General features: G+C 38.0%; 3 protein-coding genes and 1 long non-coding RNA gene across 17 annotated transcripts in view; all 4 read right to left on the bottom strand.

Moving 5' to 3' along the window:
• Positions 1 to 8,603, bottom strand: part of MYZAP (myocardial zonula adherens protein) — a 51,443-nt gene extending 42,840 nt beyond the window's left edge. The window contains exons 1-2 of one of the 2 annotated variants that reach the window (XM_069026223.1): positions 8,289 to 8,603; positions 1,864 to 1,953 (exon numbers count right to left, since the gene is read on the bottom strand). In XM_069026223.1, coding sequence (XP_068882324.1) covers positions 1,864 to 1,953 — 90 coding nt within the window. In that variant the 5' untranslated portion in view covers positions 8,289 to 8,603. Of the gene's footprint in view, positions 1 to 1,863; positions 1,954 to 7,771; positions 7,928 to 8,288 lie in introns of those variants that run through there. The other variant, XM_069026224.1, reaches the window with a different exon arrangement.
• Positions 8,604 to 22,651: 14,048 nt separating this feature from the next.
• On the bottom strand, positions 22,652 to 78,186 carry CGNL1 (cingulin like 1). Of its 5 annotated transcripts, XM_069025986.1 has the most exons (20): positions 77,871 to 78,185; positions 64,419 to 64,555; positions 61,978 to 63,577; positions 61,359 to 61,453; positions 60,339 to 60,432; positions 59,343 to 59,444; positions 58,816 to 58,964; positions 58,189 to 58,324; positions 56,183 to 56,395; positions 41,331 to 41,537; positions 40,954 to 41,058; positions 37,574 to 37,726; positions 36,771 to 36,941; positions 34,830 to 34,991; positions 33,931 to 34,020; positions 28,210 to 28,293; positions 26,935 to 27,059; positions 26,286 to 26,394; positions 25,228 to 25,391; positions 22,652 to 24,884 (listed from the first exon to the last, which is right to left on the bottom strand). In XM_069025986.1, the coding sequence occupies exons 3-20, from the start codon at positions 63,556 to 63,558 to the stop codon at positions 24,740 to 24,742; spliced, it is 3,885 nt and encodes a 1,294-aa protein (XP_068882087.1). In that variant the 5' UTR covers positions 63,559 to 63,577; positions 64,419 to 64,555; positions 77,871 to 78,185; the 3' UTR covers positions 22,652 to 24,739. The 5 variants fall into 5 exon arrangements, with proteins under 5 accessions (XP_068882087.1, XP_068882090.1, XP_068882086.1 ...); XM_069025989.1 differs by lacking the exon at positions 64,419 to 64,555 and having other exon boundaries at positions 22,652 to 24,881; positions 77,871 to 78,186; XM_069025985.1 differs by lacking the exon at positions 64,419 to 64,555 and having other exon boundaries at positions 77,871 to 78,184.
• A 986-nt stretch (positions 78,187 to 79,172) lies between these two features.
• On the bottom strand, positions 79,173 to 94,786 carry LOC138116559 (uncharacterized). The gene is made up of 3 exons (XR_011154203.1): positions 94,579 to 94,786; positions 82,855 to 82,923; positions 79,173 to 81,219 (listed from the first exon to the last, which is right to left on the bottom strand). It is a non-coding gene; the product is annotated as an uncharacterized lncRNA (long non-coding RNA).
• Positions 94,787 to 113,665: 18,879 nt separating this feature from the next.
• On the bottom strand, positions 113,666 to 275,146 carry TCF12 (transcription factor 12). 9 transcript variants are annotated; one of them, XM_069025992.1, is made up of 22 exons: positions 274,986 to 275,146; positions 273,849 to 273,949; positions 272,996 to 273,068; positions 232,889 to 232,962; positions 230,897 to 230,965; positions 219,994 to 220,096; positions 183,533 to 183,597; positions 168,331 to 168,466; positions 164,969 to 165,021; positions 143,778 to 143,883; positions 142,515 to 142,651; positions 142,049 to 142,193; positions 140,460 to 140,524; positions 136,244 to 136,322; positions 131,541 to 131,614; positions 130,544 to 130,615; positions 129,594 to 129,800; positions 123,137 to 123,251; positions 122,146 to 122,317; positions 120,683 to 120,912; positions 117,348 to 117,501; positions 113,666 to 115,956 (listed from the first exon to the last, which is right to left on the bottom strand). In XM_069025992.1, the coding sequence occupies exons 2-21, from the start codon at positions 273,921 to 273,923 to the stop codon at positions 117,359 to 117,361; spliced, it is 2,193 nt and encodes a 730-aa protein (XP_068882093.1). In that variant the 5' UTR covers positions 273,924 to 273,949; positions 274,986 to 275,146; the 3' UTR covers positions 113,666 to 115,956; positions 117,348 to 117,358. The 9 variants fall into 9 exon arrangements, with proteins under 9 accessions (XP_068882093.1, XP_068882091.1, XP_068882092.1 ...); XM_069025990.1 differs by having other exon boundaries at positions 120,683 to 120,915; positions 274,986 to 275,145; XM_069025991.1 differs by having other exon boundaries at positions 120,683 to 120,915; positions 129,594 to 129,797; positions 274,986 to 275,145.
• Between the last annotated feature and the right edge of the window lie 13,212 nt (positions 275,147 to 288,358).

Genomic DNA, 288,358 nt, shown 5'->3' with positions numbered 1-288,358 from the left:
TACAGGTAATACACTGCTGTCTGGCTTTCGAGACAGGAGGAAAAACCAGTTCATGAGCAGTGATTTCTTTGTAGCTGCTTCCATACACTATGGCTATACTATCTGTGGGGTATTTCTTTTAATTACACAGAAACTATAAAACACAAGTAGTTGGCACAATTCCTCTGTGTTTTTTAATTGCTATGAAATTGGCTGAGTAGATCCCATCTAGCTCTGAAGCCTTTAAAAGTCTTTAAATTGTCTAAAAGTACTGAATTTTAGAAACTACTCAGAACATACAATATTTAAATTGCATATGGTTTTTCCTGGTCTCAACTAATAAGGACCCATCTCTTCAACATCACTGTTTTGTACATTGAGCCAAATAATGTATTTATTATCTTCCTATCCTTTCCTCAACATTCTCTGATAAAAAGCCCACTTGCCTTTACTTGTATTATGGGGGAAGTAACAGCTCATTAAAAACAAGGTTCCACAGAGAAAAAAACTGGTCACGTAACAAAGTCACTACAAATTGTCCAACCCTGATCATTAACAATTCTTTCTCATTATCACATTACTCAGAACCATAAAGTGAGTAAGGCATGAGTAAATACCTATCCTCCTCAAAAGCAAACTCAGATTCCTCTTAGGGCAACAGGCCCATAAACTTAGGCCAGTCCGAGGCTTTCTGCAATCAGATACAAGCTGACAAGAGACTGACAGAGAAGCTACTCTAAGTGCTACAAACAAACACCTCTGTACAAAATGAATTATTACTCTTCAATGGTGGCCCAAATTTAGTTTACATTAAGGACTATTTAATCTATCGTGTAAGTAACATTTCTAGATCCTGAAGAACCAATTACTCTGCCAGACCCGTGCGTGAAAACCTGAGTGTATAAAAGATTTCAGGACAAAAAATAACTGATAAGGAGTCCTTATCTTGAGCATTTTAATTTGCATTTATTTTTATTTCTTAGAATGTTAGTCTTTCTCAGTAATTTTACAGTTACTTTTGCCTTTAAATATCACTAAGAAATTATTTCGAGTAAATCCTATTGTTGTTTTTCTTCCTGTTGTCATACTGCTATTCAGATATTGAGTCTGGCAAACCTCACCAACTTCTTGTTTGATTTTGGTTTATCAAAGTATAAATGTGGTGAAGTTGTGGAGGCTGTTCAGCTTCCCCTTTTAGTCTTCATCCTTAAGACTGATGAAACATCTTCTCTTGCTGTGAAACTGCTCTTAAAGAACAAGTTCTGCACCAAAGCAGATTGTAAAATTTTTTCTGTGCACACACTACTCACATCTGCCAAAAAAATGCCCTTCTGAACCCTTCTAAGCACATGACCTTCAAATCGCTTTCACTTCAGAACAATCTTGAATTCTTTATATTTCTTATTTGTACATCACCATTTACCAAAACTAGCTGACACACACAAAACATCAAGAACCCCAGCACACCTCCTACATTAATGCTCAAATCTTGCACACTGTTAAGCCTACAGGAAACATAAAACTTTCTTTTGGGATCAAGAGGATCCTGATCAAGATCCTGTTTAATACAGGACACTGTTCCTGGTAACAGTTTCCTGCTCTTTGATATATAAATATGAAATAATCAAGTTTTAAAGGTACCTCAGTCACAAATCACCATCAATCTCTGTTGTTTCTCTACCACTGTCCTATTTTACATGCAGTTTTGCCATCTGTAACTCCAAGGCTCAAAGCTCACACCCAACTTGATGACCTTCCACATGTTCTTAAATCTTCTAAGATGACTGGGCTTTGGGCTGCCAAAACAACAAATATCAACATCTGTGGAGGACAATATTTACTTCTTATTTATAGAAAATGTAACTCTTGATTCTTAAAACTTACACTTTTCTTTCTCTCAGTTTCCTTTGGTCCCTGTTCAGGCTGTGACACTTCATCAGGTGGTACTGTTAAGCGTAACCTACACACATTCATCTGAAAGAAGAACAAGATTAGGTGTTAAAATCACAAAAATTATTTTAATAATTTGCTTTACAGAATGAACTGTACTGAGATTCAAATTTGAACTTACTATTTTCTGTTTTCTACCACACAGATGACAAGATATTATTTTTGAAGGCTAGAGGGGTTTTTACCTGGCAAAAAATAATTCAAGGGCATCCCCATAATTATAAACATACCTGAAGTAGCAAAAAAACATTTCAATCAACTACTTGTTCCTAGGTACTCATAAATGACATTGAGAGCTGAGATAACAGAACAATGAACATAATTTTCTACTTTCTGGGTTTTGTTGGCTGATTTGGCATACTTTTATTCTTCAAAAGGGATTATTTAGAAACACAGAGTGTATTTTAGAGTAAATGCTTCTTTTCTGCTCAGCATATAGCCAAGTATTTGATCCAAGGATACCTCAGTACTGCAAGTCCACTTAATGTAGAATAAGAATATTATTGAAATCTGATACATACAAATGGTGTGTAAATACTAAGCTTCAGAACTTAAGCTTCAGAAAAAATTTAAGAGGTGTTGTTTCCTAACTGATTTTAGAACAGCCATTCTCTTGCCAACAGGCACGATACCTTTCTGTCCCCAGTTGCAGTTTGCCTTGCTTTGGGCTGAGACATCTTTGTTTTAATGGTGTTTTCAAAGCAGTGCATTTCATACAAGAAACTTGGTTAAAACATTCAGTCTTAGTCCTATTCACGAGACGTTTTTGTGGAAAACAACTCTAAGTCCTAAGCAGAGCATAGCAAATGATGAAATGAAAAATTTGGCTGTCTGAATTCAAAGCTGCACAATACCTTCCTGTGAAATCCCAGCTCTCTGTTGGCAACAAAGAGAGCTCTTAAAGCTCTTCCTCAAAACCTCTGAAGTATCTCCTTCATGATTACTGTGGGCCATCATCCCTGTTCTTCTGCAGCCCAGCATCTCATTTGTTCTAGATCTCTCCAGTTTCCCCTGGAGTCATGCTGAATGTGTGTCTCTCTCTCACACCCACCTTCCCACTGCACTTGTTCAGGCTCACATCTTGGTCATTACAGCACCTCCTTTTGCCTTTAAAATGGCAATAATGTTCTGTTCACTGCATTCAGAACACTGCAGCAAAGCCCTGCCCATACACCCCACACATTACCATTTTACAATTAATTTCTTCCAACTGTCTTATATATCATTTAAGCTGCCTTGACTGCATTTTCAAGCCTCTTTACAATACAACTTCCTCAGAGAAGACTATTCAGCATCACAACAATGATCCCTATTTTCCATTTCCAGACAAAAGTCCTTTTTCAACTTTTCAAACAGGCTTTAACTTTTTCTTCTTCCCAAGCAAAAGCAATTGGAAGAACTATCTACAACTTCGCTCTTTTCCTTCTGGCGTTTCTTTAAATCTGTTGAGAGGAAAAATCACTAACATTTAGACTACTGGTATTGTACTTGTCAACTGTATGTTTTAAATGTTACATACTGCCTTCCATCTTCCTCTCAGTTTGGTCTTTCAGGTCTGCAAGGCCAGTAAGAAACAATGTCCTGAGATAGATAAAGTTCTAATAAAATAGGTGAGATGTGTCTGTACTACAAAGAATAAGAAGGGAAAAAAGTCTATAAGAAGATCAAGGTGAATATAACCTACTCTTTAGATGTATCTGTGAAAGCAATGTTTTGTGCAGTGGCTGCCTCACTGTTAATTTATCATTCATCCATATGCTAGCAAATTTAGAACAAGAAGCCACAAAGTGACGTAAGGCCTCCAAAACTTAGTATAAAAGCAGTTTATGCTTTCATATTTGCTAAAGAATACTGAAACAATGAAATGCATTTAAAAATTACGAAACTTGGTAGTTTGGCTTTTGATACTGATTGGCTGCTACGTTTGTTCTAAGAACAACAAATTCTCTTCATATATTACAGAAGCTGGTCATACTTTCTACTTACAGATTAGTTATCCAGATATATTAATAATAAACTCCTCATCTTTGAAACTCATTGATTCATAAGGTAATTAACATCCCCTTTTCTCATCTATTTCCCCCTGCCCTTTCCTCCCATTAGCTTATTATGGCTCTTTCCTCTTAAAACACGTTTACAATAAGAAGGGAAACAGAGATTGGCATTCCTCCATGTAGGCAAACAAAGACCAGAGCCATAAATAGGATATAGAAGTGAATTTGTGCTGTGAAGGAAGTGATAGATGAGGCCAACTTTTTCTTACACTGATTTCAAACAAAGGAAAACTGGACAGAATGGGATGAACATATTGCTAGGATAAAACATTTTAAATGCCTGAAACAACTAGAAATATATATTGACTGGCAACTCAAAGTTAGGAGAAATGGGGTTGTGTATGATTCTCTGAAGCAAATAACTTGCCTATTAATCAGTACGAGGCTAATTATAGCCAACACAGATTCACAGTGCAGTGATTGTAAGTAAGTAATTATCCCTGTAGCTGTACAGTGAGTGAACCATGACTGCCCTTCATATCACAGGTGTTACAGGGCTACTATGAAGGAAATCACAGAAGTCCAGTACAGATGGCAGTCAAGTCATAACAACTAGGTTGGAAATATAAATTAACAATAATCATTTGTTGAGACTAAAACCTCTGTACAATCAAAAGGTTGTTATCATTTAAGCTATTTTTTCTTGCCCTTTTCACCTTGCCTTATTTATTACCCCCAAAGCACTTACCCTACCCCACCCCAATTGGCAACCTTAAGGATTCCAGCCTTGAAGCTGCCCAGCAAGGCTTGTACAGCAGTGGCAAAGTACCACCCAGTTCCTTGCTAGAACAAACTTACACAGGCTGTATTCTGCTATTGTTTACAACAACAGGACTTCCTCAGCATCTCTGGGGAAACAGCAGCAAATGTATGAAGTAGCAATGCAGTCCTGCTCCTCCTAGGCCCCAGATGATGCATTCTATCCTATCTAAGGACAGAACCACAGACTGATCTTGTAAAATTCAGAAACACTGCAGAGACTGGAAAGGAAAAACAACAGGCACTGCTTTTTCCTCCAGCCCCCAGAAGCAGTTCTGAACACCGTACATACACTGTTCTTGCTCTGCAGGGCTTCCTGAAGGAACAACACACTGTGCCATTTGTTGGTGAGTTTACTTCACCAAATCAATGAGCAGACTCACATGGAAGTCCCAGCAAGCCCTCCTCCCACAGCAAACACTGCTGTAGTGATGCCTTAAAATGGAAATGAAATCCCAACAGGAAGAGTCTCAACTCGGTGCCAAACAGTGGCAGGATAACGTGCAACTGAGGATGAAAAAGTAATTTCCAGAAACAAACTGGGTAATGCAGAGAGAAAGTGGGGAGGAGATTGAGATAAAGAGCTGTGATTCAATTTCCTTCATCTGCGTATTGACAGTAAGAACAAGTGAGAAAAAACAGGGACAGACACAACTTCCACCTTACCTTTATGTCACTGACATTGTTACTTTGTGAGTGTAACTTCTAAAAATAAATTCTGGGTAGAAGAAAAAACAGGTATCTTTCTAAAAATCCTACAAGAATGACAAATTTTTGTTTAATTTGCAGCATCTGTAGCTTTGGGAAGTCAACAATATAAATAATCTTAAATGTGACGACATTTTATGTTCGCTCCTGGCTTTTTGACACCAACAACCCATGAGTGGCATTTCCAAAGCTCATCTGATATCATTTGTGAAACAAAGACCCAGACAAGAAAACAAAAGACTGACAGGTTCACCCCAATACGACACCAAACAGCAGAAGTTTCCTGACTGCAATGAAAAGTAACCCTGAAAACATGCTTTTTCACCAAATTTCTAAGAGGCTAGTGGGATAGCATAGAGGAGAGCTACTGCAATATGGCAGTTAAGGAAAAAAAACCCCAATCTAGCTTAGTTTAAAATGTTGAGAATTCATGGCCCAGATCCACAATCCACATTTATGTTTACCATCCTACTCAAATCACTAGGGTGCAACTTAAAACAAACACAGATGACAGATTCAGTTTGAGTAATGTTCTTCAGCCTCTTCTTCCCCCTCTCCAAAAAACAAACCACCCAGAAAGGTATTAATCATAGTTAACTATGGGCTGAAATAATTACAGATTATTTCATTAAAATTAATTGTTAAATTTATGAGCAACGCTGTTATAGAATAACCAAAGTTACTAGTACAGCAGTAGGAAAAGTACAGGCTATTCTACTTGCAACCAGTCTCTAAGATTTTTACAAGAACACCACAGGAAAAAAATGTAGCTCAATACTGATCTAGCTTCAAACCAACTCTGGAGTTCCACACCACCAGAATTTAATATTCAGTATCAACATATTAATGTGTTGATACTGATAAAAAAATGGGAATAACATGTTTGTTGAGGAACTATCTACTACCCTATCAGCTCAATGGCCAAAAATCACTCCATTTGCCTAAGGTCTAGTGTTAGCTTTAGACTTTTGAAGGTAAAAGCAGAAAAACAATGCATGTTTAATTTCAGTCCTAAAAAGTAAAGAAGAAGGTACTTTCTTTGGTCATTTATCTGTTGATTAGCCTTCTCCATTGATGAAATCTCTGCCATGAGATTCCACACACAATTAAAGGGCACTTTTCCTGTGACCACAGGCACACAGGAATATGACACAGATCTTTCATTTATTCAGCAGTTATTCTAACTGTCTTTCTCTCCTCTTCTGACAACTCACGATAAGGGAGTCACATTTCACTAAAATAAGGGACAAGAGCTTCCCAGCGGGTTGTAGTTGCAAATTAAATTTTTACCAGTTTCCTTAAAAGAATGTATCAAATACAGTTCATCATTCCCAGGAAATCTATCATGGGGATGAAAATAAGAAGTTTATCACCTGAACAGAAGTTCCCTTACTGTAACTTCTTCAAGAAATACTAAAACAGGGAAACTCAATGGGAACACAGAAGGCATATAGGGAGACCAGGGATCTTTTTCTCAGGAAGACGATTCTGACCTTGCTATCATGTAAACCCAGAGCAATACAACATTCTTCAGTTTTTCAATTATGAACTCATATTTTTGAAGCATCAAAACAATAACTGCATAATTCATGAAACATCATGATCGTATGGATGTATTTTTGGTAAGGATAAGTTTATCACTGATTTTGATTTTTTTCTTCACATGTGGAATCAGCATTCACAATGATAGCAGTGTAGTTACAGCAGCAAGAAAAGGGCTATTTAAAGCTAGGCAGCTGCAGAGCATTCCTGTCATATCTGTCTGAGTTTAACCAACTTTTTAGAAGCCCAACAGATTAATACATGGTTGTTATTATTAATCACATTTATTAAATTTTTAAAAAATCAGCAAATTATAGATCTGCATTTGAGGAACTGATTATACAATTAAATCACTATTGCCAACTTAATCATTACGGTGAGCTTTCTCACGATAGGCAAGTTTTTTAGGATAGGCGAGTTCTCAATTGTAAATATCCAGACACATTTCAAGGATGCGGGGTAAGTCTCCAACACAAGTACACCTTCCTCGCAGGTTTACGGAACAAGCCAGGGTCTAGAACTGCAAAAGCCTTGCAAGACTCCCCAAAACTCTTCCTTTCCCCACACCTACAACGAACGCACAAAAAGATGCTCTCGCACACCGCAAGCTTCACCTGAGAACACCGAAAATGGGGGGGGGGGGGGGGGGGTGGGGAGGGGGAAGAGAGAGAAAGAGAAAGACAAGGCGCCCCGTAGGTAACTACACGAGGGGGGAAGTCAAACCTCCGCTTCGCCCCGCGACCCCGCCCGCGGGATCTCCCCGCCGCTCCCCTGCGCACCTTCCGCCGGGAGCGGCCGCCGTCGCCGGGCGGCCTCCGGGGGGTGGTGGCGGTGACCGTGAGCCCCGAACTGTAGCGCAGCATCCCCGCGGGCCGCTGGGCCGGCGCTCTCTGCGGCTCCTCGGGCCGGCGCCGCGGCTCCGCCCCCGCGCACTTGGCCGCGGGCGGCCGCAGGGGCCGGGCGGAGGCGGGCCGGGGTTGCGCGGGGCTCCGCTTCCCTCTCCGCCCCGCGGAACTCGCGGCCCCGCGCCGGCTCTCGGGCCGCTGAAGTGCCCGACTTCCTCGCGTGGGGTGGTACGGGGCAAGGTCGCTGTGGGACGCTCAGGTGCCAGTGCAGGGTGGCATTCCCTCCGCTCACGGGAATATTGGGCGTCGGCGTGCAGCCTGGGGAGAGAGGCTTCGAAGGGAGACCCAGACAAGTCCATCTGTCACACAGTCACCTCCCGGAACTGGAAAACGGGGGTTAGGGCTCGCAGGAGCCACTGGCAGCCATTCAGTCCCGTTCTCCGGCACCCACCTCTGAGCACTGTAAGCAGAGAGTGCTATGTAAAAGCTGGACGCTGTCGTCCCCTTCTTCCCACAGCAATTCGTGAGCCACCCAGGTCTGTCAGTTGTTATCCGTGCTCCAGGAATGGGTACCAGGCTCATCAGAAAGCACCCAGACCCCAGCCAGCCTCGGGGTTGACAGGCACAAAGCCGGGGCAGCTCAGTGCACGAATGACAGCATCAGCCTCAGTGCCAAAGGTCCAACAGGGTGAGTGTGGTCTGCCCGAGCCGGCTGGCCCCGAGTCAGATTGCAGGTGTGAACTTCAGCATTTCAGATGCTCAGCCCTTCCGGATCTGGGCTGAGGGAACGCAGTAACCCTACACCACCCTACATGGCCTAGGCACACACATCTTCCTCTGCAGCTTTGGGCATCTGTCATGAGCACTACATTCCTCAGTAATCAAGGGAGTTATAAGGAAAGGAGATGCTTTTGCTTGAAAGAAATGGCAGAACAAATACCTTAAACAGCATTTTTAAAATAATTTATTTCCTGTCTCCATGTAATTAAATTAAGACCGCGAGAAAACAGAGTTATGGCTACGCAATGTCCTTACCCGTTAAGATGTTAACGACCAGGGTGCTGAGGAGTGGAAATTTGCATTGGAAAAACTGAAACTGCAGTGAACTATGGGTGCCTCACCCTCTCTGTGTACAATGCCTCTGTTCGCTTCTGCCTCTCAGCTCTCTGGCCCCAGGGCAGGATATTGAGCTATCGACATGACAAGGATCTGAGGAAGAGAGGAAGAAATCATTGCCCAGCCCAGAGGAATGAATGAAGGGTCTGCATTTTTGTTATTTTTGTTGTTTTCCCTATTCTTTTCTCCTCCCAGGGAAGGTAATACAGCCCAAGGCAAATGAATTAGAACATCCACTTGTATTTGGATTTCTCTCAAGGAAAGATTGGCTGTGTGTTACACGATTCTTTTTGTGGCAAGGTGTCTTGTTCCTACAAACAATTGCATTTCCATATGAATCACCTCCTGTCTTAAGTCCTGGTTATAATGCTGTTTTTGTGGGTTTGCAGGTGGATAATAGGTGTATCATCATCAACAGAAACAAGTTCCTTCACAAGTATGTTGTCTACCCACAGGGCTATCCCTCAGCACTTGTTCCTGGTCATTCTGGTGAGCAAAATGTCTGTTTAAATTCTGGTATGCAGACAGCTGATGACCTTTGTGGTTTCAGCTGAGAAGGAGTTCACAGACCTGTGAGATTGCCCTGGTTAGTTACAATTTGTGCCTTCTGGACTTTATTTCCGTCTGGAAAAAGGCATGTACGTGGGTCTGCCGAGTCACTGCAATGCACAAACACAACTGCTTTTCTAAGAACAGGCACAGAGTACTACACTATGGAAAAGGACCTCCCTTCCTATATGATAAGAGTATGGCACGATAATCATTGGCATGAGAGAGTAAGGCACAATAATCAGATCTCTGAGAATATTTGCAAGTTCTGCATCAACTTTGAGAATATTATTAATTTCGATGGAAATCTTCTAAATGCAGATGAGGAAAAGACTTGTCCATGGATAATACACAGTCAATAAAAATAGGGTTTTCTCAGTTATGTCTATCTTAGTAGCAGCTCTCCCCATTTCTTGGAAAATAGCAGCAGAACACATTTACCTGATTTACCAATATTTGTTTGAAAAGGAGCATGTTCTATTTAATCCTCAAATTAATATCATCCAAGGAGTAACCTATATGCAGGGTTAGTAGTCCCCTTTTTTTTTGGATACTCTCTGAATCTTCTTCCTTTCCCCCAGCAGCAAGATACACAGGTATAGTAATGAGTGTGATTTCTTTGCTGCCTTGCTAGCTGACCGTGCAACCATTTGCAATCTCTTCAGCCCTTGTGTAGCCTGTGTGACCCCTCTTTGCATGAAAGCAACATTTGGAACAACTTTTTCTTCATCCCCAAAGCTCTGCCTACACTACAGGGATTATGAAGCCAACCACTTGTATGGAGTGAATACCTGGTGCTCCCCAAGTAGCAAAAAGAAAGCTCAAGAAAAGCTGTTGAAGGAATATGAGATGTACACAGCAGAGCTGAAAAAAAGGTCTAGAATTATTTTTGGATTAAGAGAGGATAAACAGATTTGTGATCTTTGGCTTGGACAAAAGACAGTGGCAGGGAGTGGGCAACAGAAGCATAGAACATCGTGACTGGTATGCAGAACTGAACAGGGAATAGCTGTTCATTTTTTCCTACCCTTGAGAACAGTGGCTTTGAAGAAAACCAGGCACCGTATTTCCGTGTGAAATTATGTCCGAAGAATCACTGATCATGAAGAGTATAAATGCTCCCAAAAAGTAGCTGGGTAAACTCATGGCAAACAAGTTACAAGGGCTATGAAACATGAAGATATGTCTACAACTACTGACTCAGGAGATCCCCGAAGTGTGGGTTTGCTTTGTTGACAGCTCCCCAGACAAAGGACCTCTGACCACTCCCTTGTCCTCCTGGGCATGATTGATTCCCCACCAACAGTATTAGATGTGACAGGCTTCTAGCAAGCAACAGGTCTCCTCTGCTCTGAAAAGGTGCTCCCGTGCCCAGCTGTTGCTTGCCTTGGGCACACTCCGGATGTATTCATGGCTGCAGCTCATTATTGCACGTTTGCCGTTCTCTCTCATCCCTCCTGGAGGTTTAACACAGTCACTCCCCTCTTTCTCCACAGTGTCCCTCTTTCGCTCCCGGGGACCTCAGGGAGAAGTATCTGCTTGCTTTCAGCATGTCCCTGTTTGCCAGGCCCCATGACCTTACCTCCTTGGTTCTGATAATCTGAAGAAGATTTGCCACAGTTTACAGATCTTTTTTCCTGCAAGAGTCATTGTACACTGTTGTGAGCATTTCATACTGTGCTTGGGACGTGGCACTAGTTTACTGAAAAAGATGGGGGAATAGAAAGTAAATCACTACTTAGGAACTAGTTTGACAAAATAACAGTATTCTACAGATTTTTACAGCTGGACAGACTGCCCAAAAGGTAATCATACAGACTGCTCAGAGACAATACACAACATGGTGGCAGAACATAATCTGACCAGGATGCTGTGCTTTGAGTTCAAAACCTGCCAGCACTCTGTGACTACAATGGTCCAAACACACAGCAGGTTAATTACAAGATGACACTACAGTATGGATATCTAAAGCAATAGTTATTGTGAAATAGTTAATATAATTACATAGAAACAGCAAGAAATTTAAAGTGTAGGCACCTTCTTTGGTTTTTTTGTAACTACCCTGTTTCCCATCAGCAGCATTACTGAAATATTTATTTCCCTGGAGGCCCAAAGACCATTATGCTGTGGGAGAAAATGAAACAGGATGTGACAGAATCAACAGGCCTTTCTATGAAAAGCCTCTGATCACAAGATGGACACAGAGCATGCAATACATGGAGGAGGAAGGTCTGCCCTCCTAGAAGAGCAGGAGCAGGTAGCCTGGTCTTACTGTAATCTCCTGTCCATCTTCAGGCTAACTGCTGACACAGTCCAGAGGAAAAAGAAAAGTTCTGGTAACATATGATCAACTGGAAGATTAATCCTATGAGATTTGGGAATAATTGCAGTTACAAATTGTACAAGAACTCACACCTGTGGTCATTAAGGTTATAAAGTCCCATTTGTATTGCTACAAAAATGGGTTATAATTAACTTCTAATAGCCTTCACTTTCCAGGGGGATTAAGATCTATTCTGCCTTCATCATCCCTAAGGAATGAAATCCATTTATAGCAGAGATTATCAAATGGACAGATGTAAAATGTAGAATATTCCAGTACCAGACAGTAAGAACTGGAGCCTTGATCAACTATGTTTTCTCAAAGCTGTTTCTTTTTTCTGCCAGCTCTCACTGTTGTAGTCTACAAACACACTTAGCTCAGCACCATCAGACTCTCTTTTTTGGGTATTACAGCTCATGTGAAAATTTTAGTCTGCTAGTGGTCATAAAACAGCCTGACACATATCAGAAACTGAGCCCCCAAAGTCAGTTGCCATAGGTGCTCTTATATGCCGTATACAAACCCATATATAATGTTGTGCAGTTTTTCTCTTGAATAGTATTTTGTCTTTCACTGGCAAATGCATCTTTGGTGCATTTGCAGCTACTGTTACCCTTTTGAATTGACATAACACATAAGGCTACCTGAATGTCCAGTTTGGTTTAGCTACAAGCATCATATCACTTCTCAGACCTGTTGATACAACTGTTTGCTCTCACTTAACACTCTTGGTACATGGCTAATACAAGATTACTAAAAAAACTCAGAGCCCTTCCTGTTGATCACACACACAGAGATCTATAACTAGGCATTCCCACACAAGGAGTTAGAAATGCAGGATACACATTTTATTTGTGCAAAGCCCTCTGTATGTATTTTATGTCATTATTTCAGTTATGGTTGAATTGAATAAAAATGAAATTCCTGGAGTTACCTGCAATAAGACCTTGCTTTCACCTTTACTGAAAATGTAGTCACAGACTATAATTGCAGAAAATGTTTCTTTTAGTATCTTCTGCTTTTAATTGTTGTCCTACTTTCTACTTAAAGTCCATGTTCCTGTTGAGTTCTCAAAGTACTTTTTAACTATATAGCAACAAAGTGAAAAAATGCTAGATAGCTCAAGAAATAATACAATGGCACGTGCACAGTAATTTCCCCTGGAACAGACAGAAAGGACAAAAGGGAATGGGTTAGTCAGGAAAAGCTGTATCTGGGCATGAACACAGAGCAAGTGCATTGAAGCCAATCAGGTAATGACAATAGTAACAGGATTCTGCCATGTGCCTTTATGCATCCATGTCAGTGCATTTCACACAGTTTGTATCCCGAACAGTGGGAAAAATAAGAATTACACCTGACAGATGTGATCTGTGAAGCCAGACTGTTAAAAGCAGTTAATAGAGAAAAAAAATTACAACTACTAAGATTTTAAAGAAGGCTGCAAAACCCTAGAAGGGCATGTTTTTCAATAAATGGTATTTTTACCTTTATTTGTCAGGGCTTTTCATTAAGCATGTCTATAAATTGTAATTTTATACTTCTACAGCCATGGCTTTTAATTTGTTAAACAAAAAGAACCTGTAATTTAAAATCAACTGAGAAATATGAAATGCATTGAGACAAATACAGGACAGTTTAATTTATGTGTCTGTATCTGAATGAAAAGACAGCACTCTAGTTTTTCAGTCACAAATTCTTAGGGATTTAGATGGCATCACTTCAGATGTTGCTGAAGCATATATGGCATCAATACAGTTCTGATTCAGCAGAAAAACTACCACCCCCTGATTCATCTTCATTGCTTCCTTTTTCATGTAGGTCTCCCATTCAGTTCACAACTGGGTCACAGCCCACGGCAATGTGGCTCAAGATGCACGTGAAATGCTGGAAGCCTGTCACTCATCCTCCAGCAGTAGGTTTGGTTCAGTCAATCCATGCAAGCAGGACAGTTCAGCATAGATGTCACATAAAAATAATGCAGCACAGGAGCAGCAGCATTGTTCACACAGGGGTGTGGCTTGGCCAGGTCATGCAATGGAACTGGTTAAGGTAGGTAGGAGAGTAGAAAACAGGCACACCCCACCATTGGCACCACTGTTATATTGTCAGGTAGCTGTGTTTAGAATCATATTCCACTCTCTGGAGATAATAGCAAATGATAGATGTCTTCTGGTTCCAGTGTTGTCATTGTGGCAGAAAATAAGGAAATTTTAGAGGCAGAAATAAATTGTGGAGTACAAGTTCTTCCACAAGTGAGAGGAATGTACATATTTCAGGGAGTGGGAGCATTAAGGACAGGGAATCACTACATGTATTTGACTGACTTCTTTTAGTTTACAAAAGGGAAGATGAGACATTTTATCTTTGTTTCTCCACAGGAAAGGAACCATAGAAGAGTAAGAAGGGCAAAACCAATATTCTGCTTCAGCTCTATTTTATGATAGAAGACCAGAATAGCAAGTGGTTGACTTGAGCCTTGCTTCAGGGCAGAGGATGATGGAAAGTTTTTCAAAACAACAAAGAAGCCAGGCATTTGTCTAGAACATCTGCACAGGTGCTACAGAAGTTCTCAGCTATTTGGCTTGTCTCTTGTTTCAGATCTGGTTTAAGACCTCCATGTTCTCCCATCTCAGAACGATGTACATGGGAATTTAGCAGTTCTTAATGGACTCTCACAGCCCACTGCCTGTTCACAGACACAGCTGGGACAGGGAGCTCCCCATAAAAGTTGTTTAGTGTAAATGAAAGATCTTCTATTTGTTCTATTACTTACTTCCTTTCTACATACTGAAAAGACATGTTTCTTAGAAGTCATATAAAAAGAACATAATGTGGAAGAGGAGGAAGGGGAAGTATTTTAGCCATAAAATATCAGGTCATACTGACTTGTGAAATCAGGGGACCTGATTTTGGTTCCTCCAGCTCCAAAAACATTCTAGCAGACATATCTGTATCTATAGTATAGTGGAATTTTCTTATCCTGTCACCAAGAACTGTCTCATTTCCTCTGTGCCTAAGTCATAATAATAGAAGAAAGTCATAATCAATACAGAAGCTAATGTTGGGTCTAACTGGAGTAAAGTTATTAGGAGGGAATGTAGGAAGGACTAAATAGTTAAGGTACTTAATAATAGCTGAGCCACAATGACTAAATATTACTTAGGGGACTGCCCCTCTAACGTTGGTCCAAGGAAGGAAATGGATTTACACACCTAACCACTTGTATATTTGGTCACACAGTGTATCTGTGAATCTGGATGGCCACTCCCCAGATTTCCCGTGTGTCATCCTTCAGGACACTGCAGCCCAGGAGGAGATAAAGACTTCTGTCATTAGCATTAACTTGAAAATTCCATTTCCCTGAACAACTAGCTGCTATTCTTTTTTCATAACCTTATCATGCTTAGGCATTTTACTGCACTTTTGGCCTACCCAAGTTACTTCTTTGAGAATTTTATTCTAGGATAATAGAGCACCATTCCCACCTCAGGAAATCTTTGAGAGGAGTTACTGAAGGACTGAAAAGCTACCGGAGTGGCTGGACTGACTAACCCATGGAATTCTATTAAGCCTCCTTGAGTTGGCCTAATAGGGCACATTTTCCTATATTTCTTGCTGGGGCAGAATTCTATCACCTTGCAGGGGTAAACAGAAATGGCCTATCAAGAGGTGTGTTTAAACTCTTCTCTGTTGCAGCTTTGCATGGAAAGCAAACAGTATAGGTCTGCTGTATTTATTTCAAAATGCAGCTTCTGCAAGGGGTATTCTTTTCCCATTAGCTTTGTCTAAAAAGAACTCACAAAGCTTTTTTAAATTCACACATACACAGTCACATGCATGACAGTTCTTCAGATATAAGCAGAAAAAAGATACAAGAGGGGCATGGATAGCAATGAATGCTTAGAAAAGACCTGTCTGAAATACCAATTCTCCCTGGTGCAGAACAGAAAGACACCAAAAACCATGAAAAGACAATTGCCCTACTTGTGCTCTCATTTTTTACTAGCATCTGTCTGATAATAACTGAGAAGTAAACGGAGACGCTCTGGATATTAATGTGGGTTAACAGAATTAAAGTGGCACAAAGGAAAAATCTTATAGCTTTTTGTAAGTAACCTGGAGATCCACTGCTGCCGCAGGTCATGAAGTGAAGAAGCACTGAAGGAAGAGGTTGATACACACGTGATTGTGGGTGGCTTTACAGGCTCAGGTTTGGGTCAGGCAGAATGGTGAGCTGCCTGGAATGAAATCAGCCTGAGTTATCAGCCAGATTTACCTCATGGCTAATGACAAACTGAGAGACTGATAGTAGTCTCTGACACAACTGACATGGAGGGAAAGAAAGGAGAGCATTTGCCTTCCTATGGGGCCCTGGGAATTGGCCGCTGTGAAAACAGGATGTTAGATCATCACTCTGCCCCTGGAAATTTCTGTATTCCTACCTTTTAGAGAAACATTTCCCCAATGGTTAATACAGTAACACAAGATCCAATCCTCCTCCCTCTAAAATCAATAGCCAAATTCCCAGTAATTTCTACATCTGTAGAACAAAGGCTATAATATATTAATAGCATGCACTGGACACATTGAAAACACCTGTTGGTTGTTCATTTTCTAGCTTGTTTTTAGTAAACCATCTGGAGGAAAAAAAAAAACTCAAAATTGTAATCCACTGTCCTATGACATGCAGTGTACTTTTGCTAAAGGATTAGAATGAAAAGTACACCAAAATATTCTGACAACAGATAGGCTAGCAAGCTCTTAATGAGGCATTTTGGCACATTTCCCAGTTCTCATATGACTGGATTTACAGAGTCTCTATGAATTTTGGGGTTTTTCTCTGTTAATACACATATTTAGTATTTTGATGGATTAACAAGAGGAGAACATACTTAGACAAAAAACTCCTATAGGATTTAACACTGGACAAAAAATGTTAAAGTGCCCTCCATAATTGTATTCCTGTTGAACACTTCTATTCCTCTCCTTAGGGAGACAATGTTGATTTCTCAACAGAATATTGTTTTCCTCTCCTTGGCTTATGCAAAGGACAGTGCCCAACGTGGGCGTAAATTGCTAAGGCAGATGAGTATAACTAGAACACTTTCTGCATCCCACCCAGACAGACAAGTCTTCCTGTTTAATAGGATGCCTTTTCTGCCTAAATCTGCTATAACCATAAGCAGGATCTAATCGTCATTTGGAATCATTTCAGTTTAAAAGTGATTTTCTGACAACAGTAGAAGCATCTAGAAAAACAATGACTTGAAACATATTTGGCAGAAGTTTTGACTCTGATGGGAACCTGACATAAACTTCCACATCTCTAGGCTGGATGTTTGCAGTGCAGGAAAGGCACACAAGCACACGTACAGATGGTATGGTTAGATTGATCTTTGTCTGGCATAACTCCAGAAAACAAATTTTCATGAATAATGGGTGTTCTTACCAGCTGTGAACTTCTAGTTTTTGGTAATTTATCACCATCAATACCAGTGTGTCTAATCATGCCATATAAAAAAAGTACCAATTTTTATTATCCTTGCTCTATTCTGGAGACTGTCACCTTGTTACAGTGTCACTGAACAGTCAAGACTAGATACTCTGAGCTTTTTCTGTCCTTCATAAATTAATTTCTTCAGACTCAGAACCTCTCAATTTTCTGTCCTCTTACTGAGTCATGCCATAGTATCTGAGTACTTACAGCAGCAGCATTTTTACAGGAAACACCATCCTCTTCACATCAGTCACCTTGTGCCCCTTGGCAACTTGAATGCTACTTTGTGGTTCTATACTGAAAAGGATTTTTGTGAAGCATCATGTCACTTTCTGAACAGACTACTTCTTGAAGGGAAACCCGTCTGTTCTGTCTTGCATTTCAATGGAGAATTGATATCCATGGAGGACGCACCGAACCACTCCCGCCCAAGGGGCCAGAGCCGTCCCTCTGCTGCCTCCTGCGGGCCGCGCTCCCCCGCGACTTCTCCGAGGCATCTTGGTCTCCGCTGCAGTTTCCACGTTTAAGATTTCCAAACGCTTTCCGGCGAAAACCAGTAATTTTTCTCAAGAGACAGAACTGCCAAGCTCTGCTAAGCACAGAATAGTTTCAGAGCAGCAGCAAACTTAATTGGGTGTTAACATCCCATCTTCCCTCTATATTACTTCTAATTTGTAAAAACGATAGTGGTGATAAGAAAAACTGCACTGATGAAATAAAGTACGAATCCAAGTTAAAACGTGTTATCAGTTATCAGCCAGATTTACCTCATGGCTAATGACAAACTGAGAGACTGATAGTAGTCTCTGACACAACTGACATGGAGGGAAAGAAAGGAGAGCATTTGCCTTCCTATGGGGCCCTGGGAATTGCTTGTATCTGACTCTCTGCACTCAGTTCATCCTCAGAGCATCCTTCCAGGGCTGACAGCTGGCAGCTGGACACACTCACAACTGTGGTAAAAGGCACGGTTCCTCTGGCCCTAGTTGGTTTTTTATATACTTGAAAAGAAAAGCTAAAATGACAAGACTTTACAAAAGTTTGTGGAATCAAAACTCAGTTACCTGATATCTAGTGCTCTAGGCTTGGCAGGCATAGGAGGTATTTAATTACTCGGTGTGGACTGAGTTTTTAATTACTATTTAATTACTCAGTGTGGACACCTACTCAATGCAGGAGTTACCCTGTGCACTGGTGCTAAGCTTGACACCCCACAGAACAGACCTGAGCCAACTGCACCACCCACTGAGCTTCCCAGTGTCCAGTTCTCTGCACGTGCAGTGCCCTTCAGCTGCAGCTGCTCATGTCATTTAATGGCACACTGACACTGATGGATGCTGCAGTTTAGACACAGCCTCCTGAGGCTTGGCTAATCTGGCTTTGAGTCATAAGCACCTGCATTCCCTGGAAAAGCATTGTGAGGCTTTACAGTAAGAGCCACCAGGTGAATACAAACATTCACCAAGAGGTGAGGTAAGCAGATATTGCACAAGTACAAAAAGCTCCTTATTTTGCTCAAATTAAGCTGAAAGACAGGTGTTCAATGTCATGGCCACAGTGCATCATGACATTTCCTGTGCTACCACCCTGGCAATGTCACCACAGCACACCACAGACACTGCCTGCCTCTCGCTGTACTTGTGGACACATGGTCAGCAAAAAGTGAAATAAAATAAAATTCCAGGCATATAGTACAGATTTCACCCACAAGAAAGAGAAGACCCAGCAGACTCCTGGAGAGTACAACCAGGAGAGAGTTGGTTTTTTTCAGTTGGTTTTCTTCTTTCCTACCCTCTGACCAAAATACCCCAAAACTCCAAACTTGCCAAAAAAAGCAGAATATCCCAACAGCCACCTTTCAAACAGCCACACCTTTCTGTCAGCACCTGGGAACCTGTACTTGCTGTGAATAAGCTAATGTTAACTCTGCTTCCCAGACATCTGGTGGTAAGGTCTCTTCACTTCCTCTCTGGCCTGATGCATCTGAGCCATGCATTGGGTCTTCAACAGAGTCTGCACTTGTCACTTATGAAGGAAGAACCACTACTGGGAAGAGAGACCATCAGCCAGGTACTGTGTTAGAAAGCACACCACGCCACAGCACAGACTGGTAGTCCTGAGACACTTACCTGCAACTTTATAGGGCTGCTGTGTTATAAGCAGCTGGCCCAGCAGGGTCTCTAAATAGAGACCCTGTTTAATTTAAAAAACCAAATTTCCATGTTTGTGAGCATTTTTGAGTTGGTTTGTTATATCCACACAGACCATAGTTTTCCATTGTGACTCAGTAATGCTTAAGAAGTTCACAGCTGGGAGGGACATTTTGAGCTAAATTACAAATTTGATCTTATCTCTAAAATAGCTGGACACCATACACAGTATGTACTGAAATAGCAAAGCACAGTGGGCTGTATTTAAAGTACACATAGCCTAATTCAGGAAGCTTCCTTTCTTTGGTTGGCTGATTTACAGCTTTTACATAGTTTTACTGGACTTCATTCTTCTTTCTTTCCACTTTTCATAGCCATTCTACACAATAAACCATTTCTTTGTTTGAAGAAAACCAGATTTGAAACTCCCCCATAAAGCAAGGAAATCTATGCTTAAGGCAGTTGTTCTGCAGAAAAGACACTCCACAGAGCCTGCTGGCTACTGCAGAGCCAGCACAAGACCCTCAGTGTCAGATGTGTGCCAGGATCCTCAAGACTGAAGGGAAGATCAAAATCAAATTAATCAGAAATGGATCCTGAGTTGAATCTTTTCTGCTGTCTGTATTTCTTCCTTACTGACCATTATGCCTTTTGGTAGGGTCCATCCTAGCCAGCCTGCATGCAACCAAGATGAAAGGAGTACTCCAAAGTAGTGAAAACAGCTTTGTAACCTTACAGATGAAGCATTGTTCAGAAAGCCCATTCTGCTGAGGAAGCAGAAGTACACAGAAGGCAAAGCAAAACTCAGGTTACCTGTAATGAGCTCCTCCTCTGCACTCACATAGAAGTGTTCCTACAGTTTTCCTACTGACAACTTGAAGAGCTTAAACTTTCATCATCCACCTGTGCTCTGAATTTAAGTAAATTTTTTTTATTGCCTGTACTTCTGCTAATGGCATGAAGCTTCAGGATCTAAATAAAGCAGTAAATTGTTATTAGAAGTGGAGAAAAGTCAAATGTTCCAGCTTACATAAAACAGTCTCTGCTGACCTCACGTAAGGTTCACTGGTACCAACCATTAAAGGGCTGTCATGCTGCTACTGAGGCAAACTGACTCCTGCACTTGACCTTGTCTGTTGAACTTCATACCCAGTCTTAAGTCTTTCTTTTCTTACATGTTAAAAGAAAAACCTGTAATAGAAAAAACCCTTTCTATTAATTTCTGTACCTTTTTCTCAATAGCCCAGTACTCATGAGTAAATTCTGAGATGACAATGAAATTTTCCTCAGTATAACATAGTAGGGTCAGGGGGTTAAACATGTAACCTAGTCAGAACCTTATGCAAAAAAAGAAGAAATTAAATGTGTTAGAAACCCTGGCAATTTCTAACGAATGTTGCTCTTTCAGCAAAGTCTTTGAACATTTTGCAATGCTACTTGATAACTGCAGTTGGTAGAAATTAAGCAGCTGAAATGTGTAGCTCTACTCACAGGATAGGAAGCTCCAGTAAGCTAAAAGAATCAACATTTAATTACTAAAATATGCTGTGTGATCCAGAAAAGGCTTAAAAGCTGAAGCTATTGCACTGTGTAGCTCACTCAGCAAAGCACACAGCTGGTCTGTAAAAAATGAGGAAAACACATGGCTTCTGGAATAGTTTAGAAAATCATTTATAAATCAGAACAGATTATTTAATCAGGAAAAGGGAATAATTAAGTTGAGAAGAAAGAGGATAAATCAGAGGAATACACAGATTAATCAACAAGTTATAGTCTCATCACCAAGAGTTGTGGGGGGAAAACATGCCTGGTGATTAAACAGTAAAAAGCACAGTGATGAATCAAAGCATTTGCATAGTACAGGAGTTTCCTTAAATAAAATGCGGTACAGGGGACAGCAAGAAGATGACAACTTTTCCTTTTTATTTCTTCAGGCACTAACAAGAAATACGATGCCTGAAAGATCTTAATGCTGTTATGAAAAGGGATGCCTTCCAAACTCCAAGGCATTAAAATGCATTACTGTGATGAATATCTTTAATTTCATTACTTAGTGAGTGGGGAGTCTATGGAGGACAGGACGATTTTCTTCACTTGTTTAACATTTACATATTTTGCACTGTATAGAAGCTGCCATGTAAAGAACTTGGAGCACTTGCCAAATGTTGGTGATTTAAAACATAAAAAAACTCTTGTAGAAGTTAGTTTGTCTTCTATCTACAAAAACAGACTCAGAAAACCAAGGCCATTATAATCTCAGAAAGGACAAAAAGTTCACTGTTCACCATAGATTACTTATACTGAGAGACAAGCATCCACTACAAAAGTTACATTAAGCTTATAGAAAACATGATTTAGCTTGGGTCTGTTTGTTTAAGAGATATTATAGTACTATGGAAGAAAACTGAAGGTCTCTACAGCCCAGAATTCAAGCCATGTCTCTGTAATACACCAGAAACTCTGATGTTTATACAAATTTCTAGGGACTGAATGTCTTTTAACCACGTTTCTTCACATATAACCCCCTCTTGCTTCCTTTTGTGGGTCAAGAGCTTGTTCTGAAATTCATTTAAAAATAGATTACATGAAAAATAGATTACATGAAAAAAAACAGGTAAATTTTTCTAAACAGAACTTTGACTTAAGATGAGCCTTGATCAAAGCAAACAGGAGATGAAGTGAACAAATACGATGACCGTAAACTATTATAAAGTTTGTTTGTGGCAATCAAGATTATTTTACCATCACCATAGCTAGCATGTATTGAGAAACAGAGCTACCAACTGCTTGGTGAATTAACTGAAATATCCTTTTTAGTGTCTTAAGACTTTTAGTCAGATTATTTGAGAACTCTAAAGAGAAAATGCCATTGGCAAGTCTAAATGAATGCACTAAAGACAAGTGCTTTTTCTGAAAACACAGATGGGGAGGGAGGTTTACTAAGAAGGATCTCTGCCAGTAGGAGTCTGCAATATTGTCTTCCTCCTTCCAAGATCAAATGAGGAATCTTCTAGATGCTACACCTGCCACCTGCTTTACAAGTTACAGAGTAGCTATCCAAAGAGAAGAAAATGCAGAAATTTGTTTTCAACATCAGATAGTTATTTTCTTCTTATGTTCTAAACACGTCTTCTATATGAAATGCAATTTTCATATCAAGCTATATGCACAAAATAGAACTGAGAGCGCTGACTGTTTATTTTAAGTGAATTTTTCTTTTACAGTTTAGTGTAACTGGAGGTAGATGCAGTATTAAGTAATTCTTTTCCAGTGGTTTGAAATAAGTCATCTATGAACATTACAGGATAGAGTACTGGGGACTGGAATCAGTTGCTTGAAGTTGTCTACATAAACATGCAAATGAAACAACAAATAAATCACAGCAGTTTCTATGATGATTGTCAGTACAGTGTAGCACAGGTCTTCTTGGATGAAAGGCTGTTTCTGTGATGTCAAAATAGTAATGCTGATACTGCAAAAAATTCCATGTGTATGCTACTGGAAAAGATACAAGATTCAGATACAAAGTATTACAACTATGCCGTTCCTATTATTTCCCATATAACTCAAATGATCAAAAGCAAGTTGAAGGGAATTACATGGCAAAGAGTCTGTGATCTGCTATGCATGAATATACTTCTGACCTTGCAGAGGCAGGAGTTTCATTTCATGTAACTGTATGAAAATGGATACAGCCATTGTCAGGACTTTTGCCTTAATCACATCTGTCAGCCTCACTTTCAGAGCTGTTAAATTTGTTCTCCTCAGCAGATTCCTTTGTGGGAATAATGGAAGCTCCCAGCAACTTCAGTTCAAAATATTTTTTACAATTTCATGATTACTTGATCAAATGAATGAAGGAGTGCTCGCTAACCTGTAACTGAGGACAAATACTGATGAACAGACAGGACCTAAGTATGGTTTATTAACAAAATTTTGTAGTAATGCCCTTTCCTTAAAATTCTAGATTTGCAAAGGAGTAAAACCAGTCTGGTATAATATAAACGGCAAAAAATATTTTTAGCAACAAAATAGAATTTTTTTTTAAATAAAATCTTCAATGCTCTTTGTTTTAAATTTCCCACAAAGTTTGTTGAATAGATGGATAACCCAAAATACAGATACTTCTGTAAACTGAAATACTGATATATATATATATGCACATATGACCATACACCGCACTATATCACCATAAGATGGTCAAGAAGAACTTAGAAAGAAAAATCAGATACATGCTTTCTGTTTCCTTGGTGCAATTTCTTGCCAGCAGCATAAAATTTTCGTATCAATTAACAGATTTAAGCACGTACTTAATTCAAAGACCACAAGTAATTTTACTGGAACGAGTGGGACTCTTTAGAAACTTGCAAGATAAGACTGTCCCAATGTCCTCAAATCAGCAGGCCTATAACATTCTGCCTCTGGCAGAACTGAATTCCTTTCAGGAAATGAAAGATACCAGGTAATAACTGACATCACTCTCACCCTTCCCTACTAAGAACAGAAAGCTTCCCAAATGAAGTTTACAAGGAAGTTGAAGGCAAGCCTCTCATCATTCAGATGTGCTAGTCCTTTTAAAGTCAACAGGCAGGATTAACATTTGACCTCTAATATACAGAACACATACAATAAAACTTACACTGGTTTTAAAATGTACTTCCTGGCCCAGGAACTATGAATCTGCTCTGTAATGCATGAAATGTATTAATTTTCATTTGTTTTCCTCTTAATGAAAACCCAAACATAGCATTCGATATAAAGATTTTACATATCAAACTGATTTATGTAATATTCAAAACTTTACAAAATAGTACTAAAGTAGTCAATAAAAAGATCAAATTTAAAATATTTACATTTTATACATAATTTCCCCTTACTTACAATTATTAAATAATCTTCCATAGTTTCTTTAATTTTAGGGAAAAGCTTTTAATAACTAAAAACTAATTTTGAATTACTATTAGATGGCTTTTTACTTGAACAGAATTTTAGCAAAATGGCATCTCCAATGTGAAACATTATCCTCACGTTTTCAATAGCAGTTATATATATATATGTATCTTGTTTTATAGCTGTTTTATAATGAAATCCTGTTTTCTATAATAAACAGTGGAGATCTAAATAAGCAAATGGCACAGTACGGATGGAAACAATATATTCCCAACTCTTAAATCCCTTTATGTCATTTGGCTTCTGGAATATCCAGTTTCTTGATAATTTATGTTATTCTTCCAGTACTTTCAAGGAATTGCATCCATACTTATTTAGATTTTTGTGTCATCATCTTTTGAAAAGTTATTTCCTAAAGGTACTTCACAGAGACTATCACCATCCGTGCTGAAATCATCATCGTCGTCGTCCTCATCATCAGAATCAGCCAACACTTTACTTGGTGACTTCTTCAGTCTACTAAAACAAAAATGCACATATTTGCTATTAAAACAGCACATCTGTGTTCATACACACAGAACACTTATACAAAGCTTAAAACATTGACAGGCAGGATTTACACTTTTGAAGGACATCAAAGTGCTCCAGCAGGGGTAGTTTATCACAGACTACATCTTACATGAAAGAAACATGCACAAGATCAAGCAATGACATTTTCCAACACATCTAACTAAAGTGGCAGAGAGGGGAAACTGTAAAGTTTGCACACTGGGATGTTCACAGATGGCTAAACAGGAGCAAGCGGTCAAATGTGTGAGTAGTGGTGTGATACAGAACTGAAAGGTCTGACAACTCATCCTACCTTAACTCTTTTTTTGCAGTATTAAGCTGTCCTTGCAATTGTTCATTTATGTCTAGTTGCTCTTCAAGTTCTCTCTGAAGTTTCTTTCTAGCATTTTCCAGTCTGTCTATTTCTTCTTCAGCTTCTTCAACTTGACGTTTCATTGCTTTCAAACGCAAACTCAACTGCAATATTTACATGTCATCTGATTAGAGGACTATTTTAATAAAGGAATTTTATTCTTCCAGCATCTATGAGAGGGAGAATAAAAACAAAACTTTGCCAGTGTAGTGACACTGTAATCCTCTGCTTCAGAAATATTTGAAAGTCAGCACTAGACTTTAAGAAAAATAATGTGGTATGATTTTTTTACAAAGAAAAACCAGCAACAAGCAAAGAGAGCTTTGGTACAGTAAGACAGTACTATGTGATAGCAAGAGCTGGTTATCAATTAGGACAGACTACAGTTGTACATGTGCCTAAGTTAAGCAACTTTAACAGACAGATACTATAAAATACATTTCAAAAACCCAGAGGATTTTTTAAGATCATGCCCGTAATGGATGTCTGCAATTTGAAACACGCTGTTCATTCTCCAGGCAGAATATTAGCTGTTGGCTCATGTGCTGAAACAAACCATGTTTTAAGCAAGGAAGCAACAGAGACCACAGTAAATGGTAGAGCACATTGCTATTAGAACATCAGTGTATGCTTAATACTTGCAGCCTATATTTAACAGTAAACAGCTTCTTTCTTTAAACAGAATTTTACGATGGCAAAACAGAATATATTACTTGTTGGTGTGTTTACAGAATGAATTACTGTCTGGTTTTTGGCTTTATTTCTTGAATTAGCATTGCTTCTAGAACTGCTTTCTTCTCATAATTTCCAAAATTAGTAACAATTTAGTACTAGACAAAAGCACATGATGCAATGGCAGCTGCAAATATCACTAAATGGGAGTTCATAAACAACAGAGTAATCAGAATCTACCTACATTCTTCTCGTATCTTTTATACATGCTGGTTTATGCGAGTAGGATTAATATCAGATATTTGCATATTAGTCTTTCCCTCTACCTGGTCCTTCTGATCAGTCAATGACAGATGTTCATCATCTACTTGCAACATTAACTCCTTCACTTTTCTCTCAAGTCTGCGGTTACTTAGTTGGAAATTAGCTCTATCCCTAGGAAAAAACCAAAACAAACAAAAGACAGGTTTGTAAAAGAGGAACTGAAATACTCCCAATCCTGATAATACAATTCCTTAGCAATGTTCTAAGAATTAAATAAATACTAACGGTTGCTGCTTGGAACTACTGATTCTGTGCAACATATTGAGAAATTTGTTCAAAACCAGCAATGACTAATGAGAATTTCTTCTGTCACCACAGCAACATTTAGGAACAAAAATACGCTCCTCCAAGATTAAACAAAAAATGAACATGAAACTGGATGTCTCACAGTACAGTTAATATTTCTAATCCTGTTACTGATATTAGGTATTTATAAAATAAGGAGCTATGGAACCATGTTAGCACTGTGCCCAGTTTTAAGACAAACTTCTATTGTGCTCGCAGTCAAAAAGAAAATTTGCAATACTTCTATGAAACAGTAACCATTTTAATTTGATGAAAAGTTAATTGCAACAGACTCGTAATATCAGCAAGAGGCCGTAATAACAAACATAAACATGCATGTTTTGATCTTAACATAATTGGTTTTACCTCTCTTCATTTTCAAGTCGTTCTTCCAGCTCTGTGATCCGTGCCTCCATCTGAGCAACAAGTCCCTCTTTATTGGATCGGTAAGAACCCTCCAGGTGAAGGATTCGGCTCTTCAAGTCCTTGTTCTGTAGTTGGAACACACTTGGTTAATACACATTTATTCAGATTGACAAATATCACCTTAATACCAAATTCATGTCTCCAGGAAAACATATACCAGTGTGTAAAGTGATCAGTATATTATTTAGTAAACATGGAAAGTCATTGAGATTTTACAGTTTACTACAAACAAATTTTCTATTACTGTGCCTTATTGAAAAGAATTTACTGTTCAGCTTCAGTTAAAAGTTTTAGGATTAAACAGACCCTTAAACTTCAGATAGTGCAAGCACCTTCTCACAGTACTTTTTAATATGCCAATTTTTTGTTCAAATACTCTGTCAGATCTGTCTTACGCTCCACAAAATTCTTTTGTAAACTTCTGTGTTCTTCCCCTGGAAATCACTGGTGTATGGCTAGAACAAGTAGACAAAGAAATTATTTACATCCAATACCACTTTATTAAAGGTATTTACTGGGGTTTCCCCCCCACCCTTTATTAACTATCTAATGCTACTCCTGCTATAAAAATAATTTGAAAAATATTTGTAAAAGCAGACTTTTGCTCAGATTTGCACTTCCATTTTTCTGAGGCTATGTAATTTAGGTTTTCAATGGGGACCTAGTGAAAGAGTTGACAGAAAAAAAAAAAACAACAAATCAAGTTACATGAGGAACAGAAAAATAAAGGTCTATGTTACAGAAATTCAAAGCATGATCTCAGGTCTCAAACACAGAAAAAAGGACTATGACAGGAAAATCAGAACTAAAGTATAAGAATGTACACAGTATATACCAATAGGTGGCATTCTTTTTTCTCAAACAATTAAGATGAGATCAATGTCACCTAATTTAAGGCACCAAATTAGGTGTGTTGTACAAACATGTTCTCTAAATTCCCATTACAATCTGTTTTATGTTCTTGAGTTTGTAAACAATACTATGACTTGTTAAGATAGCTTTCCTCTGGATCTCAGCTAAGAGCTATGAGAAGTAATCTTGTTTTCAAAGACCACTGAACTGCAGAAGAACTGTTTACTACTACAGAAGAAAACTCTCAGCTAAAATCACAATTACTTGAAATTGTATCTTCAACAGCATTCCTGAAGTACTGTTAAGCCTTGGCAGAACAGCTCCTCCAAAGCGGTCAAAGCATTTACAACCAGACATAATTACCTGTCTTTCCAACGAAATTTTGTCACACTCCAAGTCTTGCTTGATAGCTCTTTCCTGAAGTAGCTCTGTCCTCATTTGTTCAATCTATTAGAGAAAGATAACAGAAATTTTAATAAGAGTCTTAATTTACATTTATCTATATGATACTGTGTGTATACTGTGTGTCTATATATACCTATGCAATAAGCAATATGTTCTTTCTTAGAACTCAAGACATACACATGATTTCAGATGAGCTTTACAGCTACAATCCTGGACAAAATTTTCTGCTTCAGGAAGTCCATGTTATTCCCAGTACTCACTCTAGGCATCTCACACCCACACTGGATATTGCTGATGTTCACCATATACATTCTGTAGCAAGGAACTGAACTCTAAGCTGTTGTATGAGAGACATATCATGTGACAAGACATGAGTTCTGGAACATCACATCCATCATCAAACATCTTTTCCAGTTGTTCCCTTCATACTTAAGTCTGAACCTCTGAAACAGCACCTTACCTTTAAGCTGCTGACTAGTCTAAGTAAAGTTTCACTTTATTAAACACAGACTGGTACCAAGAAGTGCCTAGAACTCAGTGAAACACTTCACAGACAATTGCAGTTTCCTCTACGTATAGGAGTGGTAAAAGCTGTTTTTCAACAGACACTGCTTCATGATGGATACAAACACTTCTCTCCTCCTCCAGTCAGTTTTGTTTGTTGTACTGGAGAGGCATCAGCTTCTAGATTTGGAGGGGGGGTGGTGTTTGCTTGTCTTGTTAAAAGACAACTTTTTCTACAGTATCTCTTAATATTTCCACTCCATATTCAACTCCATATTCCACCCCATATTCAAGGAAGATTATATTCTCCATGTATAAAGATGTTAAAAAGCTACCTCATCAATACAGACTCAAGACAAGAATGCAGAATTAGTTTGTTTTACCTCACTATTGGACTTGATTGGAAAAAAAACTCAGCTCAAAGAGAAACTCTGAACTGTCTAACAACTGCTACTGAAACTTTGGTGCTAAAGGACAAAGTTTTTAAGTCTACTGAAATACTTTTCTTGCTTCCAATCTTGCTGAGACTCCCTGCAAATCTTTAACAATGCCTTTACAGGCACAGCAAATGTTACCACAGCATTTGTGGTTTACACTGCACAGGGCTTACTATGATAGATATCATCTGGGGAACACAGTGAATATCTATATCAATTACTGTACCTGCAAAAACAAGACTGATAAAGATTTCAGTGGCCACAGCATTCCTCCCAGCTTTACATCAGTTACAAATGAACTTGCATAAACACACCATCCCAGTTAAGCAACTCTCAGTTACAGATTTATCCCAGTAAAGGTCTTTCAAAAATCATTGGGAATTCTTGCATAAAAAAATCCAAAAGCAATGCTAAGAATGTGAAGGTTAAACAAGTACAGCAGATGAAAATTTACCCTTGGCCTTATTTTTTAACCACATCATAATATTAAAAGATACATTTTTAGTTAATCATGTTTAAAGGAAGTAATTTGCACTGTTTCTGGAGCTTGGAAATTGCTATATGAATACAAATAATGGCAGCAACACATGCAGTTGCATATGTTATGTCACAGTACTGTTTCAGAAGAGTAGAAAGCATTCCTGAAAACTAAGGTCATAACAGCTACTAGAATACCAATGGTAGCACATGGCTGTGTTCTCAACAGCTGGGTAACTTCTTAAAAGCTCTCACTGTCACATGGAAGCCTAATAATAACAATGTTTTATATGTTATACAGTAGAATATTATATAGTAAAGTATTATTTTATAGACATAAATTAGAATCACATGTGTACAATAGCTGTATTTAGTAATTAAATATATGAAAAAAAGTTATAATGTGAGGGATTACATAGAATTTATTCTGCTGTAATTGCTTTACCAAGACAGACACAGGAAAAATAAAGCTAAATTTGCGGTAAAATGAATGACTAATTAAAAATGTAGCTGTTAACTGAAGAATGGGGTTTTGTTTTATGTAAAAACTTGCTTAATGGACCACTCTGAGGTTCCACTGTGCTCTTACTGTGCTCAGAGGCTGTAACAAATTTTTGCAGCCTTCCCAAGACTCAAATTAAGGAATTATTTAGAGGACAAATATAATTAATTAGGATTAATTATATTTCCAAGATGACTGCTACTGTTGTTGGACACCTCTTGATAAAAGCAACCTCACAAAAAAGTAGTAGGAGAAAAAGTGCTGTATCTGATTAGGATCAGAAAGCTATGTGCAAATATATACAAGAGCTTGTAAAAAGAAAAGGGCAGCAGATACACTTCTTGCTGGAGGAGATATAAACTGTTTTATCATCTTGTGATTTTCAACAGTAAACACGTAATTAACATGCACAAAGGAGAAAAGAGTTGTCTGCCAAAATGTGCTCAAAGTTCCACTTATTTCACAGCAGTAAGATGTAGCAGTTTCATGCTCCATACTCTGCATGTGTACCACATGGAACTTCATGTTCCATGTTCCACCTTTCCTACATCTAATATATTATAATTGTGTTAAAAGAATAAACTATTTCTGCAGCTTAAGGCAACACTTACCACAGCTGGATTTGAAGAATGCTAACAACAGACTTGAGAAAAGCAACTGTATCAGATTTTACAAAGCTTTATCATTTTGTGCCAGCTTTAGCATTAAAAGCAGCTGTTGTGTTCATTACTAGTGAAAGCAATTTGATTTCTAATAATTTAGATGCCATCAGTATTGTTTACCATCTCACAGGTTTGCAGCCTATGTTTCTTGTTAATTCCTAAGGGGTGTGTGTGTGTGTGTGTGCACCTTAGACAATTTCCAAGTGACCAAAAAACCCATTGATTAATAAAGAAGAAAACTAAAGCTAAACAAATCCCTCTGGTACTTCAAAATTGAAAAGCAACTTTCATATCCAGATTTTTATTTCTTTGCTTCCCACAGCCAGTGACAGCTGGAGAGCAGGTATACAGATCTCCACTGGGAACATTTACCAAAAGGAAGCAAATGATGCAGACAGTGCAATTTTATCATTCTCTATTTATTCTAAAATTATAATGAAAACTAGTAAGTCCATTTTTCACACTTATTGGAAATGACTCTGAAGTCAATAGACTCCTGCTCACATTTTCACAGAACACAAGAATTGATGAGGGTATGTTAAGGATTTTTCAATTATGTTTACAAAGTCAATATGGCAAGAGATACTTTCATTTCACTTGTTCATAGGAAAAAAAAAATCACGTATTAAAAGATGTCCTGTCCCTGCTCACTTTAGACTCCAAGAGCAGCTGAATGCTCTAGCTTTCCGTGTGTGTGTGGGGGTGTGGTTTGAGCATTTTGGTCTTTCTAGAGTTAGTAAAACCTTATAATTTAAAAACTACTAGGATATGACCCACTTTTCCCCAAAATTATTTTCTGCTCCCACTCTGCTGTGGTACTTCTTGAGAACAAGGCAAGAGGAGAAGAGAACAGTGTGTCATGCAGCCATTCAGATTCAAAAGGGTGTTTAAATTAAAAAAGAATAACATTTCATGGCAAGTGAAATGTGAACTATTAGTCTTGCCAATGTTTATTCAAACATTCAGCTTTATGTAAAATAGAACCAGTTGTTTAAATTTGTTTTTACTGGAAATTTCAGTATTATAATTCATTATCAGTATGTTAAAATAACATATTTATAGTAATAGTTTTAAAAATGTAGAAGAATACAGATATTACCAAAACAAATCCATTATTTCACATGTCATTATAAATGCTTAGCAGACCCTGAAATACTCTTTAGTAATTTGACTACTTAGTCATTCTGGCATAAAATCAAAACAAAGCAACCTTTATAACTCATGTGTGAAATGAGAAATTCCAGACCTCAAAATAAACACGTCTTTTACCCATTATATAACATTTTAGTCACCAAATGGTATTTCAGGTTTCCATTCAGTTAGCAAATTAACTTACTATAGTACCCGCTAGTGCAGCTATGACTATAGTACTTTTATCCCAGGGTTACAATACAGGCACAGACTCCAGTATTAAAGGCTTCCTGATTTAACAATAGCATGACCCCACATTATTATGGGTCCCTTACATTCTATTTCACCCACTGACTCGGAGTCTGTACAATATCAGTGAACAGCAGAAAGTCTTTATTACAATCAAATAGAATCTCCATAACCTGAGTTCACACAAAGTAGTAATGGTGCCTTGGTGCTTCAAGGATGCGTGAGAGAAAGCTGAGCTCTACCTCACTCTAAACTCTCCAGCTGTCTCAGTGGAATACACAATTTCATTGAAAAGACACAGAAACTAAGATTTTACTTTCTGTTCTCCCTCTGAAGCTACAGCTATTCAAAAGAATGTCAGCAGGTTTTGGGTTTTTTTCTGAAGAAAGAGAAATGAGAACAGAACAGATTATTGTGGGTACCTCAATGCTAATTGTCCCCTGAACTTCTAGGAAATTACTATGAGCTGTAGGACTTCATGCAGAGTTACAGTAGCAGATGTGCTGTAATGAATTATGCATCAGTTTCACATCTTTCAGAAAGCAAAAGGAATGCAAAGAACATTATCTAAGCCATGACATTCCAAGACAGCCACATCACTGTATTTCTTTCCATGAACTAATACAACATTTGCATGACCTGACTACTCAGCCATGGATGTCTGGCTGCTTTTGCAGTAATCAGGCCCTCTACTGTACTTTACTGGTTTATTATAAATCTTTGTTACAGGACCTATAATTTCTTACATCAGTTCTTTCAGAAAACTTGAATAATATAAAGGCCTCTGTCTTCAAACCAATAAACTCCTAATTCTCTTAAGACTTTGTAATTTCCAACTCAATGGTCTCATTTCCAATACATTCACTCCACTTCCCCCCACCTGCACCTTCACTAGCCTTATTGAAGACAGAGGTAAAGTATTCCTTTATTTGAGAGGGCATACCTGGATTACTTTTTATCTTGACTGAGGCCTCATTATACAGCCTCCACAACTTCTTTCCTCTACTTATATAGTCAAAAACCTTTTTGTTACTTGTTTGAGTTACTGTGATAGGTCTCACTTAGCTCAGCAAGTATCATTTTATCTTTACATTTTCTGCCTCATGAGACACAACCTCATTAATAAATCCTTCTTCCCCTCTTTCTGGGCTATCAACTTATATTACACTTCTGGAACAAAAGACTGATGTTTTTATGTGGAAAATGCTTTCCAATTGTCTTGTCTTTGATGTATCTTAATCAGTTTTTACACTTGTAATGAAAATAAAGCTTCCTCTTTGTTGAAACTGGCTAGCATCCTTGGTTCAGCTGACTTCATTAATTAAATCCACGATTTCCTAAAGCTCCTCCTTGTCATTCTTTGAAATTAAGAGTCTATTATGCTGTCTATTATGAGTCTATTACTTTTCAGTAAGATTAAAATTGTGATCTTTCAATATAAGAGACTCTTCACAACAGGCTTACTGGTCTTCAGTCTTTATATCCTGTGTCTGTTTTCCAGTTAGAACAACAGGAAAAAATTGGTCTGTGGTGATGTGGAAGAAGCATATTTAAGCATGTTTGTGAACCTTGGGTTTTTTGGATTTACATGCTCTGCCTAAGTATAGCATAGAAATCCTATTGCTAATCACTACTTAGTTGATCAATATGGATTGTGATCCTAATAAAACTTTTTCATGAAATCATTAAGCAAAAGCTGGAAAACTTGTTCAAGTACCTGCTCTCTGCACCTGCTGATCCTCTCAGACAACAAATCCGAGTTATTCTTTTCTTCATCAAGCTCAAGTTCCAGGTGAGATAACTTGTCCTAAGTGGAACAAAGAAAAGCAACCTCAACATACTACTTTCAATCCTCTTCAGATTGCTACCAAGGCATTCTTCCTTAAACTTCAAGGACTCAAGGTGTCTGAAAGACTAAGCTTGAAAATTGTAATGCCTCTTAAAACACCCAGCAAAAGAGAAGGCAGGTAGATAAGCCTTTAGAGTGAATTTATTTGATAGAAGTAAAATAAACATTTTGTTTCCTTTTTTTAATCACTGCCAACTATTTCAAGAAAATAATAGACATTCTGTAATGTTTCTAGAGACTGTTTTTGAATGTCTGCATTACATTATACGTTTGGAAGACAAATTTCTTTTCATCTGAGTACGAGATAGAGATGTTTATTTATGAAAATCAAATGACAGCTTAGTTGAACTGAACAGTTATGAAGCCCTGCAACAAGTTAGTTAGAGTCACAATATTATTCAGACTCCTGAAATGAACTGGTATCAAAGGCTAAACAGAACTTACATTTCTAAATACTTTTGAAGTTCTGAATGATGGGCCTAGAAATTAAAATAATGCAAATTTGCATGATAAGCACTAGATAAAATTCATTAAAAAGAAGTTAACTAAAATGATGAGAGAAAACTGTAATTTAGAACACATCATGTTACAATAGATATGCTAACAAATCACCTTTAGAATATATCAGAATAATTCCTGTAGTAGTACTACATGGATTTTCAACAACATTAAGCTTTTTTGATTCCTTCCAAGCAGAATCCATGTGAAATACCAAAATTATTTTCATCTCTTCAAAGAAGAAACAAACCCTTAAGAATGTCTTTTACCTCCATTAGTTTGATTTGTCTTGCCCGATCATCTTTTAAGTGGTTTTTGGCTTCCAGTTCATACTCCAAGCTTTTCACAGTCTGTTCCAGTAACTGAGTTTTTGTTATTGCCTCATCCTGAGCTCTCTGGTGGTCCCTCAGGTTTTCTTCCATCAGACGCATCTGAAGCAATAAGATCATGGTAATACACTTCATGCTGTACTTCCTATAAACAAGGGATAGCAGTAAAGGGGACTCACTGCAAGCACAGCAGATCTGGGAGCATGACAAGAATTCCATTGAGTTACTGGCTTTTCACAGTAATTTTTGTTTTATCCACAAGATGGCACCAAGAAAATAAACTTTGATTGTGACCTATAATGAGATGCTTCATATATACTACATGTTTTACACTGACAATTATCCACGGTGTGGTTCTTAAAATTTACTTCTTTTTACCAAGTTACAGTAAGCCAAAATTTTGATAATTTTCAAAATGGTTAAATGTTTCAAAAGGTTTGGAACTTTTACAATATTACTCCTTTCCTTGTCAGACTCCCAATACTTTAGCTTTTAAATAACTATATAGTTTGTATGTCTGATGCACTTTGATGACAGCATTTTACCTATATATATATATGTGTGTGTGTGTGTGTGTGTGTTTGTGTGTGTGTGTATAATTAGTAGGTACAGTGGGGCTGTCTGCTCAGGACAAATGTTCCCTATTCAATAACTGCATGTCCTCAATAATATTATCCAAAACCTTCATGGTACTTTAAAAATATATATAATAAGTGAGATGGGTTTTAGGTGAAATCATGACCATTCCTTGCACTTGTAACTTAACTTGTAACACTTATATAATACAGGATGAGAGGGTTTTTTCTTTAATACTTTTCCCACATTCTTCCTCTGCTTCAAGTGCTCATTTTAGTAATGAAGCTAAAATAATGTATTAGTAAATGTTCAGAGTTTGCTATCTACTGCTAAGTTCTGACACCTGCATGACTTGGTGAACAGCTAGTTAAGTGCAGGGATCTGTACATTAATAGCCTTTCATATCCATTTAATGTTTCAGAATGACATTGAATTGTCAGCTTTCAAGATGGGTGTCTTCTGTGTATCTGCAGAGAACCTGGAAGAGATGCAGCAGTGAAGAACTCCCATATTGCCTCACAAGACTTTTTACAAAGGCTCTCCACCCCTGAATGGAATAAATACAGACAAAAGACATAACAATATACAGAAAGTACTCTTTCTTCTATTGCTGTTTTACATTGAATTTAAAACATACTTTCTAAGGGAAGAGAGTGATATAAGAGAAGTTCTAAACTGGAAAAATCCTACTATTAAAATATTCCGTATAGAGAAAACATCTGTGACCAATGTATTCTCATAGTTTTTCCAACTGCAGAGCAAGTATATGCAGATTTTTAAAAAACTGGATTGTCTTTATGGCAAAATTTACATATTGCAAGGCAGACACTTCAAGACTGGTTGATTCTTACTTGCACAGACATGTTTGTCATTTAAATCTGCAACTTGGCTCATACAAAAGGAGAGGAGAATGTATGTCTATATGTTTGTCTGCTTGTTTTCCCTAAATAACTGGTGGAGGATTTTTCCTGATCAAAAATATTTCTAAATTTTCAATTCCTTCAGTAGCATGCATTAAAGAGCAGCAGATCATCAATGGAATCCTTGTCATATCACTTAAGGTGCATTCATTTGTCAAACACTGCATTTATCTGTCCTAAATAGGAAACCCTACTTCCCCAGCAGAAATAACAGGCTGATCACTACCATGAATAACAAAATTCAAAAGCACGCTGAGATCAGCCTCTCATGATGCACATGAGAGTACACAAAAGCGTAATAGCAAACATTCACTATCTTGAGAACTATCTGCACTGAATTCTAGGTCCAAGGTGAGAATTTGTCACTGAACTTATGAGTCATTACCTCATCTTGCATTCTTATGTTCATCAGGCGTGATTTTTCTACTTCGATGCTTTTCTCCTTTAATTGCCTCTGCAGATCTGAAAATTCCCTGCGATTTTTCTCCTTGTATTCATCAAACTGGCTCTGAAGCTCCAGAGTTGATGTTCTTGAGATCTCTACCACTTCAGACATCTGGGCAAAAAGTACATATACAAAAGCTTCTATTGTGCTTAATGAAACAAAGGTTTTTTTCTCCAGGTTCAGTATTCAGCTCAGTATTTTCAGACAGAAAATTTATCCAATGTTCCCAAATAAATTAATTTCTATGCAGAAGTGGGAAAACACAAAACAGTAAGGGTAATTTCTAATAGTATGTGTGGCAAGACTTTTGTCTTTTGGTCTGTCAGCAGTCCTTCCAGCTGAGTGACACAATGAACAGCACAGTCACACTTCAGTATGTCAGTATTATCTGTACAGTTTAAACACAGATGGCACAATAAATCTGATACAGAAGCATTTTGAGAATCAGCTGTAAAACTCTGAAATATCACTGTACTGTACATGAGAGCTGAACTCAGATCTGGGATCTGGTTTATACAGAACTGGTTTACAATGCCATTTTGAGATAGTGGTGTTCCAATCACTGTTCCAGCCCTGAAAGCTTTTAATTAAGAGCCTCTAGGTTAAAGAAATTAATACTAAACTTTGTATTTTACTTTCTTTTACACATTTAAAAATATATAATTCTTTACAATGTGCCAGTTCATTTACTTCTTTCTGGTAGATATTCAGATCCCTGCAGCCTCTTGGGGGTGAATTCATACCTCCTCCTGTAACTTCTCAACAGTCTTGCTCAGTTGCAATCGTTCATTCTCCATTTCATTCTTTATCTGCTTTAACTGCTCCTTCTGCTGAGTTTCATCTTTTAACTGCTGACTTAACTGCTGCCGTTCCTGTGAAATGCAACGGGTGTTCTCCTGCAGTAGATTAAAAATGCATATAATGAAATGTAGACCATCTTTTCTAATGCCTTAAAGGAATGTTACTTAACACAGTAGTACAAGAAGCTGCTGTAAATTTAAGAAAAATTTCAGGTCTTACAGTTCTCTAGCTAGTATAGGACAAACACTGGTTTGTCATCCTAAAAACAACTGAATGTCCATTTATACCTCTTTTCTTAACTCAGGTATTAAAACCATGATGCAATGGGAGTGTTGTTACCATCCAAATACTGCAGTTTCCTCAGCGTCTACTCTTTCAGTACACTATAGTGAATTTCAGTATTTGAAATTTGGATGCCTTATAGGACAGCTTCAATGGTCAATTTACATATAATCTCTAATTTGAGTGCCCTTCAGGTACAAAAATCCTTGAGCACTTCTCAGTGGAACTGGCTGGCCTGTCACAGTGTAACTGGAAGTCAGGCAAACAGCCTGTCAGTTGCCAGTTTAAAGGCAATCGTTAGTGGCAATTAATTACTTTGTGAAGCTAAAGTGTTATTATATGAAAAGAGAATGAAATGGGGGAAATGAAAAGGAGTCATTTGTTTTCACACTAACCTAAAAGATTACTCTGATATTTCTCTATTTTTTCAAATAATAGTAGTTAATGTTCTCTTTACAAAATTAGTAATTTATCTCAACTGATAACTGAAAATTAAGAATGTATTTCAACTTACAATGCTCTGCAATGCTAATTCTAGGTGCCTACCATTATCTACCACAATGAAAATATAAACTTCCTATTTTTCCACCCATTGAAAGGATCCTATGCTCTAACTGTTTAATTTACAAAGCACAGATTACTTGATGCTGCCATCCATAATGCTGGTATAATTGTTGTTTTGTAAGATATTACAGTACCATACATGCTATAGTTAAGGGGCATAATAATTAAGCCATTTCCCTTCTCAATGGTGCAAAAGTGTTGAGATGTATTTCAATCCCTGAAACACTACACAGAGGTGGCTACCCTAAAACAGAGGTTAGAACATAACACAAAATGCTACAAAGTACTCCTCACTTGACCATCCATAAACAAAATTTCAACATATATTGAGGGTGATTTTAGATGAAAGCACTAATGCAAACTGTCTATTACAATTAAGTGCATACCAGCTTTAACTTTTCTGACTAGAAATCCAGAATGGAGGAGGAATAGACGTGGCTGTTTACAGTAACTGTTAACAGTTCTCTTTGTATTGTCATTGTCTTTCTTCTGCTAGTCCACCATTAGAAGTAATTTGTGTTACGTAAAAAAGCAAGATGGGACAGTCAGGAATTACACTTCCACTGTGATACACATTATTACAGTGCCAGAGTTTGTCGTCTAAATTGTCAATGGTAACACAAGGCCAAATCAACCTACTGCACAACATTATTCATTAGAACAACTCTAAAGACAGAAAGGCTGAATTGTTCTAAGCAAAAGGGCCACTGATTACATCCTGAGGTCTGTTAGTGCTCATATCCAGTGGAAGAGATTGTAGAATCAGAAAGAGGATTAATTTTAGCATGCCAGAATTTAGACATAAGTTGTGAATAAAATGTCAAGGCAGACTCTCCTGTCACCTTTCCTAGAATTCTTTCATTTGGAGACCCTGCTTGGAGGCAGCCTTCTTTGGCATGATGCCCTGAAGGATGCATAAACAGAAAAAAACCCCCACACTTTTCGAGCATCTTGACCCAAAGCTAATCAAGATGCAGGAGATGTGTATGGTGCATTGATCCATGTTACACAGGAAGGTCAAGTCAGACTGTGACAGAAGGGAGTTCTTAGGGGAGTGTGCTAAATGCAAGGCAGTGATGAGCAATGCAGTGATTGTGTAGACTATCAGTGATATAGACAAGCAAACGAGGAGAATCAGTGAGGTAGAGCAGATAAACAGATTTAAAATGGAAAAAAAAAATAAAAGAAGATAACCAAAAACCAAGCCTGACCAAAAGCCTCAGAAGAAACACTTATTCATGTCATTACAAGGAACATCAGCTTAAAAACATCATTTTGTGGAAACAAAACTCACTTACCCATACTGTTAAAACCTTATACTCTTGAAGCACATTCAATTTTAAAGACACATAAGTATTTTCTTGCTGTTGTTATTTTTTCTTCTTACCATAATTAACTGAACCATGAAAACATGCTGGTTAACACAGTCTTTCCTTGGTTTTTAATCCACTTAGAGACAAGTTTCATTTTCAGATTTTCAGAACAGTAAAGTATAATTTATGTTGAAGACAACAGGGGAAAACACCTATTCAATCAAAAAGTGGCACTAGCAATTTACATGTCCTCACTTTTGAGTCTGACTTGTTTGATAGAATCACTTGAAACCTCAGCTTCTAAAAGCAAAACTTAGATAATTCTAAACTGATACTGTTGAAATCAATGCTTCCTTGGTTTATGTAAAAGGTGAATCAGAGAAGAAAAATTAGGTTTGTAGCTTTTGCAGAACCAAAATATGAGGTCAGTGAGAACAGTTTCAAGACTTATAGACATTCCCCTTGTTACTAAATAGATCTGAACTTTCATGCCATCTGAATCACCCAATCTTGACTCATCGACAACATTGCCAACATCCCTCTCCACTGCTCTGAAGTAGATGCATTCTCCACATGTTTAACTTCTGGGCTAATCTGAGAGAAAGCATATCCTTTCCTGAACACTGCGTGGACTAAGGAGCAAGGTGGAAAGAGGACTTCATTCAGAATTTAAGAGGCTGCAAATCCTAGTGATATGTGTTAAACATCTCTGGTTTTGTGACTAAATATTCCAGTCCCATGCAATATTTGCAAATAAGACAGATTCATAAAAATAGAGAAGCAAACACCCTGATACTTATCCATTAACAATATTTTTGTTTACATCCTAGTACAGCTTTTCATTCCCTTACATGTAAATACCTGCATGAATTGCATGAACATTGAAGATAATAAAACAGATATATGAAACGTTAGGCAGCTTGTTTGGCAATTAATTTCCCTGAAATTTTTCTAGATCCATAGAAATAGAAAAAAACAACTTCAGAAAGAAAACCATTTTAATTTGATGATGCTATGGTTTCAGTACACATTTGAACATAGAAGTGAGGTCTAAACTTTAAAACAAAGTGTAATTCAAAAAGAATGAGACCTAACTCTACAGAAAGCAATAGTGACTCAGGTAAACAGAAAATTTAAATTATCCAAACTCTTCTTGTTCTTACCTGCATATCTTCTAGCTGGCTTTCCAAAGCTGCTTTTAACACTAACAATTCTTTTCCCTCCTTTTCAGCATGTTTCAAAGCTTCTTCAAATTGTTGCTTCTCTTCCTGCAATGATGCAATTTGATACATTCAGAAACAGTGGCCAGGCCTTTAATCTGACAAGTAAACTGAGCTATAAAGTCTGTTCACTCTGGCCTATCACTGATCTCCCCAATCCCAAAGTGTGACTTGGTTTTACTCTGGTTTTCAATGGGAAAATCCTTCCTATACATGTCAGCAAACTGCATACTGCTTCTTGACAACTTGCTGGTTTTCCTTACCCCTTCCTATGGCATTGTCCATCCTCCTCTTAGTCAGGGCTTGTTCTCTTAACTTACCTCATATGTCTTTAATTTTTCCTCCACTGAATTTTCTTCTCCTTTCATATTATCAATTTGTTTGTGCAACTCCTCAATTTTCCTCTCTAGTTCAGTAACTTTTCTCTTCAATTGTTCGTTTTCCTCAATGAGCTCTTTGACTTGATTTTCTATACTGTTTCTCTCCTCCTGTGCAGCATTTTTTTCACTTGCAAGGACAGCAGCACTCTAGTGGAAACAAATTATGTCATGTTTAAAAAAAAAAAAAAGAATTGATGCTGTTTTCCAACAGGAGTTTCATAAGGCATCACAGCAAATACAGCTAGGATATAACATTAAAATATCAACAGAGATACTAATATTTAGCATTTTTTTCTCCTTGGGCATATCTACAGATGAAGTAATACATGACAGCTGAACAGACTCATGCTTGTCATCTCATATTTTCACTTTAACATCTTCCTCCTTATTGCCCTAAAATATTTTGTTACCAAATCCCATTGTTAATGGTAATTGGTAATTCCGTTCCATTGGTAATTCCAAGTAAACTAAAGCATATAACACATAGGAAATGCCATATGGACCTTATGAAGAGTGTCTTCCACAGCAACACAAAATTTAGGCAGCCTCACCCCACTGATGATTCCAAGCACTAACATACAACACACTACATCCATGCAACTATTTGTGGGGCTGCAGAGTAAATGACAGATAATATAAAGAGACCTTGACACTAAAAAAACAGTGGGGGTTCAACTTGTATTGAATACTGAGCTCAACTTGTATTCAAAAAGATACCGTTTTTTTTCCAGAAACTCAAATCAATACATAGCACTCACACCACTTATAATGAACTATGCATCACAACTTGTGGCAATGGATTTTTGAATTTTTTTTGCAGGGCAACTGGCTGCAGCACATAATGTTTCAGAGCTAATCATCACCTTACCACTTACCCTCTAAAACACCCTACCATTTACTGTGGAAACCATGAGTGGAAGTATCTGTCTATATTGTTATATTATCTGTACTCTTGTAACACAGACCAGGTATCTACTCATAAACATTTAATTCCGTAAAGAGCTGGAAGGATTTAATCTTTGCTCTTCACTGACTTCTCATTCAGAATCCCCTCTAAAGAACATAAAAGAACCCAAGATACAATGGGTGGTTCTTGCTCCTGGGCATTACAGGGGCTGATACAAAACTGTACTCTGTATAAAGATCTGGTTCTCAAGTGCAGCCCCACTGCCTTCTACTCCAAGACCTTAAACAATAGCAAGAACACCAGAACAGACATAGGAATCAATCTAGACCAGGATTCTCTCTCATGGCCAAGGCTGATGCTTACAGGCAAAAAGAGGAAGAACAATCATGGGGGCAAGCCTTTCCTTATTATACACTCTCAGCTCTCACTGGTTTTCTTCCATGAATGTATCAGCCATTAATTTCTCTAATCCTTCTCAAATCCATTTATACCTTTTGGCCTCTACATTATCTGATAACAGTCAGTAATTACACATTAATTACCAAACACAACATTTTTGCATGTGAAATTGTATTTATCTAGGTGAAAACAAAAGAAATCCTATCAAACTACTCAGAAACTATTTTGTAAAGTATTTTAGAAAGCATGAAAATAACTTTTCATTTATGCTATTTTTGATTGTTGCTCTTGATCTTCCCCTCCTCTTACCCAAAAGGAATAAGCAAAGTTATATAAAAGGGTGTTTATAAAGAGTGCCCTCACTAGACTGTTTTCTAGCAAGCAAGAACTTTAAAATCATGCAAATTAGATAAAGCGGTAACTCAGAAAACACTCAGACTGTCTACAGGGTCAATGAACTTATTATACAAAAACTGGCAGCATAAGCAGGCTGACAAGTTCTGGTCTTTTGAAAATACTGAAAAAACTTGTTCTTCTAAGCACATGACTAGTTAAACACTCTGAAATAAATCTCTGTTGATTCTTTAGGCTTTTGCATACTGACATTTCAATAGCATGTATATATTCCTTTAATTTTTGCTTTCTGCATGCAGCAAAGTTTTACTAATTAGCAAGCACTCCACCAGTGGCTCCTTTTAGTCTCATTTCTCCCTTCTGGAGCTGAGTGAAAGCAGCTGAGGCATGCTGGGGAGTTCAGGGAAAGGAATGTTGATTTGTCTGTTCTTTTTCATCCAACTGCCTACCCGGGGCTGCACAATAAGACAGGACTGCAGTAGACCCACATGAGACCTGGAGATTCCACCACATCTACCATGGTTTGCTCTACTTTCCCAACACAGGAAGCAGTATTTACTTAAAAGTGGATGCACACACACAAAAAGCAAACAACGCAACAACCCCACCCCAGAGATCTACATACATAAATAAACACAAAAGTAACATCTATCTATATATATGATTTAACCTAAGAAGGTCAAAATTGAGTTCAGATTATACAGATGCAGTCATTATCTAGAGATCTGTTCCAGCCTGCTTTTTGTTGTACATACCGGAGGATACAGACTCAAAATTAAACTAAACTATTATTTGCTCTCATTTTCACTATGTATTTCAGTAAGTTAGCAAGAAGATAGGTGAGTATATGTAAAATGTAGAGAAGCATAAAGGGTAGGTTGCAAGTATTATCTTTATTAACCTAATTTAAAATCTTGGAAATAAATTAGGTATATAAAAAAAACCTTCCTAAAGTTCCAGGGATTGAGTGACCAGCACTTAGCCAGCAGATCTTCACAGGTCTAATGGCCTTGGCATCATTACAAGGGTTACACCTGCCCAACGAAATTCTCTAACATGTTAAGTACAAAATTCTTTCACATGCATATACTTTTCCAAGATGGTAGAAAACTCTCTTCATATATACAGGGAGCTGCACTGTATTGTAGTTGGAGACCGAACATTTTTCTTACTTACATTCTGGGGAGAGTACCAGGAATTTTCTTCACAATGTGGTTTCACTGTACACTATTGTTTCAACATCTTTTTCATCTTTTCTTGTTTCAGACAAGACCAAAAAGAAACAAAGGAGTATCTATCTTACCAGTTTACCTTACACAACTGTACTACACATATAAGGCATGGAAGATCACCCTGAGGATATTCAGGAGGATACTAGACAAAACAATCCAAAAGTATCTTCAATTTGATAGTGAAGTTTAAATACAGTCAAACCATACAAATACAGTTTAGATGTTCTTTGTGTAAGAGAAAGCACACATAGCATCACCTCTCCAAAAGAGTCAAATTACACAGCTGGGTTTAGACAGAAAAAAACTTATATTCATTTTTCCCCAGAGTACTGAGAATTTCATGCAGAGCTCTTTACTGGCACAAATGAAGCTTCTGGATTGTAAGAGCTTTTGGCAACATATGCCATATCCTATAACACATTACCACAGAAAGTTAGGGTATCAAAAGTCTCCATAGCTCTTGCCTTCTTGTATTCTCCACTGTTAGTCTTATCTGGCACCCCACATTACCTTCTACCTCCCCTCCAGGCCTGCTCTTGGAAAGACAGGTGAACATGACAGACAAAAACCTAGGTATCACTGGAGAGCATACACAAAGCATACAAGCAGTTCTGACAGACCTCGTAGCAACACCATTAGGGGAGAAAGATCACTGTCCATATATTGAACACTTACATAAGGTTCAGGCCAGCAGCTATCAAATCATACACGGCCACTGCTGACGCACAAAAGGATTGTTGTGTCCTTTGCCTATGGAACCCTTGCACACAGGCAGTGTGCTCCAGCAGTCCCACACAGCCAGCAGGCAGTATTACTCAAGTACAGACCACATGTACAGTTAATACTGTTGTTAGAGATGGTTCACCATATTCTGCATAGAATTTCCCTAACAAAACATGGCAGTAGAAGATATGAAAACCACTGCATTGAAATGACAGTGAAATTACCATGTACATTGATAAAGTCTGAATGGCAATTGCTGCGCTTCATAGGCTAAAACTGAAAGTGGCAACAACAAGGACACCTTAAACTGTCCAACAGTATTTGCTAACAGCCAGGGACAATCTCTGTGGTTCTGCCTGCATGAGCAGGGTCCCATGTTTTCACTGAAAATTCAGGGACTGGCTCACACACTCAAAAACAGGAGTTGAAGGCTGTTTGCAAAAGCATTCAGTTAGTGGGTTAGAGTGATAGGGATGAAAGAAGAAGGAAAACTGAACATTGAAGAGCTAGTAAGTACAAATGAGGAAAAAGCCAGACAGGAAGAGACTGTGCCGTGGATCCATTTCCCTCAGTCCAGACATGACTTGTTTGTAATGGTGCTGCACATAAACACTGTGAGTTAACTACAGTGTGAGTTAACTAACGGTCCTTAAGGCTTAATGACATGACATCAATTAATGACTCCTGTTGGTGACCATTCATAAATTCTTTACATTTATTTATTTGGGGATGTTGGAAAAGTTTTGGCAATTATTTCAACTAAGTTTATATAATTTAACCCACAGTAACAGAACTGGGTGAAGGTCACAAAGTAATGATTTAAGTTGAATATGAAACATTAACAAGCATTGTTAATATAAGAACTTTAGTTCACAGAATTATAGATCAGTCTCTTCAGAAAGTTTAAAGGAGTTTATGTACGTAAACATACAGAGCACAAAACAGACAAAACTGGTTAAACAAGATTCTTGACAACAGAACCTGGAATGAAATACTGTATATTCAGATGTATTTGCCATACAAAAGGAAAAAGAAAAAACAAAAACCAAAACACCTCTGCAAAAATCCAAGCCCCTTGAAAAACAGAAGAGGGGGGCAATTTTATCAAACATTGAAGTGGTCTCTTTGGATCTTAAAAGTAACATATCTGAATTCCAATTTTGCAGTTTCTTCCCTATGATATAGAAAACACACTTTTTTCTTTTTACTCCCACTTACTAGTTGTGGCAGCATGTTTTAGTAAACCAACTTCTTACTGTTACTATTTACTGCATTGTATTACAGAATGATTTTTATGTAAGTAAATACCCTATAGCATTTTGCTTATTGTGCTTATTTGCTTGCATTTGTTTTGTCTTTCCTTTCAGTTTGCCTGTTCTTGCTCTGTCTTCCAGGGCACTAAGTGCCTTCTAGTCCCTACATTTAGCCTGTTTTACATTCAGATGTTCATCTCCTCCATCTCTGAAGGAACAATACCTTTCTCTTAATAACCACATCATTTGAAGACTTCTTAACCACACTCATATCACCTTCTTATTTATTACCTTTGAATCCACAAAATATTTTCTTATACTTTCTCATATTTTATCATGTTTAAACTCCTGATTTAAGACTGTGTAAGCCTTATCAGCAAAATTAAGCTACAGAGATTAGGTAAAAGGAGCTGGAAATGGGTTGTGAATTTCTGAAAAAAAGCTGAGAATAAAGAAAAAGAAACTTGTCTAGAAGAAAGAAAACACAGCTCTACGGAGAAGATCCCACAATACAAAGTCCTCTGTGACTGACTGAAGATAAGCTTTCTGCATTCTGATGTTAACATTGTGCCACAGTACACACGCAGTAACTTTACTTATTAGCCCAGCAGTGGACTCAAACCATATAAAACAAGTTATCAAATCCTAAAAGAAAGATACATTGAAAAAAATACGTTTCTGACCACAAAAATAGATCATATGTGGCAGAAAATAATCCATGGTGTTCAATAACTACTGATTTTTTTTTATTGGTTCTCATACATTTTAATACTAAAGCTTAAAGTCAGTTAGCTTGAGAAGTTAAGAGTTTACTGCAGAAATGAGTGAGGCAATAAAGAGATGACAGTTTCACAGCTAAGGTACCCAAAACCAGCCCTAGAGAATCCAGAGTCTATTCTTGTCTATGGCAAAGACCTCCTGAGGCAAGTCACTCAGCCAAATATTTCCAGAGGATCAATAACTACATGCTCCTTAACTTCCTTGGTGTTTGAGACACTGGGGTTTGGTTTCCATAGACTTGAGTGTGCAGTTGTGACTAAAGTCAGGAAAAATTGTACCCTGATTATACCAAGGACTATGTAATGGCTAACAATGTTAACCTAGGCACTTGAATTTGGACATGCACAAATAAAGGCTCCTCTCAACACTGATCTCTCTACCTCTTCCTTTCCTATACTTATTACAGGGAATAACATTACTTAGAAGATGACAGCTATGTTGAGAAAAGGAATTAAAAGTTTGTGAAAAAATCTCTATCATTCTTTCTCCAGAACAAGTTTTTAATAGTATGTACAAGCTCCATTTAACTCGTGACAGAGGAGAAGGAAGCGAATGAATGCATGCACACATATACTCACACACACATATATATATAGGTACATGTGTATTGTTTGTTTTGATATGTACACCTGATCTATAAAGTTTTAACTAGCATAGGTCTGCTTATCTGAGCCCACATAGTCACAGCTGCTGGAATTTATATGGATGTGGCATTCGGTTTTCAGCTTTAGGCCTACGGAACATAAGGTAAAATCAGCAGTAAAATACATTTCCCTGATCTTTCATCCTGCTCCTTTCTCAGGTGTTCTGCCTAACAATAAATTAACCTAATAAAGCTCAGCTTTGTGTCCTTGTATATAGTTATATATGTGTCCAAAGTATTTTAAAACATATTAAATTTGGTCAAGACCCAGTCAAAATAATAAATACTGTTACACCACCTTTGTTGCAGAAATCTCAGTAAAGCAAATACATTTACGTAGTATTCTACTCTGAACTTTGTTGCAAGCAGTGAACAGGTAGTATAAAAGGCATCAAAATCTTTCCCACCTTTCATTATTGTGTAAACCCAAAGAAACTGGACAGAACACAAAAACAAGGTCCTTGAGATGCAAATGAAATGTTCGGTTTCAACCTGAATACAGAAAAAAATACTTTTGGATAGGAATGCAGAAAATATTCTGTGGCTCCCCACCTTTTTTTTTACCACACCCTGCACACTGGCAAAGAGATGAGAGACGTTGTGTAACTGATCATTAAAAAATAGTTTTGGCTGACTTCAGTGTTTTGGCTGGTGAAACTCCCCTTTGGCAGTGACTACACACTACAGGATCCTTAGAGTACTTTTACAAAATAAAGGAAGACCTGAAGTGTGTGGAAGTTTAGTATCTCATTCACTGCATATTAGAATCACTAAATTTTGGCTAAATCAAATGATTATCAGGCAAAAGTCAGCAAATTTTTCTAAAAACCTTTACATTTCTTTTCAGAATCCAGTTCAACTGAGTATCAGGAATTGCATGTCCAGTTCTGGGCTCCCCAGTCCAGGAAGGACATTGACGTGCTGGAGCAGGTCCAGAGAAGAGCAGTGGAGCTGGGGAAGGGTCTGGAGCACAAGTCTGATGAGAAGCAGCTGAAGGAGCTGGGGGCTCAGCCTGGAGAAGAGGCTCAGGGGTGACCTTATCACTCTCCACAACTCCCTGACAGGAGGGTGTAGCCAGGTGGGGGTCGGTCTCTTCTCCCAGGGAACAGCGCCGGGACGAGAGGACGTGGCCTCAAGCTGCAGTAGGGGAGGTTTAGGTCTGACATTAAGAAGAATTTTTTCACAGAAACCATGATTAGACACTGGAACAGACTGCCCAGGGAGGTGGTGAAGTCACCATCCCTGAAGGTTTTTAAGGAAAGATTGGACATGGTACTTGGTGCCATGGTCTAGCTGACATTGTGGTGTTCAGTCATAGGCTGGACTCAGTAATCTGAGAGGCCTCTTCCAACCTAACTGATTCTGTTATTCTGTGAAAACTATTTCAACCGATTAACTGTTTGTTCTTTAACAGCCATACTTGGAGAGTAAATCTCCATTCAAAATGAGCTGGGGCACAAAGTGGAGCTTTTTAATGGAAGTAACAGATTTTCAATTTTCTTTTTATATTCATAATTGTGGAATCTAAGTAAATGACACAATAATCTTCCAAAATCTTCTGAAAAAAGGAAATGGTGGTGCTGCTCACTTCATTCTAACACTGGTGTAGAACACTTCAGGTATTAAGATATTGGCTGCTGACATCAGCTCTGAAGACTCATGGGCCACCTTTTTAGGATTTGATGCTGGACTAGTTTAACTTCTTGAACTACATGTAAGAAGTTTCATGTGGCTTCAGGGATTCATATCTACCCACCTCCCTGAGATGATCCAGAGGGGATAGCAGTGATGGAGATATCAAATATCTTTCTATTGTCTTTTCCTCTTCTTTTTTTATATAAACAAAATAGTTTAAATAAAACAACTAGACACTGATTTCCTCAGGTAACATGAAGGTGATTTCCAACGAAAGAAAAAAAATCCCAAACCATTCTAGACCCAAAGACTGAATCTGAGGGAAAAAAAGACAAACGTAGTGAGTCTCCACACAGCGACAACCCTTTAAATGCCACTACTATTAGCTCTTTGGTAAAGAGAGCTTTGAAATCAGTATTATTCAGCTACAGTCATCTAATTTTCAAAGTTCAGGTATGCAAATAACAGGTCTTTATTTCTGTTTGTACCTCTGCTTGTAATTCTGGCATTTTTACCCACTGTGTACCTTTAGGCAATTCTTCTAACCCCAGACACTATTTCTTAAAGCAGTTGGAAGCCTTGGGATGAATAACAGAGGAACATTGGATAGCATGGATAATAAAATCTCACATGTCTACAAAAGGAGTATGAAAACTCCTTAGAAATGGAGTGTTAGGCTACCAACCCACCCGCCCCATCCTCCCTATGCCCCAAAAAAAGGTTACAACAAAAGCAACAAAGCTTCTGGAAAAAAGCCTAAATGGCTGCACTTAGTGTTTTTGTACCTGACACTGATTATATTAATTCTTCCCATCATCTCAAAATGAGGCCTAGCCAGCTTTAACACATGGCTATGCCTTTGGAAATTAACTGTTATTAGTTACCTATTAAAAGGGTGAGTGTTTTTTCCTTCTCTTAGCGAGGTACACTGCAACCAGCTTAAATTCTCTGCTGTACTTCAAGAGATTATCCAGTAAGCAAGTGCACAAATTTACAAGCAAGCCAGACTGGTCTCTCATTTCATTTCAGCTAGAGCCATTCTACTAACTCATTAAAAATTCACTGGTGGCAGTTTAGAGAAAAGATTTGTTTTCTTACAAGGTCATTTGCACTGACTGAAATGGTACCACGACCTTAGTATTACTTCCAAAACTATTTAGGTTTTCATTTATGAGATGTAAGGAAATATTAAAATACCTACATTTTAAGACTGAGAATGCAGCCCTCTTTTACACAGAGCATATTAAACAAAATTTTCCAATTTAGGCATGACCTAACATTTATATAAGTCATAAAATGCAGGGCCAGGAAAGTATTAACCTCTTAACCAGTACCTGTATCAATGTCATATTATCCCCCTGGCTATGTATCATGACATACTCAGACTGGCTTATACTAACAGTCCTTTGAAGGTCAGAAGTTGTTGGATAGACTGGAGTAAAATATTAACTAACTCTGTGTTCACATTGTTCCCTCCTGTTTGACAGTCAAACACTTCCCATACATACACAAACAAACATACACTTTCAGAGACAAATCACCTGAATACATAAACTGGCTTCTGCTAGTAAGGATTAGAGATCCTCCTGATGCCATTAAAGAAGTACCTGGCTCTTGCCAAGGTTCAGAAACAGAAAAAACAAAAATTCACACTAACGACCCCCCCTTCCCAACACAGACTTACTGAAATAGTCCTAGCAGAGGAAGGTTCACAATAGTTAAATGACTATTACAGATAAACAGAATTAATTTTTATTATCCTATAGATGTGGTCCAATTCAACTCAAACAGAACTTTGCAGGACAGTTTTGCTCAGAGGTTTTCTTGACTCTACATACAGTATAAAACCCACTCAAGCTGTAGTTTCATGGTACTGCCTGCACCCAAACACACATATGTACCCACCAAATAAATGGAGGAGTAAATTGCACAGAAATGAAAGACTAGAGGAGGTGGAACTTCAAGACACAGTCATCAAGCTACATATTCAGAGTGCTTTAGAGGCACATTTTATTTTCTTGTTGACAACACTAATATTCCATAATTTTTTTGTTTGGTACTTCCTTTAATGGGTCCTAAAAACATGCTTGATGCTATTACCAACTTCCTTTCCACACACAGAACAGGCACATTGGGCAAAACAAAGCAAATCTGTCTCCCAAATGTTTCATATGCAGTTCTAAAATACGTGTTTCCAATAATGATTCCTATTTAAGGAGTGCCTGCAGCTTTCCTTCCACCATTACACTTCTGTCTGCGTACCCTCCCTCCATCTGTGTTTGTACCACACCGAAAATCAATCAGAATCTTACCAGGCTTAGAAGGCTGGTGAAAGAAGGCAAAAAATGAAAGGGGGAGAGGGGCTAGGTCATGAAAGATGAAACAGTGACTTGGACCAGTCACTCCACTATTTGACTCTGTACACAGTTTAGATCAGTTACCAATCAGCTTCTGTAACTGAAACAAAGAAGTGTTATTTCAATGTGGCAAAAGCTGCCTCAGGCAGGCAGAGGAAAGAAAATACCCATCCATGGCATTTCAAACCCTAGACCACCTCTCTAAATCTTTTCCAATTGTTGTGTATCTTGCTTGAGGTGAACAAAGCAGCCTCAGACACAGCATTCAGGATGCAGATTCAGATATGCATAAGAGGGCATAACGATGTTTCCATGCCCGAGTAATTCTGATTATATCATTTGCTTCTTTTGCTGCTATCAAGACCATGGGTTTTAGCATTATCAATTTCAATCCCAAGATTTCACCTTAGAGTGGAACAAGGTAGCAGGATCCTACTGGGATTTTTCATATATATATACACACACATAATTTTACAGTTACATACATTAAATCTATCACTTAAAAGTATCAAAGTGGCTCTGCAATGTTCCACACTTACACCTTCACTTTTCCCCAAGTAGCTTGGGTAACCACTGTTCACTGTACAGTACTTTCCAAAATAGGTTCTCAGAATATTCTAAATTTAGTTTTGCTTCATTTTACATTTCAACTATGAATTCCAAGCCATTTCTACAAAAAAGGCATACAGAGTATATATCTCAGTAACATTTGGAATGCTTAAGCTAGTTTTTGTTAAGTTTCTGCTCTATGGGGGAGATTTTTATTAGCTTTGAGGAAGAAACATTGTATCATCAGGTTAAGTAGAAAAAGATTCAACAGTTACTTTTCATTTCAAAGGTCTTTACAGTTTGTGCTAGATTCACCTAAATTAACAAGATGGAGAAAAGCTAAAACCAAAGCTTCTTCTCATGTATAATATCCAAAGCTTTATATTATTTTCTTATCTTGAAGGGGTACCCTTTTAATTGGTAACATGTGCAGAAAGCAACCACTGTCTATTACTGTTCCTACATTTGCTCTGGTAAAATTCCTTCTTCTCTTTAATCATAACATAATCATATGTAACACACACATGTCAGTTAATGGTAACATGATCACCAGCTTCATTGCATTCTTAAATGTGTTGATAAATTAATCAACTCTAAACTCTGAGTGTCTGTTTTAACATTCTGAGAACAAGGTCAGACATACGACATGCCAAATAAATCGGTCAAGGTCAGGTTTAGATAAGCCTCTTCCTAACGTGGTGATTACAGCTTTTTCTGAACAACACCATTTGTTCAGACTGCTTCTCTAAATACAGACATAAATGTGAAGTGCTGAACAGTTTGCAACTGCACTCCTGAGCTGATACAATTTCAGTGGAATTTGAACAGTACTAGTTGCAATCTGCTACAACCTTTTACCTGTAGTATTACATTCCAAAAGCTATTTCCAAATTTTACTGAAACAGTGGCACCTCATCTACAGTGATAGAGCACTCATGGTTAAAGTAGTACAATTCTGGACTGTTGTGTTGTAGAGTCAGATTAAATAACAGAAATGCTTCTATGACATGAAAAACTGGAATGGAATTCATATTAATCCTGCAATTATGGAGAAATCTATTCTTAATCAGAAAGACATTAATTTAAAAATTTATTCTTAAATTAAAGGCAGTTATTATCCCACAGAGGTATGTTATGGAAGAGTAGAACTTTTCCTCTTGTTAAATGAAAATAGTCTGGTCTCAGTTTCAATAAACAAGCAATGAAATCAAGAATAGTCACAGCCATCTCAAGACCACCACAAGCAAAAGACAAAACACAAAAATAAGTTAAAAAGGTAAACTGTAGCAAAGAAAAATAATATCTATTAAGATATTTGTGGCTTTACATAAAAATCTCTATTAAAAAACCAGAAACCAAATAATGACAACAATAAAAACCCAACAAAAACCCCCCAAACTAGCACCGCATTAGTGAGCATGAGAACAGAATCATAATGACAAACAACCCTGCTCTGTTCTTCTAGCAGATAACCTTGAGTATGTTTCTAACATTATTTCCAAACAGATCTATGTGGCATTCTAATGACACAGACTAAATGCACTGTACATTACTTGCCAATCTAACTGATGCCTCCAGCAGACGAAAATTCTGTTGATTTAACACTGGCATAAAAACTACTTCCTTTGTCCCAGCAAAAACTTCCTTAACAGCCTATATATCTATCACAAAACACCTTTATTCATTGTACAAATCTGGATGATTCAGAAGATGATTTGTACATAGAGATCCTGATACCACCTCATCTATCGAACATCAGTATCCACATTTACTGTATGACAAACCATTATTACAGCACTTACACCCCTGTTTTCCTCATCAAATACAACAGAATGACCCTTTCCACTAATCTTTGATGTAGATTTCTTGTGTCCTGCCATCCAGTATTAATCTTTCCACCTTGCAATAATATAAAAAAAAAAATTAGCAGGCCAAGTAGCTTCAATTGTATATGTCTCCTGGGTATTTCAGATTAATTATAATCCAAAGAAATAACAATATATATGAGATCACACCAGATGAGTCAGCTAACTTCCTGCAGAGAATGGTTATACTTTCCTGATAAATGATATATGAAACTCAACAAATAATCTCAGCCAGCAGGCATAAAAATAATGTTGTGCTTCAAGAAATCACTGAGTACAAATACTAGCAAGATTAAAAAAAAAAACCAAAAGTGAATCAAAACACCACCTTCCAATTAAACATGTTAGAAGTTTTACTTCAAATAAAAATTTCAACTCAAATGGGAAGAGAACTGGTACGTAGACCAACATCAAATAAATTTCACTTTTGAACATCTTATTAAATTTACCATTATATAGATTATGTCATGCAAGTAAATAAATGCTATTTATAACTATCTCTAAGCCACAGCAACCCAGTCATAGAGCCATTTCCCAGACTGTGTTATTGTTATGCCAAACAGACTGCTCTTTCATTTCTTGTCAGTCGTAATTACAGTTCCATAATTGAAATACAGTAAATTACCATGCACTAACTTTGAAAGATGGTTCATTGAGGTTGAGCTGTCACTACAATTACTGTGTAATAAAAAATGATAATTTAAATGTTCTGCTTTTCTCTCAAAGAAAAAAGTTTATTCAGTTCATGCAGCTCAGACAAGTCAAATATCTTCATGATGATGTAAAACAAAGAGAAACAACACATTTAAGCAAAGCTGAACAATCTCAAGTACAAGTCCTAGGCTGCATAAACAAACCAGCATTTATAAAATTTTCTAACCTCTGAAGAAAATTGCACATTTAAAAACAATCCTTTAAAAGGATAATCTTTTGTCAGAATTCAATCATACAATATCTATCCAGCATCTTCCACGAGCTCCTACTTTGCTCACAGCATATAAAGCTTTGGAAACCTCTTTCGAGCTTCAAGCCTAATTTTCCCTCAGTTCTTTATTATGTTTTAGGTCACAACCAGCAGGGTAACTACAACTCACCTAAGACCAGTGTAGGTAAAAAACCATAAATTAGCACGGGTATTTTTAAGCATAGAACTAGGCCTACAGTTCTGACATTGGTCAAGCACGGTTTGCCTGCAGAAATTTTCTCAAACATTTGAGAAATAAAACAAGGGAATACAGAAAAGACACAAAAAGCTGTCACTGTAAAAAGAATGCTCAAAACTTTAAGAGAATTGTCCCCATCTCAAAAAAATCTGTCAATATATTCCTACCTGCTGCCTCTACAAAGAAAATTTCACAAAGGACATCTTTTGGAAAACAGTAACAAATATGCATGTCTAAAACTTGTTCCTATTCTCCCTCTCACAAAGACTTCCTGCTGATGCTGGAAGAGGCAATTCCTTCAGTTCTGTCTTCTTCCTGTCTGATTCAAAACACCCAAAAGCCTGCTGTTTCCTTGTGCTCGGACTCCTTTGACCATTTAGTAAACAAGCTATGTTCAATAAATGAAAAGGACACAAAATAAAACACAAAAAGAAGTTGAATGGACAAGGTGGGACAATGCAACCAGGGAACAGGATGTGACTCAAGAAGCTGAATGTAGGAACAATGGGCTGCAAAGAACTGCAGAGAACTGGTAGAAGTTATATGAACACTATGATTGGCAAAGCACACTCAAAGAAAAAAGTTTATTCTGTGCTCTTTAAGGGCATCTTCAAGGTTTTGGTGATTCTGTTTAACCCAAGACACGCAAATGGTTCTCTGCACTATACTCCCATCTATTCTCCCTCAAAGTTTGCAATTAAGCAAATGCAGCGAATAACTGCTTGAAGAAAGGACCACAACTTCAGCTGTGACAAACAATCAAAACATTAGGTGTGTATGAAATAAAACTTATTCTCAGCAGCCAAGAGTCTCCTAGCCTAAATCTTTGCCTATTTTGCTAAGAAAATAGTAGTACCTGAAAGCATTTGGTATACAGCATCTGAGAAACGTACGATCTTTCCCTGTTGAGGTAATTGTTACCAATTATGTACCTCTGTTGCTTTCTCCAAGCTCTGTCGTAGATCCAGCAATTCTTTATTGTGTTGCTCTTTAAGTTTATCCATCTCTGTGTCATGGCTGGATACCTCTTCTTTAAGTGCTCCTTTCAAAGCTGTGAGCTCTCTCTCTCTCTTTCTCAAAATCTCTTCTTGTTGATCTTTTGCTATTAATACTTCTTGCAGATCCTGCTTCATTTGCATCAGCTCCTAAAGCCCAAAATTAAACACAGCTGTGTGTCAAATAGCCCACGTGAAATGTTCTGTTTATGTTTCACAGAAAGAAAGCACATAAGCTCCCCAAGGACAACTTTGTTTCATATGACCGACATTTTTTACAGCTTTTATAGAAAGCTAAAAATTTACTAAACCCTAATATTACTAGAAGTATAACATATAGCTGATGTTTTATACAATAGGTCAACATGTCTGATGCTGCAAAATTATCAAGAGATTTTAATGGTGTATGTTATGCCATCTGCAAATAATACAGGAGTCACTCCTACGTCCTACTTTCAGCAGCAATAAGGTAGATAAGAACAAAGACAAAGCATTTTCCCCCCAGTTGCAAGATAAACAAACTCAGCAATAATTCTTTGCTTTCTTTTCTGCTGGAAAGAATAAATAAAGTTGCTTCTTCAAGTGCTGAAGACAAAACAAGTGCTTCCCAACCAAGTCCATGTCTTCACACCCTTCCTCCTCCCACCAGGGTAAAGCCTAGAGGTCATTTCCCCTCTCCAAAATGCTGGGAAGGGAGTGGATAGTCAGTGACTCTGAAGACTAAAGACATGCATGCATACAAAATACAGAATAACAGAAACAGTCAAAAATGTACCCCTTCAAGAATTCTCTAATTTGGTATTTCTCAAGCTGTGAATAATTATACTTTCAAAAGAGAATGCAAGCTTCCCCTGCACTGAAGGAGGATCAGTACATCTAAACCATTCCTGACCTACTCTGCCGTTAAAAGCCTAGAATGGAAGTGATCCTACCACCATCCCAGAGAGCATCTTCCTCTGTTTAATGATCAGTATCTGTTTAAATATCAGTATCAGAAACTTCTAACACTTTCTTTAAATCTCTGCAGCTAAGTCTCTCATTTCTCACTCTATCTCCACACAACATAGAAAAATTGATCACTATCACCTTTCATTCTGTAAGATGTGTTTTTGACTCTTCCCTCACTTCTCCATTCAGATTGAAGTCTTTCTTCATAGGTAATGTTTTTCAGTACTAGCACCATCATTTGTGATATTCCCCTACTTCTGTCCAACTTTCAATTACAGTGCCTGAGATTTGAGACAGTAATTTAAGAGTAATCAAATCTCACCCATACAAAACAAGGTAGCTAATTCTACTCAGCAGATCTTGCGTGCAAACATCTTTAATATTCTTGCACTGATACTCTTACACATCCTTATCAACAAATTTAATAAGCTGTGTTTCTATTTCATCATCAGTTTATTAGTATAACCACGGCTACAGACAATTCCTCTTTCATCCCAAGGTGACAGAAACCCTGTAACTCTTTTGTTCCTCTCCAGACTCTTATCCCTTCTCTTTTCTCCCTGGTCCCACCAATAGAAAGCCAACAATCTAGAGACTGCTTTGTTGAGTTCTTTTAATTTTCTTAGTTGAATCTTATCTGGCCTTGATAATATATACATCTTCTTTGAACTGATCTTTCCTGTTCTGACACAAATCCTAATTGCTAAAACTGACTGAGATTATTATCTGATAATAGTGGATAACTCACCTGTGTGTCAACCATTAAGATATCTGTTCTCCTGCTCCATAAAACAATAGTACTTATACTTTGTATTCCGTTTAGGGTTAATGCAGTTATCATAACATGCTTTCTTAGGTCACCTAATAATGGTACATTGTTTTGGATTAATAGAATAGGAAAAGCAAAGGGATGTATTTCTTCCACCAGTATCTTAATCCCCTCTTCTCATGCAATTTTTCTGATTTTCTGATCCTCCTGGTACTTCATAACTAACCTCAATCAGAATCTCTTTCTCCCCTTCATCGGTATGTTTTGCATTATCCAGTTCATCATGCATCTCAGAGAGCTGGTCTTGAAGATCTCTGATCTCAGTCTGGTGTTTCTCCTGTTCCATCTTCACTTGAAAAAGCCTCATCAGTAAAAATCAGACAGGGTTTTTTAATTTGTAGAAATACTAATTTGTTCATTTGAGTACTAAAAAGACACACATTCCCATGTTGCCCACAAGAGAATGGGATATAATGAGGCAGAAAAATTAAATGTCAGAGGGGTAAAAATGACAAATCTTCTAAGTAGGTATTTAAGTGGGGAGTTGTATTTTATTTCAGACCTGGTACTCAAGCCATTCAAATGTTTCCACATTTCAAAGACTTGAACTATATATTTTGACTGTGAAATATTAAAGCAATTTGCACTAAGAAGAAGACTATGAATTCAGCAATCTTTCTCTTCCTTCTAGATATTTTAAAGACATAACTCTTTTAAATGTAGACACTTCCTACAGTAACAAATGTCACTCATCTGATTCCATCAACATATTCTGGAGACACAGGTACTTTTAATTTAAAAGGTTTAAGAAAAGGTACAAATTTCAATGATAACTTTTCTAGAATTAACTCACTCCTCCAGGTTTTGCCTGAGTTCCTTCTCGTTTTCTTCCAGCTGCTTTTTTAAGGCTTCCTTTTCACATATACTTTGATCAAGCTGCAACTGAAGATCTTTCAGGCTTGCTCGTGTAGCCTCTCTCTCTTCTTTGGAATTTTGCTGATTCTGAATTTTGTAACCAAAAGTTAAGCAAAATAGTAGACAGCAGCTACATGAGTAATAGTTTGTCTCTCAGTCCATGTCTGTCTGGCTGCAACCAACAGATTAACATTTACCTCTGCAGACACCTAAGAAATTCTTTGTGCATGTGCTTTAGTCACTGCTCCAAACTCCTTCTCAAAACATTGAGAAGAGATTTTTTACAAAGGCTAACAATGCTATGACCAACCACACTTTAAATAAAAAGCCTTCTGAAAAAGCACAGGTATAACTGGATTAAGAAGAATATGAAGCAAAAGGGGTTCAGCTGGAGGATCAGTTGTCACTTATTTTTAAAAGTATATTTGAAATAGTCAGAAGCTTTATAACAACAAAGTGCTGTACCCTAATTTCCAGATCCAGTTTTTTCTCTAACTCTTCCACTTTCCTTTCAAGTTCTGCTTTTTGTTCCACCAATGCTTTTACTTCAGCCGAAGAATCTGAAACCTACAATTAAATACAGACCTTTATTCCCACAAAGCCAAGATGTTCCTTGAGAATAGTTTCTTTTTTTTAATCTAAAGCAAAGCTACAAGCAAGACTAACAAAGTGTACCATCAACTGCCTGAGCTCACTAGGGATTTTTCATATGGGTCAGGCCAAGCTAAGATTTTCAAAGAAACCATGATTTCATTTTCATAAAACTTCTTGGTAATTGCTCAAGGCAGGTTGACAATAGAACAGAAAATATACAAATATAAAGAAAAATTCAAATTAAGCAACATATGAATCAAATCATGTGTATTTGGGGCCAATTGTACTGAGATATCACTAATTATGCAAAATGGACATCAAAGGAAAGCATGCCTGTGATTTTTCAAATACCTTTTTTAGGTAATTTCCTAGGGTGTGTTTTGCAAATAAATAATGCTGTCATTAATAACAAAAGCTACATGAGTCTCTCATTCCATGTCTGTCTCACTGCAGTCAAAAGACTAACATTTATCTCTACCAAGAAATTTTATCTTTACCCAAGAAATTTTATGTGAATGTGCCTAACATTTTTCTTCACTGCTCCAAACTCCTTCTCAAATGCTAAGAGATTTCTTAAAAAGGTTTACTGTGCTGTGAGCAACTACATTTAAAATCTTCTGAAAAAGCACAGGTATATCTAGATTAAGAAGAATATGAAGAAAAAAAATTTCATTTTTAATTATTATAGAGGATAAAATAATAAACAATAAGCATTTAATCCTTCTCATGACATCAAAATTAAGCTATACTCCTGAGGAACTACATGAATAGCTTAGTTAAAGTCAGTAAGGGGTTTCCAATTCTCAAAGCCCTCTCTGAATACTGCACCAATTCGAAATACATCAAAGCAAATTAAGAATTCTTTACCTGCGTCTTTCCAGCAGCTCTTGACTTTAAAGTCTGAATTTTCTCAAAAACCAAATTCACTTTCCTCTTTGTTGCATCATCATTATCAGGACTTCTAAAATAGACAGTACAAATAAGCAATTATATGATCAAAGTTACTATTTTGTTAACATGAAACCAAATTTGGAGTGTCCAAACTAATTACAATCACAACAAAAACACCCAAAATAATACAAACAAATCAGAAATTATCTTAACTATGATTTATTAAAATCCTTAAAGGAAGGAGTTAAAAATTTGTATTCCAACTGTTTTCTAAAAAGGCAACCAAACAAAAAAGATCACTGAACTCTTGAAGTGCAAATCTCTTCTGTAAGACTGCGGCTGTGGAAAGACATATTCAGCATGTATATTATTCAAACAGACCAAATAAGTAGTAGTACTAGGCTTTACAAGCCCTGACTACTGTACCATAAAATAACACTTAAACAGCCCCCAGAACCTGCTATATCAGGAATGAAAAGAAATTTAAATGCATCATGTATTTTTAACTAAACTTTCCTTTATATTTCAGTAAGTTATCAGTAGAAAATACCAAGAGTTACAGGTGCACAAAGGATTAAAGGCACAGCAACAAGAGGGCTTCTGTCAAACTGTAGGAAATAACACTTTGTTGCTGTTGCTGTTTTTAAAATACCCAAAGGCTTAAACTTCCATGAGGTATGATCTGGATTCTCCAATAACCTCTGTATTATACAAACTTTAATTCCAGATGTATTTAAAAGACAAACCATAATCTGATTCACAAGTTTCAAGTGCATTTAATCATATCCTGTACAATACCTTATGTAAGTCTTGATAGCCTGGGTACTTGGGGATCCTATAATTAGTCCTTAGAGGACACAGCTGAGATACAGAATTGTGAAAAGATGTTTAATTTAATTATAGCTTTCACTTTACTGTTTCACATTTTAAGTGTAATAGAAGACAAATACTGAGAAAATACAGTCTCCTATCCAAAAGTTAAACATGTTTACTGACCCTTCCTTAAGGTAATTGTAAAGTATCTGCTTAGCAGTCTCTTCATTAGTTTGCTGTGCAAGATCTTGCTGGCCTTTTAAGAGATCAGGAGTTGCCTAAAAGATAAAAGTAAAATGTCAAAAGATAACAATCCTGTGAGAGTTATAAATACAAACAGTATGACTGGACTTCTCCATTCTATCCTATTAATGAAAACTTTTATGTACTATGGACCTCAACTTCTGAAAGAGCCACTGGAATTTTGGCTTACTGCAGTAAGAAACTACACTTCACACCAGAAGAAAAAAGAAAACAACCTGATTTCACATACATATCTTTTCATATTCTACTTTTGTGCATCTGTGTTTAAGAATCATCATAACATCATTTACGAGAATCTGTCTGGCCTCACCACCTTCCTTTACCCATACAAAAATCAGTTTTGTTACAAATCAGATTTTCTATACTTACAACAACAACAAAAAATTTATATTTACATTTCTCCAGAACAATCCCATTTGGAAGTATTGTATGATGGGAGTTTGTTCTAATGAAGACCAGAAAAATACACAATTAACAATATGGCAGCTTTTGTATGCTAGAGTGCAAAGGACCACTTAAAGAACAAATTCAGAATTACCTGTATATTAGGGACGGATGGAAATGTTTTTACAGAGATCTTCTTGGTTCCTGATTCAGGTGTACTTGTGATTGGGTTTGGCAACAACAAAGTGGAAGTTACTGTTTTAACTTCCTCTCTCTTACTCTGTCCTGGGAGTGTAGCTGACCTGCCCATCAAGCTCTCGGTATCAGCTCCAGTACGTTTATGGTGTTGCAGAGAGCTGAAACTGCCACTCTGAGTGTCTTTATTGGGCATTTGCAATTTTCCAATACTTCGGGCAGAAATCTTCATCTCTTTGGAAGGTGACTTTTGATCTCTGGATAACTGCTTGCGAAGGCAAACTTTAGATGGTCTCAGCAAGTGCTCAGTTGACTTACCCAAGCTTTTACTGAATTCACCTAAAGAATCAGAATTTACATCAAGTCCTAATGACAAGGCACTATCAACGCTTCTTGATCTTTTACGATCATCTGGATGAATTCTATTCCTTTTTCCTGACCTGCCTCTTCTGTGAGCATCAACTTTCTTATCAAACTTTTCAATTAGCTGATCTACTCCTGGAAGTGAACCAGTGTCAATATCACGACCAGTTCCTGGCAAGAATGGAATGTATCTCCTGTTTTCATGCCGGTTAACATTGTCTGCGTAGATGGCATACTCTTGGTCATCCAGTAAAAATCTGTATAAGGAATTTGCAGAAGTGGGAGTAGCGGATGAGGACGATGATCTCCGTGAGTCATTCAATACTGGCCCAGCTGAGTCTTGCCTGCGGAAGGGAAGAACATCTGGTCTAGGCTTTTTTGTCTCAGGATAAGCAGTGGGGCTAACACACGGGGATCCTCCTGCAGGTGAAAATGACTCTGAAGCACACATGTCACTGAGGCTGATAGTGCTACTGGGACAATCCAGCAGCTGCTTATTTGAATCTTCTACTGACCTGTTCGGGTGTATTTTTTTTGAATTTGCTTTGGTTGGCTCTGCAAGGTACTTATTTGTTTTCTGTAGGGATACTACTTTAGATGAGGAAATCCAAGGCTTTGCTTCAGTTTTTTCATCTGCAAAAGACTTAGATTTACTGCACACAGAAGACTGGTAATTATCCAAGTTTAAGTTATTTTTTTCAGGATCATAAGGCTGCAGAAGTTCAGGATGTCTTTGAAAATTCAACAAATATGAAGATTTCATAGTTTCATCTTTAAAATCTGGCATTCCACTTTCCTTTTCATCCACATTGGTTATCTTCAGTTTTTTATGCATAGACGGTTGTATGTGCTGTGTTCCAGCAAATTTTGTACGTTCACTGATTTTGTCCTCCAACTTAAAAGCAGTATTGGAGTCTGTGGCTGGCTTGTTTACAGTCTGAGGAATGACCTGCTGTTCTTTTCCAGGAGGAGAAGGATTTTCTAACAAACATCCTTCTGTATTGTTCAGTACTATGTAAGGATGTCCATCGATTCCTTGGACTCTAATGCTGACACCATAAGACCCCGCCCTAGAATTTTGCGCATTTTTAGTTTTTTGAGTCTCTTCACTTGCGAGTTCAAGAGTGACTTCATAGTCCTGGTGCATGTGCTTAAAACCAGCAAAATACGGCTCCATGTCTATCAGAGGATTATTCCTGAAAAGGAGAAAAATTACAAAATTGTCATTGTTTTAAATAAGTTAGATTATTTCATTATTTATTATTTCACTTTATTCCACCATTCAATGTAACTATGAAGACTAATGGCAATATGCAGGGAAATCAATATCCAAGCTCTACCAAGCCCCAAGCAAATACTCTGTGATACAAAGACAAATGCCAGACTGACACATTCTGGATCAATGTAATGTTATTCTATGAATGTTACCTTCACACAGTTGGTGCTCATTGCTTCGGAATCAAATGACTTCAAATATAAGCAACTCTGGTATAATTTTTTGAATTGAAGCATGACTTTTGGGTATTTCCACTATATTTACTGAAAGACTGTACCCTTCATAAACCAATTATCATTTTTAAGCCAGCATTTAGGACCAGCCATATCAACATTTAAACATAAGCCCAGGAGAGCAAAACACAACCAGGCAATTTTAGGTTTTATGAGTTTCAGGTATCTAAAGCACTGCAAGGAAGGTCAATATCCTCATTCCTCTGAGTTGCAGTTTTTAGGTACTTGGGTTTCAACATTTGTTTCTAATGACATCTGAAAATAAACTTTTTCATTTATTATCTCATTGTCACCCCTAAGAATAAACTTTCCTACAGATTAATTTAACAATCTCCCAAATGTAAACTTGTTCCAAAAAACTCTAGTTGCTATTTTAAAACAAGATACTTTGTTGAGCAACAAAAATAGAAAAACACTGCTAGTATTTCCAAGGTTGACGGTGCCTTTTTCAGAAGCAATGGGAATGCTAACTCTAGCCTATACATGCCAAAACTGTTTCAATCTAGAAAACAATAATAATAACCCTACCTGTGTTTTTAATGTTAAATGCCATTCTTTCTTTCTCTAACATCTGGGTTTGCAGGCAGTTTTACTTTACTGTTTCTGGCAGATTATGAGCCAACTGTCTAAAGGCAGAGGCAGTGCAGTGACAGTAGGAGCTGTGTCTATAAAAGAATGGAACACAAGACTGTGAGACTGATACAAAACCTGGAGGGAATAAACTTTTGAACTGAGCTGGGGAGTTGAGTCATCACTGAGGCCTGACAAACCCAAGATCACTAAATGATGGTAATCAGCAGGAGGAAACCAAAACAACAGGGTATCTCATGGAAAAACAAACCTCTGCAGCCAGTTTCACTCTCCTGTCTATCTCAGCAGGAACCACCTCCCTCAGATATTCTAGTCAAGAGCAGAGTTCTCATTTTTCCTGACAGTGAATGAAAACGTTTGGCTCAATATTCACAGTATACTAATTTCCATCCAATTCTTCGTTCTAGCAGGATAGCTCCCCTCAAAAAACACTTTCTCTCTCTAAAAACCAACTCCAGCTCCCCCTCAACAGCAGGCTTGTAAGTTAAAGTCACACATGGCACATTGCACGTGACCGTGCAAGTGAGAGAAACCCATGACTTACACATAGTTAGTAGCACTCATCTGTAGTGGATGAATATGTGAACATCGTTACAAAAGGCTCTCTACACCTGGCAATTCCAGACAGATTATGGATGTCACTAAGACAAACTGCTTAGCATATGAAACTTTACACTACACCTTCAAGCTGTATTAGCAGACCTATAAAGAGAGTAAAGTTGTTTGAATTTATCAATAATGGTATCAACTAAAAAATATAAAAAGGAGTCAATAAAAATAAACCTAAAAGCCAAAAAAACCCATAAATTACATCAATCAGTATAAGGAACCGATAAGCAATACATTACAACATGTCTATTAGGGGTGACGGCAAAAGCAGTGCTTTCAAACTTGTTGCAAACTTGCTAAAAATATTAAATAACCAGAAAAAAACAACCAAACAACCCCCACCCCCTCAAAAATAACCACAAAACACCAACCCTCCTCTATATGGGGAAGCAATATTTAGGTGAATAATCTACCTTAAATTAATATGTTTAATTTGTCTTTAAAACCATAAAGAAGTGTGTATTTGTCTCCTTCACATGCATTGTACTAATAAAACTCTTAATTTTATTGTACAAAAGGATAAAACTTTGTAGAAATAAAAGAGCTAAACCAACTGTTTTTTAAATAACACATTTTCTCTTTCTGGAACTGTGAAAAAAAAAGATTACACATATAAATTTCCATGACATCAACAAGAAAAAAAGACAGATGACTCTACTATTCAAATATTTGAAGGTTTTACTTAGAATTTCTATTTTGTAGGATGTCAAGCTGCATTGGGTAATACTCACATGAACTACATTATATCAAATAGCTGTTTTACAATACACAAAGAAAGTGGGTTTGCAATTTTGTAAGCATTTTTAAATTAAAGAAAAAGCATTACTGGCTTTCATCACACACAGCCTTTCTGAGGAAATCCTGAAACTATGTTAATTGATTAATTACAGTTACAGTCATTCTCCTGCACACACATCATACAGTCAAATCTCAGGCGCTGGCAGGGTTACAGCAACAGAGGAGGATAAGAGGACTGAAGCTGTTCCTCTCCCATCTGTTTGCCCCATTCCTCTGACAGATGTCAAAAATGAAAACATCTGAAAACTCTGATGGCTCAGTACAAACCTCAGCCATGAAAAACTGCAGATTGGCATACTCAGGTAAATGAAATAAGCCTTGTGCTCCATGCTGTGACCGACTGAAATCCTGACATCTGATACAGTGCAGGAGCTGACAGCTGGGGGCCCTGACAGCTACAACTGCCCAGTTTTAATCTTCTGTAAGTCTGCTGAAGCCCTCAAATGCTATGACAAAACAGTCTGTTTACTCTTCAGCTTATGAAAAGAGGTTAGATATTTAAATGGCAGCTGGGAAGGCAATTTCCCTGTTTGTGTAGCTCCTTGTTACATACTTGTAGTTACTTAAAAAAATAAAGAAGCTTTTTTTTTTAATAGAGAGGGATATAAATCCAAATTCCAGGTCTTCTACCAAGCTACTACTTTAAATTTTAAACAATATGGTCTTGCTAGTAATTTTAATTGCTGTCCCAGAGTTTAAAAATACAATTTTCAGAAAACAGAAGCAATGACTGTTAAAGTTTTAATTAGGTGAAAGACTATCATTCTATTATAAAATCAGTTCCTATCTCATATCTGTGAAACAAGTATCATTACAACATCATATACAAATTAATCAGAACATAAGAAAAGACTACTTCAAGAAATTATTTTCTTTTGAAAATATTCTACTTGCTAAGACAGATAATACAGTCAATGACACAACCATCAGCATCTTGCAATCAGGTCAGCAGTAAAGCACCATGGAATGATGGGATCACCTATTTTGTCAGCAACATGGCCTTGGACCGCCTGAGGTGAGCAGAAACTTTCAAACTGAATTTGTGTTTTAAATTCATTGTCAGGGATAGCAACCTTTAAAAACTTCTGTGAACAAACAAACAAAACTGGCACTCAAAGCTGCTCAAGCCTTTCACTTTTGAGACTTCTTTCTAAAATTAGACTTCAAAAAGGTGTTTAAACACTCATTTCAACTACTGACTTCAGTGGGTATGGAAGTCCCATTATTTTATCATTGCTCAGAAATGGTTTCATTTTTTGGAACAACTTCTTTTTGCCAAAAACTATAAACAAAAATGTCATAGTTTCTAAGAGAACTTGTCAGCAGACGCTTTCATATCTGAAAACCCAATACTCTGCATGTTCTTCTGTAACAGTTTGTTGTTCGGTGGTGATATGATACTCTACAAAGAGCCACAGGAGACGAACACTGAAGGTTTAACAGGTCAAAAACTTTTTGTTTAAATTCCTTAAAAACATTTCCTTTCACAGCTATTTTCTAGCTAGCTAACAGGAGCTATGTGAGACCTGCCTTACAAAAAAGAAAACCTCTGTCATGTGGAACCCTGGCTGCTGTCCCTGACAACATTAGCAGAAAAGAGTGCCTTTGAGAAATATACCCCTGTGCCAGACATGTCTCTTCCCTTCTTAACATTACAGCATTACAAAGGCATGGAATTGTCTCCACTACCCATTTCAGTTCTTCTTTAGCCAAATCTACATGACAGATTTACTCAGAAAAATTGCTTTCCCAATCCTGTTAAATGCCAAACTCTGCATGAGAATCTTGCTCTCCTGTATCCTGCCCACACACCCTCATTACAAAGCACCTCTGGCTTTGTGCTCCAGCCTTTGAGCCAACCACCTGCCTTGGACAGACAGACAGACAGACAGGGCTGCCGGACACACAGTCCAGGCAGAGATGGTGACCAGCGTGGTGGGACACACTATCCCACCAATGGATATGTTCCCTGGCCTCCTGAAAGAGCCACACATCCTTCAAAGGTACTGCTTCACATTACACATATGCTCCTTTTGCATACATCTAGTGAGGGAATATGGAAGAATGAAAGAGATCTGATTGTTCTTATGGCACTAGGACTCCTCCCTAGCTCCCTTAATGTCAAAAAACCAGAAACTCCCCCACATCCAATATCCCAATCCTGAGTCTCCTCAGACTGGATCACTTGAAGATTTTTCATTAAAGGAAGATAAGGGCATACCTCATTATCTTCTGAATATTTTGGAATTCTGAAAATTTTAAACTATTTGAGGCTAAATTACCAAATGACATTTGGTTCCATGTAATTTATTTCCAAATTTTATTACCATAAGAAAAAAAAAGTCCTCATGGCCCATATTATTTAATCAGTGTCTTTTTTGAAAAAGCGGGATGTAACAGTTTATGGATGTTTACTCCAGATATTTCACATGCACAGCAAAATTCCAGGAAGGAACTATAAAATTTGTTCTCCAGCCTTACATAACACTGAGCTTGCTCTCCAAGCTAAATAATGGATTCTCTGTGCAGCTGACTATTCAGAAAGTATCAGCAATATCACACAAAGTGGGTGTTAGGTCAATAATAAATGACAGTGCTATGGAAAAAGGACAGGAAATAACTTTAGGAGAGAAGAGGAAGGAAAACTTACATTCTGTGAGGGTAAAGAAAAGGAAGCAGACAGGATAATTAATGGTAAGAGCAAAACAGTAATGTTTTTACACTTGATGGAAAACATTGTCACAAACATACATTGCAAGTATGAGGGGAAACTTCATCATTGTCAACCCTACCCACAATTTGCTTCTGCAAAAGAAAAATGGGCCTGGGCTGCTGCACCTTTTAGTCCATGTGGAAGATAGCTCCGGGGTAGGATAAGTTTATTTCATCTACTGCTTACAGAGAGCAGAAGGGAGAAAAGTGCAATTTTAAAGTTCTATATATGGGACTGTAAAAAAAAAGACAGTAAAACTCATTTAAGAGCAAACTGACAATATCCAGCAACAGAAAGACATCTGAAACAAGTCTGCTATCTTTCCAACAGATTTCTTATTCCCATTTAAGATTTTTTCCTACTTGAGGTTTTTTTGTCTATATAAAATTGTATTTATAGTACATCTGGCAGTTACTCCCCCCAATTATTAGAAAGAAAATGATGATAGTTACAGTATACAACGAAACTGTCACCATTTGTTTTTCCCCAGCACTGTCTGTAAACTGCCACTCTCAGTCTAGTAGTCAAAATTCAAAACTTTCAAAAGGCCTATAACAAAGGACTTTTTACAATATATCATGTCATACCATATCTGCAGGCATCAGTGAGGAAAAAAAAAACTACTCAGAGATTTATTTTATTATTGGTCAGCTTTTCTGATGTTAGCATCGAAGACCTACCTAAAATTTCGATAAATGAAGAACTGGAAAACAAACCACTGAGTTTTCAAATATTCATTCCTGTTTAAACCAGCCCAAAAGCTGAATGTCCCACCTCTTCTTCCGACTTGTTGGAAGGAAAGATACTGTGACAAGTTCTACATTTGAAAACAATCAGGAGTTCCAGTGAACCTAAGCCACATGGCACGTATTTTTCAAAATTCCATATACCAGTGTTAGACTGCAAGGATTTATGCTTGGTTTCACACAGACACAAGACCAAATCAAGGCATCTCTTCAGCATCCAAGACGGGGCTGACCTATCGCTATAGGCAGAATTAGCCTTACATATTTCATAAAAAGCTAGCAAATTACATTCTTCAAAAAACACTCCATCTAAATGCACTTAGTACTAGATGCCATGCACCACCTTAGCTCCAGTCCCCCCATGTACCTGTATAAGCAACTGGTGCAGTGCAAAGAGGAAAGGACCAGGTGTGACCTGCTGCATCCCCTGTGGTTCCAGAGCGGTACATCCAACACTGCACTGCTCCCTGCAGTGAGATTCACACCTACTGCCAGTCCAGCTGGGCACAGTGCCCACAGAGAAAAGTAAATGCTGGAGGACCACACACCCACAATGCAAGTGGGCCATGCAAGCCTCCTTCCAAAAGCAGTAATTCCAGCCTCCACACCAGAAGCCATGTAGGTCTGTGCCTTTCATAAATGCAACATGAGTTGTTTTTTTTTTTTCCTTGACCAAGCTGTGATTAAATACGGTAGTCATATAGCTTTGGGTGCATAATGAAAAATGAAGTCCAGCCAGGAACACTGACCCAGAGAAATACCTTTTTATAGGAAGTATATCAACATTTCTGAATTAATTGCTTTCATTTTTATTCTGTGAAAAATACCACTCTCTATTCTGATTTCAGATGGCAGCCTATAGATGACAAGTCAGAACTTCCTGCAGGATGCAAATTCCAAGTAATTCTTTTCTTCCATAGCTGTTAGTGAAAGCCAACAGCCATGCTTTGGTTAGTATGCATTACAGATACTATTTTATCAATTTCTCCCAAAATGCAGCGGAGCAAAGTGGATGATCTTTGGTTCTGCTGCCTTAGAAAGGAGAATTTCAGTTTCAGTTCCCCCCAAGTATTACATAACCCTACTCAGATAGCCAGCCAATAAAACAGAATATTAGTAGTCACCTTTCCAAGGACAGGAAGAGGCTGTATTTAATAAAGACTGTCAGTAGAAGAAACAACTAAAAGCAATTAGAGTAAAAGATACTGTTCACTTGCTTACAACTTGGTTCATACTCCCTCTGGGTGAAAAATGTTGTGTGTGAGGAAGTCTCCATGTCTGAAATGTAAAACATCTTGTTAGTCCTACGAAAGTATGTGACAGATCAGCCAAATGCTTGAGCTGTGTGACAACTAGCAGGTTTTGTTGGCTTATTTGTTGGCTGTTTTTTATTTTTTTTCCAAATGAAAATCTGCTTCAATGGCTGTAAGACAACAACAACATGTTTTGGCAGATCCTCAGGTCTCATAAATTTTCAGAGTTTTATTAAAAACAAGGATATAATATATATATATATCCAATTTTCTTTATCTGCTATGTATGAATTCATGTGGTCATAATTTTACAGGATTTATCCCCAGAGGAAGTAACACATGACCTAATAACTTCGCTTACTGAGTGCAAAGTAAAGGCTTAATTTTGTTTATGATAAAAATGCTAAGAAACCCCCAAATTTCTCATGTAATGTTCTAAACTATTACCACTGCATTATATACTTTGTATCATTATTTAAAAGCTCTCTTTTTCTTTACTGAAGGAATGTTTTAGATTTTCCCAAATCATAAATAAAAGGGAATCAGAAACAAAACCAAACATAATAAAAGTATACTAAAGCAGAAATCTACCTGTATCTGAAACACAGTTCCAAGAAACTAATGAATGTGATCTGTAGTGAGTAGTTGCAGGTCCTGCAGACTGTGATAGTTAAATCACTGCAGGGAGATGGAGAGCTGCACTTGTCTATTCATGGTTACTGTGGTACAAGCTCTATATGGACACAAACACCTGCCCAAGTGTATTTGTGCCATGCTACTGTTTCATCTCATCATACAGGTTCAGATACAAGCTCCTGTACAAGTTGGGTCTTGCCACTAACAGGATCCAATTACTGGGGTTATCTTGTGAGTATCCTGACATTACTGCATTACAATTAATATTTATAAACTTTAAATACAAAATGCAAGCAAACAACAGAACCTTATAAATACTTACTTAGAGTTGACTATATACACATGATACAACCACACTCAATTTTCCCTCATTTTTCTTACAAACTTGCAAAGAAGGTTAAAAACAAGGGAAAAAAAAATAAAGTCATCAAGAGGAAATGTTATTATATATACTCTCTTCTACTTTATCAAATTCTTAATGTTCATATGTGTTACGTGTTGAGAGAAATGATGGCTGAGGACACAAGGATACTTACAGATTCTAAAAGAGGTTTGTGATTTCAAATACAATAGTTGGTTTGCATCCAAACATCTGACATGATTACACTCACTCCACAAGAGATTATGTGTTGTTTCACTACATTTTCCTCCAATTGTCAGTGTTAGAAACTGTATTTTGTTCCAAAGGAAATTATCTTAGTACATCCCAATGATATCATTATTGTTTAAATAGAAGAGAGCATCCTGTTCATATTTTTAGAGGCTTGAGCAAAAAATGCCAGGTTTGTTAAAAGTCTGTTAGAAAGCCCTTCTCAAAGGAAGGGACATGGCTAGGGCAACCTTTGTTAAAAAGCTTTACAAGTGCTTCAGGAACACATTTATTTATAAAATTATCTAGCATAATTAAATAATAAAAGGTTCCTATACTCCAAACATTTTTCCTTCACTTTAAGTGTGACATTTCACTGGGCCTTCTTCTCATTATTCCCACAAAAAACCTATAATCTTGTCTACAAGAGTTACATTTACAGCAACCCAACAGATGCAACTTGCATAACCTTGATTATATGTGCCCAACTTATTCCTGAACAAAATTAATGATGAGCTATGAGTACAGCTGCTTGCAAAGACCAATGTCTCACCTATATAGACATATAGCAGAGTTAACCTCTATGGAGATGCAAGTATTTAAGTACAAAAGCTACATGTAAAATAGGCTGTAGGAGTCATATTTATACAGCCAGTGTAAGGCCACAGCTTCATGTGTATTCAAGCCAGTTATGCCTCCCATTTTTCAACTGTTACACTTTGTCTTAATTACATTGTATTCTTTAAATACTTGGCTTCATACCCATCTAGTTTCTTTCAACTAACTCAGCCATGCGTTTTCAAATTTAAATATGCAGTCAGAACTGCAGGCCCTGAGCCCAGGCCCCACCAGAGAACAAGATGATATCATCACATTCTGTCTGAGAGACATAAGCTGACTACAGAAGAGAGAGGTTAGAAAACCCCACAGAGGAAAGAAGCTTCACAGTGCGCTGGACTGAATCACTTAACAGGGCTTATAAGGCCTATGCAGCCAAAGTGACCTGGTCTGGGCTCTGCAAGCACAGGTTTAACCAGCTCCCATACGCTGCCACACTTCTCACCTTCACACTGGGATAGCATAATTACTGAGGAAAATGAGAGAGGCAGGGCTGCTTCCTTATGAAGCTCGAAGTGTTCGTGGAATTATAATGCAACATTAGATGCCAATTGTTCTTATAAATAAAGGCTGCTACTGCTGAACATTGCTCCCTGCAAATAACAGCTAATAGTGTGCAAATAAACGTGTGAAGGCATACCCCAACTAATTTCAACAAGGCTTACAAAATATTCTGAGCTTTATTTACATCACTGAAAACACTCTCCCATCTCTATATAAAAGTTTAAATTTTACCCTACTTCTGCATTATGCTTATGTTGAAATAGAATGCAAATAACTACCCCCTTTTGTGTATCTTTATGTACATTAAATACATCTTCCATTCTAATAAACTCCAACAGGTCTTAGAGGTATCTTTCAATAGATTTTAAAATAGGGTTAAAACATTCCTAATGGCTGGTAATTACTTCTCAGGCTTCTGCAAGTGTGTATGAGAGTTTATGTATACACACAAACACAAACACATGTTGGTATGAATATATAAGCAGGGGCAGCCTGGACAATGCATCTCCTTTTCACACTGTATTTAGTGTCCACATCCACATTTTAGCTACTTTTAAAAGGTGTGTGCAATACACATGCAACTAAAGTATTACGAACTGCTGCAAATGCCTCGAGTCAAAATATGGTCATGCTCAGACTACTGAGAGTCATTACTGAGTGGTAATGACTCCTGGCTTGCCTGGGGACCCTCATAGAAAGAGGACACTGTGGTAATCACTGAAGCATCTTCCAGTCTTACCAATCTCCCTGGTGGTTTTTTGCAGTCTAAGTGCTTTCTGAGACATTTCTCCAATTACATTTATTCCTCATCGCTCTCTATTTTTACCAAAATCAAGAAGAATGTGAAAAGCTATTATAGAATCTTAATTTTAAATCTCATACTGTCAGCCTGATTAATGAAACTCATAAATACAAAAGATGGACCAACAGAAATGAAAACATTTCATTTCGCTAAAAATTTAGAGGCATTCTTGGAAAAATGAAACTATATACTTAAAATGTCTGGTTATGGATTTTGTCATCCACTTTATTTCACATAAAATGAAAGGTTATAAACCTACCTTTGAATAAAATCCTCCAGTGAGGCTGCCAGGTCTGTTGGCAGAGATGGTACAAGATCAGAACAAATACAGTGAGCTCTAATCCCAAACAACAGCAACTCCATGACTACCACTCCACTAAATCTTTAGCACATGCATTCTTAATATGTTAATTTTTGGGGGTTTAAGATTAAATTTTCATACCTGGCTATACTGAAAAATACTACCATTTTGATTTAACACCATTCAGAGTCAAGGTCAAAGCAGTTTCTGAAATGCGTTCATGTTTCCAGATAAACATGCCTGGCATAAACACTCCAAAAGCACGTGAAACACTTTCCCTCATACAATAACCTGGTAATGTAGCATTCTCGGTGAGTGGATTCTCCATTCTTCTGCCAATTAAGAACAGAAATAGCAAAACCAACCTATTTGTTGTGTTTTTGCACATCCTTCCAACGGAGCAGTCAAGATGCATTAAAAACAGAATTACCAAACCTAAGTTCAGGATGCATCAAGTCTGTACCACCTTCCTCTGTACACAGTTTGTTGAGACCTAACAACAAAACCAGAGAAATTCTAACACCTTCTTCTCATCCTGGCCATTCAAAACATTTGTTAATCTCAACACTGTAAGGATCTAATCCTTTGCAGAGCCTGCCTCTGAATGGTATCACTGAACTGATCAGGTAGAAGATAACCTCCTCCTACCCCTAAAAAAAGATGGAGAAGTGGGACAGATAAAAGAAACACAAATTTCTTAAGCCTGTTTTATCTGAACACATGGCCAGTAGGTAGCTACAACATTTCTGCTGCCATTCAGAGTTGCATAGAGAGGGTGCAGAAGTGAAAGAAATGCCCCATTATTTTAGCTTTCATTGCCACTTCTCAGAAATCTATTAGTACCAGTGATGTCGACCAGATTCTTGCCAGTTCCTTTCCATCAACATATGTAGATACTGCCGTAGGCTGAACATTGTTCTGTGTTTATGTGCTCGATATTAATATACAGATTTCAGGTTACCTCCATAGTAAAAAGGCTATAATAATAATGACATCATCATCATCATTATGACTTCAAAAAGCAGAAATAGTAAAACAGCAGACTATAGAATGAATCTGTGATGGTCTACTTTTGTTTAAATTTTTACATCTGCAGAATTATTTGGCCTCAAAATACTTCAGTAGCTATTTTTAAATAACAACCTGCCCACTATGATCCAGGCTGAATAAACTCATAGCACATCTTGCATTGCTCCATGACAAAAGATTTAAAAACTCACGTTTGGGGTCATGTCATTTCACCTGCACATTTCAGATGACACTGCAGAACCCAGACAAACCAGTTTCACCAATACTCCCAGAAAGATCAACTTCCTATTACACAATGTAGACCAGAAGAAGGAACTGTCACCAATTCTTTTCTTCAACTTTGTCATCCTTTTATTGAGGTAAAATTCCTTGTACATGACATGTCCCAGACTATTTCTACAGTGAATTAAATTCCACATTTCTCATATAAACCCTGCCAGGGGAACCTAAGTGCATGCTCAGACATTTTAGTAATGACAGTGAGATCTAATAATGCAATTAACAGAAATTAAAATAAGATGGTTTGCTTGGAGGCAATTCAGGCAGCCTAAGCAGTCTAGATTCATTAGATTTAAAAGCAAAATGCAACTAAGTCAGATAATAAAACAAAAAAACACCGAACAGTTGTATGATACACTCTTGGAGTACACAGGCTCTTCCAAATATCACCACAAATTCAGAAATCAAGGGGTTAGCAATATAAGGCCTTTTTAGTACTGTCACAACATTAGTTACCTTTGTAGTGTGTATTTGCATTTAGGTGACACTTAGTTAATGTAAGTGGCAGTTCAAGGTGTATGTAAACCAACTACGAATACTTTTCCTATGATTGACATATTTCAGAAACACCTCTAACTTGTAAACACACACATGTAAAAATATCAGTCCCTTTATAAGATACTTCATTTGAAGCACTGCATTTTTGTTTATCTCAGATTAATTTAAAAAAAAAACATTAATATTAAACAACAAACTGTCTGCTAAAAACCATCATCTTCTCTTATGTGAAAGATTATCTTAATACTCTAAGAGAATTTTAACAAAAATTAGAAGCATTGCTTTCCTATTTTACAGTTTTCCATTTTAAAAGTGCAGCTGTCTCAGTATAATTGCCTTCCACAACATAACAAACTTCTAAAACATAATGCTTACTACACAGTTAATCATAGGCTTCAATAATGTATGAAAGTTTTCATTTCAATTTATTATCTTTTTCCAAAGACTGAAGTTCAAACTAACACTCCCAATTATTTAAAAAAAAAAAATCATAGCAACCTGCTAACTTTTACATTAATCATCAGTAACCACATCTGGCTTAGAACACACTGTGAGCATAAGCAAATTTCTCCTGGGTCTAACATGAGAAAAAACCCCAAGACAATTCAATGACTATGACACTTGTAGAAATTATAATTGCTAGTCAAACAAGTTATTACAAACCACCCTTAAAAAGTAAACAGTAGATTGGGTTTGCCATTTTAATTATATTTTTATAGAAGTCTTAAAGTTGTGTTAAAACCACCTCTATAAAGAGATTCATAACTACGAGACATATGACAGTTCTCAGCAGAGGCGTCAGACACTGAATCTATCAAGTTCCCATGGGTGTTCCCATGGTCAAGTATACAAGTCAGGATACACTATGGGGATTTCTAATTCACCTACAGAACTCACTTCTAGGAGTCCACACAAGATAAACACAGTGCAGATGTTCAGAAAAATAGAACAAGAGTTCTCCACTATTTCTGTTTTGATAATCATTTGCCTTGCACTGCAATAGTTTTTTAAAAATGCATGCATGCTAAAAAAAAAGGGAAAGATAAAAGCTGCAACAACGGTTAACTGCAAATCTAATGCAAACTCACCACAGAAGTTTTATCGCAGCACTGATCTCCCCATAAAGTTGTCATCAAATTGGAAGGATATAAATTATATCAGTGCAAAGTTAATTGGAAGAAGAACAAATGGCAGAACTGCCATTCCAAACTTTTCCCATGAAAAAGAACACACACAATGCGGACACACCCTTTCGCAAAAAATACGCTAATTCCCGGAATAAAAGGGAGATGAAGAAGTCAAGAGTGCCCTCTGCCCAGGAATGCCAGGAATCCCCGGAGGAATGCGTGCGAGCAGGCGGTCTCGGCGCCCCGCGGGGGCTCCAGGCCCCGCCCGCCCACCTGGAACCCAAGGCCGGCAGCAGCACCTCCAGCTGCGGCACCGCAGCCGCAGCTCCGGGGCACCCACGGCCGGCCCCGCTCGGGGGAAAGACCCCCGCTCCTGACAGCCCCAGAGACTACGAAGAAGGACTCCGAAGACGGAATCCGATCTTACCGCAGTCTGTTCTCCCGGCAGCTCCCTCTCCCCTCGGCCGCTGAGTTGCCCGCCCCGGGGCGGCCCCGCTCCGCTCGCCAGCGCAGCCCCGAGAAGCGCCCGGGGGAAAGGCTGCCCCGGCACGGTCGGCGCTCCGCCAGTTCCCCGCGCGTCACCCGCCGGTCGTGCGGGGAGAGCCGCCGTGGTCTTTCCTCACGCCCGGGAGGGCCCGGCGCCCTCGGCCTTTGGAAAGGCGCGTGTTTAACGGAGCCGAGGAAAGCAGCGACCCAGGGCGCCTCGGCGCCGGGAGCCACCGCCACAGCCGCGAGCTCCAGCGCACGGCGACGTCCCCCGAGCCCGCGCGCTCCGTCCGGTCGCGCCACAGTCCTGTGCCCGCCCGGCCCCAGCCAACGCGGCAGGGAAAAAAGGGTAACGCGGTGCCCCCCTCAGCTCCCAGACCGCCCGTTGCCGCTCTCCTCACCCGTCCCGAGCCGTTTCTCTCTCGCAGGGGATCCCCGCCAACTCCGCGCCACTCTCCGCCACCCTACCAGCCGAGCTCGCCGCCGGAGCCGAGCGCGCACTGCCCGCCCCCTCCAGCGGGGGAGGGGGCGCCGCGGCCGGGCCGGGGAGGAGCCAGGCGGGGGGCGCTCCCGCAGGTGAGCCCGAGGCTTTCCGCCGCTTTCCCGCCCGCGCGCCCGCGACCTTTGGTCTCCCTGAGGGAGCGCGCGGCGCGCCCGGAGCCCCCCGACAGACACCTACAGCCGCAAACAGAGGGGAAGCCGCCCTGCTCCTCCTCAGCTCGGGCTGCGGCCAACCGCGCCGGGACGGAACGGGGTGGTCACAACAACCCTCTGAAGAGGAAACCCAGCCCCGGGCCCGGGTGCTGTCGGCTCGAGGCCGCCTGACAGTCGGGTTTGTTTTCCCTCGCCGTGTGGAGGCGGCTGGCGAGCCGCCCGCCCGGCGGGAAGGGCTGAGGCGGCACAAGGATGGGGCAGGGCGGGCGCGCCCTTGGGCGTGAGGAGGAGGTGAGGGAAGCGCAGAGAGCGGGGCTGCAACGCTCGAACGAGGCACCGTGCCCGTGCTGCTCCCAGAGCAGCGTCACAAGCACCTCTGGGCACACCTTGGTGCCTCGGGCACTTTGGGTGATTTCCACACTGTCTTCAGCTAGACTAGATATATCACAACACGGTGATTCCAGAATATTCTGCACGTAGAGTGGGAACTGAACTGCTGCCATACTGCGGCATGTCTCTCTCCCTGATCCATCAGTGAAGGAAAGGTAGGTGGTACCGACTGGGGCTTTACAGGGGTCGTCCAAAAAACCCAAAAACCAATGCCTACAACCATGTCACAAGAAATGGGCCTCAGACACTTTTTTCCATGCTTATAAGTTTCTCAAGGTTTGAACAACATAAACCAAGGATCATTGTCAGAAGAAAGGTTATAGTGAATCTACAGGGGGGAAAAAAACACAGCAAAATGTGATACATCCTTGTCTACAATAGAAAAATGCTGGGCAGTGAACATGAGAAGGAAAAATTTAGTATATGAGTCATGAAAGCCGTGTCAAAGTTGTTCAACAGGAGGAGCATGAATAGGAACACATCCTCTTCTCAAATCCAGCGGTGCTGGAGGTCACTGCCCAAATTTCTGTCAGAGCTGCTCTGATACCTGTTACACGTCTGTGAAAACAAGCCCAGTAAGCAAACACTACTGTGTATATATATATATATATGGAATCTTATATAATTGTATTAATTTTCTGTAGAGAATGGCCCTGTCTTAATTAGAATGTATGAACAGAAGAGATTCAACTAGAAAAGGCAGTGTTCCAAATACAACATCAATATTAACACTGCTGGAACACTGTATCCAGCTTTGGGTTCTGTGTTGGGGAAAAAAAAAAGGTAAAGTTCTCACAAATTCACACCAGAAAATTAAATGCAGTCGAATAATTTTTAAAAAATATGTATATTGGTAGTATTACAAGTCAGTATTCCAAAAGGATCTATTGATTCTTCACAAAACAGTCAAAAGCAAAACAAGGATAGAGAGTAGTGTCTGACAGGAACTGCTTGTGGTAAAATACTATACGGCTGGTTACTCAGTAGAAAGAACTGTAAAGTGTAGGAATTGCACCAATTATAAACTAAAGAGGCAGCTAGTGAGGTGTTTGCAGACAACTGACTGTTTGCTGAGAGGATGGAAGTACTTGGTGTGACAGGATCTATAAAGACTTCTGTTGCGGACTTCTGTTGCATGTCTACATAAAGCATTAAGTTGATTCTCCCTCACAATGGTTATTGAGAGGAAAGTCATAGATATATGGAGTTTTCTGCCATTAGTATTAACAAAAAAGTGTTTATGAGACAGAACAGCCCAAATTTGTGCTGCCATCTTGATCTTCTACATACTTTACCATTTAACATTTGCTTTTCATATGCATTTTTTCCACATAACCCCATAATCTTGGAACTGTTTAGGTAAAAGATGCATATCATTTGCTTAGCTCCTTTCCCTGTAGTTTTTAAGAAAGCACATGAAGTTTATCCCGTCACCCCAACTGAAAAAACTGGGAAACAGTGAATAGAAAAGAAAGTAATTAAACTTTTTTTTCCCCTCAGTTACATGAATTACGTGACAACATTTCAGTTGAACTCACAGATATTATACAGACATTTGTAAAGGCTGTATTTTATTACAATTAGAGTATTAAGAAATTTGCTGACAGTTTGTTCAGCCTCATACTGTAGTTTTGTAACATGTGAAAGAATTGCACTTAATAGAAAGCAAAATGCTTCATTAAAGATGTGTATACACCTTTAATTTTCACATTGTTGTTAGAGGTTAATGAAAACAGTATTAATCAATGATGCTGTACAATAATACATTTCCATTGCATTTAGAAGCACATCAGAAAAAGGAAAAAACATAAGATTAATTTCTTGCTGAAACAACCAGGCTATGATGACTACTGGTCATTACTATATAGTCTATAATTAATTTTTTTTCATTATATACCTCTCAGGTAACAGCTCAGGAGACAATTCAGTTGCTCTCTGTCATGCTCAGCATTAAACATCTCAAAAAACTGTTCTCTTGTTCTGTGCTGAGTTTCAGAAAAATATGCCAAGGCATTTTTCTTTCTTTTATTTCTTTCTTTCATTTTTTTTTTTTTTTTGTATCAAAGATGGGGGGGATGAAAAAAAAGAAAAAGGTGGGACAAGCACAATTGCTAAAGTACTTTTATTGGCTGTGAGCATCCACACCAAAGAGTTTTGACTGGATTTTCACAAGCTCTATCCTATGCTTCCTCAAAGCTCTATCCAACACTTCTTGAGCCTTCAAGGAAAGTTTATTTTGAACCTTTGAACCTTTAATACTTCATTAAAACTGTAGTTTAAGTCAAACATTTTGTCAAACAGTTTCTTACATATCTTTGGCATTCGCTAAACATGAGTTTTACAAGTACTTGGTTATACTAATGCTGCAAACATGAATTGTTCAGTAAGAGCCATAGTCCAGCTGGAATACTGCAAAAGTACAAGGTTATCCAGTGAGGTAAGAACTTTTTGAAGGAATGTGTACAAACCCAGCAATAAGCTAAAATTGCACTGAGGACAGACTGAGGTCATATACAGAATATCTTCTCTGTGCAGGCTGCCATTTCCTTTCTCACCCCTCATCCAGCTATTTTTCTTTTCCTTGCTTTTAAGTGAAGGTTTTGGTCCTTGTTTACAAAACTGGCTCGGCACAATGATTGATGTCCCTCTGTTCAGGCAGTGTATTATCAGGCAGTTGTGTAACACGATACAAAATGGAGTTTGCAGCTAAAGCAAAAACAAACAGTAATGCCCTAGCAGCCTGTGCTGTAGATTAATTCCAGCTGCTGGCTACTCCAGCACACCTCGGGAACTGAGCAGCACTCCTGCATTCATTTCTGCTTGTGCAGTGAGTCCCACTGTGTTGAAAGGCTGGTGTACTAGAGCTGTGCTTGGCTCCTAGCAAGATGCACCTCTCTCTCTCTGCTCTTCCACTACATATTTAACTGAGTTTTGGCACTTTGTTATAGTCCCCGATTTCCTTTTCAGGAAAGGATCTAATCCAATAATCACAGTAGAAAGTAGGGGGAAAAAAAGTCTGGTATATAATTCCATTGAAGCACTTTTTCTGACTTGTCTTTTACAATATATGTTGGAAATTTTCTTTATTATCAAAGATTAGATGTCTGTTGCTTAAGAAATAACAGTTACCCTTCTTACAACTGTATTCAGTAAGCTACTAAATAGATATTTTTATCTTACTTCTTATTATAATTTATTTCTTATTTCAAGAAACATAATCTTAAAAATTCAGGTCTTTCAGAGAAGGAGATGAGGTATTTGAAGAAATGTAATTGTACACTCTTATCAGATGCTTTTTAATGTATGATCTCTGGTTTTTCCTCATAAGACAACTAACCAAAAAAGGTGGCCTTTCATTTTCCACCTTTCTTATATTCTGCACCCCCCCGCCCCCTTTTCACAGTGGACCTTCTCTCTCTCCTCTTTCTTCGTCTTCTCTGTCTCTTCCTCCTTCTTCCCCCCCTCCCTCTTTTTGTTTGGGGGTAGCCCATCTTTTACATTTCCCCCATTTCTCTATTCTCTCACGTACAGCTGTCAAACAAAGTACTGCTGACAGAACCCAGAGCACGGGGTTCTCTTTACCTCTAACCCTAGCACACAGTGTGCTCTAAAACAGCCTGAATAATCCTAGCCATTAGGCCTAGCCATATACTCAAGAACATATTTACATTGCAGGAGAATAAGACTTATTAAATAAAAGGTATAAGAAGATTAAATTGTAAACCAAGAGTTCAATATTTTCAGATCACTTCAACACTGGAAAATACTTTATATTAGCTAATGCATGGTAAGGAAAAACTTAGGAAATGAAGATTTAAATTGTAACTTGTCTTCAATTGAATTTTATTTCATTTTGGTTAGCTCAAGTTTACAAATACTCTTCATGTTGAATTTAAGACTGTACAATTATTAACCTTACTTATGCACATAGAAATCAAGAGTGAGATGAAGGTACCATTGACTTTAAAAGCTGCTGAGGGGAAAACACATGCAACACAAAGTTTGATCGCAAATAATATGATACTTGCAATATTCATTTAAGAAAAAATACGCAGTCAAGTAATTAAGTAATTAATACTGATATGAATTTTAAGTTGAAGATTTTGGACACTATTCAGCATCTAGCCACAATGAGGCTTTCTGATCTCCCATTCTTCTCCTTGAACAACTTTTGGCTGAATCAATATTTCTTCCTTCACCTTAGTGACACAGCCTTGCTCCCACTACTCTTATTTCACTAATCCTAGCAATGAAAAAAGTGTTTTTCCAGGAGCCTGCAAAAAGCCTAAGTACTACCAAATGCACCTACATTAAGCTTCCAGAAACCATTGTAGTTGTTACCTGCTCAGCTGTGGTCTGTGCAGCTCTCCTTGGCCAAGCCCGGGCTGCTGGGATTTAGCTGTGTCCAGGCTGCAGGAACAAAATTATTTTTTAAGAGTAGCGTAGTCTGAGCCTCTGTTTCCACAAATACATAAAGTTAGTAATTTGTTGGCATTATCAATGTATTTATTTGAAGAAAGCTTAAAGGGTATATTGTTTCAGTCATTGCAGATGTAAATATTCTGTGATATTAATTTATCACAGAAATAGTAATGTAGGAACTGAAATGGCTTTTATGCTCTTTATGCATGTAGCTCTTATTTATTTCAATAGAGAGGTGAAACGTTGAATTACCTGGGTCTAAACCTAAGCATCACTATCCCAAGTAAAAATTAACTCTTTTTTTCTTATAGGCATGCATGGATGTCTTAGTCATTATGGTTTAGGGTTGGTTTTTTTTTTTACTTTTGGACAAAGATAAGGAAACGTTTGTGAAAGCCTAAAGCAGTGCCCGATCCAAGCCCTTTCTCCTGCTGAGTTTGGGGGGGAATGGCCGCGGTCCTTTTGTGCTGTGGGGTAATAGCACCACCTGGTGGCCTTGGTAATTGTAACAGTTTGGTGCTTTGATACACTCCCGAGTAGCTTGAAAATAAAAGACCGGGGAAAAGGATCATCTTTAAGATTTTTACGTTTGTTTTTATTTCCAGCCACTTTTCTTAATTGGATGAGGAAACCATTTAAACAGTTTCGTGAAGCAATATTTTTCGAAGAGATGTAAGAATTTTAGTAATGTCCAATTACTTTAAGAATCGACTTACAGATACTAAACCTTCTCCTTGAAAGAAAATCACTCCTTATTCACCTGCAGTAACTTAGCTACTGATGCATTGAAGACTTAAGAAAATAACTGTATCTTGTGAATCTAGGCAAAACACGGAAAGACAACTTAAAGACAGGTTTTAGAGGACTGGAGTTTTCAACGTTAGAATGTGCATGTGTATAATAAGCATTTCATGGACAATTAAATTTTTTTGAGATTTTTAAGTTCCACATATGAACTAAGTACTCAATTTTCACAACTCTTATGAAAGAATTGAACAAACAAATCAAATGAACTCAGGGGAACTAGTTCATTGTGACCTTTACCATGGTTTGTTCCTCACTTTCCTTTGAAAATAACCAACTGTATTTTATGTGTTTCCATTTCATATCCCACAGCCTTCCATTAGTTAAAGAGAGGAAGCATACAGCCTAATTATGAGTCGGTACAAAATATATAAGGTATTTTAAATCCTCAAATATGGAGGCTTTGGTGATGCAATATATTCTCTTTGGCACTAATGCAAAGTCTGCTCATTTTTACCAGGAGAGATATGTTCATATAGATCTGACAATATGCTGATGAACTAAACTGCTACTCCAGTTTTCAGTTAATACTGTTTTCTTTAAGAAGAACAACTCTTCCTGGTTAGTGTTTTGTGACTGTAGAGGGTGCTCTTAAAATACTGGAGATGGTAATAATATATGGGAATCAGTTTCTTTTTCTGTAAAGCTTATCAGTGTTAGGATGTTTATATTTAGCAAAGAACATTGTAGAGCTAGTGTGTTTTATTTTTGATGTGGGCAAGAGTCACTATCCACGTTTGCATCCAAAAACATCCCTGGAAACTTTTCTGGATTTAGTTTATTTTTGCAAGTATGTTTCTGCCAAACAGTGATAGTATCTTCTGAGAAAACTATTGATGAGCTCTAAAACAAGTTGAAATAAATACTAAATAGAGTGTATTTTTAGTTGCAAGGACATTGAGAGTTGAATAAGAGCTTATTGTCCCAAATAAGCCATTTAAATATTTTAAAAAATATCTTTAGTTACATGAAGTTGATGCTTCCACATTGTGCTATCTGGTATTGGGAGGGATTTAACTTTATTTTACTTCAGTTTGTCTGTAGTTTTATTGATTGCCTTACCACACTCCCAAGCTATCTGTTTTCTTATACTTTTTAAATTGAATTAGCAAGTGAAAAAAAAATCCTAGATACAATAGACTGAACCAAAAATATATCCTGCTATACTCTTCTCTCAACAATACAATATTTTTTTAAAATATAAAATTTTATATTCCCCTCAGTACAGCCAAGAAACAGTTGAGTTAATTCTGTGTGCTTAAGAAATGTTGTTTCTTTCCAGTGAGAGTGGAGTCTATAAACTTCAGAAAGATAAGAATTTTGTTTTAAAAATCAGAACTGCCCATTTTAAAGCAGTGTAAGGAGGACTAACATTCCCTAGGTCAAGACCTTTACTGTGAGACCAGGATGAGTCTACGGACCTGTGCCAGCCCTGCTCTGAGTCCAGGATTTGGGGAGGTGTGATCCTTGACTGACCGGGCTGTCAAAAACCTCTGCCGGAGCTGCACTGCAACAGCAGAACTGCCCGTTGTCCTAAGAGGTCATTATACGGGCGGGAGACGAAACATACTACAGAAGCAGGGTTTTCCCAGTTCAGACTTTTCTTAACAACAGCTACTCTGCTTCTTACACTGCATTTATATACTTACCCTGAGAAGGTACTCTTAGATGCGAACTCAGTCTATTTTCTCAGACTTTACCAGTTATCACTCACTTGAGATTCAGTGTCACAAAGGCTGTGACTATTCACTTTTACAGCAGCTCTACTGTAGGCCCAGTTCAGTGCATACAAGTCAGTGTAGCTTGTTTTGCCTGGGGAAGCCCTCTGAGCATTTTTTGGCCGATTTCAGCAGCATCTATTCTAGGGAGACTTTGCCAAGACCACTACATTAGGAAACCTTGCAAGCATAGACCAAGCTAATAGCTGTTTGCTGGCTTCTGTTGAGATGGACTTAACCTGTTCCAATCTCCATCTTCCACATCAAATTCATCACTAGCAACTTGCAGGTTAGAGCATGTCCCTGGGTCATACAAAGGGGAATTGACATTACCTAGGACTGTGACTGCAGGCTTGCTGTAGTCAAATGAAAATCTCTCTTTGTGAGAGCTGGAAAAAATTTACTATCCCCACACATCAGGCAAATCTCTTCAACAGAAGAAATGGTGCTGCCTGAGGTCTGATAGTGGAAAATATTTCTGTTGCAAGTCATGTAATAGGGGAACGCAATGATTGGCCAGAGACAAGGATTTTGTCTCATAGAGCTCTCCCTCCTCAGGCTTAAGTAGTGATTTGACCAAACAAAACCTAGGCCTCTTTCAACCTTAAGTACACAAACTATTAAGACAAATAGTCATGCTTAGTTCTCTTTCCATCACAGCATTTCTGGTGGGCAGTGTTTTCACTTCCCTAGGAGAAGTGTTTCCCCTAAACATCCCTAACACTGAGGTTCTTCAAATGGAAAGTTAGAAATGCAGATCTTATATGCTCAGAGTCAAGACTTGAACACAGACTCCCTCCTCTCTTCACTGAGCTATTAGATAAAACAGATAATACTTTTCCTCCCATTTTGTAAGAAAAAGTTGGCATAAATTTTTAACCCTAGGAGAGAGTTCAGGAATGTACTTTGTAGATTTTCACACCTCTGCAGCTCACATTAAAGGACCAGAATATCAGAAACAGATGGAATTCAAGACCCATCATCTTTTCTTTATAATGGCCAGTCTGGATGTAACTTACCAACTTTAGTCATTCCTGTAGTGGATTCTCTTTTCCTGAAGTGTGAAAAGACCAATGCATTTCATTCTGGGTTGGAGACTCCACTATACAGCAAATATCACAGTACCTGTAAGCTGTAGCCACTTACAAAAAATACCCATCACATTCTATATTGAGTCTGCCTTTACTGGTTCACTTTTTACAGTGCATTCTACAATTCTAGAAAATCTTAAAAGCTCAGGAAAAAAAAACCTTGCATTGTACAGTACTTGCATATTTCGAGCAGTGAAAGCTGTAAATGATGCACATGTTGGAATGACAATAAGACAAATAGAAGCTTTCATTGGGAAAATGCAAACCAGAAGACAGATAGTTTGTTTTCCTTTAGGCAATGCATGAATGCAAACATTTAAACTGGAGAAACTCCCCTTTCCTTCTGTGGCCCCTCTGAGTCATTACATTAATTACTTGGAACTATTTACCTACTTCCCTTCATTTAGGCCCCAGGTGCAGACACTGGGTGCAGAAAATTATTTTCATTCTTTTTTCTGGAGTGAAAAAACAATATATGGAAACACGCATTTTTTCCTCTCTGAAATCCATGAAGGTGAGAAGGGATGACATCCTCATACATATATTGTGGTTGTCTGTATTTTCATACCCTATAGCAAAACACAAGAGTGGTAGGGGGTGTCAGTGATGTTTCTTTTTTGAGGTACAGTGAAAATATTTGTTTCATTTTGTTGCAATAGCAGGGGCAGCTGGCAGTGTTTGCACTTATGCATCTTCTAGTACTTCACTGAAGGGATACCTCTAATTCTTGAAGAAAGACAAATATCTCGGTTTGCAAATGTGCTGACCTACGCTTATGCAGTGGCTTTGACAGCCTCCTTCTGTGATCAGGGTTACCCTGTCTTTGAAATGTGTCCTTATCCAGCCACATCCAGGCATACACTTTTCCATATGTGAAACTAGAGAACTAATGGAGGCATTAAATATTTAGAAAATAAACAATCTCGTTAGAAAATTTTTAAAAAATCATAGCAGAGGATCAAAACTTAAATTTCTGAATTGGCAGCAAAGAGGTTCAGTTTCAATATCTACAGTTCTTCTTGGCAAGATAGCAATGTCTCAAAGCTCTTGCTTAGAGTTTCATTTCTAACTTCCCTCTGGGGAAAAAGTGAATTAAACCTTTTCTTGTGCTCTTACGGAGATGTTCTTCTGCTCGTCATTATTTTGTAATGCAAACTCAGATTGTGGGACATGGGCTGTATAGAGATCTTTAAATAATAACTAACAAAATCAATGGCTATTTTCACGAAGTGTAGTCAGCTTCTCCCTTCCTAATAAATAAGTATTAGTCAATCCCAGGGTAGCCCAGGTCATCAGGGGGTGGCTACCGAGTCTGGCTCCCCCTGTCACAGCTGCCTGGCAGTGGGCCCACCCTCGGGAACAGCCAGCTGGCTCTGCTGTGCATTTCAGCTTCCTCCAAGTTTGCATGTGGACCTGTGAAGCAGCTGAGTGTATTTTGCCTGATCGGCTTATTTGTTGTCAATCCAAAGAGTTTTCCCATTGCCATGAGTGCTGATGATGCAGTCAGTTTTCAGTATGGCCCCTCTGCTCTGTCATTTCTGCTGCTCTGCACTGGCTCTTCAAAAGATCAGATCTGTTTCACAGATTTTGCTTGTTTTCAAGTCAGTTCAGCACTTCTCTGTTCTGATATGGCTTGTCCAGATGCACAAGTTTCTTTTCTCAATCTGCCAGCTTTTGGCCCCAAGCAGACTCAAACTGTGAGAAAAACGAATCCTTCCTCTACTTTCTCTTGTATTCCAGCTGAATACCTGTGAAACTATGCAAACTATGGGGTGACCCTTCATTTAGAAGATCTTGTTAGAGCATAGATGTGCATGTTTATCATTAATGACACATCTCAAACTTTACTCAGAAATATAACTTCCTCATAGAGCTGTGAGCAGTAACAATGACAACAAAAGCAACATCTTCCACATTCATCCTCTGATGTCAAAAGAAGGGCATAAGTAGCATCTCTTATAGAAACAGAACTTTAAATTCTAGGGTCTAAATCCATGTGTTCAAGGATTTTCAGAGGCAATTTTAGGATTAATTAAGGAGAGTAACTTCAGAATAAAAAAAATATTTTCTAAAACTTCTTTTTTTAATTAAAAAGATGATGTATACCCAAAGTATGCAGCACTTTCCATTCCCAACTAATAATCAAGTATTTTTCTGAAAAATAAAGTTACTTGACCTAGTGAACATAAGAAGATGATATTGTAATTCATTTAACTATTTAGTCATATTTTTAATCCCATCAGATTAATGTCCTGTTGCATTTAGCTACCTGGATGAGGGAAGGAGATATTTTTAAAACCCTGTTTTAATATCTGATCTTTTTTATTGTATGCTGTTTTCTTATTCAATAGGACAGCAATGAAAACATTGGTACTGATACTCATTGCTTTATGCAACCTCATGATCTTAGTTACTTTCTGTCTCAGCTCAGTAGCATGAGTTTTCACAAATCTGGCATAACAAAAGTCTCTTCAGATTGTTTCTAATCACTCTCAACATCTGGAATTTTTATGTGATTGCAGCATGCTTACTGAGATGTTAATTTGAATGAGGAAAAATGGTCCATTCCCAGATTTCGATATCCAGTGGAGATGAATTTAAGACCTTGCCATGAGTCAGTGGTGGCCTTTCTAAGATGGGTGCCTGCTAAGTGCAAGACAGATCATTTCTCCAGCTTCAACACTCCTCTCACATTTAAACAATGGTATTCACAGGCATAGAAAGAGACAGTCAGCTGTTAGAGCAGCTATTTCCATTCACCTCAAAAAAAGAGTATCAGGTGCAGCCATGCCTATTGGATAGATGCTTAAATAACCACTTAGATGCAGGAGCCATGGCCATCATTATATCTTCATGTTGAATACTTCCTCATAAAGGCACCAACAAATTTCATTCAGTGCTCTTCCAAACCACACTATGTAGTCATCTTATTCCTTATGAATTATTTGTTTTTCAGCTGTACTCAAATTCAGCTGCTTTAATTGATTGTTCATGACCTTCCAAATCCTGTTGCAGCTTGTCAAGAACTTCTTCCATGAGCATAGTCCCTGTCCACAGTTCGCACACTCAGATTTGCTGGCAGGTAAATTTATTATGACAAACCAAGTCAGGATGACATCTGAGCATGTGTCCAACCTAGGTGGACAGAATTACTCAGATACTTGAAACTACTGATTCTATTCCTGCAGAAATACCTTCTTTAAATGGGGCTTTTATCACCTGTAAGGATGGACAGCTGCTGAGATAAAAAAAAACAAAACCAAAACCCTCTGGTATGGAAATCTGTTTTACATTCTCTTAATGTCCAATACTTAACTAATTCTACCTATACTGCATTCACACATTCTGAATCTAATTCCTATTTAATATGATGTGTAAAAACTCAGGATTAATATGGAAGTGTAAAAAGTAAGTATATCTGGGAAAGAAAATTAATTTTAAATTGTAAAGTTGTGCTTGAGAGTTAGTGTTTACACTATGCCCAAAGTCTATGTGATTCATGATTATTCCTGCTATTTCTGATTTTTGCTTCAAATGAAATTGGGTTGATTATGAAGAATGTTATTAAATTCTTCTGTTTATTTATAAAGGAAGTTGGAATTTTTGGAGGATGTAGAGTGTGATCACTATCATGGTGTTTGAGGGCAGGGAGCTAAAGAGTCTGAGAGATCTCTCTCATAAATACAGTGTTCTTCAGGCACAAAGACTTGGGAAGGAAACAATTCCTTCTAATTAGGAAAGTAATTTTAAGCAGAAAAATAGATGTAAAAGCTTAGGGACTGTTCTTGTCAGAGAGAGATGTTTCCGAGAAGAATTAGGGCAATAGAGGATTATTGTTTTGTTAAGCCTTTGATTGAGATCTCAGACTTTCATCAGTTCTGTAGCAATGCAAGCAAAGAGATCTAAGGCTCAAACTCATCTCCAGAAAAGAGATCTTGGAGAAAGAAATTAAAATAAAATAAAATAAAATAAAATTTTAAAAACCCCTCAACCCAGACTAGGATTTAACTTTTGGGTATTTATAACACCCAGTTTATTGCCAAAGGGAAGTTTTTCTGTCATCACCCTGTTACTTTTGAAAGCAAAGGGAAAAAATGTTCCTTTTGATTTCTCAAAACGTTGTGTTAGTTACTTGAAAAATTCCAGACCAAAGCATGAAAGATCCTTTCGAGGAAAACTCCAAAGTTGTTGTTTAGAGGCTGCCCTGAGTATAGTCAAGATTAAAGCCCTTAATGAAGGCAAAGCTTACTTATCTGATCAGATTTTAGCATAATGGTCTAGCATGTGATATTATTTTGTATAAGTTACATAACTTTTTGTTTAAGAGCATACTTTACTTTCAAGCAGCACAAACAACATTTTTAACCTGTTCAGATCCTTGAGAAATGCACACAGATTTGAAGAAAAAAATTGAATATTTGTTAACAAAAGAAAATCATTCCTTTCTGTGACTTGGTTAAGATGAAAGCAAGACAGGAAACTAATAAAAGGGATCAGAGGACCTGGAAATAAATGTTGACAGGCTTGTGCACTGGCAGTTTAAAATCACATGTTGTTAAGCATTAGCTTTCTGCTTAAGTGTTTGCCCACATGATTGCCTTTCCCTAGGCAAGTCTAGAGATTACCCACAACTCATTTGTGTTTGCAGGTTTTCTGTGAGTATGTGTGGGTACGTCCTACCATTTATCAGCCACAATGCACTGAGGTCACAAGTCCCCTGCCTCATTTAAAGACAGTGAGCCAATTGAAAAACAACTCCGTTCTCCCTAGGAGCATCTGGACATCTGGTGCAGGAGCAGTCTGCTTAATTTTGAAACAGACTGATCTGGGAAGAAACTAGGCAGTCAGACAAGAAGTAGGTAATAAAACCTTGGATATACAGAGTCAGAGTTTTCCTGTTTTGACAATAGAATTTGTGATTACAGCTTAAAGCTTTTTAGGGTTTCTCACACACTGAAAAATAAAGTTTAAAACTTACAGTATTAAATAGTGGGTCAAGAAAAACAAAAGCATGACCCTACACCTCTGTGGAAATATCTCAGGGCTTCATTAAATCATCAGCTGAATATTGAGTGCTGATAGACCCAGCACACAGTGATGTAAGAGCATTTATCATCAGGGTGCTTGTTACTGTCAGAAAACAAAGACTGAGAAGGAGAGAAGGTGGTTGCTTGGCTCCTTATGTGCCCAATATAATGCAATCTGTCACATTAAAGAATTGTTCATAAGCCACAATGCAGGCTCACAACAACTGCCATTGCACTACCTACAGGCATAGCATGAGTGTGGCTGGCGCTGGCTGGTGTCACGCCATCCATCTCACCTTTTGCATTGCCATGAAAATACAGTGCTAATTCCTGCACTTCAGACTGCTTTTTGCTAAAACATTTCCTTCATTAAGTTTTTCACTAATCCATTCATCCATTGGCACGGGGAAACTGCTGTTGCATCTTGAGAAAAATGCCATTATGTACAGCCTTTTCCACACCAAGGAACTGCTTGCTATACTTTCACTCATCTTTGAAAGGGAAATAGTCACTAAAAATTTTATATTTGAATGCAAATTTCAAGAGTTTTGTTCAAAATGGTCCTCCAGAGAACACACTGAAAACAGTTTCTCTTGGGGAAGCAATGGATAAGCTTTCACCAGCACTAAGAATACAAATATTCATCACTTCTATAGCCAAGTAAATGATCACTATTTTGTGACACCATATACTCAATCAAAATAAAATTACTGTTAGTTTTCTTCATTATTTCTTTTTCCTCCTCAAGATGTCGTGTTCCCTGTTGAATATTACATTTATTCTGGTTAACCAGAAAACAGTAGAGTTACCCAGCTGGGAAAAAAACTGCATTGCCAAATAGAAGAACACTGTTCTACTGCACCATGATCTCCTACTGATGTAAATAATAGAGTCGAATGGATACAGCACTCTTCTGTCAGCTTAGTGCTACAAGTTCAAACTTCTACATGAGGAAAAGGCCAAAATAATGTTTAAAGAGTACTCCTTAAAACTAACTTTCCTTTCTGTCATGTAAACGAATTAATTTTTTGTTATGTTCTTAACTAACAAGGTGGAATGAGGCATTGTAAAGCTCCTCCTACCACATTTGTACAGTGAAAGAATAATGCCCAACAAAGAAGTGTTTCTGCTGTTGAAAGAAGGGAGGGAAAAAACCTAAAACCAACATGGAGGCAGAAGAAATTAAGTGTCTCTTTTCCTCCCTCTTTTCCAGCTGTACAGGGCTCAGTGATGGAAAGAGAGCACCACATTCAGTTACTTCCTTCCACAACACACCAAGAAGCAGAGTAGATGATTTTGTTGTCCAGTTGCAGAAACAGATGTGGTTTGAATTTCTATGCACATGGGCCTGAGTGCCTATGCAGACTGAGGTATACGTACCCTGCTTATTTCCACATGCTCATACTTGATTGAGAAGGACTACCTGTAACTTTTTCAATCACCCACAGCCTGTAAGCTGCTCAAGCGTAGCTCCAGAGCCAGGGTTATGCTTTGTCACCAGGAGAAAGGCTGTGATAATGCATGATTAATCCAAATCCCTGAGAAGAAGCAAGACAGCTGGGACTACTAAACCTGGCATCACTGGTTTGTAGCGATCAAGTTGTGCAGTGGAGTAGGGAGACACCTGGAAGCCATTTCCTGCTTGTGAACTGTTTTCCCTCCCCCTTCCTCTCAAAGATAAGTGTATGCCATGTGGCTTTTGGCCACAATGAGTTTTTTGGAATTTGTAACATCAGGAAGGTTTGCTTTAAAGGCACAAATCCAGGTCTTGCCTTGAATACAAAACTTCAAAAGACTGTTTTTTCCCCTATCTATTGCTTCCCCTCCTCTCCCCCCAGTCTCTTCTGACTTCAAACTTCTCCAGCTCTGAAAAAGTCTTTGCAATTTCATCTTGAAACTGGTAAATGAACTTTAACAGACTAGAGACTGCTTAGGTACTGGCCTGAGTTTTTCCACTGCCAAAGCCACTGATTGTTGCTTTCTAACCATACTTTGCTGAGATACAACAGGTTAAGATGCACACACCCCCACCCTTAAGTACTTGAAGTTTCCTTGGCTTCACAAAGTAAGCACATATTTTGTCCATGAGCAGTATCTCTTTTGTCAGTTAGGTTTCTCTTGTGCATTGTAAATCTTCCCAGGAGCCATCTCCTAACTTTTTTTCTTATTATTACTTATTTTATTTTGTCTCTGGCAATGTTTCGTTCAACAGAGTGGTCTCGCTGTTTTAGCCATTGGGCAAGATGTTGTTTCCCCTAAAATCAACAGGAGCCACCAAATTCTAAGATACTAGAATTTTTCACCTCTTTTCTTTAAAACCACTGAAGACTAGAAACATGCAGTGCTTCACTAGTTTGAAACTGCTCCAGCCTTCTCTTGATATTTTTTATGGAGCTGTTGGTCTTAGAAAAACTAATGGCAGAGGTGGAACACTCCTGTATTTCTGACACAACAACCTCCAAATAATTAATTTTTTTTGTTAAAAAAAATCCTAGTGTTCATAACTGAAATCTAGAAGTTTTTGAAAACAAATTCAAAAAGAGAGCCGAATTTTAGTAGGCCAAAAAAAATGGTTTTGTGAAATCTCTTATAAAATGTCCCTCAAATGGTCTTCAAAGCTTTGAGAAAATTATACCTGAATTTGTTTCAATGTACGAGTCATTAGCATTATGTTACTATACTGTGGCATTAGTTGTAAGATTTTACTAATTGAATTTCATCTTTTAACCAGTAATCCATAGCTGCAAAGTCTGAATGCCGACTTAGCCTCCAAGTCTTGCTGGAGAAGTAGGATTTGACAGGGAAGTCACACTCTCCCTCTTAAGAAATAGAAATGGTAAGATAAAGTGGTCAGCTAACAGCAGGGGCTGGCTCCCACCAAAGAAGCTAAACATAATATTACAGCCAGTATGGCAGAGGCCTCATCATCAGCCAGAGCCCTGTCCCACAACACCAGAACAAGAGAGTAGGGGAGGCAGCAGGGGTTAAGCAAAATCCAAGTACCAGGCAAGTTTGCAGTGGCAAGGCAGGTCCAGCATCAAGGTAGGCAGTCTGCACGGAGAGTCAGCTCATCACAGAGAGTCAGGAATCATCAGGCAGGACTATACATATGAAAGGAAGCTGGAAAATCAGCCCAGCTCATGATCTGGTCAGCAGGCTCAATGGCCAAGCACAGGCACACCTAAAATGTGGCTCAGGTAAAGACTAAACATCCATGGCTGAGCTTAAATTAAGCCCCTGGGCCCATGGGCAGGGGTGTGGGTAGAGGCCCCAGGTGAGGTTGGTCAGGGCTGTTAAACCCTATTGGTTCACTCAGGCCCCCTGACATAAGTCAGTGGAACATCCAGACTCATATTTTTATGCATAAGCAAGAAAAGAGGAGAATTATGATTGTGGTTTGACCTGTGCTGCGTTTTCTGACCCCCGAGTGCCTGATTGCTCAACCACGGTATTACAGTAATGCTGTGTCTACTCATAGTTTATATAAACACAGAGTATGTTAAACAACTGACTTATGATGTGATACTTTTGTTTCCACTGAATTCTAGGCCATCTGTGTACTAAAAAATCTCTAGACTTGGAAAGATCTGATCTATTCAGTTTTTTCACTAAGTAGTTACAGATACTACCAGAGTATTCTGTATGTATACTTTGACATTTATATTTCATTCATTTTCTCATTGCAATTAAGCATCTGTTGGATCCCCAGGCTTGGTTGATACTTCTGTACTTTTTAAATGTCTTCTTTGCTCATCTTAAGTCTTTAAAATTCTTTATTCATGTGCTGTTCAAATTATGAAAATTAATGCAATCTTGAAGAATTAGAGCTGCTATAGCAGAGTTTCAGGTCACCTGATTTCTGAGAAACAGTTTCATCCATGTCTATTGACAAGCAATGTTTTCTTTTTCATCTTTCCTAGCTGAGGTAATACATATTATTATCTCATATTCTGGGACACAGAGCAGGATGTCAGCAGCATTGCAAGATACAATTCTAACAGGCAGTCAGAACTTCTTGGAATAACTCCTGATCGGTATTTTAAGTGTCCAGTTGGCAAACTGTGTACCCCACTCTGTAATTTAAAAGTGCATGATTCTCCTGTTGGCAGAGAGAAGATCCAAAGCATACCAACATCTACCATCTTCTCACTTGGTAGTGCGAATTCTGGCAGAAAGGATCCATTTCAGTACCTCACACAAAGGGTTTGATCCCAGCAGACTCTTCCGGCAGTTACTGCAGTACAGTTGTTTGCTTCCCTGGTTCTGTCTGACCAGGGCTAGACGCAAAAGAGTAACAACAGGCATTGTTCCAGGTGACAGGGGGGAATATGTAAGAAGTTAAGGGCACCAGTGCTGGGTCAACCCAAAAGCCCATCTAGCTCAGTATCCTGTTGTGAACAGTGCTCAAGGGTGGGTGCCTTGCAAGAGGGAAACGCTTTTCAGCTTTTACTTACAAAAACTATTTCCTTCACACCTCTTCTTTAGAGAACCACAGTAGGCAAGACAACTGCATAAAAGCTAGTAATTCATATTTTATGCAAGAAAAAATGGATTGAGATCTTGCTGATATAGACACTGTGGCTTCAGTGCCAATTATCTCTGCTGAGCATATTACCCAAAAATTTTACACAGAAAGACTATTCAAAATGAAGACATTACTCAGTAGCTGTATCAGACTTCATAATCTGTCTATATTTTATGTCTTCTGGCAGATCATAGCACTGCTCTGTTTCTAGTCTGACACTTTGTTTTGACTTTAATAAACCTAATACACATTAAAATAGCAGGTGCATAACAACACCTCTTTAGAATGAGTGTTTGATGCTAATAACCTTGTTTAGCAAGACTTTGCAGAGCCATGGCTTTCATCTCGGTCTGTACAATATATATATGATGAAAAAACAATTAACCCCTTAGCTCCTGTCTTAAGGATTGTGAAAAGCATATATAAAATCAATAGAAAAATTATAAATCTGTGAAGTTATGGGAGATCATTAGGAAAATATGAAAGATTCAATGTGATCAGATGACTAATGTCACCGTACTCTGTATTTTTGATAGTAATGCTGCCAACACTGGAAAAGCTGGACATGGTCTGAGAATAGACTACTGCATGTAAAAGGAACCAAACACAACAGAGAAGGATTCTTGCTCAGCATAAAAATGAAGCAAGAATCTGGGCAGAGACACAAGCAAACAGTAGTTGCATCTAGTGGAAAATTGAGAGCTCACTAAATGAAAGGGTTAAGGAAGGGATTATAAGAATGAACTTCAGGCAGCCAGTGGATTCAATTCCTCTAGATTGCTGGGAGAAGGAAAAAGCTGCATATCTTTGTCTCTTGTAAGTGCTTTGTTCATTACCCCCCTAAATCCCCAAAACAAACAACAAATAATCCAAGCCTTCCGTTCATACAGTCTTGCTATTACAAAGGTTCCACTTGTAAAAACCACTCTTGTCTATTTCTGTGCTTTTTAACATTTTATCCTCTTACCAGTTTGAGGGTCAACAGAACTCACAAAGAAAATATTGTAATTTATTTTGCTAGCAAACTAGTACTTTACTGGAGACACATACTCTATCAGGCTGTGATAGTGCAGACTTCATATTTAACCTGAGTCCTTTTTAGAATTCTGAAAAGACAGCTCAGTTGGACCAAATGGTCTCAAAGTTCTTTTCCAAGTTAAATGATTCTATGATTCTATTACAGGTTTTTGCTACAACAGCTTCAATATATCATTTAATTTCTCTTCTGGCTTCTGAGGCAAACCCTATACACTCCATTATTATCTTAATCAAACAACACATAATATAAATTCCCTGCATTGCTGAAGTTTCCAATTTCTCCATTACTTTAGTACTTGAACAACATTTAATGTCTGTCACTCTGAATCATCAGACTCTGCACCCTCTGATAGGAAACACCAGCAAAATGGCAGATATTAAGGAGAAATCCAACACATATGGCAGAATAAGAGGGATTTCTAAAAGCTGCTTATTAAATTCTGGGGGTTTTTAAACATTGTTGGGTCTTGGTTATGACTTTGTGTTAGAGGTATAATTGCATTAACTCTCAGCAAGGAAACAGAATTTCCTAACACTTCCCTCAGAGCCTTGATACAGTCTCAGTTTGGATGAAGCTGTTAATAGGCTGAGTTCTGCAGAAGTGTCTGTGATTCCAGTGAATCCAGACACAAAGAATGCATATTTTACATGAGTAAACCTGAGTATTTGAACTCAGTGAGCCTAAACTGTGCAGCATGATTAGAGGAATGAGCCTCAGGTTGCTTTGTCAAAACATTCTTTAATTGCTGGATTTTAGGATTATTGGATTAGAATATTAGATGGGATGCTTGGAAATCTTAAATTGGAGCATCCAGTAAAGTAAGACTTCTCATGAATCTGAGTTAAGATGTATCTATAAACCTCACTTATAAGGTTTGTGTAAGTTGTTTTAGCACTTGTTCAAAGATACTTTCATGGTAGGACAATATGGACATATTAACTGTGTTTTCTCTGACCCTTCTTTTTGAATACATTTTTTAACATTAAGGAACTTGGTAGCTTTTCTTCATGACAATCAGTTGCCAACTTTCATGTAGCCAGGGTGCTACATCTCCTCTGAGCTCAGTCTGTGAATCGTGCAGTTTTCTTGACCATGGGATCTAAAGGAATCCTGATACCAACCAGACACTGCATGGCATCCACCTTGCAGCATGTCCATATTACTTAATTACATTATGATCAGTAAGCACAGCTATGGTTTTTTATGGCATTCTTACAGGACTTACTCTGTTGTCAATTCATTCTGCATTGTACAGTGTCTCTTGAGTCACGACATGGTGCACTACAGGTGCTCCTCTTTTCTTCTCAGTGCAATAGTGAGTGTGGAGTCTTCAAACATGGCACACAGAAAGTTATTCCATCATTCCAGCTTATCTCACTTCCAGGGAAGACTTAGTACTTCACTCCTTAAAGTTTCTGTCAATAAAGATTTCTCTAGCTGCCGGTGCTCCCCCTGCTTGGTTCAACATACCACATACTGCACGTATCAGCTATGAAAACCACAAGACGTGTATGTGTGTACAAGTAGAGAAGTAATGGCTCAGGGATAAATAGATGACCAGATAGGAAGGGAAACTTCAGGCCATGGTCCAAGTCCCCCTTAAGAAAAATGCTGTGATGTTGGTCATGTCAGTATTGAACAGAATTGCCTGGCAGATTCTGCTAGATGTTCTGAAGCCATAGGTTTAAAATCTGGATGTTTCAAATGGGACAGTTAATGTAACAGTACTACATTGCTCTTTCCTGAGACGGTTTTGTAAGTATTAGGAAGATGACTTTTAATTAGTATATTAAAGAGTCTTGAAAGTTAATTGTAGTATTTTATACTCTAATTTTGTGAAGCGAACAGAAGAGGACTTCTGTTCACAAGCAATATGGAGACAGCTGTGCTAGCCATATTCTTAAGCCATTAACAGAATAGTCATCAGCACTTCGAAGTACTATATTCCCATATCACTTCATATTTACACTGCTAAAATGGCAGCATCCAAAATAAAAGACAAAGCACTGAAGTGTCCCAGTATAATGAAGATCATGACTGTCTAAACAGAAAGATCAATATGGGAAGGTGTAAATCACACTCTTATTTTCTGGGGTCAAAAACCAAAACACTTTGGTACAATTTTGACACCTTTAAAATTAGTTGGTATTTTTGTCACTGATTTCAACGAAACCCCAACTGTGTTTTTTGGGTCTGACAGTCTTGTCAGGATTTAACCTACCTGAATAAGCAGAATTATATGTAGTCATAGCTTTCATATTTTCAGATTGAAACTGTAGGAATAAAAAAAAGGTAACAGTTTATCGCTTCCTTCTTTGGTAATAGAAGAAATCTATATATATAAAAGAAATAAATGCTTTCACTGAACTCCCACTCTTTCAAAAATTCCTGTGTGAGGTAGCACAGAGCTCTCCAACTTCCTTTAAAACAGTGATCTGTTTTTCTGTTTAACCCAGGGACTGATGAAAATGCTTATATTATCAGGTAGCATAAAATAACGAAATAAATAACTCAACAGATGTTCAGTGGGGTACATTTTTTCTGTATCATGGGCGGCTGCTCGCTACTGTTGAATGGAAAATAAAGTACCTGCAGAAGCCCTCTGCATGCCCAGACTGGAAAGGCAGCCTGACTAAGTCTTGTCCAAGAGTCAGAATCAGGGAGTCTCTATCACTGACAAGAAAGGGAGCTCAGTGTAGGGCAGGCCTTTTGCCAGCACAGCCTCAGCCTGCCAACAGGGATTGCACTCTTCAGGTTCTATTTTCCCACATTTTTCACTAGTGGAGCTATACTGTCTTCAAAGAAATTCCCCAGTTTAAGTCTGATCAGAATACAGCCTTTAACTATCTGTCCTCCTGAAGCACTTATTTCTGTGAGACAATGCAGCAGAACTCATACACAGAAAGCTAGAACTCACAGCCTGGAAATAGGGACAGAAGTGGGCATGAACCACTTCCCACCCCCATGCCCACCCCATGCCTTCACATGTAACTATAGACTGGAAGTCTTGAAATTCCTGGCCTGTTCTGAATTGCTCTCATGGGTAATATTATCCCCAAAGAGAATGATGCCACCCACACATGATTTGGTGGTCACTAGAAGTGCTGCTAACTTTATGTTAGCTTTTTTGGCTTCTTTGCCTCTTAAAAGACACACAAGATACAGTCCTAAAGGTTTTTATATTATCAGAAATTTACAGAAAGAGAGAAAAGTGTAGAAAGTTCTATAGTAAGTGTGTGAATCCTGCCATTTGGATTATAGAAATACTTTTGTAATTGAAAATATCCTTGCCAGAAACAGTTTCAGGTTTCTTTGGTATTTAGAAATCCTTTGCTAAACAAAGTAAAGATGAATGATAAACAAAATCCAGTTTCCTTTGAGCCTGATGTTCTTGCAGCTGCACTCCACTTTTAAGAGTAACCTATTAGCAATTAATTTAGAATGACAGTGGCAAGCAGTCCCCAGACTTTAATTAATATCTCTTTGACAAGCTCATAATCTTTCCAGTTAATAAAGTCTCCCTTAAATTAGTTTAACTCTGATTTCACTTACTGTTGTAAGCAATTGGTATCAAATCTAGAGTACTTAACAGTACTTTCTAATTTCAGATGTCTTTAGAAGGAGAATTTATAGTTAGACTTTACAGAGCAGAAAGAGTATTTGATGAAGGTCACCCTCAATCCAGTGGCAGCGCTGGAAAGAAAATCTAGGTTCCTGCATGCCCTTCTGTTGTGCAATTGATTAAGCAATGGTGCTGTCTCCTGTCTTAGTATCTTGCAAGGAAAGGATTAAATTCTGATTCCAAGTTACATAATTGATTCTTTTCCTTTATGCCAATATCAAGATCTTAGAAAGCTATGGTATGGTACTGTAAATACAATATAGTGAGGCATTGTCTGTAAAAGTTACTTAAATAATAAGTATCAGTAAAGGACAATGTAGGGATCAACTTCTTATTTTAATTTATACTCATAATATACTTCTGAAAACTTTGCCCTTAAAATTCCATGTCAGTTCTACCCATATGTCTCAAATCCAGAACCAATCTACATGAGAACCTTATGCAGCCCCGTTACCACGTCCTGTGGAATAGGAGACAATACCATGTATTTGGAAAGGTGCTGAGACAAAATCTCCTTTGACCTCTTGGTAAGTCAACAACTTTTTTATAAGTGTAAGGAAATGTGGTGTATATATGCCTGTTGCATGTGTGTATTATGAGGAAAAAATAGCTGTAATGAGGTAATTTTTGATACGTAAGATCACATCAGCCTTGCTTTCTTTCCACTTTGCCTGCAAAATCAACTAAGAGGTGCAGAAATTACTGTCAGGCTTTCAGTCTGATAGGTTTTTTTCAGAATTGAGAAAATTCCAACATCCAGAGTGTAAAGCTTTAAGCTGATTAAATCTACAAATAAAGGAGATTGTCTCATCTTAAAGGTAATCAGTGTTTTGTATCTAACTAACAACTGTAAGAAATATCTGTGTAAGCATTAATGACTCTGCTGTAATGTATTGCCAAGGGAGACTGGAGCAGGATCTTTTTTGAAGGTAATTTTTGCCAGGTGAGGATATTACAGCCTTAATTTGCTGATTCACAGGGATGGCTTATTTTAATGTTTATTTTTCTTGTAAGATGAAACTTGAAGTGAAAATGGGGTATGAAAAAACCAAGACTTTCTTATTAGTCTCCTTCATCTTAAATAAATGTAAAAGCTTACTTTAAAAAACTGTCTCATTAGCAAGGACTAAGATAATTAAGATGGCTGAGAAAGGTCTGTTATATATGCAACTTAACTGGGATCCAAAGGCCAGAAGACATCTCGCCATCTCTAGAAGTCATGAGCAGTCTATGTACTCCAAAAGTATTTCTCTAGAATACATAAAACTGAAAATAGCCTGTCCCAAATACTCTTTAGAACAGTTTTAGTAGCAATAGGCACGAGCCTGTACCACTACCTTAGAATACTAACTTTGTACAAAGAAGTTATTTTATGTCACTTCCTTGTTTTTTCCTCTTCTTAAGTCAACAGGGGGAAAAACAAAAGAGATGAAATGGATCTCAGCTAGTGAGGAAAAGTGCAAAAAATGTTTTCAGTCCGTAGCATATTCTTCAGCTGAATTTCTACAATTTTTTCCTTATGCACTTGCTGCCTCTGTCACTATTGACATGCTGAGCTAGAGGCCTTATTGCTATTCCTGTGTTTATGTGGCAATGATAATTCCATCCCAGAAGTCACAAATCAGAAAATAGTCTCTTCCAGCGAAACACCAAATGAAACACAACATGATCTTGCTCCTTTCTCATGCGTGTTAACTGTAAAAAGTTTCTTTGCTCGGAATGTGGCTCTGATTACATTTCTCTGTCCCAAAATAAACATGGTGCAAAAGAAAAGGATATGAGGAGGGGGGAAAAGCCTGTCAGTGGGCCACCCTCAGGAAACCTCACAAGATCTACTGTCTGTCTGTGCAAGCCATGGAAGAGCCAAGGAAGTGATCCCAGCTTGGTGGTCTTATTCTTAATTAAAACAAATGAGGCTCTTTCAGCTGTTGCGGATAAATATTTGATGAAAAGAGACAGGGACAGATGTCGAAAAACTGTAGTAAATAAAGAATAAGACCAGAAGAGCAAATGTTACAACAGTATTTTATATTTAAAAAAAAAATCACTTTACAGATTTCTGTCAAAAGTCTAATTTTACTAAGATCATTCCATAAGTGGGAAGACTAATTCTTTTTTTTTTTTCCCACAAAGTAGAATTAAAATACAAATGCATATAGATAATGAAAACATTTTAAGTCAGCTTGTTGCACATTATATGGTTAAAATAAGGGTTATTTCTTGGGCCTTTGATGAGACAGAAGACTTCAAAGTAATTTTTACACTTCCATGAGAGTTTATGTTGATTCTAGAGTCATTAGTAGAGTTTTGCTCCAAAATTTATGTTAAGGAATCACAGTGAGAAGGTGCTTAGAAAAATATAATAGCAACATCCTTGTTGCAATAATCTGCCATAGTATTTGTAGGTCCCATCCTTTATGAATGGTTAATTTTACGAGGTGAATTCAACCTTTTCCTGCAGTTGCAGTTGTACGTATGAGTAAACTTGGATCTAACTTCAAACTCCACCTTGCTCTCAATGGGGTTTTATACAGGGTGACCTCCAAAGGTTCCTTTCCATTTCAGTTACTCCATACCTTGAGAGCATTGGCTCCAAATTAGTTTACCTTTTAGCAAATGCATTTATAGCATTCTCTGAAAAAACCTGATGTAATGGAATTAACTTAAAGGTAGGCCATAAAAGAAAGCTGAGTCATGAAATAGAGAGAAAATCTCAGTAGCTGGCTCTTTCAACATTAACATCTTCATTGTTAGCACCATATTGGAATTGCCTGCTAGTTTAAGGTCTGGTCTTGCCATTCCTGGGTAAAAAGGATGTTTCCATAGAGTCTGATGTAGATTACACATCTGAGTGTGAAAGAACTGATTTTATAGTAGGCCTTACAAAACTGCTGAGAGAGTGTGAACCACAAGAGTTTCAATGAAAATATTTAAAAATAGTATGGTGATTTGGGCCACCAGAAGCTGGATAAAATAGTATAACAGGAATTCTGAAAATATAAATACTGGAGTGCGGAGTGAATGGAGTCCTGAAATATATACCTGACTCTGAAAATGGTTGAGAAGAAAAAGTTGATTGACTGCAGTGCATCAGGGTCTACATGGGATACTACAGAGCCAGAGTCCAGCAGTAGGCACAGGTGAAAGCAGAGCAACATCCAGTTACATGAAATAAAATTAACAGGTTCAGATGAGAGATGAGGAACAAATTTTAAAAACTAAGAAAAGAAACCTTAGACTGCAACAAGTTTTCCATGATTGGAGGAAATTAAATCAACCTAAAATTCTAATGACTGGTTAAATTGATAGGTATAGTCCTTTATAAAAACTACAGGAGGCACTTTTGTAGTTTGCAGAAAGTCAAAATAAATTATTGTAATTGTCTCTTCTGGCCACAGCACCTGCAAATTTGCAGTGTTCAGCATAACATTTTATCTCAGACCTCTAGAGGTTTTCTGAAGCTGACACAAAACTCCTAATCCACGGGTCATGCAAAAGACCTGCCCTTTCCAGTGTTGCAAAATTCAGAAAAAACCAGCTAGTCTCAAATGCACTTGATAGTCTCAAGTGCACACCAACGAGACAGGTAGCTTTTAATTTGAGGATCAAACATAAAGAACTCAATAGCAACCTTGCTTGGTGCCAATTTACTTGTGATCTGACAGAACAAATCTGAACCCAACAAGCTCCCAGAGATAACAGTTTGTCAATTTTCCATTTCAAAGGCAGCATGATAACTGAAAGCTTCCAGATGTATCACATGGAAATCAAACTTGCAGCAAACTTTCTGATAAAGGCCTAAGACTAATTCCATTGAAGTCAATGACAAACCCCAACAGATTTCAATAGAAGTTGAGTGAGGCTCAAGGTGAGAAACAACTGTGAGAGCAGTTATAATCAACTCAATCCCCAGTTAGGACAGAAAAAATGTGAGAGGATTTTTTCGCCAGCAGTGCACAAGTTGAGAATTCACAAAGAGTGAGTTGAAAGGATCTGTGACACTGAGCATTTTAAGGGACACTTGCAGAAGCTGATAGGATTTGGCAAGGTCAGCACGTTCCCAGGTTTCATGGTATTGCCATGCCCAGTGAGAACTTACATGGAACCTGACAGGAGTTACCCTCTTTATTTAGTCCCAAGCAATCTCCAGACTGTCAACAAAAGCTGCAGCCAAACTGTTGTACTGGAGCATAAACACACAGAGTGTGGTTGATGAAGCAATGAATAGAATGAGTGGGCAGAGCAGGGGCAACAACTTCGCCTCTTTTTTCTAAGCAAGTGTAAGGACTGTGAAATGTACAATGCCACATCTATGGTATGCCCAGTGCAAGACATGAGAGAGGCAGGGAATCGATACACACCTGCCTCTGTATGTCTCTGAAGCTGGCTGCAGCTAGAATGTGATTCAGTCTCAAATCAACAAACAGGGGCTACTCTGGATTCCCATGCACCATTTGCAAAAAAACATTCAAAACACCTGTATTCTGGTTCTCTGCTACTGGAGCAATCTCCAAGCAGCATTGTCATTCACACAGGCAGAAATTGAGCAGTTTCTTTGAGGAACTTCCCTTCAATTTTCCAAGTGCAAATGAAAGGGATGGGAGACATGTTGTTTGGTGTTCCTAATCATAAGTGACAGGTTTTATACAGTCTGTGAAGACTTCTGTGATAGGTGAGAAAGAAGCAAAGAAGAAAAAAAAATTTTCCAATTTCTTGTTTAAAAAATGTAAGGAGAAGGCTCCACAATAATATTCACTCCTTTGTCTCCGTTACAGAGCAGGTTAAGGCAGACAAAAATGAAATGACTTACCAAGGTTATGCTACACAGTCAGGATTTAAAGTCAGAACTTCTAAATACAACCCCAGTGCCTGAGCCACATACTCATTTTCTTCTCTGTATTTCCCCTCATTTTCTTCTCTGTATTTCCCCACAATCTTAGGCCATGTGGCCACTGTTGGTGAAATGAAAAACAGGTGCAGATACACGAACAGATGGGAGACCAGCCCTGGCTGATCTCTGGAGGATAATACAACGTTCTTTTCCAGCAAAGAGGATTCCAAAGAACCACAGAGGCAGCACCCCTGCCCTAAAACTAAAGCTGCTCTGTCTCACACCAAATGTTATCTTCACCAGCCCAGCAAGTGGGAGTTTTGTGGAATGGTCTGTTGTCTATCAGCAAAGGACACTGCCTCACTGACCTCTCAGATTTGCAATATTGACATCTCTGTTTTTTAGGCATGCCTGTAAAGATTGTAGAAGACTAATTGCAATTCCATTCTTAGCAGTAACTGCAGCCAATGTTTCTAAGTTGCTGGAACATGAAATTTCTTCCCTTGAGTAGACATCTTTGGAATGTCTAACTCTCAAAAAATGCCATTAGTCATATGCAGCATCTTTCTCTGGAAAAATCACTAGTGGTATGGGACAAATATCCAGGTAAGATGAATAATATATTTGTTCTGAATCTGTAAGGAGAGATCTACTTTTTGATTTCCAGTTCACGGGGAGCTGATGGCTTATTCCACAATAAGTGGTTAAACAAAGAACTTGGACTGCATTCTTAATGGGAGAGTAAATTACTAACAGGGCAATTGCCTGGGCCTAATGGTTCATTTAGGTTGGGTCTAATGGCCTTGATGGCCTAAGCACAGGATGGAGTGCAAAGTATCCCCTGCCTTGCATGACCCACAGTTACTGTCCCTGCAAGATGCATTTCCCCTCCATGTGTCACCTGACACATCAGCCAGAAGTATCAGAGAAGGCAGGGCAGTCCTCCCTTTGCACAGAGCACAACCCAAGAGGAATGCCCATGCAAGAGGACAGGGGGTGTTTCTTAGGATCATAGAATAGTTTGGATTGGACAGGACCTTTAAAGGCCATCTAATCCAACCCTCCTGGCTGTGAGCAGGGACATTTTCATCTAGATAAGGTTGTTCAGTGCTCCATCCAACCTGACCTTGAAGATTTCCAGGGATGGAGCATCTATCACCTCTCTGGGCAACCTGTTCCAGTGTTTCACCACCCTAATAGTAAAAAGAATCCTTGCTTATATCTAGTCTGAATCTACCTTTTTTACTTTAAAACCATTCCCCTTGTCCTATCACAACAGGTGCTACAAACATTTCAGCTTAGATACTGGGTCCAGCTTTCTCATTGTTTTTTTGTTTGGTTGTTTGGGTTTTTTTGTTTTGTGCAAAAACACTCCTGTAGTGCTGTAGTGCTGTATCCGAGAGATAATGCTAAGGCTGCTTTTACAGCAAAAATGGCTGTCCAGTTGGGCCAAGACATTTGAAGATAGCCTGTTTCCTTAGACTCTATTTGGGGCACAAAACCTGATTTGAAAAAATAGGCCAAAACCACACTGCTGACATGCATGTATTCTGCTCAACTGTAAATCAAATTCATTGGGAAAAATCTATCTTGTCCAAGTGTTAGTCAGGTTTTGAAGGGAAACATTCTCCACAGATGACACAAACAGAATTAAACAGCAAAGACCACCCAGGACACTGGGAATTTCAAACTTCTTGGCCTCAGTTTCTCTGATTTGTTCTTCCCAGCTTCATTTGTGCTCTTTGAGACAGAAAAGAGCATTTCCTTCATTTTGAACTAGTATTTCTCTTCCAATGAAACATTCATGCAAGCAGCTGGTCCCAGAGGTGGAATGTTCCAAAATCCCATTTTGGAGCCAAGTACGTACGTTATGGAGTCAGTGGTGACACCACTTTATAAAGAACAGACAATGAATTTTGGATCTTTTGAGTACCTTTTCTCCCTGCAAATAAGTTCCCTTCCCCCATTCTTTTGGAAACATCTCAGTCTGTATTGGAAACAGAGGATGTAATTTATTTTTATCGCCTTCCCTGTCAAACTGGCCAACTGCCACAGGGTTCTGCTTTCAGATGTAGCAAGATGCAGGAGAATCACAATGAAGAACCATTCATTTCAGTGGCTCCTCCTCTGTTTCCTTATCTTATTTTGAGGCTACCTACTGTGCTGTCTTATCACTCTTTCTAATCCTGCAAAACTTCTCTGCAACTTGACCCCTCTGCAGAAAGAGCTGACCTGCTTAGACCTCCCTGCTTCTCCATTCCTAGTCCCATCCCCACAGAGCGTGTTGCTCCTTCCTTTGTTACTGTGGGCTCCTTTTTCACTGCCTGTCTTACCCCTCGCTCCTCTTTTTCCTAGCTCCTTACACTGCATCACATTTCCTAGCTGAATGTACATACAGCTGTGTGGCCTCCTTGGAGTATGCGCAATTTCTCACTGTCCAGCCTGCCCTTTGATGTCTGCTGAGGAAGGATACATCTTCTTTCCATCTCTTCACATGTGCCTATTAATTACTCTCTTCAGAGGGACTGTTTACTGACTATCACTCTGTTTACAGTTGAATACAGCTAAACATTTGGTCTTCACAGTTCCCCTCTTCTACACCACCCACCCAGTTTCTTCCCAATTGTTGCAAAATAGATGTGTCCACATTGCTTTATAAAGGCACAGATACAACGTGCTTACGTTCCACACCCAGCCTCCTACACTAAAATACTGGGTTTGCTTCACTTTCAGAGAAGTACAGCAAGAAGCTGTATTGGTGGTTTTGGCTTCAGGCCTCTAAGAAAAGAAGCAGTGAAGCTTCTGCTGCACAGATTCCTACCTTGGGTGCTGTAGAAAACCCAGAAAAATCTGCAAGCATCAGACTCATGACCTGTGAAGAAACAATACAAACCCAGTATGAAGTACAGAAGTGTGCCCACTGAAATGAGAAGGGCTATCCCATGCATAAACTGCATATCTCTTTGTAGGATCAAGGGCCGTTGGGCAGAGGGAATTTTAATAGGCTAGGGAGGAAAAAATCACTCTAGCAAATGTGCAGAAGAGAAGAATTATATGGTTATAATGTAACAGTTCAGATCTAAGATGAAAATTCCTTCAGATTTCCTTCTTATTCCATATGGAGCTTAAAATATTACTAAATAATATGAAATAAATTAAAAACAAATGTGGGATAAATTACAGGTTTTTTTCCAACGAACAGATTATTGTCACTCATAGAATCATGGAATGATTTGAGCTGGGAGGAGCTGACTTCCAACCTCCCCACTGTGGACAAGGACAGCTTCCACTAGACCAGGTGGCTCAGAGGCCCATCCAGCCTGGCCTTGAACACTTCCAGGGATGGAGCATTCACAGTTCCTCTGGGCATCCTGTGTCAGTGTCTCACCACCCTCACAGGGAAGAATTTCTTCCTTATATCTAATCTAAACCTGCCCTCTGTCAGTTTAAACCCTTTACCCTTTGTCTTGTCACTACATGTCCTTGAAAAAGTCCCTCTCCAGCTCTCTTGGAGCCCCTTTAGGTACTGGAAGGTGCTGCAATGTTCTGCAGGCAGAACAACCCCAGCTCTCTTGGCCTGTCTGCACTGGAGAGCTGCTCCAGCCCTTGCTCTTTGTGGAAGAGGTGGCTGCTGCTTTACCTGATTGAGGCAGCCCCAGCACTGGGCCTGGGAGGAGCAGAAGATTTAAGCTTGCTTACAACCCATAGTTTGGAGACCATATCTCATGCAAGAGAAACTAGGGATGGGGTGGGGCAGGGAAGGGCCAAGGAAGGAAGTTCAGGAGGGCCTGTGGAAGCATGCACAGCCAGCTCAATTTACAGAATTGAAAAGTAAATTGAAAAGCTGAAGTAAATTTCCAGCTGAAAAGTCGAGGGGTACAGAAACATGGGAATGAACCTGCATGCAGTTATTTTTCATCAGTTATCCCAGCCAGGTAAAATGGCCACACCAGAAAAACAGACGGCAAAGCCTGATGTGTCAATTTTGGTGTCATTCACACTCTTTTCCCTGATACTCCTGTAAATGCAGAATCTGCATTTATATCCAAAACACTTTTTAATGAGAGCTTTATTGACACATTTGTTCTACTTCTATATAACAGGATAATGAAAAACAGCTGGCTACAGATAATGACAGGCACTAATTTATATTGGGTTACTACCTTCCGATTCTGTAGGCTGTTACCCTTTTTTTCTTTTAATTTTTAGCATTCTTGCCCTCTTGTACTTGCATTTTATGATGCTCACATTTACTGTTCTTGTGTGCTAGGAAAGGAATAAGCATTTTAAAACCTTTATGTTTAATTAAACTTTCAGCTATTAATTAGACACATAAACAAATTAAATGTATATTTAATTAAATGTTACCCATTTAAATGGGTAAACTGGAAGCAGAGTCCATCGACTTTAAAACCAATATTGCATGCATTTATCTTAATTAGTCAGGTAGTGTTAGGGATTAATGAACTTTAACTGTTATATTCATAATCAAATGCATTAGCATTTGTGTCTTTGTGGCACACAGAAGATGAGTTCAGATAGGAGCTCTCTCCTGCTCTGTATTGTACAAACAGAATGGGAGATGCATCTGCAAGACTTACTTTCTTTGTTGCCTTGAAAAGGAAATACTGATACTCTCTTTAGCTTTTGCAGGTGTGAACTGAACATTCAAAACATCATTCTAAACTTTCCCCTACCTTACCATTTCATATTTACACACAGGAGATTTCCACAGAGTGGCTATTCAGTATCTTGAGAAGTGGACTCCCATTCTGGCACATCCAGGTTCTAGTCTGAGCAAATAAAGCTGATGAGGAAATATTAAGCCCTCGAATGTCCTAAAGAACCTGATTGTGAAAGCAGTTATTTCAGCAGTCAGAGAAAGTAATTTGGGAGCAGTCTGGAGCACTTGATCTGGCTGTGCAGCAAACAATTGGCTATCTGCTGTCTTCCAAGCAAACACAACTAGGGCTAGTGTTTAATTCTGCTTCTGTGATTAACTAATGCTTCTGATCATCTCTGCTCATTTATTGGTGTGAAGTAAAATGCAGAGCCACAACTGTACTCCTCAGACTTTTCATTCTACAGATGAGTTTATAACTTCAAGTTTGGAGAATTAATTTTTATAATTGATACACACTCATTCAAGTTCATGAAATTTCTTTAGTTGCATTGGACCATCACAAGTATTTCTTTTTCCTTTCTGCATTGTAGACAGAGAGATTGTGCATTTAATGCAATGTTGTGTGTCAGAAATTCCATGAGTGTAAGGAACCACTTAACTTACTCGTATACAAAGAAATAATCCAGCAAACTGGTAATTCAGCCTGTTCTGGCATTTCCAAGTCTTCCATTGACATCAAGATACAGTGAAAAAGCATCAGCACAAAAATAAAGTAGAGCCAAAATCCACACTACTAGGTTATCAAGACATTGCTGTGTCCATTTTGTACAAGAGTTTGATTCCATTTACTTTGAATAATTTCCTCGTGGATTTTTTTTTAAGAGCTGAAATTTAGAATTTTCCAAAACAAATAAAACCTGGTATGGTATTCAGTGCTTTCATGAAAATAAATTGCTCCAGCTATGCTTTTCTGAAGTCCATGACTAGCAGGGCTCTACATCTAACATAGACTGAACTTTGAGTTACATTGTAAGTTATTTTCTCATCCATTCACTTGACAGCAGTTACTGCTCTGATTGATACAGTTTAAATTTAACAAATTTTGTCTCTATATGTTTAGATGATACTATTAGAACTACAGTGGATCCTTCCTGAAAATGAACCAGCCTTGGTACTTCTGTTTCTCTAGTTCACCTGAAATAACCAGAATTCCAAGTATTTAGCCCAGCCACTGACTTTCTAACAGATCTGTCTCTCCAGGATCAATTATAGTCAATATTTTGGGAAAGATTTTTATCTCAGCTGGTATTATTTTGTATAAGATTTTTTTTTAAATCAGGTTCTATTTAACAGGTGTTTTTAATTGCATCAAAACATTTTAAAAATTGGGATTAGGAGAGAATTGAAAGGGATTCTGTTTACAGCCCAGACAATTTGTAGTTTCAGAGCCTGGTCTGGACAGTTTCTGACTGATAGAAAGAACCTGAGGTGACTGCAGTCAGCTGCTGAAGCAGCTGAAGTGCTGAACATGCACACGCAGTGCTTGTGGTAGCAGTTGAGCAGTGTATTTGTATCTTAACCAGGAAATAACTCTCTCTGTTTTGCCAAGGCATCCAGGTTGACAGAGGGATGAACTTCAGTAAAAGAAATGAAGGTTGAACAGTACAAAATAGCCTCCAAATGGCACCTGACTTATCTGCTCTGTGGCAGCACAGACCTGAGGGGCAGAATGGGAAGAAAGGATTTGTAGCAGTCTCCTCTCAGCACCATTCTCCCCCAGCCCGGGAGACTTTCACCTCCTTGCACTGGGCAGATGAGCAGCAGGAAGGCAGGAGCTGGGCCTGCCTTGCCCCAGGGACACCCCTGCAGCCCTGGGTTGGTGATGCCCTGGGAGTAGGGAGCAGGCACTGAGAGCAGGGCCTGTGTGCAGAGGCAGGAAGGTGCCAGCCTGCTCCTTCATCCCTGCTGGGCCTGCTGGAGACCCACTCTTGATAGGCTGCCAGGCTTTAAAGTGCTTTAAAGTTTCTTCCTTTTACAGGACGTTTCAGTATCCACAGGCTAAGGGTATTAGGATGCAGAAGGTATTGGTGTTACAACAAACAGCCAAGTTTAGCACCCACTATCTTGGTTGTCTTCTACAGATGGTTCCATTTTACTTTTGGTCTGCCATGATTTCCAGATGCTGGGGGAAAATGTTTAATTCTTGGGGAAATGTTAATTAATGAAGAATCCAGAATCCTTTTAGTAGCAGCAACTACTCAGTAGCTGGAGGAAAAAAAGAAAGTCCATTTCAAGATTTTCCCAATGATTTAGATTTACAGGAGAGCTTTTCTACAATATTCCAAATGCTAATTCTAGAAGAACTGTATTTAACAAAGGTATCCCAACATAGATCTCTTCCACACACACACACAAATAAAATGGAAAAAAATAAAGGAAACATGGAAAAAAAAGATGAAGGACTCGTGATCCAAAAGTATATGCAAATAGGACAGCAGAAGTGTGGTAAAAAAAAAAGATTAGGATGGGCAAATGGCTATTTTTACTTTCTCTGAAAGAGGTGACAAACGAGTAAGTCTGATTCAGAAAAGGGAAAATGAGTATTGATGGATGTTCAAGGGCTGGATTTAGAATTATTACTGGAGTAAAGTTCAAATTGGGAATGTGTGCTGGGGAAGGCACTGGGCACCTCTCCCACTGCTGCTGCTGCTAAAGCCATTCTAAAAGGCAGCCTGACATGGCTGGGTCTGACCTCCCCTGTTTGGCCAGACCATGTCAGAGCTTTATCTGTGGTCGAAGTGCTGCTGTAACAAACACGTGCCTGGATCTGCATGCTGGGCACTGGAGCTCAGTGGGATCAGAGCAGTTTCTAAGGTTACCGAGGACTGAGTCAGGAGTCGGAAGCGGTGCCGAGCACAGCAGCTGTACTGACACCCCACACTCAGACATCAGCACTGCACACAGACAGAGGAGCTGAGTCTGCTTTTGTCTTTGTTGAGCTTGAACTACAGACTTTTCCCCCCGTCCACAGAACACACACAGATGCATCAATCAGTTCAGAAGTAAGTCGGCACTGAACTTCCCTGCACAAGGGAGCTCAGATCTAAGCAACCTGTCTTCAGGACAGGCAAAGGAAAGGAGTGAGCTGTAGAAGAGGCTGTGCCTATGGGATCGGCTGCTCCTGGTTTGCTGTCTGCCGGTGCAATCCCCTTTCTGCCCTGCAGCAGCAAACGCAGCTCAGGCACTGCTGCTCCTCAGGCACTGGGCACTGGTGGCCTGGCTTCACAGGGAGGAGCAACAACACCTCTTGTGCCTGACACGTACTCTGCTCCTTGAGAATGTGTCAGGCTTTGTTCTGATAAAGGCAGAAGAGACTTTTGCCACTGTTTTTCAAACAACACGTTGCCTATGAGGAGAGAGAAATTTAAAAAACTCACTGATTTACCATGTTAAAAAAAGATGGCACATTTATTGCTACATAAATGTTATATACATAGTGTTTTCTGTTACATTGACAGAAATTTTTTGAACTTCTTGCTGCTGGTTGGAAAGGTTTATCAGCAATACCTTGAAATTTGACACAGGGTACAAATCTGCAATAAACCAACAATGGAAACTGGAGAACAAGATGAGAAGCAATTCATCTCGGACAATTAGCTCTTACAATACTCCATAGGTACTACACGGTATGCTAGAACCCTACTATGGTCTTACAATGCTATTGTAAATTTCTGATATTAATGAACAGGTTATGGTAAATAACCCTACATTTTTACTACCTAATATAGTAAAATAAAGTAAGAAACTTTTTACTGAAAACTTTTTTTGATTTCAAAAATCTAGAAAGAGTAATATTTAGAATTCAAGAAATTTTCTTACAAGATTATTGTATAAAAGACTAGCTACAGTGAAAAATAAGCCAAATGTTTTTTTCTTTCTATTTTATGAAGGAAAGCTTCTGGGCATACTGCAAAGTCTAATATAGCCAAAAAGACAACAAGCTTAGAAGGAAAAAGGCCAGGCAGTGGCACGTGATCACTTTCACACGTCATAAGCAACAAATTCCGTTTAGCTGATAAACACTGAAATGAAGAACAAGGCCACAGATATAATCAGGTGTTATTTGATGATATATGCAAATTAAAGTAATAGAAATGAGTCCACTAATTCCACAAACTGTTTTGTTAGGAACCATCCAAAACATGAGCATAAATTCATTAGTTTATTTTATCAATCCATCTTTTGTTCTTTCAAATTAAATGACTTCATAAAAATTATAGTTTTGTTCCTGTTTTGTGTGTGAACCAATTGCCAGTGATGAAAGATGCACTATATAAACAATAGCTCAGACAACCTTGGCTTAGGAAATTTCCTCCCATGGTCATTGCAGTGGAAGACAGTTTCCATGGAAGTTCAAAGGGATTTTAACCATTTCAACACATCTGTGACAAAGGAATACTTAAGGACACTGTTCTGGTGGAGAAACATTTAAAGGTTTAATGCTAATATGGCTTGGGACGGGGGGGTATTTGCATTTGATTCACACTGTTTTTTCTCCACTGACAAGCCATACAACATGACATGATAATTAACATGTACAGGAAGGAAAAACTGGTGACCATTGCTCTTAAGATTCCATTACGTAATAAGCCCACCTTGCTGGTGGTTATATCATCATCACACTACCTGCCACGGTGAACATAGGATTTTACTATTCACCAAAGTTACAGCCTGAAAAAAATCTCCTTTGTATTTTAATGCATTTTGTGCTTACATACAGCTAACACTTTACATGTACTATATGTAGTACTTACTGCTCGGAAAACAAAGCAACTCTAACAAAGTAGATTCTCCCCACCCAATTTACACTTCACGTTACAAGCTTTACTATGAAGCCTAGAAGCCTAAAAAGGTTTTGTTTATAATTAGAAAAAAAAAAATGTTTGAGGACAGTCTGAGGGAAAATAAAAATCACTTTTTAAATCCAAGAAATGTTATGGTCACAGTATTGCTCCAGCCTGCAGCCTTCATGAGGCCTCTGAGTGGCTTGAGGCACAGAGCTCAGTATGGAAGGGGAACTGTGACCATAACTGTTCAGATTACCAGAGATCAAAAATAACATAAAAAAAGCTATACCAAGGAATAGTTTCCTATTGCATGGAAAACACTAGTCATATGGCAAAAGGAGAGGAAAGGACAACAAAAGACTTTTCCCTTCCTTTTTTAAGACACTAATAGGTATGCTGGGAATGCTACGGGTCGACGGTTGTCACTGCTTTGTTCTCTGAATGTGAACAGCTTTAGTAAATGCTGGCATTCAGCTGACATTTTATCAGCTTTTAACATGTTAACTTTTCCCTTTATATGTAGACCTTTACAGTTCCATAACAATAAATAAAATTTGTAGTTACAATGCATTTGTCAATTCAGTTTAGGCACAAGGCAACTTCCACAATGAGTGGAGAGATCACAACAGTCTCTGATTGTGCAGAAGCGACACACTGCTTGCAACAGAATGATATGTTCAGAGTATCTCATGGGCTGAAATTCTGTCTGAAGATCTTGTATCTTCACTCCTGATGCAGGTGTTGACCAGTAGCTTTGATCATAAGATTGCATTTGGGTTTCTTGCTTCAAGTGTTTTCTCCTGTCAGGTTTGTGTCTTCATATAATGTTAGTTGTCTGTGTCCTTGTGAAGAAAGGTCACCTTCTGTGTATCCCTACCAATAATTCTGGAATTCTAGAAAGAAATTTAGGAGAAGAAAGAGGTTATTAGGAAAAGAATAATTTAAAAGCTTAGTATCAACACTAGAGACCTAATTTAAACTGGATTTGGTGGCATTTTCAGTCATTTAGGTGCAAAAGAAAATCACACTGAGAGGCCCTGACATCCCCCATTCCAGAGATATCCATATTGAACATGATATATTGAAAAGATTACTCTAAAGAGCCTTCTGTTGGGCCCCCATGGATATGGAAGAGAGAATAACCTGCACATCTCAGACCTTCAATTTGTGTCTGACTTTGCTCTCCAAACCAAGCAGGAGACAGTGCCAAGTTCACTCCCTCCTGAAGGTAAATTGCCATGTTCCTGTACAGTCTTTTCTGTCAATGTCATACTTCAGTCAACCCACAAAGTTACTGCTATTGAAAAAAAAAAAATCAAAGACACCAAACTTTTGAAAGTGGTTCTTTATATTTATATGGCAAGAAGAGACTAAATTTGCTGTAAATCAAAAATTATCTGACAATTCCAAAGTAGCCTACTGCTCTGGTATGAAAAAAAAACCAAATTAAAGAAATTCAAAGCATTAAAAATTATAATACACACAACAACAAAAAACCTCCCCAAACATAAAATTTAGTAATGTTCTGGATTAAAACAAGGGCACTGAACCCAGTTTTTTATTCTTTTTGAAAGTGGCAACAGCTCTACTGGAATACTCAATTTTTTTCTTTTAAAATCAAGGTTTCTCAACTATTTAGAAAACCAACCAACAACATGAATAAACCTAAAAGACTGATATTCCTGTAGGGCCTCCCCATCAGCGTGTTTAAATGAGATGTTACATACTGGGATACCTTGTAAAGCTGAAAATGTTACTTCAAAATCTTAACTATCTTCACCAATACAGATCGTCTGACTTAAGACAGTTCCCAGCCTCTGCTGGGCAAATGAGAGGAGTTAGAATGACTGGCCTTGAGCCAGAGAGCAAATCTCTCTGGGATGAGGAGTCCCTGAAACTCTGTATTAGCACTGGGAAACAATACGTGGATTTTTACATGAACTAATGTGATATTTAGGCCATTTAAAGATGTATAATTCATCTCTATTAAGCTTGGCTTATCTAGCAGGCTGTTCACTGTTCCTCTGATGTCATGCCAAGAAGGCCACCTGAGCCAAGAGATGTAGCCATTGGCAACAAGGCATGGAAATAGAGACTCTGACGATAATTTCTTGGGATTTTATTATAAACCCAAACAAATCTGCAGCCTTCTGCTTCTGCTCAGAGATGTGAAAGCACAGAGAAGTTTGGTGCTGCTGGCAGCTCAGGAACTAGATCCCACCATATCCAGGTGTCTCCCCCACTGTAGCCAACACAAAGCAACAAGAGCCATCCCCTGACGTACCTGGCTGGTGTTCACATATGACCCATAGGGTTGGTAGTTTCACTCAGGCCAGGGTGGCTTCCTGGGTGTGGTGTTGGCGGCTCTGCCGATACGGCAGAAACTTTTTCTTCTTCCCTTCTCTTAAGGCAGGCTGCTTTAGGGTTTAGGTTTCGTTCTGTAACAGAAAAATCAGAGTTCTTCACATCCCATACGCCGACACCATGGGCAATATCGATACATTAACCCTGGAGTAAAAAGAGCTCTGCAGCTTCCCTCTTCAGCTGCTGACACCCCACGGTCACCCGCAGGTGTCCAAAGCTGCAGACAATCACTACTGAAGGTCCTGCCAGACAGCTCCTAAACTGGTATTTAAAAAAACCAAAGAGACAAAGAGACAAAGAGACAAACCCAAACCCTTTCAGCTGCCTACATACACCTTCAGAAACTTTCAAAAAGCACCTCCTTTATCACCATAAGACACTGAAGTGCAAAATGAGAAGTGTCTAAAATTTACTCTATAATAAAATGGAGATACATACATTTTGTTGGTAGGCTGAAGTCTTACCAACCTTCCTGACATCACACTAGTTTTAGTAACGTTGCTGATTCTTTCTTCTCAGCAAGTACCAGCCACCTGTTAGGGCAGGGGAGGCAGCACATCCTGAATGGATAGTTCTCAACAGCCTCAATCTGTGAAATCACCTTGTGCCCATCTTGGTTCAATCAAAAGACTGTGATGACAGTCACATACAGCAGGAGCATTATTTTTTTTCCAAACTCTATTTCCTCTCACATTAAAGTCAGTACTTTATAATAACCAGCTGTGGACCAGCTATCAAGGTATTTCATCAGTATTTTTCCACTTCCCCACTTAGTTTCAATAGATGTAGATTTGGATCTCGTTTCCAAATAATGACAGTTTTCTAAAAGTCAACTGTTTCTGTTCTTCAAAATGGCTTTTTGTGAATCAAAATATAGAAGATGTAAATCACAGGGGCCCAAAAGACACACAAAACCCATGTAATATATTCCACTGTTGAGTTTAATCATAATCTTAAGGTATTTTCTAGCTGTCAGTGAATTCTGTTTTGCAGTTGGAGATGGCAGATACAATTATAACTGCAAGAAGTCTGCCAAAATTGAACAGACAGCACAAGCCCTTCTCTTGCACTGCACAGGCACCCCTCTAGTAACTGCAGTTTACTGACCCCTGTGCATTTTAGCTCATCCGACAGAGACTATTTTGGATGGACTTGATAGTTCTGCTGTCACCAAAGTCATTATCAACAGCCTCCTACTGCATTTCCTTAAGGATGAGCACTCATAAAGATTCTACTGGAAAAAAAAACTGCTAACTTTTCTTAATCACAGTTTTCTTTGTCTAACTGTGGCTTGCCTTGAAGTTTTAAAGATTTAATTACATGGAAACTTTGAAAGGAAGTTAATTTACAGTGATTTAGGAAATGGAGATAAAACCTCTGGCCTACACTGAGAGCTTAAATCTGAAATGGTTCATTTTGAATAGCACCAATCACAAAATGAGAAGCTTCATTACCAGCAGAGAGGAAATTGTTTATGCAATTACATAATGCACTGTGCAAGCTCCTGTGGGTGTCACACAAAGCTCCGGTCACTCACTCACAGGAACAGGTGCAAAGGGGGACGGGCAAGACAAATGGGAGCCAGGGCCACTCTCTAGGAGGCCCCGTGCACTTCCCATGGCCTTCCCCGGACACAGAGCACACAGGGAGATGGGAGCTTAAGGAAGGGAAAGTTCTCCATTTACACTGCCTGTACAATGGGGCCAGTTCAGCTGTTAGTACATTGAGAAAAAAGATTTCTACCACAGACACAAGGATTGGAAGTTCTCTGACCAAGGCAAAAGTGATTTTATTATCATGGAGCTTCCTGTGAATTACGGAACCTGAGAGCAGGGAGATGGACTTGATGCTTTTTAAACATCAAAACCCATGCTTGATTAATGTCCCTCTGACTTCATAATATTCAACCTTATCTTCTAGACCATGGCAAGTATTTTCAGACCAAACAGTGCCCGAGATCCAAGCCTCAGAGATGCTAAACTGGGTTTTACAACAGCCCCAGCTGCTGTCTCATCTGCAGAACAGTTGATCTGAGCCTTGGAAGAGCTCTGGCTGGAGACTGTGTGTTTCTTTACTGACAACTGGATCAATAAAACTGCCTGAAAACACAGCGTCTCATCCTTACTGTATGAAGTACGTAAATTTGTGTTAAGTTAGTTATTTAGTCACTTTCAATAAACTTTTAACTGCTGCTTGGATCTTCTGTGCAAAATGCAAGCAACAAATGAGAAAAAGGAAGTAAAAATGAAGTACACAAAAATAAGCCATTGTTATCACTGTGACATCAGTGATTCAAAGATGTAGCGCACTGAGCAAATACAACCACTGACATATCCACATCTCAGACTTTTCCAGTCACCTGATGCACTTCCATCAGTGAGACACTAAGAAGATGGCTGTTAATGAGTCCCAAACAGCAAAACACGAGGACACTCATTTAGGAAGTGCCACCTCCACAGAACAAGACTATTTCTGTTGGAAGGGACTCACAGCCACCATCCAGCCTGAGTGCCAACCAACTCAGGGCTGACCAGAAGTTACAGCAAGGTGCCCCAGAACTTCAACATGTCTTTGACAGAAGTAGAAAGGGAAATTAAAAGTCAACTGTGGCTTCACCAACTCACAAGAACAGAACAGCTGAAGAACCAAACATGATTCCTAGAACCATCTCTCCTTACGAGAGTGAATGGCACAAAGCAGTTTTCCTTCTGCACCTACCAGCAGGCGTATTGTTTCTTTCTTGGAAAAAATTAAAGGAATCAAGGAAAGAAAATTCATGGAAACCCAGCTCTAATTCAATTACAGCAGAAGTAAGTTTCCTCCCTCCTCAATACATGTTTAATGCAAAACCCTAAGTAAATACAAACAAATTCACTGTGTAATATTTCAATTATATGGGGTTCATCTTAAAACAGATCTCTTATTGTTGCTAAACCTTTTCTCCTACTAAACAAGTGCTTGTTACAATTTAAAGTGGATGTGTCAACATTTTAATTAATGAATTTACCATGAAAACTTAGGTGAAGAGATGACTAATTGAAAGAAAAAAGAAAGGGCAAAGTATAAACCTTATACTCACTCCTTTCCCATTTTTTTAAAAGTAATTATTTGCTTTTTCTACAGAATTTCAGCATCATTACAGAACAGCAAACACATTTTCAGTTGCTCATGCATCTGGTTGTGCAGGTTTCAAGAGCCCCACACTGCTCCATGGACAAAGCTGCCACAGGCTTGCCCAGCCCCAAGGCTACTGACCTCTCACTTGCTGCTCCAGGCTGAGGATCACTGCCACAGCCTGGTGGAGGATCAGCAGCTTCGTCTGCGGCTTCTCACTCTTCAGGTGCAGCTGGCACATGCGGCCGAGCTCCTTGAATGCCTCGTTAATGTCTCGCACACGTAAACGCTCCCGGGCGTTATTTGCCATTCTTCTCTCCTTTTCTCTTTCTATTTTCTGCTCTGGGTTTAAATCCTCATCTTCGTTAGTACTGCTGCAAGAAAGCAAACGTAACAGTATATTGAAATATCACTGGTATTTCAAACACGCGATCCTGGTGCTGTCTCCAAATTTTCAGTTGACAAAATTAAACTTTCCACTTAATCCATTTCATATTGAAGTATATTTGGGTAACTAAGAAAGCATCAGGTATCAATGCTGAAGTTTTCAAGGAAATTCTTGTTGTTCCTGCCTTTTCCTGAAAATAAATGTTGAGTGGCTTCTGCCTGAAGATACCCATGGAATATTGTCTAGAGCAGGTAAACATCTCTAGGAAAAGTTGTGGCAACACACTGCTTTTTGAAGCAGAAGATGTAGCCAAGCCAGTTAAAGAGGTAACTCAAACACCTTGTAAAGTTTTTGCTATTTTCCAATACATCAGCTTATATAAAAACGCATTCAAGGAATTTTCAATTTCATGTGCTTATTTAAAAGTTTTACTTTTGTTAAAGACCACACTGGCCAATTTCAGAACTATTTTTTCTTCTACTACTCAGTGTAGAGCTAAACAGTTGTATTTAGAATTCTTGAACTGCCTCAAATGATATCAAGTTGTATAGCCTTAATACAGGTCCATCCAATTTAGTCTAAAACTGTGCAAAACCTCTGTTCTACTAAAATTAACACAATAAAATACCATTAGACGTGTTGATACAGACACTGCTGCCTGTGGTCGCAAAATTCTGATTATTTACTCTTACCTCAAATTTCAATGCTTGTGTCAGGCCTATCAGGCAGATCCAGAAGCACTTACCCAGTGTCAGCTCCAGTTTTGTGTCTGTGGCTTGGGAGGGGACACAGTGTTTCAAGGGGATATTCAGCCATGGTGTTCACCTCAGCCTCCAGATCAGGAGCTAGAGCTCTCCACCACCAGACGCACATCTAGAAGTGCAACCCTGGCCCAGGTACAAGGTATCACAAATTTCTGACATTGTCCCATCCTCTATGCTGGGCAGGGCCTTTTGAATCTTTTGCTGCTTCCATGTACAGGCAGACATTAGGCATGGCACTAGTGTAAGGGAATCCACACTTGTTGGGTGGTTTTCCCAGCAAATCCTCTACCTTGTATTTAAATATATACAGATACTATAAACTTTTTCTCTCTTTCAGCTGCCTATTGGTGTATGCACTGCAGTAACACAAAAGCCTTGCAACAAATTTATCAAATATAAGGACAACATGCATTAACAAAGCAGAGATTCTCCAGGTCACGTCAGCAACACACCTTGTTCTGCCTCTGGATGAGACCTTGATATCCTTCTGGGAGGACTCATCATCTGATTTCATGTCATCTGATGAGGGGGGTTCATGGATATTTTCATCCTTCTCCTTATGTTCAGACTTGATTTCTGTTGGACCTATAGCCACAGACTGGCTCTGTAAGCCACCCGACAGTGCTGCAAGCAACCAGAGAGCAGGGTGAGTGTCACAGCACTGAAACGCTGCACAGAACCTCAAATAGATAATGGCAGTGAGGGGCCAGAGCTGAGCACAAGTCTGGGGAGACAACAGGAAGAACTAACAGAAACAAGAAATCCTGGTAACACTGCTGTGCTTGGACATGTGTCATGGGTTATAAAGCGATCACAGCTCACAGAGCAGCTTGATTGGTAACAGCTTAGTCTAAGGAAAACATGGTTTAAGACAAAAGGACATTGAGTGGAGTAAGGAAATTTGCACCTGATGTCTGGGCTGCAAATTTAAGGGCAGAGCTGCACTGACATTGAGGCTTGGGTTTAGGCCAAGTGTGCAACACCCCCTAAATGGTACTAGCACACTAATAAAGGAGCTGACTTCTATTTTCTGCAGTTTACTTCTTTAGCTAAAAGTGGAAGGAGCAGTAAACACTGGTGTGGAATGCCCTCTTTCCATTGGCTGGGCTGAACTCTGGTCTCAGCCCACTCCACAGCCCTCCTGGCCGACTGGGAAATGGCTGCAGCTCTGCAAGTGAATCACGGCCCCTTCAGCTGGAGGGATGTGGCTGTAATGCAGCCTTCTCTTGAAACTATACTGGGATAATTCTTAGACAGGGATGCCCTCAAAATTGTTGCAGAAGTCCCTAACAGTGGTGGTATATAGGATTTGTTATTAATTTTTATTTTTCAACATTATCTATGCCCCTATCCCTTGCACTGATGCCATTTTACCAAGATCTACAGCCTCACTGGCTCTGAACTACTGCAGACCCTGTCCAGCATTTAATCCTGGAAAGTTACCTCTGTAGCTGTCCTGTGTTTTATGATTTAGTTCTGTGCTCTGAGCAGAAACTGTACTGGGAAGAACTGAATGGTTGCTGTTGAGGCTGACACCTTCTTCCCGGTGAGTCCCAACCTAAAGCAAGGCAAAGCAAAGATTTCTATTAAAGATGTGATTCAAAGAAATAGTCCAAAAATAGAAGTTTAAAACATTGAATGTATTTGCTGGATTAGAGAACAGAGTTAAAATTCTCACTGAGTAAAGGAAAGGTTTCGTTGATAGATGCTGTTACATTAAAACACCTGATTACACCTTACTGGACTGGGCCATGTCTCAAGCAGTGACCAACCCTGTTTGGAATAAAATAATCCAGGTATCTAACCATTCTTACCACCTATTTTGTGATCTGTTCCTTCATAATACATCATGATTAAATTTCTGAGCAGAAAGCATTGAGATGAAGAGTCTTGAAAAATTCTAATTTTGCATAAACTTGAATTAATGATACTTATGTGAGACAGCTATGAGTGTGCATACCTAACTTGAAGAGGCAATTTGTTAAAAAACTTCTGCTCAATACAGAATACTGTCATCAACTTCTATTAAAAAATATTTGTTTGAGAAAAAAGAGGCAAAGATACACTGCCTGTATTTAAATAATTTGGAACACAGACCATTTAAAGCTTTTAATTTCTAAAGACACAAAAGTTCTTAAATATTTATAATATAACCAACATAATACAATTAAACAGTTAAAAAATGAACAAAGACAAGAGATTCTACTATTATTTGTATAGTTAAAAACTGGCTACAGATGAAGCTTTTTATTGGAACAGTAGCAAACATGTCAACTAGAAGATTAAGCCTTTAATTAAATAGGTTTATTGCCTGGAGTTACACATGAGAACCACTGTTTTTCAATAAATCCTTCAATCCTAGTAAACTGCTGAGCTTTGAATCCCTCTTGAGTAATTAATGCAGCTTTTACCTTTCATGTCTTAGTATGGGTTTTACCCAGAGAGAGATAAATACCCTTATGCAAGTTTATCCTTTGTTTAATATACACTTGTTCCTGTAAGCTAATGCACAGGAACAAAAAAAGAAAGGGGGAACCCCCCCCCCCCCCCAACAACCCACAACTAATATCAGGTCATTCCGGGCTGCTATTTGTATCCATTGTTCTGCAGAAAATCTCCTCTTGTATACTGTGGAATATCTGTTGCTATTTCAAGTATATTTTATCTTCCTCTGCTTGTAATAGGCTTTGTTTGTGAGAAGTTCTACTCTGGATACAGTCAGCCCAGCTCCTGCAAGAGTCATGAACTTGCTGGGAGGAAGGAGCTGGGTCTTTCAGCCTAAGCGACAAAACTCCAGTTTTACAACTGGAACGTGACGCTCATTCTCACTCTGAACTTTTCAAAAATGAGTCTTTCCCTAATTCTGCCTTGCAAGTTGTGTGTTTTATTTTCTTCTTCTGGTCATGCTTAGTCCTAACGCTTGAGGGTGCTTTTATTCAAGCTACAGACTATTAATTGCTTCAGGGCCAGGTTTGTTCCAAAATCTACTTATTAAAAGAGGCAAAAATTTCTTAAAGGTGTGTACAAACATAGCAGCTGCCAGAACCCTGGTAACTTTCAAATCTAGAGTTAATATGAAGGCAATAGATTAGCAAATCAGTTCTGATGAAAGCAGGGAATAGATTAGAAACAAAAACTGAATTCAAGCCCATGTTCCAGTCCCTCGAAACCAAGATGTATAAATTCAAAGCATACAATTTAGGTTAACAGGATTTACACAGAAATCTTAAGAGCTAAAATGTTACAAAACTGACCATAACATTGATTTTTATCTCTGACCCATGATATACTAGAAAATCCAAACTGGCAAACAAAAAAACCCTAACAAAATTACTTGCTGAAAGTCACTGCATCCCATGTGGAGGCCAACAGCTCTGTTTGCTACATTACAACTGATCGGTGTCTACTTCAAGCTACCAAAGCTTCAAGTATCTTAAAACACTGAGTTCCGAAAATTTAGTTTGCTCTCCTTTCACTGCACTGCATAGATAAAGGGCTCTCCCTCTCCCCATCTGCATTTCAATGCAGCACAACCTCGGGCTTCCTTTAAGTCTTCTGAAAGGCGTCCGGGGCCATCAGCTCCGCGGCGCTCGGAACAAACGAGCTCTCGACATGTTTTATCGCTATTATTTATAAGCGGTTCCCAGTCAGGCGCTTTCCTAGCGCCAAGGGCCAGCTCCAGGGGCAGCGAGCTGCGGGCGGCTCCCGCAGTGCCCCGATGCGGGCGCCGGGATCGCGGCGCTGCCGCCGCTCCCGAGCACTCCCCATTTCCATACAGCTGCCCGGGCCGGCAGCGAGGGCTGCGCCGCGGCCCCGGCCCCTGGAACGCCGGCCTTCGTGACTCGAGGCAGTTCATCGCGAAAGCAAACAAACTCGGAGTTAATTCATTCTCTCCGGCGCTAATCCACCCTTGTTTCCATGGTCCCTCCTCCCAAGCAAAGCCCGAAGCTCCCCAGGCACACAAAATGGGAGACAAGCAGAAGGCCGGGCTCCGCCACACCGCAGCCAGGCAGAGCGCGCAGTGCGCGGGGAGAACGCTGCGCTGCGGAGCAGCCGGCGCGGACACCGCGCTCGGAATCCGCTCTCGGGGCAACCAGCGCGGACACCGCGCTCGGTACCAACGCGTTCACACCGCTGCCTTTTGCCTGCTGCCTCCACACAGGTCTGGCATCCACTGCAAACACAAAAAACTTACCACTCAGTAACCCCAGCCTAAGAAAAACAGTAACCCTGTTACAAGACTGTACATTGGTGTAATTTACCAGGTGAACTGTATTAATTTTTATGCATTTCAAGAAAGACTTGTACATAGGACAATCTGCAGCCCCACTGACACTTGCAAATTAAAAAAAAAAAAAAAAACAAACCAAACCCGAGTGCAGAACATCTTTCAGTTGATTTAAGTAGTAACATTTGGGATCTGAAACCAGAAAACCAGTTAAGTATTTCAGGCAACTATATAAAAACTAGACAAATCATGGACATGTGAGGACACACAACTGCATGTAGGAGAACCGAGAGTGACACGTGGGGAAAGAACATCTCTGTCCTGTTAATATTGGTTCTGCATCTCACACTTTAGTTAGATTATTCATTTTGAGCACTTAGCAATGAAAGCTTCTGAGAACTGGAAAATAAAAATACCACTCTTGGTCTGAGTCTATGAATCTTTCAAGCCCTACTAGCCGGTCATTTGGCTATGGTCATTAACACAATTTTAGCCAAGGTGTACATAATTAAGACAATGAAAAGGGCTTTGTAATCAAGATTTTTACACTTTGGACAGCTCACAGTTGTTCAGTGGGAGCATAACCTGCAGGGAAATACCAGCTCTGGAAGGGTTTGAGCAAGAGCAGAGGGTGGTGTTGGCAGAGCTGCTTAACTGTCCTTTCGTGCTTCTACACTGGAGCAGGCACAGGGCACAAAGAGGGAGATCACCAATTTTCTCAGATTCCTGTTATACCTGAAAAGACCGTCTGACTTAAGGATTGAGTTTCAACCTTAACTGAGTTTCCAGGCCTTTTATTTATTTATTTTTAATCAGTTCAGGCTGTTCTTTTTCCATTGTACAATGACAAATAAAAAGCAGCTTGAATAAGAACAAAAAGTATTACTTCTTAACTTTTCAATAATACATGAAATAAAATACAAATCAACTTCAAAGGCCAGTTAGCAAATATTTGATGAGTTTGAGATATTAAAATCTATTTGAATAAGTCTAATGGCCAGCCCAGCTAAAAAGAAAACAAGACCATTCAGAGCAAGCAGGAAATGAAGTCAACTAGAGTTGTAAAATAAATCTGGCTCAAAAATTAAGCAAATGTTAAAATAAAACCATGCCTGGTTACACTAATTACATAAAAAGGAGTTAAATTACTCATTTCCTAGCTCCTTCTGCCAAGATCATCATCTTCAAGGGAAATTAAATTTTTTTTCCCTTTTTTTTTAAAGAGCAAAAATGTTTTGTGTAAAGGTCCCACCCTCCTTCAACAAGGAAGTTTCATTCAGTGCTGAATTCCAATGAACATTTCTTGACCCTATGTCAAACAAAACATCAAAAATAGGTAATCACCCTTATCAATGTTGACATTTCTCACTATGTTAGCCCAATACTCATTATTTTCTTAAAATTTACTGGATGTCATCTCAAGTGAAGTAGTATTTAAATCCGGAATGAAGGCTGAATCTTCATTCAGTTCAGGCTGTGTGTCAAATTCTCTGCTCTCCTACTTACTACTTAAAAAGAATGCCAACCTAATAGTAAATAAGAGTTTGAAATTAATTGGTTATTGAAGAAGAATTACCCCTTATACTTGGGGGGGGGGGGACGGGACTACTGCAGTGCAGTCATCACTAATAAAGCACTCAGTCTGCACCACAGCCAGATGTGCCAACCTCTGCTCTGTACCTATTTCAGGACTCCATCCTAAGTCACGCTGAGTTTCTGCAATTGCAAATGATGTCAAAGGGCGCTCTTTGGGGACTGGGCAAGGCCACAACAGGATGCCTTCTGTTGGAGCCAATTATTCTGATGTAATAAAATTAAGGTTAATCCAAGAAATTCTTTAGCTGACTCACTTTTCAAGGCAAAACTGATCTGCAAGCTTGTTTCACCCAGTGAGGATGAAATGTACAGGCAAATATTTTTTTTAGTTGTCTTAATCTAAGTTTATTTCTAACAGACAACAAGCATTTGTCAGTCAAATAATTAGATGATAAATTAGGTCTGTATAACATTTAAGTTACACAACTACATTAAACTAGAGAAGATCAAGGAACTTCTTTCTGTCCATTTTGGAGAGTCATTTTCCACTGTCCCCTATTTTAATAAAAAACTGAGTTGATAAAATATTTATCATAGCTTATTTAAAAGAGAAACAGAGATTTTCATGTACATTTTGGCACTACCTGTATTTATTTGACTGTGTCTGGCTTAGCGGTATCAGAAGGTTCCTCAAGTCAGAGAACAAATTGATCACTGTAGTTTCAGCCACTTGCTTCATGCCACATCAAGACCAGAGGAAAAAAAAAGTTTTCTTTTGTATGACTAAATTTCAGACTACCCCAGAACATGGTAGAACTTTACCACATTCTTTAAATATTAAATCTCAGTAGATACTATGAAAAAATGCAAAAGTACACATGCATCATTTCTTTCATTACAAAACGTAACTGTGAACTTGTATAGAAAGCTGAAGTTGGATGTGCATTTGGAAAGTACCCCCTCCACAAAGCCCCCAAACACACGCAGCTTATAGAAAGCAACCAGTTCTTTTTGATGTTTACTGCAGTGGTCCTGAAATTAATATAAATGGATGTGTGACGTGCGAATGGGAGAGCCTGGAACTAATTCTGTTTTATAGAATACAAACCCTTCAGCAATTGGGGTACCTAATTATTTTGATGATAGGTGAAATTTTGCCTTGATCACACAGTACCCAGCTGTGAATCTGTTTTATAACAGAAAATTTCACAGCATGTAACAGGTCTTTAAAATTACCCTGTAAACATGCAAACACATGGCACCACTAAACCAACCATGTTTTTAAAAGCTCTTTTTCCTTTAAGCATTTTTGAGAAGGGAGGAACGAAAAGAAAGAAAAAGGGAAGTGAGCAATGCTACAAATAGATTAGTTTACTGTGTAATGCTTTTAGCATATTTCTGATCTATAAAAAGCTCGACTACATTTCTTCAGAACAGTTCACATTTTTAAAGAAACGAAAAGAGATGGTTTGAATTATTTCACCCTTCTTGGGGATTAATCTGAAAGTTGTTTCCTTTTCATTGTTACTTACACTACAGCTGTGCTCAAACTCTTTTCGTTTAGAAAAAAAGTTTAAATTTTGAGCCTGCGCACACTATGGTTCCACATTCCAACAGCTTCCTCCCAGTCCTCTGCCAGCATCTGCTATTGAAGACTAGTTCCAATTTACAATAAACAGCTTTTCCAGACCAGAACACTTGAAATTCAGTCCTTCTTGACTGCTTTTCCCATTCAATCTCCCCTATTCACCATTTCAAGGAGAAAACGGTTCTGCCAATTATTACACATCTGGAAAAAATGCATGTATAAGCTGAAACGCTCTCAGCAGAAAGTTTCAGCTTTCTGCATATGGTCACAGCAGGATTTTATGGGCCACTGACCAGGCCAAAGTCTAAGTTTTCCCATCTTTTTCCTCCCCCCCATTTCTGCCCACCCCCACTCCAACATTCTAATTGGAAACCCATAGCAGGTGCAAGCTGTCTGCCATCTTTTCCTCCACAAGAATCTCAAGTGGTTTCTTCCTGATAAATATTAGTCTTACAGCCCAGTTCTACCTCAGCAGGCTCTTCGATAGTTTCAATGCATCAGCTGCAATTGCTTTGCATAAACATACTCATGTTTTATAACATCATTACCATGGATGCTTGTCTGTTGGCTGTTACAAGGCTGGATGCTCCATAGTTTGAGTTCAGGCTTCCAATTGGCCCATTGTGGGATGGTCCCAATAAACTATGGATATCTCCATGGCCACCTGACAGGCTTGTGGAAGGCCCCACAGCGTGGTTCCGTAGGACATGGATGGCATCATCGAGTCTGTCCAAGCGATCCTCCATCCGGGACTGCTGTGGGGGTGCAAGAGGGACAGGAACACTCATTACTGAATAAATCCCCAGGCTCCTCACACCACAACAGAGTCTATCTCGGAGGTATTAAAGACAGAAGATGAAATGTGGTATCAAAATAGTATCAAAAGACTTTGAGAGCACCTACCAGCACTACAAACAAACAGGAAAAAGAAAATATTATCTGGAGATTCTGTTCAAGATAGCATTCATTCCACAAATAGGTGGCAGCTTTGAAAGTGAAGCTTATAAGGTTAATGTTACTCAGCTGCTATTATACGGCATGAAAAGAAAAAAGGAATTGCTACAAAATAAGCTAATGCAGGACAAGAAAGAATGATCATAAAATCAGCCTCACCATGCTGGAAACAATTAAGAGAGGCAGTGGTTTTTTGAGAATCTGTATTACAAAAAATACTGGACAAAACTTTAAGTTACTATTTTTTTAAATGGACCTTCAAACAGATTATTCAGGTATTTCAGAAACAAAAGCAAGCTATTTGGGTTACTGTCCAAGTCTGTCTTAAAATTACTTTCTTTTAATTACTTTCTCTTATTAAAAGGAATACCAAAAATAACCCAAAGCAAAACCAATTCTGACACTGCAGCTCTAGAAACTGAAATAGCAGGATGTTGAAGTCAAAAGATGGGTCATACGCTACACTAATTTAAGTTTTTAATGGGGAATCCGAAGGAAGTGTTAATTGAAACACAAAAAGGCACCATCTAAAGTGAAATAGTACCTCACAGACATCCTTTAAGAAGGACATTGCATCTTGCAAATGCTCGTGAAGTTGCTGTTCAACTCGATTTTTCTGGCAAAGTCAAGACAGAACAGGAAGCAAAGCACAGGTTAAGATTAATTCAAAAAAGAGGTGAGGAAACAGCTGATGTGCATGTCAGCAATACATTGTTAGTCAAGTTAATGCAACAGAGATCTGATTATATTAAGATAAGAAAAGGCTAATATTTAACACTGCAGTTATGTTAGGATTCTAAGATGTATGTAACAATTATATTTAATTGCAAAAATATTGAAGGAAAGAAACCTGATTTAACTTATAACTTATTCTTGTTCGACAGAAAAAAATAGAAATTACATCTGTGGAAACTAGAAATATTAAGCAAGTAATCAAAACCTTCCCTCAAATTTTCCCTGTTTCCTTCCCAATATTGTATCGGAAATGTAAGAAGGAAGTCAGTAACTTAAATCCTCTGCTGAATCCTCAAAAGAAGAAGATTTACAATGCTGTAGACTACTGCCTGTGTGTTTTTCAGCAAAATGTTTAATTAATAAATGAACATTCCCCACAACAAATAATAATTACAAATAAAATATATTAATACTTTAATAACAGTGTAATGCAAACAAGCCCTAGAGACCGCCATTTGAGGGAGAGAGGGGGAAGGACAAGTAAATGCGGAGGCATGAAGTCTTTATCTTTCTCCAGGCTGAACTTTAGATAAGAATTAGCTATGGATTTGTGAAAAGGTACCAGAATCTCATAACAGCGCTTTAGCACCAGCTGTCCTCAGCACAGAAGCCTGATGCCCAAGGAACAGATGGTGAAAGACACACCCTGCACGTCTTATATTGTTCAACTGAACAGGCCATTTGTTAGCAAAGAATTCATTTGTAATGCTATCCTACTGTTTCCTTTAATGATATGCAGGATTTATACAAAACCAAGCCTTCAACTCCTAAGTAAAAAGTACTATGTTGCTTTCAACAATTCTTACCAAGGAGTGTAGAGAGTTTTCATAGCTGGGAGATGAGGGGGCTTGTCCTCCACTCCTCGACCACTGACTGGCACCTGTCAAAATTGTCTAGGTTAGTGCACAGATTTACACAGCAGAAGTGGGAAGCAGAGACTGTATTTCTCAACATAATTAAACCAAACATATTCTGCATAAAGGTAAGCTAACATATGGGTATACAAAGGAGGACAAATTCCTTCATTCTGCCTTATTGAGGGATAATTTTCATATCCTGGCATCTGTAGGGTTAGATCATTGTCAGTGACAAAAGCGGTGACACCTTCAAAGTACTTCAGCATTAAAAAAGTGCACTAAATACACACCCCCCCCATATTTGAAATACCTGCTTCTGCCTGTGTCACCATAAAAGACCTGCTGAATTCTTCTTCAGATTCTGTCCCGTATATGTAGGTGTATAAAGATAGTATTAAAATGCGCAACAAAAATATTTAAAGAAATCAAATAGACACCAAGTTAAGGATAACTGGAGAACCATTTTTACACCACCTCTCTACTAAACAAGAAAACTTAAAAACTGGATCTAAAAGCTTTATCTTGTCTAGTTGTACACCACACTATTTTAGATTACAATGCATTCCAACTTTAGAAGAGTAAAATACACCTAAGTCATTCCCATTTGGTATTTCAGATATACTTAAGGTAAATCAGTAGCTGAACAATCACTGATTGCGCAACAAATGGACAATTAAGTTCATATTACCTATACACTGCAAATTCAAATACATAGCCATTCTAATCTGACATAAATATACCTAATCATCATGTAAATTTTAAAAATAATTAGATGTGAAATGCAGTAACTAATAAAGCAGCACTTTTAACACAAAGCCTGAAGTAGTACAACACGCATTTTTCTCACAAACTAATAATGCATCTTTTATAAAGATACTACATGAAATTCTATGGCCATTAGAGACAGCTTCCTTTCAGCCATACAAATGTAATAATAAAGCAATTACATTAATAAATTATGGACATACAATCCAAAGCAGCTCATTAAAGGAAGAGCCTGTGGGCTTGTTCTTTCAATAACAGCCAGAGCTGTACATCTGGAAAACTGGGAAAAGGTTTAATAACATTACAGCTCCTTTGTTCGGAGAGCTGCAAGTAGTTACCTTTTAAAGACAAGGTTGTATTTAGCAAAAAGAGTACAGCTTGCACAGCTATTAAAATACCTAAATATTTCCTTTCTAATTAAAAAAAAAAAAATCTCCTATTTCATAAAAGTCCAGAGCTGCCATAATTGTGCTGGAATTCTCTTTTAAAATACAAAGAATTCAGTGAGTAAGTTTATAATTACTGATTTTCACTTCACACAGCTACTCTGAGTCTGGACCTGGGGTCTCCGTCTGCATTACTGTCACTCCCCAACTTGGGAATAATGCTTGGAGTCCCACTTACTTTTGCACAGCGATTAATGAAACAACTATAAAGTATTTTGGTTCAGCATAATGTTCAAATTTTTCCTTGGACAGGACTCCATTTTTAAAGACAGGACTGTGGTCAGGAGCACTCCTGCTCTCAGAACTCAGAGTACCGCTCCCTACAGCACAGCAGCAGCTCAGTGTGAAGCAGAAAGGTGGCCATGTGAGCAGCAAACAGACTGAAATCCTGTGCACCTCTTCTGACACGCTTGTTTGGGGGGTTTAACTGAAGAAGGTACTATTTCTATAACGTAAGCCCAGAACAAAACTCTTGAGTGGGACATCTCACAAAGGAGACAAAAAGCAAAGAGGGGAAGGAATAACCAACTCCTCCTGTCCAATGCCCAACCCAACTGCAACCTGCAGCTTTCAGTCACACCTCATCACCTCCGGGGCTCTTCCCAAGCGGTGGCACTCTGCCTCCACGGCTGCAGGTTGCCAGATGGCACCGATTTCCTGCTTGCCTCATTCCACTCCCCCTCCTAGAAGTTTGTGCATGAAATCCACCAATTAAGTTAAAAAGCATCCTGGCACCACAAGCCCTGCAATTAACAACTGCAGCTTTTAGTGCAGCACCAACACAGCAGCATTAAAAAACAAATAAGCCAGGCAAGTGTTAGGATTTACAGGGGTCACCAACAGCAATCACTGCAGTATTGTTCTTACCCCGAGTCTCCCCAACACTAATCCTCTGGCTCCCCTTTCAAACACACACTCAGAGCCACAGAGGGCTGGCTTTGCATCCTCAGAACCCACTGAACCTCCTGAATGCCTCTGATCCTGGCAGAAGGATTCTTAAAATACCGAGGCTCCCACCATTCAGATCCCCATATAAACCTCACATGCATGTACACAATCATTAAAACTATGCAAGACGCTCAGTTCTGGGCATGTTTATGCAAAATTAGAAATTAAATGAGGGCAGGGAAGGCGAGACACACACTATTGTCTCATAATACTTGGGGGTTTTCATCAAGTTCTTCTCCAAGCTTTTACTTAACTGAATTAAAAAACGTCATTAATCCTCATTCAGCAACATAAGAGCCAAAGAGTCAGTCATGAGCTTATGAACCCCAAGGTCTCATGACACTGGTATCTGTCAGTGCTCTCCCTGGTAGACAGAGGACTCCTACCGTAATTTACAATTAAAGGATAAGCAAATTATGACTTAAGCAATCTGTAATACTACAAATGCTAACTAAACAAATACCTAATTGCAAAAGGGGAAAATGACAATGAAGGCTAAAATGCTCCAAAATATATTATTTTAGTACACATAAAACATTTGTTTTATCTGCAATAACTTTTTGGGTCAAGATGGAAAATGGCTACCAGGAGTATAAATAGCAATAAATGCAGTAGTAATTACTTCACATTGTGCTTCACCGTGTTCTTAGTGACTCATCTGGGAATAAAGATAAAAGTCCAGATTCATAAATGAAGGTAATTAACTACTGGAGCAATTTACCAAAGGCTTGATAAACTCAGTATCACCGAAATTAAAGGGGGTGGGAGGGTATAAATGTGAAGCAGATGCTAAGTTTGAGCCTGAAAAGGATTTCAGTATTATTTGCTTATATCTACTACTGTCTTAGCCATCAGAATCCAGAATAAGGAACACAAATTAAGGTGCAAATTTTGGAGAGTTTTACATGTCATACAGGTTGCAACAGGCAAAAGCAACAACATCAAAAGGAAAACACAAATTTTAGTGACCTCAAATTTGTATTCTAAACCTAGAAATTAGCTAATGCTTTCATGCTTACAAAACGAGGTGTAGTGTCTAATTAGGCAACTCTTGAAAAAAACCACTTTGGGATCTGTAAAATTTGAAATAGTTTCAAGTGTCAGAACTTCTTTCTTCCAGCCACAAAATATTTTCAATACTTGCTTTGATGTAAAAAAGAAAATAATAATGATTTTCTGATCTGATCTGCCTTTTCAGTAGAAGAGAATACACAGAATATTTTTTGTCAACTGTAATCACTAAATCAAAAATCCCATTAATCCCATCATTACTCAATTCAATGTGGATTATTCAGTAATAGAAAAGAAATGCCCAAAGCAGCTGCTCAGGTAAGCCATGTCAGATATTCATTAATCCATTACATCCACAGAAAACCGGAGCAGTGTCCATTAAAGTGAAGGAGTGAAGCATGAATGATGGAGGTTTTGAGTGACGTTGCATACAGAGATATGCATATTCACATAGGCATGATTATGACTGTATTTTGCATTCAATACCTTTACTAACTTATTCATCTGGATTACAAAAGTGTTCAGCTAGGCTTGTTCTGTACCCTTTTCACCTTAAAGTAATTTTATTATTTTACAAAAAGCAAAATACTCTTGCAAAAAAGTGACCAATGGCCAGGAGCCTGCAGGGATATATTAAGCAACAGAGAATAGGGAAACAGAGTGTTGTATAAATGTTAAATAATTTAACAAATTGCACTACAGGAAAGAACAGGGTTAAAGTTACATCATCTTACTTGTAATTCTAGTTCTTTGTTAAACAACAAATTTAAGTCAATGGAGCTTTCACAGCCCTCTCTATACGGAGAACAGCTGTTCAACTTTTACTAGACAGCTGAGGCCACAGTGTCTGTGAAAGCTGCACTACCACAAATAGCTGTAGGCAGCTGCCCACAGTTCATCTCCACACGGGAATGCTTCTTCCCACATTCACACTACAAACACACAAAGCACAGGTGACAGAGGTGGCTGCAATACAGAGCATTTATTTTAAAAAATGCCAGAAATTCTTCTCCCATAGAATGAAAACATTCATTGAAGATATGAATGAAAAAAATTGGATAGTCTCATAGCCTACTATATTTTCATTAAAAGGAACACACATCTGCCGTGCCTGTCACTGAAAGCTGCCGCAGAGCCTTAACATATAGCTTTAAAAAACCCCAAACCAAATCAAATCACTCTTCTTGCTCTCAAACAGTGTAAATCTGTACAGATATCTTTATAGCCATGATAATATATGGTCAGTTAATGCTTCCAAACATTCTTTTAATTAGCTAATTTTCAAAGCCAGTTGCCTGGACTCAAGTGAATGCCCCCAACAAAATGTCTAAGCATCTGGATTTATAAATCTTTGTTTTGTACAATGGAAAAATAACCAAAATGCACAAGCAGTTATACAAGGAAGTTAATGCTGATTTCCCTGTGATTCCAAACAGGACGTTTTCAAAACAACAAAGTTACTGATAAATGGCCGGTCTGTACCTGTAAGAGGCGATGGTGATCCAACTGGTGTTGATGGATTCGATGGAAAACTACTGCTGGTATGATCAGGAGAATAAATCTGACAACAGACGAAGAGACTATGTATCAATATGTGTTATAATACACAGGAAAAAAAGCTATTAGGATTCTTTTTCATGTTTTAATTTATAATACACAGGAAAAAAAGCTATTAGGATTCTTTTTCATGTTTTAATTTTCACTCTTGATTCTGGATTGATAAAAAACACAATTTGATCCTCCAATCACAGCTCTGCTTTATTACACTCAAGGCTCTAAAAATGTCCAAAGAACTTTCATTTTCAAGCAGCTGTCCAAATAAGCACAACCTGTATTTCATAGTGACACAAATATAACTGGCCTTCCTTCTCATTTAAGAGCAGCATAAATTACAGCCTTTCTGTCACTGCAGGGGAACGATACACGTAAGAGTTCACAGTACACAATTATATCAAACAAAACTTCAGGAAAATGCCAATGAATAATGACTTTCCAAACTTTAGTGAGAGATTTTAGCAGTCAACACATGTTATCTTCTAAAAATTAATCCTTCACAAAATACCAAGAAAGCATTCAGGCTCCCTTATTATTGGTATCTACCAAGCAAAAAACACTTGAAATTTTGTTCTTCTTGCAATGTATTGCAGCACTTAGTATGTTTCTCTTATTTCAGTATCAATTGGCCTCTTGAGATACTAAACTTCAACTTACAACAATTCTTTCCTTGCTATTAATGAAATTATAAAAACTATTGACAAAAAGAGAAGACATAATGCTTAAAGCTTTAATTAAAAATTAAAATCTCAAGACACTGGGAAAATTCATTTTATAAAGGGAATTGAATAGATTTAGAGGCTGACTATGGACTTCAGAACATATTTTTATAGGTCATCAGTTCAAACCTGTTTTACTTGAGCAGAGACCAGGATTTGTTAGTCATCAGATGGCAGTTAAAAAAATCTTCACTGGCAGTGTGGTTGATGTCTCTTCACACAGACAATATGACATTTCAGCATTTAGCTGTCAATAACTTCATTAAGTTCCATATTGTATTTTCTGAACCAACAAAACCAGGACCCAATAGACCACATGCTCCTTCCTGGTCTATCATACTTTTCCATTAGAAAAGACCATCAGTTCCCTAATGGAAATGCTTCCTCCTTTTCATACATGCTAGAAAGAAAATATATTTAGAACAAACTACCTCATATTACCGGAGGAAATTCATGCATTGTACATCAGCATAAAAATAAATCTTGGGTGTCAGTGTAAGAACTGTAGAGAGTTTCAGAGAGATAAGATACAGAAAATTAAAATAAAGTCAGAGGCCACAAAGTTTTCTTTGAAACTGCTTGTTTTCCACAGGTCTACCTGCCAATTTTATTTTGCTGTATTTTATAAAAGGGAAAATCTACAGTACAGCAAAGCCCCCACTAAAACACGAGGTCACAATTCATTCTGCACACAGTCCCTGGCTGCTGCGCTGTTAAATGACCAATGATGAACAACCCTGACACCTTCTGCCAGGCTTAAACGGTAACATGACTCATTTTACTGCAACAAATGAGACTCCTCCTCCTATCAGTCATGGTCCATTCCAATCAGTGGGGTGCCAATATGCCAGGGTCTAATGAAAAGGCTCTTAGACAAAAGCTGCACAATTGAGAGCCTGCAGAGCCAAACCTCGGAGCTGTTAGTCCAATTTTTTAAACACTACAGTGTACATTTCAGTTAGGCTTTGTTATGTTAATGTTATTGAGTCTAAAGCAACAAAGAAACTTAATTCATGAATTACTTTTAGAAGTCAACTTCCCTACATTTTCTTTTCTTTTGTGAAGGGACCAGTGGCTATTTAACTACGGAGACAGTACAAAGGCCTTTACCCTAGTGCTGAGGTAGGAATCAAAACATAAGTTATCACAAAGAGGTCTGATATAATCAACAAAGTTAAACAGTCCTCCTGTTTGATCTCCTCTAAATTAAAGACCAAGTGTTTTGATTTGGCATTAGGCAATGAAATAAACCAGATGTTTCTCCTGCCATATAACCCTCCATGGGCACAATCTTAAAGGGTTATTGTTTGGCAAATGTTCAGGGAAACACATTAGAAATGGCACGAATACCCAGATTTTCTTTTCTTTCTATCTATACTAGTTCATTATCCAAACTAATGCATAATCCACAGGGCTTTGGGAACTTTGTGTAAATACTTTCATGTACAATTCTCTTTCTTGCCTACCCTGAGATTAAGACCACAATTATCCAGGCTTAAACCTAAAATAAAAGAACCTTTGCAAATGTATTATCTGGCCTTACATGTTTAATCACATACTACTCTGTATGGTCTTTAATACCTAAACTGAAGAACAAATGTCGTATCCTCTGATGTTTCGCAGATGAAAGGCCTATTGTGAGACATACATCAACAGAATTTTAGGACTAGAAATTCCTCTCAACAGTTGCAGCGGCAGCATTTAAAAACCAAACAGAAAGGAATATAGTGTCATCTTAGGGGGGAAAAAAAAGGGGCACGACAATCGCAGTATTTAAATGTAACTTTGTTCAAACAGAAAAATATTCTTGATTTCCTAGCTGTCAAAATTCATGTGTGTCAGCTTCACCTGCAGGAGAGCCCACCTCCCTCCTCGCCCAGCCGTGAGCCGTGCTCTCGCTGAGCGCAAGGAGTGTGCTGGGTGCGCGTGGTGCGGGGTGCGGGGGAAGCAGATGGATGAGGCGAGGGATTTGAAGTGTGCAGACTATGGCATGCACTGATAGAGCAGATGGAATGCATCACCATCAGCTATGACAGAAATGATTTATGGAATGACCTGGCTGCTCCTGCCAAGCAACAACACAGGATGACAGAAACAAGTTTCTATGACAACCAGAGCCCACCCACCAGTTAGATTAAACATTTCTGCCCTGACTTCCACTCGCAATATATTTAGTTTTTCCCCAAAACATCAGCCTGGCTTTCTCAGCTAGTGACTTGGACAAAAATACCTGAAAGGATGAGAAAATCATTTAGAGAAGGAGAGCAGTAGAAAATGCCACAAAGTCCCACAGGTCTAACTGGCCAGCATGTCAGACTTAACAATGAAATTTTGTTCCGGCTGCAGAACAGCAGACACCCAAATACATCTGCAGAGCAATGAACAGCCTGGAGTATGTGAATATTGCTATTTCTAGGAGGCAAAGTGATCCCAAGTTCTTTTCTGACAGTTCTCAAACAGACCAAAAGAGAGCATTAACTGCCCTCTGGACTCCTGAATTGTTATCTACTTGCTGAATCCCTAAAAGCAACAGGGATATTTTTCTCCTCAAAGCCAGTAGGTCAGAGTTCTCCTCCCCAGTATGGACATTACAGACATTATCAGATCTGGTAATCTTTTAACATATGACTCTCTGAGGGATGCAAGGGTAACGGGATCTGCATGAATATGCACATTTGCATTCACTGGTATGAGGTGAGGGATGCAGAACCCAACACAGGGATGGTCATTTAGGGCTTCAAAGTTTGCTCCACACAAGAAATACTAAGTGCTTCCCCAGCCACCATTCCCAACTCTGAAATTTCTGCTGCAGTGTATCAATTACTCTTTTATAAAAAGTACATCTGATAGTACCAATGAAAAAATAATTACTGTATGCATGCACATGGAAACAGAGCTTACAGCAGATTGAAGATACTTGCCATGTTTTACATCATTCCAACAGGAGTTAAAAGTTTAAATGTATGTGTATACAACATTCTAAAGGCTGTTCCATAAATTATAGCTATACAACACAGCATTCAAAACCTCTCAGTTTTATAAGGCCACTGAGAAGGCAGGATCTGCTCTAAGACTAATGTTAAAAATATTTGACTTTACCTAAAACACTACAGAAAAAAAATAAAAATCAAACGTTTAACTTTTTATGATTATCTTTTACTTTGTCTAACCAGCTTTTTAAACCAGACCTGCCTTAAATCTTTTGATCACCTGAAGAAAAAGGAAGTCAGAATGAGTCTTCTCCAAAGAAAAGCATTTTTCACTTGCATTTAAAAAGACACTTTTGTAGTATAGGAAATTGCATCATAGTACATTGTTTTGACTTCATATGTGAAAATTCCTGATTTGATATTATAAGATGAATGACACATAAATAATGAATTAAAATATGTATTTCAGATCTGAATATTCTAACTGCTACTTACAGATGCCAATGCCTTTCCAAGTGCATCACCTGTCTGTGAGCTTCCAGCACCATTTCCTCTGTTTCCTGTAATGTGGAAAGTAAACCCAACACTTATTTTTAAAGCTGAAATTTTATTTACTTTTATTATTTTATTCATCACACAGAGTTGAGCAACCACTTTTTAAATGGATTTTCTGAGGAAGTCAGTGTCAATAGAATCAGTTCTCATTAGACCTAAAAATTTAATTAAAACAATTAGATTTACATTTAGATGCTCTCCTCTTAAAAGGCAAACATAGTATCACTGTGATAACTTAAGGACCAACAAGTGAAAGCAGCTAGAAGACAAAATTATTTTCTAGGATCATAGTCTAATTTTAATGAAATGTGAAGAGAAAAATCAAAATCAGAAAATTATATTATTGCAGCTTATTTCTAAACTGCTATCCACAAAGTGCTGCATGTTTAATTAATTCTTAAAGCCAAATTCACAGAATAGTTCCTTAGGTGCCTCCTCGCTCCCCTTGCTCTAATTCCCTGTGTTGTACTCTCATCTTGAGTTTAAAAAGTCCCTGAAAAGCTCTGATGCACCAAGCTGTCACCCCTGCTCTCAGTTGCATGTCAGTAGCTTTGCGTGCCCTTTTGCTCCACACACCATTAAGCCAAGAGGAAGTTTGAAGCCCTGCCAACTGGAAACACAGAGAGCAACTGAATCCTCTGAAATATCTGCTTTGCTGTAGGAGACAGACCCTTTAAAAGCAAATCTTCTTTCTCCAATTATTAACCTCTAAAGCCAAAAAACGTATTGAATGTGAATGTAAGCCATTCACATCAGAAATCCAAATAATGCAACACACACTGTTTCCAAGTTTGTGACAAGCCTGGATTTTCCAGCCTGAACTTCCCATGCAAATTCTGGGTTCTGTTTAAAGATCTTGGTGTAAAACATGCTCCCAAACCAAAGCTAACATACTCACCCCTAGCTCAATTCCACTTCCTTAAAATGAAGCTAAATGCAAATCCTATTGAACCGACAAGGGGCATCTACAAGCATTGAATTTCTACAGCTGTATCTTAAGGCGAGCAAATATGTGCAAGGAACAGATGATCACCCTGTATTTCTTGCTTCCTAGGTGAGAACAGAGGAGACTGAACCAGCCACCATCCTGGCTACTCTGTAATCTCTAAAACAGTTAAGATAGGAATTTACGATGCACGTTATCAACTTCCCCAAAGAAACAGCCCTCCTGCCTTTCTCTGGAGCAGTGCTTTGGCGACACAGCAGCTCTGAAAACTTCAGCACCAGAACTACCTATATGGACATGTGCATATACTGAACTACAGAAGGACAGCTGTCTTTAAGTCAGATGGATCCAGCCCCTGAGTATAGGCTTGACTGTGAAAGCAAATAAACCAGTAAGTCTTAAGCTGACTGAAAAACAATATGCCTCATCTTAGCCATACTGGGAACAGAAATATCACAGTGGTGAATTTTTCCTGATCTACAAGCATGCCGTAAATTAATCTTACTAATTTTGTGCGTCATGCAGCTCTAAATTTCATTTTCTTGTAAAATGAAAAAAAAAAAAAGCAGGAAGAACTTTTTACCCAGAATATTATCTGATCCATTGACAGGTGGAGTGTGTGAGGCAGCTACATAAGGTGAACTGCTGGTACCGCCACGATGGAAGCTGGACATTGGAGGAAGACTGGCATTTATATCTGAAGGTGAGACTGAATGCGGGGGATAGCTCTGGGGAGAAGAGAAGCAGACACAAGACATTAAGTAGTTCTTAAATAAATGTCGATATTTTAAGATATCAAATATATAACACCCAGCTCTTTATTACAGAAGAAAGGGACTCATCCATCCTCTCACAGACCACTACACAGCCACAGATTTTTATTTATACAACAGACATAACTAAAAGGACATAAATCTAATACATAAAGTTTGTGATTTCTAACAACTGGGTTTTTAACTGACATAGATGAGCAACAAATGAGAAGTTAATTCTCCTAAGTTAGATCTCCATACATGACTATAAACAGATCAATGTGTGCTGAGTCTTACCAAACGGTCATGTGTGTGCAGGCTGCCGTAACTGCTGGACTGGGACATGTGGGAAGACGAGCCTCCAAGCATCCCACCATAGCCAGGCTGGCTCATGCCATTGGATGAACTCCAGAGGTCAGAATTGTGGGTCCCATCTTTTTTTTTAGTATTTTTTCAATAGAAAAGAAAACAAGAAAAATACATTTAATGAAGAATACTGATTTCTCTGTTCCTTTACAAGATTATTTTAAACAAATACAGAATTCAGCTACTGAGACTAACATCAGCGGGAAAATGGTGACCAGTTTATACTGCATCTTCTATTTTCATGCCACCACACTGTTGCTATATTTATTAAAAAAAAAACAAAAAAACCCCACAAAGAAACAACAGAGGCTTTATAGCTGAAATATAATCCAACCACAGCTGAGAAAATACCAAGCACTTCTGCTAATTACACAGACCTTCAGTAAGGCCAGATTTAAATCAAGAGTGTTGATAAAAAGTCCAGACTGAAAGAAGTAATAAAAAAGGAGGTGGAGGGGTAAGAAGTTTGGCCAAACAGAACTCATCATAAACATGCACTGCAAAACATCTATTTACCTAAAACAAGCAATTTATAGACTAAGATACCCTAGCACCACAAAAATATAACAACATTTCAAAATATCAAATTTAAGTAGTTGAAATGACTACATTACATAAGCCTTAGCCTGTGTGTCAGTGCAGTTTCCCTTCTGTAGCACAAACTGAAGTGCTCTGTGAATTCCCGCACTGAGACACTGAGCTCTCAATGTGCTCCAAACCCTCACCAGACTGCAGCACGAGCTAATTGTGTGACGTGAGGCTGAGGAAATGGATTCTGCTCTTGTTTCGTTCAGTGCAACCCCCTTTTTTCTGGCATGCTGGATATACAAGCATTTGAGAATGTAAGACTGTTAGCTGATGTTGTACAGTCAAATTCCAGAAGAGTCAATAAGCCCCCACATCATTTTTCTCTATCACTCCAGTGTGCTGCTCTGAAGCCCCTACAAATCAAAGGATGGGAATTCTGTCCATCTGGCCCGGTGTGTAATCCCTTTAAATTTCAGTCAGCAATTAATGTCATGAGAAAAACTTTACATCAACAGACAGTTCCCTTCATCTAACTGTTTTAAAAGTATATAAAACTTAACCATAGGCTCTAGCACAACATGCTCCCTTTACACTTCTTCATTGACCCAGTAAAACAGTGTCTTGACTGCAGATTTCTGCCTAAAGGACAAGTGACATTTTACCCACCTTGCATAAAGAAAGTGCTAGCAAACATACTGCTTGGTGGCTTAGGAGATGGGTAACTTGGAGATTCTCTGTTGAAATCATCAGAACTTGGGGATGGTGCATACACCTACATATTGGAGAGCAATAAAAGCAGGTTAGCAATAACTGGGTGTCGTGCATTAAAAAAACCACAACAGCATACAGATACAGAGAGAAAGCACAAATAAAAAAAGAACAGTGTAGCAAGCCGCAGCATTTGTTGCCCTTGTTTTATTTGCTTTTTAGCAAGTTGCCACAGTACAGAGGAACTACAGTAGAATGATCCTAACAACACACTTTCTGGTGTGCCAACTCAGCCAGGTGGCCTGATAAAAGCCTGAATGCTGATTTTGCTTTCCAAGTGCACGACTCGCACAGACTTGTTGCTTAAGATAAAAAGCAAGATAAAACAACTGGGCCCCAAACAAATTTTATTTTAAAACAACTGTATGCCTGTTTGAATATTTAATTAGCTGGCATCCCAACAATCAGAAAGAAAAAGAACATCCAGTGACAAACGGAAGGTTTTAATGCAACCGTTGTATCATCCATTCAGAAACTCGCACGCCTTTGGAGTCATCAGAAATACACGCATGCAAGTCCTCAGGAATAATCTTAAAACTGCAGCAGTGAGCATGTAATTTTCACACTGGCCTAGCATTAAAGAAAAGCAGTATTACTGTTTTTTCGGTGTTAACACGCCAGCGGAATGCCCATTCTCAACTCGCAAGCAACAAATTTTCTTTTCAAGTTAAAAATGTAAGATGCCAAATAAAGATAATGACTCAAAGCCTTTCACTGCAGCAACTCTAAGAAGAAATATAAAGTGTATTCAGGAATAAGTTAAGTAAAATGAACGAGGCCCAGAATTCACAGAGTTGAGGACTCTACCCATAGTTAGTTGTTCTATACCAAATATCGCAATGATTAGGGCATGTTACAAGATAAATTAAATAAAAAGCAAATCAACATATATGGCAGCAAAAAATATAAAAATGTTACAGTGAAACTGGAGCATCTTTTTGCCATGAAGTCAAAAATGTGGTATTTTTATCTGTTTATCTAAGTTGTTAAATACAGATAACTTCATAAATACATATATGAAGAATAATTTCACAACTTTTAAAGCTTATATAATGCAACTTAAAAAGTGTGCTATGCCCTAACATTCACAAGTGATTATTTTGATCCCCTCCTATGCACATACAGGCACATGCATGTTTCTACGGCTTTCAAAACTCTGCCTTGCTCTTTCTGAGATGTTGTTTACCAAGCAAGAGAAGGGCCAGGAAAACCAAGCCAGCCAACAAAAAAGCCTAAGTTCCCCTAAAAAAAGAACCATTGTCCTCCCGGAGGGTGACTGTTCTGATAGGGACATTGAGGATAGTGAAGTGGGCAAGTCCCGCTGCATTTGCATCCCAATCCCCCTCCTCCCGCTGCCGATCGCTTTTGCAGCCCTGCTGCTGTGGAACAAATGGCCGGGATGTGCCTGAGCCAGCGCGCTCTGACATCACCCACACCGAGGCACTGCTCTCGGCCTCGCTCTACAGCAACACCATTTCAGCAAAAGCTCTCCAATCCCACAATGGTGGAAACGGGACAAGGGCACAGGGCATGGAGCCAGGGCACAGCTGGGATGAGCCACGTAATGAAAAGGGCAGCAGGTAAACAGACACCTGGTTAGGACTCAAGTGGCAAGCTGAGAACTTTAAGTTACATGCTTATTTACCATTGTTTTTTATTGAAAACAAATGAAATTTTTTTAGGAAAGAAAGCTTTTCGGAAAGCTTCTGCTCAATATTTTACTCAAAGTTTTTCAGTTTATGGAAAAAATGTGAAATAGAGATGCTTACCAGACCTGAGTGACAGAATGACAATACACTCTGAGCAATGTTCGCAGTACATATGTATTTACTCTATATGATGAATGCATGTATATTCCATGCCTGAGACATATTTTAACAGAAATGTCACTCTGTCAAATTGTAAATACTCGCACTCATAAGACTGCAAACATATTAGGTAAAACTGGGCTTAATTTACAAGTTCTCTGTTGTGCAGAATAACACAGCATATGCTATAGCTGATGGATAATCTATCACTGTCACAGGACAGCAGTGGAAACAAAGCTTTATGACATTTAGCACTGCCATGGAGATGCACACTGATTAATGCTAAGTCACCTACAGTGACGAATATACTTCTCTTAAACTGCAACGTTATCAATGAGATTTGTAAATACAAGCTTCAGACTGAAATTTTAACATTTTACATAACTGGGTGATTTATAAAAACTGATTAAACACTATCTCAAAAGGGGAATTAAGCTCAAAAACTCCTACAAATGCATAATTTACAGATACATATGTACAAGCCATTAACATAATAAAAATGTTATGAATTATATAAACATAAAAGAAGCCCTTCCAAACAGCTACATGAAAGTCCTAGCACAGACACATAGCTTCATATAGTTTCTGCTTGTTTTGGTATCTTAACTATAGCTTGCAAAAACATAGCTGCAATGTTATGAAGCTGCACTTGTGCCAGTCTAGATTTTTCAGATCAAAGGGTTCTTGCGGCAAAACACAACTGATGTGGTCTCAAAGACTTCATTAACTCCAGATGTGGGGAAATAGCCAGCCAATTCCACAAAAGGAGTGAGTCTCTTTTAGTTACAATCAGAACTACCCACAAATTAAAACCAGGCCTCTGATGTCATCTGATCACCTGCAGATGAGCGCCGGGTTTTTTCTGGTTAATGATCTAATCATAATTTTTATGTTGCATTACTACAAACAAAATTTAAAAGCAAAGGAGAAATTTTACTAAAATTACTCAAAGTTTATGAGATGCAAAATACAAAGGTTTCAAATAAGAAAGCTGACAAAAAGGATGAAATTTTATTTTTAAGTTGAGAAGCAATGCATCAGCACAAGTGGTCTGTTCACTTTGAAAGGCCCACAGGCACTAGGACCCCTACCCAGCCAAATGTGCCCCTGTGGCTGCTGGCATGGCTGTGCAGCGGCTCCCCAGTAGGACTCTGTGTCCTACTTAAAGGGCTTTCTTTTCTGCATCAGCTGAGTTAGGGAGCAAAAAATATGACGTGGCTGCTCAAGACGGCCTCTTTTAGCTATTAAACTGATAACACTGACATCCAGGAGGCATCAAACCAGTTTTTCCTGGCTGACATTCCCACTAAGACAAGGAAGGAATACTGTTAAAAGGTCAGCCTGTTTGCAGTCTCCTTGAAGAGGGCTGTCTCCAGCAGGTAGAAGAGGAGCCCATCTTTAATCCCTTCAAAAGCACTGTGCCCAAAGGCACCGACCGTGTCTCCATGCTGACAAGCAAAACACTCTCCCATCATGAATGGGAAATTCCCTTCCGATAAACACAAGCCAAAACCAGTTTTTTTACATGACTTATCAAATCTTGGACTTGACTTTTTTGGAGCTGTGCTAATATATACATCAATCCTAACGCTGTGGTGCTCCTGAAGGGTTGATAGCCTCTGCTGAGGCAAGTAGGACAAACGAGCTGCAGAGGACAGCAAGTCAGAGACCCACATCAGTCTCTCCTGCACCTTGAATTGGCTTATGTTTCTCCAGCAGGAAAGGCAGGATGACAACTCAGATTTCTTTATGAGAGGTAGTGGTGGGGGCAGACTTCAGAACAGAGCTGAGGAGACATTAGCTGTGTGACATAAGGTTTAATCAAAACAAAAGCATCATCCCAGTTCAGAAATCTGCCGTGGGGATTAACGCAGGTAATGAACACTACTGTGAAAGTTATATGGATCCAATATATCTAAAACATTTCAAGTATTACTCACTGTTGCTTCTGTTTACTAATACAAGTGCCAATAACATCAACAGTAATTTGAAGATCTGGGTCTACCAAATTTTATGCTAAGTAAAACTTCCAAGTCTCATTCCATAAATGCATTTAATAAATATAACACTTGGAGTCCTCCTGTTGGCATCCATCCTCTCAGGCAATTTTCCTGTTTCAAATTCTTAAATATTTATCAATGTTTAATATTAATGTTAAAAGCAGATTAAAAAAATAGCAGTGGAGCAACCAAACTTACTTCCAATAAGCTCATGCTATCTCAAGACCAATGCTCCCATCACACACACAGTTTATGAAATTATGAGCTATGTTACTCATTTAAGCATAGTTATTAGCAATTCTTGGAAGTTCAGGAAAATATTTGTCAAGCTGCTTGAGACGCAGTTTTTTGAAACCAGTAAAGATGAATAACCTATTCTGTAGCTTGTAAACTTTGCTAAGTAGCCTATCTGCATTCCATCAGCATCAGTCATGCAAGTGCGCACTGATGAATGATTTGTACATGTGGCAAAACTTTACAGTGTATTATCTGCAGGTTTTGTAGCTAAAGCTAATTTTGCTGAAAAGCAGTTCTAGGAAAAGAACTTGTTTTCATGTTTATTGTATTTTTGACAAAATCAGATACTAAGACTTCAGGAATGTAGAATATTAACTACAATTTTCCATACTCCTCTTTACAGCAAGACAGAAGCTTTCAAAAAAACCCCAACCAAACCCAAGATCCAGTCTAAATTCTTGTTTAACTAGTATTTAAGCAAGATGATGAAATGAAGAGCCCTAGTATACAAAGTCAGTATAACCATATCCTCAACCATACTTCTGTTTCCAATACCAGGAGTAAAGGTTTGTGTACTTAAAAAACTCTTCTCACCATCTAGAATGAAAATAAAAGACTCCTTTAAGAGAACAGTCCTGTCTGCAAATCAAACCATACTTTTTTAAGGATGGTATAAAATTCAAACTTCTTAAAGTAGATGAACTGAATTCCATCTTAAATAAATGTTTATGCAGTTTAGGCATGCTATACATGCCTATTTGGATATTTTTGAAATGCAGAATCCCACTGTAATGATACATAGCACAAGTACTTCCTAGCTTCTTCCCTAGGGAATGACTACTTTAAAACCATGTTAAAAAGTGAAAGGCAAACTGCAAAAATCTCAAATTCAGTATATAGAAACCTTTTGGCCTGGTTTGTTTTTTTATTAGTAGTAGTAGTAGTAGTAGTTTTTATTTTTATTGTAGTGTGAACTAGAGAGGGGAGGAAAAAGAAGGTAAGGCAGCAAAAACAACATTAGAAAGAAATGCATATTTATATACTGCTTGAAGATTCCTTTTATATTTTATTTGCTAAGCAAAATCTCTTCACCACACTCTTCAAATCATGCTGTCACTAAGGGACACATGCAACTATGTCTTCAAAAATTCCTGATTAAATTCAGGTTTTTAGGAAACAAAAACCAGAACAGTTGAAACTACCCTGCCTATTTCTTAACCTGTTCCCGGTATTTCAGAAGGCTACTCGAGCTGTGGGAGGAATCCCCAGCACCAGCACTGCCCACAGGCACATGCAGCAGTGGATACAGGCCATCTTTTTCATTTGTCCCTCTCTCCCTCTGAACTCACTCTCTGGTTCTGCACCTCCAGCACAGACTATTGTATTTCTACAGACACGCACACGATAATGGGAGCCCAGGCACTGAACAAATGGGGCGTGTTCCTCTTTGGTGCACACGTTTTGAGAAATATAGATCTGCCCCATACAGCACCTGAGCCCACCCCTAGCTGCTGCCATTTACCCAAGGAAATGGACATAACCTTCACTTTAAAGCATTAATAAAGCTTGTTGCAGACAAGACACCCTTCTGGCAGGGGACCACTGCTCAGCAGATTGGCAGTTCAACCCAATGGAGTGGAGCAGAGAAAACTCTCTTGGGCTGATGAGTCGTAACTCATCGTTTTTTAGTGGCATGGGGAGGGGAAAGAAAAGGGCAAGAAACAGAAAGAAAATAAAAATCCAGCTGACCAGTGTTTACTACCTCTCTTTATTCAATGTCCACAGCCGTGTACCCCTAGAGATTTTCCAGATGATCTTATATTTGTCCTGACTCACAAATGTTAGCTTTGACCTTGTGTAAGTTGCTGTGGGCAGCATATGGTACAGAACAGCTCTAATTGTACCTTCCTCCCTGTGTACTACCTGGCCCAGTACTAATAAAAGCAAAATTGAATCTTAGCACCTGGTTGCTCCAAAATTTACAAAGTGAAAACATTTTACATGGATGTTAGAAGCCTAAGTACATTATTTATTGCATAACAGGCACAGCAAGGCATGCTGTCGTGTCATCTGAGCATCACGCAGGATTATTAACATGTTTTGCTCTGCTCCAACGTCGAGAGTGACGGCTGCCAGGCAGGCATTTGCTGCACTAAAAAATCCCCAAATATACACAGCTATTCTCACACCTGTGTGTATTTGTTCATCTATACACATGTGCCCATCAGCAACATGTTTATAAAAAACTTTTTACACTCTCAAAATTCTCAAAGAAAAAAGTATTTTCTCAAAAAAAAAAAAATCCGAGTATAAGCTAGTTCATCAACACACAAATCAGAAAGCATTATACTTATATCTCCTGACTTTTTTTTTGTCCTTTTAAAATAGGCATTGTAGAAATCTACCATAAAAGATGCAGCTTCTCCACCTTGGAGAAGGGCTCAATCTAAGCCTATGATAAGAAAAACAAATATTTATTCAATAATAAAAAATACTTGTACATAGACAGGTATATTAAATCATCCAATAAAATGCACAAAATAAAACAATAAAGTTAATATATTCACAAATCTGTTCTTATATGAAGTAGCAGTAATAGGTGATATAAAAAAATATCATCAGTATTTTTTCAAAAATTATTTATTTTGGTGATAACTGACAGTTACTGTATTCCCATCTATATTAAAATAATTCTACACTACATTTAGAAAATAACTAATTTATTTCTATACTTGTAGGTGAACTGAAAACAGTGGAAATCATGCAAATCTATTTTACTCGGTAAGCACAAAGATGGCATCAAACTTCTATTAAAAATTATTTCAGTACTGTTGCATTCCCTGAAATCTAAATGAAAAGGCTACAGTGAATGAAGACGTTTGCTTAATTACACATTAATTAAAAAAAAAAATACAAAAAGGTATCATTTACATTTGTGCTATTATCTCTACCTAAGTATTTTTGCAGCTTTATTTTTAGTGGAGATTAAGTATTTTGATTTTTGGGGGGTTCTGCAGCATGGCTCTAAAATGGAAGAGAAGATAAAACTTTATGGATAGAAAAAATCTTTAAGTATAGTTGTAATTTTTTTTCCCAAAAGCTCTCTATGAAAATGTTGTAAGCTTTTCTTAAACTGAAGAGTATTTTTTATATGCCAACAGGTGAAGAACAAGAAAAAAAAAAGAAAAAAAAAACAGGCTACATCTAGTGCAGAGCAAGTGCTTCATTTTCTTTTTGAAACAGATAAGGTCTTTTTTCTTTTTGATTTGAAGGAGATTCTTGAAATATGTATTTTTTTCCTATAGCACCTATTACACATAACAGTAAAATTTTACTCTTTAGTAAGGGACTTGTATTAAACCACTACTTTTCACTTCCATGAGTCCTTCCTAAAACACACAAATTACAAAAATTGAACAACTTCTAATAGTAAAACCCCCTGATTTATATTTCATGCTTTTAATATATTTGCCAGTCCACACCAAACCATCTATCACGGTGCTCAGACACTCGGTTTTCAGCAGAGTATTAAGCTTTGTTTTGGCTTACAAATTAAAAAGTTGAAAAGAACAAAACATTTTTATTAAAAAGTTTAAACTACATTTTCTATACGTGATTTCTCACTTATTTTGTGAGTATACAAATCAAATTTTATATACATTAGCAGGTATAACATCAAAAATCTAATACGATTATCTAAATAAAAATCTCCAACTTGAACAATGAGGTTCAAACTATCAACTCCTAATTTATCAAACAATACAAATAAAAGCATTAAGACATCAAAATTAGGGTATGTACTGTACTGTCACTGCAGAAAGGTACATACAAAGATTTGGCATACACACCAAGAGGTGTGCTTCAAAAACTAACACAAAAACCAATCCCACAACTTCACATAACCTCCTTATGTATATTTAAATTAGTCATTTAGGCCAACTTGCAGTATTCCTAGGAGAAACAGTGGTAAAAGTTACTAAGATGTTTTAAAAAAAAAATTAAATAAAACCTTGGGCAACATGATATAGGATGATCATATGATTTGTCATCTATTTACTAAGTTTTCAAGCTCATAAAGGTCACCTCTGACCCATAACAGGCACATGCTATCAATTTTCAAGCCATGCCCTCCTACAGTACCAGCACTTCCATCTACTATATGCCTGGAAATACTTAATAAGATCAAAGCCTTTTTTCCTGCTACAAGAACAAAGAGAAATGTTGTAATAGAGTGATCTGTGCTCTAGAAAGAATAAAATCAAAACTCCATGCAAGTTATATTCCCTTTGCTTCAGGGGTATTGTATAGTTAATTTTACTTAAGTCTTATATATATCTTCACATAAAACTTCAAACAGATTGTTTTAGCCTAGGAGCAGACATGAAAGAAAAATCATTTCATATTTGAAAGACAGCTGGCATTTATACCAAAGGAAATGAAATAGAGACCAAGCGATTTTACTCATTCCCCAACCTCTCCTCCAGTGTTTTTGCTGTTATTCAAGAAGCTCATACACAGCGTCCTTTATGAATATAAAGATCCACAATTTAATCACCATTGAGCAAAAATCATGGCAAAAAAAAGTTTACTAATGAAAGCAAACTCACACAGGCCCACAGGAGGTGGACCAGCAATAAAAAAACAAAACAAAACAAAAAGCCACAAAAAAGGTCAGTATCAGCATCTCCCCTTTTCCTACTTATCACTATTTTTATAACAGAAGAAAGCCAAAATCACATACAACATAAACAGACTGGAAGAAACACACAGTGTTAAATTTACCATCTTATGCTAATTTTTACACACAAAAATCAGAACTGGTGTTCTAATTTAAAAATTATTAGTATCAACCACGAAACAGAAATATTCAGCTCAATTTCCACAAAGTTAAATCCACAGAGGTTTGGTTTTGGTTTTCTTTTTTCTCCCTGCGGAATCTGCTTTTTCCGCCCACCCCCCTTCCGTGTTTGCAGGAACATTTGATGATTCCGAACTCCCACCGCGAGCGCCCGGCGCGGGCAGGGCAGCGCTGGCGGCCGGCCCGGTGCGCGGCGCTGGCCGGGGCTCGGGCCGCCGGGGCCGGGGGGCTGCGGAGCGCTGCACAGGGCAGCCCTGCAGCCCTTGGGGAGGGCACTGCTTAAAAACAAACCCAAAATAACCCCAGCCAAACCTACAAACCCTAAAGAAAAGCGGCGGGCGCGCAGGAACACAAACTTCGGCGGGTCCTGCGCGGCCGCCCGTCCCCCGTCACACAAAGCGGCCCCGAGCCCCAGCCCGGTCCCCGCACAGCCCGGTCCCCTCACAGCCCGACCCGCCGTGCGCCCCCCGCTGAGCTCCCGCCCCAGCCCCAGCGCAGCCGGGCTGGCGGGGCCCCGGCGCGGAGAACTTGCGTGAGCCCGGCCCGGCGGCCCCGGACAAAGGCGGCCCGCTCACCGTCTTGCCGTTGTAGTAGTACATGAGGGAGCTGCTGCCCACGCCGGGCACGGGGTAGGCGCAGTACATGGCGCGGCTGGCGCGGGCCGGGCTCAGCGCGCCGCCTCCCGCTCCCCACGGCATCCACCCGCCGCCGCGCACATGGAGTGCTCAAAGGCGGCTTATGCAAAGCAGGACTGAACCATCTCCGGCCGGCGCGGGGGTTGGGCGCGGGGGGCGCGCCAGCCCCCGCTCCGCGCCCCGGCCCCGGGAGGAGGCGCGCACGGGCCCGTGGGCGCCGAGGGCTCGGCACACACAGCCCAGCGCGGCGGGAGCCGTAGGGAACCCGCACATGGGCACGTCCTGAGCCCTGAGATAATCGTCTGCTTTTTGTTTTAATTAAATTAGAGCACTTGTGGCCTTGCAGACGCTGCTCGATGCAGCTCCAGCCACACGGCCATCTGGCTCTGCCTAAAGTTGCTTCCAACTTTGGCAAACGCTTCCCAAAGGCGCGGGGAGCTGCTGGGAGCAAGTCCCATGGGAGAGCCCGAGCACCCAGCGCACCCGAGCACCTCCGAGCATGGCAGCCTGGGGCAGGGAGTGACCGACCCTGACACAGACAACACCTGCACAAGGTGCTTGGCTTTAAAAAGAAAAAAATTAAAAAAAGAAAAAAAAAAAATATATATATATATTCACTTTATGGAATCACCCAAAATTCATCTTTAAGGTGGGGTATACAAACTATAAGGAAGGATTCTCTTGGAAGCACAAGTCCAGGGTCTCTTTATACTGTCTAATACATTTTTGTATGAATATGAGGCAGGGCAGAGAAGGAGAGAGGACCCCAACAACTTCGGCACATCACAAAAACGTGAACTATTCAATACAGCAAACAGACTGCAACTTCCAGCACAAAGATCCCTCAATATTTGCACACTATCAATGCCTGGTAGGTCTTTTTTGCTTTCTTCACTGAGCAGTGGCATTAACTAACATTAACTCTTAATGAGACGTACATTTTTAAATTTTCTACAAATGAACACAGCTGGTTATTAACTGAGCTTCTGCTAAGTCAGATAGCGACTTCAATCCAGGAGAAAAAAGGTTAACACACAACCACGTTTCTCCACCTCTAGTTGTGTCTACTGCCAATGCTGTGAATTCTCCCTGCCTTCCTCCTGACAAAAGCAGGAAAATATTTCAGGATAAGGAAAAAAATGGATAAAGTTCAGTTCAGCCATTTACAGGGAGAGAAAGCAAGTTGCAGAAGTCTGGTTCATTCCGCCAAGCAGCCAAGCACCTCGTGCGTCAGCGAAACCCTCTGAACTAAAAAGATCCACAAGGGTGATAAACTGACTGCAGCTGAATTCTACAATCAGATAAAAATCTCTGTATAATGTCCATTATCTCAGGATATAACTACTGTAGTGTCTATAAATATACAGAATATACACACACTGACAAAAAATATTCACATCTCAAGCTTCAAATGCTTTTTCAGTGAACCCTTCCAGTCAATTAGACTACCGTGCTCAGAGTATGTTGGCAAATACACCCTGAAGTTTCCATCTGCTGAAGAACACTTGCATTTTTACTGCAAGTCAAACTACACATCCAGAACTGTTTAACTATGCAGCAAAGCTAATGATATCTGAACCGAACTCCTCTCCAATACAAAAGGCGGAGCAGCAGCAGCTGCAAAAAAGAACATCACTATACTGCAGACTATTAAATTGCCAGGCCTGCAGAGTGACTGGCGGCTTCCTTCTTCCCTAGGGACCACAAAGACCCATTTCAGTCCCCAGAGAGTCAGTAAGAAGCTTTGATTTGCAGCTAACAATGCCATTCCTTAAAGCTTCTCACTAATGTGCAGGACTCTACAGATGAGACATGCTAAAAGATCTTCAGATCTTTGCATGTGCTACTTGTCATAGCACACTAGATTAAAAACACTTCTTCAGTCTAATGTACAACTTAGAAAAAACCTTAAACACTGGAGAAGGTGCTTTCAGCTTATAGACTTGTAGTAGTAAGGGAACCCTTTAAAGAAAAAAAAAATTAGCATGCAAACTTTTGAAACATTAGAAGTACTTCCAGGGTAACTGCAGTCAGTTCTTTGAAGTAAAGACTACCACCAACATAGTTGTAATTGCTACTGCACCTCCATGCACACGTCCAGTTTTCAAAATAGTTGTATTAGGGATGAAGAGCATGATAAAGCCCCCTCTCAAATAATAAACATTATCTACCTATATATAAGCAATTGGAAAAATGTTTAAAACATCAAGCAGAAAAACCTGACTGTGTAGCATTGGTGGGGGGGGGGGCTGCTCTGTGTACAGCTGCTCTATACATGTACAGAGCAATGTAACAAAAAATACATAGGTAATATTAACTAGTAATGTTTACTAACACTATTAACATTTATCAGTAGAAGTAAATCATTAACCTTGTTCACCAGCACATGGGTAAGACAAAAGCAACAATATGATCAATAAAACTGAGGAACGCCACTGCAAACGTCTGTTTGTAGACAAACTGGTCCCTCCATAATGAGTCACTAAATGAATTTGCTCCCGAGTTCCTTCCCCACAAATCAAAAGGATAACAATTGCATTTTACCAAAAAGGAAATTATTTGTCCTACACTCAGTTACATCATTGGGAATAAAATCTTGAGTGCCCAATGCTTGAAACATACCACTGTATCTGCTCTACATTTACTTCTCACATTTGTTGCATTGATTCACCTTACAGGATCAGGCCATAATTCCACCAGCATATCAGACTTTAAATCACAGAAGTTTACTTTCCCCAGGATAAAATATGAACCTAAAATGGAAGAATTTGAGAGACTGCTGAAAAAAAAAATGCTATGTTGTTAGCAATAACTCAGTATCTGCAGGAACTACTACCAGATAACTATTCCAAAAGCTACAAAGCAAGTTTTTGTTTTGTGGTTGCAATTTTTCTAATCCTCATTTAAGCCAAGCAACAGCTGCTCTGAAATTTGTTTTCTTAAGAGAATCATGTTACAGTGAAATGAATCATAGCTGGATCAGCGATACTGTACAGGGTACACTTGTTTACTCCATTTTTCCTTGGTGACAAGTCAAGGGTTAATCTTATGACTCAGCCTGACAAAACAAGTCAGCTGGAGACAGGGCCAATTTTTTAAACTTGATTTCAGACAGACATGCCGTCAGCAGAGGAGCACTGAACTGACACGCACTTTGTAGCCTGAATTGTTTCCACTCATGACCCTGTAGTGTATGTCAAAAACAATAAACTGCCTGTTCCTAAAGTATGTAAAGAGATTATGAAAGCTGATGCAGAGTGAAATACTGACCTAAAAATAAACAAAGCTACCTGTAAGAGAATGTTTTCAAAGATGATTTTAACACTAAGAGATTTTGTGAATGAACCACATGTTCTCCCTGAAAACAAACTTCCACGTGAAATAATTTTTTGTTCAACTTGTCAGAGCCACAAAGCAAATACACAATAGAGCATATGTAATTCATCATCTGAATTTATAAAAAATAAACATAATTTCTGCAGATCACTGAATGTTATGAAAGATAGTTATGGAACTGTCTCAACAGATGAGAGCCATTCTCTAGTCAAACATATTCCACAAAACTGAAATATCAAAATGCTTTAAAAAGGTTAATGCCTTTTATCACAGTTTTGTTATTTTAAATGTGTCTATTTTAACACAAAAAGCACCAAATCTTTTTAGATTATGTGCAACTAGAAATTAAAGCTCCTCTTTCACCAACAAAAGCAACTGTGGTGTGTAAACCCAAGTATCAAGTGTCTCCTTGTGGAGAGTTAGCTTCAGTCTTGTTGGAAAAAGCCAGTAACATGGTGAGAGCCCAAGCCTGCTTTCCAGGGGGAAACCAGATCTTTTGCTCTTACCAATTTCCATTAATTTCTTAGGGGCTAGGCTAACCTTCTTGCTTTGGAAATAAGGTAAAGGCAACTGCCCTAGAACTCCCTCCTTTCCACCCCACACTGTCCAAGGCTGGAACTTCTTATCAATTTCAACCACATTCAACAGAGGAACAGAAGTTTCACAAGTGATAAAGTTCTTATCAGTTCTAAGAAAACTAGAACCTGAACAGGAGAGACAGACTCCAACTGATACAGAACAACCTGTTGCTAACTAAAATATACATAGTAATTTTGAGCTGTTTGTCCAGCAAAAATTCAGAAAAAAAAAATCTATACATATTAGGACTCTCAATATAACTTATTTTAAAGCCAAACATTTATGATGATTAACTGTAGCAAAGCCAGAGTGAGGACCATTGCTAACGGGAGGCATTGAATATGCTGCATAATGTAGCTGTCAGAATAGACAAGATTTCAAGCCGTAAGAAAGAAACCTGGCTGTTTTCAGGGGAAAACATAATGCTTATTATACTGTCCTCCATGTAATTCATCAGCTAACTAAATGTTAATTTACTTTAAAATCCTGGAAGGCTAGCCTTCTGTGTTAACCAACCACTAAGCATGCTGCTCAGCAGAGATGAAGCAGATGAGCTGTATGGAAGGCAATTTAAAATAACTCAGTAGACTAAATTTTATAGGCAATCCTTCCCGCCAATATCCAAAGGAAGATGTTTCAACCAAAATTAATTTACTAATTGACACAAGAGCTAAAATAGTTTGGTGGTTTTCCTCTTCAAAATGTTTGTCTTTAACTGCACATTTAACATTCATGTTACTATAACCAGGGAAAGAGTTTGAAGGGATAGAGAATAGATAGCAAATACTAATTAAATGGATATTAATTGCTATCCACTACTTTTACCTTGCAGTACTACAAGGTTGAGGGATGGCTGTTGGGGTTTTTGTTGTTGATTTGGGCTCTTTTTTTTCTGCAGAATACTCCTGTTACCTCTGGCAGGTATGGGTAAAAAAAATCAACTCTTTTTTTAATAGGAAACTGCAGCTAGGACTTTTCTTTTTCAGTAGTTCTCCAAATAATAATGAATTTATTCAATGTTCAAGTTGAATTTATCCAATTTCATGAGATATTTAAGTTATTACACAAATATTTTATTGGAATAGGAAGAATGAGAAAAAAGTGCTGTATATCCCATTTTTCAGAATCAATCACAAAATAATTTCTTAGAGGAAGTTTTAAAATTTGTTTTGAAACCATTCAAGTATAACTTTGATAGGATATTGCTCAAATTCAGGAAGTTCTATTATTTTGCTGGAAATATAAAGTGCTTACAGTTTGAAAGTCTCTTTAGGAAGGTCTTAACTAGCCAAATCTGCATTAAAGAGTAAACAAACATGTTTATTATCCTGAGGCAATAAATCATCCAATCAGAAGCCAGATAATCATCACAAAATGTGCTAAAAACCTACCCAATCTAGAAACCTATAGAGACCTTAAAAGAGTTTTAAACCCTGACGTAAATTAGCAAGGCTGTTACTGAAACCCGCAGAAGAGTACCTGAGCTACAGACCCCTTCCCCTCAACTCAAGACGGCCAAGCAAGTTTCTGTGAGCGCTGGCGCGGAGCCTGCGGGGTCCCTCTGCCGGCCCGGCCCGGGCCCGGAGCGGGGATCCCCCGCCCCGCCGGGGCGCTGCGCTTCTGCCCTCGGCCTGCAGGGGGCTCCGGAGGCACGACCTGCGCGCGGCCCGCCCGCGCTGCCAGGATTCGGTAAATAATTCCCTGTCAGGGAAGCTTCGGAACATGGCGAGTCAAAACGCAGAGAGCTAACTGTGCCTCGGCACAGATCTTGCGTCCCTCGCCTTCTTCTGTACTGCAACTCGCTGCTTGGCAAAAGTGCTCTGCAAGTCAAGCCGAGAGCTATCAAAAGCCAAACGGGCAATCCTTCTGTCATCCACAGTCAGGAATCCACCTGTACCTCGCAGAAAGAAAGAACACTAACAACTAATCCTGGCTACCAGTGTAAATGGAATGAAATCCCACAACGACATCTCCAAGACTGAACAACTTGCTTGCTTTATTAAACCTGATGCCACAAGAAACTGTGGCACTAAACCAGGAGGTAATTTAATTCAATTTCTTTGCTTCATTGTGTAAAGACACATCTACATCTGAAATTTTACTTAAAGATTATGCAGTGCTTTAATTGCAGTACCATTCTTTCGAAAAAGCATTTGTTTTGTTTTTGTATTGCCCATTTCTGCCAAATGACCAGGTCACAGGCAAAGCAACCTGCCCCACATTTGGGCTGAGCAAGCAAGCGAAGGGAAACCACTCACTTCAACAGCCCATGAAAGTTCAGCAACACAACGTTCCTCACTACTTTCCTAGCTGACTTCAAGCATTATAAAAATCTTCCCACCAAAGCCACAAGTATTATCATGAAAAAGATAATAAGAAATAGTCTTCAGAAAAGCCTGTATCCTTATCTATTGTTATTAAACACCACACCAATTTGTGGTAATGGACACATTCATCTTTGAGGTAAAGCAGAGGTTGCAGAAATTCCATGTAACTTCTCCCTAAATAACATGAACTGCAATTCAGTATTTTTTTTAGTAACAGTTTTTCTAACTATGCACAAAATTTAAGGTTCTTTTATGCAAATCTACACTCTAAGAGCATCTAACACACTCATTTTGATATGTTGTGAAAACTTCAAAAATAAAGTATCTCCAGTAAATCCAAACACAGAGAAATTATTTGACATCATTATATATCCATCATGGATGCATGTATATGCAGGATTTTCAGAGAAGATCTCTCAATTAAGCAACCTCACATTAGTTCACCACAGTCAGACAACAGGACAGTTAGTTTGGAAAAATGATCTGATTGCAATTTTTTTAAAAAGCTTTTAAGAGAGGGTTGCTCAAGTATCTTCACCCTAATTCAGTGAGAACTCGAGCTGAACTCTCACAGCAGGACTGTGCAATGGGCTGCCTGGTTGTTTAATGACAGCTAAATGTTCTCATGTAACAAAGAGCAGGTGGGATGCTATAATCTGAGGTTACTGCGGTTTTCAGACAGATTTCAAATAAAGGCCATGTTGAAAAAAAAACCCTACAATAATCTAACCAAAAAACCAGACCTTTTTCTTATTACACATGAAATCTCAAACATTTTTACTTGGTTTGTAACATAATTTAGGAGTTGGATGTTTTATACATTTGCATTTTGTTCAGGTTCATAGATGAACACAGTGCTTAAAAAGCAGTATTTAGCAAGTCCCTAAAAACTTCATCCCATAAATCAAGTGAGCAAAGAATGAGCATAAAGCAGAAGAAGATGGAAGACTGTGTCATGAGGAAGAAATCGCAAGTTCTGTGTTGCATTATCCATAAGGATTTATTTACTCAGTTTTGTTATTTAAAATTGCTTTCTAAAACACAGCACAGGAGCAGAAGAGAGGGGTCAGGAGAGCTACTGCTGTCTTTGAGAGCTCTAGCTATTAAAGACAAGTGACAGTTGAATGTATGACTTGACTGTGCAAGGCGATTCAGAACAGATCTGAACTAACTAAATCCTGCTTTTTACATTTGGGCACCATTTGTGGACAGTGGGGAAAAAAAATCTTACCAAAAAAAGTCTCCCTAGAAAGCCAGTTAAACACAGCATCACAGTCAGTTCAACATCACACCAAATATCCACCCAGGATGCTCCAAAGTTTTGATTCAGATCCATAGACTTCATAAAAGTATTCCAATGGTGTTGCTTTACACAAGGCTACTTCAATACACATGGAAATTGCTAATATTGAGAGAGTCCACTCAGTGTGGTGAATGTTATATCTAATACAGTCTAAACATTCACCTCTCAAAAACTGGGTTTTAGGTAATCTTTCAGAAGATACTTCCCATTCTACCTTTTCAAATAATCTCCTTTTATCCTTTAGGAGGGGTGGAGGAAGGAGAGAGCACAGAAGGGAGTAACACCTATTATTTTTCTTCTTGTACCATTAGTATCTTTATGTTACATGTTTTGAAACATCTCTAGAAGCTTGGTCTTAAAAGGAAAACAGAAAGAAAAGCACCTTAAATGGGTGGTAGTTCTATGCATGCAAACCAAGTTTGCTATATTTTTGTATCATAAATAATTATTGCAAGAAATTAGCACCCATGGACTATACACATACTATAGAGGGTGATATGTGAGGAACCCCTTTATAATGAAACTACAAATTGTCTTATATGTATTGAAAAATAGAAGTTTGAATTTAGAAAGAAATCCCTGCTACCAGAAAATATTAATTTGACAATCTCTTATTAAATGTTATCTAATGTTTAATATTCGCTGATCATTTCAGGTACTATGGAAAGCCTAAAATACTCAAAACACTTTTTAGAAACGACACAGAAAACAAAACAGACATTTGTGTCTATATGTCACAACTCATTTTCTGTAACAAAAATCAACAGATACAATGTATTCCAGTTATTTCTCTGATATGACACTAATTAAATAGCACAAGAATGATGATAGATATTCACACTATTTTTCTTAGAATTATGACCTCGTGATAGCCACTGATTATTATGGTACTAGTAACAAATGTTATTTTGAAATATTTCCTGACTCCACATGTAAATAGTACATTTCTGCTCACAGCCCATCCGTTTTTGGATGACAATCTCCCTGGGCATTTCTGAGTGAGCCTCACTTGTCTGTCTTCTCCCTCTGCAGCCTGAGCAGCTCTCCAGAAGCCCTGACTCTTCTGGGCCAAGGAGTTACACTGGTTTCAAGTCACATGATATTATTAGCATCCGGCTTAGTTAATTCCTAAAATCAGAAAAATTCTCAGAAATACAAGTGTTCAATCTCTGAAGATAATGTAACTCATTGAACAGTATTCCCCCTCCTTATAATATAAACAGCATATCATAATCTTGCTGTTCCCTCAAACCTGGATTGAAAAAAAATAGATTTTCAAAACTTCTATCCTCCTCAGAGTGCTTTAAATTTAGTCATTGTAGTTTAACATAAATGCTTACATGTCAACATTCAAAATGTTTTGAGCAGTGAGTCACCACTTAACAAGTTACAACACAAAAACTTAAAAATGCATTTGCCTGGAACATTTAATTTTTACAGTAAGAGGACATATTCAGATTGAGATGCATTCCAGAAAGAAGCCAAACAATTCACCAGTACTTTTATCTGTAACTGTTTTTATTTTAGGCCCTGATAAGAACACGTTTAAAAAGATAAACTTCAAAACAAGTAATTTCAGAAAGTACCATACAAAACCAAGAGAAAAGGAAACAAACTAGAGGAAGGGTTGTTTGGGGTTTTTTGAATCATTATTACTTAAAAGACTGTTATTAAATTACAGTTATCTAGGAAATTAAATTACTGCTGAGTATCCGTTGACATGGCAGCCGTATGCTAACAAAAACATTGCAGAAACCAGTATTTCAGAAGCTGAAAAACTAAAAAAATACAGATTTGTGTAACAAAATTAAGTATCATCTTTCCTCTGACTTTTCATATTATAATTAAACTTTTCTGCACTATCTACTAGCTACAGCAACTTTTATCTTTCCCACAACACATTCGCACTTCTTATGGAGGTATATTTAAAATAAAGACTACACTTACATAATGATCTACTCAATTTAAATTTCTTATGATGCTCAGTGAAATTTAGTTTTGTCTCATCTTCCACAATTACAGTATCTCATATAATTTTTTGGATTTTTTGGTAATGTGTCACTTCAAGGCTCTATTCAGCAGTGAAAGCATTAAAATACAGAGAAACGGTGCTTAAAACCTGCAGCATTGCAATCATTGATTATTCACAGTAACTGCACTTAATTGCACAGATTGGTACAATGTTAATACAAATAAAAATCTATAAGCATTTTATTGTCTCCACTCTTACAGAAGAAGAATTAAATGAAAACCATTTGAAAAATATTGCTTGTTAAAATTAAATCCTGGAAAGAGAAATGAGAGAAGTCTTTCATTCTCCAAAATGATCTCTTTACCTGGCGGATGCTACTAAATATTAAACATGTAGCGTAAGCTTTATTACTGCCTAGAATTACAGTAATAAATTACATGAAAATTGCACTGCTATGTGTTTTAGCTTCTCTGACATTTTAAATATATTTTTGTTAATCTAGCAGAAGTCATCTGCTAGACTGTAAAGCCACCCTACATAACACGCAACTGTTAAAATGTAAATTGCCAAACTATTTTTAGCTGCTGCTGAAGGGAAAAAAAAAAAAAAAGGGAGGGGGGGAAAGAAGAATATTCCTGGCCTCGGGAATAATGATTTGAGGCATTGTGTTCATTTTGTTTATCAAGCAGCTATTCAGCCTCTAGTGGGGCCCAAGTGCTTATGCAAGCAAAAGCTTTTAAGAGTGCCTGCAGCTGCAATCCTGGCTTCCAGGTAGGCTGCAGGTTCAGAGCACAGCTGCCCCAGGCTATCCACACTATCTCAGCTCCATCTGGAAGTACTGTTAAAATAGGATTTCAGATCCCGGTTTCTGTCTGTATCATCGTGAGCAGGGGGAGGGAGAAGGGAAAGAGAGGGAGGAGAGAACAGGGGAGATGCAAGGACTAGAAGACACCATCCGTACTTCAGCTTCAATACAAAATAAAAAGCTCAGCCCCATTTTGCTCCCACTATATTACTGTTGCCTGTGCAGTATGTTCTATTCAGCCTATCCGGCTTTGAGTTATGACTCATCCAAGTGCACCTGCGCCCATGTGTTAAGTACTGCCAAATAAAAGCCCAACATCCATTTACACAACAAAGAGACGTATCCCGCAAGGCAGCGGAGCTTCCCCCTCCCCTCCTGTTTGTTCTGAGCAGGGGAAAAAATAATTCTGTCCTTCACTTCACTGGGGATTTTTCACTTCACGTGGATTTTTAAATGCAGATTCATTTATAAACAATTTTCTTCCTTTTAAGAATAAAGCATATTTAATACCACAAAACACCCCTATAGCATTAGATTATCACAGCCATTAATGATTTTTCCACCAAAACCCTTCCAACCTTTTTTATCAAAGCCCTTTATTCTCGAAGGATAAATTTTCAAGCAAAGAGGGATCAACAAACTAGTTGCTTGAAAGCTTTCCTGATGCTAGGCTGAAGTTAGGAAAGGCTTAATGAAGGCTTTAAAATCCACCAGGGCTTCACAATGAACATCTGACTCGGTGATTTATGCATATTAATAACCTCAGTCCTACTGAGGCAAGCTGAGCTGTACATGTCCTCCGAATCTTAATGTCTTCAGCTCCACTGGGATTATTACAAATGTAAATTTCTAAGATTCTCAGCTATTAATCTCTGTCTGTCCTCCTGTTCAGCAACATAATGACTAATTAAACATCAAAAGACCTGTACAGGAGATCTTCTTTGACAGCTCCTGGCCCAGCTCTCTTCCCAAGAGAGGAATTCAAATGACAGGGACAAGTGGGTAGGAGCATATGAGCGAGCTACAAATCACTGCTATGAAATCTAAAAATTCCACATCAAATGTGTATTTAGTCCTGCAGAACCACTCCCAATTACCTAGCCTAGCTGCTCATGTCCAGCAGACAGCTCTTCTAGTGCTAAAGTTAAGTAATTTGTATGTATGGCAGGTAAAGAGAATGCAATTTAAGCCTAATTTTTATCACTATAAGTAAAAAATGTAGTACTTACAGAAGAAGGCAAACCAGGGGGCACCTTTCTTACTTTCTTTGTCTGTAGAGGATCTGTACACAGAAAAATAGCATTTCATCAAGTATCTACATTTAGGTGAAAAAGAATAAATAGCTACACTGTTCAGTTTTTTCTCTCCATGATGAATTTCTTATTTTCCAGTTTCATGTATTTTTTATTCTCTGGCAATGAGATTTGTCTTTCACATCAATATAAAAATGTAACATACCGATGTTCTCTAAAATAAAGCTTTGCTGAATAGTTACTTTCAATTGTTTCCCTAAGGAAAACAGTTATTCCTAAGAACAGTTACTCTGAAGGGTACACTTATGACCTTATACACTTCCTAAGAAACAAAGTAAGGTTTTGAGACATACAAGGAGGAAAATGGGACTTATTAACAAGAGAAGTGCTTTTTCTCCACAACAGAGTAAAGACAGAACTATCAAAAAGTAATTTGACATGTTAAAATATGATTTATACTCTAAGAATACTAACATGATGTAAATTTTATAGGTTTTAGATGCTACCAAGGTTGTAAATAAACAGCAAATTTAATGACCTAATTACTTTCCTTGAGTAATGAAGTCAATACATCTCAAATTTGCATGTAATAGTAAAGTTGGATGTATGATACCTGCTTCTTCCTTCCAATAGTTATTGTAATGTAACAAAAGTACCCAGCAATTTCACTACCTAAACCAAGAATCTGAGCCAGTTTAATCAGATGCTAATACAATTAATCTGAAAACTGCATGCAAATTACAAGTTAACTGATGTTTTGAAGATGAGTATCTGGTGAGATTACCAGCTCTACAGTTAACCAATTGAGTCTTTAATTAAAACACAAAATTCCTATCTTTCTGTTTTCATTTAGAACATTGATGATGATATGGCAAAATAAAGGTGAGATAAGGTGAAATATCTGCTGGATATCTTTACTCTCATCATTCCCCATAGGGCATGCTCACAAAGAAAAGGAAAGGACTTTTGGAAGAGATATTTACATTGGATTTAGAGTGCCACCTGGAAGAGAACACTGGTTGGTTTCAGTGAAATTTAATATGAAATTTAACAAGAGCTTGTTATAATCCTGGTCAGACAACTCCTTCTTGGGGATAAAATGGCCATAATTTGACTTTGTTAGAAATTCTCAGGCAGCAAGTTTGTAGCACTTAAGAAGTCCATTAAAAAAAAAAAAATTAAAATTCAGGCATACTTTTTCAAGCCATTGGAAAAGACTTGAGATAAAAGTGTACTTCTTCATCCTCCTGACTTTCCTGGAAAAACATTTCCATAAATTTGTAACCACCACCCGCCATATCCCAGGTTACAATCCCCAGACTCAACTATTACAGAAAGAGGAATATTACCAGTTTGAACCACGTTATCTCTCCTGAGCTTCTCTTCCAAAGAAAAAGCTAAATATACTCTGAAAACACCACACTTCACTTCCATTTGTTTAATTTAATAACATCAAGAACTTTCCAAACTCTATACAATTTGCATAGGAAACAAGAATCTCATTCAGGACCATCTCAATGACTGCTGCACACAGTGACCTTCCTGCACATGTCTCCAGCACCCTGTGCCCAGCACCCAAAGCCAAGCTCTAACCTGCCCTGCTACTCAAACCCAGGGCAGGTTACTACTGTAACTAGCTTCTCCCTAAAACTGATTCAATGTGAACTAAAACACCACCATCATCATCTTAAAACCCAATTCTTTTCTATTGAAGTTCAGCCACCCTTTCAAGCTGTAAACAATTTTAATGAACTTTTCTAAGACTGTTCCTTTTCTGAAACAGGTGTGAGGAACTGCTGTGTTTGTTCTGATATTCTGAGCAACAGGAATACTTACAACAATCTTCATAAAGACAGCCAACCCCAAGTTAAACAGCAGTTGGCTCAACAACAAGGTAAAAAGTTATACAAATATGGTATTTTAAAACACATATATACACACATATATTGGAAGAGGAAATGGCCTTAAATTGCACCAAGGGAGATTTAGGTTCGATGTTAGGAAAAATTTCTTCACTGAAAGGGCTGTCAGGCACTGGAACAGGCTGCCCAGGAGGTGGTGGACACCATCCCTGGAAGGATTTAAAAGATGTGTGGATGTGGCACGTGGAGACATGGGTTAGTGGTGGACTGGGCAGTGCTGCATTAAAGGTTGGACTCAGTGGTCTTAGACGGCTTTTTCAAATGAAATGATCCCATGATATATAGGATTAAGTTCCAAAGTAATATTTTTATAAACAAAGATTTCAAAAACAATTTCAAGCATGTTCAGGACTATTTTAGTGCTCAAGAAGTTTGCAGTTATAGTTAATATTAAAGTTACCTCATAAAGCAATTTGCATTTGAAAATTTTATTTTGGGTAAACTATGGTTGGAGTTACATGGTTCCAACAAACAAGAGTTTTACTATGGAATAGAAGTGCTATACAGAATGAGGGTCATTAAAGATTCAACCATATAACTAGAGAAATTTTAATGACCTATCATACTAACAGTGAAATATATGGTAACTACAATATAAGATTATATAACTAGAATATAGGGCAAACTAGAATATAAGGCTATGGTCTCTCTTTTTATGCCAAAAAAGATTTTTATTTTAGTTTGCACACCCAATTATTCAAAAAAGTCTTATAGAAGATAGTATAGAACAGTTGGGTCATTCTTGATTCTCTGATTCAACAGCATTAGAGAGCTATAAAATATTACCACTGTCTATGACCAAGTACAAAAATTCCATTCACCTCCAACTATCCCCAGAATAAAATATGAATACTGTCACAGGATTATAGCAATTTTTAAGCAAGTTTCTGCCTGCATGTTTTGCAAGGTAGTTTGATTTTAGGATAAACTACTAGCCTCCAATTGCTAAGATCTTTAAAGGCATGTTGAACCAATTACAATGAACTATATAATGCCCTGAATAAAGTTACTTTTAGCATATAAAAGGATAATTGTTTCCCCTTTGTGTCCTTCCCCTACTAAATAATGGTAATGACCTCAAGGTCAGGCATTTCCAGGAGTTAATGATGGCACAGGTTAAGGGCACTCAGCTGGTCATCAGCTCCTATCCATCTGTCATTATTGCTTTTGCAATTAAGGGTTTTATTAGAGTTTCTCGTTTGTTTTGTAAGCCATACTGACCAGTGTTGAATCCAAGCTAGTGTCTCAAAGAAAACATTAATAATTCCAGTTTTTCTCTTGTATAGCAGTTTGGTGTAATTTCAATTGCTCAGTACAGAGCAATCTCCAGTATATTAAATGAACTGTCAAAGAAAATAACAAAGTCTGCAGAAAAGCATCATGAACAAAAGTTTAAAAACTGTCTGTATTACTTACCGAGAGCTGATGAGTCATGAAGTGGTCTTCGACGCTGATTCGTGCCAGAAAATGGGTAGTAGGGTGTTCCAGGTTTTCCAGAGGATGACAGCTGACCTGGACTTCCAAGCCCCATATCAGACCGAAGCAGACTAGACTACAAAAAACACACAGGGAAAAGTCAAATTAAGCTCTATAACAATGCAGCTGTTAATATGCCAGGCTAACAAACTATTAACACATACTGCTCTTGGTATTTATAGGAATTTACTGGGATTTAGTGAAGGTTCTAGAGTTTTAAAAAATATAGACTTTTTAAAATCAATGTTCAGAGTATGTACTACAGCATAATTCAGAAAGGCAGATCAAGTTTGGCTGTCAGCCTCCAAAAAAGCCATAACCATTTTCAATTGAAAACATCTGAAAGAATCAATTCATATTTAAATTTTAAACAAAAATCATAATACTTTGTTTATTTTGCAATATAACACCTCTTCTGTTACACAATATAAACATAATTGATAAAAACTGCAAAGAGTTTATAGTGTGACATTAAGTTTTAGCACATACTTAGAAATCAAGACTTAGATTACGTTCATAAAAACATGGAATAAAATTGTCCAAAAAATATCAAATGCAGACAAGAGATAACAGAGTAAATTAATGAACAGAACACGATAAACCGACATTTTAAAAACTTCAGACTAACAATGTAGTTGAACCCTACTCTTTTTGTTCCCTTTTCATGCAGTAAAAATGAAAACATTCTAAACAATTAACAAGTGCATTATATATTATTTGACCTCACATCATTTGGATTTCCTCTGTAAAACTGAAATGAATGTTGGTGATTTAAAAGAATGAAGTTTTTCCACTGGAGGTGCTACACTTAGCCTTGTTTTAGTCTGAAAAATTCTGACTCGAGTGAAACCCATGGAACTGTACAGAAAATGTACCAGGTGGTAAAAATTCACTGTGTTTCACTCCTGGCTGTTGCATACAGCTTTCCTCAGAAAGGAGCCTCAGAAGCAATTTGATTTCTTCAGCCATGGTCAGTACATAGTGCAGCCTTCCCAGTATAAGGGGGCAAAGCATAGCTGTCAGCTGTTTTCCTTAGACTCATCTGCACCGACATTGCATTGTCAGGTGATGCTAAGACAGAAACTGCTGACTGGAGTAACTTTTATACCAAAACCCCACCAAATTTCTCCTTCAGCCTCACTGCTCTCAAGCCAACATTTCTCATCCCCTCAAACTGCTCTCCACAAGGAGCCCTCAGGCCCCTGAAGGTTCCACAGGTTTCACAAAACCTGTTTGTGGGCTGGATTATGACAGGAACCACTCCAGTGCTGCTGCCTGCTTGGGATACAGCAGCCCACTGGGATAGCAGCAGAGGCCATTCATTGCTCCTGCCTCTCCTCACCTTCCCTTCTGAGGCCTAAATACCTCATTCATAAATAAAGGTATTTTTTGGATTATTACTAGATCATTGAAGCTGATTCTTCTGGCGTGATGAGTTGTGAAAGGCAAGCTTCACTCACACATCTTGCAGTAAGGTACTAAATGCCTTCTACCTTGCCATGCACTGGGAATAGCAGAAAATGCAGACTTCATATAGAATTACAGAATATTTATAAAATAAGCTCTTTTTTTTCATTGTATCACCTTTGAAATGTCTCTCTCTTACTTGTTTGATGACTAATTTGAGCATGAAAATCTTTACTTTAATGGAGTGGGATGTGAAAGAATCACCCCATCACAAACAAAAGGAGGGCCCAAGATTGTTCACTATTTTATACAAAAGTGAGAAGATCAAAATTTATTAAAAATGTTAGTGCATAGAAATAGCTTCCCCTCAGCTCAACTTCTTCATTGTTATTCTTACAAAAGTCTTTGAATCAGAATTCTTAATCTGAAATTCATATTAAAATGAGATACGCTGATAGGAGAGACAAAAGTATACAGCAAATACACACAGGGGGAAATCTGCTGGTGGGCTGTTCCAAGGTCTTCTAAGTTTTGTTTTGGTCAAATAGTTAAGAGTTTATTGTTTTGCAGAAAATATTATGAACAGCAGAATATCTGGCTTACTCAGTATAAATCTGAATTCAGCAAAGATACTATTCTAACCATTTACTACAGTTTTAGAGGTGAACACTGTGCAGGAAACATGGCCAATGTTTTGTGAAAAGCAGCTCCTCCAAACCAACACTGGCCAGAAGAAGATATGAAACCAGTTCTCACTTAGCCCAACACTTGACCTTCTTGACCAAGAATACCCAGGACTGAAGGAAAATTTCTTTACATAGCCTGTGGGGAAGGGAGGAAGTATTATGATAGTTGTCATTTCAAGTAGCTGAGGCAAGGTCCCCCTCCCAGAATCGCAGAACCACCGAAGCTGGTAGGGACCTCTGGAGGTCAGCTACTGCAGCCCTGCTTGCTCAGAGCAGCTGCCAAAAACAATTAGGAGCTACGGCCCATTCACATTAAAGACAACCCACCCTCCTGATCACTGGAGGGATTTTGGAAATGCAATAGGATCCATACAGATGCTTCCAAAGAAAAGGGGGTGGGAAGGCTCTGAGTTCCTCTGTTCCCCTACTCATTAGGAGATGGGGGAAGATTTAAAAAAAAAAGAACCAACAAGTAAAATCTCTTGAATACATTTCTACAAAGTCATTCTAAAAGGCATGAGTCTGTAACTTTTCCATACTTAACCTCCAACGTTTATTTCATGGCATTTGCCACTCTTGCTCTTGTTCTAAGTGTTCCAGTTCTTGACATTTTCACCGGACCCTGAATTTCAAAGCAGCCTGGTTTCAATAACATTAAGTTAGCATATAAGCACTATAGTAAATACACAGTAAATCTCAAGCTGTGCAACACACTCTGAAGAAGTTTTCTGATCTATACTGTTTTGGGGTAAGATTTTTTTTTTTTATAACAAAGGATTAAAAAACCAAAACAACACAAAACCACAACCCTCTTCTACCATTGGTCCAATCAAATGAAACATCTGTTTAGAATTTTGTAATTGTTCTTCAATCTCCAAAAGAAAATAAAAATAGATGTCATTAGTTCAGCTCATTGATTTTTCTGCCTGTTTGAACCAATTGAGAAAAAATATTGATTAGGACTGATCCTTTCCTAAGGGCATCTGATAAAGAAAGGAATACAAAAATACCACTGAGGATAGCAAAAAAGCTTTGTATTATCAGCATCAAGCTTCTCCTAACTAAGTGCCTGAGGTCCCTGCGCAGAGGCAGATCACTTACACATGTAGTTAGGGGCATTCTCCACAGAGAACCTGCATGCTCACTCTGAACCTCATCTGCCAAGCACACATCCAATTACTAAAGAATAATCAATGACTGGTTATTCTCCTGAATGCTTGTCCGAGTCCTTGTCTGTATTACCATTGTCAATAAATGGGCATCACCCCTAAAAATTTAACTCTTTGGATTTCATAATGCATATAGCCAGTTTCAAGATACACAAAAAGTTATTTAAAGAAATGTTTTCCCTAAGGAATGAGTGTTCAATAACTGACTGGAAAAAAAAAAAAGGAAAAAAAGGCTTTTATTACAATCGGCTAAGAGCACGGCAAGCCTGATTCAAAGAGAAAAGAGAAAAAGATGTAAACATGACTGCTTTACTTTTCTGATTTATCCCTTTCAGAGAAACCAAGAAACAGTTTTGACAGCCTCAGGGAAAATGGCATGGCCTGACCTAAATAGGAAAGTCCTTCACAAGGGCCACTATCTCGACAAATGCTTTAAAGGGGTCACTTTCCTAAAGAGTATTCTCATAAAAATTAAATGCAGGGGAGTCATCTATTCAAGAATTGCAAGGGTGAGGGAAAAAGAATCATATCTACGTATAGGGAGTGGATTTATGCACTTTTGTCACAGAAAACAAGTAACTTTGCATTGCTTGCACGAAAGTGCAGCTGCAAAGGTACCTTCCATTCAAACTAACAAGCCAATCAACCATATGCTTATATCAAAATGATATACCTGAGATTTTAAAAAAAGCTCCTTAGTCAACTTATTTTAAAATGGTTCTGAAATTGATTCTTTCAAAGAATTTAAGCATGAAAATAAAAAGTAATTTGACTAATTCCAAAGTTTTCTTCTCCCCAGCCCAACTCTGTGACTCTTTAGATATCATTTGATGCCAAAACACTGCTCTGCCTTCAGTGAACTTCTAGGACACCAGCCAGCAGAATTCTAATATGTTGGTAAATAATTCTTTGATTTTACTTTGATATAAAAAAGAAAGCGGACAAGTAAAGGCCTACAGATGTCCTTATGTAATATTCCTTGCAGCTCTCTAGAATTTAGGCTCTATGCAGACAGGAAAGCCAAGCTGTCCTGAAAAGTACACAAGCAGTTTTAACAACCAAACTCTATACATTGCCTATCTAAAGTTTTACCTATTCAAAAATGCATTTGTTACAGGCAGATAGCCTTGTGCTTCTTGGTCTAAATCTTGTTCACATTCTTTTCTTCAACACAAACATTGGCAAACACTTTTAAGAACTCAGATTTTCCCAGTGTAACCATAGCCAAACTGTGCAATAGTTTCATCCAAATACAACCGTGTGCTTTACATTATTCATTATTTTCTATCAAAAGAATAATATGGTTGAGAATAAAAGCATTAGCCCATTATATGCAACTGATTATGACAGGCCCATTATGCTGGCATAATAAGGCAGGCTGCTTTGGCAGTGAAATGAGAGCTGCAACTCACCAACCACAAACTTAGATCTTGAAAACCTCCCCAACAGTCAACTAGATTCAACTAGATTTTATTTTTTCTATTTTTTTGCATTAGCTTCCTTTTCATAAAGTTTATGCTTTCAGTCCTAGTAGTCAGGCTGTACCTACTTAAAGCAGGAAAACTGCCTAGAGGTAAAAATAAGTACTTGAGTGTTTAGTTAAAAATTGGGAGCTTGGATACTTTTTTACTTTTACAAAATAATGTAATGCAACACCACTCATCTCAACCAAATCCCTCCATTATCCCGCCACAGTCGCTGACAAACTCACTTGGCATCTCTCTATTTCTCAGAATTACACAGAGCAGATGGCAAGTGCATTCCTTGCCTTACTGTAAACTTGAAATGTTGTCCTGGGTAGAGCACAAGTTTCATGTGCATGTCCTTTTTACTCAGTGAGTTATTTGGATGACTTAGAGCATGGCTATAATGTGTCTCAGTATTGCATGTCTTGCCTTATAGATAAATCTGACAAATTTGCATAAGCTGGGTTAAAAGAACATAACAAAAAGGAAAAGCCAAACTCTAGTAAACTTGCAAAATCCCTCAGCAAAGTTGTATATTTTGTTATGGTGTTTCCAAAGGAACACCCAGCACAACACTAAAACATTAACAAATAATTGCTCTGAAATCCTAGTACGGTAGAGAGGTTAGAGCTGTAAAAAGACCATTCACTCGGGTTCCACATCACGCAGTTTAAGCCAAAAATACAACTAAGATATAAAGTGTTGAATTTCACTTTACTCAAGTCTCCAGTCTTTGGAAACTGTAATGAATATGCACTCCAAAATAGGAGCTGAATTTGGGAAAAACACTGACATATGATGTAAATTCATTTTAAATTTAAATTTTAGAGATATGTTTGCAATTATCAGCATGTTGTTAAAGAATCTCATCCTGAGAATATCATCAAATAGTAATGTGAAATACAGTGTTACCATTTTGAGAACAAAGGGACTCTGAATGAGTAATCAATAGCAACTGGCAGAAAATGAGGCATTAATTATGATCCTCTCTAGTGTTTTGTCTCAAACAAGGTTTCATTAAATATATTGTGGTAACCTGTACATCTTCAAGCCATTACCAATAGATTTGATCAGATACATTTTTGGTCTGTTTCAGGTGGAGGAAAATATCAGATTTAGAAAACCAAAACAACATCTAAAGTGTTATATGATAACTTGAGCTTTTTTTTCTTGATCAATCTAAAGGAAATCAGGGGTTGCTAATAAAACATCTCAGGAGAGGATCCTCTAACAACATGTTGATAATTGCAAACATATCCCTCATTTTTAAAAAATACTTAGGTCTTATAATCTCAATGTAGTCTCTTGAAAATTTAATTATCATCTCCTATACCTAAAGTATCATGCAGGTTTGAGAAGATAATGACAGTCATCCATCAACTGCATCCTGCCAGTGTAATCAGGCTAATCTAGCTCACTGGATTAAAAACCAGCTACCTAGGGTACTAAATACCAAAGCGATGCAACATCGTAAACAAAATAACATTTAGCCTTACTGTCTTTCCAATTAATGTTTACACCAATGAAGATCAAGTTATCAATATATTCTCTTTTTATGCCAATGCTTTTCCAGATCACCATGAGCTGCTTATTCATGTGTGTACCTAAGCAGAGGCTGCTACCATGGCAAATTCTGTTCATGTGTAAATATACTGGGACTGAGCACAGAGACAGAAGAGAGAGAAGAAAGGAGTTTATTCAGAATTACATATATGGGGGGTTTTTTAGCAGTGAGGAGAGCAAAGATTAAATGCAAAGGGAAGGAATCATTTTGTATTCTTTTTGCATCTAAATGTCTTTAAAGCCCCTGATTAATACAAATATTTTGAAGGGTCCCTTCCTTCTCCTTTGCAATATTGGCTTTCTTGCACTGATGCTGCATATTGGCAAGACTACAAATTCAGTTTTACGCTTCTAAAGCAGCACCCTGCTGATGTTGGTGTCCAATCCCGGAGGTTATGCTGGCTCAGCTTGTCTTCGTTCATCCCCCCGGGCAAGGTATTTTTGCGTTGCTGACTGAATTCTAGGAAGGCATTACTAAGCATTGTGATTACAGGTCAGGCACCCCTCCCTTTGCCTTTGAATCTTTTCACTACATTATGAAAACAGTAACTTGAACAGCTTCCTTACTATGATTATACAAAAGCCACTTTCTGGAGAACTCCAAAATTCTACAAGAGAAGCTGCTGAGTGGTTATTCATGTATTTTTTTAATTTTTATGGTACCAGCCTCCTTGCTTTCCTTTATGATTACAAGATATTAGCATGAGGAGTCAATATTTAAATAAAAGATGTTACGCTGAGTCGTATTTACAGAAGCCAGACTATAAAGGATAGTATAAAGCTCAAACTATGCATCTGTTCCTCCCTCTGCATCTTCAGCAAAATTATTTTAAAATATTTCAGAACATTAGTAGATCATCTCTTGCATATAGTATAGAAGCTGTACGTCTCCTCTCCCACACAACTAAGAGAAAAAGAAATCTCTCTTGCTCTAAGCACCAAGTCAGAAAATTATTAACATGATGAGGGTACATTAATAAAGCAACCAGTTAGTTATTAGGACTTAACATGGAGAAGCCATATGTTTTCACATGTGATCAAGGGAGAGCTCAGTTCAATACTAGGGTGCTAGGAAATGGCCAGGAAATATCTTAGGCTACAGTCCTCTCTCCCGAATAACTGTTATGCTTCTCTCCCTGCTTTTTAGAAACCTGTACCATCAGGAGCATCAGTGTCTTCAAAAGCACTCCACAACACAGCTGAAACCAATACAAGCTGGATGGTTTAGTTCCATGAAGGAGGAACGTAAATGAGAAATCCTGTGCTTCCTTCCACCACTGAGTGACTGCCCAAGCTCTAGTCTCTCCCACCCATCCCAGGAAGCACTGCTCAGTAACAGGTTGCCTACATCACTCAACTCCCCCATCCCAATCCTACTCAGGGCCTCTACTCTTGACACCAGTTATTTGTGCAGATGTGTAGTTTGGGAAGGGACTTTATCTACCTATTAATTAAAAAAGGAAAGTAAATGGGGGCTTAACATACTAGAGTAATTACAGACAAAAGGAATACATAGTTCAAGAAAATCCAAAGGGCAATTCAGCTCATTCAGATAAACAGGCATGGCTAGGAGTACAGAGCTGAGCTAATATTTTCCCCATCCTCCACTAATACCATAAATTTGTAACTGAGAAGCACCCAGCTCTGAGGCAGTCAGTTTAGCTGGATGCAAATAGTAATTCACCAAAGAAGTTTTATCTGCACTCTGTACTATAACATTATTTTTACTTCCTTATGTAGCAACATGCAAGATAGTGTATATATATTAATTTACAGAATATTCATAACCTTAAATACAATCAGACACAAGCAAAAAATAAGGTGGCAAGAAAATTTGACAACCCTAAATAGTGTGAGAAAGAGAAGGGCAAAGACAAGAAACTGTTTGCCTGGTAAGGCATTGAAAATTATTCCTTACGGAACTGCTCACCCTTTAAAAATAGCATCCCTCCTCCAACTACAACAAATTCCTAACACCTGCTACCCACTTCATTCCAGGGGGAATGTCTTCCCTGATTAACTTCAGGTGGTCACCTCCAGCACTGGAAAAAGAAATCTAGCCTGTGCCCCATACATTTTTACTTTCTAAAAAGGTTCTGCAGACTCCTTATCTGCTGAGTGACAGGAGATATTTTCCCAATAGCACAATAAGTAATTCACTTCTAATAAATCATGGTGAACAGAAAGTTAATATTGCTTGATTCTTCTCGAGAAGTAAAATGAAGCAAAATAAACTAAAGTTCAGGCATTTCATCTGCCCTAAAACTATATATCCCTCTCCCCAGTCCCAATCTTTTAAGATGGTATCAGCTGGCAGAATCCAGAGTCACTGCTTCAGTTAACATTGTGTCAGCCTTTCCTTCAGCAGCTGCATTTCTTAGAGATTGATAGCTCAGCTGTAAAAATCTGCTTCAGGGAGACACCTGATATCAAAAGTGTCAGAGAAGGAGAGATTAAAAAGAGAAAATTTACAAAATAAAATCAGTTTTTCAGCTTTAAAGTTATATTGGTATTAAAAACCCCACACATGTACAAGCCTTAATATTTTTTATACTTCCATAACTCAGTATTACTTGGATTTAAGGAGACATCATGTTCTCTATACTGTTTCTAAAACTGTATGAAGAAAAGCAACTGGTGCCACGGCTTGTAGTCTTTCTAAGGTCTCACTCATCAGAAAGGTCCAGAAAATGATGTAATCTTCTGCCTCATTGGAAAGATCCATCTAAAGCATCCTCAAACATACACTAGGAGTGAGGAAGAAGAGCTTTCTTGTTTAATGGACACTGGTTAGCAGAAACCCTGGCAAAGCACCCTAGGAGCAACTGCAGTGTCAGGCTGCCACACTGATCCTCGGGGCTACACCTGCAGCCTGAGGATGATTTATCCAGGTGCCTTCGTACCCATCTGAAGAACAACCACCTTGGAAAATTCAATGTGCTACAAATATATTTTTCTAGTCTAACTCTTGCATTTTAAGTAACACCTCAGCTGTCAGATGCCACTAAAACCCTGCTCTACCCCACTATTCATAATCACTCATTTCTTTCACTCTTGTCACTTCCGAATTTTTTGTTCTCACAAAACTTGTCTTTCCAATTACATTTTTCATATTCTTCTCTACTTTTCCATTTTTATCAGTAAATCTCATTTTTGCTTCCCACATACATTTTACACATTCTTATCTCCTACCATTCACATTTTTGTCTGTATGCTTATTCTTACAGCTGTTTAATGTTACCTGATGCTTTATTAAAAACATTAAAATCAGTTACTCTTCTCCATTACACCAAATACACATCTTACAATTATATAATTTAGGAACATATTAAAACTATGTTTAAGTTGGTGCTATTTTCCTCTATTAATTTTTCTCTATGCATTAAACTGGCATTTATGCCTTTGTTTTAACTTTTGCTTGCTTAATCCTCACCACCCTGCCAGTAATACAAAAACGTTGCCATTTTTGCCTATGCACAATATGAACGGGCTTTTATGTTCTCCCTAGACAGCTCAAATTTCTGGAGTTGTACCCTTATGCTTCCATAGCTATTAGAGAGTGAGCTCTGAGATAGTACTTGCCCCAACATTGCAGAATTGTTCTTTAGGTTTGAATTCTGCTCAAGCTGCTTTAAAGTCTCTTTAAATTTTTAAGAGGCAAATTACTGACTATGCAAAGACAAAGTAACACACACTTGCAGACATTTCTTTTGCTGAAGTGATCATCTGTTAAATTGCCCAAGAAATTGGTGCTAAAGGCATTTTTCGAGTTTATTTCAGAAGTTCTTGTAGTGTTTGCTAAGAAACAAATTTTTTTGCACAAAAATAAAACAAACTTTTGAGCCCATTAGGATGTAACAGCTAACAGATACAGTCTAACATGCCACCATTTTATTCTTTAATAAATAGCTAAATTTGCAGACAACAAGATGTAAACCTTTAAAGTTCCATGTTAAATGGTGAAGAAAGGAAAAATTGGTAAATTTTGAAAAGTTGTCTGAAATCATGTCTTAATATGTTTACTTGAAGTATATTCCCATAAGGAGCACTAAGTATGGTGTTAATGTGCATAAAATGTTACTGTCATACTGCAAAATTCAGGCTAATTTAATAAAGCCTGATGTGCCTTACATCATGTTGCAATGATGCAATAATATGCTGCTAAATGAGTCACCTCACATTAGCTTCATGGCAACAGCAGAGTTGATGGCTATTGAAGGGAAAATGGGGTAGCAATATTACTGGAAATATTGATGGACCAGCTTTCTATTGCATTTTTTTCATCCAAGAAAAAGCTGCCTTATTTATTACCAACACACACAAAACTTATACAATAATAGCAGCAGAAATGAGTTAAAAATCCATCAGCCACTAAATAAAATATAGGTAGCATACACAGTATCATATAGATTGTCCATATGTTCTCAGTGTAGTGCTATATATTTCATGCAATATGTATAAATATCATGTACTATAGAGTAGTGTGTATTTTATACATTATTTTATATATATAGGATTGTACATAGTCTAAATGAAATGTATTTAGTAAATTCGAACCGTAGCTCCTTCCAGCATTCGTATATTCTACAGTTTTATCAGCAGCAGTTTTTTCTAACAGTTCTATAACTTCTGAAGTGTCCCATCATCATGTAGACCATTGAGATTAATGAGTAAGAAAAATTGAGTAAATTAAGATACGACTCTTTACAGGAAGACCACGCTTTAAACCACAAGTGGTGAATGCCTCTTTATTCCTGCCTAGCATCCATTACATTCAGCACTTGATCCTACCTCCTTTCCCAAACACAGGACAGTGTGTAGCCTTCAAATTATTATGAAGGAAGGATAAATGCGTTACCTCCACACATCAAAAAATCCATCATGTCTATTTTTCATGCATGATTGTTTAGAATGAAAATAGAACATTAAGGGAATAGTCACCAACAATTTACTATCTTGAGCCTAGTGAGGCCAGTGGGGAGAGACTGTGCCAGGCACATGAGAACAGGCACTTTGAGGCTAAAGGAGCATCCCCCCTGCCAATTATCCAGGGCACTCATGGGCTCCTGGGGATGAAGTTACCTTCTGTGAAGACCCACACAAACAATTAGAAGAATTAGTCTAACAGCTACACATGTACTGCACATTTATCTCAATTTCACTTTAAAAATAGTGCAGACCCCTGGCTTTCTTTGAGCTCAGACCTGTCAAACCAATGTGCAGTGACAGCTGGGGACCTTTTTGATGATACTGGAAATAGGAATCATGAATTCAATATCTGAAGTCTAATCTTTCTTTTACATAAGCTATTGCTTTCAGTACTAAATCACACAAATGTGAATAAAATCTTTTTTATTACAAGAAGCTTTCTTAAAATTTAACCTTTACCTGATTTATAATTTGTGAAAAGAAGCCCTTCCCAAAACTGCAATTACATGGCCAACAGGAATGGTGGAGTCCCCTCAAAAATCACAAACCACCACCCTCCCTCCAATTCAGAGACACAAAAAAGAGACTTTGTGTCAAGTCATGTAGCATCACATTTCATTCTGACAGCAAAATAGAGTTTTTAATATTTCTTCTAAAAGCTGTCACTTTTTTCTCCAGGTAAAAATTTTTTACGTTCATCTAAATCAGCTCTGCATAAGCCTCAATTTGTCATCTTACCTATCCACTTAGAGTCTACATACTTTTGGATGCTCCTTTTTGGCTTGCTTAAAACACCTGATGGAACAAAAACCTGAAAACGAGCACTTCCTGCTAATAAAATATTCGCAAATTAGCCATATTTACGTTCTTGTGACTAAATGTTACAGCTGAATCAGATTCCATTACCTAAATTGCTCAGGTTCTTAAGCTACACTGAAAATCAATCACACTTCAACTCCTACAGCCTAAATATAAAGCCTGTAGGTAGCAAACAGTCCCTACAAATCACTGCTTAGATTATTTTCAGTAAAAGGTGAGAATGAGTCTGAAACATTGCAGTTTACAGTGGTTTTTGAAAATTTTCATTGCAGCCTTCTGTAAATTCAGAAAGTAAAACTTAAAACTCCTCCCACTTCCATACCAGGTTATTAATACCCTTTACACAAGTAACATAAGGAAAGGAGGTAGAAGAAGGAAGGATTCAAGAGTATTTGGGGAAGTTAGGTATTTTCAATTCACCTGTACCCAATAACACACTCAGGAGACTGACTGGCTCTTGCCATTTTACAATTTCAGAAACCTTAGCCACTGTCCTTAAGAACTCCTGGTTCAGAGCAGAGACTAGAAAAGAATGGGGTTGGTTGGTTTCAGAGAGGAAGAAAAGTAGTGGCTTTTAATTCCTCAACAACCTAAATTTCCTTTTTTTTTTTAAGAACATTGGAAGAAATAGACTACAAATGTCAGAAGATAATGAAGAATTGATAGTGATTCAGCTGGAATACAGTATGTAAAATTAATTTCCTTCTCAGATTGCATAAGAGGTGTTTTAATATGGCTTTTACCAATTCCACATTTCACAGGTGAACTGAGGAACCGAGGAGAACTAAAACTAATGCTGAATACAGAGCGAAGCTGATTAAAAAACAGCTAAGAGTTTATGATCAACAGTGGGTGAATGTATTAACTGAGACTTTGCAGGCATCTGTTTTGGGCATCATTCCACCTCTTAATTAGTGACTTGGATGAAAAATGAAGACTACATTTACTAAATTCACAAAGCAAATAACCCATAAGGATCTACAAATGCAGTGCAAGCCTGGAATTCAAAATTGCACTGACAAATTTAGAGACGGTAGAAGGAACGTGTTAAAAAAGTAAATAGATTTTTGTACATGGAACCTGTAAACTGAAAAATACAGGGTGAGGAATAACAAGCTAGCCAGCATTACCATAAAAAGGTATTGGGAAATTTTAGATCACTATGATTGAAATATGTAGCTGAGACTGGAGATTTGTTAGGAAAATAGGCAAATACCACACAGGGAAAAATTCAGTATTGTCTGAAAGATCCAGGAAATTTCTTTTTGCCATAGTGTTAAGGCCCTAGGTGAGCTACTTGACCTCACTTAAAACATTGGAATTCCCTAGGGTTGTGAACCTACTGGAGAACATTCAGAGCAAAGCATAAGCTTTTCTACTAATATTTCAGTTGAGACAGAACCTGTTACATATCCACTGCTACAATATACCTGCACTATACACACCCATGTAAAAATTAACTGCAGTTATGTCTATCTTTTCTAAGGACTCCTTATCATCTTAATCATCTAATGGTTTTTCCAGCCTCTACAGGCTTAAAAGAGAATAGATTCTTCTCCATGTCCACTGTCTGTAAGACAAGAGCTAGCTACTTTAATTACAATGATGTTTAGATAAAGCACCAGGGAAACTTTTTGAGAGAACTACACTCAAATAGTGGAAAACAAGACCCAGAGTGGTCATGCAGTCTCTTCCATCTCTAGACTTTTTTGAGAACTGACCACATGAAGCCTCTGTAAGGGACAATGCAGCCAATTCTTCATTTGGATTGTAATGACCTCTCATGATCACTTTAGACCTTCTCTATGACAGATTTCAAACACAGGAGCTGCAATGAGAGCTGTATTTCAAGCACTACCATGCCATTTACAAAAACCAAAAAAAACCTCTAAAGATTCAGAAATCCCACCACATTCCAAGTTAAATGAATTCAAACACTGTCAGATTTACCTGACAAAGACCAAAATAAAATACAAACTGTAATTTATCACATTAATCTAATGGAATTAAAATTTAATTCAAGGTTAACTCTATGTTCACTTTTTATTATCCTGAATATAAAACCAATACAGATTTACCTACAGTAACATTCTCCCCACATACTAAAAATTTTAAAGAAAAAGAAACTGAGGGAGATTAAATAGTAGAAAGCTTATCAAAGTGATAAACAGAACTAAAAGAGATGTTAATAGAAACAAATATGTGTAAGATTCTAGGTTTAAAATAGCTATATGTAAAAAATTAATATTAAATGGTACTAGATAGAAACAATCCTAAATATATAAAGGTATAAAAGGATTTTCCTCACTGAGAAACCAAACAACAGAAACTACACTCGTTCCTGCAAAGCAGAATAGAATTTTATGCAAAGTTCATATAAAACCATTTTCCAATACAAAACATTAACTTAATGAAAGAGTATTGTGGAAATTAATTTGCTTCCAAACTAATGTCAAGTTTAAGTTATTATATTTAAATACAGTACATACAGAGTTATTTCAACAATAGTAACAACACTAATACAATGTTTTACTGTCTAGACTGGCAATAATGTGACGCCCATAACTCTAAGGTAAAGAGCTATACTGCTTTTTGGGAGAATGTTACTGAAAGCTCACCCATACAGCTACAAATGGGTCTTTGTTTGCCACATCTGCGTTGCAGAGAAGTAGTAAAGGCTGTGAGAATGATCCTTTCTTAATAGGGGAAGCATTGCCACATGGTGCTGCCCATTCACACTTCCCAAGCTACTAGTTAAAAACCAAGATGTCAAACTCATATGCTAAATTTTATCCTCCAGAAGAAAGAGACCCCTGAAAATATCAGTTCAAAGGAAATAGTCAACCTACAGTAAAATTAAAAAAAGATTCCTCTTTGAGAAAATAAACATAAAGCAGTATCTTAGAATCATAAACATATTAGTTATTTAAATCTTTATCAACAGACACTGAATGTAATCACATGGTAATTATACTTTTCAAACAGTCAAATTTCCTGTACATTTGAAACAGACTTTTAAACAATGATCAAAGTATGCTTAGTCTGGCTCATTAGAAATCACATGAAGGAAATCATCACTCTAAAATGAAGAGACTCTACTTACTTGACAGCCTGGTAAGCCCGTGTCTCTACCATACAGTGGAAATGGACCTCTGTCTGAGGTTTTTCCTACAAAAGAAAGAAATTTAAAATTTGGTTATTTTTAAACTCCCCTAGACATCCACATCAGTTGTCCATATATATGCAATTCAGAAAATCTATTCACATCATAGTAAATTTACAAACATCAAGTTGCATGAAAAAAATCAGGTTTTTATACATCTGTGTTTAACACACTCAAACAACACTACAATAATAGATTACATATTTACCTAATTAAATTCCTTTTGTAACCAGTCAGATACTATAAAATATTCCTATTCAGTATGTTTAAATACAAAAGGCAAAGGTCCGTTTTCATTTCCATTATCAACAAGCAAAGGTAGAGACACTTTGAGACATTTCTCCTTCCTGCATGAAAGTAACACTTAGCTGGTATCCATCTTAGACAATGAATATACTGAGCAATAAAATAAAACCACATGAAAAGCAAACAAAAACTTCATTCAGAACAGTAAAACTCAGGCCAACCTTAAACCACGGCCGATTCATTCAGCTCAACACTCACCCCTACATCCTTAAAAATCTTTTTGTTTAATGTACATGTTAATGTTAATGTTTAATGATAAGCAGGTACAAAACTCAAGCAAGACAACTGGGCAAGACAGCAAAACATATATTATTTTTGCCAAATATGCAATCTTGTCCTGTAGGTAGCACATACAGAACACTGTGCCTCATGCAGAGTGGCTGCCTTCTGATGTTGCTGTCTGAGGTCACAAGACATTAGCAATGGGTTTGCCAGTTCCAGGAAAACTACTTAGTGCTGTATTTATTTGTTAGGTATGCCACCAAAATGGCATGTTTGTATATTAAAACTCAGTGTGCAAGTTCTCCAGTAGCGCTCAGGATCAACACCTTGAAAAAAATCTTGAATAGAAGCCCGCTGAACAATGCCAAGCATCAGACACTCATCAAGTATGTGTATAACAGAAAACACCGTGCATGTGCCTGCCCTAATTATGACACAGTTAGGACTCAGTAAAACCCTGTACCACTACTCAGAGTCTTATCCAAAAGCAAGCATTAATTAACCAGATCTACCCATTTGAAAATGAATGCTATCTCACCCAACTAGGCATTCCCTTTGCAAACAATGTGTGTGTTCTCCTCTCCTAATAAGAAGAAAAAGTAGCCTTTCTTCCACATTCCCATTTCAGGGATAAATAGCTACATGATATTGCAATTGCACTTCAAGAATAGGACTTCCTTTGCTTTTTCTGATTTTTCTCTCTTACTACCAAAAATCCCTAAATATAATTTCATAAGAGGAGAATATAAAGTATGCTTTTTGGTCATTTTAAAAGTGCATCTTGTGTAAGCAGGGAGAAAGAGGAAGTCTGAATCTCTTGGAACCACATCTCTGCAAGATTATAATCTTGATAACTAGCACTAGTATGGTCAACAATAGTTTGCTTGAAAAATGGCAGCTCTGCTGTAACAAAGGGAGGAAAAATTCTACATTTTTCTGCCGAAGCAATTTGCCTCTAACAACTATCAAGCACCAAGCAAATAAAATACCTAGCATGCAAAATTATAAGTAGTAGGATGAATCATGCTGTTCATATTAAACCAGACTCAGCATTTTCTTTCCAGAAAATGAGAATCTCATATCACATGATAAACAACTTTGACTGAAGTATGCAGTATTCCAGGCAGGCTTTAAAACAAATATTTGTACAAGAGTCAATTACACAGGCTAGAAAAATTATGATGTAAATTATGGTTTGTGTAGCAAGCAAGAAATTGTTAGATAAGAATGCATAAAATCATGTTATTTAAATGTTATATTTTTTTAAAGTATGGCAGATTCATATTAAAGGAGAAAAGCTTACTAGAACAGCTCAATCCATGGTAAATTTGGTTCTGAGAAGTGACCAGGAAAAGTCAAGGCTTTCTGATGCTGTAGTGCCTAAATATTTATCAAAAATTAGTTGGAGCAAATTAACATTTAACCTGTGTTCAAATGCCTCAGCTTTTCAATGAAGGGTTTGGAAAACAACCTAGGATCAACTATGAGAGGATGCCTTTCATAGATAGTGTCCCAAACACATTCCCAGTGCAAGCACTTAGACAGGACTCTCAAACTTGCAGTAGTGCCACAATGTTAAAGGCACACATTTTTTAAACACCAAAAATTAACAGGCACACACTACAGCAACACACATCGAGCCCACACTCAAGCCCTGCTCCTGGTTGTCTCTCCAACTATGGAACTGCACCCTGTGGTCCCTCATGTGGCACTGGAACAATGTCAGCAACTTCATCACCACGTTAGCACAGCACAAGGATGGGACAGAGGTGAGCAATCCTGGGCACCATTAGAGCACATTACAGGAGTTCACTGAAGCCCCTGAAGCTTCAGTGAGAAAAGATCAAGGTTGCCCAGCATCATGCTGTCTGGCCATAGCACTTCACTACCAACACCATGGAAAAGGTGACAGTACAGATTTCAAATTGCCTGTTGTCATTTCAACACACTTCAGCTGCTCCAGTCTAGGCAAAATGCTAATCTCACTATTTAAACCTTTGTAAGCTGAAGAGAAAATACCTAGCAATACTTCACAAGTACTTGAAAGGTGGGTAACATTCTTGTTGGTTTACAAGAAGGTAGGTCCCATACACACTCTCTGATCAATGCATGGGCAGTCTCTAGCATCCAGTAAAATTCATACACATGCCCAAATATATCAAAGGAGAATCCCTTTGTTGGTTTTTAGCTTATGAAATACCTTTCTTATTTACTCATACTCTCTACAGATTGACTGAAGAGCATAAAAATGTAGAGGTTACAATAAAACCCAAACCTACTGGAGTGCCAGTGCTTATGAGAATGCAACCTTTAAAAATACAGTGAGACTGAGAGCCAAAGCAGACCCTAAAATGACTTGCAGGTTTACCCCAGAAGACTTGCAGTTGGGTCTGTTTCACCCTCTCTCAGGTCTTATCTCAGTCAGTGCTCACTACACAGACAGCAGTAGTCTCTTTTGCATTACAGCTGGAAATTCAGAAACACTAATGCTCGGCATTTTGGGGACATAAGGAAACTCACTATGGCACCCAACATTAATTAGAAGAAGGAGAGGAGTCTGCAAAAAACACTAAATTACAAAATCCTCATCGAACACTTCCATTTGCACAGGTTTGTGTAGACATGGATGTAAGGAAGTGTGCAGACATATCAGCTGGGAAGGTAAAGCAGATGCCCAGATGAAGTTTATTTCCTCTTCAGATCTGATTTTATTTTCACACAACAAAAAAGTTAGATGCTGTCATTTCAGAATCCAAATCTATGTCTTGCTTACAAAGAAGCATCATGGTAAACTTTTCTTCAGGTTACATACTAGTGGCTCTATATACCAGAGTTGTGCCTTCCAAGCACATTTGGAATAAAGCAAGAGACATTTAAAAACAATTGAGTTGGTTATATACAAAAAATTTACATCTGCACAGGTCAATTCACAAGGCATTTGAATATTTTAATAACTTGGAATTAATGTGCTTTATTGGGCTTTCGGGGTTTTTTTGAATTTTCATGTGTTTTTATCAGGAAAAATCTCAAGGACCAAGTCACCACCTAACAGGCTTAAAGTTCAGGGACTATGGAATTAAAAGAAACCCAACCAAGAAAATCCCACTAGGCATTTTGAACCACAAATATTTCCCAACGGCGTAAATTTAAAACCTTGACACATTCTCTATCAATTCAAACATTAATAGGCATTTAGTAAATAATTTTTTTCTCTTGCAATCACTTGTCTAAATGTAATATGCTCACAACTTAATATAGCCTTTGAATACCACATGAGGAATTGTCTTCCACAATACATCTACATGCATAACAGCTGTGCAGCCTAAATACTCTTAACACAGAACGAACTGAAACAGCAAGATGCAAAGTGATAGTGAGCTGAAAACAGCACTACATTAACTCAGTTGAGGACTACTTCAGTGAATGTGCTATAAATGCCTGCCAGTATAAAACAGCCTTTTCCCACTGCTAGATAATGCTTGGCTTATGAGAAGATGACAGAACTCTCAAAAAATTATTTCAATTCCCACAGAATTAACCCTTTACAGACTGAAGATCTTTCTGTGCATTGCTAAGAATTTGTTTGGTTGGCAATATGGAAAGCAACAACATCTTTTAATGAAGCAATGTTTATCATTCAGTATGAATGCTATAGTGACCACAGCTGGCAGCTGCTCTGTTTGTCAGACATGAAATATGTCTGCCCTACTTGTACAGAGAATCCAAGTGAATACTGACGCTTGTTTTTACAGTTTCTAAACATCATTTCATCACTGATATAACACTTTGAACTGGTCCCTACAGATAGCCTACCCAAAAGTCAGTGTATAACAAAACATTGTTGACAACTTCGAGAATTTATTTTTCTTTTCAAGTTATTAAAATGGTGTTGGTAATTCAGCTAGAAATGAATTTTTATACTGCTTTCTCCCCCTCCACATCCAGCAAAGTATGTGTCTGTTACCCACAGAATGAATACATTCAAATAATTTTTCATATGCAGATCCAATGTATCAAGGAACAAGCTTCACAAGCTACACTGACAGGCACATACAAAAGATACAAGAAAAACCTTCAACAAAGACATTTTTCTACTAATCAATATTGCTTTCCAAATTACCATGAAGTAGAAAGTACACAAAGTTCATAGAATAAGATTATTGCTGGTCTGCTCTTTATTTTTTAAAATTTTGTTGGCATTAAAAATTTCTTATTCAGCAATTATTCAGTACAGTGGAAAAAAAATTGTTTGATTAAAACACAAGTCCATCCCTGCTCCTAGGACTTGTTGTGTTGCCTTCATTGAGGCAAGACTGACACATGCAGCCATAAAAATTTTTACTATATATCCATACATTTTACACAGCAGCAGAGGAATAATTTCTTCCTTTTCTACTGCTATATAGCCTACTCATTAATAGAGGCTGTAACAGTTTTAGTATCTTCTCTCTAGCATTTAAAAGATCTGTAATGCACACATGTATATATTGTGAATACATATCAAAATACAACATACATTTTTCCTTATGATATTTGAGACCAGAACTCCTGGAAATGAAACAGATCTGGAGCAAACACAATTTGAAGAAATGGCTTAAAACAAATGACCTCCTATTCTCTTCATGACAATGTTTAAGTATTATTGGCTGATGTGTGCCAAGCATGCTGCTGGCTGCACTAAGGATGTTTAACAACCCAGTGCCAACAAGTGCAGCTGCTGGACTTGCAGCACCCTCCTCCTGTTCATCCCAAGCCAAATTACTCACTCAGCTATGAACAATGAAGCAGCAACACAGGAAAATGCCAAGTGCAAGTGAGATTAGTGATAAACTACAGGATCCCTACAGAGGTCAGTGATTAGCAGGTCCCCAGTCGTAATCACTTTCCTAACCTAGCCTTTATCTCATCACATGCTCCATCTTAGCTCAGTCTTCTGACTGCAAGCAGCTTCCCCAGTCAATATCCCTCTAAGTCTTGCAAATTCATCCACGATCTCATACCTTTTAACAAAGCAGTCAAACCTACACAATACGGAATATCTGCAAACTTGTAGGACAAATTTTTAACCTTAAGTTTAATAAGTAATTAATACACAATAAAATCATATTACTGGAAAAATTGTAATAAAGTAACAGAACAGAAGAAAAACTAAAAACATACTTAGCCGGAAATGCCATGCCCAAGTGTTTATCAGCAATGCAGTCTATATAGCTCATCATAAAAATTCTATGTACAGACTGCAATTAGTGAAAAAATGTTATAGTATTTTTCCCCATACTGTGACATCTTCTAAGACCAATTTTCCCAGACAGCAGAAGTAAACGTTTTAGAAAAACTTGGTTTTAACACTACAGATTTGCTCCCTCCTCCTTTTTTTGGCCAAAATTTTGAAAGACTGGGATCCTATGAAATTAATGACTGTCAAGAAGTAAAAGTCTAAGATTTTGAATGAGATTTATGGGGTTTACCCATCCAATCTCAGGTCTGCCAGGAATCTCCAAGGATTCTCCATGCCTTAAATTCTCATTTGTAAGAAGACAGCATTATACTTCTGTTATCTAGTCCTATTACTTATTTGGAGCAAGAAGTGCTTTTCACATTCAAATAATCCAAAATGTGAAAATTCTGAAGATGGAATTACCTGTAATCAACCTCCCATTATAACTTTTGCAATTTAGGAACAAATATTGAATTATTGCTTTTGTTGACATTTGGACAAGATGATCTGGAAAAAAAAATTCAGTTTGTTTTCCAGAGACTCTAAAGATCAGAAGTTTTTATATTTACAGTTGTGTCAGCATTTGCAGATGCCTTTCACTATGAAAATTCTACTGATTGAACCAGCCAGGCAATAAATCTCAGAGTATATTTATAAAGATGTTAAACACAGAAGTCAAGGGATTTCTCACAACTTCTTTAACACAATATTTTTTTAAAAAATAATGTCAGTGTGTGAAGAGGTATTAAAGAACCTGCTTCTCAAAGACATGCCTTTGACACATCCATCCCATTGATTTGTAAGTACATCTAAGAAAAAATGGAGTATTTTGTCAGTTTGCAGATCACTGCACAGATCTTGTGCTATAAAAACAATTTATTAACGTTCTTATGTACTTCTTATGTACTTAAATACACAGGAGGTAAAGGTGGACTAAATTCCACATTATATTTGGATTGACCCTATGAACTCATAATTTATATGCTCATGTCAAACTAAGAACAGTTCTATTCCAACAGAGGCTGATCCATGAGGGCTCCTTCCTCAGTACTATTCCTGTCCCTCCACTTAGCAGGCTTACACTGTGCTGAATAACAAATCAAATGTTTGCAAGGCTAAAAGGCACTGAAGTCGCTGGCAGGAAGAATGCACAGCAGTAACTGAGGGAAGAGGGGTACAAACCTGAAGAAAGAACTTTCTTCTCTTCCTCCCCCAAGCATATGTGGGCAAGTATCTGAGATCCAAAGAGTTCCTGAATAGCTGTTTTATGTAGTTTCAAATTCTCCACTAGTATGTCTACCCCAGGCTAACCTTACCATAAATAATGTAAACACTCTATGAACCCATTAATATGTGTTACACATAGCGAGAACATCCAGTGAGAAACAGATTAAAAATATACCAAAAATGAGGGAAATCGGGGATATTGAATATGCAGAAAACAATAACCAAAGTGAATTTGCATATGAACACACAAACATTCCACATTGGTGGCACTTGTCATATACATTTACTTACCTATCCATCCCATGTTTTTCTAGAGTATCCAAGTGTCTTCACTTTGTCTATTAAAATATTTCTCCTTTTGCCATCTTCCCCCACCTCATCCCCAAGGGATTTGGTTAAAATTCTCAAGTAACTAACAAAGTTGCTACTTATAGTTAACATGAAAAGCATCCCTTGCTCTCCTGGTGTGGAATTTGTCCCAGATCTAAGAACAAAAATTACTTTGAACATCAATTACCTTCTTAAGTCTAAAGTCAAGAGGATTTTTTAATTGGAAATGAATAGAGAATCCACACTTTACAACAAACTGCTACACCTGTTTCCAATTAAAAGATTATTTTGGTGACACTACTTCCTACAAATTACTAGATTACTTCATATATATATATATATACACACACACACAAAAAAAAAATTCTGCAGATATCTATGGCTTCTCTCACTATCCAAGATCTATTAATTCTCATTAAATGTGAAAAGTCAGCTTGTCAACAAAGAAAGATTCCCCCCTTGCCCATTTTCTGTATAACCACAGGCACAAACACAACAAACATTTATAACCATCTTCCATAAGGCAAATGCATACAATAGTCCTCCATTGTACAGCACCTTTGACTGTTCTTATTTGAATGACTTGCATAACTTTTTCTAACTTCACCCTTCACAGCCATCTCAATTGCACACAGGTTTGTAAAACAGGAATTCCCAAACTGTGGGCTCCAAACTAGCAGTATCTAGTTCTTCAGTTAGGCTGAAGAAAAAAAACCAACAACCACCAACAGAAAAAAAACCCACACCCCACCAAACCACCCAAAGAACCAAACAACACAGAAAAACAACATAGAAAACCAAACCCCAAACACACATTAGATGCTAAAACACATTTTAGAAGACAAAACAACATGTTAAGTGCTTTCTGAGTATTACTTCTTCTAGAAACAATTCCCACAGGAACCACAGAATAATCAAGTTACCTGTTAAAACAGGAGGGGAAATCCTCAGGAGACAGTGCCTGAAAGGAGCCATCTCCTGTTTGGGGGCTGGAAACTCCTGACTATTCACATGCATTATATGAAGGCACATCGAGCCAAAAGAACGTGAAACAGAAACCCCATAAAGAATAATTAGATTGTCTAGATTAATGCAAAATACTTAAAATGCTTAGAGCTTAAAATAGGTGTTATTTTAGTAGAAAAACAGTATTTACAGTACGGAACTTTAGACGGTACAAAAATTGAAAGCAATCTTCCCAAGCCCTGAACCACTGACAATAACTGCACAAGAGAACATCACTGTCTGCAGAAATGTAAACTGCTATTGGAGCTACACACAGAATGAACTTTTAACTGTCTACCAAAAACCACTGAAAAAATACAGAACTCTCTAAACCATCCCTCATCTGTAGGCACCTCACATCTCTGTATGAAAACACCAATACCTTACTGCCAAGGCACCTCAAGGATGAATACTGGATTTTTAAGTCACAGTATTTATAAGAGATAATAACAGGTGTGGGAATGCAACTGAAGAAACATTAAGAGTAATAACCCAGGTCCAGACATAGTCAAGGTGATTATAAGTCTCAGGTTTAAAAACACCATGGAACATGGGGAGCTGCTCAATGAACTAAAGAATAAAACTTCATATATCAATGAATACTACCTCTCTGCTTGGCTACACATGCTTTCCAGAGGCTTTAAATGACCTAAAGCAGATAAGGAAAACACTTTTCTTCAGCATGTTAAGAACAAAAAGAACACTCAATGCAATATTGGTAATTATTTTGTAGAAATGGTCATATGAATAAGAATGATGAAATACTTTCTATATCAACAGCATGGAGAATGTAAAAGCAATTGCTAACACTCTGTATCAGCAGAGTACACATCTGTATCAGCAGGTTGAGGTAACCTGACTCCAAAAGGATTAAAAATATTTTTTTTCAAATATATATAAACCAAGAGGTTTTTTCAGATATTAAGACTGGTTTTTACTAAGTCTTAGAATACTCATAAAGTGCAAAATCTCCAGAAGAAAGTTCATTTTGTAAAATATTTAAAGGAAGCAAATATGATTACACAAATAATTTATTGCTCTGATAGCAAATCGTAACTACTGACATCACCAAAATGGAATTTTATTAATAAATGATTAATAGGCTAATGGTAATGCCCTTCAGCCTGAATCTGTGGGAAAGGTGTAGTTTTTTCACTGTAAGCTGGCACAGTACAATATCAATGTAAGCTATGTGCATTGATAAACTGTTTGACAATAAAAGGATACATTTTAAAAGAATAATTTAAAGGAATAACCTTATTACTCTATTAAAATAATAATGCACAAAGAGAGTAAAAGCTAGGCACCAGACAATGTTTTAAATGCAACTGAAAACATCAACATGACTCAAACCTTGCCCCTAGATTTAGTCTTTTTTTTTCCCTTTTTTTTTTTTTTTTTTTTTTAAAGCATCAGCTTGTCAGTCTAAATCTCCAATGCATTACTGGAAATCCAGAGCTTGTTGGCAGATTGAAACAAATGAAGACAGGTCGGTGGAGTGCTGTGAACTGCACTTAAGGAAGCAAACTGCCTCTTACTCAGCCAAGTGCAGAAGGATGTCTGTGGGACTGAGACAAGGCCCTGCAGCCAGGACCTGGATTTACCCTTCAGGAGGAGGGTGGCAGCTATAGAAACTTTCCATGTTCCTCCATTATCCTAACCTTTCCTGTTGGCCTGCCTCAGAGCTCTGTAAAAGGCCTACTGGCCTTGGAAAATCCCACAGGGAACCTTCTGAGGTGTTCACTAGAAAAGCCAAATGTCCACCTTGGTGTTAAGGATATGTGGTTATGGTACCTGAAAGTATTGCAGACTGAAAATCATCCTTCTAAGCCTAAACAGTATTAATGAGTGAAAGTAAAACCACATGGGTTCTGTATCTTTTTATCTATTTTTCCTGCTTGTACTTCAACTCCCCGGACTATAGAACAGGTAGTGTGGAGTTCGCATATTATTGTGGAAGCCTTTAATACAGAAACAAGGATTAATTTCAAAGACATTTCCCATTTCATACCTAGCTGTTATCTCTGCTGTAAGCTTTCAACTACACATTAGTTCTTGATATCAGTCATAAACACTTAGAAAACACTTTTCTTGATCCTGTACTGAGTAACTCATCTAAGTCTCAAATTCTGAAGCACCTATTTTACTTCTCATGCAGATTTTTCAACTTAAATGTATGTTTTTATCACTCTCCCTGCATCTATAATTCTGTTGTTACCAACTATACAGTGTATATGGAACCTTACTTGCTTATTGTCTTTATCAGCCTGGACGAAAACACAGAGCACACCCTAAAAGAATTTGCACAGACCCCAGTTTCAGAGGTGCAGTTGGTATACTTGAAGGCAGGACTACCATTCAGAGGAATAGAAACAATCTAGAGGGTTGGGCCAACAGGAACCTCATAAAATTCAGCCATAACAAATGTAAAGCTCTGCACCTGGCATGGAGCAGCCCCTTGCACCAGTGCAGGTTGGGATCCAGCTGTGTGGAGAAGGACTGGTGGTCTGAAGGGGCAGCTGCACATGAGACAGCATGGCCAGGGCAGTGACCATCCACCTCTGCTCAGCACGCCTTACACCAGACCAAAAATATTGCATCTAATTCCCAAACCCCCAATTAAAACAAAACCTCACCAGCCCACAAACACCAACCAACCAACCTTAAGCTAGAGAGCAATAAACAGAAAGAATCCCACTGCTTTCACTGGATGCAAAGGTTCCTTTCTTTTAACTAGTATCACATCCATTCCAGAATCCAGGATTCTGAAATCCTGCAACTGGGCAATTCTCCCCCCAACTTCCATCAGGTCAAACTAATTCCAATTTCTTCAGCTTCCTTTTGCAATGACTTTGTAGATCTATTTTTCTGTATTGGTTTCTCCTTGCCTCTCACATTTACTCTTCCCTCAACATCAAAATTTAGTGAAACAAATTTAAGCTTTCCAATTCAACTGAATTAAGTCCCTTAATTATTCACTACATACTGGCTCTGCAAAAATGCTCATGCATTTAAAAACCCACACAACACCGTTCCATACCTCTTTTCTTCTTTGCCCATGAGAGCACTCTCTTGGATATCCGATCTCTGCAATGAGTTTGATTTGTACTATGCTGTACAAAACAGTAAATGACACTGAATGATGACCAAAACTATCCTTCTTTGAGCAAGCCATTTGAAGAAGAATCACAGAAATTATTAAGACTGATATTGAAATGTCTGGGTTTCTCCATTTTTTAAATTAAAAGTTGCATAGTAAAGTAAAACATGGAATCATTGTAGGAGTTCTATGCCACAGTTTTATCTTGAAATTTCACTACTTCTATGTTTATTTAATTCACACATATATTCTAATTTAAAAAAAAACAAAGTAGTACCGAGGTCATTTAAATTGCTGCACTTTTACTTCTAGGGTTATATTCACAAAGTCTATTTTAAGAACTGCTTTGGAAGCAACTGATGTTTTATGCAGTGAACTGCTATTTTCCCAGATGAATAGAATATCCATTCTTTGGCTCACAGTTTCCATGACACTAAAAACAAAACATTCATCGGCACCAGCTCAGTGTTTGATGGCAAATGCAGCTGCAGCTCACAACAGCTCGCAGTGTACCTCAGCCTGCCCCAGCTGAACAGAGGCACTGTATTTCCCCAACGCAATTTCATTGTTTTACAGACAAGCCCTTTCTTGCCAAACTCAAACATTTCAAATCCTGCTGCTGTTCTGTCTTGAAATGAAAAGTTATTCAATTCTGTAAGTAATGATACTAATGCTAAGTCTTCCAAATTACTGAACAAAGTACATAACCAGAAACACGGCTTCGGTAACAGTAGCATCTGCCCCCATAGTTAAAAAGAAATTTTTGGCCAAAAAATTTTAAACTTTGCTCCTTGATACAATTCCAACTCACTTGCTTCAAGTAAGCTGTTGAAGAAAAATTACAGGGACCATTTTAAAACTGGTAAATGGAGAAAGTCACATGGCAGTCCAGAGACAAGGAATGGCACTGAGCTTTCAGAGCTGCTTCCCTCCCCAAAAGGAGCATTAAAGCATGCATGTCTCTTTAGAACAAAGATATTATAAGAGACAGTCTTCTGTTTTAGGGCAAGATGCAATACTTCCACTTGCTAATAGTTTAATCCTGCCCCATATTAGTTAACTTTTCATCTGTTTGAGATTCAGTTTAAGTATATGGTCATTCCCCTTTTCACACTGGTCACCACACTACTGTTAAACAAACACTGAGACTTAATCCCATTGCTTTGATTCTGAAGGTCCCATTGAAAACAGGACCTAATCAATACTCCACATTTATTAGAAGTAGGTTTAGGCATGAAAACAGTAAAGCAACTAAGCACATATCTACTTCCAAGTATAGAAATGGACTAAATTCAGCAGGGACTGCTCATATGAACTACACACTTAGGAGACTGATGGGGGACTGCAGGCAGATCACAGAGAAATCTGACAAAGGAAGACACATCATCCCAGCCTACTCTTAATGTAGTTCTTAAGAAATTCCGTCAAAACTACTGGAAATATTGAAAAAGTACTAAGTCAATAATAACCAGTTTGCAACTTAACAGAAGCGCTACTTTAAGCTAGAAATTAATTTCTGGTTTTGCCATAAAATACAGTAGTAACACATCCACCTTCTCGAAGGGCAGAAACGTGGTGGCGGCTCGCAGCACGCCGTGTGAGGAGCAGCGGGAGCCAGCACCGCCGTCCCGGGGGGACAAGGCCGTCCCGGGGGGTACAACGCCGTCAGGGGGGACAACGCCGTCCCGGGAGAACAACGCCGCCCCGGGGGGACAACGCCGGCCCGGTGGGTACAACGCCGGCCCGGGGGGACAAGGCCGTCCGGGGGGACAAGGCCGGCCCGGGCCCCGCCAGCAGCGGAGGCGGCGCTAGCGCGTTCCCGCTCCCCCCGGCGCTGGCGCGTTCCCGCTCCCCGCGGCGCTGGCGCGTTCCCGCTCCCCCCGGCGCTGGCGCGTTCCCGCTCCCCCCGGCGCTGGCGCGTTCCCGCTCCCCGCGGCGCTGGCGCGTTCCCGCTCCCCCCGGCGCTGGCGCGTTCCCGCTCCCCCCGGCGCTGGCGCGTTCCCGCTCCCCGCGGCGCTGGCGCGTTCCCGCTCCCCCCGGCGCTGGCGCGTTCCCGCTCCCCCCGGCGCTGGCGCGTTCCCGCTCCCCCCGGCGCTGGCGCGTTCCCGTTCCCCGCGGCGCTGGCGCGTTCCCGCTCCCCCCGGCGCTGGCGCGTTCCCGCTCCCCGCGGCGCTGGCGCGTTCCCGCTCCCCCCGGCGCTGGCGCGTTCCCGCTCCCCCCGGCGCTGGCGCGTTCCCGCTCCCCGCGGCGCGGCCGCTGCCGTGCCCAGAGCGCCCCCTCCCGGCCCCGGCCCCGGCTCTGCAGCGCCACAGGAGCCGCACATGGACAATGTCACCTGGTGTACGGCACCGCCTCACACCGGCACGGACCGAGACTCCCCTTCCGACCGAGTCCCTTTAAAGTACAGCTCAATAAAGAAAAACAGTAATCCAAAGGCTGCAGCAATATTTAGTAATAAATCATTAGCGAAACAGAAATTAAATCATTGCTCTTTATACCCAAACCGTTGACTTCAACTTGAGATTCAGCAGACCCCTTCAGGATCAAAGAGTGTTACAGCAGTTTACTGTCAGAGGCCAGTGGAATTCACTTTCAAGCATTACTCTTAATAAATTTCTATTGATGGCCTTTCTACTGACAACTTACTGGACTTTTATCACATCCTCACACTAAGCCATTAACAAGAGTAGATCATCAGTGCACTCCCCACAGGCCACTACAGATTACAAGATCAGAAAAAAAGTGAAGCTTGCTTTTGTAGCTTTTCCAGGGCCTGAATAAGAAACACACACACAGAGTGCAACATTCTTATTGCCAACACAGCACTTACAACTTCACAGAACTCCAGTGACTGGGTTATAATCTATGTTGCAGGTAGTCATCACTGTAACCTAGGAAGAACATTCACGTTCTTTTGCAAATAGAGTCCTGCAGAAGTTCTTTGGTGGGTCAGTAAATGCTGATACAGGACAAAAATGCTATCTTCAAAATTTCAATTTTATTAAGTGTTTGCTGAGGGTTTGACTCCTTTTTTCCTTCTGAAGCTTAAAAGGAGACAAGAAGTCCAGAAGCTGGCAGAAATAGTCAACTCCCCTTACAGTTCCTGGAAAGAATTTTCTTATCTATAAATTCTTCAACTTTATTGCAACACTGGTGTGCATTTCCCTACCCTAGTGTTTCCCAAACAGCAGACAATAAATTAAAGATCCACCATCTGACTGCTATATTGGAGATGATGTTTTTGTTCCTTTACATCAAATATAGTGCCAGTTTTATTAAAAATGTTAAAGATAAATCCATGTGTTTTCCTGAGACTTTTTGTAGCTGTAGTGGCAGTAGCAAATAAGGGACTTCATAGGAAGAATATGAGCAACAATGTCTAAGTCCATAGTAAAATCCCACCTGTTTGTGATTATCATACACAGAGCCAGGCATGCAGGAGGAAGATGAATGAACATAGAGAAGCTTTTTCAAGTATAATTTGCAGCATGAAAACCTGAAAGAAACCCCACATCTTAAGCTAACACAGATTCTTCATAGGTCAATAGTTAGTGATCCTTTTTATTGCTCCCTTCTCAAATGCAGATTCTTTATAGCTGTTTACTTTCTGAAACTTTGGATAATATCTAAATATGCAAAATTGTGAGGTCAACCTATTAAGTCAGTAACAGGGGAGGAAGACTGGACAGACAAACAGTATCTATTATAATCACAACCAGTATCTCTCTTCCCCAACCATGAACCATGTCTTGTCCATCTGCTCAGGTACTTACCTCAAGAGATAATTGAAAAAAAAAAATACATTTTTACCTATGTGATGGTGGTTCAAAGTGAAAAAAAATTTAAGCAGCTGTTTTGGATACAGAAGGTCAAAATTCACAGTGTCTCAAAAAAATAGTGTTTTAAAAGAATCTCCAAAACTCATAGCTAAAAGATGTCTGCTTTTCAGATAGCAAAGTACCCAATATTATTTGAAGTACAACTCAATCACAAGTCCACAGGAATGCTGAAGCCATCTCATGTAGCTCTATTTGAAATCCTAAATATGGATTTATGACCCCGATCCTTCAAACAGCTACATACATGCTTAACGGGATTATGTGTGCTTAAAGACTCTTAGATGCAGAAGTATTCATAAAATTAGGACTTATCTTGGGCGTGCGGATCACTAGGACTCATTAGACTTATACTGACTTTTGTTATACTTCTAAGACATTTGGACACTTCTATTATATCAGGTAAACAGTGAAGTAAAACTATTTCAGCAGTATTTTTTTTGTACATATCACAAAAATCTTACAAAGATTATTGTTTTCCTAAAAAAACCCAGGGTACTATCAGAGCATTACCAGAGCACCACAATGCTAATTAAGTAGTCACTTTGCTTATGACAAAAACAGCCTTTAAGTAAAAATCAGATACATGTTTTAAATAGCTTTTTTCACACTATCCTAGAACATTATGTATTTCTAGAACTGGAGCTACACTGAAATATTCTGAAAAGTGAAAGCACGTGAGATATTATTTCAAAAATTATGCGCATGTGTGTAAGTTACACTTCACCTATGCATGTTTCAATGTATCCAAAACACTTCAGCTACATATATACACAGTTTCCCTAAGATTTTTCTTCCCTGAATAAGGCCCATTCTTTGTTTACTACTTTTTAATTCTTTTTTTAAAAGTCTTTTTTTTTTCCAATTACAGGCAGGAAATAAAAAGAAACGCAACTCTTTTATGTAAAGTAAATCCATCTGGATGTTTGCTGCATCCTATATTATAAACTTGTGATCCCCAACCAGAATGAGTTATAGTGAAGCTGCAGGCAAAATTGTCTCCATATACCACAATCCATTATCCCTGTCAAGTTAATGTTCCATGTTGAGCCATATGGTGTGGGTACACACTCAACAAAGGAAATTCCTTAAACTTGTTATAATCAGCACTTACAGTCATCCAAAAAAACTGACATAAACAGCTTTATTGTGTTTTGTGCATTTCAGTTGATATCCATGACAAAAAGAGGAAGCTTCGGTGGGAGGAAAAAAAAAAAGAAGAAAAAAAAGAAAGGAGGGAGGAGGCAGTAAAGTTGCAATAATAAAAAGGGAGGGGAAGAGACAGAGACTGTACATTTCATAATTACACAACATTTTCCTTAGCAAGTGATTTTCAATTACAATAAAGCTCAAGACTCCTGACACTGATAGTGTGCCAGATTAACAAGAGACAAAAATACCCAAAACCCCTACATCAATACCTAATTTTCAATGCAAATAACATATTCTATAGTTTCAAACTCATGCAAAAGATTATCAATTTAAAAAAAAAAAAAAGGTGAATAATTTTTAGTTTTCCTGACTTTAGAAAGAAGGTTTGCCTTCAGTTGTTAGATAATAATCAAGAATTTAACAATCTTTCATTAGCAGTATGGCAATTTCAGTAAATATCTTTCTATGCATTAAGTGTAGGTCACAGATGAATTAAGGACTCCCAGAAGCCTCTGCTACCTGGCACAACCCATCACATCAAGCCTAAGTCAAGGTACAAGTAGAGCAGAACTTCATTCCAGCCCCCGCAGTGACAACAATAAAACGCTGAGAAAACACACTATCAAATACTGAACTCAGCATCAATTTCTGTTAATTACAGCCTTGTCAGCAACGTGATTATTCAAACAGCTCATGCAAATGTTAATGAGTCCTTATTTGCATATTTATTTTTTCCTTTGTTGAAATGTCATTGATTATTACATTCTACAATGATGAATGCTGCTGATGATGTGCTCTGATATGTAATTAGTCATTAAGTGGAATGAATAGATCAATTATGAAAAAGGAGTGAGATTAAGAAATATCAAACAAGACCGCCCAATGTAACCATAGAATTTTTTTTAAAGGAACTAAAATAATTTCTTGGCATTTAAAGTGCAACATCAGTAGTTTTCAATAAATAAACTACTACTTTCCTGAGGTTAAATAAGATCTTCCACATGCACTGCTACTTGGGTAATCTAATTACAATAGCAGAGCGCTTTTGTAAAATCAGTAAGAAATCTGCAGTGACATGTAGGTTTTGGGGTTTGGTTGTTGTATCCCGTCCCTCCTCCAGTTTGTTTTTTTTTTTTTAGAAAAGCTGCTCATGATCCCCCCCCACCAGACTATCTGGTCTCTGAGCAGGAATGAGAGCAGTGCTTGCTGTGCTTGCAGCAGCTCCACTTTGTTCTCAAGGCAAAGCCGAGCTCTGCCTTTTGCGACTGCCTGCTCTGACTCCCCAGCCAGCACTCGCGGCTTGCGGATGAAGGGGAAATGGGAGAGAAGAGGAAGGAAGGAAAAAAAAAAAACCCTAACAAAAAAAAACACATTACTGCAGACCAGATGGGAACATTCCACATGACCAAACCAATCAATCACCTCGGTGGGGCGCAGGTGCAACACAGCCGTGTAGCAACACACCATTTCACAGTCTATCGGGCACAAACACATGGTCACCAATCAATGGCACCCCCAGGACCTGGGGGGGAGGCTCTCTCGAGCCTTACTGGTCCATGCCTGATGACTTCATAATCACACATCATTTCATTCACTGGAGGATACAAACCAGCATTCTAATAACCTTCCCCCGAAACCGGTCATGTTGTGCATATTAATAGAGTGCCGGGTAGAGCTCAACCACCGGCTCCACGCTGCAATTCGAGCAGAGCCTGCAAGAAGGAAACAACCTGAAGCTAAGAACTTCTGCCCGAGGAAAGAGTCGGCTCAGACCCAGATCAATGGCAACATTATTCATTTTGCCAAAATAAACTCTGCACGATGCTCACACCTTCCACCAAATGACCCTTGAACAATAGCAAGCAAGCAGAGATAAAGGACAAAGCGGGATGAAAAATCAATGAAAGAATGTGCTGCTGGACCTGGTGATATGCAAGACAAAATTCTGAAACAAACAGGAACACCGGTAACAAATACAAAAAAAAAAAAACTATTAAAAAAATTATTGATATGCTTACCAATGCTCTCAGGGAAAGAAATAATTTTATTTCTTTTAGGCCAAGTATCATAGATTAGTTTTAATACAAGCAGATAAAAAAGTGCACAATGTGATGTGATCCCAACACACCAAGACTTGGATCAGGGCACTTGCTGCTTTTGACTAGTTTGCAAAAAAGGTCAATTACAAATGTTAATTTATGTTTGTGTTATTGATGACTCAGGAGTACAATAAACACTACGGACATAAGGATACGGCGACATTTTTGCCAGAGCATGTCACACTATACTGTTAAGATTTGCGCTGTTAAAAAGAAACTCGGGAAGCAAATGTGATAAGGAACACATCTTCTCTTGGAATCACATTACGCCCCGGGGCCAAAAGTTAAGTGAGTTGCAATTGAAACATGAAAGACTAAACAAATGACTAATACACACATATAATGTTAAGAATGCTGTTAAGTGCCCAGGTAGGTAGGATTCCACCACTTGGTACCAAAGCCAAGAGCTTAGTTTTACTTATGTATTCCTTAAACTGATTATATGAGGGGCAGACACTTCTAAATTTTACAGTTAAAAATTATACAAATGTAGCATCTACTGAACCAACTCAATTTTGCTTTTGGGCATAATTGCTGAGAACTTGGGAAAATAAGTATAGTAGGCATGATAGGAGTACAGTTGTTAGGTTGCACTCTGCAGCACTACATGTTGCTTTAGGTCGATGGCAATTTCTCCTAGCCTATCTGGGAGGCTACACAAAGGACCTACAGCATAATTTAATTCATTAATACAAGGAGGGGGGAAAAATAACGTCAAAACCAAAAAGCACACTTTTTTATAGTTAGCAACCAGATAATTTGGTGATTTGTGGTGCTGGAGGCCTTCTAATCCTCTTTCCTTGACTTCCTTCCTTCCCTATTTCAAAGATCTCAGATAAATGCACAAAAGTATTTATATTTTGCTAATAATTCAGAGTCTGGGTATGAGTCACAGAACCACAGGGCCAAATCTGATCCTGTAATACAAAAACTACACACAATAAAAAGGTGGCACACTTGGTGTTAAGCAGAAGAGCACGGAAGGGTTAAAGCACAAACACGAGCATTATCAAAGGAATATTCACATCCTTTTGCAGAATTATGTTGACCAGCAGCAGAGGAAGTGTTCTCCCTCACTAGAATACAAAAATCATTAATCAATAAAATATTAAATTAAGGGCCTGACGACTGGTTCTATTTCGGGCACTTACAGAATGCTAATTACTGTAGTGTTTGGGGAACCTATAGTGTTAAAATCAGAATTTCTCCCTTAATAAGATCCAGTTTTTAGATTAAATTCAGCTCCTTTTCTTTTGAAAGCTCTTGAAAAGAAATGAAAATCATATAATGAATTAAGTACTAATATTCACTACACTTCATATGCAACACAGGGCAAGTTGATGGCTATGCCACAGACTTGACATCTCTTAAGAGCCAAAAAACTAACAGCTGGTGACATTCCCAATGGAAAGTGCTGGGAGGAGTTTGACAAAGAATCTCATCTAAAATCAAAGAGCCTCAGTAAAGCCTACCCTTACCTGGAAGCATTAAGTAAGATGAGCAAGGGGACGGCTCATGTTTCCAGGTCCATCTGAGCATCTCACTTCCCTTCCCTGTGCTAAAATTTTGTCTGAGTGAAGTCAAGGGCACAGGGGACTCTGGTAGGCAGCACAAGCCAGCCACTAAACCTCTTCTGGTCCTCAGATAAAACCGAGCCTCTCATTAAGTAGGATGGGAAAGCAGTGGGGCTTTGCTTGCGCTTGCTTGTGACATAATTAGACCTTTAAAAGGTTCAGTTCAACACATGGAAACTAGAGCACAAAAGGATTAAGATTTACCAAAAAAAACTTCAAAAGAAAAGGTATTCCAAGATGGCAAAAGGTGGTACTGCTTGTGAGCAAGGGCATTTCCACAAAGACAGGATGAAATGCACCAGAAACATTTTAGTGAACTTCTGAAAAGAGTTTTTAAAAAGTGTATGGCACAGGTATCAGGGATCTAATTGTTATATAAGTTATATAGGCTGTAAGGACATCAAGATTAACATTAACAGATTTTAATCAGTTTGTTGAAATCAGTGAAGGAATCATGACAACAGTAACACAAATTTTAATCCATAAAAAAAAAATACGTAACTCCTGAAGCATTTTCTACAGCAAAGGACTCAGCTGAAGATATACTTATAATTCTTATCCCCAAAATATACAGAAGCAAAGTCATCAATAAAACATATATAATTCACAAGTATATAGTGTATAAATTAGCAAATTTATCTTGCAAAAAGTAGATTTGATGTATTCATTCACTAAAAATTAGACAAGCACCGCTGTTTGGAAAGAGGGAGCTAGAAGTTAATGAACAAAACAGTTACAAAAAAACCAAAACAGCCCCATCTTGTCAGTGCCATATCCTGAAATGGATTTCTGTAAGAACTACTCACATTATGAAAAATAAAGCAAAATTAATATTTACAATAAACATAAGCAAGAACATGTTGAAGCTTATGACAGTAGATAGCTAAGATTGAAAGAGTTTTGCAATTTCTTGAGTGAAAATGGTTAAATGAGAGGGAGGCAAGGCGAACGTTACCCTAACAAAAGACACACATTTGCCCAATATTAAAAGAAGTCTTAAAAAATTCATTCCACGAATGAAACTTAAAACTGAAAGCACAGCTCAAATTAGAACTATACTTCCCTCCATGAAAGCAATTCTTATAAGCATTCAAATCCAAAGAAAATCTTCAGTGCTACTAAGAATTTTCTTTAACTACTACAGAAACATTCAAACCCTGCTACATTGAATGCTTTAGAGTTTAGGTACTGCCTAACTGCTCCCTTCTATCTAATCAACTGTACTGACGTTACTCAGCTTTATCCAGGGTCAACAAAAATGAATCATTCTGCGTTTTTCCTAACTGGACTCCTTATGATCAGTTGTTAGCGTCAAGCTGTCTGATTTCCATTCAGGCTTCACAGCTGGATTCATCATAAAAAAGAGAATATTAAACCTTGGGCAGGCGTAACTGGCTTTGACTTCCAAATAAGCATTTTCCTAAACTAATCATGCTATACTTTCAGGTATTAAATAAGACATTCATTCCAATGCAATCTTTTAAATGTGACATAGACTGCATCTATTTAAGAGCTGCAAATGTAAAGAAGCTAACAAAACCAAAATCTTTAATGAGAGAAAAAGAATCAGGACAAGGACCAAGAATTTATCTTCTATAAGTAAAAATCTCCTTGCAAAGAAGAGCTGGAATAGCATGGAGGCTGAGGGTGGGTTTGGTTTAACTTTTTTTAAAAAGCTATGAGGAATATTTTGGGCTTTTTTTTCCTGTAGTTACTGAGCTGGTTCTTAAGGAGTTGAAATCTTTTACATTTTCAACAAAAAGGATTTCTAAGTTATGACAGAGAGAATGTATACACTACTCAGAGCTATTTTATATTTAAAGGATGTTCTTGGTAGTGAAAATATTTTCTGCAAGACGAATAGTTATTTAAAAAAAAATAAATCAATATCCACAGGGGGGAAAGGGGAAGTATGGGGAAAAGTTTTTAATTTGTATTTGTCTTGCAAAAAAGAAAATAGATGAGAAGTTCTCCCATCAATGCTTATTTAAGCAAATATTTGAAAAGGGTTAACAGGACAGAAAGGAGAAAGGTGGCCTAAGTTAGAAAAGGTGGTTCTTTGTACAAATGCAAAAGATGAAATACAGCCATCTAATAGTTTGTAGTTACATTGCCACCCCCTTTTTAAATCACTACTGAGGTCTGCTCATGGATTTTCTCAGGGGGAAGGAATAGAGCAGGCAAAGGGCCACGTCCTCCTCCTCAAAACAACAGACCTTGAACAGGCTACAAAGGGAGTCAGGGACTCCAGTGATCACACGGGAAGGGGAGAACACAGGAATACATATTATCATAAAGACAGCCAAAGGCAAAAAGGCAGGAAGGGTAAGAATATAAATAATTAATAATGGGAAAAAAAAAACCCTGAAAATAAAATTTACTTGCTGCAGTTTGTCACTTCCTACTCTTATTGTTGATATACTACTTCTACAGATTTGTCACAACAAAGTGCTCAATGTATGTTGTTTTAGCCCACGGAATATGAAAAATGAACAACCAGATATGAATTTAAGTTTACCTACCCCAAATTTTGAACTATTTAAAAAGCATTAATTGCTTTTTAAATCCTAAAAACATTTATATTTCAAATGTTCTTCTTAGAGTGGTCCCCCAAGTTCCCCACAGCGAGTTTATGGACCTCTGAAAGCAAACAGTCAATCAGATATCTGTTCAATATCTTGAAACTTCAGGTTTTACTACCAGCTGCCACTTATTCTGTTTCACAGGCCAATACAACCAAATAATGTATCCAAAGAGGGACACGATCAGGAAAGCCACAAAACTCATCACACACACTGGTTTATTGGCAATATTAAAAAAAAAAATTTAGAAAGGGAAAATCTAGAAAAACACATTTTGGATGGTATCCCGCAGTTATAATCATTTGATGTGATTCTTGTGACAAATTAAATTTTAAAAAAAATTTCAAACAAGTTCAAGGCAATACTGTTTTTTTAAAGCTGAACTACTTCTCTGCATATGACATCTTTTATTATATACAAACAGAAATAAAAATGTGAAAAAGTTTGGATTTAGTACTTTACAAACTGGTCACAGCACAGTTAGCTCAGATGGCCAGTTGAACAGAACATCTTTAGGGAGACAGAGCCACCCCAGAGGCTTTGTGGGCAGAAAATCTTTAGGCAAAGTGATTCATCATGTGTGGCAAGATGACTGTGACATCTAAAGATTCTTGCCTTGAGCAGCATGGTACACGCTACAAGGGATCAAGCATTCTGAAAAACATCCACACACATCTCAGAAGCTTCAGTAAAAAAGACACGTTTCAAATCACAAAATACTGGACACTAAAAATGTATATGTGAATTTGCTTTTTGCAGTGGAAAATTACAAAGTTCCCCTTCAAACCATACTGTTGGCCTAACACAGAAATAAGCAAATTTTTACTAATTTTGCATTCAAACTCTTTCAGATCTAATTTTATCATCTGGCTCATATTCCTTCCTCTAATTTAACTAAGCCGTAGTCCTGTAGCTTTGATGTCCTTTAGAAGTTGGCCATCAATAAATTATTATTTTTCCACTTTAAAATGTATTTTCCTATATTGGTTTTTGTTATTCTCTTCTCCATTCACCACAACTTCTAGCATTTCTAACAGAGAATCAGTGAATGCATTACTATACATTACTATACTTTAACTATATTGCAATATGAAATTTTCATCTTCCAGATCTATTGCCCAATAATCTGTCCTGTGAAGGTGAGAATTTACACTGCTACACAGCACCCCTGTTCAGAATCTGCACTTAAAGGCCTCTTAGAAGATGCCCATTTTGAGCATGCAAATGTCTCACAAGCAAACAAAAAGATCCATGCTGGAGAAAGACTCCTCTACCATGGTGTCCCACCAATAGCACTGGCCACTAAGAGGTGCACAGAGAAAGAACCACAAAAACCCAGAGAGAATGTGAAAAAATTATATGGTCTAGACTTCAACAGTCAGGCATTATAGCCAAGTGCATATCACATGGCAAGTAACAGAGCATAAACAGTTTTAGAATTTCTTTATATTCAAGATGAAGGGGAAAAAAAAAGAAATCTTTACAAAAAGCAACACATCTGTACAAAACCACCAAAAAAATGGTCTTTTGTTAAAAGAGCCAAAACAAGTCAACAGACTAAGGCAGGCAGACCGACAAGCCAGGTAAAGACAGGAAAAATCCCGAAGTGCAGCTGAGCACAAGCCTCATGAAAGTGCTCAGGCAGAACAGTGTACTGATACAGACGGGTGCATTGAAGGGACAAAAATATGAGTTTAGCCACAAAGTAAGACTACAGTAAAATTATACTCTATAGATTTGAGGACAGATAATTCTATTAATGGTTTTAGTGTAAACTAAAGTTTACATTATTTCCTACATCTGAGGCTTCAGCATTTTTTGAAGAAAATAAACTGGACCAATGACACAATTGCATTGCATTAACAAACAAGAAAGCAACATAAAAGTACCATCAAGAAAGAAGGAGAGATTAGTAGAAGGGCAGTGGCAACTTTAAAAACACAGCTTTCAGTTCAATAACGATGCTGAAAGTGATTATCACGGGAATAACAATGCTTGAGAGCACAGGTTAAAAGAAGAATAAAAGTTACTGGGGCCTGGATAACATTTTCTCCTGATGAATCACTGCCTTTCCATTTGGTGTTTTATTTCACATTGGTTTACTGGCATTTGCACTATGTCTCTATCATGAGACCAAGCTGTGTCTGAGCTGGGGAGAGAGGAGGAGGCACACAAAACAGAAACTCCAAGGCGCACAGTAACAGGCAAGCGTTCCTCCTTCATATTGTAGAATGTCAACCAAGCCAACTAAACGTAGTACCTTGAGTTCAATACATTTGGGCTCTAAATTTTCTTCTATGTAAGTAAAATGAGATAAATCAATACAGAAAATATTGTATTTTAAAATACTATTTAGCTTTACTCTGTCCTAAATAAATAGCTGAAAGCCCACTGTTTATGGTCTATACATACGCAAACTATCCTAGATAAAATGGTCACCAACTGGAGAAACACATGGGCTTTTTCCTCCTGCCAACAAACCATATTCCTTTTCATAGTTTGCAACTGTGCCACTGAACCAACTAAACCCAGCAGTATTTTTCTACTGGCCCATCTTTGTTTACCCTGCTGCCCCCAACTCCAAAATACTGAAGGATCAAATTTATACTCAACTCCTTTATCTGATTTTAAGTGGGTTTGTTTTGGGTTTTTTTCCATGTACGTTTTGAACCACATTTCTAGGAAGATACACTTCCAATGTAATAGCAAAAATGTAATTGAAATAAAGAACATACAAGTATACTGGACAAAACTATTTGTTATAATTGTGCCCAGGGCTTAGTGCCAGATAGCTGTCAAACAAAGAAACAAAATCATACAGTTGTTTGGCACTCAAGGCTGAAATCATTGTGAAACATGCACTGTTTATAAATTGTCACTGATGAATAAAAGCAGTGAACAAAAAAATTTTAAAAATGCAGCCAAGCCTCAGAAAGACAAGGCAATCATCGCTCCTCCTCCCACCACTCTGTAATCAAACAAAACAAAATAACCCTCAAGCCCCCGCTATGCTGGGCAAGAACAACGTAGTGGAGCAAGGTAAACAGAGCATTGCATGAACAAGTGACCTCAGGCTGTGCTCTCACAGCTCAACCTGAAAAGTACCCAGCAAAGTGATAAGATTCAGACACACACAAAAAAAAGAAGGCATGTGGATTTCTCAGCTTTATTATATCTAAAATAATTTTTAAACATTTTCAAACAAACTAGTAATGCTAGCGACATTTATCTTAAGCTTAAAAATATCAATCCCAGAAGACGTAAAGAAAAAATTCTTTCAGTGATGGTAAAATATAGTAGCTGATCTTTCACCACAGAACACAGCACTACTGAAAAAAAAAAGTCACCTCACCTAACATTGAGAAGAAAGGTCTAATTCATGCCAGGTGAAAGGATGACATTTCTCTAAATATAAAGTAAAAACTGTATCCTGGAAAATAAGCAAGAGCTCAGTTTCTGATCTAGCATATCTGTACCAATTTCAGTACCTTTCAAACATGAAGCCGTATAATAATGCAGCACATCCATAAGGAAACAAAATCTCCTCTAAAATTAAAGCAAAAAGAAATATGGGGGAGAAATTCTCATTTTTTGGCTGATAGGTAGAATATTAAGGTGTGCTAAATGCTTTCTATAATAAAACACATAGGAGCGTCTGCAAACTCCTTTGAAGTTACAATTACATGATCAGAAGATTCTCTACAGTATTTCATAATGCAATGCAACTTTTAAGACAGGTAAGGCATAATTTAAGAAATACGGTTCTGTAAGGAGTTTATTTTTGTATATCTTGATTCTAGCAGGTCAATCAGTTTAAGCTGGGAAGTACCTCTAGGCTTCAAATAAATATATAAATAAATTAAATCTGAGGTGACAGCTTGTAATGGACCAGCAATATGTGAAATAAATAAATGATGTAATAGGAAAGAAATTAATTCAGTCAGAAACAGAAGTGTTATTTATCACATCAAAATAATAAGACAAACTTCTCTTTGCTCCTACCATAGAGCAAACATACTTAAAACTGCAGTATCCTGATAAAGGGCATACAAGTACACTCCTTCCTATCACTGCAAAACATTTTTTAAACATAGTACAAGGTTATTTATGATACAGTCACGCACTCAGGTATTCAACGCAGACCCCAGGGATCAGCCTTGAAGCTTACAAGACTGTTAAAAGTCACACATTGCTCTCAGGATTTCTGCTTTCTATGTCCCATTATATAAGAGGAAGACATTGCAAGGTGCCTTATTTGTCTTGCACATACCTGGAGTGCCAGGATTGTTTTAGAGGTCCCTACTACAATGGGAAGTAAATTAAAATTTCACTGCAGTTATTCTGACAATAGCACTAGTTTTGCCCATGGTTGTACAATTCCAGTTTGAATTTACACATTGTACATTTACACATTACGTATTTTATTGCACTTGGTTCCCTACTACCTTTAGTCTCATGGCCAGACCTTGCCAGTTCTATAAAAAACTGTAAAATCAGTCAACTCATCTTAATAGTAATCACTGTGTTTCTTCCTCATTCCCACTTCAATGAACCTTTTTTACTTTATCTCTCAACTAACAGCTACTGCTTTCTTTAAAAGATTCAGTAACTAAACCCAAAGAGTGTGAATTTCTGTAATTGTGTATGTAACACATCATCACATAAAATTATGCATCAACTCTCCCTCCTATTTCATCTTCAGATGGAGGGCCCATGTGAGCATCTTCCAAAAAAACTCCAACCAAGCAGCACCCTTCCTCCACCAAATGCCATCCTGGTAAAGCTTCCACACGCACTATTTCTCCAAGTGACCCTCCATCTGGATGCCAAGGAAATAACTCTGCCGAATTTTCCTGATTTCCCGGTATACACACACACGTCAGAGCAACAGAAGCTGCACACCTATGTGAAAGCTACAATGCTGACAGCCTCCAGGAAAAAACATAAAAAGCCAGCAACCAAGAAAGCCTTGCAAATAAAGCAAGATGTAACCATCTCTTAACAGAATGAGTTGCAGTTCCTCTGGTCTTTGCACATTTCTGTTACATGAAAATCTTTCATCCACTTTTCCAAAACACAACTTTGATACAATATTAGATCGATGTGAAAGTGTCCAGATGTTCTTACCAAAATATAGATTAAAAATTTTGTTTTCTTTTGGTGATACTTGACCTATTAATCTATTTTGTAGCTGAAGCACTACACACCTACAGCAGCTTACAGCTCTATGGAAAATGGAGCGGCTGCTCAGGCAACTCACAATACCGTAATATTAGAGGTCCAACACCCCCATGCACCTGAAAAATAAACCTACATCTTTTATTTTCATCTGGTTTGTTTTCCCCTCAGAGATGTCTGTTATCTAAACAAAGTCATGTTTCCAGCAGCAACAAAACATTTGACTCACTAAAACCCAGTCTCTAAAGAAAACTATTAGCAACTTCAAATCACATTAATGCAAATACTATAATGTGCCAAATCACAAAAGCCACTTTTTTTGGCATGAACAGCCTAGTTAGAACATTTTGGTTGATCAGTTCAGAATTTAATCACTGGATACAGGCTGCTGCATTTATTAAAAACTGGACTGCAACTCACAGGCTACAGCTACATGCATGCAAGAACAAAAAAAAAAAAATCATGGAATGAAATAGAGATTAAGTAAATGATTTTTATGCACCTGGCGATAAGCAAACATCTTTATTACAAAACAAAGACAAGCCATGAAAAATTACAAAATTATCTTTTAATCACCAGTGAGCTTTCTACAGTCTCCTATTTGAACAGGATAATAGTTATTATGTAGATCCCTAAGCAACTGCCTCATGGGGAAGTTACATCACCAGTATGGGAAAGAATCACCCCCTCCTCCCTAGAAGGGAGCTTGGCGCCTTCAGACAGACTCAAATTTAAAATCCTACAGCTTCACCCAGCTGATCCCATCCACTGGAACACATCTACAAGTGCCCAGGGATGGCAGGAACCACAGGAGAGAAATATGCCCTTTCAGCATTTCATGCACTGATGAGCCTTGTAACAGATAAACATACCCTACAGCAGCTAAACTGACATGTTATAACAAAGAGGAAATACAAGACTTAAAAATTTCATCAGATTACTATTTATTCCCCTTTCAGAGACAGAGTACACTGTGAATAAATCAACACTCAAATGTATCAGACTGCATTAACTAAAACCCAAGCTTGGCAGAACAAATTTTATCAGAACTAAAATATTTCAAAATGTAAAAGCCACAGACTTTGCATATTTATTCCCAGACTGGCAATTCAAAAGTACTTAGTATGACAAAAAATCTGGGTTCAAGTGTGAGACCATTTTGAAGGAGGCAACATTTAATCTTCCTCCAACACAATTAGCACTAGCTTTTTCCCCCGTTAGTGCACAGTGCAAGCACCACCACCGTCCATGGACCCCCAGAGCTGCAAGTTCTGCTTCTGGGACACGCTGTGCATTGTGAAGGTACCTGTGGCACTGGTAGTACCCAGTGAAAAGAAATCATCAGCTCTTCCTAGCACAATGTTTAATCATACAGCTTGATGGGTTTTCAAGAACAAATTTATTCACTTGCTTATTTGACAGAAAGAAAACCTTTCTGGTTTCTTCCTTGAACCGCGGCACTGCAGACTAAGCCTGTTAACAACTCCAGCACTGATCTGGAGACACAAACATAGTCTAAACGTGTACAATACTACAGCATGGTTAAGGATGAAGTGCCTCAACACTCCAGCACACTCCTGCAGCGAGCGGATCACCGAAGGGGGGGGAAGGCCGCCCACCATGCACCTGCTCACCCCTCCTCACCTTCCTGCGCCGGGAGCTGCCAGAGGCAGGAAACGCCGGGTGTGAGCGGAGGCAGGAGAGCGGGCAGGCAGCTGTGCCCACGCACCTACCTGGCACAGCCACACCTGAGCACCACCTGAGGAACGCTACCAGGGCCCCTCTGCCGCAGCTGCTCACCAGGAGAGAGATCAAAGTCTCAAGGGGCAGAGAGCACACGTGGACACCTGCTACAGCATAACGTTACAAAGGACACGAGCCCCCCGCTGCGTGTGGAGAAAGCCTCAAGGTATTACTGCAGTTAAAGAAATGTTAGGAAAGCTATTTGATTGAAATATTACCGTAAACAAAAGGGAAAACTAAGCTTAACACACGCTCTCGTGAGCAAAAACCCAAGGGTAAAAATGCCCTGCACTTAGCACTTTCACTAAATGACTGTGTAATTTAATTTCCCAGAAACCCATTAGCTTTCACAAAAGGAAAATTAAGAGCAGATGAGAGCAGTTCTTTGGTGTGAGTGGAATTTATTTAATGTAATACCTGGGGAAAAAAAAAAGATAAATCTGAAACTGTATGAACAGATACAAAACACTGCAACTCTAGAAAGCTTCAGCCCACAGAGCAGTGGCTCTGTGATAGCAGTAACCAGTGTGTCAGAGCCCAGGTCTGAGAGCTGCCTCTGCCCAACACACCACGCCAGAGCTGGGGCACAGCCAGATGCACAAACACTCCAGAACAAAAGAACTGCTAGCATTCAAAACAGAAACAAACAAACAAAAAGGAACCTCAATTTATTTATGGCAGTTTTATATATTCATATGTGAAGAAAATTATTCAAATAATTATCTGGAAGAGAGGAAGAAATAATTGAAATTTAACTTAAAACATTACTCTGTGTTTGAAATTTCATTATAAAACCCAAAATACCACAAAATTCACAATAGGCTTTTAGCCAATCTGTATCATATAAAACCAGCACCAATTAAACAGTGCCATGCCCCAAAAGGAAAAGAAACAATCTTAGAAGGGAGTTTAAATGGAAATCTTCAATTTGCTATATTCATTATATGCAATGATTTGGAAAATGCTAATTATCAAAAAAACATAAGCCTATCAGAAGCAAAAAGACAAGAAGCATTACTGCAGTGAAGCAACAGCAACACTTACTTGGGGAAAAGTAGCCATGATGTATTACATAGAGGTGAGCCAGCACCTTGGTATTTTTAGCTTTAATAATCAAAACAATAAGTGATTCAAAGAAATGTAAACATAGTACTGTGAAACTGCACAATACAGTTATGTATAGTGAATGTTAAGGAACTTTCTCAGCATGGGAAGTTTACAATCTATGGCTTGTGGTGGACTCAGTACCACTACCTCTAAGTATTTATTGTAACTGTGGATAATGCTATACTTGTGTTTTTTACTAGGGAAAGTTTTTTCTAAACTCAGTAATATTTGACAGAAAACTATGTAAAATGTGAATCTTATTAGCTATCCTTTTACATTTTTCTTTCAACTTACTGCCCTGTAAAATGAGATGGACTAAAGCACTTGTCATAATCTTTGTTATGTCACGGTTTTGTCATTTTCTTCTTTTAACATTTTCCTCTTTCTTCCTAATGAATTCTCCAAAGGATATAAAATACTCTGTCTACACCATTCTCCAAGTTAATAACAATGTAACTGCATATAAATTATTTCAGATCAATCTTGCTATTACTCACATCTCTGGAGATAATTTCCATTGTAATGCCTGTTTTTTTTCCTGTGTTGAAATATCAATGACTATAGAAAGCAATTCAAGGAAATCTACTATTATTTTGGACAAATAGAGGGTCCGCCAACTCCCTACTTGCATCTGCCCTCTCCCTTCCTAAAAGGTAATTAAAACAAGATTCCTAGCAAAAAGTATAATGGCATCATTCTTAATGTGTGCCATTTTAATAACTATTTACCCTTGCTGGTTTCCTACTATTCCTACTAATGCCTTCACCATTATAAAGTAATTTGATAACAAGATCTCTCTCTTCAATTCCAAAATTCTTTTATTGAAGGGTTACTGAGGAAGAAAACTACCAATTTTCCTGAAGATTAGTTAGATTCTTAACTGAGTACCAATTCAGATGCATGCCTTCTTTTAATTCTATTTTAAAGTTCAAAAGCCTCTCCTTTTACTGAGAATAACCTTTCACAAATTATGGTTTTAAAGGCTTACATCAGCTGTTCAAGAACTGTATCAGTACTGGAAGGCTTACAAAGGCTTCAGCTATTTACCATGTTGCTTCAAAAAATGCCCTCCAATATTCATCTTTAAAAATACCTCCTACTCTATCCAAGCCAACTGGAGTGCTTAAATTACAAGTCAAAGAATAGATTTTACAATAAAAATTAAGACAGTAATTTCAGTTTGAAAGATGCGCTGGCAGAAGCCCAGCCATTCTCAGAAACCTGCACAATCAGGCAACCAACTCAATTAAATTAATAGTAACTCTAAAACCAGAAGGCATCGCAATCCAGATATTGATCACTCATTCATATGATTAATACACAAAATCCATTGTGAGTTTCACAGTAACCCAAACACTAGCTCTGAAAATTCTCAAAATTTGGCTTCCACCCATGAAGCACCTCTCTGCTCCTGCCACCCTTCACACAGTAGTTTATACAGCACATACCTATTAACCCCTGCTACACTGGAACAAGACTGCTGAACAGTAAGAGGGTAAAATTCATGGTGTATATAGACATAATTTACTCAGAAACCCTGTTTTGTGATGCCTGATGACAAACCACACAAGCAACCCAAATGCATCAAGTACAACCAACGGGAAAGGAAGTCACACTGCAAAAACCCCAACATGTATTACTCTGCTTCCACTCGACAGTACTATTTTTGGTTCTTTCACCTATTTATTTCAAACAGGAAAAGAATCAATCAGGCTTACCCTTTATATTCACATTATAAACAGAGTAAAAGAAGTTGTATTTTTATTATCAATCTGAATAATTTATAGCTCTAATTATTGTAACAAGTTTCTACTCCCACCATGTAAATACCAGCTGTTGTGTCTTGACTTCTCTACATGGTCAGTCACTCCATCTCTTAATGTTGGCCATAAGAAAGCACCATGGCATTACCCAGCATACAGCAGAAGCTTGTTAGGAAGAGGAGCAAAGCCATCAGGATGCTAAGAGATGTGAGTGTTCTAACATCACCAGATGGTATGAAATAAACTAGTAACTACAACCTGAAGCTGGTCTACTGGAGTCAGTGAGTAAATGAGGATGGGAAAATGCAGATAATCTAAAATCCTCCATTCTCATACATTCAGAATCTCCGATTTCACTGACAGGTCTTCAAACCTTGTTGTTAGCTCAGAAACACCTAAAACTCTAAAATGTAACCCCATTAAACTTTAAAGGAACTAGTTAACGAAATAATGAGAAAACAAGGAAATACATTTGAAAGAAAACTTGGAAGAATGATCTCTCTACTTCAAGTGACTGATTTCAACATGGTAAGCTGATATTCAACCACTGTCTTTTCACTCACTATTGACTAAATTTTTTAATGACTTTTTGTCATATACAACCTTGTGGAACTGTGCAGTACACAGATGATGAACATGGAGCACAAAAGTTTGGCTGTTATCCTTTCTACCTCTTGTGGACAGACAGACACACAAAAGAAAGTAATTCACCCACTTCAAATTTTCAAGACAGACCAATAAAAACCCCTTTAAGCTATATTCAAGAATAATCTGCTTTCTTTCTTCCTGGTAAGTAGTAGTAAAAAAGCTCAGTAGAATAAAGTCCAGGGAACAGTACAACAGCAGATACAATACCACATGCTTGAAGGGTCCTAGCAAAAACTGACCTCTCCTTGCAAATGCAGAGTACTAAAAGGCAGCATAATTACAGAGAAAAGAATCTCATATCCTTGTGAATAGTTTTCTAGAATGTAATTAAAAGAGAAGTGTTGAATAAGCAAAGATTATCAAGTCTAAATGGAGCTACAATACCACCAGTATATCTTAGCCTGATTTTCTACATATCTCTATGGATACCAACAGACTATGCTGGTCCCAAGAGGATTCAGTGGTTTTACTCAAAATATAAGTAACGGCCCTTCTTTTTTTATACTACCAAATCAACACGATAATTCTGGAATTCATTAGTGAAGAACACTAACTAATCCAGCATAATAGCTTTACTTCCTCTGCAAAACACTTCAAAAAATATCTAAATGAATATGGAAATGTATCTTTCTGTGGTAAATTGTTCATTATTGAATCATTATCAACTCTTGTTAGACAAAATTTCTCTCTTTTGCAATGTACAAGATCATTAAAATGTTTGAGAGCTCCATCATGAAAGACAGTGGCACTTTATAATCCACTATCTCTTCAGGCAAATATGCTTACGGCTGAACATAATACACAAAACAACAACATCCTCTTGACACACAATTCTTTCTTTTAATGGTGCTCTTAAGTGTTGACAGCAATGGTGAAATATGTTGTTGCTCTCTCTTCTTCTTTTTAATAGTTTTTAACTATTCCAGAAATGTATTTCAGTCATGATAAAATGTTGGGAAGGGATGTATTTCTTAGATCTTCATTGTGGAACCCCAGATGCTCAATCACTGCTATTAGCCTAGTGAGATATTTCCTATAAGCTCATCAAGTTTATGTTCTTAGCCTCCATCTCCTTTTAAACTCCAAAGATCACAAAATAATGAACCAACACCTTAAATATCATATGTCTACATTAGCTAATAAAATAAATGTGTTCATTCTGCTTATGGGAACGTGTCCACAATTTGATATTAAAAAACTTTCAATATCTTTTTGTCTAAAATACCTTTAGAAGAATTATCATTTTCTTAGTAATAGATAAAGAAACTACAAACACAGACAATGGTACTACATGGAAAACTACTACTCTATGTTTTCATGAAGCTTTTATCATTCCTCTCTCAAATTAAAATACATCAATTAAATAAATTAAAATACAATGCATAAGTGTAATATAGAAAGCTGCATCCTATACAGTAACATAAGTAAAATGAACAAAATTTTTTGTTATGACAAGCCAAAAGCCACAAGTGGAATACTTTTAAAGGCACACTTTTAGAGTTTTGATGTGATCATATCTTAGCAATATATACTGAAAGCTTTCTGTAATTCTTGGCTGCATATAGAAGGAAATGAAGTATTTTTGCTCCAAGAAAATAAAATCCCTAAGAACTCTTAGCCATAAAGCTTTACAAAACTATTTCAGTTCTCAGCTGCTTTGGGTGACTGACACATACATATCTTGCAATTTGCTAATCCTCTCTACAAAATCATCTAAATGGAGGCTTCTTCTCAAATCTGTATTAATGATGTAATTCTATTATAGCTAATAGAATCATCTCTTCAATAAAAATGAAAAACCAAGAACATGTAGTTGCACCAATTATTTTTGTCATATATTTAAAGGCATATATTGTTTAGAAATTGGATGGCTTAAATTAAAAACACAAGCAATTAATTTGCATTTGGTAACATGAATTTAAAAAATCAAACTTTGCTATATATATTTGTAAAATAAAATCAGTATCAGCTACAAAGCCTAGAGACATTCCATACATGCTACTGATCAAAATACTGGAGAAGCAATTGAAGTAACTTGTTGGGGTTTTTTTTAGCTTTTTGCATTTGCAAAAAGACAACATGTCTGAAAGAGTATTTGGGGAAAGTGTACTCTGCTTTAGCAAAATAACTACTGCATTTTAGCTTTGCTGTCTTCAGATAGAAGTGTCATTGACCAATTGACATGTACTCTCTCTAATCAAAGTCTACAGAGATGGGCATTTTAAAATTGCGTGTTTTCCACTTCATATATGAAGTTTAAACAAAATTCTGTTTTCAGCAATAACTGAGCTTTGTCTGCCTCTATTTCAGAGAAAATTAAAGTAGTAAACAAAGACTGAGCAAAGTAGAAAGATTTCCAAAAGAAATTGCAGACCACCAGGATTTGGATTTAAGTAATCCACTTAGATTACCATGGCTGTGTCTTAAAAGGACAATACTGAGACCACAAAATAGGTCATGTCTACGGGATGGGGAATATAGAAGTGAAACAATGTGAAATGTAAAAATTCAGAACAAATATTCAGAGTCATCCTGAAATCTAAGATACAAAACAAAAACGGTCCCAAGATCATGTACTGCCAAGTTAAATATTTTTAAATCAACATTTTTATGTTCCAAACTGGAACACACAGAAGGAGATTTTTCAACCAATGCCATCAACACATTAACGTGTTTCAGGTAACACAAAGTGCAGGCAATGAAACAGAAGCTTTCAATACCTAAGGCTACAATATAATACACCATTTGCTTGCTTTTTTTCCCAGTTTCAAAAGCAGAAAATGTCAAACAGGTCTGGAAGCAGGAGTTTCCATCTATTTCTTAAAAGTGACAGAGTTTCTGATATAACAAATATCAAAGAAATTAGAAAATTAAAAATAAGAAGCAAGCCCTCAAATTATTAATTGAAGAAAGCCTACAGTGAATTGGTAGGTCGTTCAGGAATTGAATGTTAGAAAAAAAATTTTTTTTAAAAAGCACAGATTAAAAATTGCTATAAATGCCTTCTCAAAAAAATTAAGAAAAATTATTCTTTAAAATAATTTAGAATTTACATCAAATCAAAATATATCAGCTTTCTGGATCAACTTGAGAAAATCTTGGTATTTCCTTCTTCTAAAAAGTCCTGGATAATTGCCTTTATGAGGAACTCACCCAACATAAAAAGATTTGAATGGGAAAGTCAGTGTTGCTATGAGAAACAGAGCAACTTCCAGATGCTTGACATGTCAGGGCTAGACAAGGGAATGAAAAATGTCTCTTTCTGACCAAAGAGGCTTTGAGGGGATACTCGTAAAGAATTACCTACTTACCCATCAGATTTGAGTTCATGAAAGGTGTCGGGGACAATCCTTCATGAGGCCCTAATCGACTGTCATTCAAGTGATCACTGTAATGAGGACTGTCTGCAAAACCCTAGAGAAAAAAAGACCAGAGTATTAAACAGATTATTTGGCAGCCCTGCTAATTGAGTGTAATGACACTTTCCTAATTAAATGTGCAGAGTCACAATTGGTCATTAATCACAAAAGTTGGCTTTCAGGTCTATCTCACAGAAATTACTCTCTGCCCACATATTACTTTCTCCCCATCAAAAAGAAACCACATAGTTTCTTAATAAGCTGTGTCCTCATGGACAAGATTTCTAAAAATTGAATAATACAGAGATATTTTGATATTTGAATCCTCTTAGTGTTAAGTCACTAACCACAGAGAATAAAATTAGTCTGAAGAACTTGCAACTGATTTTTTTTTTCCCCTATGCTTTCTGTTTGCATTAATAAAAGACAGTAAAAAGTTCAGGAAGAGTCACCGATGTTAAGAAAAAATGTTGGTGTAGATGAGAAGAACAAATTCCATTTCTTCTTGCAGCCTGCTATTAATGATACAGATTAATAGGCATTTTGACACTATCACATTACTAAACAGCATAGCTCACTGACAAAAAGGTTTACTTCCATACAGTGATTAAATAAACACCTTTGTCATCCGATTTGCAAACAGGCACTGAAAACAAAATACTATTTTGCATTTTTCTACCATTAGCACAGCCAGCTTACCAGACTGGGAGCGACCCTTACGCAGTCAGGAAACAGTGGCTTATTGAAAGCTTACACCAAAGGCAGAGGAGATGGAAAACAAAGAAGTCCTTGGATGTACGTATTATTTAATTAACCCAGTTACGTAAAGCTCTCCTCAATACATTTCGAAATGCTGTCAGTTTTTCCATATTAAGGTATGAGTACGCCATTTGCCATTCAGACTTACGAAATGCACACTGAATCACTTACTCTGTACCAAAACATGAAAGACCTGGCACTCAAAATTGTACTTCCTTTGTAGCCAAAGTTCTGACAAACATTTTGTAAACCTTATCTTACAATTCACACTTAGTCACTTCTTGTTTAGAAACCTAAAGCTCAGGCCTAATTAAGGGAGGAGGGAAAATTGTTCACAGCTACCAGAAACCATCCCAAGTGCCCTGGTACTATAAAATCATCAATCACTGAACATTTATCATTTCTCCAGACCGCAGGCTCACATTCAAGACAACATTAATGGGGCTGAAACAGGCCTCCCTATCTTTGCAGGCATGCTGTCAGTTCTACCAAAGGGCTGCTAACTGAGGGCTAAAGAACTGTCACAGCACTAGCGCTGCTTATGGATGCGTGTCACAGCTCTCGCTGCTGTTCGGCTGCACAGCAATCTTCCGGGAGAGCCAACTCCCCACTGAATCTTTGGCTGACTTTATCTGCTTCAGAATCAGTGATACACTTGTGATAGGCATTCAGAAACAATCTTAGTGACATTTACAACTTGGTTATGACCACAAGGGTGTCCTCTGGAAACCATGACCTAGCCCCGTCTGTCAGACAAGGAGTGTGTAGCAGCAGCTGCTGAGGAAATGGAGTGGCTCCTAGCTAAGGTCACCACATGTGCTTCATTTTTATGCTGAAATGAAACAAGAAAGAAATTAATCCTGCTGAATAAAGACACAAAAATTTACAAATACAGGATGAAAACCAAAGCTCCTAAGTAGGTAGCTTCCTATTTGTGTCTCTGCTTGTACTCCTTATCGTGGTTGCTTTTTTAAAACCTTTTCCCCTAAGGAAATACTTCAGCTATACTTTATTTTTAAAAGAAAGAAACTATAAAGGATACTATCAGTGATAAAAGAGGATCCATATCTCTCAGACATTCAGTAAGTGGTGCCCAAATGAGGCCCAGAAACCAAAATCTTTAAGATATCTTTATTTACAAAGTAAATAAGAACTACTGAAAATATAACAGGAGTAAGACTCATTTCATATACAGTTGCACATCATGCAACATAATCTACCTAATGCACAGGATTCTTAATGGTCCTCCCCATGTTAATATTGCATATCCCATTCACAAAGTAGAGGAATTGGAGAACTGGGTGGGCAGTTTACATGAAAAGGAATATTCTTCCTTCTATCATCAAAATTCCTTCAAAGAATACTTGATATCATGCTCTTTTCATATACCCTCTCAGTTTCCCAAAATGCACTTGCAACCAACTACCACAGCATCCAAGTTGTATTTCTACACCACCAGATAAATGAACTACTTCATCTACGTGGAAAATGCTCCAAGTTATCCTTTAAAACACCAAAGCCATTGAAAACAAAACATTTGGTATACAGGATGAAAATGTACCAAGGGATATGCAAGCCTTTTAAATTGAATTGGTCTTTTCTGGACTTTAATGCAATTCCTAAAATTAATTGTATCAGGCATGTCATTATTTGCCACTAAAGAATTTATACTTGTGCAAATTGTAACCTATGCCTTCATCTACTGTGGACCAGTGTAAAGAGGTCTTATGCTGGCCACCATGTCTGACACCAGTTATTCAGTCTTAGTATTCAGGTATGGATTATCAACTCAGGCTGCAGAGTTTTGTTTGGGATTAGAAACCCTGGGCTGATTCCCACATACAGCTCACCCACACTAAATGAATGCAAAATAACCACAAACAAGTGCAGTTTTGATTTAACAAACAATTTTTGTACTTCACAAAAGCAAATTAAGAAAAATCAGAAGAGCTCTAAGGACAGTGATTTAAATTGCACCGTTTTTTCAGAGCATTCTTCACATTTAAGCTGTACTTCAAATAAAATTGCATTCCTGATACCATTCCTTGCTTTTGCATCTGTATTGTTAACCTACAGAGCAAACAGCACACTTCTACTCCTGGCAAGAGTTGTAACCAAACACAGATAAATCTTTAGAACCTTCCAATATCTTCTGAAAAGCTACTGGAAGCTCCTAGTCATACAATCAAAGCCTTAAAAATGTATTTAACAACTACAATAGTGCAAATTGACAACATATGCTTACTGCTCAAAGAAGAACATAGTTGAGAGCTTTAAAAAGTCTGGAATACCAATGGAGGATAGTGTTTTTTTAAAAGACAAACCCCACTTTTTTGACTGAGTAATGAAGAGAAGACACAATCAACTGGCACATGAACTCATCCCTCATGGCAAAAGCAACAGAAGGTGGGAGGGGATTTATATGAAATTCTATCAGAGACCCTTTTCAAATCCATGTTTTAAGCAAGACTCAATAATATATGCTGCCAAATTTCATTCTTCCTTTCCAAGAAAGGCAGGAAATCTCAGTTCCTGGCAATTTTGAAGACTAATCTACTGAAGCTCACTTAAATATAGCTGGATTGGGACAGACTCCACACAGAAAAAGGAACTAATCAGTCATGCCAAAAGTTACTGTCCCCTCTTGGGAAGAGCTATTTGATGGTACATATTCTGCCTGGTGATGTCATTCTTTGGACCACAGGTGGGCTTCCAAAGCCCTTTGGAGCATTTCTACCTCCTGTTACCTGCAGGGCACGTTTAACATAGAAAGGCTGGAAAGAGACACTCCATGCTGAGTACACATCCCCATTTCTGCCTCTGTGGCTCCTCAGCAAACCTACCAGTGCATTAGTATACATCAGAGTGCACAGTTGGAGTGTTTAGCAAATAACTGGCAAAAAGTCTACAAAATAGGAGTACTGGACAAATTCATTTCCTGTTCTAAGCACCCTGTTCTGAAGGGACTGCAGCTAGCTCAGGGCATTTTTCTGGTTGCAGAAAGCAAACTGATTTTGAATATGATTAGATGACATAGCTGTAAACTCAAAACTATCTTGCTTGTTCCAACCTCTTACATAGCTATTACAAAAACAAGCTTTAACTTTCCCAAAGGAAGACAAAACTTCTCTTTCTGTGCTGTTATAGCCCAAATAAAGTGCAATTGGGGTTAACCGTTCCCTAGCAGCATTCTGTAATGTTGTCACTGTTCACTTTGCACAGGCCTCTCCCTGGATTTCAGTCTGACTGAATGTTTGTGATCAGAAAGACCAGGTCAAATACATCTACAAATAAAAGCAACAAATATTGTCTACTAATACCTGTTACGAAATGCAGTAGAAAGACTACTACTAATTAGTGCTGCAATTTAACTGAGTAGTGAAGGCACTATCAACATTGAATGCTCTAACTTTATTCGTTTCTCAGGGATTTCACTGGATTAGAGTGATGTTCTCTAATCATTCCAATAAATAAAGTCCACCAATTAAAAAAATTCCACAGCTGTAACATTCATTCCTACCTCTTTGGGGTAAGATGCCCCAAATGCCGAAGGGATTTAGGCTGTATCTGTATCAGGATTTTCCAAGCACAGGGATGCTAACACAGCCAACCAATTAAAAATCTGACACTATTTACAAAATCATAAACATTTGTACACAGGACACCTGAAAATTATCTTATATAATGTATTATTCTAGAAGACTCAGAAGAAAAAATGGGGAAAAAAAACCCCAGCCCATCCACCCAGAGGAAATACATTCCTTACTAGGCATGTTTATCCTACCAAACCATGAGAGAAGGCCTGACACAATGTGTCTATGCCCCATTTTACAAACAAAGTGGCAATTAACTTCCTAAAACTCAATATCTTTCAATGACCATTAAAGTTCTGTCATTTTGGCTAAAGTTAATTACAGAACTCACCTAAGAACAAGTCAAAAACCTTTCCCAGTTCACTGTCCCTATCCTTTTTCATTGCACTGGTTCCAGAGTCTCTGTGGGACTAATCCTCTCCCATTTACTTCCCCTTCAAAAATATAAAACTATTGTCCCATAGCAATTGTTTTCTGAAGTCACACCAGGATTTGTCCATGCAGAAGCAAAACTGTACTCCTGACCCTAACTCAAGTTGTGGGGTTTTTGGTTTTGTTACTAAATAAGCAAAACATCCTGTTTCCACTTCAGGGTAAAATTTGAAAAAAGAAGACACTGTCACTGCAAGGCACACCATTTTCCTATGCATTTATTGAGTTCATACTCAACTCATTGAGTTGTCCTCCCTGTATGATTTACTACTCCACAGAATTTCATTTGCTCAAGTCTGCTAGACTAGAGATAACAGGGGTTTTGTTTGTTTCTCCTCCCTTAGCCCCAAGCCCTCTCCTACACAAGTCCCTGGGAACAGACCAAAATCTAAGGCTCATAACCAAACTGCCAGATCATTAAGCACGTATTTGCATTTTAGCAATTTACGATATGGCTCAATAATTGCCTTTAAACTTAAGACATTAAAAATTCCACTAAAATGAATGGTTGAGTTCACAGTTTGATGTGGCTGCAGACCAAAAGATTAAACTTAGTGAATGCTGCTTTCAATTCCTTGAGTTTTATAGTTTGGCTGACTTTAAATAACAAATATTAATTGTTTAAAGCTCAGGAATACTGAGGTCCCTTGCAAGCTAAATTTGGCAATGAACTTATGAATCAGGCAACAGTCATCCAAATGACTAATGTGTAAATGAACAAGTGAAGCTACTGCTAAAATCCACTTTCTTTCAGATTATCTGCCTCTTCAAACTAATCTGAAAGTTCTAAAGACAAACAAGAAGGGAAAAAACACAAGGCGGGGGGGGGGGGGGAAGCGAGGAAAGAAAGCAAGATGCAGAGGCAGTGAGAGACAGACAGACCAGAGAGACAGACTACATCCAGGAACATTGTGCTGAGTCACTGACTGAAGGTTAGACAAGAGGCTCTGTACAATCAGCCATACCAAGGTGTCCTAGTGAATTTAAAAAGATTATGGATTATATGATCATGTATGCTTCCAGAAATACACAGGGGAAAAAAGGAGGGGAAAAAAGGGGGGGAAAAGAAAAGAAAATAAAGAAAATAAAGAAAATAAAGAAAATAAAGAAAATAAAGAAAATAAAGAAAATAAAGAAAATAAAGAAAATAAAGAAAATAAAGAAAATAAAGAAAATAAAGAAAATAAAGAAAATAAAGAAAATAAAGAAAATAAAGAAAATAAAGAGTATTTTGTGCCATTGGATCCATGTATTTGTCAATGGCTCCTAGAGGAAAGACAAGAGAGCCAAAAACCTGGGTTGGTCTAGTGAACACACAGATCAAGAAGAATGCTGCAAAAATTAAGGTAAGATAAAAATAAATCCACAGAAAAATACTCTTCCTTTTTGCCTTGAGGATCACTTGCACTACATTCATTGATCTTAACTGAACATCAAGAAACATCACATTGTCACAGGTCATGGCCATAACTCCATTTAAATCATTAACAGTCTTGCAGCAAACTATCGGTGGGAATAATGTTTCCAAGCAATGACCAAAATCATATTACAAAGTCTGGAGCAGATGGATGATGATGGGAGTCTCCCCATACTCCTTACACTGTTTCATCCATATTGCTGCCATTTGCCTACTACAATCCAAAAGCTAAGGGACGAAGCTGAGACCTGTCTGATGTGCTAGGAAACAAACACCTCTCCTTCTGCAAGCTCCATGTCTGCCACCTCCCTGCCCCCTGAGAACAGCCAGTACTTCAACCTCATCTCCCTTTATTGTTCAAGAAGCTTGTAGAATAATCCTTAAACACAGGCATGAACGCAGTTTGCTGATGGGGATCACCCAATTGCACCCGAAACAAGGAGCTTTCTAGCTCCACTTTCTAGCTTTAATTATGATTCACTTTTCATAATCATCAGCAAGTGTTAACATTCAACTACAATATCCTAAAGACAGAAATGCAGCTTTTTGCGTTATTTGGCCACCTGCTACATGGTGGGGGGAAAAGCAGGTATGACTACCCCAGATTTCACATATTATTGGGAAAAGTCGTGAGAGCTTTCACAAGTATGCTCTAAGTGTCACTGTAAGTAACCTGCTTGGTAACAGAGTTCTAAAACTATTCATTAGCTTCTTTCCACATATCAAGTTAAAATACATGAAAACTGTGTGTACAGGAATGGAGAACAATTGAAAACATAGTTTATTTATTTTTCGAATTTATTTCAAATGTTATTTATTTTTTAATAAATATCATTTTCTCCAGCTCTAAATCCACTTCCAAGAAGTTAAGTTACTGAAAGACAAATCTGATTTTAAACAACTAAACCCAATAGCCAATTGCATCTCTCTAAACTCCTGTGAGACAAATATCAACATGATATTCAATGCAACAATTCCCTGGCTGCACGGAAAACTAATCTGTGAACAGATTCCAATGCTAATTTCAATGTGGTAGGTAGTTGCAATAAAAACAAAACAAAAACCACAACCAAAAGATCCACTTCTCCAGCATAGCTGAAATGAAAAATTCATATGATGGAAACCAGATTTTTCTAGCTCTTATCTAAGCTATAAATCAGGAAATAAAATAATACAAGTGTAGCCAACAGACTATATGCCAACAAATGCTTAAAGAAAATACTTGAAAACCTAACTAAAGCATTCAGAATTTAAGATACAGAACTTGCTTTGAAAAGTGCTGCTCATTAATCAAATTATAAAGTATGGTGCATCTGCAAGTGTCCTGAGCACTGAATATGGAATATTTAATATGGGCTTTAATTCCACAGTGAATCATCTGCTACCTTGTAGAATACATCAGGAAAAGCAAATAACCAGCAGCAGAACCACCAAACAACCTCCCTCCCCAGAAAAAAAAACAGAAAAACAAAACAAAAAAAAAAGAGGACAAAAAGGACACAAATACAACAGACTTGATAACACTTACTGTATTTCTGTGTCCCTCTTGTCTTGTTTTGCTATTTAACAGCTTTCCTTCTTGTTATGTACCTGAGATTAAGAGGTATAAAATACTATTTCAAAACCTGCTATCTCATTACTATTTTTTGACTTCTTTGCAAATTAAAAGTACTACTTGGAGGGGAAGGGACTACAGTTTGGGCATAAAGTATTTCAGGTTCCAATTCATGTCTGAGTATTTTACATACAGTAGAGGGAAGAACCTGTCGCCTGATGCTACAAAACCATCTAATCTAGCAGTGCTATATTGATCAACTCCATTCCGGCTTCAATTAAATACTTAGCAGAGTTATGTAAAGGAACAGGAGGATAAACTGCATCCTCAGTACTGAAGCTAGATTCATGCTAAATCAGGTCAAAATGCACACTCACAGCTTTTAGTGCAATGTACGTGTTGCAAGTTATTTCAAACGCCCACAATTCAGATTTTGGAAGAAAAACGCCTCAGCTAATTTATGTTAAATTTTTAACAGTTACAATTATTATGTATGTATATATAAAAAGGAAATCCATCAAGGAAATGTCTTATGAAAAACATTTTAGATATCCTTGATTTGGAGACAGCAATCTAAACAGATCAAAAACTGACTTGCTCCTTTTTTTGTCAAGACGCGTTACAACAAAACCAAAACAATGAAAGAAAACCTCGCAGAGCATTATTCTTCATGAAATAGCAATCATTAGCCACACCACAATAATGACTATAATAGAAAAAATGTTTAATTACAATACCACTCTTACTCAAAAAAAAAAAAAGTGATTATACCAATTTGTTGCTATGTTATGAGTACAAATTATGACTCCCAAATACAGCAGGAAAGCTAAAAGGTTCAGTATCATCTCACAACAGGAAGACAAAACTTTCAAGTGCTGTAGGGCAATATATTATTGTGCAGAAGACAAGGTACTCAAGTCAAGTAACTCAGAATTTGCTTCTAAGAGCTCAGTAGAGCAAGATTTTCAAAAAGCAGCTTTACCATCCTCTGCAACACACTAAGAGCTCCTCTTCTAGTGCAAGGCATTATGAACACATGTAAAAATATGTGTAGCTCTGTATCACTCAGGTAAGGGAGAGACCTGCATACACCAACCAAAGATATTCACTGAAAACCCACCACTGCTGCACGTAGAAAGGTAAAAACAAGATTGGAGACTAGAAAGAAAAACAAGCCCCACAAGAGACAAACTTGGTACACAGTATTGTATCTGGACTTCAGTACAACCATTCAAGAATAAGGGAGGCCATCAGCACTTCATAGAATTGCACTGACTTGCTAACTACCCTTCCTGAATTATTCCTACAAACAATAAAGCTTTCCTACTTTTTTCACCACTCCCCCCAACAGGTATCTTTTCAAATTATTCATTTTTCTAACAAAACAGTTGGCCTATGCAAAAGAGAATTTGCTCACGGAAGTCACTAATGTCTCGATTTGTACTTCTTCACAAATCTAAGATCATCACAGGAAAAACAAACATAAATACCCGCTGCTCTTTCGGTGTTAGACCACTATTTACCATTAGGTAATAAAAAGACAAGGCTCCTATATAAGGTTTTTTCAAGCCTGCTGTGATTCCTTACCTTTAATGTTACCTCAAAACACTATTGAAGTAAGAATGGTTTAGCTTTCAACAAGGTATTACCAGACAATCTTAAAACAAAATAAACTGCTCTTACAATATAAGAGAAGTTTCTAGTCTGAATTAATTATTGATGAAAAGATTAAAATACGCGACAAACACCCTGCCCCAAGCACAGGAATATATGTCTAGTTTCCACAGTGAAAAGTTACCAATATGTCTTCCCCACTTCCCAAAAAACTGTACCCATACCAAGGTTCTTCAATTCCATGAATAAATCAAAAAGAGTGGGTAAACAAAGATAGTAAAGTTTGCTGATAACAAAACAAAATTTTAAATAATCCTAACTAAATGTTAGTGCAGAGTCGCAAAGCAAGTTCTCCATGAAATTTGTACTAAAAGAATAGATAAAATTTGGTGCAAATAAATACAAAATGAACATGTTAAAAAATAATTTAATGTCATAACAATGTGGTAACTATGGTGCAACATAAGAAAAAATACTATTTTTCTACACAGTTTTTAAAAGAGTATCACTTCACAGCTCAGTGACAAAAAAATGACTTAGTAACAAGTAAGAAAGGAACAGAGAATAAATCTATCATTACATGAGGCAGAAATTTACAGTGTACTCTCCTCTTGACTAGTGCATGTAGTCATAATCACCCTAACTCTGAAGTTATACAGAAGAAGCAGAAAGATTCAGGGAACGGCACCAAGAACTAACCACAGGTTAGGAGCAGTTGCTATACAAGCAGATATGAATAAACTACAATACCTCAGTTTGGTTGAGGAGAACATAGAGGTGGCATGTAAAATAAAGGTGTTTGTGGGGAAAAGAATAAAAATTATGAAGTACATCAGTAACAAGCAACCATTACTATTTGGAACACAGGAACGTGGTGGAAATCAGTTACATCACTGGGCACCACATATAAGACAAAAAAATCAGTAAGTTTTAGGACAAAATCCTCAGAATTACAGTCAAAACTATAGCCAAAGCCAGAAAAAAAATCACAAATATCAGAGAGCAAGCCCACCAACAGCTGTAAGGACTAAGTCCAAAATGTTGCCTCTGTCCAGGAAATCTAAGCCAAGAGCTGGGGTTTTCCTAAGAGAGGACACAGTAAAGGTGGCAAAATATTTGCTCTATACTTACACTCTTTCCTTATGCATCATTGCTGGCCACAATCAAACCATTTGTACTGACCTGAACAGACCTTCGGCAGGATTTGGAAAAGAAAAATGTCCTTTAGCCAGTATTCCACCATCTTTTTTCATTAGCCTTCAATAGGTATGCACTAAACTATCACTAAATTCCATTTCTATTCAATTGAAAACTGCTTAACTTTCTGTGTCTCTGGAAATTCCAGCTACTAGTGAGCCAACACTTTAAATTCTTAGTATTTTGTCACTATACTGTAACCTTTAACAGAAAACTCCAGTAGTAGGCTGCACATTGATTAAAAAAAAATTTATAATATATACACAATATAAAAAGAATAAGTGGTACCTCTTGAGATTTCAACTTTTCTATATCTGTGGAGAGGTCTGAGCTTTTTCCATGAAGACTGCCATTTTCCTGTAAACAGACAAGCAAGTAGTAAGAAAAATTAGGACAAGAATGACATTCTGTATTGAAATAATGGGGAAAAGCACTGGATTAGAAAGTTGAACATGTAAGACAATTACAACTTATTTAAACTCTGTGTTAATCAACACATGGAATAACCCAGAAATGTAGAAGGCTGTGTATCATTTGCCCAGCCTTCTGAGAAACTGATCTATACTCTTACAATACAGACCCACACACTCATTTTAGCACTTTCTCAAGACATCTGGTCTAGCAGCACATGTAGGAGTAGACAGAAGTTATCGTTATTCAAAATCCTGAATCAGTAATTTGCCTCATTAGTTGAAAGAAAACCAAAAACTAAAGACCATACATCATAGCCAAAATTTATGCATGTAAGCTTGATTCAAACTGGTAAACAAAGTCCAGTGCTTTTTCAGTGAATTCAGAAAAGAAATTCCTGTGTTCTACTTTTTTTTTTTTTTTTAACAGAAGATCCCAGCCACAGGACAAATTAATTTGTGACTCTTAATCCTTACCAATTCTATGCACAGAGAATATATATTTCTAGTGTTCACTTTTCTGGGGAGAACACAGAAAACTCCATTCAGAGTTTTCCTGTGAAAAGGAATGGAGTTTTCTTTAAAAGAAAACTCTCGTAACATAATGACATTCCAGATTAACATTCTTTATTGCCTCATGAAAAAAAAAAAAGCTAACATACAAGAATCACTGACTTTATATTATTCAAATATTAGCTGGCTGATCCTCTAACATGAAAAAAAAAAATGTGATTAATACAGCCACGCAGCCAATGAATCACAAGCTCAAATTCCAGTTAGGTCAGCTTAACTCATAATTGATTAAAATTGATCAGCAACATAATAAATTAGTGTAAAAACACCAAACACATGGTAAAAATATGAGTTACTTAATGCTGCATAATTAAGATTCCATTTTAAATGTAGAGGAGGCATTTGAAGGTTCCACTCCATGCCCCAAGTTATGCAGGATGTTTTAAATGAATGCTTAATTTCCATGTTGCACAGAAATATTTCTCCAATACATGAAATACTTCTACATTTATTATCATTTATTTACTAATGATCAATGGAAAAATTAGGACTTCATAAGAAATCTTTCTACTGCTCTCTTCCAAAGTAAGGCAGAGGCTTTAACACCATCCTGTGAGCTGAATAAGATCTTGCAGCCTACCCATTTCATTCCACAGCACAAGAAAGCTGCAAAAGTGCAAGTGCTAACACAACTCTCTGGCTCAAAGGCACTGAAATCAGAACATAAGGTATGCTGTGTATATCCAGTTAAGGTACTTAGCTCATTGTCCTTTTAGAGAGTAAATATTCATAAAAAGAAAATGGAGCAGATGAAAGGGAATGTGAGTTACTAGGAGGAAGCTTGCTTTTGACCATTGAGTTCAGTTTCAAATGGTCATGTTATTTTAGGATATCAGATACTATCAAGAGCCTTCAGCTCAGTAAGTGGGATGGATGAAGCTGGAACGAGAACAGGAGGAAAGTATTTAAAAAGAAAAGCCTCTCTTCAGCATCATGACACAGCACATACTATAGGGGGTTAATGTTAACAGGGAGGAAAGCCTTCCCCACACTCTGCCAATAAATCTGCTTCTAAGTAACATGACTTCTACTTTCATTTTCTGTAAATAAAATACATGCTCATCATTCAAGCATACAGTTACATATGGTTTATTTTCATTAATTCTTAGCCTATATATTTTTTAGTCTTAGAAATCTTAATTGCTACTGTAGCCCATCAAAGTCATTAAAGTCTCTAAAAAATGCTAATCTGTGTACTTAAAGGAGTTTCCCTTCAAAAACTTTGCCAAATCATCTGCTGATTTATGCTGTACATTCCCATAAACTTTCATTATGAATTATTACATGGGTATCTTACCCTTGAAGATTCATATGAAGGACTTGGCTGACCGCTTGTTCCCCAGGATGTGGCACCTGTTCGCTCATCCATACCTAGAAATAAAAAAAACCAAAATACAGACTTATAAGAAATGATAGCAAAACCAGTATTCTCTGATGCAACCTGAAAATATATCCATCCACTTCCATACACTTAAAGTAAATTCATCTGCTTTCGTATACTTAAAGCAGTGTTTCTAAAAGCAAAACTTCGGATGAAGAGTTTCCTTATTAATTAAGCTGGCTACAGAGGAACCTGTTCATTTGGACACCTGCAGCTGCTGAAAACAGGAGCATAAAAAGGCAAGAAATTTGCCAACCTGCAGAGTCTGCCCTACCCAATCCATAAGAAATTAGCATGAGTAACAAACCAAGCACAACGATGTGAACATCATGGCTTTTTGAACAGCCCAATTTATCTGCATCTCAAGCAAGCACTGAATATTGCAGCACATAGTGTGAAACACATACTTGTTATCTACTCTTTGCTCATGTCTTGCTTAAGTATTGTAAAATGTGCAAAATTATTTCCCCCACTTGGCCTTTACATGACACGCAAGATATTTTAGCATAATGGGGAAAATAGGCAAGACAGACTGGTTATATTTCAATGGCTTAAAAAACCTCAGAGGATCATGGTCTCTGCCCTACTAAAACAGTAATATTTTCTACACTCTGTAACGGTTCTTTTAGAATCAGTTCCCTTTATGCAAATCCAGGTTATAGCTCACAAGAGAAAGGGGAAGGAAAGGATGGGGAGATCTTTAAACACTGTATCAGAATATATATATATCCCATGTATTATCCAACTTCTATCCAAATTTAATTGGTCAAACCATCTTTAAACCACATTCGAAAACAGCTAATTGCAAAAGCACCTGAATTCCTATAGCAAATTCCTTCATTAAGGATAAGGCTAATATTCTAACACTTAGATTCCTGATTATCTGCTTCACAAGATATTTTTTTGTAATATGTGGAACATATCCTAAACTGCAGGCTTCCAAGCACTTTGGCCTACAAAATGCAACTCATTACTTCCCTATCACATGAACTTCTCCCTTAAAGAGTTTTGATATATGGCATAAATTTTTTATGTAATATATACTATGAACTATTTATGAAGTTTTATAATGTCATAATTTATAAATAAGAACTAAGTGTCCCAATTTATAAATAAGAGTAGAATGTAAGCTACTCCATACAATCATCTCTAAACCCTAACTTTATATTGCAGCTATAAAATTTTCATGCATATTTCTCAGACTGGACATACTGCAAAATAAGCTAATACTAAGCTAATACTAATAATAAGCTAATACTGTAAATAACTACCTATGGACTACTACTATTCTAATCATTATTTCCTTAAGAAATGTGCTTTATGAAACTATAAAATACTGTTTTGACAAAGACAGCCTGCAAAAGGGAACGTTAAAGAAAGTACAGTAAATCACTCAGATAAAAACTATAGACACTTTTGGTGCAGGAAAAATCCTCAAGGTTGAAGAACACTTTTTGAAAATGCAAAACCACCACTATATTGAGCCAGCAGTTTGGGGAAGTTTACTGCATTTTGCAGCTGACAGTATTGTTGTTGTTTCATTGTAACTGGTCCAGGAGCTGAGTAAAGAGTCGTGGCTGGCACTGACAAAGGCAAAAGTAATCTTTTGGCACAATTGACTCTTTTCTGCCAGAAACAACAGTGCTAGTAATCCAGTCATTATCATAACAAATCTTCCATTGCCTTAGTTTCAAAAGATACATATGTGTGGGGAGAAAAGTATCTTACTGCAAGACAAAGTCCTTGGGAAAGTTTAAGATACAGTAGGTTATATCAACCCATTTCAGGAAATATGTCAGTAGATAATGGTTATGCATAGAGCATTCAGATGCATGACCCCTAAACAGTAAAACATGCTATTCATTTAAAAATTTGAGTCAGTGGGACATAAGGACTTAACGTTATGGTTCTGCTAAACCAGCACATGTACAGCTAAAAATTCTAGTATTTTAATTCTACCATTTGAATGATGCAAATAAATTGTTTAAAGAAACTGCTCTAAGTCAAAAGGTAGCTGTTTCAGATAGGGAAGAAAACTAATTTCTGACTAGTTCCCAGAATTCTTTTTTCTAAAAAAGCCCAGTACAGTTAGCTAGAGTAGTAAACTTCCTTTTTGCTGCCAGGTGTCTTTTTCCTCCTTTTCATGCAGAATTTTTTTATTCTTACAAGCCCCAAACAGGCTTGCATGTAGACCTATCCCTTACACAAAATTTGCACACAAGGAAGATGCTTTCACATTTTAGACGCTCTGTGAAGGCTACAAGAAAAAAAGAAACCCTATACTGCACGCAGAACAGCAGCACTTTGACTTACTGGATTTGATTTGGAATGATACCCCTGCTGCCCTTGGTCTCCATCAACGTAAGACACCAAAAAAGTGCTGACCCAGGTAGTCAGCAACACTCAACCAGGAAATCAGATGTGTGCCTACGATGGTGTTCAAGGAATCTCTTCTGCTTTGTACACCAATGCATTTTCCATGGATGACAGATGAAAACTACCCAAATGCTGGATGAGACAAAGACCCAGACAGTTTCTAGCAGGATGAGCACAAACAAAAAACAATGCATACTTTAACACAGCCGAAAGTAACTCTGTGTAACTGAGCCAGGACCAGCAGATTCACCTTTTAGATGTGAAGCTCCTGAAGCGGGGAACACTTGGTAAGAAATAACATGGGAGTGATCTGTGGTAATAAATTCAATAAAGTCTCAAAGCATAAGTATCACAAAAAGAGTTCTAGTGTTTTCCTGGGAAATGCAAAAGAGAACAGAGGAACTAGGGGGATCATCACCTTTGTATAACCCCTTCCACAAGGAAAGGCAGAGAACAATTGCACTACCTATTAATTCATCATGGATGTCAAAGGGCACGGGAAAGCTGTGACAGTTAACAGAGCACTGAAAGACATGCAGGGCAAGGCTGCAGTATCTCAGCCACTTTAGGTAAAGCAAAAAAGGTGGAAATTGAACAACTGTGTTGTTACAAAGGTCCAGTAACACAGACTTGCATTCAGGCAGACAGGGGTACAACAAGGTTCTACCCCCACTTCCTATTTTTAGTAGGCACTGAGGACAGAAAGTAATTGAAATGACTCATGATTTCATAGTTCTCAATCAAAATTGACTACTTCCATAGCACATATGCTGCAGTTTAATTAGGGAGTAATACCATAAGTCTAATACCACATTTGTTTGAGCGGGTTCAGCTGGCAGTCTGGGGCTGGGCTGGCTCACAGGGTACCTCCACAGCACTCACTGCTGCTGTCCCAGCAAGGACACTGCTGACCTTGGCCAGCTGTGCACACAGAGCACAACCCAAATCCAGGAGTTTGGCCAGCCCACAGGAAAGGCTGAGTGTTCCTCACTCACCTCGGGGAGACCCAGCCAAGTCATGAGGATGCTTTCTGGCTTTATGCATTGGATTCTAAACAGGCTTTGCTTAACATCACATTTATGAAGCTGCTGTGAGCATTTCAAGCTCTTCTAGAAGAAAACCTGAAGAAACCTGTTGCCTCATTACTTCAACATATGTATTCATTCTCAAGAAATAGATTCAAATGTTCATCTAATAAAAAAAAATTGGATCTTACAATCAAACTGAAATGAAGGTTGTTCGTGCTGGCATAAGACAAAGAAGACTATATTTAAAACTTATTTCAAGAGACACAGGCTCTAATGTTCGTGTAAACACGATAATATACTTTATAGGGTTACCATCTGCTACGATGTTGATCAAATAAATGATTTGACAAAAAATCACATTGTAGGTTGTTATACTAGGTACTCAAGGTATGAGTTTCTATCTTTTATAGCTTCTTTATCCAATTTTGTTTCAGAGTAATGATATTCCTTCGGATAAGATTCAACATCTGAAATCAATTACAAAAAAACCTACAGCACAAACCATAACAGCGTTGATTGTGTTTTGCATTTCAGACACACAAACAAATCAATCTACCATTAGGCCATATATTGCAGAAGTCTATTGTGAAGTATGATACCAATTATTACCCAAAATTATATTTTAGGTCTAGACTTTCTGGTAAGGAGATGAAAAGAGTAATAAGAGTTGATGGAGAAACACTATACTCAAATATTTTAACTTTCAATAGGTTAAGACTAGTTTCCAGCCTCTTCTTGGTATTTTCAATTAAAACTACTTCTCTTTTTATAGTAGATGTAATATTTTTAATAACATAATAAAAACATTTATTTTCTAACAAAGAATTCAAAATTCACAAGTCAGATTTAAAAAAAAAAATCAATAAATAAAGACAAGATAAAGTTCCACACATTTATTACTCAGGAAGTGGGAGGAAACATGGATGACAAGGGAACTAGCATGACACTCAAAACCAAAAGCAGCTTTGACAATAAATATAATGTGGTAGGCTTAAAATATCCAAAGCTGAGGGCATTAATCAAATTGAGAAGAAAAATGAAATGCAGGCCACCTACCAATAGTCTAACCACTTAATTGCCATTGGGATAAATTCAGATGCAACATTATAATTAGGTAAAAGACAAACCACTTTTATTTCAAACTATATAAATAGAGAACTTTCTCTCCATCCACCTTCCACGATAAAGGTAGAGCAAGGGGTAGTGCAAGCATGGAGGGGGAAAAAAATTTTCAAATCTCAATGCATACTGTTTCTTGGAGAATGTACTAATTGTCTTCCAGCATATGAATACCAAGTTCCCCCCATCCCTCCAGATCAAAAAACAAAGTTCCTCCCCAGTAACAGAGTTGCTTATTAGAGGCACCAGTGGGAGTAGCAGAGCAGTATCCTTTTTTGTACCTTTGCTCCAGAGAAAATGAATGGAAGAGCTATGGATATGTCACAGAAACACCATCTTGAGTCTGTCATCTAGTACCAACTTTGAACTTTACAATTACTTCAGGGAACTTCCCAAGATAATTTTATTAAATTGCACAATGCTGCTCACTCTCCTCCCTGTATTAAGCCGTAGTGTCACAGATTGAACACTTAATTCATTGTGCAGTGTAAAAGTGAGATCTCTCCTGGGCTTACCTATCAGTTTTCATATCTTTCCCCACCTGCCCAGCCAGGTTCATAACCATGGGAGTTGAGATTAACTACCAGCTTCTAATGGCAGGGGTCTAAAACTACAAGGAAGCCCTGCAGCTACTGAAGGCCTGCTGAGGGGACACTGGTTACCTCAATTAGTACCCATAAAGCACTGGCTTCCATTTGAATATTAATCTTTGCAAAGATCAGTTTGTAAGATCTGTTTGAAATATCAACAGTGATTATTAATAGTAGCAAATAAATTAATTTTCATTTTTGAAACATTCTTTATCCCAGAGAATTCCAGAGCATGATTATCTGACATGGCAAAGACTAAATATCTACTATGCCAGTTATTGTGGAAATTATTTGAAGAAAAGTCAGAAGACATGCTATACAAAGTTAATTTCTATCTATAGAACAGGTAACCACAATTAAAACTTCAGAACAAAATTATTCAAATGGGAGGAATGTACAGCAGTACAAAACTTACCTAGGCAATAACCAAAACTTAGACCAACATTGGCAGGTATTAAAAATTAGTTGTAACCTAATATATATCAGCAAATTGAATTCTCCCTGTATGTAAAACTGCTTAAAACCTATACTTTCATACAGAAGATTATTTGCAAGAACAGTATTTTCTCCGGACAGAATTAAACTTCTGGGTGTATGCTTCTTCTACTTTTTCTAAAGCAACAAAAGACATTGTATAAATCCAGAAAAAAATTGAAAAAAATCCATGCTGGCTCAGGACAACTGAAGAAAAGCTTGAATATGTTTTTAAAGTGTCTATTAGCATCAAAACTCAGTACTGGTTCCTGTATAACTATCACGTATGTTTTAGATTTGTTTCAACTCATTACCTAAATACAATTTGCTATAAAAAAAAAAGACAATTACTACTTTTAACTTGATTTCACAAACAGTCCTATTCATTTCTTGCAATAAGACCTATGTATTCCCTAAGAAGAACACTGGATTATTAATTTCTGTGAGAGCAGTGCCCTTACAGAAATGTCAGAAATTACCTGCTTCTCTTTCCTCTTATTCTCTGCTTCCTAGACTCTAAATCATGTCACTGAACACACCAAGTGACCTGGAATGACCTGGACACTTTAAATAAAATACAACACAACGCACTCAAAATAAAATTGGAACTGGCATTTCCCACACAAACTGTGCTAAACCAGAAAACTGCACATTGCTACACCCATCTTGCCAGAAAAAGTACATCAGGTACTGTTCAAAGAGGAGAGCATATTTACAATACTGTATGTAACATGCATTTGTTAGTTGTGTGTAGTTATTCAGAGTTCAAGCAAAAGCTAATGACAAAAACTATAAAAATTTGCATTTAAACTATTAAAAAAAGGAATTTTCTTATAAATCCACAGAGGTGCTCAGAGGACTATACAGTAAAGCTACAATTCACCCCTCCCCAAAAAAATTCCCTATATTAATACAAGTTTTAATATTATTCTTTGATCCAATTTAAGGTTAAAATTCTAAAAAAAAAAAAAAAAATTGAAATCCTAATCTTCATAAATTGTCCTGTATACTAACAATATTTACATGTGTGCACACAGAGTATATTTTGAAGCCTCATTGGTTACAAATGTGAATAAAGTACACCAGCTTAGAGATCAAGCCTTTAAGAGGGGTACAACTCAGAGCTTTTATTCACACTCAAACACACAGCTAAACTGCCATTAAATTGCATCATGCTGCTTATTCCCCTCTCTGTGTTCAGCCATGAAGTATCAGGCTGAACAGCTCTAACACACAAGTCTCAGCCCCACAGTACCAGCTATCAAAATAATCCATTCTACTGGCAAATTTTCCTGTGGTTACTTCAGTTATGACTCAACTGCTTTATATAACCACACACTTTAAAATATAGATATACACATATATATTTATATATACACACCAAATCAAGGCCAGTGTCACAAGACTGCACACACCAGGCCAAAAATATTCTAATACAGCCTCATAGGCAACAGCTACTGTTACCAACTGTATTACAACATGATTGTACAGAAAACTGCCAATTCAGGCACACAATTAATCTGAGTTACACAGTGTGTAACTGAGGTGCTAACTCTCATGAGCAAAGAAAACATGGCAAGTGCGACAGCTTTTCTAACAACGTGTCTAAAAATTTTAAGAAAAAGTATTTTTAATCATTTACGATATCACAAGGGTCCAGCAAATTTTGACCCACTTGAAAACAAATTCCAAGATCAACCTGAGGTCAGTATCTATTCATGGTGTTGGTGATTGCCATGCATCTTTATACACACACAATTAAGATAACCAATTGCAACAAATTAAAATTACTTTGTTGCTATTTAGAAGATCATTAATACTTTAACACTAAAATATTGCAAGGAAAAAGAGACCCTCTGACATATCAAGCAGAGAGTCGGGGGGGGGAAGGGAAAACCTGATAAAGTTTTTGAGAAACAGCATATATTTTGACTTTCCAAGTTCATGAAGGTGAATCAGTGGAGAAATCAAGCATCAGACAAAAACCTTGCAATTTAGTGAGGCAGACTTTTGAGCCTTAAGTATAATGGCAAGCATACTATACAGTATAGCCAAGGAAATGCCAATGTAACTCCACATTTACAATAATGTGACTGGAAACAAAGATATTTACAGATACACAGTGAAGATCACAGAAGCCTGAGTCTGAACTTAAGATCTAGACCAAGCCATTTCATAAAAGAATGTGGAAGAAAAGCTGTACTTTGCTAAAGTGCACATTATCTCTCTGATTTTTGGCATCCCTACACTACTGAAATCAAAAGTCTATTACCAGCAGCATGGCCTCTCAGTCTCTCACATTAAAACAACTATACACTAACATCTTACATTTTTCATAAAACAAAGCATGTAGAATACAAAGACATCTGAAAGGTTTTCAAGTTTGCCTCTAGACAGGCATGTCTTCAGTGAGATGATTTCTTACACTTCCTTGTTCTAAAGAGCACATTAAGTCAGCTGCAGGAATTAACTCTCACTACTAAGCAAAACAGAACTTACACATCAGGGTTGTGTGAACTTCAGTTTGTCATTAGAGATTTCGGGTTCTTTCAATACAGCTGGGGGAAAGTGTATATTGTATGAAAATTTCAGCATTAAACACCCTCTTTTAACTCTGAATACAAAGTTTATCTGCTCAGTATTTAAACAGGGAAGAATGCTTAATGGATAAATTGAAACACTGCACATCTGCTCACCTAAGCCAGAGCTGTGGTAGGCTAACTCTAAGTTAGATGTGGAAAAAACAATAGAATAAATATAGCCAATGTTGACTTAGGTAACTATTACAACCTGGCTCACTTATTTCTCTCCTCTTTTGCTAAAAATCAAGAAGAAATCAAGAAAGAAGCTTTTGCAATGTTAGGGCTCTGCTATTTGTCCTGCAGCACAATGAAATGCCTACCGGTTTGCCCAAGGGAAAGGTAGCACCTTCTTGCCTCAGCAAAAAGCTGCCCAGGGCAAAATGTGGTTTTTTCTATTATTTTAGGCATGGAGGGAAAAAAAAAAGGCTTAAAGTAAACTTAAAGGTTTCTAGAAGCATCTCTACTTGCATGCATATGACTGATAATTTGAAGTGATGGAAGTTAGCAACAGCCTGCCGTGTCAAGGTCTACTTTTTCCAGTATGCATTTTGCACCAACAAGTGCTTCCCCCTCCATAAGCAAGTTGGAATGTAGTAAGGCTCTTGCCAGATGTTCTCCTTCTGCAGAGGTCCAAAACCAACAGTTCTCAATAATTCCATTACTTCCAAAAGTCAAAGCCAGAATCCAGTCTGAACAAATGGAGATCTGGCACAGCCTGTGCTGCCAGCAGGGCCCTGAGACACCTTAAAAAAACTCAAACTAAAAAAAAGCGCTCTAAGAAACCTTTCTTTCCTTAACACTGAGACATTTTTTCCAACAGCTTATTAGACAGAGATTTTACAGGTATTGTTAAATTTCATTCTCAAATTAAGAAAAAATTATGTTCTCCGACAAAGGAGAGAAATGTGTCTTTAAATGTGCCAGGTACCATTACAACTGCTCAAATATTTTCTGAATCAAGCTCCTTGCTGCCTGGGCTGTTAGCTGCCTCCTGAGGCAGCAGGCAGGCTTTGTGTTGACAGCTCCCTTAGCGTGAGTGGCAGTAAATGATGGTGTGCCCACAATGCTGGAAAGCTGATATGATACAGTTCAGTCTCCTACATCAACAAACGAGGTGGAAGGACGACTGGTGCCTGATGTTAATGGGCCTTGCACTAATACACAGCAGCACTGCAGCAACTGAGATGTCTGAGGGAGCCTGGTTCACCTTCTATCCCCCAAAACATTTGTTTTTCTTTATTAGGTGTTTCTACACTTTCCCATTTTTTAAAAGAAAGGCTGTTCCTCCCCTTGAACTAAGATGTGTCACCACAGTTCATGGCAGTATTAAGTTGCATGACACCTGTATTCACTGGTTTCTCCCCTCATAACCAAAAGGTATCAGCTGATCTACTGATTTCTGCTGCACTTCAGGACAATCCACATTTTAACGCTCTTCTGGTAGTATATCCACGTTGTTAGAGCTTATAATTCTGGAAAGACTACCCTTAAAAACAAAATTACACCTTTAGAGGATCAGCAGCACAGAAGTAACAACGTCCTAGAGTAGTCAAGACTCTGTGTTCAGCATTGTGGTCTTTAAATGCTAAAAAATAATTAAAATAGTTTAACTTTGTTAGTTTAGCAGAAACATGCAACTATTATGAAAGTAACTTATAGTACTATCACACTAACTAAAAAAACCAACTTACTTTTCTATTCTAGAAAATAACTACTAAATCTGACAGGGTCTGGCTCTGGTGGAAGTGAATCCAGAAATATCTCCATCTGCTAGTGAAGATGTTGAGATTTCTCCAACTTTATTTCTTAACCAAAGACTTTTTTTCCCCCTATTTGAAGACTTTACTGATCTTCCTTTTATTTCTTCTGCTAGCTTTTCATTTAATACTCCATAGTCTGGTTCAACTGCATAGCATTTCTCCTTGGCTTAAATCCTAAATATCACACTTTTTATAGAAATCTGAGTTTCAATGCTTTTCTTGTAACAAGTGTTACATGAGTTAAAACACTCTTAATAAAATGCACTTAGAAACCCTGCATGCTTCAGAAGCAGAACTTTGACAAAAAAGTTAGAATTGGAATTTATAGTCAAATAAACCCATTTAAATTGCCTTCATACTCTAACAGCTGGAACAGACATACCTGTTGCTGTTCAAGTGCACTCATACCTTTGTTTTTTTTTTAAATGAGGGCAAGTTGCACTTTGAATACAAAATAAATTTGCTGTTGCTGCCTCTTCAAGTATGCTGTTACAGCAGTTCTGTAGGTTATAGCGAGAAAATACTGAAAGCCAATAAAATATGGTAGACAGCTCTTCCGTGGCAAAAAGCAGCCTTACCTAGTAATTATCCTTCTTACAATAATAATATGGTATTAAAGACTTTAAAACATTTACTTAAGTAGTCAGAAAGCACGTAGCAATCAATAACTAAGTATTTTTCTTTAATTCCTCCTCCCAGGATGTTTTAAATATCTCTCCTTTTTCAAAAGCACCAAATAGTCTCATAACTTCATTCCTGTAAAAATTACACCTTAGTTTTAGGAACCAATTTCTAGGGATATTTAATCAGAACACAGAAGTGAATGATTTTACATTAAAATTAGGACAAATACTCCAAGTTTAATGTAACAGGTGATCAAGAATAAGAAGTGGAAGGATTCTAAAACCCTTCAAGTCCCCATCAGCACTGCCAACACAGTCTCCAACAGACCCATCAGCCAACCTGCAAGTACAGCCCCACAAAACCTCCTCTGGAAAGTGAGCCTTCACACAGGCTAGAAGCACTTCCCAACTCCAACAAGGGATTCTGATGCAGGAACCACTGCCAAACAACAGCTCATGAGTCAATGCTTATGTATGCAAATACAGCCTATCTTCCCAACAACTAAGGGCTGGCTGCCACCCAAAAGGAGGCCATCCTGCTTCCCTTAACACCTCACCGTCCCCACTGCCCACAGCCTGCCTCTCATGTCTTCTCTCACACTAGCACTGGGGTTTTGTAGGGACCTGCAGTAAACCTGTTCAGGAAGAAACTAGTAGAAAACAGACCCCTAAAAATAACAAACCCTCACTGGTTTCTGGCCAGACTTGCTCACAGAAGTATTTCACTACTGGGCCAGAACAGCACCAGTGCTGGCAGAAAGGAAAGGAAGAGCATGAGAATCAAACAAGGCCAAAGTCAGGGTTGTCAGGTCTTTGGCCCTTCCCCAAAGAAGGGCCAGGGAAGCCAGCCCATCACTTCTGGAGCATTTACTACCTCTGAGACTGGCTGCATTTAAAAAGGAAAAGAAACAGTGATTTGTTTTTTTTAGGGGAAAAAAATCATAAGAAAAAACCCCAGCTATCACCATATGGTGATGCATAAAATCCTGCAGTCTACTTTGAGATTACTGGCTTTATTGAACCATTGGTACGATGCCAGTGTGTGAGAAAAATAACTGAAGAAATGCATGTTTCAATTACATTAAACACTAATAATCTCATAAAAATCTTAAAAAGATCAAATCTGCTCCATGTTAGGGTAGAGACAGGTTACCAGGAAGTTCAGTGATGCCAGAAAACTCCCACACATACTTTATTGTTCACTTACTGGAATTTTAGCCAAAAGTTAGAAGAAGAGTAAATTACTTCAAAGTAAATGGCAACAAAACCCAAGCATTTTGCTTCCCTCTGTTTCTTCTGTAATTCAAAAGAAAAAAAGAATTTTTATTTAAAAATTTCAAAGTACATTTTGAAATTTAGCCAAAATGAGTCTTGAGTTCTATGTGCCCCATAAGTTTCTTCTACAAATTACAATATCCCATTTTCTCTTTTGCATTTTAGAATGCTAAGCATTGCCAAAACAAGTTAATTTAACTACATTGCCTCTTTGGGTGGTGACTTTGTTTGTCTTAGATCCTGTATGCAGTTCTCTATATAGATGCTTTTAGCTCTGGCAACAGCTTTCAGACTTTGCTTCACTTTGTACTTTACTTGTTCATACTGCAACACTCCAATACAATGAAATTTGTATAAGTGCCCAGATCTGCTCAACCACTAAAAATAAAAATGTTACCATTTATAAGGGTTATCAAGTAATTTTAACACAAGACAGACTCTTCCCATTCTGTTAAATATATAAAATAACAAAAATGAGAACAGAGTTTCTGCCTTTTTGAAAAAGACAACCATGACTTGGTATTTGGGAATGAATTTCTTATATTACAGTCACAAGGAATATTATTACTCTTCAACATAATATTTAATTTGCAGACCACACTTTGTGAAGGGGTAATAAGGCATCAAATGTCTTCACATCCCAGTTTATAAGGGAAGGATTACTGAAGAAGGTTCAGAAGAAAAATATCAACCCTCGCTCCCAGATGCACGAGAGCATTCTGAAGAATCGCAGATATAACAGGGCAATTCAGAATAAACATCACATACAGCTCCACAACATATGTTCACATGAACTAAAAATGCAAAGCTTATTCCTTGGGACAAGGCTGGCTCACATACCTTTAAGAAAATTAAGAAATTATTGTAAACCAAAGTGAATTCATAACTTAACACTCTTCACCTGAACTCAAACAAATGTGATATGCTTACATAACTGAAAGGCTAAACAAGATGACATTTGTGTCCTTTTGTGCCCATTCCACAAACACATACAGGATTTCCCTGGCAGCCAAACCAACACAAGCTCTTGACCAAATTTCAACAAGTGATATGAAAGCCCCATGAATTAAACAAACACATATTAAGGCACATGGCAGGAATCATGTGAAACAAATGTAAAATTCAAGTACAAGAGCTCCAGCAGTAATTTTGTTCTACTTCATTTACTTAACAGAAAAAGCTTATATTTAAAAGGTCACAAAAAGGAAATAAACATGTGCTTCACTCAGATGTATATATGCAATTTGGTCTTTTAAAAAACTCTGTGTATATTACCAACTACAACACCAAATTTACTTCCAGGAATATGAATTTTTGTTTGGATTTTACTTCTTGCCTTTTTTAAAGAAAGGCCAAACAAAGAATACATCTGAAGCCACTTCCTTCTACATCTTCAAGTTTACTGTTGAATTTTTAAACATCAGAGCAGAACTTGCCCTAAGATATTCTTAACTAATTATCAAGGAACTAGAACACCATATACATTTTATCCCCTAAGATCTCTTTAGTTTTCATTTTCCTAAAGGACTCAGAGAAATCACTATTTTAATGCTGAGTCTATTATGTGACAAACAAGAGAAAAAACTTTTTAAAAAATCCTATGAAATATTACACTAAAAAGAGGACAAGTAACAGAGTAAGAAGAGCACAGAAAAGCAATCAATATCTGCTTTTATAAAAAAGGTTCAAAGTGAACAAGAACTTCACACATGGTGGAACCTCTTAAGACCTGTGAAGCCTCTAAGTCATCTGAGGACTAATTAGGTTTTCAAGAAGTCTTAAAATCTAATACACCTATTCCTACAGAATTTCAATTGAATATAGATTCTTAACTCTTTCATTGTAAAATCAGAGTCTAGCAGTTTATAAGAGATTGTAAAAACACAGATGAAGCTAAGCCACTTCATTGTATTTTCCATTAAGAATGAAATGAAGTACAGTTGAAATCAAAATTCTGTACTGGCTGTACTTGATTTAATCCACAGTAACGCCATCTATATGCTACTTACAGAAAAGTAATAGAAGAAACTGCTCTGGTGCCTATATTGATCTAGTGTTGTACTGAACACTTTCTTTTGAGAGTCAATTACATCTCCCTCACACCCACATCTGTCATTCTAACACAAAGTTTACAAGACTTTTTTTACATCACAAGAAATTTTCTGCTAAACAGAAAAATAGAAAAACTATAAAAGGGAACATCTGTATTTTAAAAAGATCTATTGGTTTTGATATTAGGCCTAAGAAAAATACTGACTAGAATTACAAGAGTGTCATTATTATGTGTATGCCATCTTTTACACAAGAAAATCCACTCAAAGCCATTTTTAAAACAGATCCAAAATTAGAAGTCTGTAACTGCAGCAATCTTAAGGCTGTTAAACTTCCAGATCACAGCCAGTTCATAGCAGGGCTGATTAGCTCAATCACAGCGTCTTGCTAACGGCAGTTGAGAGCCCCAAACTGAATCTAAATCATATGAAGCAACTAAAAACACAGGCAAAAGTACTTTATCCTCAAAGCCTGAAGTATACCAACATAAAAAGGATGGATAACCCACAGGAGTTCATGAGTTAACTAAAACCCTATGATATATGTTACCACAAATAGCATAAATTAAAAAAAAAAAAAAAAAAAAAAAAAAAAAAAAAGAAAAAAAAAAAGTATAGATAGTCCCAAAATCTACTTCAGGAGTACTCTTAATGATGGAATACTGTCTGAAGTTAGTGATTGCAAATATAGTTATAGCACCAAAATGTTATTGGGGGGGAAGACAATATGCTATTGAAGAGAGATAGGGGGAAATAGGAGTTAACTGCTCTAGCTAGGTTTTTACCAGCTTTTTCTTTGTCCCTTGATGTTGCCAACCTCACTGGAAAGGAAAAATATCTCTGTAGGATTTATTTTGTTTCTCTTTCAAATACAACTGAAATTCAAGGCCACCAACAGCCTGAAGAAGAATGAACCACCTGTAGAGGTCAGCATTCTAAAAGTGTATCAGTAAAAATGTAACAAAATGTCAAATTCCTTGTTTTGGAGAAACTTGATGCTATGTGTATCGAATAATGATAATCCAATGCATCTATACACATCATGTATCCTCTGTCCTTTAGCATAGAAATAATTTTGCTGTGATTAATACAATGTGGAAGAAGATGAAAACAAAATTCCTGAACTGGCTCATCACAGGAGTAACACTTGAATAAAAACCAGTTTCCTAAGGCAGAAAAGAGCCACCACTGTGATTAAATATTTCATTCATTTAATATCAAGAATTTCTATAGAGAATTAAACAGGAAAATTAATACACAGACGGCACAGGCAACTTTCGAATTTACATTAAAAGATTTCCATAGTATATCAAATGGTAAAATTCCTTCCCAGAGCAAAGAGTTTTGCTCAGCTCATACCATAAAATGAATATGGTATAGTAAAGGTCTTCCTGGAAGACTGAGAAATACATGCTCAAACATTTCAAATATTTAACATACTGTATAACAAATCAAATATCTTTTACTAGATCATGAAAATGCATTAGAAAGAAAAGAATGCCTGTTATACCATTATGCTATAAGGTGAGAAGGATTATAAGAACTCTGATCATTGCATTTTTTCTCTGAGTGTGTGGCAAGATACCAGGTTTCATCTAAATCTCCTGTTGATTTCAGCAGGAAAGTAGCAAAGAAACACCTGCTACAGAAAATCTCTGATTTATTTCTTTTGGTTACACGTAATTCTTCTGTGTTGTCCCAGGCATTTCAGGTGAGGTTGCTCCTTGCATGAAGAGAGAAGCAACTTGACTTTGAGTTATAAAGCTAAAAAGGAAAGGCTCACAAAAAAAAATAGTTAGTCTTTTTCACAGGGAAAAACAAAATTTAAAAAGGAAATACATATATATATAATGAGCCTCCAGCAATAAAACCAAAGCAATTCAAAGGGGTTTTGAAAAGAGACATCAACACTATGAAGTGGGAGACAGTTATCCATCTTGAAATGGATCTATATGAACAGAGTGGATTTAAACAAAATTGTGTTTCACTGTGGAGCACTAACTTACTGTTTTTTAAATAGTTTAACCTCATTCTCTTATGTTTGCTTACTGTTGCATTTGGTCTTTAGGACATGCTATAGACAATTATTTATTTTCTGACTGCCAAACCTTCCGTCTAGGAAATACTTTTGCTCAAGGTTCTCCAAGTTTCCATCCTCCTCAATACACTTCTAGTTACAGTATTTGGCTCTGGTTGTGAATTGAACAAACAATCCCATCTCCAGACAATCACTGATGAGGCAGAGCCTGGCAGCAATGGTCAATGGCTGGATCTGACAAGGCATTTGTTTAAGAGCCTCCTTCTGACAAGTCATGGTCTTGGCTGTTCCCAACTTTTTGCATTAAAAACAAGGAATCCATCTACTAATCCAGAACATTCATGTTATCCAAGTATGCAGACAAAGCAAGAAAAAAGGTCTTTGAATAACACAACCTTTGAGAAATCCTACCAGCAGAACTCCCTGCATCAAGGAGCTCTGCACTCTTCAACCGATTTAAGCAGCCTGAGTGTGAAGGAATTACTTGAGTGCATGACCAGAATATTAAATATCTCACACTGTCCAGATTCACAGCAAGCCTATCAAATAACAGAATAACTACTTCAGAGCAAAACTTTTTTGCTGACTACACACCATCAACAAATAGTACCAACAACTGCAGCATCCTCCCAGTTTCATGTCCAGTTACACAGTACTCTAAGTTGTCTACCAGTTTGGAAAAAACACTGCCATAGCTGGCAAATATGATCTTCCCCTATCACTGCCAGAGCCATGCAGTGACAGACACTGTCCCCTTAGAACTTCACCTAATTTTAGGAAGCACTCGAGTACTCAGCCATTTCTGAAAGCCTTAAGTGGATTAGCATTTATTCAAAAACTCACTTGAAATCCTGTCTCATAAAGGATGTCTTCTCTAAGTCTGCAAACAAAAAATACTTGCAGTCACTGTGCTAGAAAGATTGCAAATCTCAAACAGAAGGTGCAACTTCCTTGTCAATAGATTTCCACTGCATACCCACATCTGCAATATGTGATAGCAAAAGCAGACAGGAAAAAAACAATGAAATTATTCCACAACAAAGAAAACAAATATATACATATATACATATATACATATATACATATACATACACACAAACATGTATAAAAATACATATTTACAGAAGTTTCCTTTAGGCATTCCAGATCAAGACTCCAGGTTAAAAACAAAAAGCAAAAAAATTAAAAAAAAACCACTTTGAAATATGCATGTCATCTTTAAAATGCAGAGGAAGGTATTTTTCTATTGCTATTACACAGCAAAAAATACACAAAAATAAGACCCAGAGAGTTTCAGCAAATTTCATCTCCCTGGTGGCAAACTTGTAGTTAACCATGGAGCCTCACCTTCAAAGTCACTTAGTTTAAAATCACTAATTTCTCTGAAAATACTGTGGATTCCAGCAAAGTGCCAACAGGGAGAGAAGTGGGCTGGGAGGGAGAGTAAACAAATAAAGGACAAGGAAAAAGAAGAGACATATATAAACAAAGTGAAAACATTTGAAAAGCACCAAAGAAAGTATTTCCTAATAATCAACACATGTGCACACACAGCTCCCTGTCCTTTCCCCCCTCCCAGCAGGCCGGGGCTCCCTGGGCTGTTCTCCCTGGGTTCCTGCAGCTGTGCCATCAGGTGGGAGCAGCTGCACCAGTGCAGGGCTTCTTCCTAGCTGCAGCGTGGCAAAGGCAGACTCCTTGTGCTCACCTAAGTAAGGCTACTTTTTTTGGATGACAAAAAGGTAAGGCAGTCTGCATTACTACCTCATATAGGTCTGGTTTTAAAAATAAATAAAATAACATTAAAAAAACTCAGACACAAAAGCCCCCACACAACCCATTGCCTACGTTTTAATCAAGAACAGAAAGAAAAGAAAATGAGAGCAGATATTACTTGGCTAGATTTAAAGGAAAAAGACAATCCTTTTCAATAGCAGGCTCCATTTCTCAACATGACCATGTTCCAGAAGATTAGATAACAGTATCAGGCAATATCAGACTATTAATGACACAACCTCACAGAACGGAGAAAAGTATTTAAGCATGATATTGACTTTGTAAGATTTAAGATACCAGCACACAAACAGCCCATCCTTTTCTAAGACATTAACATATTGGTATTAAATGCTTGGATTAATGGATTATAAAGGAGTAATACCATAAATTAATTCTGATACATCTCAGCAAAGTTGCTGAAAAAGAAAAGAGAAAGAGGAAAAGAAAAAGGAAAAAGAAGAGATCAGCATTCTAGAAGTATCCTCAGGGGAAAGCAGCAGCCGATCATGGCACACATTACCTCTGCCCCTGGTTCATCCATCTGCTGCACCTCAAGGAATGCCACAGGGGAAGCAAACATGTGGAGCACAGCTAATAACAGCAATTCTGTCCATATTAGAAACTAATTATCACCCTTTCCTATCAGGATCAGTGCTTCCAGAATTGTAAGCAATTTACCCTACTAAATGCAGTCTAGAATTTAACACTCAATAACTCAATAGCTTATTTAAAAAAAAACCCAAACCAACAATGTTAGTTTGGACTTAGACATAATATAAATTATATTTCTTTTCCTCTCAACAGCACCTTCTTCTTGCATCTGAAGATTTAAAATTTTGGTGTTTGGGGGGTTTTTTTTGTGAAGGGATGAAGGGGAAAAACTCTCCTTAAACAGAATTCTGTGCATTTAACTCTCAGCTCAAAACTGCACAATTACTGTGGTTAAGTTTATGTAAATCTAACAAAAAAGAAAATCTAGAGTTTGTCTTGTATAAGCTATCTTCTGGAAATAACAGCACGAAATCTCATTGCTCCCTACCAAATATATTACTTTTCATTAAATACACAGACCATAAAACTACAAAATGAGATTAAAAAGCTGTGAATAGCATTTTATGTACTGACCTTGCAAATAGGAAACAGTTTCTCCTTGGTCCGTTGTCGTTCTACCAAACTAAAAATTAAGAACTTGGAGGATTGTTGATATCCCTCAGCATTCGGCTGGTCTATGAGAACCTAATTATTTATTTTGAAATCAAGTAAATATTGTTTTTTTTTAATTAACACCACCTTAAATATTGTTTTGTTTTAATTAACACCACCTATTTGAGGCACTACTTCTGCACACAAGCAGTTCAAACATTTTGTAGCACAATCCAAATAACTGAGAAACAGGGAACACCAAGGAAAATCATATTATGAGTGAATACAAAGACCTGAATAAAGAACATTAGATATGGATAAAAACAGTGCTTCTCTCACAAGAATCTGAATTTCTCTTTGTTTTCTATCCATCCTTTCCTCAAGCCAAGTACATCTTTAGCCCTGACCCAAGTTTTGTCTCACAGCCTACCAAGACCAAAGCATCCTCTTCCAAATTCCCTGGTTAGCCAGCAGGTGCCACTTTTTTGAGAAAGAGAAGGTCAACGTTCCCCTAAGGATTTGAGCAAAATGCCTCCTCGAGCAAGCAGTCTGGGATTCGAACTTGGGTCTGCTCCCTTGAGATTGCACATGCTGGCTCTGTGCCTTGAGGTAGCAATGTCAAGAACTGTTAAAGATTTACAGAGAAGTCTCACAGATTTAAGTGAAAAGCATTCTAATGGAAATCACTAAGCTACTTTGTTTGCACCTCTGAAGAACACACATTGATATTATGCTTCAAACATTTTTAGATGAAAACGAAACATTCCCCAAAATATTTGACTCGAAAGTAAATAGAATTTAGTGCCAAACGCTAAAGAACTGTAATTACAAAGCAGAGCTACTACTTTTTTTAATACACAGACAAATGTAATACCAGTATACATTCAAAGTACTTATAAAGCTATCTTTTTTTTTAAATCGGGAATAGTCAAGGCTGTATTTATGATCAACTGTATCCTTCAGCATGAAGGGATACAAAGCACAAACCTAACGCAAAACATCAGCAACTTGGCTTAATAAGATTACAGTACATTAAAAGGTGCTCATAAGCATTTTCTATAAATGAAATGTAAAACCTGATGACTACATATGAGCCAGAAGACCAACCTAAGCTCATAATGAAGGTATTGTGACAAAGCTTAGTACCTAAAACACCAACAGAAAAATGTAGTTTTGATGTAGTTGAAAATTTCACACTGATTATAAAGCAGCCATGTTCTGGTGGCTAGTTTTAGGGTAGTAGTGTTCTAGTTTCTATGATCCATGTAACAGTTATAAGGCAGATAATACTGAGTTTACCTAATATATTATTCCTCCCTGCAAATCTCACTTCTCAAAATAACAGTATATTTACAGTGTAATGGCACATAGTTGGAAAATTTAAACTACATGTCCAACACCCTTAAAGAAATCAGTAAAACTATATGTACATTAACTCAGTACACAACAGTTTCTTTTTCAAATGCATAGAAAAAGGGATATTATGATCTTCTGTGGGAAAAGCAAGCTGGCAGACTAAATAAGTATCAAGAACTGTAACCATTAATTCATTACGTAAAAATAGGTAGGAAACCAAAACCCAGCACCCCAAAAACCAACACCCCAGTACACAGAAATAAGTACTATAGTGAATCAAACAGCACCAGGCAAACTTGGTTTTGTTTCCTCACCTACTTTTGCAGTTTTGAGCATGCTTAACCCCATGTCCACCACACACAGACACAGCTATTCTTATATCATCTGTATGCCTTCAGAAAACACTCCTACAGTCATAGACTAGTAATGACATAAATTTGCCAAAACAGATTGGTCAACAGCAATGATAAACAGCATATAAACTGTTTTACCAACATCCTACTTACCTTATCACCCTTACTAGATCCAGTAACTAAATTTACATTAAAATAATTTTACAATGGTACTTCAGCATTCAATAATCCACGTTCCTTAGTATGTCAGCATGAGCCATTCCCAGGATTAGGGGAAAAAAATTTGGAATATAAAACGTAGAAGTCAACATCCTTTGACTTCATACCTGCTTCTCTGTCCAATCAAAACCTCCATTAAGTAAATACCAGTCAAGGTCTTTATTTCTGTATAAATGACATCTCAAACCACAGATGCACAGATAAATTCCATTTTATTTCTAAGAGTTACCAGGAGCTCATTGTGCATGCACAATGCATAGTGTGCTGAGGAGGAAGAACTAAAATAAGGATACTCTTACACAAGCCAGTCACCCATTCTTGCCATCATTTACTAAAAATAATTTTTTTTTAAATTCCCTTCTGTTAACTGAAGTACCTAAATTTTTTTTTCTGTTCATTACAAGGAAAACTCAATTCTGAAAAAAAAAAATATATTAATTCTTTTAATTTGAATCAAAATACATGCAAGCCTTTGAGTAGATTATAAGCCTGCAGCCAGGTGTCTATTTCTAATAATCCTCATAATAAAAGGAGAGTTTTAAGTAGAGCTCCTTTCTGAGAGAGGATATTTTTTCCTTAAAAACTAACTTGGTTACAAGCCACAATATAAAGTCAAAGGACAAACTTCTTAATCAATTTGCCACTCCCACAGAGTACAGATTTAATAACAGACATCCAAATATATCCAGCTGAATCAGAAGACATGTAAGAAAAAAGAAAGGGTTGTTGCTGTTGCTTTTTAATAATATGAAGCAACTGACTACCTGTAAGTGCCTCCACTGTCAGCACTGTCAACAGGAAAGGGAATTCACGCTCACAGAGATGGAGGCACATTCAGCAAGCTTCTACTTCTCAGTATCTATGCTTACCAAGGCACTTCCTTCACTGCAGTGCACCCTGTACTATCATGACATTTACTTGAAAAGTTTTCCATTCCCAGCTCCAGACATATATATTACAGGAAATATTTTTTAACAGCATGCAATATTATCAAATTTTATTTGAAACAAATGAGCATATAATCCTTCTTAGGACTACTTTCTTTAACTCTAATACTAAGGAGAACAAGAGGAAAGTGCTAAGACAAGTCATCAAAATCCCCAAAGAGAAAGTCAAATTAGAAAAGCCAAATACAAAAAGGCCAAAATGTGTCATATCCAGCACAGAAATACTTGAACAGTCATATTAAAACAGAGCTCCAGCCTGAAGCAGTAAGTTAGAGGCATATTGAGAAGAGTGTACTTTGAGCCCAGAGCCAGCTCTCTCCTCTGCAAGGCACTTCCAGTATCAGGCCACATTCACATCCAAAAACCAACAGAGATTTACAGGCTATGAAAGCACACCTGTTTTGGACTTCCCTACAAATAATCCTGTAAAAGAGTGAATGACTACTTAACAAACACAAAAGGTCAGAGACAACTTCCAAATGGCTGGCATTGCCCCAAGCTGTTACAACAGTTATGGATAGGCAGATAACAGTTTCTGAACCTAACTTTCCACACCCCAGAAAACCTTAGCATCCTGGCTGAGCTCTTTCTCTCCAGACAGACAAACTCTAACAGCCTCTTTCTGCTCTCCAGAACAGGCTGGCAGTAAGCACAGAATGAATTTCACTGCAGAACATAAACCACAACCAAACCCCACCACATGTGCAGTGCTGGCTGTACTCACAAATGGCTCCCAGCCAGCTTGACTCCTATCACTCACAGGCAGGAAGAAAACCAGACAGGCCACTTAAAGCAAAGGCTTGTTCACTGTGGGACAGCAACAGAAGATTTATTTGCACAATTGGAGCCATTATGCCAATAACTTCTGTTCACTGACACCCTTTACAGAAATCCTGAAAAGAAAATGTTACAGCATAGAGATAACTAGAATTCAAAACAATAGTCCCAAAATGTCTGAGACCATGTGAAATTATATACAAAGTGAAGAGTAAAAACTACAAGCATGCAAGTGATTTCAATAGTACACGATTATTAAGCCAGCATCCAAACTACATTTCAACAGCAAAATACTGTCTGAATAAAGGTAATGACACTACTGTATTATATAATATATAAACTACTTAGTCTTGCAGTAACTTTACAATATCACTATTACCTCTGCAGTCTATACAGGATTCCAATGAACTCCCCCAACTAAACCAGGTATGTAAGTGCTTGACTTACAAACCAGGTAATATCACTGACATGTTCACTGATCAAAAGCTACATCTTTAACTGAACTGAAAGAAAGGCAAATTATCTAAAATCCGGGAAAACTAACAAAGAAAGTACGAACTGGATGTACTCCATCAATTCCTTAAGGTCAGAGGAAAAAGTAATCAAGAATAAAGAATTCAAAAAGATGGCCAGATATTCCAGTGTTGACAGCAGCAGGACACCAGATAGTTGTGTTTTTTCACAGAATTACAGAATATTCTGAGTTGGAAGGGACCCAAAAGGATCATCAAGCTCAACCCTTAAGTTAATGAACTGTATGGGGATCAAACTTGCATTACTGGCATTGTTAGCACCATGTTCCACTTTCAATTTGTTCATTACTACTGCTGCTACAGAACACAACATGGAATTTCACACATGTAAGCATGCTTTACATTAAGTTGGTTGTTAGTTTTGCTTTTTTTAAAGGAAAACAGAAAATGCATAAAGGAAACCAACAAAGGCATAGTCTTCACACAAGAAGTACAGATACCAAATTTCTATTTTATCATAATGGTGGCCTGTATTTCCAAAGAAGTTACCAGACTGCTGAGAAATTAAGTTCTTCCCTGCAGCCCTAGATCTTATCTGAATAAGTTCAACAAACTTCCTATGAAGAAATAATAATATAATTCTCAATAGTATCATTCCAGATGCATGCAAATTAGTTCTATATATTGTACATTTCAAAGATCATTTCCAAAAGGACTGGAAACAAGTTGGTTTTTTTAATGTGTCTGCATTCAAATTTAATCCATCATGAAGTTTCAGAGGAAAAAGCAGGGTAAAAACAACTCAAAAGCCTATCTACAGCCCCATGGGAATGCAAAGTCTCAAAACACTAAATCTATCACTGTTTCAGGGGTGATTGCAGACGCTGCTGTGCCTCCCACTTACATTTTCAGTTGTACATTTCCAGAAATACGTGTGTGTGAGAAGGAACTTTAATACAAGTTATTTTTAAAAGGAAAAATATTTAAAACTGCTCAAAGGTGATTACGACCATCTTGAGGCATTCTCAAAGAATATCCTTACAGTAAAAGTGAATCAAACTGTACTCCAGAACACAGTCACTATTCTTAGTATTTATGTCCACACACTTTTTTTTTCTCTGCCCACTTTCTTTTCTTGTTAAAGACATCCCCATAAAAAAAATTTAAATCACACCACAAGAAGCAGTAATGAAAGAGAAAGTTACTGGATTGTCCCTGCACATTTTGTCCATCAACAGATATTAGAAAGCCTAACTGGAAAACACAACACAGAATACAGTGTTCAGGACTGGCATTCCTTTGGTTAATACTGTACAAATGCCTGGAGGAAGCACACACACCCAGGAACCGTTAACTGTATTATCCACATGGATGAAACTAAGCACAGGATAATGCAAATGACCAAATAAAATTTAAAAATTAATAAACTTCAGCCAAACATCCAAATTCAAATCTACCCCAAGTAAAACAAGTTTACTGTTCTCCTTGCTACCCAATGGCAATTACATTAGCAAAGTTTTATTGATGCCATTAACACTTACTAGTAGAAGCAGCACCACTAACAAACTGCTATAAAACTCAGTAATTCTTTAACACCCTCTTTTTTTTGCCTTTGAACTGAAAACTAAGTTTTTAGTCAAAAATAATTATTTCAGAAATTAAGAAGTACTCACATCAAGTCCAGAAGAAAGACATCCTCAACTACCTTAACCAGTAACAAAATCTGGTAGTGGACAATAGTAATCACATGGGAGTGGATGTGGTCATCTGCATGAAGAACCCGAGAGCACAGTAGTTCTTTATTTCCTGGCTTCAAAGGTAATCACTCCTTTTTACAAATGTTGATGCTCTTAAGATTCATTTTAAGTTTTTGGATAACACAATCATACCAAAATAAACATGAAAGTTTATTAATAAATTAATTAATAATTATGAAAGCTTTCATATTCTGTTTCATTACCACTTAAAACCATACATTCTTCAAAAACAAGCTGAAGACACCAATCTACAATACTAAAACAGGCAAGGATCAAATGCATATTTTGCACATTAACAAGAAATGAAAAGGTAAGAATCTCCAAAGTTTCTTGTACATCAGTCACAAAGCAAATAGCCTTTCCACACTAACAGTTTCAACCAGATAATCTTATGGGCTTCCCTGGAAAATACCTCTGCTTCCTGATTTCCCCAGCTTTCTGTCTAAAATACTAGTACTTGCTAAATACTTGCTTCAGTGTAAACATCTTATTTCTCCTTAAAGCTGCTGTGAAGTTAAAAATAAGTACCTCAAACCTCTCAAATTACAAAGAGATGGTAAACTAGACAGGAATTACAAATAAACCGCAAAAACCAACAAACAAAATCACCCAAAAAACAAAACAAAACAAAACAAAAAAACAACCAAACAAAACCACTCAAAATAAGTATCACATTCAGAAGCTGATGAAATGTAATCTATAAATTGGGGTCAATAGTTAGCTCACCTTCCTAAAGAAATGTTTCATTCCTTAAATTCATTTGCACTCTCTCCCTTTCAGTGTTTTCTAAAATACTGTTCCTACTAGTTATATCAGAAATTCCATTTAAAATAAAAGAAGGGATAAAGCTACAAAGTTTGGATCACTTGTTTTTATCCCAACCTCGTTGATTTTCATGAGGTTTACAGCAGCTTTTTTTTTTCCCCAAAAGCTAGAACCAAACATAAAACAGGAGTCACAACAGGCTAGTTTGGCAAAACACAGTAGTTGAATTTTGAGTTTCAAAGAATTGTTTGAGGGCCAAGACACTGTTCTTCTCTTAAATAATATTTACTAACAGAATAGGTTTCATTAATCAAATGGAACTGAGACCAAAGTGCTCTGTTAATATGTGAAGTATTTGTTTTCAAAACATCTGTAGTGAAGTCTTCCCCTTTGACACGTATTTACTCATCAGTACTTCCTGAACTTCCCCTCACATACCAGAATTATGATATAAAAATCATCTATTTCACAAAAAGCTCCATTTAATGATATACAACTATTTTTATGACAGAAGAAACAAACAAGTTAAAAAGCACTTCAGGGGAAGTAAAAATTATTGGTTTGAAACTAAGTTTTTCATGATCCTTAGGTTAAATCAAATTTGTTTCCTAACTTTAAGACGCACTCCATTGCAGCACAATTAGCTTTTCCAGTGCTGTTAGAGTGTAGGTTCTGTCTACAACAACCCAAAGGATATTTTTTAAGTATTCAGAATACAGATACAGTAGCAAATACAGCCACATTTAACACAGCTTCATCTCTTGTTTCAGTCAGAGTAGGTTTTGTCAAAAAACCCACTTGATTACTGAATCTTTTTAGACGACTTGTTACCATATCCATGATTATTAGATCATGGCCATAGGCTAGACACTGGTACATATATCCAGCTGTCAAAGTGAATTTAATCCATTAAATACAAAGGATAGCTATGGACAGGGTTGTTTTCTGTTTATGTATCCAGAAACCTTTTTAGACTAAAAATTTTTTTCCTTGAAGAAATTTGGGCAAATGTGTTTATCTGTGTTTTCTTATTTGGATAAGATTCAAATAAAATTTACAGAAATGAGACCCATATGTAATCTGTGAAGGTGTGCTGAAACAGTTTCTACAATGTTGATATGAGTCCCAGACTGAAATTTGCATTTCCACATTTTTAAGTAACAGTGTACATTTAAGAAGCTGTATAGCAGATACAGCAAGAACTGAACTGAATAAAAAGCCAAAAACTTGATCAAGATAACTAAAAGATTGAATTAAACAAGCAGAGACATCAAACTAAATACAAAAGGAGGGAGTGAATATTGACAATGAAAACAGTGCAAGCTAATTTAACTCTGCTTAGGTCATGTGAGGTTATTGATACTAACCCATTCCAAGACTACCTTTACATGAACTGAGCAAGTTCAAAAACACTTCTTGTCTGTTCTGCAGTGTAAACACTAGCCCCCATTTTATAGCTGAGGAAACCAGAAAATAGAAAACGAAAAAAGAAAGGCAGTTCCTCAACAATGTAGCAAAACAGGAACAGAAATTTTAGCCTCTTTGCTATGTCCTTTAAAACTCAAGAATATCTTTTCTTCATTATGCAATGATACAATCTTGACAAAAGCTTTTAAGGGAAATAAAAAGTCTGCTTTAACTTTCTACAAAATTTTACAGTTTTACAAAAATACAGCACTAAGCGAGTAATAATATTTCCTAGGATTTTGCTATTCCTAGTGAATTTTTATATATGAATTAAAAGTCATTCAGACAAAAAAAATCACATTTCTTGAATATTGTATTTTGCTCATTACTTAGTATTCCACGTTCCTATAATTTAACAGATCCAATGAAACAATAGTATAGATTATAAAACCAGAGAATATTGAAAAGCATTTAATATCTTTATATGGAAGCTTGTTACATGAATTAAATGATCTGTGCCTTTCATTTAAGGATTAGTCATACAAGTAGAAAATTATTTCAGAATTAGAATTTAGAAAGATAAATACCTAACTTCTCATACTAAATCCATTTTAAATGCTATCTTTGTTAACGCTGACAAAATCAGGCCAGTATTTATACACACTTACATATTCAGAACACAATGAGCTTATCTCAATGTATGTAAGTGACCCTACTGCCACAATCCCAAAAACAGTGCCTACTCAATCGGTACTGACTCAAAGGCTAAAAGGACACATAAATAGAACATTTGTTGGAGCTGTGAAAGACCTTTTATTCCCAAACGTGACTTGAGACCAACTGGCACAACAGTCAGAGGATACTTGGGGTTATTAATGCTGTGTTCGTTCCCAAGGATAGCTGGAGAGCTTTAGGACACATGTCCGCTGAGGCAGCATTAAATTTGCTTAAAAGGGGAAAACAACGACAAGCAGAGACCTTGCAGAGTCCAATTCCCTTGGTTCATACTCTCCTTGTAATCAATGCTGACCTCTCCTTAGTACAGGATCTGGTCCTCATGCCAAGGCCACTTACACCACAACTTGTCTATGCAGGTTAGGCCAACACATGTAGAAACTGTAAGTAACAAGTCCTGTCTGAACTGCTTAGAGCAGCAGCTCAGCAATGCTTCCCAAGGCCAAGCCAACCTGGAGCTATGCTGCTTTCCTGCTCTTAGAAAGGGGCAAGGGCAGACAGAGACTGAACAACAAAACCCAAGCTAAAGATCACTAGTACGGCACATGCACACATCTGCTGCAGCAGACAAAGTTTTTTTCAAGTACAAATAAAGTATTAATTTCATTCTTCCTTAATTTCACTTGGAAGGAGAAAAACGAAGAATGAAGTGTTTGCTTAATTCTCACTTTTATCTATTTCAGGGAAAGTGATAGAGCTAAAGACTGTGTTACATAAACAGATGTAAAGGATGGAGCAAGCTATATGGATAACTTCAGAACTCATCTCATCTAGAGGCTCCTTCAATATAAAAGAAATACTTACACATGGACGTCCTAGTCCACATAAAAAAATATGCTGTACAGTGTTAATCACATTGTCTCCAAACTTTAAAAAATTCCACTTTTTCTTTGAATTCTTCAGATTTAATTTTTTTTTTATCTTCTTAAATAAGCAAAAAATTAACCAACTCCATCCTCACAGCACATGTAGAAATGAATATTACAGCTGTCTAGAGCATCTGTGCTCTAGAAATTGTCTCTGATTTCCCACAATTCATCTTGAGGAAAAACTTCACATGAAAAAGCCCCAAAACTATATTATCTGATGTGAGACAATAAACGTATAGCCTTTTCTTAATTTTAAAACAATTAACATTTGGTAACTACAGTCTGAGGAGGAAGCATTTATACATAAAGATCTAGCCAAGTTTGCTGAAAAAGGGATCCTATGTAAGATATATTTGCCAAATACAGATCTTTATATCTCTGTGATTCTCCCCCATTAGTGTCACATTTATAAATAATATGGTAGCAAGACAACCATTTTATCTATAAAAAACAAAAACAGGAATGAAAAAAGGATGATGAATGAAGCCGTGTATTTTCCCAACTGTTTTGCACTAACCAAAATTATGGATGAAATCCTCAAAAAATATTTCTTCAAGGCACTAAAAGGGACAAATACTGTGAGAAACTCAGACAGTGATACTTTTGCAATAAACCTTGGTTAGCTGTTAGAACCACTCAACCTCTAAGTGCATTCAAGTAAAGTATGTTAAATACACAAAAAAATCACAAAGAAAGATTTTAAAAAGCTGTAGCTTTATGAACATTGGGTTCAAGCAACCAAAGAAGGAAATAACATATTTCAAGGAAATCTCTGCTTCCCGCTCTTTTTACTCCAGCTATGTACTAATACTGACAAGGTACTTTCAGATCAATGCACCAAGCACTTCAGGAGATGCAAGAGCTCTGCCAGGAATCCTGCCTTCAGAAGGACTTTCATTGCTATGGCAACAGCATGTTCTCCAGGATCCAATTCAGAGACAACCTGTGACACACTCAGGAGAGATGGCCAAACTCCGACTGAGTGCTCGCTGCAGCACAAGTCACTCTGTCATACACATGCCAGTTAGCACTTGCAGAAATGCAAGGTACAAAGCAGGGGGCTTTTAGGATAGTCCATGGGGCACTTAGGATCCCTGCCTATAAACTGCTGCATCTAGGAGAAAAAATACCATTTGCCTTATTAAACAAATTTAGACTATTTAAAGGCCAAAAAGCATATTATCATTAGCATAGAATATAAATTGCATTACACACCATCTCCTATATGCAGGCATTTACCCCGTTTCTGGTCCCAATTTCCCCTAATAGGATGAGGATAAAGGAAAAAGGAAGGGTTAGTACATAGTAAAGAAGCAAATTATTGAAACCATTATTCAGTACTCAACAAGTAACTTAAAATAAAGTGGATTTAAAGAGTATAACAGACACACATGGCTACAAACTCTAGTTCTACTACTCTACAAAGAAACCCAAACAATCTTTTACAATGCTTCACCTTCTAGCCAGAAATGTATTCACAAACACACACCCTTGACATCTTGAGATTTAATCCCCAAACATGCTGAGTTTTAAGCATCCCATATACTACTTGTAAGTAGTATACACTTGTAAGAATTTGTATACTACTACATAGGGACCAGCCATTAAAAAGTGCCACAAGGAAATTCAAGTTATTTATCCATTTCTGCACTTTTATTACATTAGTTTACAAAAACAGACAACATCCTGCCTGTTGTTGCTCACCTAAGTTCATTCACCCCAGACAATCAGATATATCTTTCCTGTATACAATGAAGACTAACATGGTTGCATTCTCTTTGTTTCTGACAATGCCTAAAATAGTTCAGCCCCTTTTAAGATTACTTCTGGTTGTACTGTACAGCCCTTACATACTGAAGGCCTGGTAAGACTGTTGGGTGTATGTGCTGGAAAAGATATGGTCTTGCATTCTTTAAAGCTTCTCTCTTCTTCCTTTTGAAGTATCAGGCATTATCTAACTTGCTTTGCAAGAAGTAATATTACAGATTGTTAAAAAAATATTTCAAATAAACTAATAAAATTAACAACTGAGAGGGGAAGAAATATGGGGGGTTTAGTTTGTTTGTGTTTTATTTGAGTTAGCATTTTTGAGAGGTTTTTTAAGGGTTTTTTATTGGATTTTTTGGTTTATATTTTTTGTGTTGTTGTTTTGGTTTTGGTTGGGTATTTTGGGGGGGATTTTTTTTAGTTGAGGAGCTTTTAAATTCAACATCTTACAAATACTTGCAAGTATCTAATTCAGATGTTCCTGTCACAAGTAGTATTGACAAAGTTTATGCTTGACTTTTTTGTGCGCTTATTGCTGTCCTCTGGTAAGGGAATATGATATCAGAGATATTTTCAAGGTTACCAAAATAAAAGTATTACACAGACCAGAGAACACATGCCAGACATTACATGCATTTACACACGAATTGGCAGAAATGTACATTTGTTTTATAAAATCCAGCTAAGAGAAAATTTTTGCATTACCATTCCATTCAATCCCCTTGCATCTAAACATCACAAGCACTAATCTTGCAAAGACATACTACAAAATACAGCCATTTGAGCTCTACAGTAGTAAGCACCAGACATCAGTTTTAGAAATACACAAAAGCTTTTCATTACTGCAAAACTCGGTCATCTTCATTAAATCACCATCTCTTCATAAAAGCCTTGGCTTCATTTAGCATTCAGGAAGATGAAAGAGCAGCTACCCTCCTTATGGATTACTTCTCTATTACAAGAGAATATTTTGCACGTCAAAAGCAAACAGTAAAGGATTAAATGATATTGTAGTTTCTGCTCTTATTTATTTGCAGTGGGCAGTGAATAGAATTGCAAAGAAACAATCAGTGATTATTTTAAGCTGTGTTCTTTTGCAAGGATTATGACTCATGAAGTTGCCGCATAAAGAACTGGAATGGGATAGGTGTCGCATTGAAAATGGTCGAAAAACCACAATATGAAAAATGTTTGTCCTACAAGTGAAGCCGTCTGATTTAATCATTTCATAGGGTAGCCACAATAGCTCTTGGGATAACACCAAGACAATAGTATCTTGCATTCAAGTAAACAAAAAAATAAAAAATATATGCAGTGAATTCCATTCTCCTACAGAAGACTAAAAATACCTCCTGATTTTTTTGTTTATACTGAATTAAGGGTAAAATGTGTTTAAAACTCAATTTAAAACACAGAACATACACACTTGTGGTCTGACACTCATTTGCACTTTACCTGCAAAATGTACAACTTGAAATAGCCAAATTTGGATTTTGATTAACTAGGTATGTTTTTCTAACAATTAGTTCAGCCTACTCATCTTAATATTTTTTTTTAAATATAGAGAAAAAAAAATATACCATCCAAAATACAATTTTCACAAAATATGGCTCAGAGCACATTTCAACATAAAACTCCAGCCCAGTCTAAGTTTTGCTGTGTTACCACTGCTTCAGCAACAGCAAAGATCTCTTACAGAGACAAGGCAAACACAAAATGTGTCCACAATTTTATTCATGAAAAGTACAGTAGAAAGCAAGTGGTTCAACTTCTTACTAGAAGTCCACACAACTAACAACCTGATCAAGACACAGAGATATCACCATCTCTGTAACTACAACTGGCACAGACAAAAACCCAACAAAATCTGCTACCAAAAAAAAAAGAAAACTTGAAAAGTGTAACAAATATCTCACATGCTTACAAAAAACCATATAGGCAACCTCTGTAGAAGATTAGGAGCAAGATATCAGGTTGACTGCAATAAACAAAATTTACTTCAGGAAAAAAAAAATTGCCAGCTCTATATAAAAAAAGAATCTACCGATTTCCCACTTAGCAATAAATTGCTACCATAACAAAAATGTACACTTTTAAACCATCTTTTAAATGCAGTTCCATAACCCTAATATCAAATTGTACATCTTGCCTGCCCAAGACAAACTTTACTTAGTTCTATGGTAAGTTTTTACTACCATTCAAAGAGAGCATTACCCTACTGACAGGGCTGCAAAGTAAACATTTTCAGTCAAGACTTTACCCCTCCCCCCCCCAATTCCAAATCCTACTTTAAAACACCAGCAACAATTATTCTGGTGTGATCAAGCAAGACTTTTCTGCATTACACTAGTAAGAACATGAAGTTTATGCATTTTAAAGCAATTTCAGCCCTTTCTTAAAAAAAGTAATAAATCGCATCTCTAGCATACAAGATTCTAACAAAGTCCTGAAGATTGATTGGGTACTTTTTAGCCTCATTATCCTCTGAAAACAGGGAGATATTATAAATATAACAAAAGCTACTCTTTCTGATCATTCTTGGTATTCAGTTAACATCTTCACCGAAGAAGTACGTCCTTTATGTTTTCAAATGTTGTATTTACAAACACAGTTTTGTTTTACAGATGAAAAAACAAGGCATTCATTCAAGACATTAAAAAAAATTATCATTATCTCATCTTAGACTCGTAATAGAAAAAAATAAAAAACAACTTTACCCCTACAACCACTAGTAAATAATGCATTGTAGTATTTTAAAAGTCCATCAAGTACCACAAAGTACCTCCAAATCATCAGGTTGAGGTATACAATACAACTGGGGACTTCTAAATTTTCAAATTAATTAAAAAATAAACAAAAAGCAAACAAAACCCACAAAATGAGGGAGTGGCCATTATATTACAATTTAACACCGGAAAAAACCCTCTGATATTAAAAATAAAATTCCTATCCTTAGAATGATAATATTTAACTGAACTAATATACTTCCCCCCCTTTTCCCAAAATGTTTAATAACCAAAAGTGATTGAGGTGAAGACACTATTTAAAACTAGTTATGCATATTCAATAACAACCTCCAAATAATTCACATGCAAAAGAAAATACTGCCTTTGTTTATTTCTTTATTTACTTAAAATCTAGTGACCTCACAGGAGAACATAGAAAACCAATCAAGTTTTGCTATGTACTTCTGAAGAAGTGCTAACACATTAAACTAGACAATGGCTCTAAAAAAAAGGTTTAGAGAACATACTTAAAAATAAATACTAATTTTCATACTTGAAAATTCAGTTTCAATAAACAAGATCATGAAATAAAGTAAATTTAGGATAGAAGACTTATGTTATTATTATATGTCAAAGATCACATCTGGTTCTGTGGGTACTTTAATAAATTTTATAAAGTTCTGAAAACACTCAGTGCTGTTTTCCCAAAAACAATCCTTCAGCACCAGAGTAACAAAATGAACTGCATCTCCATGGGCAAGAGAGGTCATTTCAAGAAGTCTAACAAACTATTTCTCTTTATGTGCAGCTTCCCATTTTAAAAACAGTCTCCATGAACTTCAGTCATACTAAGTGGGATGGTAGTATATTACTGCCTTCAACATCCTTCTCTTCATAAATACACCCTATGTTGAACCATGAAAAAGTTACACTATTCCTTTAGGAATTCCACAAAAATATAGTTTACCAAGTTCATAGTGGAGTATAGGGTAGATTAACAGAAACTCATACAATGGTATCTGCAGGCTCAGCTATGGATGAAGTAGAATTACCTGAGACAAACAGCTGTCATAGCAACTTGATAGCAAAACAACTAAGGGGTTAAATCCTCTTTATGTGACAGCTGGAAAGAAGTGGGGGGAGGGGAACTTTGGCAAGCACGTATGAATGACAAGCTTTTAACATGAAATTCCTTTGCTAAAGATCAAAAAGAGACCATAAACAAATAAACCCCCCCCAAAAAAGCTAAAACTTTTTACAGGGAAAGATTACAAGTCCCGTTGACATTAAAGGATGCACAAATACATAAGAATCTCATTCATACTTCTCTTCCTTCTTTTTATCCAAACCTTTAGTCCTCGCATTTACATTTCTATCAATACTGCTTTCTGGATAAATACAAAATTTCAAATCATATTCCTTCCCACATGCCATTAAGACCACTCTCCAAAGCATCTGAATACTCTTCATCACCTACAGTAGATCAGAAACATTTGGCCAGAACACAGTTACTGGCTAGGGGGAGGCTGATGGTGGAAGGTACCCTATCCAAGGTAGTTCCACATCAGGAAAGGACAAGGCACTACTGCAATCCCAGATCTTCTGAAGCCATCCAGAAATAACATAGCAAAGATCTTCCTTGCATCCCGAAGTAGTAACATTTATATGGGCATTGGAGGTTGGACGCTGTGCCTGTAACACAATGACCACACTGCTGCTCTCACCCAAGGAAAAAGTTGATGAAAATACAGGATTAACTTTTTGAAAGAATGCTTTCTACACACCAACACAGCAAAAGTCAGTTTCCCTTATAAACGGTGTCAAATCTATCTCTAAACAGAAGACAGGCCAGCACTACAAAAAATTCTCAAATCATCTATTTGGAAAACAGCAAAGAATTTCTGACCAGTTGTCATGAGGTTCATACCGTCATCTTTCAAAATCAAAGTCAACAACAATGAATGATGGACTAACATCTATTTCTCTGCTCACCAAACTAGATTCAGAATACTGAGCTGTTTCAGTAACTCTCTCTTTTTCCTCATTCTCCAAGATCCCAATATCCATATGACCACAAACACCATGCAAAACACTGCTTTAAAGCTGGGTTGTCAGTTCTCTCTACTTTCCAACATTTTTTCCCCTTCTCTGTCTTAAACAGGAGTATGGAAGCTGTATTACACAGGAATATATGCTATACTTTTCAAGACTTTTCATGGAGTGCCTAGTAATTTATCTTTCCAAAGGCCAGGAATGGAAGGAGGAAAGGAGACAGCAACAGTGAGACAGGAGCTGCCAACAGGCAAGCTGCAGAGCCATGTATTTACTGGCTCTGCCTCACCCTTCAGGTTTCTAAATGCAACAGGTGAGAGATCCAGACTGAAATCTTGATCTCACTTGCATTTGGCCAATTTGAAGAGTAATCCATGGGTCTCCCCTACAAAAAAATAGAAGGTAAAGAAGCCACGGATACCCTTCTGCTTTCAAGGCTTCTTCTGCTTTCAAGGCTTCTTCAACTTTCCCAAGGCTCTTCAGAAGAGGGCAGAACTCAGCATCCCTCAGACCAAAGATGAAATACCAGGTTACAAGGTCTGCTGGTTCACCTTTAATGAAGCTAGAGGACAAACTAGACGCCAAAAAATTAAAAATAATGACAAAGCTACGCTGCTGCATGACCTAATGTTTAACAGACCACTCCAGATTTCTAGCATTTAATACACAATAAGAGTGCCTTTTCTCTTCAGCACTTGCATAGATCAATGAACAGAATATCTAAACCATTGCCCATCCAGGTAACTCTCCCAACTTCTTTTAATTGTTTTTTTTTGTTGTTGTTTCTTTTACAAGGAATTGCTGATGAAAAATTAAAAAGGAAGTAAGAGTTTACAGGACTGACAAAGTCAGGTTTTGTTAATTTTGAAAACACTGCGTTAATAGACCTGCTCAAGAATTGCCATTGTGTCCATTCTCAAGACACATGGCCCTAATTTAGGGACACTCAGGTTAATGGCAGGCTATCAACTTAAATGGTCTTTGCATCAAGCCACTAATTAGTGGCCTATCTCAATCCAATGCACCCCTTACAAACTCAGTACCTTAGTAGAGAGAAGTGGAAAGGGCAGCCAGTCTCTTGAACTTGCATCAAAGGGGACCAAAGCAATACAGATATCTAAACAGACACATTCAGAAGTTTTTGCATGTATGAGGAATGTCTGGGTACACACAAGATTTGTGGCCAAAGCTGTTCACACTCAAATGTGTATATTTATTTTTCATGAACTTCAGAAAAATCTTGTAGGCAAGAGAGGTGTCATATATTGACAACTTAGCTCTTAAACTGTACCTCTTACTTTAAACTTTTATCCCTCTTTTCTGCTACATCCACATTTTCTTACTTCATCTCTTTGATGGATACCGCATAGATGCACGTGCACAGCCACACGTAAAAATAATAAATAATGCTATTAGTATGCTGAAGAAGCTAGTAAATTGAAAATGGTAGGCCAGAGAAAAACATTGCCTTGGATTTACTCTTCTTTGCAAAAGACAAAAAAAAAAAAAAAAGGGATTTATTTTAGGGTACCAAACCTGAGATTAAAAAAAAATCAGTTACGGAAAAGACTGAGATTGAGATCAAATCTACAAAAAACCATAGGAAAACTGCACTACTATTGCTTATGGCAGGCACCTGCATATTGTGATATTGGTTATTAATGGAATTACTGTAATAAATAAAGGGTGTTGGGTAAAATCAGTAACCATCCAAGTTCGTATTGGCATATGTGTGGTAGCTTAGACAAAAGCAAAACAAGGCAAAATGTCACTGTAAATCATGAACACTACTGTTAGCCATAATAGCAACAGAAATTTTTGATTTTAAATAAAATCTGAAAAAAAGACTGATTAAAAAGCCAAATAGAACAAATCTCTGACCTTTGCCACCGTCTACTACAGTTTCTAAGACAGAAATGGCTTTATCTTCATAAGTTGGTTTTGGAGGAGAAAATAATTACAAGTTCTGTTTTAAACAATAATTAATTACAACAGGTATGACAAGGAATATTTTGTGGGTTAACTCACTGGCTTATATATCACATTACTTTTCCAATATGTTTATTTTCACCAGTAGTCTGACCAAGTTATTTGACTTTATCAGCAGCTTGCACAACTTACTGTCATAATATACTATGATATATCAGATTAGTTCACTTATTTTATCTGCAGCTTTCATTCATAACGATTGACCTGTAGAAAGCAAGCCTGCCCCAGCTATCTTTTAATCAAAACAAAATGTTCTTCTGTTAATCCATTATAACAATTTCTTACAAGATATATATCAGTTGTATTAGCAGTTTTATTCATGCAACCCAACTACACATATATATTTAAAATATAATAAACAGAAATATTGCAGAACTACAGCAAATCAGAATTAGTAACATACACCCCAGTATTTCCAACACTTCACAAAGCCACACCTGAGAAACAAACAATACTTAACCATCCTTTAACAGTAACTAATCTGTCCTTTTACACTAGGAAGGGGGGGGGGGGGTAAGGAAAAAGCATAATGAACATTCCTTCCTTCTAAATAAGATTTTCCAGAAATATACAGTCTTAAGATCTTAAGAGCCATGCAGACATACAATTGATCTTCACCTATTTAATGGGGGCCATTAGGCTGAATCTCAAATCACTGACAGGTTGGAGGGGGAGGGGAGGTGTTTTCAGATGCTTACTGTAAGTTTAAATGAGAAAGAGGAGGCTCTATAATAAAAAAAAAAACAATGAACACAGTCTTATTCCAACTAAGAGAAAGAAAGCACTTTCCTTTAGAATGCTTGTAAAAATATCACAAAAATAAAACTCAGCTTAATGGGAAAGATATAAAGCAAGCTTCACTTCTCTAATTGCCAACAAAACCACTGAAAGTCTCTGTAAGAGGCAGCAACATCCGAAGAAAAAAAGAAGTACTTTTTAGGAATCTCCACATAGTGTGATTTTCAGTCCTTGATAGCTCAAAGGACAAAATACCTCATCTTTTCATGTTTCTCTTTAAAAAGTGACCTCTAGTCAGTTAAAAAAAAAGCTTTCAAGTATTGTTTGTCCTAAAAGTTACAAAACACTTAAAATTATATCAAGAGCACAATTAAATCAAAGTACTTAGAAATTAAATGCTGTATTTCATCACTGATCTTGACACAGTTTTTCTACAACACTTAATACTGTCTCAGAACACAACTAATGAAGAAGTTTCTCACCTCTCACTCCTGCAGAGTAATCCCCCTAGGTCAAGGCTTAGGTCATAACATTACCAGAATTAGGGCATATAATCCCACTAACCAGTAAATCTCTACAACTAGAAATGTTTTTAATGAAAATCCACCAATATATACTACTATCATGCCAAGGGGAACTCAGCTGAGGTTGGAGCTTGTTTGGAAGTTGCGGTGTATTACTCAGGATTGGTATTTATGGGAGGATACACCATATTGGTAAAGAAATTCAAGGAGTCACACTGTTTCTCTTAAAGAAATAACTATTCTGGCATTCTCTCTTTTACTAAGAAACCAAGGAAAGGAAGGGAAGCATTACCAACAAATATGACATGCCACAGTATTTAGCAGTGCTCTAAGACCTAAAGTAAAAATGGAAGTTTTATTATTCAACAGAAAATTATTCTACTCATTCAGGAAAAGCAAAGACAAAGTGGGATGAGATGCTCAGGTTGTGCTCCCCACAATTAGGTTTTAGGTGCCTGAATGTCTTTTAAAACAAGCTTCAGAGAAACAACTCTCTTAAACATTTGCATTTAAGAAAATTTAAATATTAACCACATTATAAAACAGATTTACTGTGTTATTATTGACATTAATTTAAACTTGACATTCTTTCAAAAAGGAAGAGAAAGCCAGTCATATATTTTAAGAGAAAACCTAACAGACTTCTTCAAGTACGCAACAATTACATTTGCTACATATTTTCATTAAATTAAATGTGAGAGACAGTCTCTAGAAAGTTTGAAAAATTACTCAATTGAGAAGTTTTAGGATGCTTTTAAAAACAAAAATTCTCAAGTGTCAGTAAAATGCAGTGTCATTTGGACTCTCAAAGTAACAGCTCTGACAACCTAAGAGGCAAATGGGGGATGTTACTGCAAAACTTCAAGCCACCACTTCTCTACTAGCATTCTAAACATTTATTTTCATTAACTGAAACACAAACATCACTTCGTTGTATCCACAAGAGCAAAAATATCACTTCACTGTATTCAAACAAGATAAATCTACATAAAAAATTACTTTATCAGAAACTTACTTTGGTTTCTCTTTTCTAATAAGTAATAAGTATTCCCTTCAGGGAATGATATAAAGCATCTGTTTTAAAATTGCACTTATTTCCTATTACAGTCTTAGCTTAAAGGTCTCTGACACAGCTATTAGGTGGAGCCCATGATAATACACTGAAGCCACAAAACACATGGAACACGTAAATACAGTTACTTGTGTTCCAGATGCACACAAAGTTGCAACATGAGAAAATTCTACTTGTCAAGTCTTTGAGAGCTACACAGTACTAGAAAATTGTATTAAACTCATGTTTTCCTTAAGTATTGCATTTAAAAATAACATGTTCTTGAGTCAGGAGTATTTAACTATTTGGCATTTTACAGAAGCTTTCTCCTTTCATACAGGGGCTAGGAAATTCTTCAATTGAACAGGTAGGTTTGATTTTCTCAAACAAAAACAACACAGTCATTCATTTTTAATATAACAAATATATAACTTCCATGTCAGTATGGTTAGAGATGCTCAACACTTCACTGTACTGTGACTAACAGTCTAAGACATATAGAGGAAAACCACGGTTAAAGTTAGCAAAATGTGCTATAAAGATCAAAACAGCACATCTTTAACTGATCTGAATATCTTATGAGAATATGTACAAATGAAAGATTACAATACTTTGAGAACATGAAGACTATGCTGAAACATCAAGACCCAGTTAGATGAACATTATGTATTTCAGATGCATCCTACCTGATCCACTGAACTGGCTGCTTCCTAGCGTAGTTGGTCTGGTTTTTCCACTATTAACAGGTGGGGAAAACATCTGCAAAACAAGACAAAAAAGACATGTTTTAGTTGGCTTTGAAAGTCTGTGTTGAATTATTAATGCGAACAGAAAAAAGGTTAATAGGAAACAATTTTTTTTCTATTTTCTGCTTGAAAACAAACAGAATGCAAGAGGCATGTTTAGACACACAAAACCAATAAGCTGAAGCACTCCTTGCAATTTATTAATAGGACTAAAACCTCATTTCTACACAAACAACTTAAAATTAAAAGGAGACATTACTACTATGACAATTTCAAATAGTTAAAAGTCTTAAATTGTTTTACTCAAATTATATTTCTTGCTGATCTACAAATATAAAGTCACTGCATAAAGACAGCATTTAAGAGGCAGTAGTTTTCTATTATATTTATAAATCAAGAGTCTTTTTGGTATGTTAAAAGTATCACACAGAAAATACCTATAATTTTCTAAGCCAAGACCAATTAATAACTTCTGTTATTTGTGGGCAATAATTTTTCTTTTGTTTAAATAAGAAAAAAAAAACCAAGAGCCAAAGTGCCACTGCCACACACCAGCTTAACCACCGTTAATTATTAGATTATGCCATCACTGGGTCAGCCTGATTTTAACCAGTTAAACCAATTGACCCAGCTGGTATTACAGTATTAAATCTGGAAGTCTAGACATTACATCAAAGTTCAGGTGTCCAACTTGGCTGAGGCAGACCCAGCCAAGCCCTGCACGCTGCTGCCCCTGCTCCTTAGTTCGCATGACCACGGAGAAGTCATGAGAAGACCTCGGAGAATATCCTACCGCACTGAAGTCCAGCAAGTCGCTCAATTCCTTGTCAGTTCCTATAGCGGCCATCCTCTGCTGCTGGGAATTCATCTTCCTCCTCTCCTCCGATCACCTTTCTAGGGCACAGGGAGAGAGGCACAGGCAGCACTTCACGGCGCGAACCCGGCCCCCGGCGAAGAGGAGCCTCTGGTACCTGCACCCCTGGGGCGGGGTAGAGACTCCCAGGGGAGCCCCGCTTGGCTGGGCGGGCTGAGGGAGTCGGCAGCAGCAGCTTCCCCGAACTAACCAACTCTCTTCAAGTTTCCTCAGGCTCCCTCTTCTCCCTCATTCCACCTCTCCCCCAAGCTCGAGCAAGGCACGATCACGCCGCAGAAAGGCCGCCGAGAGGAATTAAGTCCCCCCCAGGCAAGCGAAAGCAAATAAACAGCCAGGGCCCGGCGAGGTCCGGAGAATTAGCGAGAGATTAAGTGACTCACTGTCCCCGCAACAATGGGGCTGACGAGCGGGGCCGGACGAGCCTCAGCAGAGCCATCTCTGCCCCAGCATTATCGCCCACCGCCGGTGCCGGCTCCCCCTCCCCCTCTCTCCCGACCCACCCACCGGGGGCCGGGGCCGCGGCCGCCGCTCCGCGCTCGGGACCGCGGCGGGCCGGGAGCCGCCCCCGCGCGCCGCACGCGCACACGCGGGACCGGGCGCGCGCGCCACCAGCGGGCGGGCGGGGGGGGGCTGGAATGCCCGTGCGGCGGCGGGGACGGGAGGGGCCCGCGCCTTCCCTTGTGCCGGCGGGCGCCGCGGGGGACCGGGCGGCCCCGCGCCCCGGCAAGTTTCGGAGCCGCCCGGTCCTTTATGACCGCGGGCAGCCGCCGAGCGCCGCCCGTGGGGACTCGCTCCTGCCCGCGGTCCGCGGCCCGGAGACCCCCGCACGCCCGCCCCGCCACCCGTGCGGCCGGCCCCGGCTGCCGTCCCTCGGGTTCCCCAGCGGAGCCTCCGCCTCCCTCGCGGCCTCCCCGCCGCCACCCCGGACAGCCCCACTCCCGCCCGCGTGCCCGCGGCCCCGTCCCCTCGCCGCCGCCTCTGCCCCTGCGAGCGCCCGGCCACCGCTTCCCTCCCCCCGCCGCTCTCTCCCAACTTCTCGCGGCCGCCCGCACTTACCCGCTGCCCCCGTACGCTCCGGTGACCAGGGCCGGGCCGGCGGCGGCGGGCGGGCCGCGGGCTGGGTGGGAGGCGACGAGCCGAGCGCTCCCCCCCCGCTGGAAGGAACTTGTGGGTTCCCTCAGGCGGACATTTTTTTGCTTACAGAGCCTCAGCACCACGTTCACGGCTCCGGCTCCGTATCCCTCCGCGCCGAGCACCGCCGCCTTAACCCTTGTCGCGCCGCGCCGCTCCCGGCCGGGGCGGGCGGGGATCTCCGGGAGCCGCCCCGGCACCCGCCTCGCCCCCGGACGCAGCGCCGGGACACCCCAGCATCTGGGGAGAAGCGGGTCCCCTCGGGCCGCTCAGGGAAACACGCACCCCAGGGGAACAGACCCCTCCCCACCGCTCCCCAGCTCAGCCAAACCGACATCAAACCTCGACATGCAGCACTGCCGGCAACGCACGTGCCCCAAGATACATTATCGCACTCACCCTGAATTCACATACGCTAAAATACGCCTGAATACCTTTAATATATCAATACACAATCTTACTGCTCAAAATAAAATGGCGTTTAAATTACATAAATCTTTAAGCATTCATTAACAGCTTCCTCTTAAAACCATTAAAACCGTAACGTGTCAAAGCGCAAGAACATGGCTGTTACTACAAGAACACACATTCAGATAAACTCTCCAGCTCTCTGAAACAGGTGATGCTAAAGGTGAACCAGCCCAAGGGCTTCCGTGAAGGAATGGGAAGCAGCGTGCGAAGAACCTGCACCCTCATTTGGGTCCTGCCACTGCTACAGATAAATCACTCTTTTGTGTTCCGTCTCCTTCTCACAAAACCGCACTGCCAGCCTGTCCTGCTGGGAAGTTTATTTCGTGTTTGTAAATCCACCTCACACACCAGCGTACCGGCCTAAGGCAAGCGCACGCCTCTCCCCGACACCGAGCGGAGCGGTGCCGGTGCGATGCCGGTGCTCCGTCGCACACCCGTCTATCGAGCCTGCAGAGCCCCCAGGTGGCACCTACTTGCCACCACCTGGGGCTGGGCCTGCTCTTTTCTGACCCCAGCTACCGAGGGCCACCTACCATTCTCTCCGAAAGTGAGATTTATAAAGCTATAATCTATGCAGCTACTGGCATATTATTCTTTCGAAGCAAGGGTATTGACAAAACACAAGGACAATGGAAAAGGATACTTGAAATCCCAGAGAACCTGAAAGGCTCCGGGGAGCCGGTAAGAGCAGTGAGGAAGGGCACGCTGTGTGGAGGAGCCCGCATCCCTCACAGGCTGCTGCTTGGCAGTCCCCCAGCTCTGGAAAGCAGCAGGCTGTACTGAGGGCTCTCCAGCCACACACCCTTCCCTTCCAAATCAGCTCTCCCCATCCCAGGCCCTGACTGTGACATCTTCCGAAGGAAGGGGAATGTGGTAACAAACTTACCATCCCCAGGCAAAGACAAACTGGAGATTCTGGAGATTCTCCTCCATTTTTCTCCCTTACATGCCTTGTGCTGGATGATCATTTGTCCTCGTGATTCTATGAATATTCATATATTTGCCACTTAGAAATGCAGGAAGCAATTTGTATTAAAATACCAACACAATGACTTCCATTCTGTGCCCCTGAGGCAAATAAGTATGTACTTTTTCTCTTTGATGTATAAATAATACTACACTTTAGAGGAAAGTACCCATTGAAGGGGATCATTATACTTTTCATGAGCAACATTCTCTAACATATTTTTGTTACAAGAACCCCTATATACCTACTGAGAAGATATTGTTTCTCTGGAAGTGCTACTTTTTAACCAGTAGTGGCACTCAGTACCAGTTAGTACAGCTGCAACGCTGATAAGCATTGATTAGAAAACTAGCTAAATGTAAAGAAAGTGGAAGCAATAATGCTAACAATTATTTGTAGTGACATGTAATTCGATTAAAATTATAACTTATTTTTGTTAAGACATAAATAATTATAGATTCTTTGTTAATACAAATACTTTGTATTTGCCCTCTAACATCAGATTTTAAGGTTCACATTTTTAGGCTTTTATTTGCAGCTAGAAACTTTGAGTGGAAGATTATATATCCACATGGCACAGGGTTTAAAGTTACACAAAATACCATACTGTGTTTTATTTGCTCCACAATGACATGTCACTTTCTCATGGAGATCCTGAGTAAACATGCTCATTGCTGAAAGTCACATTGTAGCAGCCATTCTTCTGTGTTACATCTCCATGCCTTGGTGGTCCTCTCAGAAAAACTTCAAGAAACTCAGAGAAAAATTATCAAAACATAAGTGAACTTTCCAGAAATTATACCAGACAATTTAGAAAGCACACAAGGCCTCAGGGAAGGTATGCTTTGACCCAAAATACACCGTGAGTCTGACCTACAGAAGATTGCTTGGGGACATAAAATTGTAGTGAGTTGGCCAAGTCAGAAATTTCAGAATATACTCCTGCAGGTAGCTTGACGAAAACTGTTCTGGAAGATTAGTAACTACCACATCCTTCGTTACAGTAAAACTCAAAAGATAATTAACCTAATGTTTCCTGGGTATTGAACATATTCTTCCACATTTGTGAGATTCAGAACCTTTAACATATTCCATTTTTAACCCCTTGTCATGTAACACTGGTCAGAACTACCATGTACACTCAAAACGTTAAGGCATGATATACTATGCCTATGCAATATTGTCTTTCACCTACTCTCAGAATCTCCAGCCCGATGCTCAAGGTGTTACTTAGAATCCTTTCAGTTCTGTCACGCCCTATAAATTATTCCTGTTCACTGTAAAGATAAGAGTTTTTAAAAAATGCATTTCATATTCTTATCCTGTCATACCCCCACACAGAAAATGAAACAAAAACCAATGTTGACAACATTCAAAAGAAAAAAAATCCAAACCCAAAGCATTATATATTATAAACATTTTAAAAGATCTGAAGAAATCAGTGTCTGAAACTTGGTTCAAACAGGTTCCCATTTGCAACAAAGAAAATACTTTGTCTCATTCCTGCTGCAACTCCTAGATATGGTTCTTTCCTTGCATGTGTGCAAATGTAGCAAGCATAGTATATAAATCACATAAAAATCAAAAACTTCCAATCCTTCTGTGACACAACTGTACCTTTCCTGCACATTATGTAGCAGGCTAAAATGCTACCCCCTTCTGTGACTGTTACACCCTCTTTTCATTCACTTTATTAAAAATAAAAGTTCTTCACTATGTACTGAGCAATGATTCAGATGGGTAGAAGGAAAATACGGGATCAATCACAAGCACTAATAATTTTGCTGGTGATTTCACAAGCCAGGACTCTGGCAATCAGAACTGAATTCCATAGCTGCTTTCCCAAAAATATTTTCATCAATGAATTTTCTACCAAGATAAATATCAGTGCTGTAGATAAATAACCTTCCCTTAGAGAAGTCTTCGGTCTTTCATGGAGCAGTGCAAGTAATAGGCAGGTAAACCTCTGCATACAAAGTCATCAGTGAACTCCAGATGCTAACAGAACACACAATACAACTATAAATCTTTATGGTAACTGCCCTGACAGCTGAGCTACCAACATCAATATGGTCAGCGACCAACCAGAGCAATCAGGGAATTGCTACTTGCCAGATGGCGATGGCAGCATTCTTCCACATGCTTCAACATGACCATGAAAATGAAGAATTACATACAGAACATAAAAAAATTAAGAGGAATATAAAACCAAATCACTCGAGCACAACTCCCTGAAAATAATCACACTCATACACGGTTTTCACTGCCTTCATGAATTGCTTTCCACCCACTCCTTAAAGGAAAAATATTTGATACAGCAGACAGCTGTTGTGCATTCAGGGATGTGAGAAAATGTATTCTGTATTACTATTTAATGTATCATGCCTGTGTGAATAGAATCATTAAGCTTGCATGTCTCCTTTTGGCTTATTTATTGTTAAATTTACAGATGCTGAATTAATTCACCATCACCGCCCAAACTGTGCAAACTCCTAGGGTGATCCCCGACAGAGCACTTGACCAGTGTTTTCACTGGAATGGCTCCTTTAAATCAACATGTATGTGTTCAGCTTGCATCCACAGCCAACAATTTATTCATGATAAATGCTATTGCTCAGCAAATCCATAGCCCTGGAGAAAAGTCAGCAAACCTTCTTTCCTGCTCCAGTTTGTTGTTGTTCTTGTTTGGTTTCTTACAACAAATTCCCATCCTCACCTAAACCACTGAATCCTTTCTACTGCTTCTAGTAAACTTCCCTGTACAGAGAGCACTGCTCATTTGGAGTCAGCAATAAGGAGAAAACAACATTGTTTCCTGCACTAGGATGGACAAAGCAATTCCATTTTCTCACTGATGTGTTCCTTCACCTGGAACCTGCCTTGAGCCAACAAAAAATTAAAATATTTTTGTTGTAATGCATGAAGCTTTTGGATTAAGCTCTTGGGGAGGCATTCTGTTCTTCATACAGCCTTTCCTTACAAAACAGACTAGAAAAGTATCCTACAAAAGAGCATAGAGCTGTGTTCCTATGCCCAAGCCTCATGATTGCACAGTGCTTGCTGTTATCAGTACAGCCCATCTTACAGATAACCGAATTTGCTGCCTGCTATATTTACCTCGCGGTAATTAAAATTATATAACATATATATTATGTAACAATTGGAAAGATTTAGAACATTTGCAGGAGGCTACAATGGTGAAACCTGTCACCAAAGAGTACTGCTTAGGAGGTGACCAGAGAAAACATATGCAGAGTGACTATTGTTAAGTCAAAACCTGTTTCTATGGGGCACTGACAGCTACACTTCACTTGTTTTCTGTCGTTGACAAAATGCTTGCCAAGTGCTTGTGGTTGAGCAGGGAGTGAGTAAAAGCTTTAGCTCGCTGTAAGGGACCTCTTCTCAAGAGGAATTCCTACAAAAAGTTGTCTGGGGAAAGGAGGTTAAAAAAAAGAAGGCGACTGAAAGGAGAAATCGCGGCGGGAGGGCCCCATCAGAGATGGCTCCTCCTGGTCCCGCTCCCCCCAGCAGAACCGGGCCGGGCATAGAGGGGCCACCCGCCAGCCGTGACCACGATCACAGAGCCCGGGGGCGGGCGGCGGCACCGAGACCGGCGGGAGCTGCCCCGCCAGCGGCCCCTCGGGCTGCGCGAACCCCGCGGCGGAGCCCCCGAGCGCAGCTGGCCCCCAGCGCCGCCCCGAGCCCCGCTGCCCCGGGACGCCCGCCGCGGGAGACCGGAGCGGCCGTGAGTGCCCCGACGCCCCTCCGCGGGGCCGCCCCTCCACCCGCCGGCCGAGAGCGGCCCAAAGTTGTGCGGAGCCGAAAAATGCGGCAAGGACTATTTGTCCTTCCGCCGGCCGGGGGAGGGGAGCGGCGGCAGCGGGGGAGGGTCGAGGGCCGCTCCTCGTCGCAGGTCCCGGGGCGGAGCGGGTCGGCTGAGCCCTCCCCGGGGCCGGTTACGAAATCCCGGGGAGCCCAGCCCCGTCCCGTCCCGCCCAGGCCGGAGGCAGGCCGGGTGCCACTGTGGAACGCTGCGCCGGCCGCGGGCCCTTGCGGGAGCCGCGTTAGGAGCAGCGCCGCGTTCTGCCCCGTCCCGTCCCCGCCGCCCTGCGCCTGCCGGCTTGGCTACTGCTGCGGGGCTGGCGGGGCAGCAGCACTGGAAACGGCTCGTCTGGGGGGGAAAAGTCTGATTTCTCGTATTCCCTGCTGGTGCTCCAAGCCCTGCACTCCCCGCTCCCTGCGGGACGAGGGCTCCGTACGAGCGCGGCGCAGCTCGTGGCCATGTGCGCCTGGAACACTTCTCATCTTCCCCTAGCTCAAGAAATGAACCTGAATACCACCAGTGAAGAAGTAAGCAGTTTAAATAAATAAATAAATGACGTTAAGCTGGCTTGGGTAGTCATTTTGTTTAAGCCAATATTTCTTTAATTACCTAAAAAAAACCCAACAAGTTTATGCTAAAAGCAACATAAGGTTTTCTTCCTTTTGCAGTACTTTGCTACTTACAGGGAAGCAAGTAGTCACGAGAGATTTACACAAGCTTAATAAAATTAATCTAAATTATATTGTCTTTAAAGGTGGCTTAAAAAATCAGTGTGATCTAAAGCTTAATAGAAACGTGTTTAGATGTTTAATTAAAGCATTCATTAAATTGAAAGCAGATTGATATCCCTGGAGAAAGTGGGTTTTTTTTCAAGTATCTCAACCTTTCTGTTCAGGAGGTCTCAGCATGGCCATGCCGACTGCTCCTCGGAGGTGAGCGCCGGCTCCACGGCGTGGTGTCGCAGCCAGCCAGTCCCACCGAGCGGCCGGGGCGGGGTGTGGGAGGCAGCACGGCCCCGCTACCTGAGGGACAGACTGCTGGCAAAAACAGTCCAGGGGCTGTGCAGCTGCAGCACTCTGAACTACTTCATTTTAAGAAAACCCATTTATAAGCTCAGAAGACAGAGATTACAAGAAAGAATCATGTAACTGAGGTTATAAAAGGGACTTATTTTCAGTGAGGAAATAATACAATGTTTTAAGTTTCTTATGTGAACTATATGCCTGTCACTACACATTTTTTTATGATGATCACATCACATAGTTCAACGTGACCAGTTTTGAAGTATCACTAAGATGATTATTACTGGTGCAAGCCATTGGGACAAAGCATCTTCCACCAATAAGTTCTCACTTAAATTCTCATGCTGGCTAGGTAGTCAGAATAGAGCTAATTTGCAGAAAGGATAAAACATGAGTATCACCACTTTTAGCCTGGTTTCCTAAGGAAATCATTTGCAGACAACCACACTGTGTTCATGGGGATGGATGAGTTTTCTTATTAAATCATAAATTTACTTGCTAATTTCAGCCAAGGAAAATTAGATCACATTCATGCATGTAATGGAAACAAGGATTAAAGGAGAGAAAAAAAGGAGACTCTTAGGGCATCTACTGAAGAAAGGAGTAGCTAAGGTCAATCCTTGTTAGTGACCAAAGAACCCAGCGATGCAAAGCTGGGGGAAGGTAACTTTAAGCAGTTCCCTTCTGGCAGAAAAAATTCTGTATTCTGCCTGCCACCGGAAGTGGAATCAGCCATCTGTTTTACACAGAACTTTTTGAATGTTTCCTCATCTCCAAAGTTTCACAAGAGCCAGGAAATAATTGCTTCAAAGTAATCAAAAGCCATATAACACATAGATAATGTTTTACATTCTAAAATTGCTTGAAAGAGTTTAACTGAAGTCTGACTACAGCCATGCATCAGCCAGTCCCAGATGGGTCCCTCATGCACAGGATTCCTACCCAGCTCTAATTCCCTGCTTGGCACTGACGGGAACAGTTTCTGTCTGTCACACAGCTAATGGACCATCAGATGATGCACTTTGGGGAACTAATGGATGACAGAGAGGACCAAATTTACAGAGGAAAATCACAACTTTGAAGAATAGTAGGAAATCTTTACACCAAGCACATACAGAACTACACTTCAAACAACTCTGAAAGAAACTTTATTTCTTAAATCAGTAGAATGATAATATGGAGTTGTTTAAGCCTTTTGGAAGAAAAACAAAGCTCAGAGTTTAAATCCAATTTTGAGTACCATTGCAGCTACATCATAAGTGGACTCTTGTATGAAGACAATGGTTAATACTAAAGCATTTCCTTCCTCATATATTATCAATATTATTTTTTCCACCAATATCTGCAGTATACATCAGATTAATTTTCATTTGGGAATGCCATTGTAGGCAGTCTCCTTGTCATACATCATACATACATATTTATAATTTCATTATAATTAACATAAATATTTCTGTTAGAAATAAGAAACAGTATTGTAGGTGCTCTGCCCAAAAAACTATTGATTGACTACATTTAACGTTCTTTTTACATGAATCATTTAAGATTAAGCTTCATAAAATATATCTTGTCCCCTATAATTTGCCTTTATGTGGCTCTTAACATAGGAAAATCTGGGGGAGTTGTCTCAATTACTGAAGTTACTTGATTATCTTGATTATTCTTTTTCAGAAAAACAAACAAACAAACAAACAAACAAAACCAGTGTCAGAAACAATAATGTGATAGGATTACTGTACACAGCATATTGCTATTTTGGTCATAAAATGTTTCCATGACAGACATGCAAATATACAAGGCCAGATGACTTCAAGAATGGTACCTGTCCTTTTGATGAACTAGTTTGTATTATCTCATCTGAACCGCTCTTTTATCATATGCAGCTGTCTTACGCATTCACATGATTTTGACAGTCACATTCAGATACTTATTGCAACTACATAGTTTCCAGATGCTACAGAACAGTAGCATCCCATTCAAAATTATGTCCATCAGAAATTTTGAGTCTGCTCTCAAACTAGAAGCTAACATAGGAAAATGTGAGTGTTATACCATGTAGAGAGTAGTTTTATACAGGTCTCAAGTCTAGAGCTAAAGGACACTTCAAAGAAAGTGAATTTTTGAGATGTAAGTTTTAGCTTTCCTTTTTGAAGAGCAGTTTACATTCTAAACAGCATATTTATGCTTTCAGTTGCTCTGTGCTTATATGGTAGTAGTTATGACCTCCAGGGCCATAATTCCACCATAGCTGCAGGGTCTGGGGAGCCAGCTTCAGGCAAACAGGCTTCTGAATGAAATACAACCTTAAATAAAGTTTCAACAGCTTATAAGAACAGGGAACATAAGAAAGCCATGCTGTTCAGACCAAAGGTCCACCTATGCCAGTAGCCTATTTCCAAAATAACAGCCCAGTATAGTGTTTATTCTTTTCAGTTTAGTCTCTCATATGTTCTCAATGTAGTGACTATTCAGTGGGATTCTGGAGAGCAGAAATGGGTTTGGCTCTGTGCCCGTTCCTGGTATTGCATCATTTCCAGATTAATGAGAAAGATCAATCATTAGCCAGTGCAGGACACTCAGGGAAGTATGTAAGAACCAGGCATGAGCGGAGTAATCCTGTACCTGACATATTCCCCATTCTGCCAATAAGAAAATTAATAATTTCTCAAGCAAGAAGTTGCATTTGATTATTGTTTTTAGTGGCTATTGAGAGCTCATCCTTCATTTATTTCTTTGGTTCATATTGAATTATTTTAACCACTCAGCAGCCATATTTGCAGAAATCATGACAAACCAGTCATCAACTAGTGCTTTTTAATACTGTCAATGGGATAAATATACTCCAAGAGGGTGACTCTTTGAAAGTCAGTAAAGGAGATCCTAGTATTGATGGGGAAGACTTGCAGTTGTTCTTCATCAAATACAGGATAAATATATTGCCATTGAAAGCTGTAAGAGCCAAGTGAAAATATGAACTTTTGGTCAGTCACTTTACATTCCCTGTATCACCTTATCTTTAGTTGTAAAGTTGAGGTTTTATAATATGGAACAGGCTGTGATTAGCCCAGGGTATCATGGTTAGTTTGCTGCTATATGCAAGCTGTTGCCTCTCGGTTGTTGGGCAGACCAAGGTGAACGGTTAAAGGTCAGTGTCTCTCTGCATTTGACTTAGTAGGGCTCAGGGTCTTCTACCCAGATTCTTATGTTCATGAAAGTTGTAGAAATTTACTATCTGGGAGACAAGTACCCTCTGTTAAATTGAATTAAAATTGGAAAATATATTTAAAAGTTATTGGAAAGACAAACAGATAAACTGGTAGTGCAGAAACTGCAGAAACTTATCTTCCATAATCTAAAACAAGAATAAAGCAGTTATAAAAAGTACTTGCCATAATACTGTTCTGATTAAAGTCGATGGATATGAAACTACTGGCTTCAAAGGAGGACCAAAGTATAGCCCATCCAGTGTCCCTTCAGAACTACTTCCAGCAGAAATGTCACAGCCTGTCAAAATAATTCACATTACATGCAGAAATTTTTCATTATATTCTCTAAGAAAAATGGTTATTTCAAAGTCAAGAGATTTTTCTTCTAACATTGTTTTGTATTAATCCCCTCTTTTTCAAACTGCACCAAAATTTTAAATTAATCATATAGCTCAAGGCAATTCCAAAGTTTACATTCATTGCTGATGGTGATTGAAGTGATGGTTATTAGAGACCTGAGCAGCTGCATTGCCATCAGGGTCCTGGCTCAGAACTGAAAATTGAGGGTTTGCTGAGCCCAAGCTGAAGTTAAGAACATACTTTTATTTCTGGGAGGCAAGAATTATCGTACAGTTTGCAATTTTTTTTCAATGTCAGACTCAGTTTAAAGTTTCTGAAAGTCTATTGTTGTCTAGACAATTTTGAATACTGCCTTCCACTTCATAGTTTTAAATATTATGATCTTTGTTCTTATTTTTAATGGTAAAGAAAACATTTTAGCAGCACAAGTAGAAGACTTGCAGCAGAATCTTGCCCTCCAGAACTATCTCAAAGTTTTAGGTTTCTCTTCAGGGGACCTATGATTTTCTTTCTGGGCTTTCTACTCAGCCAATAATCAAGTAACTTCGTATAGGTCAGTTTCATTTTCTTTATCTCAGTTGCCTCACATGTAAAATAGGAGTAGACAATAACCTCCCTTAAAGGCTTGCCAAGAAGAAAGAAACTATAAGATCTTCAAATGAAACACATAATAAAAAAGACTTTAAGTAATTTGATATTTAAAACTAGAACTGGGAAACATTCTACATACCTAAAAGACTGTATTTTAATTTTGGATTATAGGGTAGATGTATATCAAGAAAAAACTTAGATAATTTATACAGTTTACCACTAGGGATATACTACCTTCATTTTAAAAAGCTAATAATGTTAATCTAAACCCCCCTCATTATTGCTATTTGATACACAAATACTTGAAGACATTCTGTCCTACAACTTATTTAAATATATTTTCAAACTTTATGAGAAATATATTCAAAAATTGCTGCCTGTAGATGTATTATTAGAATTTATACATATGACCTGCATTTCCTAACACCTGTACAATACCTAAAGAATACCTTACGTTTCTATTACCTGTGAAAGCAATGATTTTCTAATTTTTTAAATGCAAAGATCATGAATTTAACTTTAGTTTTCTTTGTGAGATTCCACTCACCCAATTTCACTCATCGCATTTTAAAATATGTATTCATTTCAATAGGAAACAGTTTATATGTTTCCACCTTCTACCTGATATTATAAAAACCCTGTAAAATATTTTGCAACTCTATGTCAATATAGCCTTTAAACTCTCCTTAAATCGAATAACAAAAGAGAAACTATTAGAATATCATTTGAGTGAGACCTGCTTGCTGGGAAGAGGTGGTGTTTGTTAGGTATTTTTGTGTTCATGCTGCAGCTATATAAGTTTATATTGCATTTATGGTCGTTAAACTGAGATGATAAAATAGCATGAGGTATATATATCTAAAAATAGAAATGTTTAACTCCTTAGTCTGTGAGACAAGGCTGTTCCTTGAGCAACTCCAAACAAGCAGGAAATTTTTTTCATAGTAAATTTTACAGCTATTTGGTCATTTGTAGCTTATAAATAAAATAAAACTTAGCTCTTTACTATGAGTTATTACTTATTTGCATTTCACATTTTCAGAGCATATTTTTCACCTCCCCACTACAGAATACATAATACCAGACGGCTTTTATTTGTTAAAAAGAGGCGCCCAGATTTCTTTTTCCATGGGAGAGGCTTAATTTTGATTGATAAGTAAACAGTTTTAAGAAGCCTAAAGAAACTTCTCGAGACAAGACCCGTTTCCTGTGGCATTGCTTTTCAGACTACCAGGGAATGATAACCAGCGATACTTTGGTATATAAGGAACTACAACTGCAACGACACAAGGTAATACCAGAGCTGTTACATTTATCTCACGCTGCTCACGATACTGGTCTTGTGACTGGCTCAGTGCCACCTTTTTTGGTCTGATTTAGCTCTGCTGTATCCGGATAGCTGGTCATCCCGACATACCATTTGATTCACTGACCTTCTGAGATCCCTTCCAATGTGAATTGCCCTATGATCTTGTGGTCCTGTGACTCTTCATATTAGTTGGTTTAACATTTCTAATAAGACCTCACACCAGCAGAGAAACTGCACATGGAAAACTTCCATAGGTATACAGAACTTCATCACAGAGGATGGCCTAATGTCTCTGACCTACTCAGCCTTTAGAAAGGTTAGCAATGAAATATCAGACTATTTGTTTCAAGGTTTTTTTCTACATTTGAGAGACTGTTTAACATGATGTAAAGCCAAATTAAAAGTAGGACACAAAGCTTTTGGGGGAATAGACACATGCTAAATAAAAGTGGCTGCAGCCACTGCCACCCTGCAGGGCCTTACAAGATATCATGGAATGTGTCAATGTGATTTATTTTTATGAATTACTCCTATGGGCATGATGTATGTATTCTGTGAAGATTAAAAGGAGTTGTATCTTTAGAGATACTACATTAAGAATCACCATAATGTTATAGTTTAATTCTGCAGAACAGAAGGTCCCACTCACTGGAATTTTATCAGTATAACAGAAGAAATATTGTATACAAATTTCATCACGGAACAATTCACAAGGCTGAATACATTTTACAAAGTCAACGAAGTTTGACATGAAACAGATGAGGCACTGAGCAAAAATATTTTCCTATTTTGAAGCAATGCATTCAGAGACATATTTCCTGTATTGTAGGATTTAATTTTCTTGATGATATCTGTTAGCTCTTCAAGAACTGACAAAGTGGCTCCCACTGTTGCCCACTTTATTTAAGGTTATCCATCTGTCAATTGCTTCTAGAGGCACCAGTTTCAGAAGAATTTGTAATTTCAACCCACACTGAGTAAGACTAGGATTATCTCACAAACATTCTTTCCAGTGGGCTTTTGCATCTTTCTAATAATCTGTACAGAAAGTCACACTACACTTGATACAGGACTACTAACTACGTAAGTTTCTATAATAATCACAACAGAGTATTTTTCTGTGCAGTGAGAAGCTTCAAAAAGCACAAGGCCTATCTGCCTCAGCACTAGAAAGCATTTCATGAATGGTCTCTAGAGCTGCACTGACTGCCCTCTTGGCTCTGACTGCAGTTACCAAGTTTGCACTGGAGTACATTTAGTATTAGTACACAGTTAGTATTTCCAACAGGTGACCATTTGATGTAGACAGGGCTCCCTCTGCTTTCAGCCACTGCTGGACACAACAGCTATCCCTGTGTGCAGGAAGGCTGTCAGAATTCACAACTTAAATATGTTTAAAGCTTTAGGCACTATAGAAGGTTTTTCTTGTGTGCATGAGAGGATATGAAAATAATCCATATACTGTGTATATAGAGGTAACTATTGTAATCTTCTCATACTTCTACATTAGGCTTTTTTCCCCTTCTTCTTTCATAATGTGTTGTGATTA

Source organism: Aphelocoma coerulescens, chromosome 10 (genome assembly GCF_041296385.1).
Source record: "Aphelocoma coerulescens isolate FSJ_1873_10779 chromosome 10, UR_Acoe_1.0, whole genome shotgun sequence".
Classification (NCBI taxonomy): domain Eukaryota; kingdom Metazoa; phylum Chordata; class Aves; order Passeriformes; family Corvidae; genus Aphelocoma; species Aphelocoma coerulescens.
This window is presented reverse-complemented; position numbering and strand designations above follow the sequence as displayed.

Coding starts and splice junctions, on each gene's coding strand:
- CGNL1 (XM_069025986.1), bottom strand. CDS start 63,558: ATGGAGCCGTATTTTGCTGGTTTTAAGCACATGCACCAGGACTATGAA. Junction 59,445..60,338: donor GAGCTGCTGGAAAGACGCAG/GTAAAGAATTCT, acceptor ATTTAATTGTAG/GTTTCAGATTCTTCGGCTGA. Junction 28,294..33,930: donor TCAGCAGGTGCAGAGAGCAG/GTACTTGAACAA, acceptor TTTCTCTAATAG/ATTGAACAAATGAGGACAGA.
- TCF12 (XM_069025990.1), bottom strand. CDS start 273,923: ATGAATTCCCAGCAGCAGAGGATGGCCGCTATAGGAACTGACAAGGAA. Junction 273,069..273,848: donor ACTTGCTGGACTTCAGTGCG/GTAGGATATTCT, acceptor CTTGTTTTGCAG/ATGTTTTCCCCACCTGTTAA. Junction 129,801..130,543: donor TCTTAAAGGATGTCTGTGAG/GTACTATTTCAC, acceptor GCACCCCCACAG/CAGTCCCGGATGGAGGATCG.